Source organism: Haemorhous mexicanus, chromosome 6, assembly GCF_027477595.1.
Source record: "Haemorhous mexicanus isolate bHaeMex1 chromosome 6, bHaeMex1.pri, whole genome shotgun sequence".
Classification (NCBI taxonomy): Eukaryota; Metazoa; Chordata; class Aves; order Passeriformes; family Fringillidae; genus Haemorhous; species Haemorhous mexicanus.
Window position 1 is genome coordinate 16,233,262 of NC_082346.1, and position 288,358 is coordinate 16,521,619.

The window sequence follows — 288,358 nt, forward strand, 5'->3', positions numbered from 1 at the left end:
GTAGCCTTCCATTGGGTTATTGACATTGTAACCCTCTATTAATGAAAAGTCCCAGAATGACTGTCACAGGGCAGTGATAAGTAGCTGCCTAGCTGAATCAGGATAATTTTACTGGCTAAAAGTTATCTTTAGTGTACAGAATTTATTGCTAAGGGTCACATTAAATCCAGAGACATCACCACAGCGGGTGAAACATGTGAAACTAGGAGATGATGAGTCAAGCTCTTGTGGCCCTGAGCTGCACTGAAAGGTTTATTGCTGTTTATTTACCAGACTTGGGGGGATAATTTCCAGATGAATTGGTACATCTGCACTGGTCTGGAAACAGTGTACATTAAACACTGATACTTTATCACAGCCTGCCTCCTCTCAGCTTCTTCACAGCTTGGGAGGGAGCCTGCCTCCATCCTGCTTGGAGTCAGTGTAATAGTATTCAGGGGGCAGAAAGATGGAATCACATTGTGATTCATTTCTAGACAGTATTAAAGGAGAGTCTAAGGCACAACTCAGGCACTATCAATAAACCACAATATAAAAAATGTTTTATAGGTTTTGTATTTAGATATTAAAGCTTTACAGAGTCATTTAATTGAAAGAGATACAAGCTTTTGAGAGATACCTTTGGTATATAATTTTTCCTTCTGCATTTAGTCAGTCACGAACATTATCTACAGTAGGGCTATGACATATAAAAATAACATGTTAATAAATGACGGGGGGTTGAGAGTTACATAAAAACTCCATGCTGGTTATGTTTGTTTGATGTGTATCCTGCTGTAGTTCACCCATGTAGTTTTTTTCAACTATATTTTGTGATTCTTTGGCAGCAAATAAAAAGAAAGGTAGTAGTACTTTTTTACCAAAAAGTAAAGTACACAGATAATTCATTAATGCTTTGGATGGAAAAAAGGGCTCATTTTATTAAAAAAGGAATAGCTCGATTTATTATGAAATAATATTTATTTACAAGTATTTTACATTTTTAGAAAATAATAAAATTGTATTCTAAAATGCTTTATTTATTTTTATTACTTATCTGCTTGTACAAAAGAAGCAAAGACACTGTCTTCTTGTTCTAGCAGAACCTCAGGCTTGTCATATTCCAAAATAACCCCTCTCTTCATTACAATAACCAAATCTGAATTGAGGATCGTGTGCACGCGGTGCTGAAAAACAAACAAAATGCCAGGTGAGTGTATCTCTCTATTCAATATATTCCAGGATAAGACAGACTTCCATAAATTAATTTTCCTATCAAGTTCAAGTTTGATTAAGGCTACTTAATCAAAGGCTAATTGCTGTGTAAACACTGCAGATAAATATACAGACCAAGAGCCAGTATCTAAAAAATACAGAGGCACTTGAGTATGAGGAGTCCTACAAATTCTCTTTAGAATGTCCCCAGCCCAGAGTCCTGCTCCCAAGTGCAGCCAAAAGAAGGCAGCCAGGCAGATAGGAACAGGGCAAATGAGTGTGGAAGTGCCTGTGAGAAGTTGGGAATTCTCCCACTCCTGGATTGTATCTGGGTCTGGGGTGGTTCCTGAGCATAATGTGGTTTGTCTATTTAGAAAGCTGATCTAGTCAGTTTTACAAGACTTCTTCTTCTGAGCTTTCACAATCATTTTGCACCCATATCCTTTGGAAAAGGCTTTTCCATACTTCCTCCCCACTGGATGAACAAGTACTCCCTCTTCTGTGTGCTCTGGGCCGTGTTGCTCCGAGTTTCAGCTGACACCCCTTGCCTGTGACTTTGCAGACCTCTCTCATGTCCTTCCATTGTCCTTCTTCCACACAGAAGAGCCCCAGCCTGCTCAGCTGCTCCCTTCCAGGAGCAAATCCAACACCTCCAAAATCATCCTGTGCTTCTCAGCATTTTTCAGTTGTAATGTGTTATTCTGGGCAAAAGGAGACTGGAACTGCACACAATATTCAAGGTACGTGTGAACTATGGACTCTGAGTTCAGTCTTCTTGTTTCTAATAATCTTTTTTATTTCTTTATCCATATCACATTTTTCTATCCTAACTGAAGCATTACCTAAATAAATAGCATGCATTGTTTCCATCTTCTTTTTAAATAAAATGCTTCAGTAATTTCCATAATCCCTGTCAGATTCAAATCTCCTTTGCTGCTGCTTTTAGCTTTTTTTCCCCCTACCATTTATTTTTGGGTTTAGTTTTTTGCAAGCCTCTTCATATTGACAGAATTCCACATTTTCATGTTAACTGTAACTGCATGGGATTTTTTTGGATCTGCATCACTCCTGCAGGGATATTTAATCTCAGAATATTATGGTTGCTGTTACACAGCTGCTCTTCACCCATGAGGTTCCTAATCAAGTCTTGGGCATCCTCAGTATCAAAATAACTCTTGTATTTCCTTTTCTGGCTTTCCTAGCCAGATTTTCCATAAAATAATCACGGATGGCATCTACAAATCTCATATCTTCTGCAGTTTCTATGACATTTATCCAGTCCACAGACAGGGGCAGGGGACTGAAATATCACATTCCAGTTGAATTTGCTGCCCTTGTCTGATCTCTTTCAGTGTAACACAATCAGTGCTGCCACCCTGGTAATTGTGAGTAACATAAAAGATAACAGAGAGCCACTCCTACTAACTCCTACTATTCCTATTCTTTCTAAACAGAAATTAGGAATATATAGCTTTTTCTGGGAAAAAAACCCACCAAAACCAAGACAAAACAAAACCACACCTGAAAATCAACAACACAACCAACCAAACAAAAAACCCCAAAACAAAAAATCAAACCAAACCAAAAAAACCCCACACCCCCAAAACCACTACCCATCCCACAAACCCCCTGTGCTATGTTTCTACTACAGAATGTTTTAAATACAAACCTTCCTGCTGTAAACCTCATTTACAATTGGAAGTAAGCAAAAATATTCAAAGTAAGTTTATTCCAAGATATTGTTTGTTTGAACTGTGCAGTTTAAATCTCACTGAGAGTGCCGAAGAATAATAATGCTTTTTCAGCCTGTCCCCAAACAAACTGAAAAATATACATAAATGCAGAATACAGTGCAAATCTCAATTTTCATGCAGAGAAATCAGGAAATGTCATGGTTTTGATTCCTTTGCTTTTTTATAATGACGCACTGGATGGATACCATAAGATAAATCAGGTCTTCTATTATACATTTGCTAGGTGAAAATAAATGATGCTCGGAGATTCCTGAGCACAGATTTCTTATGCTGAATTTTAAAATGTTAAGAAGCATACTGACTTCATTTCACCTCTGAAATGTGTAATTACTTGTCCTTAGTTAAATGATTTTTTTAGCTTGATGAAATTTATATTTTGCAGCAAAGTATATGGCATTTTAAATTAGCTTAAAATGGGAAACAGAAAATAAAGAGCATATTTAGAGTATGTGCCATTACAGGTAATTTGACTTAGCATCATGCAACACATTGAAGAAGCCACTCTTAAGAATTTAAGTAAGAAATTTTAAAAAGGAGAAGAAAGCTCACATTTAAACACCACTTAAAAAAGGAAAAAGATGACTGGCCTAATTACCAGATTTATTAACACTGACAAGAAGTGACTAATGGGGCATTTCAGATCCTTGTTAGCATGAGGATGGCAGCAGGGACTGTACTTACTGCTATTGTAACCACGGTCCGGTCAGCAAACGCAGTCATCACCACCTTCTGGAGAATGTTCTCCTAGGGAAGGAAAGACATTTGGTGCTTTTCAAACAACAGAAGTTGCATGACAGACACAGACAAGATGAAGAATAAGAAGGCTTCAGTAAGTAACCACTGACTATTCCATGCTGTTAGTTATTGTCCATTGGAGAAGTGAAAAATGAGCTACATCTCCAAACTAAGCCAGAGCCAGGTCTCTCCTGCCATTGCCTCTGGGGTTCAGCAGACACCAGAGCTGTGCCCTGGCCACAAACTCCTGCTGTCCTGGCCTCAGTTTGACACTGAGGAAATCCAGGGTGAATTCTGGGTGCTGCCAGGCTGCCCATGCCAGCGCCTCTGCGGCGTGTCCTTCACCCCGCTGCAAGCCCAGGAATGTTCCAGCACAATGGGGACATCTCACACCAAGGGGTGGCAGGGACAAGCAAGGGACTGTGCTGTACCTGGCATATTTCACAGTGGAGATGATATTTAAGATGGCCTTAACCTACATAGCTCTCACTCAACAAGTACTCATCCTTTGCTATTCAGGAGACTGTCCCTGCATTCCAAACTGCCTGGAAGTGTCATGAGCACAGATACCTTCATCTGTTATTAGCTGCTCTTCAGAGAAGTATTTCAAGGGAGGAACTCTATGCTCAAAGCATCAAAATTCAAAATGTGTTTTAACTGCACTATGGTTCCCTTGCTGAAGCTCAAACACTAACATTCTACTGAACTAAAAATGGTAGCAGTTCTAACAAACCCCTCCAGTTATGTTCTGTACTTACAGCGGAAAGAAAATGGAAATATTTCCTGTAACAACATAACAGATGAAAAAATGTACTATTCTATTTGGCTGAAACCCAGTCACTGCACTATTACTGAATGCTTAAGCATCTGCCTAGAAATTCCAGGCAATTAATGCAATAATCCAGTATGTCTTTTCTGTGTCTGTGTTTATTTCCTTGCCTCTACTTTCAAGCCTTCTAAATTCCTGCCAGTCATGCTGGGAAAACTCATCACTTGCCAATTCACCCTTCACTGACCATCCCAGCTGACCTTCCCTCGCTTTGTTTACTTCAGAAACTCCACTGTCAATTAAAATAACATGCTTCATTTTCCTAATGCAATCAGCCCTGGAATAAGTATTCAATCCCTAGTAAAATGGCTTGAAAGCTCTTTAGATTTGTTAGCAGTGACTCACAACTACCTGGGCTTGTAAATATGTCTGCAACTAAATATGGTGTAAGCATATTGCAGAATAGACAGAATTGCTTTCCACCTTTTTCTTCACATATCAAGTACAAGAAATCAGAAGCACTTCAAACTCACTGTTGCCATGTCAATAGATGCTGTGGCTTCATCCATGATGAAAATACTTGTCTTCCTCACAAAAGCCCTTGCCAGGCAGAACAGCTGCCTTTGGCCCTGGCTGAAGTTTTCACCCCCTTCTGTGACTATTGCATCTGGAAGTGATAGAGCAAAATCAGTAAGGTCAGACCAGAATAGAGCATATGCTTGGAAAACAGAGTCTCAATTCCAATGTAAAGGAATATTTCCTAGGCTTACAGCTGCTGGTGACACATTTTTGCCTGCTCATTTCCAGTGTTCAACACAACCAGTACTTTTGTCTCCCTATATTCTCTGTATCTGTTGGATATCAAAGCAGCTGAGGATGTCCAAGAGCGAGTTTTTCTGAAACATGCACAGTCTAGGACACTGCATCCCCAGTCAAACCAGCATCCATCATTTCTTTACCCTAGGGCTATACAACTTAATATTTTAAGGGGGTTTATTGGAGTTTTTTTTGTTTTTTATTTGTTAGGTGTTTGGTGGGGGCTTTTTTAGTTTGTTTTTTTCCTGCCTGACCAAATGATTCACGTCTTGAAGCTTTAGAAATCTTCCTCCTCCTCACAAAAGTGTTCTAGGTAACACCTGACTTTTTGACAGCTTATTTGAATTCATAAGACCCACAAACCTCAGTGCTTCAAAACAAAGACATACTGAAATAAAATAATTTAACCATTCATTTGAAAAAAAAGAGGATTCTGCCCCCCAGGTACAGCTGGTAAAGGAGTTATATAGATATAGAACATTGCCTGCAGGCACTTTTTGTCACCTTCCACAAACTTTAAAAGCTCTTTCTTCATCAACTACCCTTCTAGTAAATAAGTGTGAAACAGGAACATTGTGAATGTTCAAACAATATTCTCAAAAAGAAGTCTCATTACCTAGGCCCCCAGGCAGTGCCTTCACCACATGCTTGAGCTGTGCTATTTCCAGTGCCTCCCAGAGCATGCTGTCAGTGCACTTCTTCTCAGGGTCCAAGTTAAACCTGCAGCAGGGGTAATTCCAGAAAATCAGTCAACAGAAACTGCTGCAATGGATTTCTTCTTTTAGTGTGCTTAGGAACAAGCCTGCAGATAATCAGAATCATACACTGAGGGTCTGGGCCTGATTCTGATCTATCATTGGTATAAATCCACTGAATATCCCAGACTTAATCAATGTTTATGCCAATGTGATTAAGATGAAAATTTGACTGTCAGTTAAGCAGAAAAGGAAAAGCTTGCTATTTTGTGGCTATCTTTATGGTTTTGGAATTTAGTTTGTTCTGTATAAATTACAGAAATCTCATGTTTTACTAGAAAAAGCTGTGATTACTCAGTCTAAATTAACATTCAATTTTAACAAAGGCCAAAATTCTACCCTCCCTCTTTTTAAATACAATGTCTCTTTGTTCTTCACTGCTGTAGAAATGTTACCAGAATAATCAAGCTTCATACTGCATTATGAGATTGAAGTCTTCACTGCAATTCAAAAAATCTTGGATTTATGAACAGATGAACATTATTTTAGCTTGCTGTGGCCCAGAAGTGACAGCAACAAATGTGAATCTCACATCATACTACATTAGCATGTAGAATGACAATAAAAGATTCAATGGTGCATGACACTATTTTTACATTTTTCTCCTGCTCTATGAGTTGTGAAGGATGGATGCTGGCCTAAATACATTTTTAATAGATTAATTAATAAAACAAAGGACTACAATCACATCATCTTCTGATGTGAACGAATCATGGTCTATTTAGGCACGTCCTGAAGCTTGTATCCTTTTCAGTGAATTCTAATCACTTATGTAGAAACTAAAACTGCAGGTGATGTAACTGTGCACTGAGGATTGTAAATGGCACAGACACAAGGAAGGGCATTTGTTGCAATCTGGAACTTTTGGCCATTATTTCTACTACATCATCTTCTCAGAGAAGTAGGAGAAGAAAAAAAAAAAAAAAAAAAAAAAAAAAAAAAAAAAAAAAAAGCTAAGGTATTTGGTGCTGCAGATGAAATGGCCCAGAAGAAACACAGGTAGAAGCTCCAGGATAAAACAGGCCAGGCTCCCAGTACTTCTCATGTTCTTTTGCTTTCTCTCTGTCTACAGCAAGTTTTTTGTCTGCATTTTTTTTTTTTTGTCCCATATTTTAAGGCAGACAGATGAAAACAGATGTAGGAGAAAGAAGGTTTCAAGAAATGCTGGGTGGTTATGGGTATTTGATCAGTGAGCTAAACTGATTACTGATCCTGGAGGAATAAATATTGGCCTTCCCTGCTTCCCAGGCATGGGATGTCTTCTGCCAACAGTGTCCTGTCCAGGCTCAGGCACAGGGAAAGGTTGGTCTGGCAGGGGTGAGTTAAAAGCACAGACAGAAGGCAGTGATCCTCCCTATTCCAGCTGAGGAGACTGCAATTGAGCAGCTTGGTATAAAAGTTATTATATAGTACAATTATAACATATAATTTATATTGTATGACATGGAAGCAATTCCATGGTTTTTATTTATTGCTGGTGCTTAACACTTACCGGATTGTTCCGCTGAATAAAATAGGATCTTGGAGGATGATTGACAGCCTGGATCTCAGTGTCTGTAAGGGCAGCTTTGCAATATCTATACCATCAATGATAATCCTCCCTATTCAAAAGAAAGAGGACAGGGTGTTTATTGTGCCACACAGCTGCTGGCAAAGACATGGCTCACTTCCAGGCTGAAAGGCAGTACAGCAGGAACAGGCCTTGTGTCACACAGCCCTTTCTTCACCAAAGAACCATGCTTTGACTAAAAAGCCAGCACAGCCTTCTTGAGACTAAGCTCAGCTGGAAAGCATACAGAGGGGACCTGAAGCACCTTATGAATGATTAGATACACTGCTTGATCAGTATACATCTATCAAACAACAGGGTCAGACATTACTTCAATCAGGGATTAATTACCAGGAACAACGAGCCCTTCAGAGAGCCAAATTACTGTTGAGCACTATGAAATCTTATCTCTGAGTACAACTGTCTGTCTCTGCATAGGGGCTCTGTGGCTGATGTGGCTGACATCTTTTTGAGATGTACCCTGTGAAGCACACAGAGCAGGAAATATGGCAGGAAATTCCAGGGCAGCAGGCCAAGCTGCAACCCCCAGGTGCTGAGTTTTTTGGGCCAGTGGATCCCGTGAGCACAGATTACACTTGAACAGCTTGCCCTTTTATGCTTTGGTCCTACTGTTGTGATTTAACTGCACAAAAGTCTGTCATCTGTCACTCTTGGACTTTTGCTTCTATCAAGCAGAATTTTTATTGATCTGGCTTACAAATGGCACAGCTGTTAGGTGACAGATGATATCAGCTTTAAACAGGGCCAGCGAGTGTGTCCTGCAGATTTGAAAATCACACTTCAGAGCTGCTGCTGTTAAGGAAAAGACTACCAAAGAACCTTCAGGAGCTAAGCTTGAGTGACACACAAAAGTGTTATCTTACCCTCAAAGGTGTCAACCATTCTGAAAAATGCAAGGGAGAAGGAGGATTTTCCACTGCCTGTCCGGCCGCAGATCCCAATCTGTGACACAGAAAGCAGATGAACATCAGAAAATGAAAATACAGGAAATGGATAACATCTGTACTTGACACTTCAGATGAGAGGGTGGAGGAGCTGCTCTGATTCACATGATCCTCTTCTACTCCTGACACATCAGTCCAACTGAACCAGCCATTACAGAATTGCTGTGTTCACTTTTTGTCTTTTAGAGGTCTGAGCATTTAAGGATAAATCAAGGCCAGTCCTGTAACAGGTACAATAGGAAAATGGCAATGATGGTAATAAAGACAGGAGAGTCATGTGAGAAGGATGAAAAGTAGGTCTAGCACTGTAAGGGCTCACTGTCACTTCATTTGGCACTGTGTGCTGACAGGAGGGCACTGGGATACTGAGAGGGAGGGTGTTTGCCTTAATACACCAAGCTAGGAGTCCCCCAGACTCCTTAACAGTGCATTACATGCTTTGAGAGAAAAAAATCATCTGTAATTCAGTCTCCAAAGCATTCTGTGGTATGTTTTAACTCTGATTTATGTGAGGTGCTACTCACATAAATCATAAAAAGAGGTTCTGGGAAGCACTGCAGTTTTTTACCTTTTGTCCTGGCGAGATGTGAGCATTGACATGTTTCAGCACTGGCTTCAGGTTGCTGTCGTATCGGACACTGAGGTTCTGGATTTGGATCTCCCCTCTGTCTGGCCAGTTCTGGGGAATCTGTGATGAAGCTGTACCACAGGCACAGGGGGGGGAAAACCCAACATCAACTCTCTTATAATTAATTAGTTGGTTCATTAGGTGATTTACTACATTTTTCATGGCAATACCATGCAAAGTCATTAAAATTTCAGCAAGCTCTTTCTGCATGCTGCACAAAACTGCACTTACAAAGGAGCCCTTCATAATTTTCAGCTTCTGTTTTGAGAAGGCCATTGATTCTTTTCACTGCCCCCAGCTGGATCTCCATGTCAGCCAGGTTACGAACCATCCAATTCAGATAGTTGGACACCTGATGTAAAGCAAATACATGACTGAATCCCAGATTTTTAGTAGTTTCCATCATCTGACCAGCATGCAGTTTATATCCCTAGACAAGAATGCCTCAGTAAGTGGAAGCTGTGAATGCACTGGATGGTAGAACACCAACAGGAAGGCAACAATGACTAAAGGTTACATTTCCTAACTGCAGTGCACAGATACTTTGGTACTGTGGAGATCTGATCTACACCAACAGAAAAGAGGGTGGGAGAACAGTAAAGACAGGTGAAAAGACATAATTTTGGTAACTCAAGTTTGGACAATCTAGAATGATATACCAGGGCATAATTACAGCTGATGCACTGAAAATGTATTCTTCACAACGCAACACGATATAAAAAATTATGATGCAACTTGTCCATGTTTCATTGACATATTTGAACTAACACCTCGATGAGATTTGATCTCAAAGCTGAAGAAAGCATACACTCAAATATGTCAACCATCACATGTGAACTGAAGTAAACACATGGTGTTTTACATGATGTTACAGTACCCACTAGAGATGTACAGACACCTTCAATCTTCCTGTTCATCTTTGTGCCCTGAGGAATTACAAAAAAATGTTTGGGAGAGACAGAAAGGATCCTGAGATTCTTACCATAAGAGCATAGGTTAGTCCCAAGCCTACAAGTCCTGAAGTGATTTTATTATACAGGCAACTGGTAATAGAAGTGACAGCTGCTATGAGCACCACACATGCTCCAATGTACTCCTGAAGGAATATGAATAAGCTCCATCATTATAAGTCTACAAAGGATTAAAACGTTCTCATAACTTTGCACACCAAATAACAAACCCATTGCACAATATCCAACCACAGGCAGAAAACCCCATGGAACTCCATCCAGACTCAACCAGGAACCCATTATTACTGCTTTTAGCAGGGCTGTGCTGGGGAAGTCAACACAGATACCTTAAGCATCTAATGGAGGTGGCTGAAATCATGCAGCTGAAGTTACCTGGGATAGGAGGGAAGTGCTCATGCATCCCATCTCTGGGGCTGATGATGAACTGCTGGGAGGCTCTGCTGCTGCTGCTGAGTCCCTACCATCCACAACTGTTCAAACAAGCCTCTCTTGCACAGCATGCACCTACATTGCCATAAGGGCCTTTTTCTGCTTTGATTTAAATCATTGGTGATTTGACTTCCCACAGACAATTCTTTGAGTAAAACTGTGTAACAGACTAGAAAACCAACTCTGTGGGAGGATAACTATCATTTGTCTGTGTTTGAACTGTTTAGTGATATAGGCATTGATCAGAATTAGGGACTTCGGGTGGTCTAGCCCTGAACATATAATAGGGTAACAATATTGTATTCAAGTCACACCCAATACCTGAACTAAATTAGCAAAAGGCACCAATTAAGGAGGAGTCCAAAATGAAGCCATAGAGTGTGACATGAAAAGTGAATTAATATACATTCAGGACATCTAAAAGAAGCCCATGTTACCAGAACTGCATTAGTACACCTGCATTTAAAACTGTGATATAACATTCCACAACATAAAATTCCTTGACTTGCTTCTTAGAGAATTATTTTTAATAAACAATTTCTCATGCCAGACCACTTCACTGAGCAGAAAACAGGCCACTGAATATCTCTGGTGTTCTTCAGATGACCCCAAAACAGACTCAAACTTATCTACATCCTTCTGCTCATTAGAAGAACTTCCAAGATATTGAAATGATCCTAGGAAGCCATGAGGCAGAAGCTGCTGACACGGACTGACATGGCCCCACAATGACATACTGGCTGGTGGCACTGCTCAACTAGCTCTGATCACTCTTCACACACAGAGGAGCCAATGTGACCTGTGAAAACTATTCCTGTCTTGGAAAAACAGCTGCAGGCTGTGGGGAAAATTCATATCCCATTCAGTGCCCAGGATGGGTTGGCATATACTCATAACAGCCAGAGACACATAGAGGGCAAAGGTATGGCTTTGAGGTGAGGCTGGAAAACTGTTGGATGCCTCATCAGATCACTTGTAACAAAGCCAAAAATTCCTTGTGTTTATGAAATAATAATAATAAATAGTTGTACTTGCCATGCGAACTTCCAGCCAACGATTGGCTGCTGTGAGAAAAAGGGAGGCAATGTTGTTGGAATCTGTGTATTCAAGAAGTTTTTGTCGGAATTTGGCTTCATATCTAAAAAAAAAAAAAGGAAGAAAGCAGGAAAGCAAGAGGGAAGGAGAAAAAAAAGAGTCAGTCCTTGGGGTCTCAGAAAAATAGAAAGTAAAATTTAATTTCTGGGGTATGTACTTATGGACAGCTTGGCACAGGGTATAAATCAGCCTATCAATAGTTCAGAGTGACATCATTTATAGTTTTGTATTAGACACAGGCAAAGTGTATTTGTGCAGTATCTTGAGAAGTAATTTATGGATATTATTGCATTGATTATTGTATTTAAATTCTCTGGGCCTTCCAGATCCCACTGGGCATTTTATAAATGTATTTTATGACACAATAATTGAGAGAGAGAGAGAGAAACCTAAAACTAAAATATTTAAAATATGTATGAGAAAAATAATGCTTGTATGTACTTGTGAAAAGAAGCATTAATGCTGCAGAATTCAGTTTTCCTCAATCATATAAACTCATGTTTTAAAATTTATATTACCATAGTGCCTAGAAATAGTAACAATTTTAAAAGTATAAACTCAAAGAACTTCCCATTATAGTAGCACTTATATTAAACAAATGCATTTGTCCTTATCATTAAACAAATGGGGCACTTTGGAATATGGAAGTCTGAGCACATGGCAAAACAAAAACTATTAGCTTGGAAAGAAGTGTTTCCCTTCCCTCAAGGAATTAGCACACAGTACACAAAACAGGATTAATCACAAATTAGCCTGTTTATAGTTTGTTAGAGTGAATTTGCACCCACTCATCTGAATAGCTGTGCCAATGAAATCTGCCCTGAATTCAGCAGGTATGGGAGGTGGGGTCCTTGCTGGGGCCTTGGCAAGTGTTCAAGTCAGCCAGTCACCCCTTTCAGCAGGGCATATTTAATTGCATAGCTGTAAATTAAAGTGATGTCAATAATCAAGTGCATCAACCTTTACAGCTAATAATGCACAAGCCTGGCACAAAAGTCTTTTCCAGGGTAGTGATATAAAGCTCAAAGGCCTAAAGATTTAGTTAAAGCACCCAAATCTTGCCTTTCCCCCCCTTTTATTACATGATAAAGTTTAATACAATTGATCTCCCCCTTTGAAACTTCACCTTATCCTTTAGCTATTGTGGCTGTGACAAGCACTGGTTATTAATAAACTCAGCTCTCCTAATACTGCTCTAGAAGAATGCCTATGTATGAACTACATGGCTTACAGGAGCTTTCAAACTCATTCACTGCAGAGTACCTTAATCCTTCTTCTGAGCACAGGAATGACTTTACATAAAAAGTTCATGATTTTGAGGAAAAGAAATAATTCAGCTGCCCACAACTTAGCCATGTGCTAAGACACAAGAAACATGTCTGCTGTGTGCAGTGGGGAATACTGAAATGGCTTGGATTGGGAGGGATCTCACAGATCATCTCATTCCAACCCTCTGTCATGGGCAGGGACACATCCCACTATCCCAGGTTGCTCAGTGCTCCATCCAACCTGGCATCACACACTTTCAGGGGTGGGGCATCCTCAGCTTCTCTGGGCAACTTGTGCCAGTGCCTCACCACCCTCACAATGAAGGATTTTTTTCCTAACATCTAATCTAAACCTACTCTCTTTCAGCCTGAAGCCATTCCCCTTGTCCTGTCATTACATGCCCTTGTAAATAGTCTCTCTCATCTTTCTCACAGGTTCTCTTCAGGTACTGGAAGGCCACAATTAGGTCACCCCAAAGCCTTCTCTTTTCCAGGCTGAACAAACCCAGCTCTCAGCCTTTGCTCAAAGGAGAGGTGCTTCATCTCTGATCATCCTGGTGGCCTCCTCTGGGCTCACCCCAGCAGGTCCCTGTCCTTCCTGTGCTGGCACCCAGAGCTGATGCAGCTCTGCAGGTGGGGTGTGAGCAGAGCAGAGCAGAGGGGCAGGATGCCCTCCCTGCCCTGCTGCCCAGGGGGCTCTGGGTGCAGCCCAGGATCCAGGCTGGCTGTGAGCACGTTGGTGTGTTTGCACAGCAGAATGGCTGTTTCTAAATCAGTCATTAGTGTCACCATGTCAGGGCTAGGGAGCCCTTCCTCTGCTCAGGGCTCACTGCCCTCAGCCCTCACCGCACAGACGTGGCCGTGCTGCTGCTGCAACCAATTCAGCCACATTTAACATCCCTATCTGATACCATGAGGAATTGTGTGGGGCAGATACTCAGAGAATGTGAGGCAGATAGCCTCAGAGAATGTGAGGTATGCATCATGAGTCAGTCATGCACATGCACGTGGAACAGGGATGCAAAGCTACCACAGTTGCTGGATGGATGCAAAAATATCAGAATTTCTCTGCAGAAAGTGTCTCCAGATTACCAGGTTTTTAAGAATACAGACAAGTCTTTGCAGAATCCTTCACATTAACATTTTGTTGATTGTTTAACACAAATGCTCTCTGAAGTATCAAAATAAACTATAAATCAGGCCAGGGCATCTGCTGAAGGTGTTTTTGTAGGTGCAGCAGTAGCTGTCTTTCTGCATGTCCCCCCCCCCAATTTTTTTGTGCATTTCTTTCCATATGCATTCTGAATAAATCCAGGATGGAGAGTAACCAAGGGTAAGGACACTTCAGGAACAACTGGCACCTCCTAACAGAATGAATGCCTGAGTTAGTGTTATTTTTAGGGATGCTCACGCTAGCAAGTCTAAACTCCACTCCTGCTAATATGTTAGGCAGCTGAAAAGCTACACAGCCCTAAAAATAACTGGGTTAGCAGCTGAGGCAGGAGGCTGGCAGACAGATGGAACCCAGAACTCACTGAGCACACACGGCTGGCTGGGTCAGAGACACATCACTTACTGCAGGATTTAAGAAAAAGGAGGCACCCAACACAATTCTTTGACAAAGGAATCAATTTCAAAGTGGCAGGAAGAATCAAGAGGGAATGCTCTGACAGACTGAAAATATCATTTAGATGGCATTGAATATTGCTTTCTGTATCAACACCAGAAAATTTACAGCCATAATGCTCCAAAGATACTCTTGATCAAGTAAAAGGATATAGGAACGAGAAAAGCAGAAATGAAATGAAAAATTGATTTTCCTGCAAATTGAACATGGACATAACTCCAAACCATAGAACACTGTTGGGACTTAATGAATTAAATATTCAATAACAGTAATTAATTGAAAACATTAAGCTGCTCTACCACTCTTAGGTAAGCTACCTTCAGTCCAAAAGTAACAAACTCTTAATTTCGTTGCTCTTTCTTTGATCTATTTATAACCTATTGAAAATAGTTCAAGCTACCTTTGTGCATTCCTTCTATTACAAAATCACAATTATATGTTGGGAAGAATAAATAAACCCTACTGTTTCAAGGATAGAAGGGTAACAGTAATAATTAACTGACAAACTATGTAGACATCATCTAGATGAGAATCTAGCGGAAAAGTTGACCATGTTTGAGTCAACTGGGAAAAGACAAGAATAGCCCTGGTTCAGGGAAAGCAGCTGGTAAGCTCAGCAGTGGTTTTTTATTGGTACCTCTGAGGTATCAGCATGACTGCCAGTTTTCTAACACACCCACAGAACCCAGGCACGTTATCAGGTATTCCTGGGCTGCCCTCCTGGGAGCTTATGGGGACGGAAAAACAGACCAAAACAGGCAAGAAAATACTTTGTCTCCAGCTTGTGTATTTCCAAAATCAGTGTAAACACCCACATTTTCAGCTAGTAACCTGAAAAACAATGTAGAGTGCTGCTGTAGCCTCTGAAGTCAGCAGCACACACAGCTCATCTGCCCAGGACATGGACACAGATTAGTCTGTACCAAGCTGGTGCATATGCCATGGAAACTGTCCAAGCCCATCGTCTGCCACACCACAGGCTGTGGTAATTGCAGGCTAATTTAGCTTCTTAAATCACATTTGCCCTCAAGTTCTTTTTTTCAGGCTGCATGCAAGTGTCTGGACAGCAACCACAGTGCAGATGACCCACACGTGCTTGTTCTTTTTACAGTGACTCCTCTCCATATAAAATGCTTAAAATTCTTCAGTGGTTGACATCCCCCCTTGCCTGGATTTTCCAGGCAGAACAGTTAAAGACATAACATTACCTCACTTTGGAATATCTATGTTTCTTAAAAAAAAATCTGTACCTGAAGGCTCGGATGGTGGTAAGACCTTCAACAGTCTCTGAAAAATGGGAGAGTAATGGTAGCTGAGTGCTGTCATCCAGCTGCTGCAGGTCCCTGGAGAGGGTTAGGAAAAGAATTTAGTAAAAAAACAGGTTTGTTGTACAGTTACTCTCTTGAATCAGGCCCAGGGAGTGAAAAGGAATAGCATCACAATAGTCAAATACATAAGGTTCAGACAGATTGCAAGCAGTGCTGCAGGGGAATGAATTCCCCAGCAGGATTTTTCTTCTAACATTTAACTAGCTGGAGTTCTGAATGGGTATTTTCCCTTCACTGCCTTCCCTCCTTTCTCCTACATTGCTTTTTCTTGTACTCAATTTTTAATTGATTTAAATACCATTCTGTCTCTGTACTGAATATCAACTTAATGGAATGCTGCAAATAGGAATTCAAGTTAAGCAGAAGACTAAGTGCACCCCCAGATAACAGCACAACCACTGAGCCAACAGTATCTCAAACTCAGTAAATGAGAGTCTGCACTCATTATTAAGTTGCATTTCTCAATGTCATATTTAGTCCTCATATCAGTAAAAGCACATGTAGGGTGAAATCTATTTAGTCTCAGTTTCTTCCAGCAGGAAGCAAATTGGTTGCAGACTCCCTCTCAATCTGTGCATAGATGAGGGGATATGCATATTTTTGCATTGTTGCAAACATTTCACAAGAGGGAAACTATCATCTTAGAAGGAGTAAGGTCTCAGACACAATTAAAATTTTCATGTTTTACAAACTAGAAGGCACCCAGAACAGGACAGGAGGCTCATGCACACTGGATCCTTAATAGCTAGCAGTACCACCATGGTTATGCTGCATTCTGCAGCCTTCCCTTGACTTAACAGACTTCCACTTTCACCTGCACAGGCAGACTTCAGTTTCCCTGTCCACATTTTCTTGCATGCACCCAGCACACAGCCCTTAAGGGAGGACAGAATCCAGTTGGGCTTTTTTGTGTCCTGTGAACTCCAAAAACCTTTGATCATGCACAAACACCCTGCTCATGCAGAGTCTGCTTCATCACACAAGTTCTGCTCCAAGAGCTGCCGACAAAGGCACTTGTAAAATGACACATTTCCACTGCACTGGATTTGTCCCACTTGCAGACAGTGCCACAGCCTTGACAAGACCAAATTTAAAGATGCAGCTCCCCTGCACTGCAGGAGCTGTCCCCAGTGCCAGGATGGGATGGTGGTGCCCTTACCGGGAGGCGACTCGGAAGTATTTCTGGATGAAGTAGCACATGATGGCCAGGGGCACCAGGGCAATGAGGAACATGGGCGTGACGTAGGAGATCACAGCAAGGGCAGACACACACAGCAAGGTGGAGCGGCTCAAGCACTCCAGGGTAGCTGGAATGTGCTGTGCAGAGAAGAAAAAAGCACACAGACTCTTCCATAACATGCCAAGCTTCAAACACTACTTCCTTTTAACATGCCAAGCCTAAAACACTACTTCCTTTTCCTTTCTCCTGCTTCCTCAAAAATTTTATTCCTTGTGCATTTGAAGCATACAGGTCTGCTCTCGAATTTACCACTGGGTTTGGGGATATCTGAAAGGATTTCTGTGAGGCTGCTTCACATCTGCATTGTGGAGCACAATCCTCATGTCAGAGGATTACAGACGGGATGCAGTAGATGATTTTAGCATCTGCATAAATCCTGGCAATGCAGTCTGGGGTAAGTAATAGTAATTTGAATTTCAGGCATTTCTTTTCTGAGCAATAGCATTTGCTTTTTTCTCATTTAATTTCCTCAAATGAATATGTTAACTCACTTACAAAAAAAGTAGATACTCTTTAATTTAGGGATATCACTATTGATCTTATTTTGCTTCCCTTTTCCATAGAGGACATCTTAGCAAAATAAATGTTTTTTCAATGTGCATGTAAGATGATGAACTCATACAGAACCAAGGAAATCATGATGCAAACTGATACAGTCAAAATTATAGTTCATCTGTAAGCTGCACCTAGATAAGTCTGTAAAAAATGAAACCCCACTTTTTCAACTTGAGAGCTCAAAAATATTTAAGCAGTACCTGGTCGATGGTATTGCAGTCAGCTGAAAATCTGTTCAATATACTTCCCAGAGGGGTTGTTTCAAAAAACCTAAAATGGTGCAAGGAATGGAAAAGTTTACAATACTGATATTAGAACTGATTTGTGTTATTTTGTCTTATCTAAAATAGTTACTACATCACAGAAACAAGCAAATAAATTGACAGCCATAGTAAAATTTCTCGTTTTGCCCAGTACCTATGGCTTCCCAATTAAATGGAAATGTTTTGAATTTACAACCACAAGCACGAACCTCCAACCACTTAGAACCCTACAACTGCCAGCATGTCCTCAGCTCCCTCTACTGCCTAAGCCATGGACATCACATGATTGCACTTGAAAAAATCCTTTCAGATTTTAATTTGAAGCCACTTCAATTCAGGAAAAATTCAAAAGAAGTTAAATGGCAAAATCTTGCATATTTCTGGGAACAGAAAATTGGAACAACTACTGTTGGAATAATATACTAAAAGACATTTGGATATGCAAAATGCACTATATTATTGGTCTGCAACTATTAGCTGTTCCATAACTCATGTGGAACCTGAAGTCTAATTTTATCCTGGAAAAAATCTAAAAAAAAAGTCTAGGGTTTTTCATGAATGTGAATTTTTCCATGTTCTTTGGGTCAAATATAGTTAGCTTAAAAATAAGAAGGTTTTTTTTGCTAGAGCTGCAGGTTTGAATCAAGCTTCACCTTTCCTTCCATGCACAGGAAAAAAAACTTACAGAGGACAACCAAGGCTTCTGCTGGAACAAAGTACATCCCAGTATACTCTAATGATGCCTCTAATGACACTTGTCTAAGCTCATTACCTTTCCTAGACTTGCACAATCACTGCCTGACATTAAATATCTCCAGTGATTAAGATGATGAAGCATGCTATGAATTATCTGTACCACATATTGATCAATAATTATGTTTTCTCCCTAATTAAAATTTGCCAAGAGAAATTAAACATGCAAGGAAGTAAATCTCTGAAGTCACAGTCAGGCAGGAGGCATTTGACTTCTGTCTAGGAACTCCAGCAGCCTGGGTACCATTTTCAAACCCTACTCAGAAACTTGACACCTGGTCATTTTTCAATGATATCTTAAAATTTTTGCAATGCAAGGCACAATCATTTCTTAGTAAAAACTGCATTTAGGAGACTGTCTTGAAGTAAAAAAGACAAAATTACTGTAATAAAACTTCTATTACAATCAAAGAAATACCTCATTGGAGCCAAAATAATTTTATTTAGTAAAGAAGAGTGTAGCTTTTTGGTGACTTTCAAGCCAGTCCACTCCACTGCTATTGATGTGACAAGACATAACACGATGCCAAGGCAGCAAAGAATGCTGAAAACTTTTGAATATTGAGAATGGTCAAATTCCTAAGAAACAAAGAGCAACACAAATATTCACATTTAAAATATTATTGTAAACACAGAAGCACAAAAGTGAGAAAATGTGAGAGCATATCCTTTTTGCTCCCTAAATTAAACTGTCCATGATTTTCACCCATCTTAAATCATGATTTATTATCCTTTGGAAAGGGAAGTGTTTGCATGAAAATGAGCCATAAATCAGAAATTTTAAATCACAGAATACCCTAAAAAGCCATAAAATGGTTGCTGTGAGAATGCAACAGTGCAGGGAAAATAAAAAAGAACTCTGATATCAAAACTAGTTTAGAAACCCAGGCTTAAAAATACAATTTATCAACACACTATATATCAATATACAATAAATCTAAGAAAAGGAGAAGAACACACCAAACTTAACTTCATTTTACTGCGCCGTGTATGCAAAAATGTACTGAGCTTCAAAATACTCTGGTGTGGTTCTTTTATAGAAAAATAACACATTGCATACAAATCTTGGAGCAGAGGTTGACAGCAGAAGAACACCCCCAGTGAAATCATAAGAGGAAGGTGAAGAAGGCAGTGCCTACCATGCACTGGGAGCAGTTTTTTGTCTCGGGCTCTATCTTGATAGAAATGGCATGCTCGGTCCAGAGCGCCAGGCAGTAGTCAATGGCCACCATCACCGTGTGCTTCAGCAGCTGGGACAGGAGCAGCAGGGGCAGCAGGAGGATCCCTGCTGCACTCAGGTACTTGCCACAGGCTCTCCAGGGCATCTTGGCTCTCTGATGCAGCACTGAAGACAGGTTGTCTTCGTCATCACTCTCTGTTACTTCTTCTGCAAGGTGCGAGAAAAAAGGACAGCCATGCTGAGATGTGTATCCAAGGGACTGGCAGGTGGTAGCTACAAACCAGGTCCTCCCATCCAGGATAAAGGGTGGCTTTAAGACTAAAGCATCTGCTCAGAACTGCATGTATTAACCTGCTAAACTTAATAGTATTGCACACTAAAAAGATGCAAAATCCCTCAGCACTTGGTGATCAATTTCTTCAACCACGTTTTTGCAATGTGAAAGCACTGGCTGGATAAAAATCAATGGCAATCTTTTTCCTTTGTAAAACCTTCAGCAAATATGTATAGCTATTGACAGGTGAAGTTCACCTAGCATATTGTTTAATACTATTCTTCATTTATTATTAAATCATATTTGCATATAAGAAAAAACCTCAGAAGTCTGGAGGAAGAGATGACTTGTGACTGCCTGCAATCACTCTGGTCCAGAGGTCAAAGCAATGGAAACAAGCACTCCTATAAATCATAACCCACATGAAAAACGTTTTGATCTCCTGCCAGTTTGAATGGTGTTAATTCATTCTAATATCACTTAGCAGTGAAACAGTGATGCACTGGCAGTGGGCTCAAAGGGTGCCCTTTACCTTCATCCTCTTCATCATCTTTCAGCAATGCTTCCCGGGAATACATCGTCCTCCGGAGGTTTGTTCTTTCCAAAACAGGGTTTTCCTCAATAGTTGTTTCCTGAAAAAGGCACAGCTCATGTGTTTTTCACCAGAGAACTAATACAAAAAAATTGATACTTGTGATAAAATTCAGTAAAAAATAGAAGTGGGAATCTCACAGCAGGCAGCCGTAAGTGATTGATTTTCTACCTCTGTATAAAACCAAAGGACATAAATTAAATAGCTAACATTCATTTCAGGTTGTCAATCCCAATCCTCCTAGAATCTTAACTTGGAAAGTTATCCTGAATTAATAAAATCTAAGATTAATATCTCATTCTTCTTGTGTTATAAGTATGAAAGACAAAACATCTTCATCATTTAGGGAACTTGATACAGGCATATCTGCAAAGTTTCCAACCAAGGCAATGAGTAAATTCAAGCATATCTATAAAACCAGCTGTCAATATTAGCAAAGCTTTTTCTAAAATGGCCATATTTATATTCCTTAGGTGACAATATTTTGATAGGGCTTCCTATCAAGAATGGATTAGAACAGTATCAAGGAAATATGACATGTCCAGATGAAGGAATTTATCTTGAGATAAACAATATTGGTAACACCAATACTACATTCATATTCAGTTAGACATCACACACAGCATGTCAATTCTTGTTAAACCTTTCAAACAAAGGCAAAAAAAAAAAAAAAAAAAAAAAAAGGACAACATTTTCTTGCACATATTGATTGCCCTGCCCATCAAAAACCTTCTCCAGCTCTTGGTCTTGTCGATTCATTAATGTCTTCCAGTGTTCAAAGAGCTCAGTCTCTGATTTCTGAATGTCCTTGAGTGTTCCTTCTCTCTGGATGTTCCCATCTTTCATTGCAATTATCTGAAAAGTCAGAAACACAAGTGCTGAGATAAATAGCCAGGTATGTCTATTTATTTTAAAGCTACGTGTCTGTGCTTTGACAGGATTTTCTCTTTTCTTAAATAAATAATATTTCCACAAACAAATCTATCTTCTAAAAAGACAGTGGCATTATCTCTTGGCTCCATCCCCTTCATTCAAGATGCTGAAAACCCAGAAACTTCCTGCACTCCATGTTTTCAGAAAAGGCTGCTTTGAAGAAAGAGGAATGGGATCCCTGTCGGCAGATCTCTTCCTAAATACCAGTCATTAGCAAGATAAGAGTTTAGAGTTCTCTTACCTCCTAAAAGGAAAAAGCTTTTAGCAAGACATTGAGTGCAGGAGGTTTTGCCCTCATTCAGGCAATTAGATATGAGCATGCTGGCTCCTTCTCTGATACCATGGACTGATAAGGAAGAGCTAGGCAATTTGAATCCCCAAAGCTTAAGAGCATAAAATAGCAGGCACAGTTTGGAAAAGAAAAAATATCTGTGCAAGGCAGTCTGCAGGGAGCAGTTTCCAGTTTGTGTCAGTGTAGCTATGTTACACACAATGGAACTACCACCACTCTGGATCTGACAGGGATAACTGGAAAATGAGGCATGCAGATTGCAAGCCCTCATCATTACAAAAGAGTTAATGCACTGTTTATTTTTCTCTCTCCCTGGAAACTCAGAAATTTCCACAGGCAGGGAGTGGGGAAATAAACTATTTCATTTACTGATAAGAATTTACTTTCAATTATTGCTATGAATTTGCACCAGAGAGAAGGTAAAAATAAAGAAAACAAGGATCTTTTTGTGATCAATTTCTTCAGGAAACCTGCAGCTAGGCTGGACCTTGAATACTTCTGAGGGCTTTGTTGAAAATATTTAGGGGGAAAATGACATAAACTTCAAACTGTACTTTTATTTAAAATTTCTTAATAAAATAAATATTCCCTCTTCACTCCATTGGGTAAGAATTGCTAAGGATTAATGAAACCTACACTTAGGGAAAAAACCTGAATTATTTTGTAATAGATCTTTTTTATTATAAAGTTTATACAAATCCTTCCTGTGCTACTGTTTGAAACAGTGTATTTCATTAAAAAAAAATCACACATCTGGAAGATAATTAAAAAAAAGCAATTTTCATACATATTTTAAAACACTAAGATGTAGAAATGGGTCTTACATTCACAAAGAAAATTAAAACAATTACACTGATGCACAGGCATAGCCTTTAAAAAAAATGCAGATATATAACAATAAAAAAAGAAGTTGAGATGGACTCATAGGGAGGGGAAGAAGGCAGAAAATTCCTGAACCCCAAGAAACACTAATTTGAAAACCAGGACTGTGTTGAGAACAGTGGTAACTCTAAAGGTAAACAAACAACTGAGGGACAAGGTCACAGCAGAGACCATAAATAACAATTGCTGCCCACCAAAACCCTGATCAGAACAAGATGAATGTCTATCTGCAACTTTATACCAAGCCAGCATGAAGCTCAGGAAGCAGCTGCAATATGATTATTTCTTGAGATCAGGAAACTGCTGCTATAGCCTGTGCAAGATGTCAAAGAGAAAAGTCCTGCTAGGAGGTATAACTGCAGTCATCAATCACCATGGGCCAGGGGACCTGGGAGGCTGGAAAACTGCAGGAATAAGTGCAAGGCCAATGGGAACCAATGAATTAAAAAAGAAAGAATCCAAACCCCTAAAAAATTCCCTCCTCATCTTTGACATTTCCAATTAAAAACTGGTATAGAAAGCACACCTCCATTTTCTTCCCCTTTAAAATAGAAGATATAAAAAAGAAACCTAAAAGAACAATCAAATACTACACATTTCTTAAAATCTTGCCCACACACAAAAGGCAAAGATGTTCTTAATGTACTAGTATATACTTAATATCCCAGTACTAACCATAGGGAAACACTGGGTTTTTTCCTTATATTTCCATATTTCTCAACATCCACCTTGCATAAATTAAACTTTTCCTGTGATAGCACAAATTCCTAGTAAGATCCCAGCACAGGCAAAGGTGTTACTCAAACATTTCACTGTTTTGAGACCAAAAAAGTAGCCAAAATTTTCCAATATAACAAGTGTTTTGGGATATTCAATATATTTTAAATGCAACCTGCTTTCATAAGAGTATTAAGTAGCAGCTCTAAGAAAATTTAGGTGTTCCAAGATGGGAATCTCAAAATTATGGCTTCCCTAACTGGCTGATTTTCAAAAGATCTTTATTACATATCTCCTCACTGAACTATTACTTGGTGGAGAGACAAAGTGAAAGCACTGTTTGCAGCAAGACATGTTCCTGCCATGTTTTTGCCTCCACAGAAAATTGAGAAGAGGTTTCTTACCCAGTCAGCGTGGGGCAAGTACTGCAGCTTGTGAGTCACCAGCACAACGGTGCGCTTGTCCTCCCGCAGCATCTTCAGGATCCCTTCTTGCATGAGATGGTCACTCAGGTGGATATCCAGGGCAGAAAAAGGATCATCCTGTCATGAGGATAAGGGGTCAGCTTTTGGAGCCAGAACTTGTGGGATCCAAGGAAACTGACAGGTTTTAATATCAGTAAAGCCAGGTAGATCAACACAGACACACAAAAGAGGCCATCCGATCAAAATTATGAGGAGCAGTTTTCATAATTTACAAAATACCAAACCTTGAACTATGTTTTTGCAGACAGCACTGAGTAACACCAGCTGTGTCAATTCTACAATTCTGTAGGGTTTTCTGGGACCTGCTCCTCTCTCCAGATGTGTTCATGGCCCACACAGCTGGAGAGCATGGCTTCTATCAGGCTCCAGAAAATGTCCCAGTGTGGGTCTGTGTCAGATATTGCATTACTGCTCCAGGGATAGGGACAATGAACATATTTCTGTTTCCCTTGAACATCACTGCCTTCAGCTGTTGGTTTGTTTCTTGTTTTTGGTTTTTTTTTCATAAATCAAAATTCTATTAACAAAGAATCACCAAAAAATCACAAAAGAAGCAATATTGATTGTTTTGCTGGCAGCTCGGATGTTTGATATGAGACCTACATTATCTTATTGAATCAATCAATTCTATGCAATTCATTTAGGCATAAATTAATCTGTACCATCTTTTGGGAAACTTGTCTACCTAATCCTATATATATGGAAGCACAAACCTTGTGATTTGATTTGCTATTTCTGCTTGCAATAGTGATACTGGCTGTAGGATTTACTTAGTGTTACTATTTCATACTGTAATATTACACTAAACCCAGGCTTCATTAGAAATCAAAAATATCTGAAATTAGCAGTAAGATAAATATGACCACTTAGATTCACTTAGTTTATTAAATCAGAGCATCACAACATAAAGCACATAGGAAGTGCTTTTGAAACGCAGTAACTTCATGATCCAGAATTTTCTCTCAAAATTGTGTGTGCACTGTGCTCGCTGAGCAAGGATGTTGTGAACTCTGCTGCTGCTGCTCTCTTGTGAACTGGCACAGACCTAAACATCAGCCACATGACATTTGTACTTGTGAGAGTGAAGTTTCACAGGTATTTCTTTATAGAACCAGCCTTAAAAGAACTGAGGGTTTGCCAATACTAACATCTAGGATTCCCGATTATTTTCTAAATATTAATACTGGAAATAAAGTTTATTTGTAGGTGTTTTTCCATTGCCAAACCATAAGAGAACCTGCTGCTATTAGGAGTCGATTGAGTGTTCTTCACAGAAGGACAAAAAAGGCAAAACCAAGTTAGAGACCAATAGTGGATCAGCTGATTTGCAGCCCCTGACCCAATTGTTTCCTACTCTCCTGCACTCTGATCTTTGCCTGGAAATGCCCTACACATGAAGCAAGCACAGACTGATCAGCTTAATTACAGAGAAATATCTAAATAGCCTCCCTTTCTTTTAGGGATGACATCTAACGTGCACAGCTTTTTTAATCCTACATGATTTATGTCTCACTGCCATAACAGCTGGATTCAAGTCTTCTAGAAAACAGAGCTCAAGAAGGAAGTCCTAAACTGAAAAGCCAGCAAGCTCACTACAAGTGAGTGCATAGGATGCATCTGTTTTACCATCTGTGAAGGTGTTAGAACCTGCTGTCACTCTCTTTCCATTGCTGAAGCTGGGAGAGGATATACAACAGGCAGTTCAGGGTGCAAAAGCAGCTTAGTTTGCTGCAGAAAGGAATCACCCCAGACATGAGGCAACATTAATTTTAGGCCTGAGACAGCTTAGGAATTTCATGAATACAGTTGAAACTATTACATTTCCAAGACCCAAAAATAAAAGCAAGGGTCAAATTGAAATTTCAATATACTGAGAGGATAAGCATCAGCATTTCAATGTGCAATACCTACCTGTCTGCAGCATTTACAAAATGCTTCCTACCTGCAGGCGAGCTGACAAGAGATTTAAAACACACAGTGCACATTTGGCTCAGCTCAGCGAAACACAATGTTCAGTGTGTGACCCATGAAATACTCTAAATGGAAAAGCAGCTCCTTCTTCTGCATGGAGCATAAACAGAAGGGCACTGCTCACCAGAAACACAACATTTGTCTGCTGGTAAAGTGCTCGTGCCACGCTGATCCGCTGGCGCTGCCCTCCAGACAGATTAATACCCTGGAGATAAGCAGGAGAGAAACAATCAGACAGTTAAAGAATACATCAACTGAATAGTCAGAGTCCTTATTCTGATTGGATTATCCACACAAGATTTTTCTAGGCAGGGAAACATGAGAAATTTTTCCAATGTGTGGGCTTGTAATGTATCCTTGTGGTGTTTTAGGGGACATTTTCGGGGTTCTTTTGTTTGTACCAGTGCCAGTATATGCTAGAGTAAATTGTTTACAAATTGTGACTTCTGTTTCCTTTCTCATCACTCCCTAATCTTTCCTGATGTGATAAAGCCATTGATTAAACACCTGCCCTTCTATAAATGAAACAGCTTTAAAAAAAAATCTATGTATTATTATTTATTTTTCTGTTACTTCTAAAGAAACCAAAAAATATCCTGTTAAGTCAGGATATCTGCAATAGCAGCTGCAGAATAGTCAAACATTCTGATAGCAGCACATTTAAATCATTGCACCTCACATAAATGACAGTGTTACCATGTTCACTGAGCAATGAGCTTTCAGACTAATGACCCAAACATACACTTAACTAAAAGATTACCTTTGTTGCCAAATAACCTGTAAGATTTTAAGAACCAACAAAATAATAAACCCCCCTCTATATATTTAAACCAAAAATAGAAGCCTGTAGCTGTTTACTGACCCTCTCTCCAATCTGGGTTTGGTCTCCATGAGGCAGAATGTCAATATCAGGCTGGAGGGAACAAGCATCAATTACTGCTTTGTACCTGTGGAAACAAAAAAGGCAACAAAATCCACACAGATACTGCTGGAGAAGCATATTTCCTACCTGCAGAGGAACAAAAATTAACCAGCTGGAAAAAATCACACAGTGGAAAACATATTTGTTAGCCACTAATTGTTCTAATGGGATCTCTTTCAATCACAGGCAAGTAAGTAATATTTCAGCACAGAAAAAGGATCTTATGTCAGCTTCCCAAATAAAAATGTTAAATAGTTAAACCTAGGAAAAACAAACATAACTTCTTTCAAGGTATACTGCTATTTTTAGCAGCTGTTTCTCACACCCAGGGCCTTTGTTTCTTGTTTCGATATCCAAGGACGACAGAAAAAAAAAAAAAAAAAAGAGTGTAGGATGCAAATACATAATCAACCACTTCTTTTAAGGGTGGGGGAATGGAATACCAGCAACTGATTTCTAAATATTTTCCAATGTCTGTTGGGCATTTTTACTGAATAAAAAGGCAGCCCACTATTCTTTACAAACAATATTCCCACTCCCAAACAGGTGATAGCCTTCCAGGAGAGGCAAATTAGTCAATCATGTGAGAGAACACTGCATGCTAAACAAACATGGTCCTTGGAAATGGAAACATTTGTACACCTGAGTTCAAGTGAGACAAACCCTGTCCCCTGTGTCACTCAGGAAAAATGTGCTCGAAGGGGGAGATTTTCATGTTCAGGCAGATGCAGTAGGTTTGTTCCTACAGGGATTTGGGGCCCCATGTGTGACCCACACAACCCCAATATTTATGGAAAAGGGAGTAAAACACCACAGGGCTGGAACCTGTTACCTCTGCTTGTTAAAAGAGCTTTCAAATGTGATATTCTCTTCCACTGTGGCATTGAGCAGCCAAGGCTTCTGGGATGCATAAGCTACTGCACCTCTTTTCCTGGGAAAAAAACAAACACAACAGTTCTCAGCTTACCAGTGCAACTGCTGCTTTTGGAAACCATTTTCTTGTAAATGAAGAAACTAGTAATTAGTCTTCAAAAATGCTTCCCTTTCCTTCATTAGGACCATCAATAGCTTTTCCATCATGGAAATACATAAGATGATAAATTTCCAACAGAATACTGGAATTGTTTACCCAACTGAATTCCACTTTGTTCCCTCTTCTCCTACTGTGAGGTGGGATTTGCAGAGTCCAGCTCAATAAAGCTGCCTCTTGAGCAGAGTGGTTGGCAGGAGGAAAATTACCAAAGACTGACTCTCAGTTCTGTTTGGATAGATTATTAAAAAATTAAATGTGTAGCAGATCACTGGTTAGGCAGCACATTTCAGGAGGGACATTCTAGAAAGATAAAGTGTTTGAAAAAGATCCAAACAACTCCACACATGCACAAAGGCAGTCCCCTCTGCCATTTCCCCCCCCATTCTTAGAAGAGAACTAGAGTTAGAAAGCAAATGAATAAGTAATTTCTATGCCTATAAAGGCAAGAAAAGAGAACAAAGACAAAAATTTCCCCCAATGAAATGGTCCCCATAATGTATCATCAGAAGGGACAATTTACCAGGTACAGTCAACATGATCTTACTCACCATGCAGATATTACTTAACAGAAATTATTATTATTTTTTTTTTTTTAAAGGAAGGTTCTGCCTGATAGAGAATTTGTGCCTTTGTTGTCTGTGGTGCATTAAGGATCCCAGTAAGGCAGAGCTGGGAGAAAGGCAACATCTTTTATCAGAGCAACTGATACTTTTGGAAAACTCATTGGCGTATCATCCTTTCTACAGAAAAGGTAGATAGATGGATCATATGCCTAAAAGCATACTTGTTTTCTTCCCAGCTCTATCAGTTAATGCAATAAAAAGATAGGACCTCTCACCCAAATGTGGCCTTTGTCTGCTAGAGAGCCATTATGGCAACCTATTTCTAGTTGGACCTGAAAGCAATTCAAACCATGACTTGACAAAGTACATTTTATTTCTCTTTATAAGTTAAGGTCACTTGCCCTACTCATTTTTTTTTTTTCAGGCTTTTACAAAGCTTGTTTAGGAACCAAGATAAGATCCAATTTTTGTTGATGACCTGAAAGAACACACAATTCCACTATTCTGCTAACATGCTTCCAAGTTGAAATTTATGATGGTTCACTAGAATTTCATTCTGCTTTATGCATTTTCTTCACTGGAAAATGAAACAGAAATAGCTAAACAAAAGGGGAAAAAAAGACAGAAAATAACCCCTAGGCAGCCAGCCTGCAGCCCCAAAATCTAATTCCAAGAGCATTCAGGTCTGCCTCAAGAAAGCAGCACTTTTTCAATTTGTATGGAATTTTCATCCTAATAACGGAGAAAAAAATTGCTCTGAGCATTCCAAGATGAAGATGCATTTCCTTCCCCTCCTTTTGATTGCTTGAAACTGTGACTTTACAGCTCTTAATCCTCAATGTGATCAAAAAGTTACTGCTAATTTACTTTTTGAAAAATATCAGTAAAGTTTTGAGGAAAAAGCTTTTGCAGAAAGTGTTCTTTGGTTGAGTGAAGAGAGGGGTCCTGCCAGTGTGAAGCCCTCCATGCTGAGAACCAGCACAATGTCTGGGAATATCACTCACATTTGGATTACATTCTGCTTTTAGGACATCAGTGAGAATTCATTACTGCAAGGAACTTGGCAACAGGCAGTGAGCTTGCCAAAACTGATTATGGACTGAAGATTTAGTAAATTCCTCTAAATCCTAATTGCAAACTGACACTAGAATGGCATATCAGTACTGATCACATCTCAAAAAAAAGCCTGCAAGCGCTTGCAAGCTTCTTTTTCACCTATATGAAATCTATTGCATGTCCATAGTGCTGCACACAGTAAAGAGAATCAATAAACTGTGACTGAAACTGTGAGCAACACGTGGCTGAAAATCCAGAGAACAAAATATTCTGCAATGGAGTGTGCAAGACTTGCTCTGAAAGTCTGCCTTGAATATCCATAAGGTTTCACAGTTTTAGGACTGAATGCAAACCAATGGTTTGGGAGACACAGGCCTTTCAGGGATTATTCTGTGGGTGGAAGTGATTGCTTCCTGTCCCCAGAATGCATAAATAACCATGTGTTCCAGCAATGGAGTGTGTTTGTTTCCCCTCTGATAACACAACAGACTAACCACAGCCTCTTAATTATCACAGAGGTGCAGACAGAAAAAATCAGCCTTGCAGTAAATAGGGAAAACCTTCCCTGAGCTCCCTGGAGACTATGAACTATGTCTTATATAGAATCAAGCCTGTTTACTAATGATGAATCAGGTTAATTAACCAGAGACAACACTGTGAAAAGGAACAACATTCACTTCTTTCCAGTGTGGGTGGCTGAGCACTGGAACAGATTGTCCAGAGAGGGTGTGGAGTCTCCCTCAGTGGAGATTCTCAAGAACCATCTGGACACAATCCTGTGCCACGTGCTCTGGGATGTCCCTGCTTGAGCAGGGAGGTTGGACCAGATGACCTCCTGTGGTCCCTTCAACCTGACTCCTTCAGTCATTCTGTTGTGAAGATTGTTTGCCTAAACTTATTAATCCATCTCTACTTTCAGATTTCATTTTGTTAAGTACAGGAGGTGCAGTAGATCTCCAAGATCAAACACAACTAGTTAAGGGACACTCATATATGAATCTCAGTGCCTTAATAAATCTACAAAATCTGAGATGTTGGCAATTTTTAAAAGAAAATAGATGCACTTAAAATGCAATGGAGTTAGGATTATGATGGAGGAAACAATATATTGCAAAGCCTTTCCTGTGTGTTTTGGGATTGCTGACAACAGTTTTGTCTTGATTATTTGGCACAATTCATTAACTTCTACTATCAGTCAACTCAAACCCAAATGTTCTTCAGATATGACAGAAATGTGTACTGGTCTGCATTGTAACTGCACATGCAAAAAATATGTTTCTTGTATTTTCAGCCCAATGGAAAGTATTGGAGAATTCTGGTATTGCCAGGAAGAAATCTTTCTGCCATTATTAAACTTCAAGGGTGACCAGTTTGTTTTTGTTTTAGCTCATTCAGGAAGAAATCTTTCTGCCATTATTAAACTTCAAGGGTGACCAGTTTGTTTTTGTTTTAGGTCTTGCAGTAGCTGCATACAGAGACATCTTGTTTGTCTTCTAAGGGGAATATTAAACTCTTTAAGTGCAGAAATGTTGACCAAGTCACAGAATGGCTGGGGTTGGAACAAATCTCTGGAGCTTCCCTTTAGTTTTTTAAAAAGTTGTACCTGACTTCCATGTCAACAGGAGATTCTTTCTCTGGGCTGTAGAAAACAAACACAAGGGTTTTTAAAAAAAAAAATAATATTTCAGATAGTGAAAAAAACACCACAAAGTAATATAACTATGCTATAATTAAAAATACAGCAAAATGACTGCATAGCAGAAATAAAGCTCTTTTTATGCTAAATTTCTGTGCCATGTGATATTGACCTAAAGAGGGTAGAGTTAAAGCTTCAGTTTGGAGAAGTGCTAAACAACCTCGTAGAAAGCCTTCAACACCTATGAGTAAATGCTCAAGACCTTAAAAGACTTTGACCCAAAATTCTGTTCTGAGAACACCAAAACAGTTCTACAGGATGTTAGTGCAACAAAACCACCAAAGGTATTCTTACAGCACTTAACCAACCAGGATTCCCAGAACATGTAAGTAATTGTTTCATCCAGTCCAATATTCTTTCCTACTTTTTATACTCTTGCCATATTGTTGTGCATGCTATCTCACTCTTCCTCATCCATCTCCATACCAGTTTCAAACATGATTCTGATCATACTTCTCTTGTATCTTAATGGGTTCAAATGGTTTTCATTCAACTTGGCCCAGAAACTTCAGTCTCTGAACACAGAAAGGACTGTAAGATTTCAAAGTATCCTTTACCATGAGGCTTAGACATGAGGTACATGAAAGTTCCTCTTATACTACACACAGATGGGAGCAGCAGTTTTAGAGGACTCAGCCTGACAACCGGGCAACAAGTCTGAGAAATAAAGTACAAGGGAGAGAAGAAGCTGCAAATCTAAAGAACAGGCAAGGAAATAGCTGGAGAATCACAGAACCAAGAAAATATTCTGGTCAGTAAAAGCCACAGGATTTAGCCTAAGTCAAGGGAGGCCACATGACACTGCTGATTTCAACAACAAAGTTCTCACTGAGTCCAGCAGGAACAGGATCATCACTTTTACAAGGTTTGTAAACCTCTTACATTCTGGGGGCTTGTGCCCCGAAGTCAGAAAGCTTTGTTCTTAGTTGATTTGGTAAATATTCCCAAAATCCATGCTGAGCTATGTTAATCAGGTAAAAATAATTTCTGTGCCAACAGATGGACTAATCCCTTACTCTCCACACTTCTCTGCATGTGCCTGAAGAATGGTAGGTGAGAAAACAAACTTATGACAGGATGTGAAAAAATGAAGAGAAGGGTAATGGGGAGAATTTGCTTTAATAAATGAGACCTTAAATACTTAATACCATTTTTCAAAGTGTAACATATCCTGATTCAGATCTTTAGAGAAAGATTTTCAAAGACAAATCAGGATAGGATTTTAAAAATCTTCAAAGGGCAATGCTTTCATAACAGAAATCCAATTCTAATTTTTGTAACTTGAATAAGTGCTTTCATAAATTGTATCCTGAGATAATGCAGTTAAAATTACACTGATTTTCAGAATTCTGACTCTATATCTTCAGCACAGATTTTAGAAACCTTTGGTTTTTTCTACTGCAATCAATTCAGCAGGAAAGCCAATAATTGCATATAAGCCATACCTGAAATCTTCCCCCGTCTCACTGTCAGAAGTGCAGCTGCATCACAAACAGAAAGCAAAGATTATTTACTTAAGTGAGCACAAGCAATCTGCCCAGAAAAGAAAAACTATTAAATTCCACTTAGTGTACAGGCTGCAAACATTACTTATCACGGGGCTGCAGTGCAGCATCTGTTACTTCTACACAAACTGACTTGATTTCATCAGGCAAAAAGATGTGGTGACCCTTTTTTACCTTATAAACATTAATTTGACTCAAAATCACCTCCACCCTGTCCTGGAGGTGCTAGCAGAACTGAGAAGTCCTGCTGTGACAAGAATGATGTTCCATTATAAAAAGTTCATTTTCTGGGAAAACCAAATGATAATTTGTGATACTGTTTTTTGGTTTTTTTTCCCCACAAGAGTAACTGCATCATTACAGCATATAATGGGTTACTGTAACCCCAAATCCCACCTTCAGTTGCCACATACTGTGTCCTGTGCCAGCCCTATCCTTGGGGTGATGTGCTTGTGTAAATGTAGGCAGGTCCAAAGGACAGACAGGTTTTGGTTTTGCTATTTTTGAACGTACAAAAAGATGTTCAGAGTTGTTTTGACAGGATGACTGGGCATACTTATCACTGATGCTAAATTCAGTTCCATTCAAAGAGTGAAAAATCTGTGTGTCAAATGATATAAACAAAATCAAGGAGGAACAAAGTCTTTGATGCTTTAAAGAGGACAGTCTCATTAACTTTGAGCCAACACAATTTGCTTATAAATATCCAGGAGAGAAAACTATACCTGCAGATTAAAAAGTTGGTTTGAGACACTTCCATAAAATTTATGCACAATAAGCAATGACCATATCTAAATCAAATTACTGTACAATTTGAGTGCACCAGGCAGCCACCAGTACCTTTACTCCAAAGGTCTGTGTACTGAACAAAGCTTTTCCACAGTAAACTCTCACTCCACTGGTCTTTAGTGACCATGTGAACTCAGTGGTCCAATCTCCAAAAACCCATAAGCCTGCTGCATATCATTAACTAGAAACACATTCTTTACAGGAACTAGTGATAGGCTGAAATAGAAAATTCCTTTTCCAGCCCTTCCCTGCATGGCACAAAGACCCTGAACCAATTTTAATCAATTCCCTGATCTCTGTTTCTGCTCTGTAGCAGGAAAACAATTATTCTCCATTTGGAGTTTTAGCTCAAATTTCTCAGCCAACTTTTCCACACTTGTCCTATCCCTTCCTTCCCCCTTTTCCTGCATACTCTTGGCAATTAAGGATACTGAAATGCCAAAGTAACATATGCTTGATAATGAGGTCTAGATCTAATTTGTCAAGGTATTTTAGATGTCTAACGATGCAAAGATAACCCTACTGAGATTTTCAAGCCTTCAGATGTTGATTTTCCACTTAAATTAAGTACTTGGATGTTTCTGAAAACTCCAGTAAACATGTAATTTAAACAACCAATTTACTTTGTAGGCATAAAAACAACTTGAATTTGTTTTACTAGATGAAACCAGTCAACTCCACAGTAAGATGGACTCAAGATTCACATGCAAGAATGTATTCCTGTTTAAAATAAATGACATAATTATGTTTGAGCAATATTAGGTCAGTTTTCTGGTATTATGTACTCCAACAAGACTTGAATTGGGACTATTAAAAGTGAGATACTGTCCAGAAGAAATTAGCATGGCATATACTGTAATTATTTACTCAATAACAGGTCAAATCATTATCATTTACCACCTGCACAGAAGATAAAAAATGATTCCTCTATTTTTGTTAAATCCTTAACCATATGATCAAGTATTTATACTGAGATGCTTTCAGGCTGTTTTGGACAAGAGGCATTAATCTGACTGAATCTTCTGGACACACACTGTGACACAACAAAAATATCACAAATGAGCCATGGTTCACTTCAGATTATCTCCCTCTTTGCCCAGGAATAAACTACATTACTTTTTAAGGGTTTGAAAGAATTTTTGTAAGAAACAAGAAAAATGATACACAGTTAATCCTGTTTATTCATAAAGCATGGAGGCAAAGAGTAGGGAAATAACTTGTTGTCCATTAGATCAAAGGAAGGGCCAGAAACAGCATCCAGATTTCCTGAGCACTGAGTGACATGTCAGCAGGATACATCCTTCATCTTGATAGCTATGACCTTGGAGGAAGGGAAGGGGAAGGAAATTTGGATGAACTAATTCAGGTCTATTCTGTAATGTGAATGACTGAAGCCAAGCATTCCCAAAGAAAGAGCTCTAACAAGGAACTTAAGTGATTTTGGTGACACTTTCAATTGCCTGAGCTTGGGCTACAAGCCCTGATGATTACTTGATAAGACTACTCTCCCTGAACCTGGGATAAGGTTGCATGTTCCCAGTCAGGCATTAGTATTTTCTTATCAAATTAAGGGAGCTTTCATCTGATAGCTTTACAACACAGGGGTGCAGCCCACACTGGCTGCATCCATCACTCTGAATAGACCAGGGCACATGGCAGCAGCTCTGAAAGATGAGACAACACCTAATCTGCCCCAGAGCAGCCAGCACTTACAGTGCTCAGATTGTTCAGCCACAAGTCCCTTTCTACATATCTGACAGATAGCACAGCAAATGTGATAACAACTGAATTGCACCTTGTGATACTTTGGCACATATAGAAGACATGAAAACCAGTTCTGACCTTTCCACTGTTGTGAAGAACATACTTCTAAACAAGTGCTATTTAAAACCACAACACAGTTTCTGATCAGAAACATCATGTCATCTGTTTTAGTTTAGCATCAGACATTCAAATTACACTTCTTAATCATGTTATATCATCTGTAAAAAACTACAGTCTTGCTGAAATGAAATTAGTTCACCTAATAAGGCTGCAGGGATTCTGTATGGTTCCTCACCACAGTCTGATTTTCTGCTTATGGAAGTATATTCTCATGGATAGATCACCACATTCTGGAACTTTGGCTGCTGTGCTTGTTTCCCTCACTAGCTGAAAGGGTCAGCTTCTTATGTTTCATTTTCCCCACCTAAAAAGTAGACAACCTTCCTTCCACAGATTATTGCTATTAAAGCACGTGCAATTCTCAGTAGTGTGACTGGCTTACACATGAAGGCTGGATAGAAATCATATCTCTTGACAAACAGTCAAGGAATTTAGAGAACCCTTCCACAAAATCGCTGCAGAATCCATTGCAAAACAATGACCCTCTGTCCATCAGAGTGTGGGGATTTGATTTATAGGTAGCCTGGTTTTCCTTCATTCCCAAACAATTGGAAATAAAACTAATTGTTTCTCTAGGTACTCCTGCAATTTGTTGAGCTTTATCTACAAATAAACATAGCCCAAAGGGCAAAGTGCAGACTGTGGGGGTAGGAAGTCTGCTAATGTGAAATAAACAGGACAAAAATGTTCACACAAATTGATCAAACTGTATGAGAGATGGCAGGAATTTACTGCAATATATTTTACCATCTGTCACCTCACCTGAAGGTCAAGAGAAGTCCCAACAGAAGCTGCTGGAGTTCAGAACAGTTTTTTGCCCTCCCTTCAAGGCCAATACCCAAGTCAGACATGAGTGGAATCTCTAAGTGGCTATCAGAGTCCAGGTGCTGTGTCCCCTTGGGGAAGGAGGGCAGGACATGGCTGACTCACTCCTGTCAGATCAGGCAGGATGCACTGGGGATGACTCTGAGGTCACTGCCACTTGAAAGACACTCCTCAAATTCTCAGGCATTAGCCTGGTGCTGGGATGGAGCACACATCTGAGCCAGGCACTGCTCCTATTGAGCCAGAACCTCTTCAGAGCTCAATGCAAAGACATCAGCTCAGGCCTGAAAGTGCAAACACCATTCTCTAGCTGCACAACACCTCAAGCTCATTAATTCTAATTCCAAATTAGTTACAGTTTCACTCAGGTTAAGTTGCTGGAGTGCAGAAAGCTCAAGAATGGTTGTCCTGTCCTATTAATGGAATAGGTAGCTTGTTTCACCCTGGCTGGGGATTCTTTCTGATCTTAGGGTAAGGTTTTTATCTTGACTGTGTATCTAGAAAATTCTTGACTCCACAAGTTGTCAGGAGAGATTTTGGGATTTTTCTGCATTATCACTCTACTCAAGCTAAATTTTTAAATTAAAGTAGAATTTTACATTAAATGCCCCTACCTGGTCCAGGATATGTTCCCAGAGATCTTCTGCATCTCACCAAGTATGGCCAGCAAAAGAGATGACTTACCACAGCCCACCTGTCCTACAATCATTGTTAGCTGCCCTGTGAAGGTGGAAGGTATACATAAGGTTATGATTTACCAAATAACTATGGACAGATACCTTATTCTGTTTATCTGATGTAATTTTGTACCTTGAGGGATTCGAATATCAATATTGGACAACGCTGGAGGACCTTCAGGTGTCCAAGTGAAAAATCCATTTGTGATCTATAACAATATGGAGAGATAAGATGAACAGAAATCCAGATTTAGAGCTCACTATTCCCCCCCCCCAACATCAGAGACACTTCTTTTTTCATTACACTGAGCACAGGAACAGGGTTAGCCTTTGCCCAATGCAGGAAACAGATCTTCAAGTGACTGACTTTGTAACGGACTGTACTTTGATGGGCAGAAACCTCTGAACTCAAACAAGCACTATTAGACTATTAGAAAATTATTGAGAATTCATAAGGGCAAAAAAAGTTGCCATTGGGAGTTTCTCTTGTTCTGTTGTCTGTAAGGTGGGTACATGTAATAAGTGAAATGACTATAATACAATTAAATCACATCAATGCCCAGTATGCTCTCTGCAGAGCCCTGAATGTCACTCGAGACACAGTGCAGCTTACACAGCAATTACACCACCCAAATTCCAAGCAGACCTGCAGAACCAGGTTTCCATGAAATTAGATGTTGCTGCCCAGTACAGCATTTTCCTTTGTATTTCTGACATGATTCTCAGACAATCTAGGTTTTGCTAGATACAGAAATAATTTCATTGAAAAAGAATAAAACCAGGAAACAAAGCCTATTCAGACTTTAAATGGAATTTCCATGGATACTACGAGAAACAAGGAATGGGAGACAATTTTAAAAGGCTTACATTTATACAGGACCCTCTTCTCTCACTTCTTCAGAGCCACTAAAGCCTTCAAAGCCCTTCAGCTATGCAAGGTACAACAATTTTTCATCTAAGAAGCACGGAAGGGGACACTTTTATCCCACCCTGGAGAAAAGCTGATACTCCTATCTTGAACAAAAGCGAGCGTGGTGTTCCTCCCTTAGGATCCTCTGGCTGCCTTTGGTAATCCATTCTCAACTAATGCCCCTTCCTGGGCAATGAGCTGCAGGCAGGCAGTACCTGCACAAATTCCCTGACCCAGGGGCTCCTGGTAACAGTGGTGTCAGCAGATGGAGCCAAAAATTATCCCTGGGCCTGGCTTTCTGTTCAGGCCTTACAGAGGTCACTGCACTGGCCTCTCCTTTGTGACACTATTAGCACTCCAGGCAGTCTTTTGACCCAACACTGCCCCCAGAACCCTCTTTCAAATATTCCTCTTATTTTCCTGGAAGTCTGTTAAGAAGGATCCTGCACCAATTCAGCACGTATAAAAAAAATCCCTGAAAGCATTACCAGTTGTCCTACTTAGTCCCATGAAACTGAATTATTCATCTTCTAATGCAAATGTATTAGCAGGCTCCCTAAATAAACAGCTTCATCACTATAACAACCATCAGGATTTTTATTACTTCTGGCCATTCCCACAACAAATCAAGAGCATCAGTCTTCAAAATAGGTAATTGTAATTTTTTTCTTCAGACAAGCTAGGTCTTTGGGAATTAGTTTTTAATTTCATCTGGGGAAAGGCTACTAGGAATTCCAAAACAGGAAGACCCATGATGACATTATTTTGGGAACACCTAGAAAAAATTCTTTTCAATTTTCTTCATCCTATTATTCTATACAGACTTTGGAACTGGAAGATAGAGTCTGGCATACATAAAAGGTTGGGTCAGATCTTTTGAGGTTCCTTCCAATCTTGGCTGTTCTGAGTTAAAAATTTTGGACCTGAGAACAGGGCTAATGACTTAAACACTTGAAATAGTAAATGGCTGGGTGAAATCTAGAGGAATAATTGCAACTGATCACAATTATTAGTTAATTCTTAAAAAGAAGACAGTTATAAGAAAGGTGGAGGTTAATCTCTGACATGTGCACAAGTGCCTGACAGTTCACACAAAATGCTGGGTCTTGAACTTGAAACTGCCATCAGAGTACAAAAGTGACCATTAGTGAGCTAATATAAGTGTTAGTAGAGTGACCTTCATATCACCTTTACACAAAAATCATCTGCTTCTGTGATGTTAATGGGTCTTCTCATGTGAGAGCTGTAATTGTTCCAGTCCTCCCTGGCAGGCCTCTTGCGGTTCACAACCTTGAGTGGCTGTGCAAAATCAGAGACAGAAATAAGCACTAATTGGTGGCAGCATCAGCAACATGTCCCAAACTCTAGCAACCATAGCGTGAATGATGAAGTTCAGGGTATTAAAATAGAGGTTTTGCAATTGCAAGAAATAATCAGTAGGAAATGGAGAAGTGAAAAATTTATTCTGGGTACAAACGACTGCAGCCACTTCACCGGCAATGAGACAGCTTTACTCACCACTGCTTGGTACTTGCTGTGATTATCTGCAGTTCTTAGCTCTGAAGATTTATCATGCTCTTCTCCAATTTCTTCACTTGACAGGAATTCACTCAATTTCTGCACACTGAAAGGGAAAAAACCCCACAATGACACCTCAACCTTGGAAGCAAAACTTTTGTTCAGTGCAATGTTTATTACAGAGCATTCCTTCTGGTACTTCAGCTGTCTGCTGCATAGTTTTGTTTGTTCTTGTTTGGTTACAGGTGTATGAAAACATGCAATGGGAAGTTACTCAAGGAAGATTTCAAAACCTGTCCAGTTGCCTCTTAACAGTGATATTTTAACAGTTTGTGCAGATGTTCCTCAAGTCGTGTCTCTTCTGACACCTCCAGAGCGATCTCACACAAAGGTTTTTTCAGGCATTTGGTGGGACACAGAAGGGCTACAGCAGTGGTTTGTTTTGAAACCACTCACTCAATTTTAGTTAATTTATGAATTTTATAGAATTTTAGTAATTTATGCTGATCAAGTTTGGCCCAGTCAGTCCTACTGAACAGTCTTATGAAAGCTGTACACTGTGAGCCAAATTCAAACATCTGTGGTGAAATATGATGTGCATAAGGTAACTAGATAAAGGAATACACCACAACAGAGTAGTATTCAACAGATGAGATATAAAAGGAATCCTGACAACCAGCAACAAAGAAGAAGGCATAAAATTTTCACTAGCTGCTTTAAGATTTAATTAGCTAAGAGATAATGTGCCTTTATTAAGACATTTAACAGATCAGGGCATCAATTTTATCTCTGTACCTGACTTTATAAAATGTATGTCTAATCAACTCACAGGAGCAGCAAATGAAATTTGTGAAAGAATTGGATTGAATCATGAACTCAACATCAAAGGAGCTCAATTAGCTGGAAATAAGTCTTCAAAATTATAAAGTGCCAGGAGGCCTAAAAATAAATTTATGGACAAGAGCTGAAAAAAAACTGATTTCAATGTTTAGCCTTAGGCTCACAGGGGAGAAAGAGGAAAAACAATGCCACTGAACCATTGTGATACGTGGTAATCTGTTAGGATGCCAATCTCATAAAATAAGAATTCACCTGCCAAGATTTATTTTGCATTCCACTACCATGGATTTCTTCTTTAGACAAAGACTTAGTTTCTCCTAAGAACCTTGTGAGATCCCCCACTGATGCCAAAACATTGCTGGATCCAGGCACTGCAGAACTGCCACAGGCAGACTCCCTGCACAGCTAACACTTGTCCTGCAAGCAGAGATCAAAGTCACCCTGGGACTCCCTAGGAGAGAACTGATTCTAGAGTTTTTCTGTCAACCTTACTGATTGCTAATGGCAGCTGGGGACTGAGATCAGTGGATCTCTTAGTGGATTCAGTGGAGGGAATTTAGCTAGACGGGGTGCTACAATCTAAACAACAAAAAGGGGGAGAATAACTATTTGGGATGAGACAAGAGGAATAATAATTAATTTGGGATCATTTTTTGATCCCTTAATGGGAAGGTCTTATATCTCAAAGGAAGTGATTAGAAGGTCCATTGCTAGAAATATTAATAACTATTTGCACAAAGCTCTGGAAAACAGGGCTAGGAATCTTACCCTTTTTGTTCAGCGAACCAAATATTTAAAAGAAAATCTCAAGTGTTTTTAAATGGACTAAATGATGGTTTAGATGCTGCCTATACGGATTTGATATGCAGCTGCACCTATATTCTCTGCATGAAAATTACACTGATATTTGAGAAATTGCTGTGAAGATAGAAGGAACAGACAGAGAAGTGAAGTCCCCCATGTATCTGCTCCAGGGTCTAGAGGGGTAGGAAAGGAAGACAGCAAACATTCTCAGACCATGCACATCCTAACAAGAGTATGTCTCTATTAAGCCATCCAACAATTTGATTTTATTCTCTAGTTGTGTATCCAGGTGTCTGTACTCTCTGCAAACCCCAGCCCAACGCTCTGTATAATGCTGGAATTACTCCTCCTGAGGCAAATATAGAAGAAACACAGTAGAGCTGTGAGAATATCTTGTGTTAGAGGCAACAGCTCTTACTTAGGATGCCAGACTGTTCTGAACACTTAAAGAATAGAAAAAGGACGTTCTCTGAAGAGCTCCTGCTGACAGCACAATTTGAGTATTCCAATATCTCCAGAGGGGAACTTATTTTTAAGCCACAGAAAGGACATATTGATTAAAACACGGTTATTTGCACAGCTGACTGGAAAGATGGTTTGATATTAAACCCAGTAAGAGACATAATACCACTCTTGCTGCTTAACCTTTGCTGATTGAGAATGGTACACTGCACTCTTTGTCCCTGAAGACTCACATTGAAGAAATACATCTATTGACTCCTCAGTTTCAGTTTTCAGTGGCAGAAACACTCCACACATTAAAAAATCCCAAAGAACCACTGTACAAAGAGGTATCAGACTTGTCACCTTCCTAAAGACTTTAACCAGTTGCTCCTCTCAGAAGCAGACACCCAAGCCCATAACTTGGAACATTTTCAGGGATCCTACAGGGAACAGAAGCTTTAAATCTGTCAGTCACACAGTGGTTGTGAGTGTGTCAATGCCCATCCATGGGGCTGCTTTGGAATTGGGCAAAGTGTGCAATTGGGCAATTAAAGATACTGATATGGCTATTGATCAATGTTATTGTCCTTGATAGCACTGGGCATCAAAGACTGTAGCCAACACTAAGAGAGCAGGGCTTGTGGAGTGCCTGGGAAGCAAAGCCAGTAACACTCTCTTACTGTCCTTTCCATGCTGGTTTCACTGCTGGATCATCTTCTGCACTACTTAGTCCCTTTCTGTCACTCCAGGAAAAGCTGTCTTTGCACACGTGCTAAAATCAGTTAGACTACCACAGCCTAAAAAAGCTGGAATACAGATTTGCCAGGTTAGGTCACCTCTGCCTGACCAGCTACTTATAAGCAGGAAGGTGTAACAAGTAGCAGCAAGAAAACAATAGGTGTGCTCAATTGGTGCAAACTCAACTGTCTGCTTTTTAACATTTACTAAATTATTTCAGCAACCACATCTTTATATGACTTGAAAATATCTGGCACATGCTTCCAAAATATTCCTCTGAAGGGTGAGGCACTCTAGAGAGAGCAGCACCACCAGCACTATGGAGCAATGCACTCTGGAACACTACCTGGGTGATACAGACAGCCAGCAAGGATGATGCCAGCTTTGTCACAGAGTCTGATTCCTGTCTGCACCACAAATGGCAGGGCAACAGCCTGCCAACAAGAAGATATCTCCAGAATAACCCATGAAGAACTCCCAGCTAGCAACAATTAATACTTGGCTGATACTAATTGCTTTCAAATTGCTCCTGTGGCATTAGCAGGCACAATTCATTTGCAAAGAAATCCTTAGACAAGCCAAAATAAATGCCTGCCGGTAATAGGCAGTGTCAGTGTGGGCTCCCAGGCACTTTGCTGGCTGTAATCTTTGCATGAAAATTTGCCATGGCTCTAGGGACTACCACAGTGGCTGCAAAACATTTCCTGCCAGCTGCTGATGCTCTCAGATTTCACACTTCTTAGGAGAGAGGACACAGCTGTGACTTTGCACTGTCAGGGAATTTTCAAACACTGAAGGCAATCTCAGCCTCGTGCTGCAGTCTCCCTTCCATCTACAAAGCAACACAAAGGCAATTAAGCAAGGGCTGGTGGTCAGTATCAGTCCCACAGCTTAAATAAGCCTGTCAGATAGCTTCATTGGAGGTCATAAAGTTGTCCTAATAAAGAAGAAAGCCCAAACTCTGTTTCCCCTATCAGTTAGGTAGACTTACACTGCATATGAAAAAGCATTAGGAGATTTTTACACTAATCTGTTGATGCTCAAAATCCCCAGTGAAACAGCAATTCTACTGGTTATTTGCTGAGCTTTTGAATACTCAAACTAATGTGTGCATCAGAAAGTAAAAATTCATCAAGGCTGGATTAGACATTTAGTCAATAACTTACTGTGACTCTTAGAAGCGATTTTTAAGGCTTTTTGTTTGCTTGTTTCAGTCTAACTCTACCCCAACAGGCAAAACCAAGAGATACAGGCTGAAAACCATGTCCTTCTGTGATGACCTTTTACCCTTCTACAAGCAAGATGAAGAGGAAAAAATGTTGGGAAGCAGTTTACAGATAAATAATCACCATGCTATTTCTAAACTTGAAATTGTAAAATGAGCAATGGACACATTCTCAGAAACTCGGTAGGTGACAGATATTAATTTTACAGTTCTTACCTTACTAATGCTTTGACAGTGGATCTAACCACACTTGAGAGCAGGAACAATGGAGACACCAGGATATGAAACAGGGAGAGGGAGGCGAATGCCACTGATGGGGAGAAGTCAGCCTTTCTTGTCAGATGAGCATGGACAACAAATGTCTACAAAGAGACAAACATCACCTCAGTGTTTTGCCATGAAGAAGAAAACAGACCTCATATTTCACAAGTATTTCATTTACAGAATCTTAATTCATACTCTCTTAACAGTTTGGGGGAGTGCTGCATGCTCTGGGCTGCTTCTGGTCCCAGGAAGGGAAGTGGGCATTTTCCATTCTCTCCCAGAGGAGCTGCAAATGTGCAGCAGGTTTGCATCCTGTTCTCCTCCTTCCCCAATTCCACATCACTTATACTTGAAAATGCAGTCATAATTAACACTATTTACAAAGTCCATACTTACTATGAGCACAGCTGCAATTGGTATTGCTGCATTCATAAAGACTGTGAAGGAAAACACATAGGAACATTTAGGAACAATTTTCATTCAGACATGCTAAATGCTAAAATGTTACTAGCACTGCTTTACAGTGGTGTTTTCTATGCTCTTATCCTGCATGTCTGTCCCCTCTATCACAACTTGAGGATATTATTTAACCATCACCTTTTCATTTTGACCTTCACTCAACTTTAGTTCATGTAAGTAAACTACACAGAGAAAGAATATAGACTCTAGAGCTAAAATAGAACTCAGGCAACAGTACAGGTGTAACAGAAAAAGGCTGGACACTTCTTTTTTGTTTAAGATGTGCCTGTCCTTTTCTTCTCTCAGATATAGCTACGTTCAAACAGTAAAAGCTCTCCCAGTTACTTCATCTGAAGTGAAGTGTCATTGTTTGACTCCTCTGGTTGACAGTTTGGCATAAACCCCTGAAGGACTCTATACAGTGTCATATATTTCTCTTGCCTATGTTTAGATGGGCTTTAATGAATCCTCCAATATATTCCTAAATTCTGTACTCATGCTTATATAAAATAGCTGAGTTATTGCATGTAGCTCTAATTCATTGTCAGAGGATAATTTAAAAATATAAGTATTTTAGAGCGTGTAATTACAAAATAAAAGCTTCAGCTTTGAAAGATGAACATGTATTAAAGTCTAGAAATGCACAGTTTACACCTCATCCCTGGAAAAAAAACCCTATGTATTTTTCTGAGAAAAATATTCTGTGTTGGAACACAAACAGCCTCTCATGTCTCTTTAATGGTTCTACTTCTGGACCAGTTTTCACACTTGGTTTCAACTTGAGGTAGATACAAGCACAGAAATTGTAAAGAAGGGAAGCTTGCTGCCTGCAGCTCTGTCCTTCTGAATGCCATTAAATCCTTGCCTTTGCAATGTGCCTTTGAGACTGCTGCAGTACACGGGTTTGCTTTTAGGGGACAAGCTGCTGAGAGACTCTAGCAAAGCTGATCAGATTCTCAGAGATGGATCCTGCTCTACTCCTGTCCACAGTACAAGATCCTACCTGTCCAATAGGAAGCTGGATGGAATAAATATTCTGTAGGGTTGGCAAAGGTCACTGAAGTTAAGACATCTAAACTCCTGGTGGCTCCCAAGAAGCTGAGCTGAATTTTGCTATTATATGAGATCACTGTACATACAAGGACTTCAAACTTCTTTCAACCAAACAAATATGAGGCATTGGAATTTGGGGGTTGCTTTCCTTTTTTTAAAAAATCTTTTTTTTCAACTATTCAAGTGTCCAGAATAAGAAAACATTTTCTAAAATAACTCTATTTTGCAGCTAAGACATTTCATTTCATTAGTTTTAGTCAAAAGAACTTTGTTACTGGAAAAAGGTGGACTAAGAACCAAGAAAAATGTTCAGTTGGTCTAGATATTTTAGTAACAGTAACCACTGTTATTTTCCTGTAAGAAAGCCTGGAGTTATTTTGCTTCTGAGAGATTAGGCAAAAAAATTATAGAAGTAGGAAAACAACTCCTTTCTTTCTCTGTCTTTCCTGAATTTTAATGTACATTAAATCCTGTAAAGATGTCACCCAACTTTGATTCTGGTGGGAGCCTTTCATTAAAATACAGGAAGAGGTAATTTCTATGGTGGCTCTTTTAGTGCACATGAACAATTCCATGTACTTAAAGCCTGGATCCTGGCACAGGGGTGAGACACACCAGATCCAATTTCCATGTGGTCTTGAAATGTAATTTTCTTGTAGTCTAGCCAACACTGCCCTGAAACTTGTAGGTATATTTTCTGTAATCCAATGCAAATCTATTCCTTATGAATAAAATAGCTCCAACCACATTCTTTATTTCTGTTAATAGCTATGTGTACTTAGAAAAGAATTCCAGAGTCCATTCAACACTCTGTTAAAAGAACTATACATAAAAATCTCTTTTCTGCTGTCTTAGTATTCTAGCATCTTTCTGCCTTCCTCTAGATCACAAATACAAAAAATTGTGGTCCTCTAATGCCTTCTAATTTTTTCTCCTAAAGAAATTAAATCATGTGTTCACTACAATATTAGCCAACGTGTTCTGGGCTGATTATGCCTCTCATTCTAATTATACTTAAGGTAAAAGAGCAAATTCTCCTGTGTTTATATTCCCTTTTTAGTCTGAAAAAGTGCAAGTTTGCAAAGACAAGTGTAATTTCTGCTCAAGTCTGAAGGTGTAAGGAACTCCCAAGGCTGAAACAATAGTAACCTTTATAACCCAAAATTATAAGCACCATCAACATAAAGCTGCATTGCTTTACCCAAACTGAGAAATTATCTCTTGTGTTTTGCCCATACCTAAATATCACATTTAATACAAAATAAGAATGCAATTGCAAACTTGGAATGTTTCAAGAAGCATCAGTAAATATTTAAAGTTTTTCTAATAATACAGATTCTTATGTCATTGCTTCACAGAATAATCAGTACCCTTGAGATGAATACACCTTTTCCTAGCTGTTGCAAATGACTCTGTGAGGATTTAAACTCCAATAAGTCTTCACAGCCCTACAGCTGAACCCTTGGCCCTGACTATAAATAGATTTTAATGCCACGTGAAGCACTGCAGACCAAGGGAACCCATCTATGTGGATTTGGGAGTAACACAGAGTTTCTGCTCTCACAGCATGCAGCTAAATTCTGTTTTATGTCAAAACAGAAACCCCTCTCCAAGCCCACAGTGCTTAGGATTGCCAGAGAGAAATTCTGGTCTCAGAAGACAATGAATAGCTCAATTTAATGTCACATAAATTCAGTGGGATCATGATCTTTCTCTTAGAGTACATTACCTATGTGATCATAAGAACTAGGCCTCCTTATTATCCCAGGTGATATTTGTACAGGTACCCAGCAGTGCTCAAAAATTTCCTGCTAAAATTTTCCATTTCATTAATATCTCACATTATATTCTTCAGTGTGACTTTACTAATTATTTCTAAAATATTGCCATAGCAATTATATAGGTATTGCATATAATCTCCTCAAACACAGAGTTCAATTTGCTGTAGGTCTTTTTAAAAACACAATAAAGTCTTAAAGCAGCTTGAAAAATAACAGGAGAGGAAAGAATCAGGATATAGAATGATGAAAGTGCCAGAATGCTCATATTTTTCTTTCCAGGATATAGAAATGGTTTTAAGAATCACTTATTTTAACAAGAAATCCAATTTTTGAGCAAGAACATGTAAATATTGTCTGTTGGAGCTTCAGTGCAAAGACAATGCCTCTCACACCTGACTTGTATGCTCTGAATTGTGCAAAATGCAAAAAAAAAACCTCAAAAAATAAATTTCAACATCAGTTTCTCTTGAATGCTGTGTTCTAAAAGAGAATATTGCTGGCTAAATACAGTCTGTGAAACATTTGTCCCCTGAAAGCTTTTGTCCAGAAAAGTGCTTCAATTCTTTGCAGCAATCATATTTTTCTTTTAGGCATATTTCCCATACAAGCAAAGTTCTGCTGAATTAAATGCAGGGTCTGACTAGATGGAAAGTGAGAAGTACAGATCAGAGCCTAAAGCAACTGAAATAATCTCGACAGAGAAATGGTAAACTCATTAGTAGCTAATAATTCAGTAGCACTTAGCTGAGCAGTGGATTACTGTGAAGGAACAGACTTACTGGATATGGAGGTGTAAAGGGCAAAAGACTTGAGGCTAGTCATTTCTTTCTGTCTGGTTTCCTCCACGCTGCTGTGAAATATGTGCTCCCAAGCATAGAGTTTCAGGAGCTTAATGCCCCGCAGCATCTCATTTGTCTTCTTCAGTCTCTCGTTGGAGTACTCCTGCAACATTTACACAGCCATTTACCTGAAGAGTACAATAAAAACACTGCTTCCCTAAGCATAAGGATGACACAAATTATAAGCAGCCCCCTTGCACAGTGCAGACATTTCCATCACAAACAGCACTGTTCCCATCTGCAGGAAGTCCTAGGTGACACTGACTGTATGGCTGGATGCTGCAAGAATGAATGCTGTCCACATTTCTGGAAGGGTGCATACTGTTGATGGGAAGGAATTCCTCTCCACACAGGAAGATGCACAAATAACTCTCATCACTCCCCGTGATCTGTGGTGGAAGAGATTTCAGCAAGCTCTGGCTCCACTACAAGTTCCTGTGGTTTCCTTGGCAGTGCAACAGTTGCTGAAAGGGGGAATAAGGTTCAGAGCAGCTGGCCATGGGAATGCCAATGAAGCAAGGTAACATTTTCAGCAGTGATGCTGGTGATTCAAATTATAGACAAGCCAAATGGGGGATCAAGGAACAGCTTGTGACTTAGCAGATCTCTAAGCTCCCCAGTTGAGGCACACACTGTGCATGGAGTTTGTTTAAATAAATCTGTTTGATAGATTTCCACATCTGGGGTCGGATGTTTGGACACAGCACTCCTTCCTTTCCCCTTGGACAGCTTGCCCTGTACAACTCTCAGCTCTGTGCACTGCCCAGAGCTACTTCAGTCCATGACTACTGATCATCTGTATTTGTAAGTTAGAAGGTTTTAAAGGCTTTTTTGGTCTTAGGGAACCACATATGCTGAAAAATACAAACCCCAAAAAATCTGTATTTACTGCTTACACTTAGAATCTCACATTCTGGAACACTATGAAACGTGTGAGAAGCAATTCTGGGCCAACATCCATGGTTAGCTTTGTAATTCCAAGCACAGACCGATGCATAATTACCAGATATGATATTTAGACCAGAAATTAGTTTGAAGACACTCACCAATGTGCTTCGCTGGGCCTGTGAGAGTTTTGTTGCTACAAAGTACTGAACAGGGGCAAGGACTATGATTACTGCTGCTCCAATTAAGGCACTGATTCCAAGAAGGTAGTAGAGCAGAAGAACTCCTACAATTATCTGTTGGGAAAAAAGAAGGTGAGGGAAAGATCTTGGCTTCACTTGGGGTATGCACCACAAAGACCAATTTCAGCATAAGGGACCATGTTCAACCAAGAGCAGCTGCAGTTAAAGCCATCCCAAATGTGACAAGCTCAGCACTGCTGGCACAGCCAATGTGATCAGTCAGGGCTTCTTTCAGGGACCCAGACAACCACCCAGTGCTCCTCTCCCCAGCCTGGGCATTCTCTGTATTTCTGTTTCTATATTTCTCCCCATTATGCACAGTAAAAAAAAAAGTTTTAGAGAATTGTGTATCTTCCATAATTTAATTCTCAAAATTATTTAAAATAACTTTATTTAAAAATAAATAGATTTTAGAAAAACACCTTTAAATAAAATTTAATTTAAAAATACTTCCAAATAACACTTAAAAATACTTCCAAATAACCATAGCACTGAGAACACTCACCTCAGATAATCTCTGAGAAACTGGCAAGGACCTGTTTTAAGGATCTACACTGCCAGATAGACAATTACTTTTGAAAAAGAGTTAGAGAAAAAGTGAGAAAAAAAAGGCTTTGTCTTTGGATAAGAAATAATCAAGAAGAAAGTCACAGCCATGGTTTACTGTAAGCAGCTCAATAAACACAAACAAGTTAATTATCACTATTGTAATGACTGACTCCTGAAAAATCTGCAACATTGGCAGCCTAAGTATTTAAAAGTGTAAGTTGATAAATCAATCAGAAAACACAGGGATAGAAAATTATTTTCATACATCATTTCCCTTATTAAAAAAACCCCAATAATTGGAAATTTCCTTAATGTGTTATTTACTATTCTTGAGATGTTTGTACACTCTCAGAACATTCACTGAAAGTGTCTTCCATCATTTCAAGGCTCAATGGTCTTATGCCTATTTCCACACATTTATAGGAATTGTCTGTTTACATGAAAAAAAAAAAAAAGAGTTTGTAGTTTCCACATTTCCATCAATTTAAAGCACAGAGAGAAAAAAGATTTTTTTTTTTTTTTCCTCTTAGGAACTCTGATGCTTCTCTACAGCTGAGCTGAACTAAAACATGGCTCTCAAAATGAGCCACAGTATTGACTAAGACAATATGTACTGACATGAAAGTAAAATCCCACAGTATATGCACCACGAATCTAGTAAGAGGCAAGGCCAAATTGCAAATTAAAAATTCTTTCAATGATGAGGAAGTGAGCAATCTGCTTCCACCTGAAAGTAATGAGTGTCTGAAACCAAACAAAACACACCAGGCCTCTGCCAGATACCCCTGTCAGAGCTCTCCTCCATAACACAAAATGGTCTTGGGTTGTTACAGATCAAGATTTTCACTCCCAACTGTTTCATCACAGGCAGGTGCTGTGGGCACTCAAAATACAGGAAAGCACTGAACAGTGAGAAGCCACTGCAGAGCACTGACTCCCTGTTTTCCTGCTTTCTCTCACTACTGGTTGATGGTAAAGGACATTATGGGACCACCTGGTTCTAAAAAGAGAGCATCAGCTTCTCCCATAGACAAGGAGAAAGCTATCCCAGCTGGATCCTGAGGGAGCTGCTAGCTCACAGCTGCTTTTCCAACCCTCATCCTAGCTACTGAGAGGGTCAGTCTTGGCAATAAAAATACCATGTTTCCAATAGGTTAAAAATTATCCCATTTTCATCTTCTTTATAATGTGATAATACAGACAAACTTTTGAAATACCTTCAGCATGTATGGAAAACATAAAAGTGAAAAATTGTATCTGAAAGGAGCTGAAATCTTATTGAAAATAATTCTCTATCACATCACGAAGTACAGAGTCAAGAATAAAGAGTACACAGATAACATCTGAGCTCTGGGGGACAGTATCTGGCAGATGGGAGGGTTCTCATCAATATTCCTGAGAAGGTAAAAATCATATTAAAAAAAAAAGTCTGTGTAATGAAAGACTGCTTCTCTTTCATCAAAATCCCAAAGCTCTTCTCTGCCAAAGATAAATATCAGGAGCAAAAAGCTCACCAATAGCTCTGGTTATTTTGTCTCGATTATTTATTGACGGATGGCAAATACTTGCAGCCAGGAACTGCTTTGTGGGCAGTTCTGAAAGAGACAAATGTCCTTTCATTACAAGGGTAAGCTGTCCCTACCAATGAGCCAGAGATATGAGAACACAGGATTTTTTAATAATCACAATGAAATCAAACAAGGGTGTTTATCAAATGGAGACATGGGGAGAAGGCCTTTATAAGGCCTCACTTTGCTCCCAGGGTTTGAGCCAAACCTACTGAGGGCATCTTTCAACTGACTGGCATCCCTGGGCCTCTTCTCATGGATTCCAATAACATTCAAACAGTGACTTAAGGCAATGATAAAGCTCCCATTGACTCCAGTCAGAGGAAAGATGGGGCTCAAATTATCTGGACTTGTCATGAATGGCTATTATAAAATCTACAGCAGATGCTGAAATGTTGATTGCTAGACTAAGAGCTACAAAACAATTAAAAACCTGTTTTAAATAATAACGGAGTTTGTGCAATGTAGTATTAGCCATCTTTCAAGCAGCCAGTAATTGTTTTCACTGCCTCATAAAACACGGTACTGAATGAATGCTATGGAAAAACCTCCTGAAGAAGCCTTTGTGGCCAATGTGACTCACTGATTTTGGCAAGGAGTGCACCACCCACAAAACAGGAGCACACTCCGGCACTGATCGTCCTCATCTGGCAAGGAGCATCACAGGGGGAATTCTAATGCAAATATAATTTTATTTTCTGCAGACTGTCAGGAAGTCTTTATGAGTCTGATACTTCTGGCCCAGGAGAGCAAAATATTGTTACAGAAAATGCAATGGAATTGGGTTAATTCTCAGTTGCACTAAACTCTCTACACTGAGCTGCCAGAGAGGTCTTAGAAAATAAGCATACATGAAATTGATAGCTTGTACATAGTTTGTCTATAATAATTGATACCATAAACATTATCATTAAGGGGGTGGACTCTTCTTGACTCTCCACAGCTTTTCAGCAATATCATTTTAGCAGTCACAATCACTGACTTCTTAGTGTGCTTCCTATAGAAGGAATGAAAATACCCTGACATCCAAATTATTACCAACAAACTGCCAATATGTAACCATATCCAATATGATATTTCCTCTCAATTTATTTTCATTGTAATGATCCTCTCTTTTGCAAATAGACATCAATAGTAGGATATATTCCTTGATAATTTTTTTCATCCCCACTTGAAAATAATCTGGCCCCCATTTTTCCTCCCCCACCCATAATTTCAGGGAAACCATGCCAAAAATAAGTCAAGTTGCTTTCTGAAAAATTCCAGATGATAACTGCAATAGCAATCACCCTCCCTTAATTCTAGAAAGCAAAGTGTTTTAAACTGCCATATATAAGTTCCTCCAGAGTAGATCAGAAAAACTAGTCCATACATACTTGTGCAGGAGCAACTGTGTTGGAAGAGAGAAATGCATTTATACTGCATAAAGGCAACCACACTGTGACCTAGACATGACCACAATCACCTAAAATCTCAAAACTTTAACAGGCATGGTTTTATTCATCACACACAGAAAGCACAGTTAAAAGAAGCCATCAGTTAATAAACTGCTGATTGTTCACACCTTAATATGCTCTCTATCCTGATTTGAGGCTTTGCACAAGTCTCGTGGAGCCAGCAAGAGTTTTATCAGAGATTCAGACAGATTACTTGCTCCTCCACATCCTACTGCAGTCTCAGAAGCAATCCACCTCCACTACCAGAGATACTAGCAGTGATAACACAGCAGGTTTTAAACATGTGGCAAAAGTGTGAAGATCCAGGGTACTTCAGGAGGACACTTACTGGTTTTTCAGAGAATGGATACTCCCCAAGACTGAGACTACACAAGAGGATACAAGATGAATTCAAAGACTCACTTTAACTGACAATAAAAAAGGACCTGCATTGCCCCCACCAAGTAATTTTCCTCAGTGAGGGGGAAAAAAAAAAATCAGGGCAAATAGCTAAATCAGGCTCTTTTTTTTTACCCCAGGTTAGGAAGTTAATCGGGTTTATCACATGATCAGATGATTTGAAGACCTGATTTTAAGGGGCACTGCTCATCTGATCCGTAGCAGCTTGACACAGATCAGTATTCAACAGCAACAACTAAAAAAGCCACTTAATTTAGTAAATAACTTCAGAAAAAGTCCTGATGGCCAGCAGTCTAACACCTTGCTCTTTGAAAGACATTCACAGAGTTTATCTAATTATCTGAATGGCTGGCTTTTCTTTCCCACTCCCAGCTTTTCAATGTCATTTTCTTATATGCTTACCATCTTATAGAAGAAAATCATTTATATAAGATGCTGATGGACACAAATTCCTATGCAACACCCCTAAAACAACATTATAAACTGCCTGGAAACATGATTGGCCAGCTGGTGTCTATATACAGTCTTGTGAAAACCATTTAATTTTTGGGCAAGGGCAAGCAACCCAAAATGCAAAGCTGCTGGCTAGATTACTTGCAGGTTTCTGACTTACACACCAGCAAAATCAGCCTCTGTGTGGTGCTGGCACCAGACTGCCTTTGTGACATGAAAACAATGAATTTTTCATCATGTTTTTGAAATGAAATTATACATCTAGAAAACACCAAATTCACCAAAAAGAGAATTTAAACTCTACTGCCTCTTCTGTTTGTATGTATGGCTAGCACTGAACAACCAAAAGCACACCCAACAAAAGTGCACCAAGTAGCTGGAAGGAAGCAGGAAGAGTTGCAGGGCACTGAGTATCAGATGAAACTTCATGCTTTACTGCCAGCTTTTTCACGAAATTCCTAAACAGAAGTATAGGGTGATCCAAATGGGAAAGGAGGCTGAAGGGATCAGACTGCTATTGAGATACAGGAGGCCAAAGACACCAGAGGATAAAGCAGCAAAACTATTTTGCAAAACAAATATGTTATAACAACAACAATAAAAAAGCCTCCAAAACGGTGACAAACTGTGGAGTTTGTCATCCAAAAAGCAGCAATAGTTTCAAGGCATGTCCAAAGGATCATCTCTATGTAATCATATTTATGCTACTTCTCTTGCTTCTGCTGGGATTCAGAAGACAAATGATTGCAATATCTTCCAGTTAACTTCACTGATGTAATAAATGAATGCACTGCAACCTACTGCACCCTATAAATTCTTGTTACAAATGCAAAGCATTTTTGGCAGCAGCCAAGATCCTAATACAATCATAAATACCTAAAGTCCAGTCACAGATATGGAATCTATTACAGACAATATTTCTAGATAATAGCTTGAAATTTTATTTCAAGTTATTCTTTAACTTCTTTAATATCCCCACTTTCATAAAACTGGCATGCAATGAACCACTACAGACTGAGGTGCATTAAGAACCAAAGCACATTTAATCACCTTACCTGTACTGGCATAGCCCAAAGGTTAGGGCAGAGGAAGAAGAACCACATCAGCTGATTTGTGTCTATGGCAACCAGGTTACAGATCTGGCCTGCTGTCATCTCCCCCATAGACATGTTAGAAGTTGAAAGCTGCATAATTTTATTGTATATTTTTGTCTGGAAGAGAGATCAAAAGGTACTAGCATACAGAAATAAAATGAGACTTCTAGCTCCATCTAAACCCCAGGCCCAGCATGTTGAGGGCAAACAATATTTCCAGTAACTTGAGTGAAGAGAATCAAGTTTGGCCTTTTATGTTATTCCATAATATTTAAAGCTACTCATCTTCACTGACACAAAGCACAGTTCTGTTACCTGCATTGTGGTTGTCTAAGTACTCCCTTTTTCCATCTCTGTGCATCAGTAAGAGAATGAAACCTTTACTGCCCAAAAATGCCCAAGAACACATTAGCAACTTGATTAACTATGAAGCTAATGTGGTTCCTGGGCATTTTTGGTCAGTAAAGGTTTCACTCTCTTATTGATTTACACCTCCAGCATTTCCACAGAGTGCCCTTCCTGTATCTAACACTAAGATATTATTAGATTTAATATATAATGTGTTATAATCCTTGTTATTTTTTTCTGGCAAATGACTCAGGTCCCATCCAACCTCAGCACAACGTTCCTGGCTGAGAACATTGCTACATTTTGCTTAGAGAACTCAGTTCCATCACACAGTTTAATTCACAGACAGTGAATGCCTCAGGTACAATTTTGTACCGAATTAAGCAGTTGCCTCAGTGGAGAATCAGGCACCAGGTATAAAAATAACATAGTACAGAATAATGTAAGCACACTTTTACCATCTAGTTTGGTAAAAATCAAATATGGCACACTGAACAGTGGCAGATTTATACAGGACAGGAGGAGAGAAAAGATTTAAAGAAAAAAGCATAGAAAAAAAAGTATAAAAATGCTGGCAGGGAGACTGCCATTAACACTGATCTGCTGCTTAGAGTGCTGACTAAAAATTTTCCAATTTGAATAGTCCAGCTGGCATTATCTGGACCTCTGTTATCCAGAACAGTGAATACAAAGCTTTTCTTAAACAAAATTTATTTAGCATTTTTTTCGAACTGTTCCCTTATTACACTTGCTTTGGTCCTTGTATTTTTCAGTTATTTGCAGCCCTTACACTTGAAACAAGTCACGATTTTTTTTTTTTTTTTTTTTTTTTTTTTTTTTTTTTACTTTTGGGTCAAATTTTTATTGCTGTAGAATTTTTCTACTTCACTCTAGTCAGGCAAAACCAATGGATGGAAACCAGAAGTCTGTCAGCTGACAAGTGCTTCTAAGTGTAAGATCAAAAGAGAATTAAACAATTAGGCTGCTATTGAAAGCATCCATCCATCATGGAGACTCCCCACAGGATCCATGCAGCTCAGGGGATAAATAGTGTAACTTATAAGTTACACTAAGCCTGGATTTCATGCTGTCCAGGGTAGGTTTCAGTCAGTGCCTTTGGCAATCCCACACTGTAATCTTACACCAAATTCTCTCATTTCCAGGCACAGAGCTTTGTATGCTACATCAAACTTTGATCTATAGTTGTCAGCTATACAATGATTACAGACCCCATTTTTGTAATCTGACTTATGTTCAGTGCTTACAGACTCCTCTGTGCCAGGCAGACTTTATGGCATGACCCCTGGATTAAAACACTACTTAGGCATTGGGAATACAACCTATCCTTCTGTCCAAAATATATTTACAATACATTTTAAGGATGTTTTATTTGCATGGGATGTGATGCTACCAAAAAACGCCTTTGAGATGGGAGAGTTGCAGTTCACACTTAAACTACTTCAAAAGTTACATTCAGTTTTACTGTCAGCAAATTTTTGATTAAAGGTAAGAAGAAATACAGCATTGGATATTGAAAATAAACATTTACATCAAATCATCAAAATAAGATGCAAAGGAAACAACTTAGGGCTAACACAATTTCTAACAGCAATGTACATTCAATACATTTCAGCAGAGAAGCATTTCAGAATTTAACAACTACATAATTTATATTTACAACTACATGTTTATGAGAGTGTAAAAAGGTTAATTAGTAATGTATTGGGTACCTGTATTGCACCTCTCAAGTTGATTCCTGTTTCAATAGCAACATAGTATGATGCTTGCAGAAACGTCCTTTGCAATAGAAGGGCAAAAAATAAGAGTACAGCCAAAACATAAGCATTGGACAGGAACTCTTGTGATGAAATAAAGAACACACCAAGAATTTTAATCTGTAAAAAGAAAAAGTTAGAAATCAGATGGAGTGGTAATTTGCATAATTAATAAGCAGAGATAATCACAGTTTATTACTTTGAAAGTGCTCCCAACCTCATCTGAAACCTCACAGTTTATCACCTCAAAGAAACAGTCTCATAACATGCCAACTCAGTAAGCTTCATTCAAATGCAAAATGATGTTTATAGGATTTCTGGTATCTTTCCAAAACTCTAGGACACTCCATATGGTCATTTATTAAAAAACGTGCACTGCCCATCATCAAAAAGGAACAGTTAACATCCTTTGGAAAAAGTTAGTTTCTTAATTTTAACACCTCAGATTACTGAACACTAAAAATGACCTTCAGATCTTGTAAAAAACCCAGAACTCCTGGGACCATGCAAATTATTTTGGCCTGCAGCATCTTGTTCACTTTCATATATGGTCATTACCTTCTAGTAAGCTCATGAGATACCAAAGTGCATTTTGAAACATGTCTACAGCTCAATGGGAAAATAGTGCCTTTATTTAACAAGCTGACATCTTTGAGCCACAACAAGCTGAGAGGTTGGCTCACCATGAGAAGCCTTCTGTAACTAAAATGTCTCCATCTTCCTCTTTCTCCTCTAGGCTCCTTCAAAACTTTGATTGCTGGATTTGGCTTCCATTGAAGGCAAAATTAGGAAGATGAGTCCTTCTAGTCCTTTCAGAAGGCTTCTTGCATTTACACTCCTACTGCACCCCTTGCTCAGCACATTTTTTTCTTGCCTACATAGCTTCTTTGCTGTTGAAGTTTTCACAACTGCTATAACACTTAATCAGCTACATTTCACAAGCTCTCAGTGTCTGTACATTTTATTAGATCTGATCTACACCTTGCAGTTAACGTCATAAAAACCCCATATGGCCAGTTCATACAGAGGCAAAATTTAGGTTTTTCAGCTGTTTTTTTTGGCTGAGCCAGCTGGAAAAGAACAAACTTCTCCCTACTCTTATTTATACCCTGGTTGCTCCAACCTCCATGCTTCTGTTGCTTACTGTGCACTAGCTGGGGAGCTAAATGGATTTCTACCTGAGCCAATTCAAATCACTGAGATAAGAAAATCAGCCCAGGACAAAAATAATAAGCCAAATGAACCAAAAAAGTGCCCAAACAGTGCCAGAGATATAAAGCAAGAAGAAAAGAGGAACAGAGTTGACAAGGAATGTAAAAGGAAGAAGATTTTAAAATCTGTATTAAGTGCAAAACTCTGAACAATTACAGTACATGGCAGCAATTATAGTTCAGATAAAGAGACATTTAACTGCTATTTTACCTATTTGCACTCTGAAGGGATTTTAAAGCCCTAATTTATTACTTATCCCATAGCAATTCAAATAGGCTACAGCTGCATTTTACACTACAAATAGTCTATAGAACACTAAAAATGAGTTTCTCTTCCAGATTATTTACAGCCTCAAAAGTTCAGGTTTTCAGTGGTGTCCTCCATACACATCTGGCCAGTATTGCAAATCTCTGCAGCTAATACCACTTTTTACTGTATGTAGAACACTTTTTTCCCCCTACACCTATGTTTGACAAGTCATGCTTGTCTAGCAATGACATTCTGGTGCAGCACTGATTCCCATCAAAACATTATATAATAGACAAGGAGGGAAAGTGAGATGAATATTCTCATCCCTCCTTCTAGTACTCCCTTGAGAGAAGAAGAGAACAAACACACATACATAAAGATGACACACCTGCTGATAGCAAGATATTTGCCAAGCCTTAGATGCATTATCAGGCCATTATGGCTTACTGAGCTTACCTGTGTTTTAGCTACAATAGGTTCTACACACACTTGTCAGCCTGCAGGAGACACAGAAATACCTGAACACTTTCTGTACCTTTCACATAAAAAGCAAATAATCTTGTTTGAGAAGATGACAGAAATAATTAGATGTTTTATTTTCAGAAATGGCTTTGGGACTATTCAGCGTCCCATCTTCCTGACAACTTCAAGAAAATTCTTAAAAGTTGCTCAAACCAGTAAAAGACTGAGCAAAAAGCTGCTATTTGAATGCATAAAGACTCTAGTCTCATACATTCTTAGTGTCAATACTGGGCTTTTTGCTACACAGGGCCCTATGACTTCTAGAGCTTTTTAAATAATGAGTTTGCTGCATCTCTGAATGTGTTATGTCAGCAGCCTCTCCTAATACTGGAACTGCTAATCCTAACATTGCAACGTGGAAGATGCTACCAGCAAATGATAAAGGTTATCATTCTGTCAGTCTCTTCTTCAGTGTGAAATGATTAACACTCAGAGAAATCCGTGTCACAGGAATGTTCTGGGGTGGCCATAAATATTGATACTGGAGTTATAAATAAACACAAAGAGCATGACAGAATTTAAGACACTGTTGTGCTCTGACTAAGTACATACAGCACTAACTTGAGCAGTTAATACTGCCTGTGACACCCATGTGATCTGAGTTACAGCCCCATGGTGGGTTATATCTGTCACAAAGGACCTGAGGAACAGAACAATTATTCTATCTCTTCGCCTTCAGTTTCACAAAGAGAATTTCTCTTTGAAAGATACAGTTGACTCATTACAATATCTCCATCAAAATATTTAAGATGCAGCTGGGTAAGAGATGGGTAAAAACACCCTCCATTGTACTCACAACTCCTATTGCTTATCTGATTCTGTCCCACTGCGTGGCAACTCTTTCCAGAGCCCTCAAACTCAACAGCACATCAAGAACAAACACTATTTCTCCCCACTTATCATCACTTTCATATAACATAATTTTAGAAAGGTTGTTTCTCACACCTGTGAGGCTCACAGGGGCAAACTATAAGGCAAGGTGTTCCTCTTTTGACTCATTACAAGCAGGGATATAGCATTCCTAGCAGCAGAGCTGGGGTATTTCTTTCCAAAACAGACCAAGTTGGCTAGGTATGTGAACAGACATGGGAGCCCTCCTGAACACCCCAGTCTGCTTCCAGATAGTTTGAACAGAAACTCTTCATTAGAAAGATATTTCATCTCACCCAGCAAAAACAATTTTCAAACTTAAATGTAGTTAGACCCTTAACAGAAAACAAAAACAATGGCAAAACATAAGGAAAACATAAGCAGAGCTAAAATACACCCTTAAGTGTCACCTGGGGACTATGACCATCAGTGAATATTGCTGTTAGGTGATCCCAAATTGATGTCAATGACAACAGGGAGGTTACTGCTCTGCTAGTGAGTGAGGATTCTAGGCTGCTGAAGCTCTGCTTAGGGCCAATCAGGACCAGACCTGAACTTTTTATTTTTCACAGAGAAGCAGTAGCTGACAATCTTAGAGGAAAATTAAATAGGGCAATCTGTAAATTATATCAAATCACAATTTCAGCTGAAACAGTGTCCCAAACAAATTATTGAAAAGCAGAGCTCAAGAGCTTCCACAGTACTTTGCTGCAACAGAGTACTATAGTCTTAATTTTCTCATTTCCTGCTTTAACTGGTTTCCATTGAACCTACTCACTATAATCAAATTTCCAAATATTAGGATAAGGATTGCAAAATGGACAAACAGTTAATTTTAGCCTGAGGCCTTTGTTAAATTCTCTGCACTGCAGCTGATGGACTTCAATATTTACAGTGGATCTAATCCAAAGTGTACTTAAATGGATGGGTATATTTCCATTAGTGTCAACAGACTTTAGAAAAAGTCCTATATCAGACACTAAGTGAGCTGCAGAAATAAACTGATCTATCTCATAGAAACCCAGCCCGAGTGACCTCACCTTATAATGAAAAGATGCTTCCTGAGTTACATGTTTATTTTTAGTTAATCAAGAAATATGTCTGCTTCCTCTTGGAGAGCATTCATTTAAACAACATTCTTTAAAAATATGTTTCAGTTGATCTTTCAAAACTAACCTCCCCAAAGGCACTAGAGGGAATGCTTGGTCACAGTTAAATTACTTGGCATTTTATAATGATGACAAAACTCTGCTTTAATCCTCTTAGACATCCCTCATTTTTAGAAATGAAAAGCCAAGCCTATTGAAAACACACTTTTCCTTTCTGGAAAGCACTCAGGCACATACTGGATTCAATCTCTACTCAAGACTGCACCTAAATTCCTTATGATATTGATGGGATTCTGGATATGCTTCACTGTTCTCCTGACTGAGGTTATTTTCCAGAATGCAAGGCTGACAAGATGCATGGCTCACATATTTTGCCCTTAAAAGAATCACAGAATGGATCAGGTTGGAAGGGACCACTGGAGGTCATCTAGTCCAACCTCTCTGCTCAAGTAGAGTCCTCCCTGAGCACATGGCAGAGGATTTCATCCCAACTGCTCTTGAGCATCTCCAGGGAAGGAGATTGCACAACCTCTCTGGGCAACCTGTTTCAGTGCTCAGTCACCCACACTGTAAAGAAGCTTTTCTTCATATTCAGGTGGAATTTTCTGTGCATCATTTCCTGCCCATGGCCTCTTGTCCTATTGCTTGGCAGTACCAAGCAGAGCCTGGCTCCATCCTCTTGAGACCCTCCCTTTGGATATTTATATAAATTGATGATGTCCCCTCCCAGTCACTTCTTCTAGAGGCTGAACAGGTCCAGCTTCCTCAGCCTGTCCTTGCCAGAGATACTCCAGTCCCTTAATCACCTTTGCTGCCCTGCACAGGACACCCTCCATCACAGTACAGGAGTGGGTATCAGGCAGCACATTCACACTGGCACTGCCAGCACTCACCAACACAGCACAGAGTCGCTTTCCTTCCTGAGGACAAACAAAACAGAGTCACAGCATCCCTTTTTGGACTCCTCTCTTTTGGTGACATTTTGACAGTACCTGTGGGCGGATGGTGTTATTTCCTTTTCCAACGTTGTGAACAATCCCAGAGATGCAGAGCGGCCCGGCAAATCCAAGCAAGTCAGCCAGAATACGGAATGTGCTGCTCAGAAGTAAGGGTCTTCCAAAAGCACAGCAGAGAGCACGCCAAATGGATCTGGATCCTTGGGGAGATGATGATCTTTTGTTCTGGTCAGAATTAAATTCAAATTTGTAAGAATTTTGTTATACATGAACCTCAGGTCTGATAAATACTTGGTATTTCTATCGCTGCTTTAATTCATTGACAACCATTTGTAATATCACAGGTAGAAAGCAGAGGAACTACAACTCTTGCTTCTTTCTGTAGAGTTAGGACAAAGCAATAATTTGCACTTCTCTCCACAAAAAGAACCATGATTTCTTTCCTACCCTTAATTGGGACCAAGTAACTGTGTTTTTTGTGGCCTGCTGAGGAAGGAAAAAAAAGAGGGAGGGAAGTGACAGGTTCTCTGGTGAAGCCAGAGACTGGAAGCATACACTTTTTAAGCAGGATGCAAACAAATTCTCTTAGAATCCTGTATGCACTCAGCTCCCACTGAGGAGTGAAAATGAATTTGAGCCGAGGTAGTTTCAGCCTTGAATTCTTCTATGGGCAAACTGTAACTGAAATAACATGGAAAAAAAATAGCCCTGCAAGACTTAATTAATACGGACTGTGAAACTGAATGTTTCCAGGGTCTTATTAGGAGGAATAATGGTGTGCAGTAAACACAGTCCATGATTGCTTTCCACATCAAAATAGAGGCTGTTTACATTTTACACACATTTAACCAGTAATGTGCTTGACATGCACATTTGATGAGAGAAATGTCACTGCTCGTACAAGGTACAACTGAGAATGTGGTCTCTTGGTATATGGGCCGTTATGCCAATGAATACTTCATTTGCATCATATCTGTTTATATCTCTTTGTGTCATGCTTATATGATAAAAATAATCAAAAACACAAGCTCTGAGTAAGCAGACAGACATAATTCCATGCTTTGCATACCTTCTGTGCCTCAAAGGCCTCATTAAGGCGAATGTAATTGGTCAGAGCTCTCATAGCAATGGGAAGCTTGCCTATGGTTTTCAAGTCTATTGGTTTTTTGTGGGCAGTCTTGATGAATGTGTTCATCCACCAGTATGTTCCTTTGGACAACAGATTCACAAAGGGCTGCAAGAATCGCACACCAAGATCCTGGAGATCCTCAGGAGGTTTAACTTCTTTAGGAGTTTTGAAGAAAACATACCTCTAAAATCCAGAAAAATACCAGCAGAATCACAGTGAATGCGTAGAAAATACAAGTGCACAAAGAATAGATAAGGACATTGCAGATAATCAATGAATCAATCTTGGTTTCTTAAAAGACATTCAAGTACAACCAATACAGCAATCCAGTTTCCTAGGTACTGAGGATAATCACAGGCATCCAGTATAGAAATAAGTAATTCTTATCATTTACTATGACTCTGCTTATGGTGCAAAAGTTTGCATGCTTGCAAAAAACAAACCACCTTATAGAAACGGAATCATCATGGTTGGGAGACCTTCAAGATCATTCAGTACAACCACCAAGGCAGAACCACCCTAATCATCCCGACACCATATCTCCAGACACCTCTGGAACACTTCCAGATGTGGTGACTCCACCACCTCCCTGGGCAACTTATTCCAGTGCCTGCCCCCTGTTTCAGTTTAAAAAAGTTTTTCTAGTAACTAATCTGAACCTCCATGGTGCAACTTAAGACCATCTCCTCTTGTCCTTTCACTTGAGACATGTTGGAAGAGACTGACCCCCTTCATTATTTAAACAGGACAGTCCCAGCATTACTTTGAGTTCCAGGCAGCACAACATGGGACATAGGAGCTAAAGCACAGCCCTGAGGTTCTCACTGGGATTCATCTCCCACACCACACTGCTTCACATTTGTTAGCTCAGAACATGGAGCTACTGGTGCTGCAGCAAAAAAAAAAAAAAAAATTACATGGGAATATTTCTTCCCCTCCTAAATTTAATTTGTGTGCACACTTGGTGAGTGCCAGCTGAAGGGAAGTTTGGAATTTATGTATCCAGCAGTCTCCAAAGTCTCAGTTTAGATTATGACTGCAGACACTGCAGAGGAAAAAAAAAAATAGCTGGGAAGAACTCTAGTAGCCCAAATAAATCACTTATTGTGATTGTCTCCTGGAAAATGAGAGATGCTATTTGTGTGTCTAAGATATTCTCTGATAGAGCAGACAATTCCTTTCTACCAGTCTTCACTTGCATCAGAAATACTTGGCTCTCATGTCTGAAACAGAATAATTTAAAAAATTACAGCAAACCCGAACAGATGAAATTGATCTTAAATTATCAACAACAGAGTCTGGCATTTTTTGAAATTACACCTGCATCTGGCCTAGTAAAATACTGTTAATCCTTGATAGTCAAATAGACAAATTTCTAACTGGATTTTTCATTCTCCTTTAGTAACGCATTTTACACCAAGTACCTAGAAAAAGGATTAAAAAAATACCAATAACCCAAAAAACAACCAATAAAAACTACAGAAGGAGACTTCTAGCATAGTTACTTACCCTCACCCTGATGACATTGATTTCTACAGCTAGTAGCATTCCATAAAGAACAACCAAGAGTCCCGTGAGGCAAAATCGAAGCTGAGAAAATCCAACCCCATTATCACAGAACTTCACAAATTTGATGGTTTTAGTTATGAAAGCCAAAGTCCAGTAGAACAGCAATGCTGTAGAGAAAAAGCCCAAACAAATTAACCAGCTCCATAGTTGCAAAAATATACAAAGGCATTGTAAATATAATTAAAGAAGAATTCAACAAAATATGTAAAACCAGAGAATGGCCTTTCTCATGTCTAACAGAACCTTAATTTAATTCCAAAAACATTAAAATAGTAAGATAATGTTAGTTCTCAATGCCATTTCTATTAGATTTAGTGATATCTGAAAAGTTTCACAAAGTGAAGTCTGCTGAAGGAAATTTCATCTGTTGTAAAACTGTGTCCACACGACCAGCTCAAGGGAGGCTGTTGCTCCAAAAGTGAAGGTGCCTGTGAATAATGTTTTTCAGATTTGGTTAATGCTGCAAGACTGCTATGAATGTGGCTTGAAGGAAAATTGCCTGTGAATCTCTGGGATGTGTCAGGAACAGATATCAAAATACTTTGTCCAAACTGCTGCTGCAGTATCATTAAGCAAAAATTCCATATATGTAATTCACAATGTAGATAAAACAGTCACATCAAGGAAGGATATTCTGGCATTCATGGAATACAACTTTCACTTTTTAGTGTTCTACGAAACCTCTAGTCTCAAGGTGCCCATGCTACCAGCAGCTACAGCTAAATAATCCATGGAATAAGCTCTGGTGGCTTGGAAGCACTCTCCATACCACTCATCACACCATAAGCCAGCTCCTGTTCCCTATTCTTAAGGAAATGCCTCCCAGGATTATATTCTTCTAAATAAACCTTTCGTTGCTGCTGTATCTGCCATGGTGCAACAGATGGAATGAGCTCTAACTGCCAAGAAAAGCTTGGATGTACTTTCCAAGTGTCTTGCTGGAACACCACAGAAAGAAGACTTCAACGAAGGCATTAGCAACTCTAAGTCTAGCTTAAATATGGATGATCATCAGGAAGTAGCATAAATTTCAAAGAATTGGTGGTGTTCCAGCTACACTGAGGCACCAGAAAGCTCTCTGGAGCTGTGCTCTGGGGCTACCCTTCCAAGCAAAACTAAATTCAATGCAGAGAATCCATGTGAGATTTGGGACTGCCAGTCCTGCTTCTACAGAAATTAAGTTAAAACCTCTTCTTTTAATGAGGACAGTGAATGGAACAGTATAGGAACACTGTGCATTAGGACATTTGCCAAGGGAGCCTCTCTTCCTCTAAAATTAAGAGGCTAGTTCATAAGAGGAAAACACTGAGTGGTCAGTATTTGCACACTGCACTTCAGGGGCCAGTGTGGTTGCAGAGAGGGTTTTAAAGATATACTAGATATACTTACCAAATTTCTCTTGTAAAACTTCAGCTTTTTTTATGTGAGGCTTCCTACCATCTTCCCAACTTAGATTGCTTCCCATCCTGTTTCAGACTGCTTCCTTCCTTTAAGGCACTATCCCTCCCTATTTGCAGTACTTCTGACTATAAAGTCTCACTTCATCCAAGAATTACATTCCATGCTGTTCTACTCTTAACCACCTTTATCTGTTAAACCTTGCTTTGTTTCATTCTTCCAACAACAGGCTGAGAACACATCCCTCTTGGAATAAAAGGGACTTAAACATTGCACACTGAAAATATCCACCAGTGGAGGACTTCCAAAAAAATAACCAAGCCAACAGGCGTTTATGTGTATAATGGAATTATAAATAAGAACTAGCACAGCCATTCTCCTATTTAGGGCTTTAATAAGGTTCTATATGACCTTTTATTATTATTGTTATAATGTTAATTTATTGTTTATCTAAGAAGTATTAGAAGTGCCAAACACAACATTCTCAAGTCCCACTTCCTTAGAAGCATTTGAATTTACTTAGCTTTTCACTTTTGAAAACAAGGGTATCTAATCTGATCTGGAGAATGCTCACAGGCCACTCAAGGCTCCTTGGAAAATGCAATTGTGGCTCTGGTCTTTAGAGATTATGTTTTTATCATCTGGCTGGTGAGTACATTTTGGCTGACAATTTTTAGGAATTATCTCTGAGAACTTCAACTGGTCTGAACTGTGAAGTGATCAGACCACAGAGGCATTTATTGGCTTGCTTTAGAGCTATTCTACATGCCTAAATGACCTTGCTTTTTCTTAGGCCATGTAAGATACCTCAACCCACACCACCAGGATGTAGATTCTCACCTGGGCCACACCTCTGAAAAATAAGGGAATGTGCAACTCAAATTCTTCTACACCTTTATTGAATTAAGCCCAATCAAAAAAGCCACACATTTAACTGGTTGGGAATTTATTAATTAACCTGTGCCTGTTTGGAGAGAATTTTTTTTTGTACTAAGCAATAAGCAATATTTTTCTGCAAGAAGTTCCATTTTAGAGAATAAACCAATTCCAAGGGAAACAACTACAATGCAAAGGGACAAAAATTTTGAATCAGAAAAATAGATCCCTGTCTAGTAGTAGTAAGGTGTAGGTAGACAGTTTGTGGTAATTGGGAGTGGAGCTGCAGCAGAGCCTCATCCCTAATGGGCTACAGCTGTGCAGGACAGGTGGCTAATATTGAAGGTAATGAGACCTGGAGTGCCCATGTGCACTGACCAATCACCAAAGAGAACAGAGGGCACACAGGTGCAATGCATGAACATGAGGGCTATAAAAGGTTGGGCTAAAGAACAAGAAAGAGCAGATGTTTGCAGCCTTCTGAAGTGATGTGACTCTGTATGGCTTGAAGCTTTTGGAAATTGTATGGTGACACTCTGTGTATTGTGGCCATCTCAAGTGTGACATATGCTGTGGCATATACTGTAAAACAGTAAAGCAGTCATACAATTGAGATTAGTTTTAAAAAAAGGACAATTTTCTAATGTGTTCCCACACTACCACCCATTTCAGATTAACACCTCAAAGTCCTGTTGTTTATCTTGTAGTTTTCTCCTACTATTAATTTTTGAGTTTTATTTATCTTTAAAACAAGGAAACTAACATTAAAAACAGTGGAATCAGATGCTACCATTCAGTTGTGTATTTTAAAGATTGACAGAGCAGCAGATTTTCCAATCCAGTATGAAAACTATTCTAAAACAAGTCCTGCTTAACTGTACAAATGTTATGCAACCATGTGGTGCAAATAGTATCAAAATTAACATTATTATGAGAGTGCCCTGGTAAACAGCACTACATGGGAACAGCTACATTTGTTGAAATATAATTACAGACCAAAATCATACAGAAAAAGAACACTTTCAGACCAGACCAAGGTGTTCCAATAGTTGGGTCATTCAACCGCATTCATGAATTCAGTCATTAGCTTCAGTGAATAAATATTCCAAACCTTGTCAATGTTTATTGATGAGAAATACTAATAATTACTATTTCAAAATAGCCAAGTGCCTGGGCTAAAGCTGAAAGGCAGGGTCAGGATCAGCAGAGGAACTTTGAGTCCTCCTTTTGCATAGCCAAGGAAACACACTAATCCCTACATCTGTCATGGTATCTGCCTCTTACTTGTTTATGAATAGCTACAAATGGATTTGGTGTACAGAATGAAAAGCATCTTCAAGAAACAACACATCTCAGAATTTCATGGGATTGGAAAATTTCACCCTGTTCAGAATTAATAATAAGACCTGTAATGCTCTACTGCACTGCACCAGTGAGATTTCCCCTGCTGGGTTTAACAGTTTTTGGATAAGGCTCTGTTAGTCTTTGTTTTAAACAGCTACCAACTCTTTGCAGCTGTGAGCATTCATCCTGCAGCTGAGGCAGATGATACCCAGCAGTTTGCTGGAAATTCACTGATGCTCAGAAGCAGCAAGATGTCACATCAGCTCTTCTACTTAGCTCTCTGTGTGCAACATTAGATCCCTTCTAGATGAGCCCTGTTTCCCATACACCCAGCAAAAAGCTTATCACCAACTTTAGCTTTCCCTCCTCGTTCTCATTTACCTCATAAAATGAGGCTGTAAAGCAAAGCTGCTTCATGGTCACACTGCACTCTAGTGGGTTGACAGGTGAGTAAAGGTATCATTTAACTATCCATACTGGGCTTATTTGCATAAAGTTCTCATTGCCTCGTCCCAGATGTCAATACTGAGTAGTTGCAATTAAGACTGAAAGATAAGTAACAACCCTCCCAATTTGTGCAGTTAAGAACAAAGCATAGAGACTTCCAGAAATGTCTGTCTTAGGACAAATAAAAAAAAGCAAAACAAAATATAAAATAAAAATCAAAGACCATCAGCTTGTGAGGATTTTGGACTAAAATTCAAATTCAGACACACTAAGTGGGAGAGACTGTGATGGTCTGATTTTCTTTTTTGCCTAAGAGCTATTAGGACCAAATTTTGTGAGACAGTCTATTCCTTGAAAATTGTTGCAAAATTAAAATTCATCCATAATACTTAAGTGTTGGTATTCACTGGTACAACTTTTTAGTATTCAAGTATTGTCCAGAGTTTATCAGCACTCTAAACACTGAAAAACATTATCATAAAAAAGAAATCTCTACTGAGCAGGAATTGTGCAAAAATGAGTAATCAACTACCAGCTGTAACTTTGCTAGCCTTCTCAAAGACTTAACAGCAGGAATGTGGCTGTGACACTAAATTATTTAACATTGTATTATACATCTGAAATAACAACAAAAAGCCCAAACAACAAAACAAACTAAAAAACAAAACCACAAAAATCACTGCTTGCTTTACAGGCAACTGTAGCAGGCTAGCAATGCTTCCTGAGGCATAATGACTTCCTGTGAGAAAGCATTAAAAATACTTTGTTGACTTATTTAAAAGGCAACTAAATGACCTCACCTGTTCTTAAAAGATAAAAAAGATCCTACTTAAAAGAAATGTACAGGAAGAGAAGCAGTCCAAAATGAGAAAACATAAAGGTTGCTAAGCCTGGATAGAAATCTAAGGTTGCTAAGCCAGGATAGAAATCTAAGTCTTTGGAGAGGATTTTTTTTCAGGAGTTACAGCCTATTTCTGCAGAACAGGACTCTTCCTTACCCCAACACATAGATGAAAATAATCTTCAATATTTAAAAGCTTTCTCAAATCTAGTTATTACTGACTTTTCCCCACCTGACAAAAACTAGAACAAAACTTTGATACACAGAGCTACAATGGCACAAGACAAACTTTAGCAGGACCTATTGATACAGAAATCCAGCTCAAACAAAATTTGATGAGCCAGAACCAAAGAAGTAACAGGTAACAGGATGTGACTAAACATGTAGATGTCCCCAGACTGCAGTCTACTTTAACAGATGAGAACACATGAACAACTGCATGTGACCACCAGCAGCAGTGGATTTTCTATAGCTACAGCTTACTCACAATCTGGCAAAACACAGAGTAGGCAAGGTAGTTCTCATTCGTAGCATTTTCCATTCAAAAGGCCTTAAAGCAGTTTTCAAAGAGAGTTTTAGGAACATGAAACAAGAGCCATCAGGCAGAATAATATATTCATGACTGAAAGTCAGAGATGTTATTCCTTAGCTCCTTGCATATTTCAAGAGACCACACACACAAAGATTTCTTCACTCTTGCATCACATTTCCACACAACAGGCTGACAAGGGTGTTTGGATTTAGAGTTAACAATTTCCCATGCTACTTTTCCCACAAAAGCAGTTTTTCCTAGAGAAGTCTTTGGCTCATTGAATCCCTGAGAATATTACATAGACTATTATTAGAAGTTAAAAGCATTAAAAGGAATGAAATGTTTGAGCATACATAGAGGGGTATCTTGGGTCATAGAAGACTGCAGTGACCTGTCACTAAGGAAAAAGACACAGCAAGACAGCCACGCTTCCAGGTGCATAGATTTTGAGACATACCTATTAAGAGTTTGGGGAAGTTGGATGTTTCAATATTGTGGTAATAGACAACTGATGTGATGGCAGCCAGGAATGCCATTCCAGCCGGCATGTACAGGTGTAAGTGGCGGGATTCGGAAACCCTTCAAAAGAAAAAAATATCTGTTAAAGTCAAACCTCTCAGCTATTTAAATGTTTCCCTTTTAATTCATGAACTGTACCTTGCTCTGATGTAGGATTTTCTAGAATGAGTTATGGATGCAAACCCCTCCAAGTTTTAATTGAATTTTTGCTCCTAAATCACACAGTTGGGTTTCAAATTCCTCCCCTGTGCTGAAAATGAAAGGTGTGTACTCCTATTTTCTACTGAAATCAATTGGAACACTTGTTTAAATTAGGACAAGCAGCTCATCTCCAAAATGAGAAAAGTTAATTTAAGCTAAACTAGTTTGGGAGCTGTCCATCAAAGTATGCAGATAAGACCAACTGACAGCACAGTTCAAGATTTTCTACAGAAGCATTTTGTGCAAGTGTTTAATTTCTTTCAGTTTAAAAGAAGGAATGTCAATACAGCAAAATGAGAAAAGATCCTCTGAAAGTCCTAGTAATGCCAGGAGGTTTTGTACACCAGGGCTGAATTCTCAGCAAAGGCAAAAAACCCCAACAAGAACAGATTTCTTCAGACAGCCTAGGCTTCAGTAGGTAACACTGCAGCAGTGGGAGGCTTTTTAAAATCTACTTATTTCACAGTTGCTGGAATTCCCCTATATAACTGTACCTCCAATAGGCCGCTTCTGTTGCTGAGATGCCAAAGCCTTTAGCACCCAGTTCCTGCCAAAAGGACTCACCAGCAGGATCCATTTTGGTTCTTAGAAAGCTGATGAGTCTCAAAACCCTCTTCTATTCACTGGAGCCCTCACCAGCCTGCTGAGTGCTGGGAAGCACGACTGTGGGTTGGCACTCCCCCAGCAGAACTCTGAGCTTTGATTCTCATCAGGTGACACCTATTACTTAACAGCAGTGTTCTGAGTCAAGTTAAATAGCAAATAAACATAATGAGAGGCATTGCTAACAAGAAAAAATAAAGGAGAAAACTCAAAGCAGGAGATTTTGCTCTGAGCATCCCACACCCTGATAACTCTGAATAAGCAAGAGAAAAAATCCTTTAAAAAAAAACTGGCAGCAAGAAACATCCTATTTATATATGTTTAAGAGAAGTTAAAATAATAATGATGATATAATTTTCTGCACCAGAAGTCTGCAGTGCATTTCACACTGGTTGGTGGATCCTTGTTCTATAGATGGCTAATCAGGGAGTTTTTTCCCTGTTTAATTAGGAGCTTCCATTTCATAATCCTTGGGTTCAAATTCATAATGATTATGAAAAATCATGCTTGTCTTCATACGGAGAGATCATATTCATTGTTATATAACTGGCTTTTTTCATAATAAATCACTCTCCTGTATCACTTGTTTCACTTGGAATAATTTTTTTCCACAGATTTCTGTTTAGTGACATCCTCAGCTGAATAACAGATGATGGTTCATGCTCACATAATGTCAGCTGCTCTGCTCCAGGTAACATAGGAGATATAGTGCACAGTCACCAGAAGAAACCCTGTGGGTTTGACTTAAGCCCAGCAGATTCATTCCTCTTATTTAGATGAAAAGAACTCAGTCTGGGGGTGAATGGTGTGACCTACTGTGCTCATGGGAGCTCCTCCTAAGTAATGACTGTGGGATTGGGTCTTTGGACATAAAACATATAATGAGAATGTCACCATCTGCTTGAATCATTAGGATTTATCTATGATTACTGTTTGGAAAGATAGTGTCATTAAACTGAACTAAAAATGATTAAGGTCAGTTGTGCCTGTGTACATCACTTGGCAAGGTCTGTGGAATTTCTGATACAAGGTTGGTAGGTTAATCACTAAGAAAACAGATTATACATTCATAACCACAAGGAATATCATTTAGCTGAGAACTTAGACAAGGAGGAAGTAACTACCCTGAAACCTTTAAACTGCTCAGTGCTACCAGGAGAAGGCAGACAAACACTTACCCATCAGACACTATGCCCTCTGCAATTTCACACACCAGCACAAACAAGAGGATAAAAGTCAGTATCCAGCGTAAATTGTGGCCAGGAAAATGGAGCCATGTGCTATGATGTATATGTACTTTGGAACTCTGACTTCCCCATCCTAAAAGAGAAAAGAGAATTATAGAGAGCTTTCTTAAGAAGAGTGACATACAAAGTTCCTGCTTAGAAAACACTCCAAACCATGTATGTAACAACCTTGCATATCAATATTGAGACAGCTGTGTTGTTAAACACACATGCACTTGAATATTATCAGAACTGTGCTCTCACTATCTCACTTCATATGGAATAAAATCAATAATTCAGACAGGACACAGCCTTAAATTCCTATACTTCTAGCAACTTACTATCAAGTAATTACATGCACTAAACATTTCTCAAATCTATTCACAGCTTAAATGAACAACAAATTAACGTTCTGACAAATACACACAATCACACTAATAAATGCACTACTTCTTTTCCCTTTAATTATTTTAAAAAGTAAGGAAAAACCCCAATAAAACGAAAAAAAAAAAAAAAAAGGACGAGTGTGAAGTTTTATCTTGCTAAAAATTAGCAATACTGAGAGATTCCAGATCAACGCAGGGAACCCTAAGCAGCTGACCCCGTTTTCACAGTCGCGCTGGCTGCTATTTCCCCACCGGACCTTCTCCCATTCCCAGGAGCGAGTGTTACTCCAACCCGTGCCGTGCTCTCCGCGGGCCGGTCCAGGCTTTGGACGAGGGTATCCGGAGCAGCGCGCAGAACCACCGGGCCACCTACCGGCCCCGCCGGGCTTGTGACATTAAATCGCACCCGCCCCAGGTACCGCAGGAGCCAGCGGGGCAGGACCTGTAATGAGGGGGGGCTGCCAGGCGGCTGTGACCCCGCAGTAATGGCTGGGACTAATATTTCAAAGCGCAACACTTACTTGTCAGGTTTCCTGGGCTTTAGTAGCGCATTTATTTTTGCTCCTTGCCCTGCACCGGCAGAGCAAATCCTGCGGCTTCTTCCAGCATCACCCGTTCCTGCCCTGCCTGCGCAAGGGATTTCACCTGCGGGGCTGCCCCGACTGACGGAGACGGGTCCCGCTGCCCGGGCGGACAGCGGGCGGTGCGGGGGCTGCCCGGGGAGAGGCGGCCGCCGGAGCATCCCGCAGCTCGCACCGCATCCCAACAGCGGCGCAGCCTCCCCGCGCGGCACGGGGGCAGGGCCAGGCCGGGGGACACGGCAAGGGGAGGCCAGGCGGGCGGGGGGAAACGCGGCACACGCGCGGGGGAGGGAAACCCACGGCGAGACAAAGCCGGGCGGGGGGACACGGCCAAGCAGCACCGGGGGTAGAGAGGCAGAAAAAAAAGGGCGGCAAATAGGAGAGGCACAGGCGGACAGGGGAAAGGAGAGCCGCAGGCACCCACCGATGAAGAGGATGGGGAAGGTGATGAAGAGCAAGAAGACGTGCGGCACCACGTTGAGCGCATCCACGAAGCAGCCGTTGTTGAGCACGCCGTGGTCCACGTTGTAGGCGGTGGAGTTGCCCTCGTCGCCGCAGAACGCCAGGGCCATGGCGAGACCCTGCGCGCAGCCGGGCGCCGCCTCCGCCTCCGCGCACATCAGGCGGGGCCGGCGCGGCCGCGGCTCTGCCCGCACCTGCCGGGAGCGGCGGCGGCCCCGGCCGCGGCCCCGGCCCCGCGCTCCGCCCGCCCCGGCGCTGGCCCGCCCCGGCACCGCCCCCGAACAGCCCCGAGCGGGGAGCTGGGGGAGCGCTCGGCGGGGACGGGGGCGGGACGTCTTTTCCCTGACGCGGCTGGGACCGGTGCGAGCGCACCGTGACAGCCCTCGGTACCCCAGAGCACCAGACCCGTGTTTCAGGGCTCTCGGGACTCGATATTGAGTGGTTTATGCATCGTTAATATGGCAGAACATTAAATATCAAACGCTAAATTAGTGATGACAGGAATTACAGATTACGGAAAGTGTGTTCTTTCGACCTTGTCAGCTTTTGCTTTTTTCTCGACTTTGATAAAGATATTATTAGATTAAGTCACGGATTCAGCCATACCCTCCTCTCAAAGGAGACTTCAACATTATATCCTGAACAGCTGTTGTGTTTGTGCCTTACCATTTTTTACACCTAAAATTAGTTAAACCCTAACTGTTTTTCCCCCTCCACCAAGACTGCCTCAATCTCTGAGAATCAGATCATTAATCTGAGTAGGCTCCAAATCACTCCCTAAGCATTTTTATGTACCCCAAAGTAATCTACAAATCAAAATTTCCAGCTCTTTTTTTTCTTGAGCAGAAGTTAGGCTCAGCTGAGCCGATGCCAAACAAAAACTCTGATCAAATACCTCTCTGCTGGGGGATAGCACTGGAAGGTAAAATGTGATGTGGATCAGAAATCTGCGCCTGGCACACACTTCCTAGCACAGGCTGAATCAATATCCAAATATCTCTGGTGTGTAGGTAGCCATGAAATAACAAAAAGAGTCCATACATCCAGGCTTCACCCTTCAAAACGCAAAAGCTACAAGTTGGCTAAATGCCTCTAAGGGAAATGATCCCATAAATGAAAAATTTCCTTCTTCCTTCAACATAACATTCAATTTCTAGGACAGACAGCTTCACTAATAGACCTGAAAATTACTTTTGTCGTGCTACTTTTATTGATCTTGCTGTTGGACAGGAGCAAAGAAAAAGCAATTCTCTGCATGGAATGTTATTTCCTATATATGGTCTTTTGGAGCTAGAGCAGTGTGGTTAAGAATAAAAATTAAAAGACAAACCCCAGCCAAATCCTGTGTATATGTATTCTCAAATGTGCAAGTTACACCCACGCTGGAAAGACTATAATTATTTTAAGTTTGGGATAGAATCCAGCATTAATTTGAGCTTCTGGTCAAGCTCAGCTCTGCTACCCTAATTGTTATTTAATAAACAGTATGAGCAGTTTACATGCAGATAATTTAAAAGTAATTTATATTTTAGCATTTCCTGAGTCCCCAAGTGACACAAGATCTCTGTGTTACCATGAACAAAGAGCAACAATGAACTCTTGGCAGTTTACACTCTCGAGGCTGAAATCATGGTTAAGATTTGAGGAAGAAATAACTGTGGCCAGAGAATTTAACACAGAAATTAAAATTTGCCAAAATCTCTGAAGAAATCCAAGAACTGAATTCACATATCCAGTCTCTGCATGTTTTCTGAACCTGCAAGGTGCTGATCACAACATTTAAAAAAATGTCTATCCCAAACAAAAAAAGTCAGGAAACTCGATGGTTTTGAATTTGAAATTTATCTTTCCACTGATTTTCAGACACAGCCTGGATTGCATAGTTAATGTGGTGGTTTAAGATTAATGTTCTCAGTTCATTGTTCTCCTACAACAGATCTGCATCTGTCACAGAGCTAAAGTTGAATCAGAAATGTGTTGGCACCCTGAACAGAGAGATGGTGGATTAAATGAGGAATTTATGACTTAATGAAATACAGAAAAAACCCCAGACTGACAGAAATCAAAACAGTTGGTAAACTGAAATTGGTAAGGTGAGCATTCATAGCAATAAACAGGGACACACACAGACACCCAAACTCTTTAAATAACTCACACTTCTAATAACAATCTTCCAGTTTTGACCCTAGTTACAATGAAATGAAGTGAGTAACCTGGACAAATACTGGTCTTGCTTACTAAAGCATTAAATAACAGTTTATTTTTCACTCACAAATGGTGAAACAGCCATTTTGTGCCTTCATAAAATAATGCTAAAACATAGCTTGATCCTTTTCTTAGGAAAGGCTTAGATGTGATTGTGGTGTCAAAGGAATGAACTTCCTTACCCAGACTGTCTCTGCTGGTCCTGTGGTCTTTGGAGTAGGTCACAGAGGAATAGTTTCTCTCTCAAAACTGTAATTTCATGAAGCTTTGTGAAAGCAAGATTCATTTTCAAACTACAGAAAAGGCAAAGAAAATATGAAACCAACAGGTAGACAGCCATGTGTATCTGCATGTTGCAAATGCAACCTGGTTTTCCACTAAAGTCCTCATAACATCTCATTTCTCTTACTCCTGGCTATTTCAATTTCACAGAAAGTCAGTTTCTTACTTCATTATTTCAGTGTATCTATTAGAAATGAGACATCAAGTTAGATGCTGGCAGCCACTAGCACATTCAGTAGGTGACTGGAAATGTTTTGAAAGCATTTTGATTATGTAAAATTGACTTCCAGAGAGACAAGGGCAATATTTTTAACTCAAGGAAAAACCACTTTTTATGCTTGTCTTGAAATTTGTCTTTGTCTACAGGTGTTGGTTTTATAGTAAACACTGACACATCAGAATTCAGTTGTTTTAAAAGATATTCATTTATGTGGGAGCTTTCATTTTTCCTTTTCTACCTTTGTAATTTGTATCACACCTCTTATTCAGCTGCTTCACACTGGCCTCTCTTTTTCATCAATGAAGTGCTCTCTTCCTAAAAATCATGGTTTGCTTCTGTAGCAAACTCTGCAGCTTTGTGCTTTTGTTTGCATCTAGAAACGCAGATAGAAAAAACCACAAAGTTTTGAAAGCTCTGAACAGCCACAGCCCATGTTCAAAGTTGGGATAGTTAGGTAAATAAATTTAGGCATCACACAGGAAAATTTCACTTTCCTGTGTATTTTAATGTCATGAATGAGATTAATTATAAATAGGAAATCTTAGGGAAAAATGCTAACAAAACAAATTCTCATTGTGATTTAGAATTAGCTAAACAATATGCACTAAACTATGACTTCTGGTTCCTATTTAATTCATCTCTTGGAAGAAGAGAGGAAAAGCAATATACATGTGGGGGAGGAAGCCACCAATCCCTTTCTGAAGCACATTGGGAAAGGCTGAGGGAAAAAAATGGGAGAAAATAACCTCCAGAGAAAAGTGTTATTTTATTCTCGTGTAACAAAGAACTCTATTCTATCATTTCATAGGAGACATCTTTTAACAACAACAAAAATCTTTGAAAAATAGTCTAAGGTGCTGCTATTAAAATTCATACAGTGAGCATAATCATAGAATCTTAGAATGTTGGGAATGGAAGGGACCTTAAAGATCATCCAGCTCCAACTCCCTTGCTATGAGCAGGGACACCTTTCACCAGACAGGTTGTCCAAAGGTCCATGAACAGCTGGTCTGGCCTTGAACACTGCCAGAGAGAGGGCATCCACAGCTTCTCTGGGAAACCTGTGCCAGTGCCTCACCATCCTCATAGTAAAGAATTTCTTCTTGATATCTAAACTAAACCTTCCCTCTTTCAGTTTAATGATAGTGAAGAGATTCACAAAAATAGCTGTTTTTCTCTAAATAAACCTTATTAATTTTTCATTACTGTCCCTCATTAAAAATGAAGAAAGAACTTATGAGTAAGCAGATCTATCTTGGAGTGGAAACAAAATACAAACTGTTTGCTGGGCAATCATCTTCAGACAAGTGTTTTAGATTGGAGCAGCTTATCTTTAAGTGTGTTCAGACATCTTGTGGCTTCAGCCACGTCAATGACCTCTATCATTAAGTCATTTTATGAAACACATTCTCCAACATCCAATATAACATTCAGTCAATTAATCTCGCCTTGAACTAGTGCCTCAGTTTAACAGCAGCTTCCTGGTTCAATAGAGTCAGAGCAGTGCTGACTTGGCACCTGAAACCTGGTAAAAAATCTCACTTTTCTGTTCATTCAGTCTCCTTTGCAGTGTTAAACAAACTGATGCATTTGGGGCTACCTGGCACAACTCAGGGCGAATCACCTGAAGGGCTGCAGGCTATTTCCCTTACCAGCTTCACTTAAAGATATTATTGATGCTCCCCTGCCCTCCTCAATCACCAGGATTCTCCACAGTGACAACAATGCTAAACCAACTTTCTATTCACTCCTGACTATCCTTGTGCACAGATGAACTTGTACAATCTCTACATGTTCTCACTGTTTACCTCACACCTTGGTTTCATCTCCAGTATCTAAATGGTTAAGGTGTTGAGTACTCCCTGTGTAGTACTTGTAGTACAAGTGTTGTGTTTTCCTCAGGGGAATAAGCTGTGTGCTGTGAACTAACCCGTGCCAATAAACAACTCGCGTGCTGGCTCCAGTGTGGTATTCTTCAGCAAATATTATTTTAGTTACTGGTTCAGTTCAGTGCTGTTATGATGCTTGCCTTGTATATGGGCTTTTGTGTATAAAAGATTATTCTGCCTGTCTATACTAAAAAAATTACACACACTAACAAATAACCATAACAAATATCCAGCATTCATTTCCAAAAGATAACAGGGCTAAAAGTCACTGTCCTTTCTTGGAACCTTTTCAAAAACCACAAATTAGATTGAACACTAAGATTTGAATTGCTCTTTGAAGATTATCAGAAACAAACTAAAGATACCATCTTTCCTTCTCAGAATATAAAACAGTTTTCTGCTTAGGTATGTAGAGCTTTAGTTGATTTATTTATTGACCACCAGGGATTGTTCCAGGCTACTCTCAATTTCTCCAGTGGGTAAAATCGACACACCAATTAGAGAGAAACAAAGCTATCAGTTCAGACTTGATTTTGGAATGTGTTTATCTTGTGCCACTATTTGACAAAATTATGCAGAAAATTACCAAGAAAGGTGCTGTAGTTTGATGAAGTTTTGCACTTCAGAATTTTCTTCTATTTCTTTTTTAATAGGTTGCAATGTAGCATTTATTCCAGCTCTTAAAAGAATGACAAAAAAATCATATTACGGATTCATAAAAAAACCCAAAACGTGAGTATGCACAAAAGGTTTGTTCCTGTATAGCAAATACTGCTAATTCCCTGTTGCAATTTATCATACACCTAATTAATTTTAAAAGGCCTATTTCGGGAGACATTTCTCTTGAGTTCAGCCCACGTGTAGACTACATTTGGGATTTTCAGAGGCTCAAGGGAGTTAAAACGATCAATACCAATAAAAAATATAAAGAAAATTAATTTAATAGTTTAGTAATTTAACGTACAGCCAGCAGGTTTTTTTCTTATCTTTTTCCTATTTTCATGATGATTTCAAAGCTCATTATCTCTTGGAGTAGTATAGTGTTGGTTTTTGTACATCAAAGTGCTGAACCCGGATTTTTAGGTGTAAAGCTCTGCAGGAAATTAAATTGTCTTTGCCACTTTTACCTGGCTGCAGTAATTCCTGAATATCCTCACTTAGGGCAGATATCCACAGCCTCAACCCTCAAACCAGACAGAGATCCTCTGCTCTGGGTAATTATTCTTTATACAGTCAGTATTTAGGAGGATTTAAGTAGCTTTTGTAAAAGGCAAGAAGTAAGAAATAGCTGTACAACTCCCTCCAGTCTTGAAATTTGGCATTATTTTTCACTCTCTTCACAGCAAGAGAAAAATACTTTTTTAACATAGTCTATATATTTGTATAGGAAAGTTAAAAATTTGTAACAGCAATAAATAAGACTGAGTACCAAACCTTCAAAAATCCCCTTAAGCTGGGCAAAATAACGCAGAGTCAAGGGGGCTAAAACTATTTACAAGTTTGGATCACATTTAATTGGTGTTTTTAGCCAAAGAAAAGAGGGAAAATTCCAAACTCCTCCTCTAAGGGAGCAAATGTAAATAACAGAAAATAACACCATGGCAGTCACATAAGCACACAGGAAACAGGCTTTGCTGAGATAGGCCAGGCTTCCAGCCTCTGGACAGCAAATAGGTTGTCCTTAGGATTCAGGGTCGTGGAGTGTCTCAGCTGTTCATGCAAATGCCACAGGTCCTGTGGCACTGTGACTCACAGAGAAGTCACCTCACGGACTGATCATGCCCTGGTATTTTGAACATACTCCACTCTTACAACCTGAATTCCTTAAGTGGCTGAAGTAATAGGTGAGTAGGAGTAGTGGATATTCAGATTAGCTTTAATGTGTGCATTAACAAGTTGCCTTTTTAAAGAACAAATGATAGAAACAAGAGCTTTGTGCCATCATATGGCACAAGCTGGACAACCAGGGGATCAGACAGTGGTTCATGGAAGGCAAGTCCAGCAACCTGATTTCCTTTTATGACAAAATGACCTGCTTAGTAGATGAGGGAAGGGCTGTTGATGTTTCCTGTCTGGACTTTAGTAAAGACTTCGACATAAATTCCTACAGTATTTTCCTGGCTTCCCATGGAGAGGGCAGGTGCACTGTTCACTGGGTAAAACACTGTCTGGATGGCTGAGCACAGAGACTGAGGGCGAGTGGATTCCATCCAGCTGGCAGCCGGTGCCAGTGGTGCTCCCCAGGGCTCGGTGCTGGGGCCGGTCCTGCTCAAAATCTTTATCAATGTTCTGGATGAGGGGATGGAGGGCACCCTCAGCCAGCTGCAGACACACCAGGCTGGGTGGCAGTGTTGATCTGCTGCAGGGCAGGAAGGCTCTGCAGAGGGATCGGGACAGGCCGGAGCGATGGCCGAGGCCGGCTGTGTGAGGGTCAGCCAGGCCGAGCGCCGGGGCCTGTCCTTGGGTCACAACAGCCCCAGACAGGGCCACAGGCTGGGGCAGAGGGGCTGGGACCCTGCTGGGCAGAAAACGACCTGGGGCTGCTGCTGACAGCAGCTGGACATGAGCCAGCTGTGCCCAGGTGGCCAAGAAGGCCGAGGGCAGCCTGGCCTGGATCAGCCATAGTGCGGCCAGCAGGACCAGGCAGGGATTGTCCCCCTGTACTGGTGGGGCCACACCTCGAATCCCGTGCCCAGTTCTGGGCCCCTCGCTGCAAGAAAGGCATTGAGGGGCTGGAGTGAGTCCAGAGAAGGGAAATGGGGCTGGTGGAGGGTCTGGGGCACAAGTCCTGTGAGGAGAGGCTGAGGGAGCTGGGGGTGTTTGGCCTGGAGAAAAGGAGGCTCAGGGGAGACCTCACCGCTCTCTGCAGCTGCCTGGAAGGAGGCTGGAGCCAGGTGGGGGCTGATCTTCTCCCAGTAACAAGTAATAGGACAGAAGGAAATACCCTCAAGTTGTGCCATGGAAAGTTTAGATGGGATATTAGGAAACTCTTCTTCACCAAAATGGTTTTCAGGCCCTGGAAGAGGCTGTCCAGGGAAGTGGTTGAGTCTGCATTCCTGGAGTTATTTAAAAGCCATTTAAATGTGGCACTTAGGGACATGGTTCAGTGGTGGACTTGGCCGTGCTGGGTTAAGGCTTGGACTTGATGACCTGAGAGATCTTTTCCAAACTAGCAATTCTGTGATTCTGCTTTTATTCCTACATAGGATTATTCTCTCTCTGAAAACAAGATTATTTAGAAGTGGGACAATGTTTAAGACATATCAGGATGCTGAGTGGCACTTACATGCACTATTATGATACAAGTGGTAGCAAAAATTCTAGGTACCCACATCAGTGCAGGATGTAAAGCAGCTGCAGATCTCTCTATAAGAACTGCTCTGAAGAAAGTATGAGCTATTAGTAGGAATATGATGTGCCTATTATGAAAACTAATATAATTAAAGAAAAAAAAGTACACTGTTGTGGTAACAAAAAAAAAAAAAAAAAAAAAGCTGGGAAAGTTCCTTGCGTCCCTGATAATGGTTATAAAGAGAATAATTCCTATTTCCTTCAGAAGTAGTTTTCACCTCAGCCCATGTATTAATTTTTCCTGGCTGGCAATACCACAAGGCTGAAGATAATGTTTTGTATTGTAAATCTCTTCTTAAAAGAGAAGCCATATTCTTTTGTTGTAGATTTTCTGAAAAAAAAAATTAAAAATTCTCAGAGCTGAATGTTTTCTTTTCCTAACAGCATATATTGCACTGAGTCTTTAGCATTTGATATGAAAACAATGGTGACTAGTGAGTGCAGCAGCCAATTTGTAGTGTGCAAAAACTGTAAACACAACTGTGATTGATAGAGCTGAAATCATGCTGAGGATATAACAAGAGTTGACCAGAAACATGAAAGAACACTGTGTAGGTTCTATAGTTTTTCCAATAAATAGCCCATGAGACCAGTTTGTAAAACATAGTAGATAGAAATGCCTTTCTTTACAGGAATCAGTTTGTGGAGAGTTTGCAGAGTCTCTTTGGGTAGAGACTCATCCTAAAACAGCCTCAGGTACTTCTCAGCCTAAGCCATGGATCCCAGTAAGTACCTGGGCAGCCATGTGCTGGCACAAATACCCTTGGCTGCCCACCTGACCCTACGAGGGGATGTGTCAGAACCATCTATGTAGGCCATGATTCCCACACTCTGATCTTGCCTCCCACATGGAATTATTCCCAATTCTCTCTTTCTCTCATGGCTGTAGGTAGCCTTTCTCAGCATGCTTTCCCCAGGCTATATTTGTCTCCTGTGATAAGGCAGCAATACGAGCCAGTGGAAACGTTCTGCACGTCTGCATTTTGGCAGCCCAAATGTGAAGGGCGATGTCAAGTGCTGAGGCTCAGCCATGGAGGTTTCTCACGTGCAACTCTCAGCTGTCTGTTTTTCATCTGCAGCAAAGCAGCAATGCAGTGGAGACAAGAGCAACCACATCCAGCTGGAGAGCGCTGACAAGGGATGATTCTCTCATGTGTGCCAGGGACGAATCCTCAGGACATGCTCGCAGCAACTGGGCAGAAAAAGTCAGATTGCTTCTAATATATTCCCAGTCCTGGAACTGGCTATGGCTTCTTTAATAAACTAAAGTTCTGAACTGATTGTTCTTTTCACCACATCATAAAAAAACCACTTGCCATTTCCCCATTTGGTTGTAGTTTGGGGAATGAAGGCTCAAGATATAAGGAATAAGTTAAGGAAAGGATCATGCTACAAGTAGATAAAAGCTCCTCTCTCTTCCACAGCTGGCTACAGTGATCATTGCCCTGTGGTTAAGAGACCACATCATTATTAATGAAAGACTACTTGAGATTTCATACTCAGATTTTTCTTAGGAAAATGGTGATGTCCCTTGTACAAAAGTCACTTGCATTGTCCTAGTGCAAAGAAGGGGTAAGCATTTTGTCCCTTTGTGTCATTTATAAATCTAGCCACTTTCCCCCATCTGTTTACTATGGTATTTTAAACATCTGTTTGAACAGGTACACATGGGTTTAAAGACATCGTTAGAAAAGGCAATACTAGGTAACTTATCCTTGAGAAGTTATACTATTCCTTATGTACTTCAATGGTATAATATAAAAAAAAATCTCTGCATCTGTTTGTCTGGCTAGAGGCAAAGAAATGTGAATATTGTCACAGCTGACAACAAAGAAACACAGCTTTCCTGCAGCAGTACAATATGGGACAAATCACTGCAACTTAATGGCAACTTAATACACACAATCAACTTTCCCCTGTGAATCATCCAATGACAAAATATGCCCACCACCTCTGTTTCAATCAGCCCTATGAGTGTTAACAGAAATTTGTTGCAATTAAATTCTCCAAGAAGAAAAACAACATTATAAATTATGTTGCACCCACCAGTAAATTCTGAAATGACTGATAAGAAATTTATACATTAGTTGGGGAAAATACTTGTGTGTCCTCTCAGTCTGGATTCTTGCTGTGCATGTCATGCCTCTGCATTTACATGGAGCTGCCTGATTTCCACTGAGGAAGAGTATGCAATTTCTTCTGTCCTAGGTTAATAACATTAAGAGATCTGCTTCATCACAATTCTCTGTGAATAATCAAAAGGGGGACATGCATTTCTCTTTCTTCCCCACTGTCCTTCCTTGAGGCTGGAATTGCTGCTAATTGAAAACTGTTAATGGATGTCTCCACTCTGAAAATTCCACATTTTATCTTGGGGGGAGAAAGAATAATAAAAATACTGATATTTGCAAACTTATAATCTACTTAGTTTCAAAGGATAACACTGAAAAGTTATTTCAGTCTGTCAGGGAAATCCTAATTACAAGATTTTTGTCAAAGCTTAATTTTCTTTTGAGTGTTGCTAAAAATGTCTTATATCTAATCCTCTTTGTTCTCTGTTAAGTGGCATCAATCCTCAAGAGCCTCAGGCTGTTGCCAACATGAACATGGGGTCTCAGTGCTAAAGCACCCAGAACTGCTTAGGGGAAAGGCAGAGAAATGAGAACAAAATTTCAGAAAAAGTAGTTTGTAACTCTCTTGGTTTTACATGCGTCTGTTTGGCTTTGCATAAAGAATAACCATTAGCAACTTTCCCTCTCACATCCTAACTGTTTAGAAAAGTCCTTGTCCTCAAAAAGGCTGTCTGATTTCTATCTTGCCCAGTTTATGCTGGGAGAGTCTCAGTCTCCTTCTCCCAAACTTTACTCTAAGCACCATATAAACAAACTCTGTTATAGCTATTGAGGACTGATGAGTTTTACTGATGTTTGGAAGAGAAATGGTGAGAAAGGATAAGATGAGGACAAGCCAAGAAAATGGGCAGTTGGAGCTGGTGGGAGGAATAACCTTTGAAGATTATTTGAGAAAATGAGGAGGAACTAAAATTCAGTATGAATACTAGAACTTGAGCATTAACAAGTGTCCATACTGAGCATGTCCAGGACTAAGGCATCAATTCCCTTCAGGCATCAATTTCCTTCAGGCCTCCATCCAGCAAAATCCAGCCTGAGCAGGATTATTGAACTGAACTTGTGTCAAGAAGATTAGCTCATATGCTTAAATTTAAGCATGTACTTAAGTGCTTTGCTTGTTCCAGTCTATGATTGCTTCCTAAGTGCCAAATATCTGTCAAGCACAGTGCAGGTGTGCAAGGGATACCCATTGCTAATCATGCAGCAGGTTTTGTGAATCATGAAGTCACTCTCTGCAGGACATCAGACTCCACGTTCTTCCACGTAGACAAACATTCTGAGTTCAACAACAGCCATTCAGACTCACATATCCAAGAGCTGCCAGTCTGCAACTTACTTACCCAAGATTAATTCCTTAAAACTTCCTTCCAGTGGCTTTTACACTAATAATTGATATTATGGAGAACTGTAAGCTGTGATCCTCTGAAACTTCACATTTCAAAAACTTCCCTTCTAGAGAACAGAAATTTTATAGATTGCTTTTCCTATGTCTATCTCCACTTCCTATTTCATCCTAGATGATTTCAGCAGAGACCAAAGTAGCCCAAGTTACATTGTCATAAATATAAGTAGATCCTGAGCCTTACCAAAGTGTTATGCTATTATCTGTGTCCTTCAGTAACACATCAAATGTGGACCTAGTGATAGAGGAAGAAGAATTCCAGCAGAGGCCCCCAGTATTCCAGCAGAAGCAAACCTTTAGATGCCTTCCCTAGGAAGAAGGAAAGCAGACATCCTTGTCAGTGTCCTTATAAAATGTTTGCATGATCTATGAATGGCCCACCTGGAGCCACCTGAGAGCTCAAGCCTGCAGAAAAACAAGTTTGAAACCTGTTCCAGAAATTTCCATCAGTCATAAAAGCAGAAACCTTGTGAGATCAAGGACAATGGCAAAAGATAAAAATGGCAGACAGCAGAAAAACACTGAAGGTCAAACTCAGTATGAGGATCAAGCACTTATTAGCTAATCATCACTTGACTACAAGAGATCCATCTGATTTATAATCCTAAGGGTCACATACTGACATTTAAGACACTGGCTTTTCTACACTAGACCTGGTCCTTAGGTGGTATAAATGTGTTTGTTCATATAAACAGAGATTCCAGAGGGATTTTTCTGTAGTGAAAGATGGCCAAGAATTCCACAGCAGCTACCCAAAATCTGACTACACTTTATCAGGGTCAACAGACAGCAGAAGCAAACTGGAGGACAGTTATCAACTATTGCATTTCAAGCTCCTTACAACCAGATAGGCATCCTTTGACACAAAGCCATAATTGTTCACTCTTTTTTTTTATGGTGAGAGGAATTATAACAAATTATATATATTCAGAGGTTATGTCTCATATTTATGAAGTGCTAAGATTGTTTGTACATGTGTGCTCCTCAGATAAAGTTGATTTTACAGAAACCTTACTGGTGTATGTACATGCATACACCCCTCCTTATGTTGAACATTTGTTTGTGAATAGAACATTTTTAAAAAAAACCCTAGCTTCTCTGAAAAGTATGCACAATTTCTAAAAGATGCCATAGCCACATGATAAATAGTAGCTAAATGATGAATTAGCAGAATGGCAGTAATAAATAGATCAAAGACCTCCCTATGCTAATATCCATATGAGTAGTAAACCATGGTATTTCCTATCCTGTAATGCATGCCATGGTTCTGATCCATAGGGCCTCACATTTTTTGCCTGCACACAGGCACGCACAGGCTCACAGAGCAATGTGAAAGTCACAAATCTCTAGTGTAATTCATGCTCCAGTTCAGCAGCTGTGGGGGGTTTGCTAAAGACAACGTGGCCAAGAAATTCCTGAGAGAGTAAGAATGGTTGTTAACAGTTCTGAGAAAGTCTTCCTCTGGGTTATCATCCCATAGAGAGAGATAGTGCGGTTTGGCTGTCTTAACCAAACAAACAGCTCTGAGAAACTACACATAATCCCTCTGAGATTACAGCAAATGAAAAACAAAAAACCATCCTTTAAAAGTAGTTTGAAGCATTTGTGATACTGTCAGTGAAGTACTTGGACTTCTTCCTGCTTTGTGCATCAGGTCACAGTTTCCATACTCCCAAAGGAAACAGCATTGGCTGAGCAAGAGAAAGTCCCATTTACTCTTACTGTTATCTTTTCAAAGCTGGCCTTGTTGAACAGGGAAGATGCTCAAGCACATGTAATGACTGACAGCCACCAAAGAACAATGCAGTAGCAACTCAAATTGGGCACTCCTGTTTAAATTACTTACACCTGGGACACTGCTCACACACACTAAAGTAACTGAAAGAGAAATTGCCTGAAAAATGTATTTTCTTGTAGCATTTTTCAACCCCTTGAGCTAGCTGGCAAATGAAAGATGGGATGCAGTTCTAGGGCACTGAAAGTCAGAAATACAGTAAAAAACTACCTGTCTAATGGCTTAAGATAATTTTAAGATTTCAGAAGTGACAGGCTCCTTTCTCCTGACGCTACGTACTTACATTGCCTAAAGCAACACTTTCTTAATATACCTGGAGTACTGAGCAGGAACTATTTCCTCAACTGCCTCTCATGCATTTTAAGCTGTATCCAAGCAAATCAAGTTAACAGGGTAGATGGGGAGAAGAAACATAGTTCTGTGACTAAGAAGCAAGGCTACAACTCAACTGCTGGTACTCCCACAGATTTCCCAGCTCAGTCTTCTGTGCTCCTTCTGTCTCTGAAAAAATAACACCAATATAAATATTTCTAATATCTAACCTCCAAGTTTTGTTCTGTTATGTTTCTTAGTGTGCTGAGACCGTGTTTATCAAGCACTGCAGTTCTTTACTGGTGCATTACTGTAGCTCTCTGTTAGCTGGTACAAAACATCCAAGCAGCCCTTGGAGAACATTGCATAGCACCTCTCATCTCTCTGATGCATTGTCATGCAGTCCAGATGGCTGCAGTATGTAGGCAACTGGGAACCAAAGCAGCAGGAGAAGTACATCCTGCTGCAATTTCCTTCTGGTGCTGATCTTGATGCATTTAGCATTTAGATTAGCTTGTGGTTAGGAAGTCTACAGGCCTGGGTAGATGCACGCTAAGACCTAGCAAAAAAATACCCTGTAGCAACTGCAGTACCTTGCCAGCTGTCAAATGACCAGATTTGCCCCCCAAAACTCTGTAAAAGATTACTGCAGCTCAGCCAAGGGAAAATTCCCTCCTGTCCAGAGTGAATTAAGAGTTCCACAAGGGTGGCAATCTCTTCCAAGTGGGTCTGTTATTGAAGAAAAACTCAGAAGTCTGTGTACTTTAGCAGTTTAACTATTACTATGATGTACAAACCCAGAGACAAATAGGAAACTAGACTTCTTCCATTTGGCAAGTGCAATTTTATTTCTGGATTAGCTGTAAGAGTTCAACATTTTAAATATTCTAGCATATATACCCTGCCACACACATTAATTGGCATACTGGAAGAATACTATAAATAAAGTCAACATAAGTTAGCATCTGCATGTAAGTACAGAGTTCTCAGGAATTTAATTGTTATTTTTATGTGCTGGAAAAGAGGAGGGCTTCCAAACCTTGAAAAGGCAAGACTTCAGTGGGAATTTGATATGCCAATGAACTGTTCCTCAGTAGAACAGGTGAGAAAAATCTAAACACAACATGAAAAACAGAACACAAACTGGCAGGTACAAGAAAGGAAAAAGACAATGACGTTTCTTACGAGGGATCTCTATAATATATTTTCTAAGTCTACAACTGTAATAATACTTGAAACCAAGCTAGTATCAATTTTATGGTCTTGAGGAATTTACTCAAATCTAAGGCACAGAGCCACCAAGACCAGAAAGTTACACTTGGTAGCTTCCTGCACAGTTTAGTCACATATATAGGCTCACTGAGAACAAAGTACAAAACAGCAGACTCTGAATCACACTCAAATTTCCCACCCATGACTATATGAGGGAGGAATTTTTGCCAACAATACAAATACTTGGGAGTATGGATGTGACTGCACATAATGATTTTATCTGAGCTACTTGCTAGTTACTCTGCTGGTACAGAAGATCCTCCATACTGTATGAGCAACACAATCAAAATGATTTGATGATAATGCTCACATTCCTGATATTCTCAGTTCTTTTACCAGCAGGGTTTTCATGTTAAAAAAACCCTCACAACTGAGACACAAAAATGGACATTACGAGAGCTACAAGAATATGAGAACAGAAGTTACCTGTGTACTTTCCCACTTTCCCATGAAAATCACTATCTAGGAAGTAAAAATATAATTCTTTTCACACCCAAACTGGCCTGTGAATGTGTATTCACAAGTGTTGCATGTGGGAACAGACATCTGTGTTCTATCTTCTTTTGTCATTTTAGAGTCTATTTCCAGGATAACTGAAAGATGATTTGCAAAATTTGGCCCCTCAAAATAGCAAAAAGAGATTGAGCGCTCACAGTCTGAACTATGCTGGTCAGCAGTTCTTTTCAACCATCATGCAAAAAAAGTTCTGCTGTATGTCTATAGAATGATAATAAATTATTCAAATTATCTGAAGAATCTGATGTCTCTAGTTCATTTTACAGCTCAGTCAATAAAGATACATTTCACATGGTTATTGATTTCCTATTAATTTACTGAGCAGCAGGTTTCTGCTGAGAAGAGATTCCATTTCAAGATTTGTAGTCTTCCTTAAAAAAATGTCCTGTGGGGGGGGAAAAAAAAGATAGTGAGAAACATGCTGTTAGCTCTCATGCAACTTTTAATCTTTCTAGTAAGCACAGCTTTTAAACTGGATCTTAAGTAGTTTTGATTTGTATTACAAGTAATAATTGAGAAGACCCACATGCAACAAGAAATCTTACCTTGGTAGTTCTAGAGATCTGTGACTGTACTTACAGTGATTATAGCCACAGAGAAACCATACAGAGTAAACTGAATTTCAGAGGCAAGGATAATTTCAGAACAAACCCATTATAAAGGTATATGACAGAATTACAGAGACAACCTTCACTGAAACCAAACACTCATGAATACTTGTTTACAGGCACACTGTGACTAATCCAAATGGAAACTTGTTCTTTGGACAAGCCTTCACAAGAAAATAATTTGTAGTTGCTTATATACTGATGAACCCACAAAGCCACAGCAGTGGTCCACAGATAAGGAAAAAACCTTAGGTAATTCTACTTGTTTAGAAAGGGCCTATTTATTTAATGGTCTGGCAGGTGATAAACCAATTCTGCAGAGGATCTCTGAAGGACTTTATGAAGTAGAAACTAAATACTTATATTTTAATAGCACAGGCATGGCAAAAGCCCAAAGAACACTCCAGCTCAGCATGCCAGGAACAAAAGCAAGGATGGCAAGCAATGCACAGGCAGGCACATGCTGAAAAAATAACACAGCCTCACAATGGCCAGTCATGTTAAGCCAGGTGTGCTATTCACCATGAGGGACACTGCAGTGGCTACAGCTGCAGGAGATAGCCTTGTCTGTACACAGGTGCACTGCCTTCAAAAACCTTTCTGTGTGTGCTGGGACTGACTGCTGATGAGGGAATGGTAGGGCTAAATATACAAAATATAAAAACAAAAATAACAGTTATTTCCTTGCCCATTAGTTTATGCACAGGTATGAAACAAAATTTCACGTCAATCTACAGTTGGTGTTAGGCAGTAAAACTGATTTACAGCAACTAATACTCTAGTACTCTGCATAGAGCAAGAGCCCAGGTTAACAGTGGCTACAAAACCTTGCTCTGCCATCTTACTTGGTCGTAAGGATATCTTCAAATGTCCTTCAATCAAACTAGAAAACATGGGTCTCACTCTTGAAACTGTCCAAAGTAAAGCAAGCTCTACAGCCCTGATACCTCTATGACACTTGTAGCTGTAGATTCTTCTGTTTCACATCTATGCTGATTATCTTTAAAACAAGGATTCTGTGAGCATTGCCAAGAGACCCAAACCCCTTAATCTCTTCTGAAAATACTATATAAGTTTGCTTAGACAAGGACAATAACTGCAATCTAATTTAAAAAAAACCCAAACAAACAAACCAAACAATAGAATTAAATGTCTGATTGTGATGCAGAATGTTTATAGGGATTTGTTTCCCTAAATTATGATCTATGGGAATGTAGTAAATGACTCAGACTGAAATTAAGTGTAACTTCTAAAAAAAACCAAACCCCAAATCCTCAAACTTTATACTGAAAGTATGAGTGTGTAGTCACGTACAATCAATTCTGAGAATCACAATTTGGCAGTCTGAGAACCACTGCTGTAATGCATGACAGCTACTTATAACTGTCAAATTAGCAACCATGTAATGCAGGAGGTTATATAGTTCATAAGAAGAGGAAGATACTTGAAAAATATGTGACAAAAAAAGCAAACTAGCTGTTGTTACTCATCTTGTAATCCCCAGAGAAAAACGCTTATGCACTCACATTTCATCATCATATTCTTTTGGAGGTGATGCTGCAATGACTAAGTCAATCCAATCCTGAAAGAGAAAAGCAGAGGCAAACATCTGCTGCTAAATACTGCTTTTAGAGGTGGCCAGTGCACCACCATGGAATGTCAGATGGAGAATCTGGGAGGTAATCTATTCCTGGAAAACCACAGGGAGAAGGAGCAAGGTCTCTATTGAAAAATTCTATAGGAAGACCATAGAAAGATTAAGCTGTTTGATTTGTAGCTTGAAAATAAAGAAAGATCTACTGTTGCAACAAGGTTTAAAAAAAAAAAAAAAGTTATTCTAAGAATCATCCTGTATTGGTCCTCTGTGCAATGAGAAAAGTTCTTGCTGTGGAAACACTTGCTGTAGCTGAAGGGCAATGTTGCTTGTACATCAAGAAATCAAAGATAAACTATTATCAGAAAATTTCAATCAACTTGCAAGTAATTTTCAATATCAATGAGTGATTTACATGTAAAGGTACTATAAACTCTCAGAATGTAATGTGTTTAAATACCAGTCTTGACATATGGCTAAACACCATGAAATTTCCCAGTAAATTACACACATGGCTTTCAGAGATGCTACATACCAGCATCTTCTGCAGATTTTAGCTTACTTTGGGAGTTCCTGACATACCCACTACTTTTGAAGTTTGTAACCTTGTTTGTGTTGATGTCACAATGTCATGATAGAGAAGTAGCTCTGATATGAGCTCTGTAGGCAGAATGAAGGAGCATTCCAGGTTACTTACCCCACCCATGTTCCAGGCTTTTGCTAGAGTTGCCTGTGCTTCTGCCAGCTTGCTGTCAATTAGTATCTTGCCATTTACAGCCAGTATTTCATCCCCTTTCACTATGCCTCCTGGGGAAAAGACAAATGTGTCAAATACACATAAGCAAAACAAAATTCTAGGAGCCTTTTCTGTGCCATATTTGTGCAGTACTGACTGTAATGAAAAGTGTTCTCACTGGAGCAAAGGTCTGCACTAAAAATTGTAGGAAGTTTGCTACAGGCAAACACAAAAGGAATTTTTAAGCATGCCAAAGCCAAACTAGTCTCTTGTTGATCATGACCAGTGTGAAACTAGTTCAATATGATTTTCAACAGTTTGCCTGTTTGGGTAATCCAGCTATACAGCTTACAAACTGTGACTGACTGTAGAAAGTTACTATGCCCCAACCCTGGGGAAAAGTTCAAGGCCAGGTTGGATGGGGCTTTTGAGCAACCTGGTCTAGGGTAAGGTGTCCTGGCCCTGGCAGTGGCTTGGAATTAGATGATCTGTAAGGTCCCTTACAATCCCCAAAAAATTCCATGAGTCTATAAAAATGGCAAAATTATTTAAATTCCTGATTAATAAAATGGCATTTGTCAAGGGTTTGCATTTTGGTCATTTCTTTGCAAGTGTATGTGTAGTGTTTGCTCCTTAGAAATGATTTTGACTTGCCAATCTGCAATGAAGCACAACCAGTTAACTGGAACTGAGTTTGAAGAGGATGATAAGAGGACAGCCTTAGTTATGAGAGATCCTAAAAAGAGTGAAGGGCCAACAAGAGCACTGAGGAGATCAAATGACTGAAATGTTTTCACAGCAATGTCTTCACTTGAACTTAGTTGCAGGCTGGGACAAAGACAGCAAAGACAGTGTAATGGAATAAGATTCTCTCTGTTGATCTGGTCATCACAAGAGTTCTCAAGAGAAGGATGGCAGATACTTCCCACCATGTGCAAAGCCCAGATGTGTTGGTGAGCATGTTCTCGTGCCTTCAAGAGCTAAGCTTCAGAGGCTCTAGTTGGGTTTTAGGAGTTGGCTTTTAGTTGGGTTTTTAACAGCCAGCTGCTTAACTAGACAAATTACTCTTTATAGTAGCATAAAGAACAAAACTAAACAGTGTGGTGTAGCTATGGTCAGGTAATTGTTTTGCATGTGGAAGTATTACAAATGTCATGAAATTGTGAAATAATGGAGAACACATTCCTTGACTAAAGAATACACCACAGAATCAGGTGTTGGTTTTTACAAATTTTACATAACTATTAATTTTAGCAACACATGTGGGCTGCCCTTAAAGTTAAGGCAGAACTTGGGTCCTTGGGCAAACTAAGTGAGCCTTTCAGTACCAAGCTATGAAATCAGCCAACCATTCTCAGCCAGTGTAAGGAAACACTTTTCAGCAGCATTAAAATTCCCCATAGCTTCTCACCATGTTTGTCTGCAGCACCGTCCTCATAGATGGCAGACACAACTATCTTTCCAATTGGAGAATCAATTCCTCCCTCAACTGCAAGGTCCAGTGATCCTTCCTGTGAAAACAAAACAGTTCTAGCTCAGAAAATCTGCTAAATTTTGCCATTAACAGGAGCTTAATCTTTCCTTCTTCCAGTAAATGATGCTGTACATCAAATGCTTACATGAACCTTTTAAATATCAATCAAACCAACACAGAAATTACCTTTTTTATTCGTAACAGCCGTACGTCTTTTCCCATAATCTGGTCTGGGGTAAACTGTGAAACGATATAATGATTAATCATTTCCACTTTGAAAACACAAAGCAATTAGGCTGATCTATGTAATTTCTGGGGGAAAAGGGGCCTTCCCCCCTCTAAAATAATGTTAGAGGAAGATCAGAACCACATCACCTTTTCCTGGAAGAACACTCCTCTTCCACACAACCGGAAAAGACAAACACACAAGACCCAGAAAAGCAACAAGCAAGAATCTTACCTACTCCCAGCCCTCAAAATCAAGGAATTGGCTTTTTTCAAGAGTATTTCATGTTAAACAACAAGGCATGTTTAAATTCTCTCCTTACCATTGAATATGGATCAAAATCTTCCACATACTTCTGGAAGCCCTGAGAATAAAAGGATATTTAATTGCAAAACCAGCAACTCACTCACACACTCAACACACAGATTGCATCTTGTTTATTAGTGAGAGAACATGTAATTCTGTAAGCTATGAAAGAAGACAGAAACTGGAGAAAAGCCCAGAGAGACAGCAAAGAGTCCATCCTGACAGTCAGAAGACACTTCAAAACCTCATGACAGATCAATAATTTGAGTTGGTCATATAATGGAGCATTTCTGAGGAGGAGTTTACCACCTGTCAGCTCCACAGTTCCTCTCTACACCTGATAGAACAGAAACAAATCTTAAAAGCACCCTAAGCAGATATGTTCTGCCACACTGTTTGGAGCAACATTTCTTGAGATTATCAACATGCTGGATGGCAACAGGTAAAAATGACAGGCTCCAATTCACCTGTCAGCAACAGCACTCCACACTGTCTGCATTCTTTTTCAGGAATTTAGGATACTTTTCCAGCCCCCTTCTCTCTCTCTTGATGTGGAGTTTCAGGGAGCTGGCTCCACACCACAATCAAGTGCAGGACAACAATCTGTTAGATGATTTGCAGGACAACAATATGATTTTTGTTTTCATATGGTCCTGAAGAGGACTTAAAAGTTTTGTCAGGGAATGTCTGAAATGCAGAAGATGATACTGCAGTTAGGCACAGCAAGATTTTTAAGCTTTGAGAGGACCCACAAAAGAGTGCCTAATCCTTGTCAGACCAAGACTGCAGGAAAAAGCAGGAGTTACCTTTTCTGCAAGGATGGGAGTTCCTGCAGCAGCAATCAGGAGTCAGTGGTGTTGGGGTGCAGTTTCTTAAGGAGGAGTAGTAACTACTGAGTGAGACTGTACAGCCAATGCTGGGGATTTATGAAAGTTCTGCACTTACCCTGCATGCTAAAGTAAGGACTTCAGAACTTAAGAAAATCTTTACTGAGGCACCTAGCTCCCACTCTTGTGGCCTCAAGCTGCAATAACCTGGTGACAGGGGAACACAGAAGCACACAACCCTTTGCAGACACGGCAGGCAAGCCAATACCTTACACAGACCAATGTTTCAGTGCATGATCAAGCTTGATATATTCATTATTACCTCTCTTCTACTGGATCCATTTGACAACAAAAACTATTTCACTGTCAGACTCACCTAAGCCTTCTTCCACTTGTAAACCAAACACACAGCTTAAGATTCCTGTGGTATATTTGGGGGCTGGCTGTTAAATGGCAAAGTTGCAGCAGAAAATACTAATGCCTGCTCTGCTATACTCTTTATCACCTCCTCTGGTTGCCTAATTTTGATGTGATTATGAACCTTCTGGGTTCTGATCTCACCCATAACAGTACTGCCTTACATTAAGTTTGTTACACTCCATTACATTTGTTAACCAGATAAATGGGAATTTAATCACAGACATCAGCAAAGGCAGAATTTCATCCTGGGGGAAAAACTTCAATCAATCATTCATTGATTTACAATGTTTATTAATATTATGAGCCATTTAACTAAAACTGTAAGATAAATATTTTACAATGAAAGCTATCTAAACAATTAATACTTTGAAAACCTGAATTAGTACTGCCTTTTGGAATCATGGCTAAAGTAGATATCTATGGTTTTGGAGCAAGTAATTTAGAGAAAAGAACTCCAACCTCAGCCAAGTCACTAAGTCATTATGTAATCTAAAGGAAGTCAGTGAACTCTTTGTCCCAGGTTGTCCTCATGAAAAACAGATGTTGCCCTTGATGGAAGTTTCCCAGGGAAAATAATCTTTTAACAGGAAAAAAACCAAAAAACTCCAGAAAAACAAACACACAAAATAAAATTTTAAAAATCGCTTAAAAAAACCAATCTGCAAGCAAAAGTCATAGAAACACAGCATATCCTGAGTTGGAAGGAACCCACAAAGATCACCAAGTCCAACTCCTGGCCCTGCACAGAGTGACACCATGCACCTGAGGGCACTGTCCAAACACTTCTTGAGCTGTCAGGCTGGTGCCTCTGGGAGCCTCTTCCAGTGCCCAACCACCCTGAGGGTAAAAAACCATTTCCTAATATTCAACCTAAACTCTTTTCCCCTTGGGTTCATGTCACCATGTATCAGAGATATGATCTGGATCCAGTAATGCACAAATATTGCTGAGACAGAAAGAAGACATGCACTGAACTATAATAAATCTTCCCTGAAATGGACACCACAGATTCAGAGATCAGAGAGTGCACTCCATATCCAAGCAGGGATGGATGAACCAAGGAACACCAAGTGGAAAGCACAGTCCTAAGTCTACTCTCTCACCACTCAGGATGTTTCAGGGGAAAGAGTTAAGAGCATTCAAATCCCTTCTTGACTAACAAAAACATTCACAGGACTAAGCATAAGTTGAAAATGGAACACTAAAATATTTGATTGCACTGAAACAACTCTCTGTCTGGACTTCCAGGTGAAAGCTGAAGTTACTATTTAGAGAAAAAACAACCTCCAAAACAAGCACTTATACTAATGATACTGTTTCACTGGTTTCTAACAACAATACTCAAGAGCAATTGAGACCAGAAATAACAACAACAAACCACAAACAAACAAACAAACCCCAAGCAACAACAACAAATAATTGAAAGAGAAACTCACAACCAGAAATAACAAAATTTTCAAAAAACCTCTTTTGAGAACACAATTGTTATATATTCAGAACATACTGGCATTTACTGGCAAATAAATAATCTCAAAGTTGGATCTTTTTCAGTCAGTTTTCCCTTCTAGATACAGATTGAAACTGATTAAAAGAAGAAAAAATGAATATTAATCTTAATGTTTTACCGCTCAAAGTCTCACACTGTGATCTCAATACTGTGTGCCAACTTTTCAGATAATGTCAATGCATGTACCTTAGCTTGCACTACCAAAGGGGTTTTGTACAGAAACTGGCACATTTTACAGCAGTGGAGAAGTGTAGCCTGAAGTTCACTTCTTCAAGGAGCCATCTATTGAACCATCAGCCAACCAAAGATGAAGAGATAAAAACTTCATCATTATGACAAAAGCAACAAAAGTAAAGGAACAAAAGTAAAAATGCAGCAGGAAAATCCTACACAATACAGGAAGGCTGAATGAACAAGGCTTTCCACCACCAGTTCCTCTAATTTCCTAGCAGCAATTATGTTATGATGATAGCTCTCTTTATCAATCTGATAAAGTATTTTATCACTGAAAGCATTGCACCTGGACACTATAAGAAACAAGGAAATCTTAAGAATAACAGTATCAGATGGGTTATCAGTGTTCAGCTATCTTAAAGGTTGCACTTAACCATATAGGGAGTTACAGTTGGTTCAGCCTGAAGGATTTATTCTCATTCTTCTTCTGCCTAGCCTAGCTGGAGCCACAGGCACACACTTAAAGTTTACAAAGACTAGCAGTTCTCATGCACTAGGGCTGTCTTGCATCTTCTGTTTTAGAAACTGAGCAACAGAATTAGAAAGGAAAGTTTTAAATCTATGATCAGTCAAACAAGAAGTACCACACAAAACACGGAAAACATTATTTTACTTGTTTTTTGTTAGATCTAAATGATGAATTGTAAACCACCATCCTTTTAAACATCTCTTGTGGCTGCAAAAGAAAGAAAATTGCCAAACCAGATGTTAACTTTTTGCTGTAAATAAGTATCACCTACTCATAAATTATCTTACTGCTTATTTTGCTCTCCCAGGGACTGAATCACACTTGGACTTGTTAGTGCTTGTTCCCTGTATAATTTCAAAATGAGAGAACACACAGAGCGAAATAGTACTGAATGCAAAGTGGAAAGAATTCTAGAGAAACTACATAAATAATGCACATTTCCATACCACAAGATGTCTTAAAAATATCTTCCAGGGCTGCTTTTACAACTCATTTCTACAAAACAGTGCTTGGGTCTCTCATCCATGATATTTGAAAAAAGAAAATTGAAAAAAAACCCCAACCTTAAACATGACAAAATGGCAGACAATAATTTCAAAAATATTGAGAAGTCATGGTAAAAATATGTTTATGCATTTAAGGTTTGCTTTCTTAGGATAAGGTTGTCTTACCAAGGATTTCCTATACTGAAGAGGTGAATTCTATTATTAAATGGATCTTATTTTATTCTGTTTGGCTTCAAGGTCTTAAATTCCATATTCATTTTGTTTTTTTTGTCACTTCCACTATTCTAACAAAATGGTATGCAGTAGTTTGGAATCTCTTAAAATACAGAATATATTCTTAGTCTACAAAAATTTTCAAAAATGAAATGGGCTAACTCCCATATTATTATACAAAACACTACTGACAGTTCCCTAGCCTCCACTCAAAACCTTGCAGCAAATCAGGTAACATATCTGAGTCTTCTGAAGCAAGAAAAATTTTCTACAGACCCAACTCTGGCATCTACCTTTAAAACTCGATTTGCTTTAAAACCAATTACTATGTATCAGTTTTACTAATGTTCCTCTCACTGTCCTACAGTTCTACCATTACTTGGAAAAAATATATTCCAGAGTTAATAAAATGTAATTTATGTTTAAACAATACAAACTGTAAGTTTTTGTCTTGGAGGACTTATGGGAAAGTTAGGAAAGATTTTCCACAAATCTCTTTAGAACCTCCCTAAAAAAAAAAAATCACTTTAAACGCAGATTGTTTTGGTATGGCTATAACCAATACTAACTGATATTTCCAATCCTCCCCCATCTTGCCACGTGGTATCTAAGCACCTGTCTTGACTTCAGTCCTGCAGAACCAGGCTTCAAATCTTGCCAACTGGAGGAAAGCTTAAATTTTTTTTTCCCCTTCAGAAATTCTTCCTCCAGCTGCAAACAAATAAGGGAGGAAAAATCTTTCATAGCAGCAAGTGCAGCAGAGCCTTGTAACTCACACAACAGGATGTTTTTGATAGATGGGAGAGCAGAAACTTATGTTCCTGGTGGTTTTGCATCTATGACAATTTCACCACTAAATCATAACAGTCCCCTCCTGTTCTCTGAGCCAAAATTTAATTGGCTTTGCTGTGAGTGTATTCCAGCTCACTCTAGTACAGCTCACCCTGATTTTCACTCAGAGCAGCCTCAGTGTTAAAGGCCACACTTAAGGTTTAAACATCTCCCATCATTTCCCTATTTATAAGTGAAAACAATTTCATATTCATCAATTGTTAAAAGACCTGGTAATTCCGACCTGAATTTAATTAATAACATTACTTAAGTCACAGCAGAGACTGTATGGCCCAACTACCTTCCAGGTAACAGGAGAATTTTACCTATTCTTGCATGCCTATTTTATTCTTAAATGCATGCTTTTTCGTCTTTACTAGTCAATTGCTTGAACATAGGCCAACTGGATTAGCTGCTTGAACCAAATCCATCAACCTCATTTTCTTGAGCCTGGTACTCAGGAACGTGAAATTCAGGTAAAAACAAGGCAAAAAAAGTGGTGTGCATTATGTCAAATTAAGACACAAAAGCTGGAGTTCCACAAGGTGTGTGAAATCTAGGAAGATGAGAAACCAGACAGCAAAAGGTGTGTTGTCTTTGGTGATACTCTCCCCCACTAAGAGAAGTGCAACTGGTCCTGTATGTGAGCAATGAACTTCAACACACATGCACAAACCCACACATAGCAACCCATCAAACCCCACTCCTCTTTTGCATAGAATCTAATTATAATTCTTCAACACTTCTGGAGACAGGCAGGCACTGCCTTGTTTGGTTTGTCATACACTGGCCTTTTCTTTTTTTAACTAATAGGAGTAATCTCCCTCTTCAGTATCCATGCTGGTTTTATTTCACATGCCACTTATGACTTCCTTGCAGTGAGGTTGAATAAATACCCTTTATTCATGAATGGAAGTAGGAGGTATACGGTCTACCAAACCAATTTATAAACTGATCTTTCTCTCAAAGTCCTACCAGAATATTGCTGCCACGGAAATTTTGATCTTCCAACTAATATAAGGCAGTTTGGGAAGGAAGATGATTGAATCTGAAAGATTTTAGCAGACTTGTGATTTGGAAAATGTGCATGCATGCATAACAAATGATAAGACATTTCCCATGGAGGTGGATCTTGTTGCCAGTTTCTTAAACTAATTGCATGTAGTCAGTAAAGAAAAAGGTGCTTTTTAAAATTTGTACCAAGACTGTTGGATCACACATAAAGGTATTACTCATTTTGCAAACTAGTTCACATAAACACACTTTTCCAAGAGCTAGATGATATTAACTGCAGATTATAACTTTGTTAATTTCTTTCCTAAGGGATTTAATATTGCTTAGAGATGTTAAATTACTGAACACAATCAAAATGAGAGCTCCAACTGAAGGAAACATCTCCACTGGAGGAATGTGAATTTATTTTTATCTCATGTGCCTGACTTCTCTTAAGCAACTTATTAAAACTGCTTCCAATTACCATTCAATTCATTTATAATGTAGAAGCTTCAAGATGACTCTGGCTGTGTGAAAAATGGTTACTAAGTATCACTTAAATTTCTTCCAAGTGTAACAGGAGAAAATAAAGAAACAAGAGTATCTAAATGATTAAAGTGAAAAATGAAAAAGAAATCCATCCTGTTTTAATGAAACACAGCTAGGAATATTGTGCACATAATTTACTCCAGAAATAGCTTTTAATTAAATAAATACAACAAAAATCTGATGGGTTTTCAGTAACTTACTATCTTACAAATGCATATATACATGTATCCACACACATGGAATCAACAAACACAGAACTCTGACACAAACAGCTCAAGTCATGATGACCCTCAAGAATAAACACTACCAACTAGTTCAGCAGCTATTTTAGGTGAATTTCAAGGATTGTCAGCTGGGAGTTACCACCTGTCTGAGCAATATTTCTCCTTCTTTTGCTCAGTACACCTTGGCTCACTTCTCTCAAACTACAATTCCCAAGGATGCTACATGGTTGGTCCTGAAATGTTTAGCCTCTGATTTTCCCCTTCACTTGCATTTGAAACAGAAATGGAAAAGAAATAAGAAAAAGAAGCTGATTGTGAGTGAATTGTGCAGTAACTCTGCATTACTCCTATATTAGAGTCTAATGTAATGACACACTTTTTCCCCCCTGGAAATTAAAAGATACATTTAAATTATATATTTTTATATATATATATATATATATGGTAAATTATATCTTCAAGTATGTTCATGACTGCTTATGAAGGAAAAAGGCAACTGACTTAATTTTTATTTCATTTCTGATGAATTCAGAATTTATAAAAATAAAACCCAGCATCTGAATAAATGAGAAATAAGATGTACAAATTCTAGGGCTTTACATTGCTCTGGAATTATGCCCCTCTGTAAAAAATCTGTCCCTAAAAGTTGCTTTTCCACCTTGGAAAAAGATGAAAAAATATTTTGTACTTACCATTAGTGACTGCTTGAAAATATACAAGAATTTGAATTAGCAGGAAATGGAACAAAGATTGATTCTATGAGGACATCTCAAAGAACAATATCAAAACCAAACCCCCACAGTACTGGAGCACTCAGAAAAAGATATTAAAAGGCTTACCAGAGCCTCTGATTTGATTGTTGGCCTGACCACGAAGTTTGGGTCAGGATGCAGCATAACTGGTTTAGAGACTATTGGTACCCCTGGATGACGCTGGGTAGGTGGACTTGGAGCAAGTTGCTATGGAGTTAATTTAAGAAAATTACAGTTTACAACCTAATTTGTGCAAATCCATCATTTCACCAAGACTCTTCAATTCAAGTGGTTTATCATAATGAATTTAATGACACTAATACAAAACAGAGCTGACAGAATTATTTTAACTAAGGCTTACAAAGTCAACAAACCAAAACACAATTTCTCTTATATCCAAGTTGTAGCTTTTCATCTAAATTCTGGCTTCACCAGAATGATTACGGAAAAATCTCAGCGCTGCTTTTGGCATTTTTCCCATAAAGGCAACAAACTGAATGAGAAGTTAGAGGGGAAAAAAACCCAAAACTGTTAAAGTTGAGTGTAAGAACACAGTGAACCCAAAATAAGATTTTAACTAATCCATGGCTAAATAAATCTTATAAGATGAAATTCAGCAGGGCTGCAACAAACAGCTTTCCATACGGAACTTCAAGTTAAATTGTCTTGATTTAGCAGGAAGGGTTTGTTAGGTCAATTCCCTGCCCTTGACTCCACAAAGTAGAGATACCCAGAGACATCATCACTCAGCATGTCCTAGTCCAATCCTACACTTCTCACTCAGCCAAAACTCCCACTGATATCAGGCACAGTTTTATTCAAGAAAAGAGTTCAAAACTGAGTCCTGTGGGTTCAGTTTCTGACTTAAACCCAGAAATTCTTAGGACACTTTTCTCAATGTTTCTCATAGGAAATGTGATGTATTCCAGAGATCATTCTTTTGGTACAAGCTGTAACCTCTGAAATTATTTATCTGCTTCCAGAAAATGGGTTAAGCCACTTTTTGGATTTGGTTTTTGTTGGTTATTTTTTATGCGTGCGTGTTTTTTCCCCTGTGGGCTTGTTTCCCCCCATCCTTTCCTTTCTTAAATAATTTTTTTTAAAGTTTGAATCAGATATTTTAAAGTCCCTGTGGATATCACTCAACTAATGTTGTTCCACACTGCAAAATACATTAAACATTCTGAACTTAGAAAAATCAGAATCAACAGATTCACAGACACCAACTTGTTAAGCTGCATAGGAACGGGATGATTTCTGATGGAGTTGCACAATTTAGCAACAGAATTTTCTAGCGGGCAGAATGGATGTCTGACCATGCAAAGTCAGTGCAAAGAGATGTCAAACAAATGGTGGTTCTGAGATGAAACTTGCATCTTAGCACCCATTATATTTAAAAGGTAGTTTGAACCTAGCAATTTTTGCCTTGATGGAAGAACAAAGCACATGTGCCGTGACGTACAGACATTCACAACATGCAAATATTGACTGCATTTTGCTGAACTGTTGAAATACAAAATCCTTGGACCATTAGGAGTCACTTCCACCACTTGTGCTTTCAGCACAGCAACATATGCACACAGCTCATTCCCTGTGCTGAATTTTAAAGAAATTATCCCTGCAGAGTGAAACCTTTGGCAGTTCCTTGTCATTAGCACTACATGGGAAGTTCATGAAACCACAGCCATGACAAACAGCTCGTGACATACCAGAGGGTTGCTTGACACAGGGGACGCTTTGCCAACGTGGGAGTTGTTTCTTACAACCTAAACAGCAACACACTTAGTACTGGGTTCACATAAAGTGTAAAGCTAATAATATTTTTTTCAGAAACAGACAATTTATACCAGATATTTTAACAGCTAGTTCTCAAGAATGTCTCTGACAGGATTTTATTCCTTTTGTCAGGTTTTGTTCAAGCTGAATTGGAAATTAAATTATCTGAGTTAAAACCAAAAATGGAGCAGTGTAAAGAAGATGTACCAGCTTGAGTAATATTAGAAAAATGAACTTATGGGACAAATACAGTTGTCTTATTTTTTGGCTTTAGCAGGCATAAACATGAGATCTTTAATCCACAGCCTCATATATGCACTACTTTTGCTTATCTGTGGGGTTAAAAACTGACTTTGTAAAAGGCAGCAAGAATAAATTGTCATGCTTTGGATTTTTCTTCCATTTCTGAAATGACATCAGATATATTGAATTATCTATTTATGAACAAAGCAGCTTTGGCTCAATTAATTTTACTAAGAACCTAGTTATTTCCTCATATACACTAATAATGTTCAGTGAAAACTGACATTAATTTCAAAGACTAGGTAATTTGTTGTAACCTAACATATTTTTCTTAATTATTAATTTACTTTCTCTAACACACTCAGCAGTGACAAACTGCAAGAAACAGATATTAGATTTTATTGATTTGGGGTCAGATAAATATGGCAGTTCCTATATTACTCCTTCTAGCTGAATAGTCTCTGTTCTCTTTACAAGAGTGTATTTTTCCTCTCAACACAAGTATTTTGTACACTTGTGTCGTTTCACATCATTTTTATTTTACAAATAACTTGGGAAACCTGCTATCCAGAAGAACATATGATATTTCCATTTCAGTAGATCTAGCACATTCTTGGCACTCCAAATGTATGAACCACAGAGATCAAACACTCTCAGAGGTCCACATAAGTTTACAAGAGATTCATGGGTCAAATCGGGGCAGTTGTTCACAGAAAGAGAATCTACCAGTTTCCACCAAAAAGGGATAAATGTGCATATCTTTCCCCTCCCAAGGAGAATCATGCAAATACAAAGACTATTTAGTAAACATGCAAAACCCCCAAAACCCAACAGTGCAGTCAGACAACCCATGCAGAAAACTGTATAGGAAAGAAGTGACTATATGGGATCCTCTTCTGCTGCTTGAAGCAAGTAAGCATCTTTTGCCAAAAGAAGTACATGATCCTCACTACAGTGCTTGGCAAAGGGAATTATGATGAGTCAGCTGCCATTTCTTTCCTAAAGCAAGATTTGGCACAAGATTTCTTTTATTTGATCCTCTTTTGAACTCAGATTGCAATAAGGACAAAGTCAATGTTTTCTCAAAGTGCAGAAAGTAAAAGCAGGTTACCAGCTCTTGCTTTTTTGTTTTCCACAGTTTTGACCTTTTAAAAGTTTGACCTTCTGACTTTAGGCCAGTTTTCTTTGTCCACTCTTCTCACCTAACAAAGCAATTTGATGACACATTTAAAGCATTTCTACAAGTAATTTTCATTACAGGGATACTTTTCTCAAATTTAAGAATGAATTAAATCTGCGGACTGCAATAGCCTTTTAAAGTTTTTAATCACTCAAGTCCAAACAACCTTTTTTTGTAAACTGATACATTCTGCTTAGTACATCTGCAGGTAATAGGGTTATGCAAGCAGGAGAGCAAACCCCTCCTGATTTACATTTAAAAAATGTTAAAATGAAACTTGCTCTGGACTGCATTCATTACTGAAAAAATGAAGAAACCCCCTGACATTGACATTGCAAGGGGCAGAAGGGTAAGTCCAGCGGACAAAGATGGTGATGGATGAGAGCAGGGAGGCACGCAGGGGAACAATAAAGGTGCATGCATCCAAACAGATCCCGAGGTCACCTGGGAAGCTGGTGTTACCAACAGGGCTGGACCTCGTGGAGCATTTGAGGCAGGAGGTGGATGAGCCGGTGGTGCTGGGGTAACAGTGGGGGGCGGCGGGGGCGGCGGAGGCGGCGGTGCGCGCTGTTTGGGTTTGTCAACTTCATCTAAGTTGATGTCATCGAGATCTGTGGTGTGCAGCTGCAGGCCCCCGGCAAAGCGGCGCATGGAGGTGGCGGGGGGAGAGGCAGAAGGACGCCCACTCGCCAGCTACGGGCCACAGAACAGAAACCTACTCAACACTTCCAAAGAATGGGCAGCCCTAGCACACCACTCAGCCCAACTGCTCCTCCACAGGAAGATCTTTGCTTCTCCCACACAGAATATACACAAACGTTTTCTCTGAAAACCTTTCCAAAAGCACTCCTTGGGATTCCAGTTTAAAAAGAAGAAAAACCAGAAGTGGTGTGATGGCAGCTGTTGGGGTAAGGGGGTTGACAAAAGTAACCCCACAAAACCCCAATGATGAAGTTTTCAGAAGGAAAAATCACAGAACAAACCAATATAACAACTTTTGCCTCTCTGGCTCTTATGAGGAGAAAGCAACAATTGGTCCTCACAAAGGTGATTATTTGAAGGAAAATAATCAAAGACAGGCCTTGAGATTTTATGTTGTTAAAAAGGGAAAGGGGTTAAAGTTGTGTAAACATAACCACACATTAGTAGAAGAAAGGAAGCTAAGCTTTAGCAGCTATCAAAACAAAAATTTAGCGTGCTATTAATTCAGAACCTCAAGGGGCTTGATATCTTATAATTTATGTTAATCCACAAGGGGTTTGAGATTTTATAATTTATATTAATCCACACCAGATCTGTGGAGGTACTAAACAACTTCAGGGTTTGAATGCTCATTCAAAAAAATGAGGAGGTGTGTGAGGAAGGCATCTACAAATGCTGTTAGAGTTGCTAACATTTCTTTTATCAGTGATCCGACTGGAGTATTTGAGAAAAATTCAGTCATTTTGCTATTTCATAGATTCACTTGAGGAAACCTTTCATAGATAAGCTGTCTGACAGACACGTTCATCTTACTCTAATATGGCAACATGTCCCTCAGTGGGTAACATTTTTCACATTCTTCTTATCTAACATGCTCACCTCCTTGTCCTGAAAAATTGCTATTTCTTTGGCAGAGGAGATCTTGAATGCTCTTGTTTCCAAGAAACAGTTTCAGCCTGTAGCACCTGAATATCTTTCAGCTGCATTTACCCCTAAGGAGCACCCAGGTTTTGTGTTTTAAGTGTTTTAACTGCTTGGGCAGATTTGTAGAAAAATCGTAGTAGAGCAATTATATATAATGTAATGGAAAAATTGATGGAACAAACACAGAGTGCTGGTCTTAAACCCAGGCTGAGCTCTGAAAATACAACACTGTTTGTAATCTGTAATGTTCCCTCTTACTTTACAAAGAGGGACAAAGTTCTAGCAGAACACAGGCTGCCAAGTTTGGATAGTGAGAGAAAACCTCTGCGTAATCATTCCACTAAAGAGCTGTACTGAAAAACCACATGGATCTGAGCCTAGGGCCATGAGGAACAAAAGATCAGCTGCCTTTTTCAGAGCTGCTCCACGCTGACCTGAAGGAAATCATGCGAGAGCATTCCCCAAGGTCCCTTTTGTGGTTGCAGTTTCTCGGGGATCCCATGGGAGCTCAGTAGATTGCAGTGTTCCTCTTGGAAGTGGCTTTCCTTGGAAGACAGCCAGAGCAACAGGATGGTGGGAAAGCCTCACCACACGTCTAGAACCATCAGGCTCTAAGGAGCAATCTTCCCCTGATTAAAGGGGACTACTTAAAGCACAAGCCCAAAACCTATTGCTTGTGAGTTTCATATCTTTTTGTAATTTTCTTATCTCGTTCCTTTATTTCACACAATACATGGAAGCTTCCAAGAGCTCATCATCAATCATGTTCTTATATTCTCATGAAACTAATAAATATAGCTGGATCCAGCTTTTGTTACAGGTAGCATGTCCCACCCAGCCCAAATATTTAATAAGACAATAAAACTGTTAATTTAGTGGTGATAATAGGCTTAAAAAGGACAAAATACAATCAGTTCATTAAAATAATGTTTAAATTTTCATAAAGTATAGGAAAAGCAAATTCTAAGTCATCAATTATTGACTTCCCCCCCCACTTAGAAAGGACTGAGGGGCAAAGAAAAATACAGATTTTTTTTCACTGGTAAAACCTGTTGCTTTTAGGAGACAACTTTCATTTATTTCAAGATCAGGCAATATATGGAAAAGCTAAAATTTTACCTCAGGAGACTCATTCTCCACAGAGGAGATCTGTTCTAATCGTGTTTGACAAAGTCTTTCCACCCAGTGCTGCACCTTTTCTGATTCTTCCAGGTCTTCTCGTTCTGTCTCAGACACCTTGACCATTAACATGGGTGCATTAGAAAAGGTTATAGGTATGGTCATAAGACAAATATGTTTCAAAAGTATGAAATGCCACCTACAAGAGTTTAAAAAAAATAGCAATACTTTTAAGGATTCCCTATTTTGCTGTTTTTCAGTAAATTCATCACTAGACATGGACACAACTGCAGAGATATCCTCATTTAGGCAAAAGCTGACTAGAAAGAAGAAAATTTGGCAACAGAACTTTGCAGTAAAACACTTTTAAAAATTTCACTATCTTTGAATAAGTAAACAAGTGTCCTGCTAAAATAATTCCACTAAAAATCCATTTAATTTTCTTTTAATATAGCTTTGCTCTTGATAGATCACAACATACCTCTTGCACAAGACGATTTATTTTCAATTGTTTTTCTTTCTCCAGCATTCCTTCTTTCTCTTTGGCAAGTTTTTGCTCAAACTCCATTTCTTTTTTATTCTTCTTCTGTTCACAAAAACTATCACTTTTTGACTTCTTTCGTTCTTTCCCTTTCTGGAAAGGTTTTGTAACAAAAATCTTTACATCAGCTAAACCACCAGAAACTTCAATCTTGGTACATGAGTGTCTGCCTTGAAAAATTAATTACAGTCTATGCAAGTATGGGGATGGTTTTTTAAAAGAAAATCCAAAATTTGTTTACGCAGCAATTTACAGGAAATTCAAACTTTTTGGAGGGCTTGTGCCCCCTAATATAAGGTGATGAGATCAGAGAATTCAACTTTTTTGTTCCTCTGCAAAGTTACAGCTTTAGGGCATACAGGCCCACTACAAAACTTTGAGTATTCAAACAGTTTTGGTTGTGTCTTAAACTGCCATCTCTCTGTTTTGGCATTTATATATAAATATATGAATGATTGCTTTCAGGTGACAGATGCTCATGTAGATGCGCATAGTCCATGCATACAACAGCTTCATGCATATGCCCTAAAATCAGCATGGCATCCCCTAACAAAACTGAAATAAGGAATTAAAAAGGAAAAGTTTAGATCAGTGCAGAAACCGAGATCCTGCTTCCAAGAAGGAACACTGCATCACAAAAACCATGTAGATCCTACAAGCACTGGGTAAAATCTACTCAGATGAGTTAAACAATACAGCACAAAGTGACTATAAAATTTTAGATGTAGGATACACACAAAGGGAAAAGCTACATAGTCTTTTGGAAGCCTCTGTTCCTGTTGTCTTCAAAACACAGACTGCTCCTTATTTCTTCTTTAGTGATGTCACATATCTGCTGCCCTTTCCCATTTGTACAGGTAGGACTTAGTTCACTTTGGAAATGCCATGTTCTCCGTTTATTTATGAAAATTAAAACAGAGTAGCAGGTGGCTACTTATTGACAATTACTGCCACAGCCAGAAAGGTTGTGCTTCAGGTTTGATTTGGTTCTTCTCATCATCATCATCAACTATTGACTTTTCTTGCTCTGAATTCCTAAAACCACCATGAACTGCTTCACATTAAATAGCATTATTTGTCTTCCTTTCACCTTTTGCACGTTAATATTGATAACAAAGCCTTGGAGAACAGACATTTTCCCTGGCTGCTACAGAAGCCAGTTCCCCCAGTCAAGCAGGTAACTGGAACTTTGTACTGCTGAGTTCAGTGGGATGTGGTCTATTGCTTCATGGTTACATGGTGTTGGTGTTTTAGGGAGGAGAGGGAAAAGGAACCCCAGAAACATTGGAAATAAAGCTTAACTAAAAAAATCTAGCTTTCCACACTAATATTTTAACATAAACCTAATTCTGTGGTCTATCTCAGGGCTAATTAGTTTTTACCCTAAGAACAATTGCCAATATCATCCTCTTAAAAATTCAAAGATACATTTAGTACTGTCTGCTAGATGTAACATCAGGCAGGTCAACTTGCTAGGTATCAACATTTGAAGAATTACTGAATTTAAAGGCCCACTAAGCAGTACACAAGCCAAAGTCTTCTAGAACATGAAGATGTATCTGACTGTCTTAGCTGCACTCACAGCATTCAGATGCAACAGGATGATTCATCCTTTCCTACAATTTTCCCCATGGATTCAGTTTACTTCCTATTATAGACATTTTTAGTACAGAGCGAAATATTGTTTTTAAAACAAACAAAAAATCATTAGCAATAGGGAGTAGGACAGAAATTCACCACTGCCAAAAACAAATGATTGAAAATAAAACCTTTTCAAGCTTTCAGTGCACACAATGTAGTAAAGTTCAACAGGAATAATGTTAAGATCATTAGTATATGAAGAGGTATTTGGGCATTCTCTAAACTATAGCTGTCAGCAGCAACCCCAAATATTACTCTCTTGGAGTGAAGAGCTTCCACAGCATGCATTTATCATTTTCAGATAAAAATCCTAACTGCCCTGGCTTTCCCACAGGTTACAGATCCACAATGATTTACAGTCACTAGCAGTACAAAAAGCTATTGGAATGCACCATCTTCTCCTCATCACTTTTAAGGGGAGCAGGTATACCCTGGGCACACAGATGGTCAAATTAATAGTCCTAAACACAAATACTTCATCTTTCAGAAACAATCCTGACCTCCTCTGAAACCTTGAATTCTTGCCAGATGCACACACAAAATCTTCATGGCACTTTTACCAGAGTTAATTAGGAAAAAAACCACCACTAAAGCACACAACACAACACAACAGTAATCCCCCTATAATATGGCTAATATACATTGCATGAAATAAAGAAAAGGAAGCAACAGCAACTATAAAATATTATTTGAAACTCTCATAAATTGAAATTGCAACACTTCAGCACTATTCCATACAGAAGTATTCTATCAGCTTAAAGATTGTTAACTTTTTATTTTGCTCATATGTGCATGCCTAAAAGCCTTTTGCCTTCAGCACTCCTCCTACAAGGAGATTTGCAAAGGTATAATTGGATAACTTTTGTCTCTACTGTTTTTATATACACATGTTTTGGAGAACATGAAGACATGCTTTGCCCACCTGTAATAAGCACCTGCAAAGTATTGTTATACAATTCCCTCTGCACATGGCAGAACCCAGAGCCTGAAGGACTCAACAGCACAAAGTCCTAGACACATGCATCCCCAAGGCATCTTCATTTGTGCACACATTAAAAGAAGGAACATTTGACTATAAAGAATGTTTACTAATAGCAGAGAAGAAGAAAAAGGAGGAACTCCAATTCAAACAAGCACACAGCAAACAAATTCACATTTCAAACTTTGTACCTTACGGATTGTGGGAAATTTTCCTTCATACCGATAAAACCATCCAAAAGCTACAAAAGGTAAAGGAAAAGTTGTTTTTTGAAGAAAAGGCAAGGACAAGCTCATACTCACACCAGTCAATGCTGATATGTGTAACTGAGTAAAATTTATTTGAAGGCGCAACACCAGAGGTTTGAGATTACATGACAAATTCTTAGCTAAATTCTTGATAAATGGTTCTAGAATATTTAGTCATAGGCTTCCCTTATTTTTATGATACACATTTTATGCCAAACAATGAAAATGCAACAAGTAATCTTCATACAGAACTACACAGGCCATTGCTAGGATTTCTATGGTCACACTCCTACTTTACAATAGTTTTAGCAAGCCTTATGAAAGTTAAACAGGTATTCAAACTCATTCAAGCTTGTGGCAGAACATGGCTTTTGAGGAGATATGAAAAGCTCCATTTCCCAAGACAAAATATTTCAAGCCAAGTGCATAACTACTATAAAATATATTGCTAAGTAAAAACATACAAAAGAATATATTACCATAACTTTATATAAGAAACACTGCTAACACAAAGCACTCAATATAGTCCACGTTTCTAGGGTTGTTAAGATTTCATATCAAGGTTATCTTTAAATGCAATGACAGCAGCAGTGTCAAAATCAATCATCATTTACTAAAGGACCACACATATTGCCCTAGGTCAGTTGAATGTCAAGACTGACTGTCAGGAGGAGGTGAGACACAGGAAGAGTCTGAATCAGGATAGGAAGTCAGGGCTGAGTGGCAAACCTGTTTGTCCTGCTTCATGTTCACTTCATCCATGTCATCTGTTTCAAGTTGGTCATGTGCAACTCCCTTTAAATCTTCTAGAGAAACAAAGGAGGAAAGGGGTGAGGGGACAGAAGTGACAGCAACTGGAGGTTCCCATGAAATGAAAAAGGGATCAGGACTGTGTGACTAGAAGTTTCCATGAAGCAAAAAAATGTGGTAAATGATGGGATGTTTTCCTACAGAATTGTTAAAAAAAAGGGCCCTACTTAAAACAATCTCCAACCTCCTCCAGTCTTGAAGAGCTGTTAGAATCTACATGTGGACAACTGGTCTGCTGTGTGGTGAAGGGAAGCCTGAAGAGTTTGGTGGCTTTTCCTGTAATGGAACCATCAGCAGACTTCCCAAAGTCACACACCAAACAATATAATAAAATAATATCAGGTTAGGAACTGGCCCGGGTCTCCTATAGATAATGCAACAAGAAATTTCCACATTTTTCTTTGCACAATACAATTTTAGTACACTCTCCACATACAATTTGCAGCTTCCAATTTAGCTTCTTAATTGCCAGCTAAGCTCCAACACTCTCAATTCCATTTTGACAAGTAAATCACACAGCCAGCAGCATCCTAGGCTGCATCAAGAGCAGCATGGGCAGCAGGGCAAGGGAGGGAGTTCTGCCCCTCTACTCTGCTTCCATGAGACCCCTCCTGGAGTGCTGCACCCAGCTCTGGGGCTGCCAGTAGAAGATGGACTGGGCCTGTCAGAATGGTCCAGCAGAGGGCCATGAAGATGATCAGAGGGCTGGAGCACCTCTGCTATGAGGAAAGGCTGAGGGAGTTAAGGCTGCTCAGCCTGGAGAAGAGAAGGCTGTTGGGAGACTTGAGGTGAGCCTTTTGGTACCTAAAAGGGGCCACCAGAAAACTGAAAAGGAATGCTTTAAAAGGGCATGTAGTGACAGGACAAGGGAGAATGGCTTTAAACTAAAAGAGGATAGATTTAGATTAGATACTAGGAAGAAATGCTTTATTGTGAGACACTGGAATAGGTTTCCCAGGGTAGGTGGTGGTGTCCCATCCCTGGCAGTGTTCAAGGCCAGTTTTGGATAGGGCTCTGAACAACTTAGTCTAGTGGAAGTTGTCCCCACCCATGGCAGAGGGTTGGAACAAGGTGATCTTTAATATCCCAAGCCAAACTGTCAAAAGGCTGACAGGTAAACACTGAACAGAAAAAACATGCAAAACAATGCAACAAATTCCCAAGGTTGATGCTTCAGACCATTTCTTAGAAAGTCTTATTATTTTTTCTGCTGCTGATTGTTGAAAACCATGACCATGTGAATGGATGTAGATGTTGCAAGATAGGTACCTGTTAAATAAGAATTATTTAATTGATGTATTATATGCTTCCAGTCTTCTGAAAATAACCAATTCATAGCTAGCTTAACTTGGAGACAAACTAGTGCTATGTTCAATAGAGCTCAGTGATGTGTCTGAGACAAATAGAAGGAGGCAATTTGACATCAATTCCTTACTTTTGTGTTTGGAACGAGGGGCAGAGTGCACTTCTGCAGTTACAGTTTTTAGAGACTTGGGTGGTTCTTTAGGACCCCAGTCTTCTTCCCACTCCTTTTTAAATTTCTCTTCCTCTGCTGTTATCCTAGAGGAAACAAATGCAGTTAGACATTGAGTACAAAACCAACATCACCAGTATATATTCATTACCATTATAATTTTTCAGCATATCTGTTTTTCTCTTGAATATAAAGCACAATAAACTGTTCCTTCCTCATAACTGAATTCTTCTCATCAATCCCTTTCCTTTACTAAGCTACTAAAATAATTTGTAAAGTACAGTGTAAGAAGATATTCTTATTTAATATTTGGACTTCTAAGGCCTGTTATATAAACACCTGCACAGATGCTAAGCCATGAGTGACACACTACAGTACTGACTGTCACCTTGAATGAAGTAAAAAAACATCTCTCACTTAGCAATTTTTAGGACTGGAATTACTTATTGGAAAAACTGAAGCACTGAGTGATAGAATATCTACCATACACCTAAATCAGATGTCACAATGGCAAATTATACCTAAAAACCATGTGACTCCTCTCTCTATCTTTAAATCTATTTTGATGATGGCTTCCTAAACACATAGTTCCAGGTTGCCATAAAAAGTGATTCTTCCCATAAAGAAATAAATACTGTTGAAATGGAAATCACATTAAATTCCATATTCTAGGAAAAAAAAGGGAAAAAATAAAAAAGAGAGGAGAGGGGAATAGACAGGTACAGAAAGAGAATGGGGGTGCTGCAGAGAGTGTCACATTTCAGGACAAGAGCATGCAAAACAAGTAAATTACCTAGTATGGCACTTTGATCAGAGAAGAAGACATTTCAAACAAAAATTCAGCAAATACCAAGTATGTCACAGCAGAAGTGCTGAATATCCCAACAACATGTAGCTTCATATATGTTACCTTAAATGATCTGAGATCTATTCTTGACTACAGCTTGCATTGAACTGATAATGTGGTGCCAAAATTTACCAGGTCTTAGATATGCATGATGCTATTTATATTTGGATTATCTTTTGCATTTCTAAATTAGCTAAAGTAAATTGAAAAAATATTCACATGGTGTCAAAATGCTCTTGAATCTGTAGCTGAGCTCACTATTTAAATTTAGAGGCATTGTCAGGGAACAATGGACAGAATGTTTTTTCATTTAGTTTTAGTTTTTAAAAGCTGGTGTTACAATCTAACTTACATAGAGTTAGGGACCTCTGCCATTTAGGCATATATGAAATTTTTTCAAATGTAAGATACCAAAAAAGGGCACAGTGACTTTAGACAAGGAACTCCTGCAGAAAGGATTCTTAAAAGAAGACAAGGCATGATACTCACAAACAATCAGTACAGAAAAACATTGTATTTTAGCCTGCCACGACTGCTCATTAAATCTCAGCTTTAGATTTCATCTAGGTTCCTCTACTACCATTCTCCCTCTTCCTCACCCAGGAGATTGACACCAACTTAACAGTTTGGATTGTGATATGGAAAAGCTTAAAAATGCCTGAGCAACACTTAAAAATTATACAAGCAACCATAAAGCTGTGCTAGACTTTACACTGAGCAGCCCTCAGGGCATGAAAGCACTCCCTGAGTGAGTAAAGCTGCTCTTAGTGCAGAACAACACAGCAGACATCCAACATCCATTATAACAGACAGGCAATCTAGATTTGGAGAACAGAATCATCCTTCACCTGTGATGGCCTGCTTTTGTAGCAGCTTTTGGCTATTGCAGGATTTTCTATATAGGCCACAAATAAAGAACAGGATGTTATCAACTCCCTAGGATCAGAAAAGGGAAATGCATAAGAATTCATCCATGTGCTGCTGTAGAGCCCACAGCAGGACTGCCAGAAGATTTTTCTCTTGTGACAGCTGGGGTATATATTTCTTTATGCACCTTACAAATTCAGAATTCCTTGCTCTTTTTCTATCAGAAAATTTTAACTAATACAGATACATGAAAAGAGACTTAAATGAATTAAATTAATTAAAACCCCTTAATATGTCAAAGAGGCAAAGCCAAAGACTTGAAGGTCAATTCTAGCCCTAAAAGGCTGAATCAAAACAGATGTTACTCTGCAATTTGCATTTTCATGCAATTTCCCAGCATCATTTAGAAGGAAAGTTAATTATTGTGATAACAACTGGATAATTTCAAACTTCCAAATGCAAAAGAATGCTTAAGTTAAAAATAGAGTACTGATCTGTTTCTTAGCAGAACTGCCTTTTTTCTCTTAGAATTCAGTTTAGTGTTTCAGTGACAACAAAGTAAACAAGTTCTGGGGCACAGAATTTCCTTAAGCTTAAGTTTCTCTATCTATTAATAATACTTTTAAAATAAGATCTCAACTTCAGCTTCACACTGAATTTATTATTGCCTCATGTTTATTTATAATCCTCATGTTTACAGGTGCTGGTTTTCAGATCAGTTTCCTATTCTTTATCTGCGATGTACTTACTGATATGGACTGGATCCTACATTTAGCTAAATGGAAATACTACACAATTTTATTTGAAAGCAACATGCAGAATGTTTTCAGCCAGATCTAGTCTAATACACAAGGGACCCTTTTCCAGGTGGCACATTGCCTGTGTAAGGTTTTACTCACTGCTCTATTTCTCTGCGATATCGCTCCTCTTCCTCTGCAGCCTTCTGGGAAATCTCCAGCTTTCTTCTATAATAAGTGGAATTAGGACAACATGATAAAAACAGTATTTTCTGAGTAAGAACCGGAACAAAGTGAGTCAGCATATAGTTAAATTTAAAAACAGTAAATACATTTACATTTGTATTGGGAGAAAATGCTGTTTTAAAAGTCATCTTTAAGACACCAAAGGTTCAGTATGGTTTCCTAGGAACCCTGGGGACATTCCTGACCACAGGGATAATAAGGGCATATCATTTACTTAATTCTTTAAGTCACTACCTACCTCTGAGGCAAGACTATATTGTGTTTTTGTATGAGTTTAAAATTTCTAACTGCCTTGCCAAAAATAAAGCATGAGTGAATAGCGTCAGGAAAATAATGAATATCACACTGAATCATTGGGGTATGACAGTCAGGGAGCAGTGTGACCCTTCTACTCAAGATGGCTTTCAATGCTATCAGCTTTGAAAGCTCAGGATATCAAGAGCATCACAGGACAAACATTTTATGAGCAGAGACTCTGCAAAAGCAAAGCAAACTTAATCTGAGTTGAGAATCTTCTCAACTCTTCTGTGAGAAATATCACAGAAATAATTATATGCTCCTGTCTTCCATGCCCTCTCCAAATCTAAGCTAGATTTTTCAGGCTGTCCTACAGAGAGTTCTCACAATCTCTCTTTCTCTTGCTGCTCTTTGATGATTTTGTTGGTCTCCAGCGCAAGCCGCTTCTGATGCATTAACTCCTGGCGCTCGTGCTCACGGAGACGTGCTTCTCTTTGCCTCTCCTCTTCAGTCATGAACAGCTCCTTGCCCTGCAATCAAAACCACCACTCCCATCAGTTGTGAAAATATCTCATTAATGCAGTTCTTCTTGGAAATAATTCAAACCCAATTACACAGTAGCACATCTGTGGATGCTAACAGTCTGGTCAAATAAACTTTCCCAGGCATTACTCTGGGGGAGCTTGAGAAAGTTTATCTGACTTTCTCTCTGACCAGACTGTCAGCATCCACAGCCCATCTGCCATTTCCCCACATTGCTCTTCCTGAGGAACCCACCCTGGAAGTTCCTCAAAGACCTGACTGCTTGCTCCAAGGAGCTATTCTAGTTTCAGCCTCTCAGTTATTATGTACAGAACACCTCAGACAAGGTTTGCAACTACTGAAGTCAGCAACAACATCACAAGGGTCATGCCAAATTAATGCTCAGTGTGTCACTCAGAAAAAAAATCACAGTGTACTTGAAACCTCACTGAGCAATGAAATGCCAGAGAACAGAACACTAAATGATTCCCAGTGTGAAGACAACTACACAGTTACTGTGTCTTAATGATCTTATGCCTGGCTGCTGCAGAAATGTGTCATCATTCTGGAACCCAAATACAGGGAATGTACATCCCCAAACCACTGTCCAGTATATGTATTTCAGCTGGTTTTATGTATTTCAGCTTGTTCAGTTTATGTGTTTCAGTTGGTTCCTGTTTCATTTGCTTTACAATTCAGACACTAGCACTATTTTCTGCTCAAGAAAGATATTTCCATATTGCTACAGGTAGAACACTTTGATAACATTGATCTTATTTTAATTTCTGAAATTAAAATCCCATGTTCATTAGGAATGTAGGATTTTCCTGTCTCTAAAGTGCAAAGTAGACATCTTGAACAAAACCAGGCATTGAGGAATGTCTTTGCACCATAGTAGGGAAACTGTTTCCTTACACTATCTGTTCTCCAGTCAAAGATGTCTATTGAGAAGATGATGCAAGGTGAAGGAGTGAGGGACAGAGGAGTTCCATAGCAACAATTTGCCCTTTTAAGGATACCACCCCAGTGATGCATGCTGAGGTAGATCTCATACTTTTAAAGTTGTTAACATAACTGGGAGTTGAAACTAAGTCCTTAGGATGTTGAATTCCCAGAGCTTAATCAACTAGCCCAGAGTATTTGTTTAAATAATCTCTACAGTGCCTTTGGACAACTTCATCTTTTGTTACTCTAAGAGTAGATCAAATAAACTATTAATTCCTTAATGTAGCTACACAGTATACATGAGCCCTTAGGAAGCAGCTGAAGTGACTTATTAAATCTTTTTTTCCCTTTTTTAATTCAGTTGCAGAGCAATTAGAAAACATGGTCTTTGATTAGTCTATGGAACTTGATTATCCTCTTGTATACAACCACATACTTTCTATAAGAATGATTAAAGCAGTAAGAACATTAAAACATTTATTGAAAGTCACAATGAAGACAGAGGGAAGATTTAATTAATTTCAGCTGGCTTTAGATTACAGCACGAAGGCTTAGGGTTCTGTTGCACAGAACAGTGGAAATGAAAAACTGAGCAATTTTCAGTGTGTCAATACACTAATGAGATCAGATAAACAGTCACAAAAGGAACTCATTTGGAATAAGACTAAGGCATCAGCTATTCAGGATTAAAAATTATTTGTCTCCAATCCAATTCACCTTTCATGTTTCAGCAGAAGCAGATATCTGTTAGAACAGAAGCTCTCAAACATGAGAGATGATTACAATAAATTTAATTTCCATTCCTTGTCAAGGGAATGATTTTGCATTGGCCCACAGTCATGTTTTATTTGACAATACTTGGTGTGGTATGAAAGAATAACATGCCACTCAAAACTGTGCTGGTTTGACAGAGGTATAGATCTTATACAGAAACACAGCTTTTGTTTATATCCATTTATTTTTACCATTTCTTTACTTACACAGCAATTTCCTGCTTACAAACGTTCTGCTTTTACAAATATACTACTTACAGCGCCTGCTACCACAGAGATTGTCAAAGTACGGCTGCTCTTGAGCACTCTGACAGCCTGCAAATTAACACCAAACAAAAATCAGTGGGAAGGAAGTGATAAAAGGCCAGTATAATGCTAGTTACCAAGGCTGGAATTTCCAGAACTAAATAGAGTAAGAGGTATGCAAATATCCAAAATCCATGTTCAATACATAACCCCTGGGGTTAATAGCTCAGAATCAGAACATACTTTTTGTGGACAGAAAAACAGGGCAGGTGTTTAATAAGCTGACAACTACAAATCCAGGGAGTTAAGAAGACTTGATTTTACCTCTTTGTGATCCACATTAGAAAAGTCCACTCCATTCACCTCAACAATCTGATCACCAACCTAAAGGAATTAATGCAAGTTTTAGTACAGATGCTAAGTTAGTAGATATATTCCATGAACACAGAAAGAAATGTGCTCTCTAACACCCTTCACACAACAATCATGGGCACTGGAAGAGTGCAAGGGAAACAGACTGGAAACCTTTTAGGCTTGCACATACTCCTATACTGGGATCTGCTATTGCCACTGCTTGGGATCAAGCCCTGAGCTTGAAGGAATATTGGTCTGACCCAGGTCACTCATGTTCTTAAAATTTTAGAAAACTTGCTTTGTTTGAAATGTGATCACCAGATATTTCTTTCCCACGGGGAAAAAAATTCCCAGGAATCCTTGGAGTTCTCAATACAAAAGAAGAATTCCTTGTGGTACCTACCTTGGAAGGTGGAAAACTTACCTCTAGGCCCACCTCTGCTGAAAGAGAACCTGGCTTAACATTGCTGATAAAAATGCCTGGTTTTTGTGTTGGACCACTGGAAATACTGAAAATATAAAAAATCACAAACATTAATTGGATAATATTTACAGAATAATATTTATGAGGAATACAGTGTAATACAATGAGTAGTTTTAGTTGTTTCCTTGTAATTTTTTTTTTTTGCTTGAAAAATACTTATGGTATTAAGCAATTCTGAACCAAACACCAAAACTTACCAGGACACACAATGGTTTATCATCCTATTTCCTATTCTCTACAGCACAAAACTGGTTTAAAAGAAAAACCTAAAAGAAAAATATTCAAGCTCCTGTATTTTGCCTTGCATGCTGAAACTTACATGTATGCTGACCTACCCTGCCTAAAGGACTGGGGCACTAATGATATCTGCAAGTGAGCAAGCAACACAATGCAGAATTACTAATTATTCACTGAACTGCAAGATACTGTATGTATAAAACATTGTTATTTTGTTAGGATTATTATTAGAAGCAAGAAGGATGTTTCATCCAGAGGCCAGCATCTAGCTCAGGAACTTTAAGATGCAATCTAAGCTGGGCCTAGATACAGAAACTCTTTTGTAGATTATATATTCAAGGAGTGATGCTGAGCCACCTCTCCAGGTTTGTAAATTATTTTTTAAAAACATTTACATCCTCCAAATTACAGGAGAAAAAAGTCCAGATAATCACAATTATATATTTCTAAATATATAAGAAATCCTACAATATCCTTTCTACTCCAAAACCTCCATAACTAATGCAAAGAGTCCAAGAATCCCAGAATCATATTTCTAAAATATCTTGCAAATTCAAGATTAATTTTAGGAGGTGGATGTATCTTTGTGATGGTGCTCTAGTTCTGAAAAGAGTCAGAGAAGGCAGAGAGCAAACCTGACAGTGGATAGTGCTGGAATTTGCTAGATCACTGAACAGCACTTTTAAGTATTTAAAAATGTAAAAGCATTTAAAAGATCCAATTCCATAACAAGTTGTACTAAGGCCCTTTCAGTCCACTCTTATTTTTAAATTTTAAAGTTTTTTTCTTCCTGACAGAACTTTTAACAAAGGAACTTACACTTTGCCTAAAAATATGTAATATGTGCCACAGATACCCTATTGCCTTCCTGATCCAGCATGGATCTTGATTTTCCTGATATCATATCCAAGAAAGATGGAAATAACTGCCTTGAGTGTCTTCTTTAAAAAACAGTGACATTAAATAAAAAATGTTTACCCACCTGCATCCCATGCCTTTTGTACCAATCAAGCTAATGAAGACTTTCTTCTCTTTATTGTCTCTCCCTCCAGAAGAAGCAAGTCCAGCAACACTGCCCTTTCCTTCCTGCAGAGGGATTAAACAATGCTGCAGATGTTAATTCTGTCTGGAATTCATATCAAGATTACTATAAAATTTCATGTAGTCAGGATGAATCCCAGCCAGCATCAAGATAAGATTCAAGGTCCTATTCAAGGCTCCAAGGTCCTATCCTGCTGGAAATGAAAGGGAGGTAGAGTCATTTCAGTGGAGCTGCATGGCTCAGGTGAAAGACTGAACTTACCTGTTTGCAGAAGATTACTTAAATAGTCAAATTTTGTCTTCATAAATAAGTGGAGGGAAATTAGAGGAAAGTGATATGGAAAAATAATAATTTAGATTATTGTTCCCTGACAAAAGGGTTGGAGAAATAAATGATAAGGCTCACTGTTTAAGTAAGCCTTTCTTCCTGAAAGCAAAAGAACAGTAATTGGGGTGTTTCTTTTCACTTCTGCAACCCTTAGAAGTCACTTGCATTCAAAGTTGTAATTCCTCCACTAATATGCCTAAAATAGGCCAAATAATCTGATAAAGACTTATGCAGTAGAACTACAGCCTGAGAAGTTAATAAGCTCAAGCACAATGAAGAAGCAATTATTGAGTAAAAGCAATTTCATTTGTGTCCTTCCACTTCCTTACCTAATAGCTCTAGAATAATTCCATATCACAAAAGATATTCCTCACAGAATACTTTCAACAAGATATTGTATTATAATGCATACAATAGCTTCTCTGATAAGGTCAGAGGAAAAAGTGCTTCAGAATCATTACAGACTCCCCAGAAGATGTTTAACAAAATATTGATCTCTTACCACAGACTCTGACACAAACTGATCCACATATTGCCATTTAAGGGGTTCATCTGGTGAACTGAAAGGAAAAAATAGTTTAAATAATGGGACAAAATAAATGTCAATGGATTCCAGAAGCTACTTTGGAATGGAGCCTTCTGGTTTGCATCCACAACTTTGGATACCATTCACATTTGGTTTATTTTTCAGCAATTTAAACAGAACATTAAACAAGAGTACAATTATTGGGGCTAGTAAAGGTAGATACATCAATATAAAATTGATAAAGACATCTCAGGTGAAGCAATTTTAGGAAACTCAGAGGAGGACTGTAAAATGAACCGTAACCACTTGAACATCTTACACAAACGGCTATGCAGAGTGACACCTCCTGTCATTAACATTTCTCAAGCATTCCACTTAAAGGCTCAGCTTTTCAACAAAAATTGAAGGACCAAATCAGTCTAAACTCTAAAGCCAACATCAAATGCTACATACACAAAAAAGCAGTGGAGCTCTCTGCTAAGCTAGGCGCATTGATAATTAAATTTCCAGGAGATATCTGTGACAAATGAGGAAATAGAAATTGGTTCATTTAAGTAGGCAACTGGTATAATATCAGATTCATCAAGCAAGACATCTGCCTGTTCATTAAAAAGGATGTGACATTTTAATCAGCATTCACACATTTTCATAATTAAACACAGATTCTTTGGATAGAAGAGGCTGTGTGTAAATGAATCCGTTTTCAAATGAAAAGCCATTACCTTTTGACAGGTATCATGCCAATATCTGAAAAAGAAAAATTCTTTGTTAGGTTTCTGCAGACCACAAGCAATCCATTAATAGCAATCATTGGTGATAGAGGTGACTTTTTGTGTTACTTACGTCTGACTTTGATGGACACGATTTTCTTTGTACGAATGAGGTTGATGACTTCTTCGTGTGTGCATGACGAAATGGAATATCCATTTATGCGCACTATCTCATCCCCAACCTCACCAATGGAAGGGAAAAGAAAAAGTAATTGTGAGTTAACAATTTTAGAAACTTTTAAGATTGAATGCAAGCTGGCAATAATTTTGATGCTCAGGTTAGATCACGTCGATTCATGAACACTTTCTGAATCTCAGGCAATGTCAGATCAGACTTACCTGTATTTGTTTTGAGTTAATACCAAACACCAAAAGAACAAATTAATGGCCAAATAACAATTTTACAAATACTGTCTACTATACATCAGATTTGTAGTCCACAGATTACCTTAATTCTGTTTTAATTCCAATAATTTTGGAGTTATTTTCTTGTTCATGCTTCAGAAGGTAAAGTTTGAAGTTTGCTTTTACCATATGTTTTCTGAGATACCTTCCTTAATATATTTGATCAATAGGAAAGTAAACTTAGTCTTACTATCTTGCCTGATTCTGGATTGAGAAAATGCATTATTTTAAGGGATTTTACCTCTTGGTCTTTATTTGGGGACCCCGCTAACATTTATTGGCAATCCAATGGCAGCACCCCAAGGACATTCCCTGGCAATGTTCAGTTTAAGGGCACTTTCAGTCACTTCTATAAAATTTCAAATCTTATTTATCAAAGTACAATCGAAAAGTTTCTCTTCCTCTAATATAAATCCCCTGGCAATGTTCAATTTAATAGTATAGAATTATGACAGGGCGCTTTCAGTCACTTCTATAAAGTTTCAAATCTTATTTATCAAAGTACAATCGAAAAGTTTCTCTTCCTCTAATAGAAATCCAAATTTGATATGCTGTGATGACTAGAGAGAATTTTCCAAGTTTTTATGAACTCTGCCCAATGATCCTCCTACCCAGCTAGGCTGAGAAGGAGTCAGTGATGAAGATATTGCCTACTTCATTTTAGGTAGTGCCTTTAAATCTGCTCAAGATTACAATGAAAAATGCCAGGTCCTGGCTGGAGCACCATAAGCAAAAACTTTTACTTGATGTGAACCATGTTATGTGGCTGTATGAAAATTAGTGCATGATTTCTTCCATTATCAATGCAGACCAATGCACTGCACAGTAAGATATACAAATGATTACCATGAAATTGCCTTAACAAACCATCAACCGTATCATCTTATACCTCTGATCTCCACAGGGACAAAGCCAAATACTTTGGATCCTTTCCAGTAGCATTTCCTCTGAGCTATTGTGAATATTTGTTGTGAAAAATGTATTTGATGAGACTTTTCTCATTAACAACAACAGCATGGGTTTTTGTTCTCAGTCAATGAAACTTGGGGTGCCTCCTCACAGATGTGTCTGGTTTCATGGCAGCATTATCCCTAGTTAATGATCCCCTAAAATGTTCCATTTAAAGACTCAAGTGTCAAGCTTCCAAATTTCACTTGAGGCTTAAGTTTTCCATGCTGGTATCTGCATTAGGCTGATTTCAAGTTTCAGCAAAGTTAAGAAACTATATTTTTATTCAACAAAATTTAGGTGGAATGCATTATCAAGATAATTTTAAAAAAATCTACAATTACTTTATGAGAGGCTCTGTGCTTTCATTTTATATGAGAGGACTGAGTGAAACTGGAAGTAGAAAGTCCTCAGTATAGCCTGTGTTCTAGAGACTTTAACACACAAAGGGGCTCAATATTGTGTGACAGGACATCAGGGTTGCTATCACCTTCTGCCTTTTTTCATTTTGTAATGATGCCTTGAATCTTCCTACTGTGATCTGGTGAATTGAAAAAAAAAAAAGAAAAAGAGCACAAACACAAAACCAAACAAGCCATCAATCTATCTTTATTTCTTTCACAAGCTTTTCTAATTCTTCTGGGAAGTGTCTCATGCTCTGCAACACTACACAAAACATTAACATGTCTACTATACCAGCATTACTCATGGTCCCACTTTCCACTGAAGCTGATTTTTGTCTGACACAGCACAGCATCAGAAGGCTACAAAAGCAAAGAAAACTGTCCTGCAGAATGGAACATGCTTGCAGAGGCAAAACACACTGTGGTCCCTAGCTCCTGACCAGTGGGACATCCACTCCCTCTGCTGGGCATCCAAAAAAATCTCATCCAGGGCAATGGCCTGCACTCCTAAGAGCTTGACAGATTTTAAAAATGATCTTTAGTAACAGCAGAAATAGGTCAGCAATGAAGGCTTTTGAACATACAGCCTGTGGTAAAATACAGAATCAGAAAAGAAGAACAGATGAGGTCTGCAGTTTACAGTTACATCCCTGACAGCTCTTGCTGCCACTCACTTAACCAGCTGACTGTTCCAAACGTCCAAAACCATCTCCATCCACCCTATCCATCTTCTGTTGATTTTACATATGTGGCAAAGGGGGAGGGTGGGCTTTTTGTTTGGTTTTCTTTGAGTTCAAGATCCCCCCTTTACTCACATCTTCCACATCATGCAGACTGTAACTGAGCATGGAGCTTGGCTTTTCACCAACCTGACTCCTTAAAAGGGTAACCTATCATGCTGTTATGGGCTGCAATGCCTTAACACACAGAAACCCCCAGGTTCAGGGAGTTTGACAGTTTGACAGTGCCATCCTGGGGCTTCTGTACCAGCAGAACTCACATTGTTCTGAGGATATCAGCATTCACTGAGTCAAATCTCTTCTCATCTCCCCAAGAGGCTCTTGCAAAATTATAAATGCACACAAGAGTATATTTTATTTTCCCTCCAGTACTGGAATGAGCTTTTCCCATACAGATATATTTAACACTCTCCTTTACTAGACTGTCATCTTATTTCTGAAACTCAACACTCTTCACTCAACCTAATGACATTTGTATTGATGACAGACAAGGACTGAGGCTGCTTTACAAATAACCCAATCTAGGCTGAACTACAGGAGATATATAGGCATACAGCAAACTGCTTCTCTTTAGGATACTTGAATAACTTTTCCTGAACAATGGTATCTAATATTGGGGTCATTAATAGCTGTTTTCATGTATTTTGTTACTTTTGTACAGGTATCACTGTATACCAAGCTAATGAATCAGAGCTGTAGAGATAAAAGTCAGTGGGACTGAGCAGAGTAGAACAGTAACAATTATTTTGGTATTATATCACAGTTTCCCCTTTCCCTATCCAACAGAGAGATGACAGATTTTTTAGAAAAAAGATGCAAACCTAACTTTTCCCAAGTAAAATGCCTATTATTTCTAACTTTTAACATGAGAAATATAATATTTAGTGCTTCTAGGAAATTGAAGAGCTTCATATAATAACATCAACTGTTTCAAATTTCCCATTTTGTATACTGCTTCCACTTTCATCATTCACACCAATCTCTTTGTATTCAGCAGAATCCTCACACACAAGTATCAAAAAGCAGTGGTGGGGGGAGGGAGAGATGAAGTCCATTTCTAAATGGAAGGACAAAACACTTGTGCCTTTTAGAGAAACTGTAGTCAAAAAAGGGTCAAACCTACAAGTCCCACAGAGAACCTTCATTATTATTTGGTCATTTTAATGTAACTTGGAAAGTGCCTCAAGGAGAAAACAAGCAATTTGAACTGGAAAATTTAAAAGCAGCAGGATGTAAAACTGATGGTATAATAGAAAATCATTATACCTTTCTCAGACTGCATTTTTGGGATTTAAAATGTGTGGAGATTTTGTTAAATAAATCAGGTGGGTGAAATTTCAGAAGCAGTTGGCTTTACTGTGAGACAGCAATTTAGAACAATGGGCTGCCTGTCAGGTCTTGTTATTCAGTGAGGTTCAGAAAGTGCCTAGTGCCACCTATTATTCAGGCACTTTAGGCTGAGCTTTAACACCACGTATCAAAAACCAGAAGCCAGGCAGTTACAGGAGCTGCAAAGCACTATCTGCCATAGGAACTCATATAATCTAACCCTAACAAATTCAGAGTCAGTCTCAAGTATTCTTTCCCCTTACTGTCCCTACTTTGTCAGCTAAACCCTAACAATGTTCTGAGTTGCAACAGAGTTTGTACACTTCAGCCCAAAGATCCTTTACAATCCCCCTCATTGACACCAACATGTCCAGCAACAACCTCAGTTACAGAAAGCAAAGGGGCCTTTTTGTGCACAGATAAAGGGAAAACTGACATCCTAATAAGAGCACAACAGCTGAACATCAGTCCTTATGCAGTGATTGTGTCAAAACGCCGGTGTGAAACAAGCAGAGAAGCAGAGTGCAACACAGCATGAACACCAACGTATTAGAATGGCAATTTAAGGCAGTGGTTAGTAAGTCCTTCATTCATCAGCATCATTAGTGCCTTTCAATATTTTCCAGAAGATTTACAAAAGCCATATAAGTGACTGGTCTCGATTTTTTCTCAAGTTTCTAGCAGATGAGGAAGGAAGCAGAGGGAATCTCTCCTGTTGAGCTCACCACAGCCCAGGAGCAGCTCCCTTGTCTACACTTCCCATTCCTGCTGTGTAATGCAGAGGATGAACTTTTGTAGTGCAAACTGAGATGTCAATGTCCTTTTCTGCAGTTGCCCATTGGCAAATCCCATGCTTAAATTAGGCTGAGAACACACAGAGCACAAGGTTTGTGCTGAGCTATAACACCCTCTCAGTTCAAACTACACACAGAACTTGTGGTTTTGTTCCAAGGAGTTTGTAAAGCATCCCTCTGGATGCACCTGTCATGCATGTCAGTCATGCACCTGTGCAGAGCAGGCTGACAGAAGACAGAACTAATTCAAAGGTGGTTCTGAATGGGATATATAGGTATGAATGCACAAACAGAAGGGCATGCACATGCATGCAAACAGAAAGAGGAACAGTTTAAATTTTACAAAGCTCTCAGCATGAGTGACACAAATAGGGAAACTTAACTTTGACTGCCTTGTTAACAGATATTTATTTTTATTTTTTCCTCTAAGATATTTGTGAGGTAATACTGAAGCATATCTACAAAAACATGCTAGCTTAATTAAACACTTTAATGAATTATGCTAGTCTAATATATTTTGGACTAGTGTTAAACACAATCCTTATCCATCAATACTTACAGCAAATATTCAGACTTGACAAGTTCAAAGTAGTCAGGCATATTAGCCTTTCCAGTCAGAAATTCAGACCTTTAATACACCTTATCAGATTCAAAGTCTGATAGAAAGATGCAGACATCTGGCATAGCAATTTCTCACTTCTCTCTTCCCTAAGCAATGCCACATTGAAAAGAAACCAAACACACAAAACTTCATTATGCAAATTGCATAAGTATTGCAATGTTTCCACACATAATTATTTTTGCCAACCTTATTGGCAAGTTCATGTATCCAAAATTCCATCACAGAAAGTGCAATTCTATGCAGTACAGAGGACACTGGGAATAGTAAAAAATATGTTCTTTCTTTTATTGCATAAACCAAAACCCCCACAATTAATACATAACTTCAAGTGTCACCGACATGTTTTATGAAAAATCCTTTCCTTGGGATTTTTCCCTCCTGAGAAGCTGAGAGGCCTCAGGAACAAACTGTAAACAATTCTTATCTGCTGCTGTGGAATGCACCAGGTGGATCTGTGATTGGTCTCATCTGGTTGTTTCTAATTAATGGCCAATCACAGTTCACCTGTCCAGACTGTCTCAGTCAGAGACAAGCCTTTGTTGTTCATTCCTTTTCTATTCTTAGCCTAGCCTTCTAATGAAATCCTTTCTTCTATTCTTTTAGTATAGTTTTAATATATCATCTATCATAAAATAATAAATCAAGCGTTCTGATACATGGAGTCAACTTTCTCATCTCTTCCCTCATCCTGGGACCCTTATGGACAATACCACATTCAAGAAAACATTTCATTACACAAATGATATCTATGCAAGATGGAATTGACACTTTTAGTATTTATATGTTCTGTTCTACATTTAATCAAAACTTAGCAACTTAAAGCACTCTTCCACAGTCTAGAAATCTTTCTTTCCATCTGCTTACATAGTCATGAAAGACAAGCTTTCCAGAAAAGCCTTTAACCTTCAAAAAATAGCATATCTCAAACAAGAAAAACAAAAAAGGATTACATATCATTAAAAACAGCAAAATGAACATTTTAAATTACTTGATTCACCACTGGTATAATGATTGTTACCATGGCATTGCTTTACAATCTCAGGAATTCTATTAGAAGAGACAAAGAGTGTCTTAGCAAAAGCAATTTCTAAATGTTAAAGAACAATCCTCAGCAGCTAAGATGAATAGAATTTTCATACCTGAAGTCCAGCATTGTCTGCCTGTCCTCCTTTAACTAACTGGGAGATGAAGAGGCCACAGCTGAATTCCACTCCACCTCTTACACTTAATCCAAGCCCTTCAGGATTCAATCGATCCAATCTCACCTCTTTCAGCTTTCTGCAAAAATGAAAAACACTCGAGTGTTCAGCTGCATAACACCTTATCTCCATAATGTTTCATATGAAAGTTAGACATTATTTTTCTCTTATATGATTTAGGCCTAAAAAAGCAAGTTTACTGAAATTTGGATGGATGTGTGTTAACTAAATATATCAAGCTTATTCATATGGAGAGATATTTGCAATCGCTGAAATTGCTTTCAGAAGGTTAGAGCGATGAGATCTTTTTTTTATTATTAAATTCAAAAAAAATGAGAAAACATTGGTTTTGACTCCTTTACCCTGCTTTTACTAGATTAAACTGCTTGGCAAACAATTTAAATACAGTACAGGTAGCTGCACTTCTAGCAAATACAGCAAAAGTAAAACGACTATGCTCAACTCTACGGAGATGAACAATATTTTACTCTGAATTTACCTCAAAACTCATTATTTCTTGTTTTATTTGCATTAGCTGCATTGTTTTGCTGTTGTTCTGCATTGTCTTACCGGGATCGTTTGGGTGTCAGCTGATCGTATTCCACCTGGTGTTTTAATGGGATGAGCGGGCGGATGGCATCGAACAGAGGCAACCTGCTGGGCTCATTAATCACCAGCTTCAGGTCCCCCACAAGCACTGGGAGATTCATAGACCTGCAAAAACACAGTGACAAAACAAACACAGGTAAACAACGCACCAACCAAAAGTTGTACAAGTTTGTATAAGTTGGTGCTCATTTTGTGTAAGTTGTTGTTGTGCACATGGCTTCACTATTTGCATGTCATTTCAAGCTACCAAAAGAGATATTTATGCAGATACTGGTTTGATGAAAGCAAAATAGCCCCTGAGAAAGCAAACCTTCTGTAAATAAAGAATACTTGATCCAAACATGTGAAGTCTTCTATACATTCATTCGATCTTTTAAGGTCATGCACATCACGTTTATAGATGACATCTCCAATTTCATTCTCAGAGTACCCACAAGATTTATGGAACCATTTGAAAATAACTTTCCAGATTAGACATAACTGCCCAATGGATTTTTGTTTCCTTATTAGTTAGGGATCCTTGTAAGTAAATATAGGCTACAAGCTCCTTCCTTTCCTGAACTTTGAGGACTGACAAATTGTTTCAATCCAGGACAAAAAAATAAATAAATAAATAAATAAAAATCACAATATTCAGCAGCTAGAGCAAAGACTTTGTTTAAGTTCCAGTTTTTGTTCAAAATCAAATCTGAAGGGTGATTAACAAATCCACAAAACCTACAGAAGTTAAACAGTTGTAAGCATCTCTTTGATGAGAGCTAAGCAAAGTGGTCTCCTTGAAATTGTCAGCACTGAGATGGTTAAAATCTAAAAAATATACTTTGTTGTGCAGCTGCAGGAGTGGAGGAACAGCTAAGGTTCAGCAGAGCTATTCCTATAAAATATTCAGTTAAACTTTTTCTGCATTATTTACTGTTCCCTTTCTTTAAACTTACATTTCCTGAGATGCAATATTTCTGAGGTGCGGGCATTGAAAATACAGAATATCAGGAATACCCATATGGGATTAGAGGTCAAATACTTCTGGAAGTACTATTCACAGTGAAGCAGAAATTAAGTGCTAACTCCAACAGCAAATGCACATATTTTTGCCCTGGAATATTTCATAATGTATTCCCAAGAAGTGATACATCATCATTATATGTTCACAGAGATATTGAAAATTTTGCCCAAGACATTGCAGTTGTGGAAATTGAAGAAAAGTTGCCATATGCATTGTTAATTTTGTTACTGCAAGAAGATTTTAAATAATTCAGATCTGCTGAACCAACTGGCTTTCCAAACAACAGTCTTTATGAATGGAAAAGCAATTAGACAGACCTGAGTGAAACAGAATCAGATATGCAGCTGAATACCCCCATAACTACAAACATCAGATGGGAACATATACGTTTCACTCAGCTGAGAAGCTTTAAATTACAATATGAATGGAAACAATGTCTTTGTGGACCACTTGTCTATGATTAGTGGAAAATATATTCTCATCTTCTCTGAAAAACAATGGATCATGGGCTGTTGTCATTTGCAATGAAACAAGTCTGAGGCAACTGTGGTTTAAATCAGTTCAGCAAAAGGGTTGGTAATAGGCCTATCACCTTTCCAATTTTTTACCATTGTGTTGTAATAAGCCAGAGTCATTAAACATGCCAAACAAATTCCAAGAGTAGATTTTTCCAGCTTTGCGAGGGATAGTTGCAAAATTTTTATCTGAAAAGTTAGCAAAAAGTCTTTAAAAAGCAATATCAGTGAAAACTTTGTATCAAACAAATAAGCACTATTTGGAAATATAAATGAAGATTATTAACACTCTCTTCCTGTTTCCTAAGAACTAAGTTTTTTCTTAAGTTTTATCACGCAGGAGCCTCCCCATACACACTCCCAGATATTAATCCACCAAACTCTTTTAAAAAACTGCCAAGTCATAAAACCAAAGTCGCTTTATAAGTGATTACAGACATGCTCCTTCTTTGCCTGCAGGTTATGTTGCGAAACCAAAAGATTTCATTAAACAGAATAAAAACCTCTTATTTCAATTACTTTTCTAGTAGCACATAGAAAGACTATTTAAAATCATGAATATTAATTCTTCAAATTGAAAACTATCAGTAAAATTCCACAGCAACATATATAAAGGTAGATCTTACTGGTGGTACATCCGCAGCACGTCATAAAGGTAATCCTTCTCCGCTTCATTGTCAATTAATAGATTGACCTGAAAACCCAAAGACACTATCATTAATCTCTGACTTAACAGCCACAAATGCTGAACATGAGAGACTGTCACAGATTCTTCAGCCACAGAACAAGAGTTGCATCAAAGAAAAATAATTTTTTAAAAGATAAACATGTTTTTGCAACAGAGCATTATCTCACAATGTCACGCTTACAATGAGAGCTCCTAAAATTAGTATGACAACGATTAGACAAGGTGGTGAATCCTGATATATTCTGTATGCTAGATTTCCCCTCAGCAGTAGGATTATTACAGTAATATCATATTTGTCTTACCTGATAATCACTGTACTCTTGAATAAATGTCTTCAGAAACCTTTTTGGCCACTCGTTAATGTAGCACATGCTGTCACAGATAAAACCACCACGCTGAGATACAATCTCTGTGCTGTCGTCCAAACCACGGATTTCAGGAGCTCACTTCTAGCATTATGCAAACTGCTACACCTCTGTTCCTCTTTGCTCCAGCTCTTAACTGATAGAACTTGCTAGTTATTCTTTCCTCCCCCACTAATAGTACCTTTACTTAAACCAGTGTCATATTACTATGCCCGCTCTTGGATAATTACAGTAAATTACAACAAAAGAAAACCAAACCTGAATTCTTACATGAGGAGTTCAATTTATATTCAGTGATAGTGAGACCCCCACTAATCTTACTTGCAGTGAGAGGTCACATCACATCAGTTTTACATCTGGACAAGCCTGATGTTTAGGAAAACAATTTACATCTGACCTAAAGGGTAATATTACTGTGACGTGAAGACTGAGAAACAATTTGCATACTTAAAGAAAGGCCCTTTCTTTCCAGGTTTGCAATGGTTTGTATTATGTTCTAAACTAAATACATGCTTCATATTCCTTTTTGTCCCACTTGGCTCTCTAAAGCCAGCAAGTCTTCACATACCAGTGGTTTTCTATTACTTGTACCTCCTGGCTCTCTAAAGCCAGCAAGACTTCGCATTCAGGTGGTTTTCTGTTACTTGTCTCCTCTGGAAAAAAACACTTTCAAAACACCTAAAGGCCAGAAAGCTACATGCAGGTCAAGACTGCTTTACAGTTATACCAGTGAATACCATTTATTCACAGTGAATTTCAAAGCACATAGCATAAAGTCTGTCTTAAAAGGAAATAAAATGTTTGCAATCTAAACTTCAGCAATGCTGTGCACAGACTCGAGGCAAGGCTAATTGTAAAAGTAAAACTCAAGGTCAAACTAATTCCAGCATTCATTTTTTCACTTCTGTGACAGGTAAAATACTGAGCTCAATGCCCAGTGCTACCTAAGATACTGTACGAGCAGTGTCCCACAAAGAACATTAAATGTTTCAGTGCATCAATCCTACACAGGAAAGGGCAAATCCATCATCTCTTTTTCCTGACAGAGAAAGCAAAGATTAACAACATTCAATTTTTCTCCTGATATGCTTGCAGGTGGATACATCCTCATTTCCTCTCACAAAATGGAGGGCAACATCTAAATTCTGCTATTTCTTCTGACAAAATATTCAGTCTTTCTGTTTGACTCCTGCACTTCTCATCCTAATCAGCAACTTCCTTCTCGTCTGACCAGACCCAACACCCAGGTGATTCCTCATATATTCAGAATGCTACAGCTGGGTTAATCGTTCTGGGCCACTCCTACTAATGGGTCATTCTCCTCCTGCTGCCTCCTCTTCCATCAGTTATCACTGTATCATAGCCACCTGCATCTTGTGCCATTTACCTAATTCTTTAACTCCTTGGGGTAAAGTCTTACTGAAAACATATGCTTTATCTGGACTTATCATCAGCTTCTAAAAGCTGACTCTAATTTCATAAATCCTAAAATATCATCCCCCCACTATCTTAAAAAAAAAAAATTAGCAGTGACATGGTATCACTTGGATCACAGAAGTATTTTAATATTTACTTCTCAAGAAAATAACTGTAGAGTCATGGGATAGGTGATTTCACACCTTTTAAACCAAGGATATTTAAGAAAAAACATCTGGAACAGTCCTGGACAATCGGCTCTTGATGGCCCTGAGCATGGGGGGTTGGGGCAGAGAACCTCCAGGTGTCTCTTCCACCCTCAACCCTTCAGTGGTTATTTAAAGAGTCTTCACAGTACTGTATAATTGATAAACCCAGAATACAAAGAGTTGTTTATGCTCTATTTCTCACTCATACATTGCACTGTTTTTCACAGAAATTAATAAAAAGTCACCACACAATCTGCACCTACATACATAAAAGAAAATGAAGTCTGTCAAGAAGTCTACCCAAGTTTATTCAGTGGAATAGAAGCTGTGGGGAGGAAAAAGCACTTTCTTGGTATGGAAAAAGTTCAGATGACAATAATGCAATATGTTAGCACTATCCCCATCTGCCAGATTTCAAAGAGGAGTATGAAGTCCTGTTTAAGCCACAGAGTAGTGAGCATCTTCACTGGTATGTCACAGAAAAAGTAAGCATCCAAGACTGTGGATACCACAGAGGTCACTAGAAGCCAGATCATACAAAATAAAATAAAAAAAAAAAAGACCTGTTTCAATGTCTTCTAACTCAGATAAAGTTGTCACTGACATCTGCATCCCAGCAGTTTGCAGCAACACTGACAATTCATCTCACATTATCGGGGTGGGGCTTGAATGATTTATGAATTATAGCAGCAATGAAAGGGAGAAGGTTTAAAGTTCAAGACAGTAACCACCCATCTAGAAACCAGAGTCTTTACAGAAATATTGCACAACCCACTGTTGAGTTATACAGTAATAGGGAGCAAGGCTGAAACAATGTGCTACATGGCTACAGTCATCATGATGGAATATCCAGGTCCTTAATGTTCTTGAACTCCAATTTGACATACAGAAGTGTTTTTGCAGTCCCTCTAATTCATCCTAACAATCCTTTGGTTAATGTGTTTATTACCAGGCAGCAGATACTTCTATAAAACATTACATTACTTTGTGGAAATTGCATGTCCTAGCAGATAAAAACAAAACAAAACAAAACAAAACCCCCCCAAAAAACCAGAAAAAAACAAATCAACAACAACTTTCTTCAGCAAACAAAACAACCCCCACAAAACACTACAGAAAAACTTAATCTGAGAGAGTCCTAAACGGCTTGGCAAAAACATCTTTTACACACGTAAACTATTTCCTTGCTCCTTTCCTTAATTAGAGCTTTTTGAGCGTTCTTCGCTCATACAATTTTGCGCTCTGCCGAGCACTTATTTAACCGGATAAATGACAAAACGACAAAATGCCAGGCAGCCAGAGCCTCTCCATGTATCAAGTGCGTTTGCACAAGAGCGCACAACTGAGCCGGGAATGTTAAGGTGGAACCGGAGCGGGCCGAGCCCCGCCGGGTGCTCAGGGCTGAGCGGGCACTGCCAGCGCCTGGACTCCAGCTCCTGCCCCGAGCAGCACCTGCTCCAAAGGGGCCTTAAACAAAACCAAACTGTTCCAAGCCCTGAAAACGCTCGTGCACTGGAGAACGTTCCTCTTCTCTCCCTCTCTTTCTAAGGGCTTTAACACCCATCCCGCCCCTGGAGGCTGCCACCCGTGCTGGTGGCAGGGCAGTGCAAAGTCCCCGAGCTTCTCCCTCCCTGCCCCGCGGCTCACCGGGGCACAGCCGTGCCCGCAGCCTCGGCTCCAGCCGGGGAGGCAGCCCCAGCCGTCCCCGTCGCCTCACCTTGTGCCGGAACTCTCGGGCGACGCGGCGCTCCATGGCGCGGCTGCGGGCGCTGCTCGGGTGCGGGCTCGGCGCGGGTGCGGGCTCGGCGCGGGTGCGGGCTCGGCGCGGGTGCGGGCTCGGCGCGGGTGCGGGCGCTGCGCGGGTGCGGGCGCTGCGCGGGTGCGGGCGCTGCGCGGGTGCGGGCGCTGCTCGGGTGCGGGCGCTGCTCGGGTGCGGGCTCGGCTCGGCTGCGGGCGCTGCGCGGGTGCGGGCGCTGCGCGGGTGCGGGCTCGGCTCGGCTGCGGGCGCTGCGCGGGTGCGGGCGCTGCGCGGGGCGGCTGCGCGGGCGAGGCCGCGCCCCGGGGCGGTGAGAGGAGCGCCCGCCGCCGCCTCCGGCATCCGCGAGATCGCCAGGCACCTCTACCGCCCAGGGTTTGCGGCCTGAACGGCTGAGAAATTAAAAGGAAAATTAACATCCATCCATACACGGCCCCCTGCCCCGCGGTCTGCTACCCGGGCTTTTCCCCGGGCTGGTTTGTGTAGCTGGTTCTTCTCCTCAGACGGCACTCAGCTCCCATGCCAATTTCTCTCCTGTATTCGTAGGTATGCATGCATGTCAGTAACACTAACAGTTAAGGAAAGCACGAAGATGTGAACTTTAAAGCATACTAACCACCAGGTTAAAAACAAAATAACCAAACAGAAAAAAATCTAGGCCCAAAGAAACAGAAAATAATTGCTTCAATAAATTGTTGTACAGCAAATAATCACAATTTCTTTATTTTTAGGTAAGCAGAGTGAAGCTAATGCATCATTATCAAATCAGACTTCCCCCAGCCTTTCCCACAAAGTTGTTGCTTACAAATACAATCTCTGACGTGGCTGCTGTGAGTAACTGCAGAAGAATCAAGCTCGGAGCACCTGAAGAGGAATCTGTTTTGGACTAATCTCTTCCACTATTTTGTCTTCTCCCGCTTTCCCTACTGTGGTTCAAGATCATAGATTTCCTCAGTCAGGAGGGTGGTGAGTGGAGAACACTGGCTCACCCAAGTCTCTTGGTCTCCATGCAGAATCACCTTTAACCACTCAACTCCAGAGAGAGCAGGGTTTACTTAGGGACAGGTAACTTGCCACTCCTTCTTCCTACAAAGTGGAAACTTGTATGAATACAAAGAAAAGCGTGAAAAAAAAAAATCTATGCTGCCATTAAACCCCCTGTGTTCTATTTTATTATTTCTGTGTGATAACTTTTGTAAGCTTTACCGGCTCATTAGAAACTGCTCTTAGCCCTTTCAGATGGTTTTGCTGTGTTGGAACAGTTAAGCCATATGTACACTACCCATTTATCATATCAGGTGCCAGGAATATGAGAGGAGTGCATATTAAGCCTTTGTATACAAATAAATACAATTGTTTTCAGAAAACAATTTTCTCTTAAACTTGCAACCATTAATACATAAATCACTTTTACCTAAGTTCCAGTACCACACAATACCAAAAAGCTAGTCTCTCCACACAGATATAGAATTAAGCACACAGATACAGAATTTCTGCCATGCACATGCAAAACAAAACTGTCTTCTATTTGAAAAGAGAAAGAAGAAGACATAAAAATTTTAAAGCATGCATTTGAACCCATGCATGTTGTGCCTTTAAATTTACATTTAGTCTAGGACAATCGTTGATTATCTATCAATCATTTCTAGAAGGCTTTACAGGAATAGCTCTTATCCAACCTCCAAGTTATGTACATTTGAAAGAAAGTAACTGGTTTTTAGAATAGAGATAAACTTCTCAGGAGTCAGAAACCCTTCCATGTAGTAAACAATCATGGAATGACTTCACTTGGTGATGTGAAAACTGCTCCAAATCATCTTATAAAGGGCAAAGTGCAGAAAGGATGACAAACTTGGTGGGCTGTTATTCTGCTGTTACATGAATTCCTCTACTGTGTGTAAATACAAAGCAAACAAATCCACAAAGCTAACTCATGCTCCAAAACTGGAAGTTGGGTAACCAGTAAATTTATGAGATGGTTCTGAAGTTTTCATTGCTTCAAATGCACCATGTATTAAAAGATGGTACAATTATGACTGTTTAGTATTTTTAGATAATGAAATCTTTCCTAGGAAGAAATAAAATTGTATCTAAATTGGTTCTAAATTAGCTTCAATTCTTGTTTGCTACTTGTGGCACAAAGAGAAAATGAACAAAGTGAGCATCTCATTTAGTAGGCAAAGAAATACATTAAAGTGTGTGTTGTGTAACCCGATCCCTGATGCTTTTATCTACTTTCTCTACTTCCATTAATGTAACTCGGATCAGTGAAAGTGCCCCGAAGGCAAGCACATGCTGCACTCAGAGCAGATATAGGCTGAGGCTAGTACACAGTTCTAAAAATTTGTTTGGGGTTATTTGGAAAAGGCTGTGTCAAGGTTAAAGGATATATTTTATTCCTCACGTTTTTTTCTCTCAAGCACATTCTCCCTCCAACACTTACAGGAGGGAACAGAATTCTCAGTGAAAACATCACTAGTTTTCCATCATTTCATTAGAAATGAAACACAAGAAACACAATCCACAGGGACAAATTACAAAGGCAGAAAAGAGATCTTTTTAATGACTTACTGTTAACAGACTTCCCAAAGCAGTCAGAAAAGGCCCCTTTTTATCTGAGACAGTTTCTCACCTGGTATGAGCAGCTTCTAAAGCTTCTGTCATAAGATATGCAAACCTGAAGAATGATGGGGAGAGAGTCAGCAGCAGATGGGAAAGGGAAAATAACAGGAAAGGAAACAGTGATAGGAGAAGAGAAAAGGGAAGAGACAAAATGGAAGGAAGCAAATTTAATCATAAACGGTGAAAAAAAGAAAGAAAAACCAAGAGGAATAAACACGGAAAAAGTTCCAAAGAGAGCTCCAGAGTGTGAATTTATAGTAAAAAAAAAGTTATCAGAAGCTATGGAAACCACCCCTACACGTTAGCTGCATGCTGCATTCAGTGTATGTCTCACTTATGCCTGTCGTTTTTCAAGTCCTGACACCTTTTTCAGCGGGGTCACTGCTCCGTGCTGAGCACGGACAAGATTTGCCGCTCCGGGCAGGAGCGGGCGGCTCGGGGCCGCGCTCTGTCCGCGCCCATCCGCAGGAGCTGCGGGAGCAGCGCCGGCTCCGCTGGCCGCGCAGCGGGCGCTTAGAGCCGCGGTCCCGGCTGCTGCTGCCGAGACAGCGGCTCACGAACTTCCCAAAACCGCGGAGGGCGGACAAATGGAAGAGAATGTGTGGAGGCGGCGAGGTGAGCGCCGGGCACGGCCAGGGCGGGAGAAGCGATGGCGGGGCCGGGCCCGAGGGCGGTGTCCGGGGTGGGCGCCGGGGCAGGACAGGGCCGGGCCGGGGGCGGGCGGCGGATAAACCCCCCGGCCGCCCCGCCCGGGAGGGTGGGATGAGCTCGGGGCGCAGGTAGCGGCCGGAGCTCTGCGGGAAGCTACTGCCGCCCGCATGGAGACCCGGCTCCTCCTCGGGGCGCTGCTGTGCGCTTGGCTGTCCTCAGGTGAGTGTCCCGCCGGCCGAGGCACCGCACGGCACGGCACGGGAGGGCGGACAGGGCAGTCCTGGCCATCGCTAACCTGCCGCCCTTGCCTTCCAGCCCTGTCTCCGTGGGGTGCCCGGGCGCAGTTCCCGGCCGACGGGGACCTGCCGCTCCCCAGGTAAGAGCCGGCCGGGGCACAGCGGGGTCTTTGCGGGCTGGGTGGGCGCCTGCGCTGCCCGGGCCGAGCCAACCCTGCTCTTTTCTCCCCCCTCAGCCGAGGCAGCACGGCGGGAGCCAGGAGCGAGGGCGGCCTCGCCGCGGAGGTGCAGGTGAGGATGCGGGCCGGGCTGAGGAGCGGCGGGCGGGCACCACGGCACCTCATTGGGGACACCGGGCCACTGGGATGTGCAGCTTCCCGCCAGGCAGGCCCCAGAAAGAGAGCATCCACCACACTGCATCCAGGGCTTATGGGGCTGATGAGTTCAGGTGGTGCCAGGCTCCCAGCGCCGCTGCCCGGGGAGACCACTCTGAGGGGACTGGCCGTGCGGCACAGAGGATTGCGTGTTCTGGTTGTTATCAGGATCATGTGCACCTCAGTAATATATCTGTACATTGCTGTGATACCAGCCGTATTTTGAGTGGCTGTTCTACCCTTGGTAATTCTTCAGGACTTGCTCTCGAAGGTGTATTTTATCCCAGCCAGGAGGACTGTCAATCCCGAATGGAAGTTTAGTGTTAAAAGAGCACGGAAAGGTTGTGTGATTGTATCTAGAGCTTTAGCTTGTTCAAGAAGTTATGTGCTGTACAAAGCATCCTTGCTCGAGGAAAAGCTGAGGTCAACAATTGCTTTGTGGGAGTCTTTTTGCTTCTCGATAGAGGTAAACGAGCTGGCAGTATCGGGTCACTACAGCTCGGCACTCAGGTTTTTGGATGTGGTTTGTCTTGGCAACTCGACTGTGTCACTCATGGCACGTTGCTGAAATGTAATTAGGGTGTGTGGTTCCTGCTCCCTTGTTCGAGGGTGGGAAAAGGAAGGATTGCTTTGTAGTCCTTGTTCGTGGCTCCTCAGAGGGAGTCACCTTTCTCTCTGCTTTCTCCCTGCTCTTTCTGGGAAAAGATCAGCAAAGAAAAAAATGTCACATAACTGCTAACAGGTAACCAAATCAAGCACCAATAATAGTGAATGCTCCTGGATTTAGGTTCTCTCACCAAGAATACAAGATATAATAATAAACTTTTTTTGTTTCTTTCTGGGCTAGCCTACTGAGCAGAAATCTTCAGTAAGGAGTATGTTTAGGAGGAAGGAAGAAGAAAAAACATTGGACTCTTGAGTAGAGTATGCTTTTTACTTTACAATGGTGTTTTTTGAGAACTTTATAGAAAGCCAATGCAAAGCAATGATCTTACTAAAAATGGTGAATTTACTGACAGACTGAAGAGACTTTGAGGTGTCTTGTTTATAGCTGCTGATTTCTTTGTTCTTTCTGAAAGGAGTCTGGAATGGCAGTTTATAACACTTCATCTGCAGCAATGTCCTTGTCTTGGAACAGGAGAATTCACAGTATGAAATGTGGCCCACCCAGTAAGTTATTTATGTTCCTACATAAAGTGACTTCTCTTTTCCCTTATTTTCTGCATTGTTTAATCATTCCTAGGAAGAAAAAAAGGCCTTAATGATAATGAGGCTTTACCTTGTTTGATTTCAAAGGTACACAGGAGCATGGAAATTTGTCATGCAGTTTCACTTGGCTTTAAGTTTACACCTGGTTCTGGTTTGATAATTTGAAAGACTGTTCCTAACTGTAGGAATGAGTTTTCAGAAAGGAAGTCTTCTCTTATAGTGGTATGCCTAAAAATGTGGATTGATGTTCAGACACCAGTAAATTGCATGTCCTGTACCTGTTTTGTGCTTGGAGATTGGTTGTTTGTTTTGTGCTTGGAGATTGCTTGTTTTTGCAACCTGCAGATGCTGTTTGTGTGTACCATCTATGTGTTATCAGGATAAGGTCCTTTTGGCCACCAGCTTGCAGTGGTGGGCATTTGCTGGCAGGATGTGCATCTTTGGGTTTTTGATTAATCTTATTTTCAGATGTGAAGTGGGCAGGCTTAAAATACCTTTGCTGAAGGGTAAAGATTTTCTGTGTTAATTCTGAGAAGGGTCTGTGATTGTCATTTTTCTTTTACACAGAAGGCAAAATAATTCAGAGTAACTTTAGATAGCGATGCAAACCCTCTAGTTTCTCTGCAGTCAGCCTCATTACATTGCGTGTGGGACCTACCTGATAGTGAGTAGTCTCAATTTGCATCCCATAGCTTTACAGCCCCAAAGGCAAGATGTTATGTGGAATGGACTCATAAATTGTGACTAGGGTTGTGTGTAGGCGAGACTGGGGGTAGCACGGTCGGGACGGATGGAGACGAGAGATCTTTGAAGCCAAGTCGTGGAACTTGCGGTTTATTGCAAAGGGCGTGGGTACAGGGCCCTGCTGGGAGCTGCCAGCTGCAGCTCGGAGCAGGCCCGAGAGAAGAGAGAGGATGAGAGGGTAAGAACGTAAAAAGGCAAGAGCTAAGAGCAAGAGTAAAAGCAAGAGAACAAGAGCAAAAGCAAGAGCATAAGAGAGCAAAGTTCCCGTTACAATACAATAAATCATCTTCTGTGTTGAATATTCTGATTCTCACTAACCAATCTAGTACAGCATACAAATCCTATAGCATTTACATACAGCCTATAAGAATCACTACATTACCATATTGTGCTACATTTTAAACTCTAAAACCTACTCTTCGGACCCCTTCTGCCAAGCTGGCAGGGTCTGCTCTGACTCTTGGACCTGCCTGCTTGCAGAGGGTATTGTTTCATCAAAAGGGGATTACCTTCAGCCGGCTACACCATTGTTTTCCTGTTGTTCAGTAACTAAGGGATGTCAAAGCTTGCTTTCATTTCAATCTCGCTTATAGTTTCTATATTCTCAAAATCTTTTGCCAGGCAATCATATTTGTAAGGCTTTCTTGTTTAATCTTCCCCAACAGTTGTGTCATCTCCAAAAGCTTTTAATGTCTTCAGTATGCACTGTTTTCAGAAGCTTTTGGGAAATGTGTAGCTGAATGTAGAGGAATGATGCAAGAGTTTAGGGTAGCATAATATTGCTCAAATAAAAATTAACACCTATTAATATCTCTCCAGTATATGAAAAAAATCATAGGTATTGTATGATAAAATTGCTTTAGAAACCTAGAAGTCTATACTGAAAAAACTTCCTCTGTTTTTGAGGCTTGCACCATGTTATTGACCAAGAAGTTGTTATACTTTTTTTTATACTAAATAAAGCAGCTGACAAAGAGAAGGTATGCAGATCATGCTGAGAAATTTGTTGTCATAATAATTGTTTGCTTCCCTGGGTTTAGTCTTTTCTAGTGAAAATTTCTTTAATTAGAACTAGTAGGTTGCATTTTTGCTTCAGATCTGGAAAAAAGCTTCTAAGATATTTTACTGTTCAAGTGTGCAATAAAGCTATGCACATAAACCCTTTTCAAGACTTCTATTAAAGAGCTTTTGTCAAGGGTTAATGTGCAAGTTTACTGCTTCTTAAATAGCCCTTTTTTTTTAGAAATGGAAGAAGAAATGCGGAGCTAGGGAGAATACAATATTTACAGATGTCTCATGCTAACTCATCACATGGCTGAGCTTCTAGAGGAGGATGCAGTTATAATGGCAAGAATTAGGGTTTATTGCTCCCTGCAGATGTAACAGTATAAAGTTTTTGTTTTCTTTCTAATTTGCCTTTCTGTGAGGCAAAACTCTTCAGTGTGGGTTTTCCATTTCTGATGTATTTGTTTTGGAATGGCAATGCTGTTGAACACACACCTTAAAAATTATCAATGAATGCCCATACTCGAAGGCAAATAAAATCAGCATTATTAAACTCTTTTAAACAGGGGCATGCATAGGCTTGGAAGTTTCCTTTTTAAATCACAGTAAAGTGTGTGGCAAATGGAGTCTATTGTCTGTGTGTGAAAGATGTATTAAAAAACAAAACAAAAGAATAACCTGATCAGTTTTGTGCAGTGCTCCTAATACTTAGAAAAATAGTCTTCCTTTTGGTCTCTCCAATTTAAAGAGAGATGCAAGCTGTGATAATTCTGTCCATGGAGTGAGATTCACAAACATCTGGGGATATATGAAATAGTAAACCTTCTTTGTTTACAAACCTGAGCAAATGGAAACCCAAATCAATGACAAAAAAACCCAAACCAAAACAGCAAGGTGGGCTGTCAGCAGCTTTCTCTACTTTAGCAATGTCTCTAAGAAAATTAATCTTTGAAATACTTGTAGGACTGTGATTATAATGAAATTATATTGCAGTCAATTCTTCCTGCAATACCTGTTTTCCTTGCATTCTGTAACTCTATAAAGATAAACCAATGTGTTTTGTGTGGAATGAGTGCATGACTTTTGCCAAGAGATCTTTTTGCCTTTGTGTTGTATTAGTCAATTGAAAGCATTTAAGAAAGTGATGTTGTCTTATCTGTCAGAGGAACAAAAAATTTGCATTAGCACAAGCAAAAAACAAGAGTTCTCTGTTATTTTCTTGTAGCCAGGGAACATAGGATTTGAAAAGTGTATCAGAATAATTGAAGTTAACATGTAGTTTATGTAGCTGTTCAACTGTTAACTTCCTTCCACACAAATCTCATTCATGCAAAAGTTAAAAAATAACAAACAATTAATTTTTTTTTTTAAAGCCCTAAGCCTCAAACAGGAAACTCCTGAGCTAAAGCACATTAAGAACCTGGAACAGGCAAACCAAATTATTTCTGGAAGTATTCAGGCTACTGCTGAGACTTTCTAACATTCTAAACACTACAAATTTTTTGTGTTGAAATGCTGTAGCTGGCATAAGTCATGGAGGTCACAGGAGATGTTTATCCCTTACAATGTGTGCTTGAGAACTGATTTCAGGAGATGTACCAGAACAGAAAACATGCAGCTAACTGGAAGGCTCTTGGAATTGAAGGGTTAAAATCTCATTCACCCTGGAATCCTGGAGAAGAAAATTTTATATCCTGTAAAATTGAATCCTGCTGAAGCCTGTGTGCCAGGGAAAACCTGTGCCACTGCAAGCAGGTGCTCTCAAAGCTTGTGAAGTTGAAGGGTAAAAAAGAATGCAGGAAATACTTGTTGTATTGATTCTCCCATAACTGAAGGAGCACCAAAACTTGCACCTTGAGGAACATGCACTGGAAATTATGCAGAGTTACAAAATACAGAATTTCAAGGCAGTTGATCACAAAAATTTAAATATTACATTTTAAGCACATGTTCTATTCTTTTATGTGTTTCTCTAGATCTAATTTGGGTTTCTTGCAAATTCTTATCTTGATCTACTTTGCTTTCACACCTTTCCATTCAAGAATAAAATTTGTTGATTTTTAAATAATTGGTTATTTTAGTGCTGTCATTACTTTCAGACTCTTCAACTGAGCTACTCTTCAAATCTTGCATAGCTACTTTAAAAGTGTGGAATTTTTAAAGAATTCTGAAAAATATAATTCCTTTCTATTTCTGTAAATGACCTCAAATTTCTAAAGCTGCTTGGGCCAAAGTTGATATCTAGGTGGAATCATAAGAACTGAAGGCACAGGCTGAATCCTGTATCTATCTTGCTTCAGCAAAATTTTCACTTCAGATTTCTACATTAATCTTTCATACTTAAACTTTTCTGTCTAAGTGAATCTAGTAATGAATACCCTGGAAGTAAACCTGTGTCCACCATTTTGCATTAAGCAATTTTTTTTCATGCTGTATCTTAAATAGTAGAAAAAATGGTAGCACTAGGAAGTACTAAATGTTTTACAGAAAAATACTCATAGGATGGTACACATCAGGCACAAATCTTCAAGAATTAGTAGTGTGCTGGTGACAGTGGTGTGTAACTGTGAGGTCAGACCTGAGCTCAAGCACTTGTATTCATGTGATAGCTAAAGCAAAAATAAAGTATTTCAAAACTGATGTTTTCCCAAATGAAAGTGAAAAAACCCTTTATTTTAGGGGTCTCTTTGATTTAGGATCTTGTCTTTTGTGTGGAGTACGTAGAGAAGGTTTCTTTGCAGTTACCTCCTTGTGCTCCAAGAGCATTTCCTTAGTGACTCTATCTCACTTCATCCTGAAGGGCTCCACACTCTATAAATTACTTATTTTTTTCCCAATGAGCATGTTGGATCAGAAAACCAAACTGTGGATGAACAAGTCAGAACACAGAGTTCAACTGGAACTGACATAAATTCAAGAGGTTTTAAGTATTCATTGAAGAAGTAATGTAGGAAAGCAGATAAAGCTAAGTGTGCACCATATCAGAGATTCAAAGCCACAAAATACATTGCATCAATAATAATATTTCAAGATAAATGTGTATTTTGGTGAAGATGCAAGATGCCTGGACCAGCTATCATGATGCTGCTAGGGAATGTCTCTGTGTGGAGCTTGGGCACTGCTCTGCAGAACCCCTTGCAGTGATGTGGGCTGGGTTACAGTCACACTTTTTCAAAGGCTCTGATAAATAATGGGCTCAAGGTTCTGCTGCTGCTCACAGAAGAATTTAAAAGTGGGATGAACTGAAAAGGAGGCCCATGTGCTCAAGGGACTAAAATAACCCTACCCATGGGGCTGCAGCCTAGTCAGAAATTACAGGGGGTTAGAGTGCTTAAGCTGAGAACAGCAGAGAAGACTTCAGACCTGTGTTACAAAATGATCACAAATCTTCATTTATTTGATCAAGAAGGAATTTAAGGCTGGTTGCTTCATCACAGCAGTGGTGGAGTTATCAGGGTGCTCTGCAGGTTCTAGTGGCAGCGCTGGTTAGAAATGCCCTTATTACTTAGGTCAGACAAATCATGCCACTTAGGCCTGCTGTTTTCTGCTAGAAAATTCTCACCAGTTTTCAGTTTCAGATTCCAGCCCAGTGCACTCAACTGGCATAATGTCAAAGGGGAAAGAGGAGCTGAGGAGTTTTTAATAGGTGTTGCTTTCAGGTTAGTAGAGGACAAAATATTCTTCTGTAAGTCTTCCTGATTTTAACTTTCTGTTAGTCTTGATGTCTTTTCCTTTTCTGCAAGTATGAAAATCTTTCTCACGTTTCTAGGGGAGAGATAAACTTTTGATGTGGTCATATGGGTTAGCTTATTTGGAGAGCTCATATTCCTTTAATGACAAAGATTAGAATGAACCCCTTGTTGCAGGATATTTATTCTGAAAACTTAGGAAGTATTTCTGTGTTAATGGATCAGAATGGGATGGTTAAAGGAGGCCACATTTACAGCAGTAGGAGCACTAAATGTGATCTGAAACAATGCTGCTGTCCTCATTACCTGCTTAATGATAACTAATGTTTGCACACACAGGGGCTCCATGCAGTGTAAGGAAAGACACTTAATGATGTAAAAAGGGATATAAACAAATACAACAGCTGAAATCATGGTATTTTCTTAGAATCATATACACACAAACAAAAGAGAGCTTCGTGTAGAAGAAAATGCTTGTGATGGAGTAATTTGATTTTTTTGATTCAAGTTTGGCTAACACCCTTTGTCTCTAAAAGAGAGCCAGGGAGATCCTTCACAGTGACAGCAAGGGTCCCCAGGTCAGCTGACTGTTTGCACAATCTGAACAAACATGTCTTGGAGCAGGTTACCTGAGCCATGCTCAGAGTGGAATCATTCAACCTGAAACATCAAAAGGGGGCTAACTTCCTCTGCAGCTCAGAGGAACATGACTTGCAGCCTAATTGCACATTATTGTGACTGGGCAGGCAACAGGGCACAATCTTAGGGAAGCAAAGAACAGAGCCCAGAGCTCTGGTTACACAGGTCTCACGACACTCAAGATGAAAGAGATCAATGTCTGCCTCTCCTGACAAGAGGAACAGGCTTTTGCATTATTGACAAGATTGGTCACTGTGAGCATGTAAATGAGATGGCTCAGTCAGGGTGAGTGGGGACCTTTCTGCACGGTGCTGGCATTATTTTTTATTGACCTGACACTGGCCAGGCAGGGAAAGGAGCAGGGTAGTTGGGCTAGCAGGCAAAGAAGCATTGCCTTTTACTTTATCTACCTGCCTTGTTCTTTTGAGCTTGACCTTTTATTTTAACCCTTCCTTTATTTTTTTCTTTTTTTTTTTTTTCCTTTTTTTTTTTGGTTGGAGGGTGGGAGACTGCTTGTTGAAAACAAGGGAATCAAAATTAATTGTTTGGACATTTTGAAAATCTTCAAATAATTTCTTAGTGCTTATAATGTGATTGCAAATGGAAATGGTAATGACTTGAAGTTGAAATGGAGTAAGTTTAGATAAGATAAGAAATTATTTACTATACAGGTACTAGACACGAGAATAGGTTGCTTAGAGGTGTGGAAGCCCCATCCTTGGAAGTGTTCAAGGCCAGGTGGGATGGAGGTTTGAGAGACCTGGTCCAGTGGTTTTGGAACAAGATGATCTTTAAGGTCCCTTCCAACCCAGTCCATTCTAGGATTATTTTTCAAGAATGATGCATTTGTAAAAACAAAGAAAAGAAGGCTGAACCTTTAGTTTGTACCTTCCTGAAACAGTTTCTTCTGAGCAACTTGTCTGCTTTCTGCAACAAAAGCAATCTCAGTTTGTATTCTAAGTATAAAAACTACTACAGTTGCATAATAGTAAATTAATAAAATTAAAATCCTTCCCTAAAAAAACTTTATAGGGGCAAATGCTAGCAAAATAAGTAAATGGATCACAGTTAAAAAAAAATTAATCACAAAGTTTAAATTTAGTAACAGGAAACTTTGTTTCTGCTTGTGCATGTTTTCCTTTAGACTGAAAAAATTTGTGATGTGTTGATAGGGATCTTCACAGGGAAAATAGAAATTAAAAAAATACAAAACCAAAATAACACATCCCTCCCCCAAGCCCAAACCCAGAGCTGTCATTGCAAGTCAGGGATCTGTGTCTTTATGGAAAGTGCTTGTGGCTGGTGTAGGTGGAAGCTGTAAGATGGAAGGAGGGCAGGCAGGTGAAGGTACACAGCTGGGATGAGAACATAAGCATTTGTAAGGTAGCTTGCTCTCCTCCTGGCAGAGCTTACCCACAGGGTGTCCCTTGTGTGTGGATGGAGGCTCTGGGCTCCTTTGTGGTGCAGTACGTGTTCACTTCCTCTAGTCATTGCTCAGGGGACAGAAAACACATCAGACAAACAGATGTCACAGACATTTTGATTTGGCTTCTCTAAAGGTGCAATAGATCCATTAATCTGGCTGTGTAACTTGGGTTGGAGCCTTCACACTATGTTTTATTTTTGTGGGCCTGGTTAGGTTCTCCAGGACACTTTATTGCTAAGCTAGTCACTCCTGTCATTCTCAGAGTTGTATTTGTTGGGAGAACTGGGTCCTAAGACAGAAAACTATCAGACTTTATTTTTGACATGCCTTGTTTTTTTTCCACTCAGATTCCCTGGCATGTTTTAATGGAGGTGAGTGTGTGTACAGAGAGCTCTGCAACTGCAGTCGGTTTAATGCGACGGGGCCGCGATGCCAGACAGGTGTGTACAGAGAGAAATCTGACTGTTTCTGGGCTTGCACTCCTGCTCCCACAGCTACCATCACTACTCTCTGCCTACAGCTTCCCTTCTTGCAGTAGCATTCTCTCCCTCCTTTCTTTATGTCCTTATATTTCACAGCATGTTGCATGCACTGCCCCGTCTCAGCTCCTGTTGGTACCAAAAAACCAGCGCTGTGTCTCAAGTGACTCTCCTTTTGTTAGTGTATAACACAGGTGCTGAAAGAGATCACATATGCAGGACGTGGGGCCAGTATAATTTTGAAACTTTTGATGGGCTCTACTATTACTTTTCTGGGAAATCCACATATGCCCTTGTGAGGCACGCTGAATTAGATGAACAGAGCTTTTCCATACAGGTAGGGAATGGCACTTCTACCTTCTTTTGAGCTGTTGTTGAACATGCTAATTATGTATTAATTTTAGGAGATTAAAAATAATAGGAGGCTGTAAAATGTAATCTAGATGTGATTGTAACATGATGTGGGCTGTGTGTTACCATAGCATAGGATGTAAACAGCTGGAACAAGACTGATGTGTGTCTTTCCAAAACCTGCTTTGTTCACTCAAAGCTGTGAAAAGACCCTTCCATGACCATGGCTATGAAAACACTGCTCAGTTTTATCCACAAGAGGGGGACCAAACTTCTTGTTCCCTGCTGAGTGCAGATTTGGGGGTATTAGTTCTGTTACATGTTTATTACAAAGAATTTGATTAAAATGTTGTTTCTGTGATTTTATTTGGCAGGTGAATAATGATCCTGAATGCCATTCTTCTCCTTATTCCTGCAAAAGATCCATTAGTTTATTCTTTTCTGGAGATGAGCAGATAAAGATGAGCAGTGAAGTCACCTATAAAGGATTTGGGTAATTGCAGTCATGTTTCTAATGCTGTAGTAACACTGGAGTTAATACCATGGTACCATTTTGATAACAGAGATGTAAAGTTATTCCTTGGTAGGCTGAAAAAGCATCCAGACCACAGCTACAATAATTACTCTCCATTTACAGAGCAGTGTCTGAGAAAGGTGATACCTAAATTAGTGGTATATAGAGTTAAGTATAATCATTGGCATTCAGGATTTTTGCTGTTATTTGCAAATTCATTTGGTTTAGTGGAGTTATTTGATATTTACATCAAGGATTTTCAGTTGTATGAGGGAAGCATCAGCAAGTAATTTATTTTTAATGGTTACATTTTCTAATGTAATATTGTTTTTGGTTCTGTGTGTCATTCCAGAGTAAAATTGCCTTTTGTTATTGGAAACTTACACATCCAGAAACTAGCTGGATACTTCCTGGTCAGGCACCAGTATGCCTTTACCCTGGCTTGGGATGGTACATCTGCAGTGTACATCAAAATGGCACCAGAGTACCTGGGCAAAACCCACGGGCTGTGTGGAAACAATAATGCAGTTCTGCAGGATGACATGGAAACTAGTTATGGTGGGTATTTAAGGTACTTCTTGTTGTGTAATATGGTGGTTTGTTTTTTTTTTTTTCTGGTGAAATAAATGTTACTTTCTTAGTTTTCAGTTGTAATGCTGATTGAATTTAAGATGGATGACTTTTGAAATGGAAAATATTATATGGAAATATAATATATAATTATATGGAATTATAATATATATATATAATTATATGGAAATATAATATATAACTTCTACAAAATGATATTTAGTGAAGACGAACAATTTCAGTGTAGGTGGGGATCTAGGGAGGAGGAGGAAGATCTTAAAGCTGTCATGCTCAATTACCTACAATGGTATTTGTAATTCAGTTTCCTGGCACCTGAAAGGTAAAATCTGTTTTTAGATGTTCACTGCCCTTTTAGAAATTTTGAGTCCTGTGGAAGCCTGAGGTATTGCAATTGGGAATGAGTTGATAATTAGTAAACCAAATTAATAAAAACTGTCAAATCCTGTTTGATCTGGCATTGCCTATGTGCTGAAACTTTCAGAAATAATCAGTGATCTTTCAATGTCAATTTCAGACACTTCCAAGAGGAATAAAAAGTGAGAACTTTCAATAAATAGTGAGTGAAGAGATCTATATAATGAGTAAGAAAAAAAGAAAAAAACAACCCAGGGGGAAAAGGCCAGGTCCCTTGAAAAGTATCCTAAGTGAGGCCATAAAAGCTTCTGGAGATGATTGTTTTGGGCTGTTTACCTGTTGGCTCCTCCTCTCGAGCCTGAGGGTATTTCTGTAAATCACTCCTTCAAGACTCAGAGTGGATGTGGTCTCCTCTGTGGCTCAGGTGCTCCCCTCAGTTTCAGAAGGCACCAGCCCTGCCCTGTTAACAGTCATTACCCCCACTAATGCTGTGCTCACTAAATCAAGGGGTTTATACTGATACCAAGATCAAGGGGTCATTTCCCCAGAGACTTTTCTCTCTCCTCTCACCTTTCTCAAGGTCTCCATCCCTTAAATCTGCATTTGTAGCACAAGGGAGTGAATTCACTGTGCATGAGCCTCATCCACCAGGCTTGAGGAGCAGTGGTAGTAAAGATGTGGCAAGATATACATTTGTGGGTAATCCAAGCAGTAATCAATGTCACCACCTGCCCAAGGTGGATAATAATAATGATGGATTTGTTGGTTTAACCCTAGCATGGACATTTCTACTTAAATAAGAATCACACCCATATTTGGCTAGTTCAGACAATCATTTTGTACCATTGCAATGACCCAGGAATGCCTCATCTTTCTTGGGTTTTGGACTCCCTGTTGGGAGCTCTATTATAAAATAGCAGCATAAACTGATGTATTATTTATTAATTTATTCAAGCTTTTTATTAAACCTTTTCTTTCCTTTGTTCTATTGATGGACTAAGGTAGGCACGCTCCTTCTCGCTTAAATCCCTTCCTTGTGAATTGCTTGAGTAAGCTGCTTTCTGCCATCCAAAAGCCCACTTCTCTAGTTCCTTTTAAAAGTATTTTTTGCTTCTTGAAAGGACCAGATTGATTTCAGCTGATTCACTTAGAAGAAGGAAGGGTTGGGTGTTCTGTTCTGGGTGGGCTTTGATTATTGAAACGTTTCCCTGGGAAATGCTATAGAAACACTGTTGTTCTTTGATGTCAGTGTGTGACTCTGTGTCTGTGTCTTGTCCAGGAAAACTGACAGATGATGTAACAGAATTCGTAGAGAGCTGGCAGGAAAACCCTCCACAAGGAGCACCTGACTGGGACAAATCTCTTCTCAGTGAGCCACCGTGCCTGACACAAAGCCATGAATCTCTGCAGGTTTGGGTCAACACAAAAGGATTATTTACATAGCTGGTGATTCTAATTGGAGCAAAAATTTGACTTAATTTGAATTTTCAATGAATAATTTGGCAACTTTTAAAGCTTTGAAGGAGACAGGAAATATTTACATCTCTTTTGGGAGGGATTAATAAAAATGCTTGTGGCAACAGGTCTTCCCTTGTCCTCTCATCACCCCACTGCCCTCCCTTTCTGCTGTATTTAATTCTTGATCTGCTCAAATATTATTCTCTCTGCATAGCAACTAACAGAACTGTTTGACTATGAAGCTAAATGAGTCCCAAGCTGTAAGATACAGGATTCTTCTAGAATTTATCCATAGGAAGGACAGGAGGAAGCAGGGAAGCAAAACCAAAGTTAGAGCGTTATTTGCTCTGTCATTATTTGCCAGTGTCTAAAAAGAGAATTATTATTGCTTTTTTTCCATGACTTTGAAGTAGTTTTTCCTTTTAATTAGTATTTTCAGGGTATAACCCTTAAATCAAAGTGCTTTGAAACTAGCTAGGCTTTATTTCTCTTGCCTTTTACTGAGTAATTCAATTAAAATGAAGGCTTTTTTCAGGTTGTCTTGGCTTAGTTGCACAATTATCTGTGCCTTTTTTGGGCACTGCTATGACCTTGAATGAAAGATTCAATGTTATGGAAACTCTGACATGGAGAGCAATGTATTGCTAAACTCTGCTTCTGCTTGGTGAGAGCAAAGTGATTCCTCGACACAGCAGATGTCTATTCTGATTTTCCACAGCATTCTGTTTTATTCTGCTTATGTTTATTTTTGCAAACCTTATTACAACAGCTGTCTCTTTCATTTCAGAGGGCATATGCTCTGTGTAATATCCTGTTACATCCCCCATTTAAACAATGTCATGAGTATGTGAGTCCTCTTTCTTTTATGGCAAGCTGCACAAATGACCTCTGCATGTAAGTGAATGTTTTTGGCTAATTCCAAAGCTATTATAAAAAAACCCCATGGTCCTTTTATCATAATAATTAATTATAAATGTCAAATTAACTGATTTGTGACTTTCTCTGTATGTAAGTTTTTATCTAGCACTGTTCTGTTGTCTTGCTTTTCTCACTTGTTCTGGTTTTACTGCTGTGGAATGCTGTGGAGTTGTTCCTGGTTTCTTTGGTATAAGAAAGACTAACACAACTGGAAAATATCTGAGCCTGAATTTGATCAATCTCCCTTGAGTGTGTCATCTGTTTTGATTCTGAGTATGCAACATCCTTAGGTGCTTTCTGCCATTCCAAAGCCTTCTTATTATAATGAAAAGCCATAGTCATTGGGTCAGTTTGGCTTCTGCAAAGTGAACAGTAATCTGTTGAAAAGAGGAATTTGATAACCATTTGAGCTTATGCTGACATTTCATAACCTGCTATACACCTGGTCTGAGCAGTTTTGACTAGTTAAATTAAAAAAAAAAAAAAAGACAGGTCAGAAGATAATTTCCATTTCTTGTAGCCTGGTGGCTCACTGGTAGAAACGTTACACTTCCTTCTTGTGAGTTTTCTGCAGGATATTACTTCTGTAAAAATTAAGACCTTTACTGAAGTCTCCTTATGCTGCTGTATTTGATCCTTTTGTGGATTTATTCAGGAAAACAGTGTCAGGTCTCAAAAGCAGTGATACTTATACTGATGGCCTCTCTTCAAGGGTGGCAGAAAGTTTTTATCCTTTTAAGACTTTTTAACCTAGTCCAGCAGCACAGTACCTTAGAACACTGTTAAAATAGATCCAAACAGCAAGGCTGAATGCAGTGCAGGAGCATTCATGAGTGTGTGCTTGGATGGAGGTACAAAATAATGTGTCACCTTTTATTTGTGTAAGGTCAGCAGCTGATGATGCAACCTGGTGTCGAGCGCTCACTGAGTATGCCAGAGCGTGTGCCCAGGCAGGAAAACCTCTTCATGGATGGCGTGGGCACTTCCAGCAGTGTGGTAATGCCCGTGCTCCTCTACTCTGAAATGCTGCCTGCTCCTTTTACTTTGAAAAGGCTGCCCTTCATAGTTTCAGTTCTTTGCCTTTCTCCAATTTTGGACTCATATAGTTCTTAAAGAAGCGATTGAGTCAAACTCTCTTCAGGGCTACATAAATGCAATGGCTTTTCTCTTTGATATGTGCAGCTTGTACCGAATTTTTTTAAAGCACTAAGCTTATTGCAATGTGATTCTTTAAGGTGATTAACCATTTTTATTTTCATGGAGCTACTCTTTCAAATATTGCCAAAGTCTTCATGGCTTTGTGATATATAAAATGTATGTCGCAAGTGTTAAAAATAAATTGAAATTGTACTTGCATAAGACTTCATCTTACAAATCACATAATGTGAGTTTGAAAGATGATGTCTAATTTGGTTGCCTGCCTGGAACACAGGACCAAAACTGCTTTGTCATCCGTGATGGAAGATTTCCACTGTGGTTCCAAAAGATCTCTGTTTATGGGTGCTCTGCTTCTGATGATGTTCTGAGAATCTAAATAGCTCTGCTGTGAGAAAGCCTGATTTAAGATTATTCCTTCTTAATGCACCTTTAATGGAGAGAATGTGAATATGTACCCATTCTCTGTGTGTTTGGAAAGCCATTGTTTTAGACAGTGTTTATCTAGAGAACAGATACTCAACTGACATGCCAGAAAATAGATCCCTGAAAGGAACATGTGCAATCCCTGTGACAGCAGCTCTACACCTTTTCATTTCTCTGCCTGTTTCTGCATTTCAGTCATTACCTGTGCTGAACCCTTGACCTACAGGGAATGCATCAACTGCTGCCCTGCTTCATGTCACCAGCAATCCCAGTGCATTGGCAGTGAGCTTCACTGCATTGATGGCTGCTACTGCCCAGATGGTGAGTTCTGCTTCTCAGGTACACACCTCATTCCACACAGCATTCACCTGGTTCCTCCCCAGGACTACATCCCTGTATGACCTGCCTAGATTATAAATGCAGGAGCTCTTTATAGACTGAGTGCCAGCAGTGTGGGTAACTGACCTTGTTTTCCTTACTGACAGGAGCCTTTTCCTCCCTATAAAAAGTAGGAATAGGTTTCAGCTTAGATCCACATTCTAGCTGCAGAGCTACACAATTTCAGTGAAAAATGAGGTTTGCTCAGTTGTTGCAGGGCAGGCATCCTCCTGGTTGTGGTGGTTGCTGTTTGTTTCTTGTTGATTACGGGGAGGATTATTTTGGTGGCTTGGGTTTTTTGGTTTGTTTTTTTTTTTTTTTCCTGGTTAGGGTGCTTAGAAAAGCTCAAAACTATGAGATAAATAAAACTCATTCCTGTGGCCGGAAAGTGAGGTTCTTAGGTTGTTGTATCATTCTGGCAAGTGAGGTATTTAGCAGTGTGGTCTGTAGCAAAACCTTGCCCTCATCACCAAAGTAGATGCTGATATCCCATTTTCCCCTAGTTATTGGCTTCTGTTGAGTACAGAATTCTATCTAAAAGAGGACAGAGAAAGTTGTGGATGGATCTTCAAGTCCTGCCCCTTATGTGTACCTTGATTGTTTATAGGTTTGTCATTAATTGTCTTTTATGGTTTGGTAAAGCCATTTTTCCTGGTCCTCTGCTAAGAAAGTAATAATAATTATAGTAATAAGGAAAAAAAGGCAAAAAAAAAAAAAAAGGCAGTGAAATGAGGACCATAGAGGCAAAGATTTGTAAATGTTTTAGAAAATAAGCCAAAGGTATTCAAAGCAGCATGGCCTGTATGTTTGGTTTGTTATTTTGTGTGTGTGTGGTTTCTTTTCCCTCTCACCCAGTAATTAAATATTTGTTTTTTGGCTATATTTACTGTATCTCAAGAAATTTAGTGACTTGATCCCTGTAATATAATTTATCTAGTATAATTCAAATGCACTTCTTTTTGTGAAAATGGCTAACAAATAGTCTAAGGATTTATTATCGTACAGAAATGACCATTGGTGTTGTTTTGGAATATAATTGTTAGTGCTCTGTCAGCCATTGTCATGGATATTTCACTTTTTTCTTGTTAATTTATTACTTCTAGGCTTAATTTATGAAAATGGATTGTGTGTCAAGCCTATGGACTGTCCTTGTGACTACCATGGAAGTTTCTTTGAAATGGGTTCAGTGGTTTATGAAGAATGTAATAACTGGTGAGTAATTTTTCTTACTACATTGTGAACCAAATCCTTTAATGATCATAAGAAACAGCTTCTTCAAGGCCTATTTCAGTTAGAAATTGGATAAACTTGATAAATGCTCCCTGTTTCTTCATAAAAAATTGCTATTCCTTGTATATTTTGCAGTTAAGAAAAAGATAAACTAATAAGCTATTAATGTGGAAGAAGAGAACATGACAAATATTGCAGAGAATACTGTAATACTTAGTGCTGTTTTTCACTTTGGAATCTCCCTTAAAAACAAAAAGTATCTAGAATTCAAAATCTTAACAGGAAAACTGTACTGACTTTTTCTCCTGTTTGTATTGTCCCACTTGGACATAAAGAGCCTAATGTAATTGTGACATTAAGCTGTTGTTTTGGAATTTAAAAGTCAATTTTAGGAATTGGAAAGAAAAATTTGTAGGAAGAGAAAGTGCCTTTTATGGGATCACCTTAACTGAAGAAAATGGATGAACTTGCAGATGAGCAACTTTTTCTTCACCCCTACAATTCTTATCTTTAAAAGTCATAAGAGTCAAATTACTTGTGCTTGTTCTTCTCAATATTATTAATCCTTAACTTTTTTAATGGTTATTAAGGAGCTAAAAAGAAATGATAGTGACCCTGGGTGCATGGATGAAATTTCACATGATCATGTCCTCATGACAAGCTTCCAGCCATGAAGACAGTGCTAATTGACTCTGTTGTACCCTTTTGTAAGACCCAAGACACTTGGTGCTCATTCCATAGAGAAGGGATGCAGGAAGAACAACTGAGGGACAGCTGTGTATAATTCACAGAATAAAACTATGGAAACTTTTATTTTGTGCTCTTTTTATTTCAGCACCTGCATTGGAGGAAAGTGGATCTGTACAAATTTTACATGTCCAGGTATGCTAAAGTCTCAAATGCTGTTTGATAAGTCCATTTTTACTTCAGTAAATATTACTTTTAGATGTTAATATGATGTCTCATTTTGTAATTTGCATTTTTATTTCAATCTACACACTCAGTAGATTAAATATTAAAATGGCCTGGCTTATCAGTTAAATGTGTTAATGTTTCTGAAAATCAGTTTAAAAAGCCACAAATCCAATACTCATAATACACAGATGACAGATGTTAGTGCCTCCTTCTGGGGGAAGAGCTGCTCAGGTACCCTGGCTGGGCATCAGGTGGGAACTCCATAACAAAAGCAAGGAAAAGTTTTGGTTCCTAACACCTGCTTGTAATATAAATCCAATTTTATAAGTTATAGAATATATCAATTGTATAAACTCTACAGCAGCAACAACAGTGAGGAACACGCTGAATTTACTGCAGATTTAGGTGCATTATTGATGATGTTTTTCAGCGGAATGCTCGGTCTCAGGAGACTCTCACTTCATGACCTTTGACGGGCGCAAATACACTTTCCAGGCCACCTGCCAGTACATCCTGGCCAAGAGCCGCGCCTCCGGGATGTTCACCGTGTCCTTGCAGAATGCTCCTTGTGGACAGGTAGGTAACCTTTATGTCCTGAAGGGTCTATCAATTTAGGGGGGGAAAAAAGCATTTAAGAAGGAAAGCAAGCTACAGGCTTGTGCATGTGTATAGCTGATACTAATGGTGCTGTTGAAGATAATTCCAATGGTGGTCTTATTTTATATTTGAAAGGTTCTGGAACTGTGCACAGGCACCACCAAACATTGTCTGCCTTATGTCCGAGATCCATTCTTTCCTCTATTTTGTGTATGCATTTCTGAGCATGTATTATAAAGCTATGTGTGAGGTGTGGAACGCTGGTGAGGTTTTTGACTACAGAGTTTCATTTTTTTCAGTCTTGGTAGGGCTTATAATTTTCAGGAAGTTATGTCAAGGTAGGACAGGTCTTAAAAGTACATCCATGGTATGGGAAGTGCAGGTGACTGAGCTCAGCTGTTTTCTGGAATCAGGCTTTTCTCACTGTCTGAGTTCTACATGCGCATTTTTCCCACATTTTTATTTTTCCCACATTAATATTAAAGTTATGATTACCATGTTCCTGGACTTGCAGTAGGAGAGAGTTTGTATCTTGGCCACTGTCTCCAATGGTCTTCTGCAATAATTTTTATTTAGAAGCAACTGTACATGTATTTGAGGTGTATATAGCCTTAAATATTACTTTGCTCTAATTCTAGACTATCTATATATCTTAGGCCCCCATTATGACATAATTCACATAAAATCAGATTTAGTGCCATTGCTTTGTTCTTCTGTGGAGGTAACTACGTTAGTTTTCTTTTGTGTTCTAAGAAAATGTATGATTCTATAAGTCCTTTTACATTAATGATTGCAGTCACTCTTCTCTGCAGTTTCCATTGTTCATGCACTTGAGATTTCCTTGGGGAGATGAAATGGTTATATAAGTTGTCATGCTATGCTGTTTAAAGGCATATTTCAGTAGTCATTTTCTATTTCTGCATTTTAACCCACTTCTCTGGAGGACAGAAAAGACTCAAGTAGAAAGTTAGAATAAAGTTTCAGTGACAAGTTTATTATAATAGATATGTATTTGCTATCCAGGGAAGAGATAGGAGACTGAGTGCAGGGAGTCCTCTGATCTCAGTGGTACAAGCTGAGAAGTAAGAAAAATAGTTTAACTGGATAGAGACCAAATATATTTGGAAATTTGATAATCCAGAAATAAATGTCTCTTCTGCAGTTCCTAGGAGAACCGTATCAGGATACCAGGTGAGATATGTGACAGGGCCTAGAAGTTTCCACTATTGAAAAAGCAGCAGTCTAACAGTCTTTAGCTCTTTGAGATAGAAATTTTACAGTGAGGGCTGTGAAATGAAATGTTGGCAAGGATATGGACATTTAAAGAAGCTTCCAGGCTTTAACCTCAGTGTGCATTATTCTTGTGATCCTGCTAGTATTTCCAGTTTCTAGGAAGACTGAGGCTGTTTCAAGGTGTATTTGGTTGTTACAATTCCCCACTTCAAATGCATATTTTAGTTAGTTTGGTTTTATTTTAGCAAGTTGGGCTGGCTTTGTTCTGTGCTAACCTTGGAATCCTGAGGAGCTGCTTAAGTTAGTATCATCTCAATTAAATAAATAAAAGAATAGCTGTGAAACAAAATATAAGCATAAGCATGCATGCATTCAGTCAGTGTCATAGTCTTAGAATTTTGCAGAGCCCAAGAAGCTTGAGAAAGGTGGTTGTGTATAGTACAGCTGTCCTATATCATGGAAGAAGAGCAAAGGAAATCCCCAGAGAAACTGTCTAGGCAACTTTTTATCAAAGGAGAGTTGAGGCCAAAGTGACTTCTTGCAGAAGCCCACAGCAGGTTTTCATTGGAAAGGTTTTTATTGGAAAGGCCATCAATAGAGCAAATACCTCCTGTGGTACAGGGCAGAGTATGTGTGCCTGTGTGTCTCGTTCCCTTGTCTTAGGAGCAGTTCTCTTTGTGTACTAAACAGACACAATTGTGCTTTTTGGTTTAGTTGTTGTGGTTAATTTTTGTTGGGGGAAGTGATAACCAAACTAGTTGGCTTTCTGCCTCTCTGCTGAGACTGTGCAGTGCCTTGCCTTCTTCAGCCTGACTCTTGCCTTCTTCAGCCTGACTTAGTGACTTTGCTTAGTGTGTCTCTGTGTCCAAGTGGCTTGCAGGTGAAAAAAACCCCAGATTGTCTTGGCTTTTACTGCATGTTCAGCTTCATACTTCACCTAGCCTTTAACAAAGGTAACCTGATCAGCCCTAACAGATACAGATTTTACAGAGGTCTGAGTAAAGCATTCTGGATGTTAACAATCAGGTGGGTAATTAGAGGATTATGGGATATGTCCCAGGGCTACGTGCTGCTGATTTAATTATCAGTGTACAGGTGGTAAGAGGGTAGTGAGAACAGTGTTTGTAGCGGAGTGCAAGAATGTGGGGCTTCAGAGCAGCTATTCAAGGGTCTAATTATCAACCAGCTGGTACCACTTGGCAGAGGAGCTGCTTTTTAGTTCCCCAGGCACCCTCCATTATCTTTTTTACCCATTTATTAAAATTAATGAATTGAAATAGGAAGCTAAAAGATTTGTAATGTGGAATCTCATATTTCTTGATGGTTTGAGATTTTATGTGCTTCTTTAAAAAAGACTTATCACGCCCATCTCATTCAAGCAGACTAGAAAATGTGGAAAGAAAATACCTGGGGAGATTTTAGCTTTCTGAATCACAAAGAATCCAGTCATCCTGAGCCTTAGAGTTGGTGACATAAACAGTCATCAGGCAACAAGTTATTTCAAAACGATGTGAAATTTTGTTTAAGCACTTTCTGGAAGGAGAATCAGTCAAGTGATCAGCACAGCTTAACCTTATCTGGGTTTCAGGTGACAGCCTCACTGGCTTTGTAGTTTGTATGATGAGAAGGTCTTCTGAATATAGATTTTTTTTTTTTTTTAAAGTATCTAGTGAGAGAAATGGCAATTCCTATGAAAACACCTGCCAAAAGCTGGCAGGGGCAGTGCTGTGAAAGAAACAGTCTATTGGAACAGAGAACAATTGTCAGGCAGAATTTCTCCTTCAGTTTAAGCCTGAAGGAATAATAAAGCTTTTGTCAATACTGTGTAGTAATGTATATACTATGGAGGGTTGTTTTCTTGGTTCTCCTCTGCTCTTCATGCCACCTGCCATTCTTCAAATTTTAGCTTCTTAAAAGACCAACAGTATTGTCAATCTATAGCTATTGTTGCTGAATGAAATGCACAGAAACCTGATTTCTTGGTAAAGAGGCAAGACAACAAGATGAGCCACAAGCACATGGTTTCATGAGGCAGATGTCTGTTTTCACTGTCACTCCAGGAGAGCTGGTTGAGCAGATGAAATATCTCCAGTTATTTTTATCATTTCCTATTTTTCAGTTTCATTTTATCATCTCATCTGCTGGTGAAAGATCACTGTTGCATTGTTATCTAGAGACAGGGAAATTCTGCATGTATTTCTTTATCTTCACACACCATTGTGTGTGCTTGTGTCTGTGGTATTTGAAGAGCTGTCAGGTGGTCTGCTCTGCTGCTAGTTCAGCATCTGTCAGAGCCACATGGCAGTGTCCAGAGATCCTTGCAGCTCTAGGAATGGTTTTCAACAAACAGGGAAACATTTGCCCTGGATTAGACAAGACCCAGTGAAAGTCAGAGAGAGTTGAATAAAAGTGTAAATCTTCAAGCTGAGCATTCTGATCTCTAACCATGAATGGTGCTATTCACTGTATAATTTTGATGTCTGTGCAACTGTCCAAAAGTTATCTTGACTATATCTTTTTCACTGCCTCTTTCAGCACTGAAGGTGCTTAAAACTTTACTGTTTCATCATTAGTCATTCCTTCACTGGAGGCAGTGGGGCTGAATAATGCAGCCTCCAACACCTCTGGTGGTTATTCCTTGGCTGCAGCACAGTTCCAGATCCAATCTGTGTGGAATGTTCTCCAAGGAGACCTAGGCTGCTCTTTGACCAAGTGATTTCAGAGATGTCTGTTTACGTTCTGGTATATAAGGCTGTTTTGAATTTGTGCTCAAAATGGTGTTGGTGAGAGAGATGTTTTAGTTACAATGTTGAGACATCAAAGATGCATAATCGAGGTGAGAGGAAAATGAACAGTGTGACAAGAGTGGGCCTAATTTTTATAATTGTTCTGGAATAGCTGTAAATGGTTACAAGGTCTTGCAGTGAAGGAGGCTGAACAGAAGAAACAAGAGTTGGGTGCTTCCCCTTTTGTCTGCAGGCAGCAGGGAATGGGCAGTCTCTTAACTTTATCCAGCCACACAAAGACAGTGGAAATAAGTTGGTGTCTCAAGCTATGGTAAAGGGGTTTGAGTGTAGCTGGAGTGTCAGAAACCAAATTTCCTTCTAGAGCAATGAGAGAGTAAGATGTAGACTGGGATTCTTATGTCTTTTAGCATGTAGCAAGGTCAATGCTGACACTGGGATGTTTGAGTCGTCTCTTGATCTACCTCTGTGCCTGATTCTCTTTGATAGAACACTTCTTTTTTTAAAAAAATTAGTGATCAAATTCTTCCTGTTAAGGAAAATGTGTTAATCTACTGTAATTAATGTACATGCTTTAATAAGCATTCTTTCCATATTGACATTGGAAGCTGAAGAACCTGTAGTTCCAATGGAAAGTGGAAGTCCTGTCCTGAAAATTTTGATTGTAACTGAATTCTGTTAATCACCTCTCTGAACTTGTTTCCGTGTTATTTAATGCAGATGTGTTTGTTTTGGAATCTCAGTTAATTAGCTGCTTTTGGTACTGTTGAAGATTAAATTTCACTGAAGAGTGTGGGTGTAAAAAGAGTAAATAGGTTTGGTCTAGGATTTTTTTCCTTAAGAAGGTTTCATCCAGACTGCAATGCAGTATTCCTACTCATGTGTTTATCTGTGTGGTATTTTGACTTGGAGAAGTGAAATGCAAAAAAGAATAAGCAATGGTAGCAGCAATAAGCAAGCTGGGTCAGTTGGATGTTGTGATATTATACGCTGGCAGGATGCTGCCTTTTATATCTATATTCATCTACAGAGCTTATGAACATGCTCTATTCTACAACTCCCCTCAGAGATAATGAGCTTAAGTGCTGTTTCAAATAATGATTCAGAAGCTGTTTCTAATGTTTGTCTTTAAAAAAATTGTATATCTTAAAATATGCTTGAAAAGACCCTGGGTATATCAGAGCACATTGAAGTACAATTCTGGAGTTTGCTGCACTGCTCTGTGGATAGTGCAGCATTGTTAGTGAGCATCAACTCAGCCTCAGTGGGCCTTTAATCTGGAGTCTCATGAACTGTGTGTGTGACTGTGTGAGCTATGTGAGAATTGTTCAAATTCCTCTTTCCAAATCCCACTTCTGTGCTGTATTTGCCTAGCATGTTCATGTCATTATTAAACCCATATGGGAAGTCATTCAGGATAATGATTTTTCTTACTTAGCTGTAAAGGCTGCACATTACTTAAGTGCACTCTGCTAAGAAGCAGGGTATATCTTAAAATTTTCAATCCCTAAAGTATAACTTTTCTTGCTTGCTCTGCTCTCACTTGCAGAACCAGGATGGATCCTGTATCCAATCTGTCAGCCTTATTCTTAAGCAGGACCCCAAGAGGCAAGTGACCCTGACTCATTCAGGAGATGTTCTGATCTATGACCAGTACAAAATTAACCTGCCTTATGCAGATGGTAAGGAGTGATACATAAGCATATAACTCTTATCAAGCTCTAGAGCAGTATTTCAATGGCATTTGTGCATGTTGTGGTACTGTCAGTATTGCTAACATAATGAAATTAAAAGGCATGTTTTAGTGTCAATATTGTTATTTTCTATGAAATGCTTCACAAATTAACATTTGATGTACTTTTTACAGCAATGGCAGGAGTTGTGCAGTAGCTGCATTAGGCTAGTTGTCTCTTACATTAAGATTTTGTTTATTTTAACAAGTCCAAAGGCCATCCCTCGCATTTCCAAGATTTTTTAGTTCTTGCCTGAAGGGGAATTCTTTCCTCTGATTCTTGAATTGAATAATTTCTCCCATTTTTGTAAGCAACTCACATAAATGTAAGCAGAAAGAACCCTTCTGCCCCTTAGAGATGAGCTACAGATTTTCAGACAAAAAGTTTATTTTGTTTCTTTTTGCTTTGAGTTTTTATATCTGTCCTAGATGTGTTTGGCATTCTGCATAGGTATGTGTGAGAGATTTAGTGTTATCTTTAATGAGAGTTTTATAGGCAAATAATTAGTACATTTGATGTCTGCAAGGCCTTGGCTCTTTGGGAATTTCACAGAAATTGTTTTAACATAGGAATCATGTTCCTGGTTTTAGCATTAGTTTGTCTACAAAAATGTTCTGCAATCCTTATATGTTTACATTGATTTCATTTAGTTTGTCTTTCTGGATATTTCAGTGAACTCCCAATGCATTTTAAACAAGTGTGGTGAGTCTCACAGGTTTCTTGGTTTGCTCCTAAAGTTTGAATCAGTATAACCTCTCATGAGAAATGAATGTTTAGAGGAAAATAGGGCCTTAATAAGAAAAAACTTATATAAAAGTGATATAAACCAACACTAGTGAAATGACATGAAACAACAGGTAAATTTCCAGCAGGTTTCCTTTGCCTTTGAGCAATCTCTGTTTTTGCTCCCCAGAGTTGTTTGAGATACGGAAGGTGTCCTCTGTGTTTCTGCAAGTGAAGACCCAGATTGGATTACAGATCCTCTACGACAGAGAAGGGCTGAGGCTTTACCTTCAGGTGGATGAACGGTGGAAGGACGACACCGTGGGCCTGTGTGGAACCTTCAATGGAAACACAGAGGATGATTTTCTGTATGCAGAGCTGCCAGATTTCTATCTGCCAGTATATGAATTATCTGTAGTCAGAGTAGTGGATCAAGGGTACTGAAGCTGAAAGGATAGATACCAAGAATAATTTATTTTGAAGTTTTTCATTGGTGAGATAGATGGTAGGGCTCAGTTTGCTAACAGAAAATCTGTAGTTTCAGCTGCAGGATATCAAGCCTGGTTTTGCTAGAAATATTTTAATTAAAAATTCTGGTGAAATATGTGTGATCCACAAGGGCTATTTTACCAGAAAAATGTCCAAAATACAGAGTGGCCTAGATATAGAACTTTCTGCCTCTCTGCAAGACTCTATCTCTCTTCAGCTCCTGTTTTCTCCTGCAAGCACTAATCTGCTGTCTCTGACAGAGCCTCCATTGTTCAGTGCCTGCAGACCAGCAAGAGGAACTGGCTGCTGCCTGAGCTTCCCTTCCTTGTGCTGCAGGGAGAAATTCTCAGAGCTGCCCAAGCACCACAGCCAAAGCTGCTCTCTGCCCAGCTTCTTTGCAGCACATGTCTCACAGACACTAAAGAACAAATTGGCTTCCAGTGGATTAGAGTAGCCTGATGGAGCTGGGAGAAGAACACAAATTTAGGATACAACAGGGTAAAAAATAGGAGATAATAAAATTTTATACTCTCAGAACAGCTGGATTTTTTATAACTCAAAACTAATAGGAAATTGGAAAAGTCTTCTGTTGTAGTTCCCATTTAAAAAGACAGATACACAAATATACCAGTGGAGTTTTGAACAGTTTCTATGTTACAGATTAAAAAGCATTATCTCATTATTTATAATGAGACTGGGAAATACATAGCATCTCAGTGAAGAGCTATTATTTATGTAAAGCTACTTAAAATATTTCTCTGTTTGACATGTAGTTTTGTAGTTTATTTTTGATGACAGTCTTTGGATTGTTCTCATGCAAATGAGAAGCTGTACAATAGTTGATATTTGTAAAATCAGCCCTTAAACCTGGGGTCTTACAAATTGTGCTCAGACATGACACAGACTTGTGGCATCAAAGCATCTTGATACAAACACAAACCACCTGATCCACAGCAGATTTGGGAGACTTGCCATAGTCAGTGGTGTCTTTTGCAGCACCTTCACTCCCAGCTGCTTTAGCAGTGGCAATACTCCTGATTGTGTGCCTCATGCCATCTTTGCCCTCAAGTATAATGCTCCATATTTAAATGCGCAGTTTTGATTATTCTCTCTGTAAAACATTACTGGGCCTTGGTGATTTTGATCCAAGTCTTTATTGTTCAGTTTCTATTACCTAGGCTTCATAGGTATCTGTTCAACTGCTTTTGCAGTTAGATTTCTGGAGGCTTGGGTTTCTTTTCTCTTTCCTACAAGGAATAAAGGGCCTGGGAAGCCAACAACAGACAGGAAAGTATAGGAAGAGGAGAGATTAAATATGAATTGGATATCACTAAGGAACCAAAAGGACAAGTGAGGGAGCTCAAGCTATCAGGACAGTGATGTTCCCTGCTTTCTTATAAAAATGGAATTTGGTCTGTTTTGGTCTTTTCTTCCTTAAAACATCTCTAGAGGAGATTTTTTTTTTTTCCTGGGCCTCTACCTGCTAAAAAAGGAGTCCTGAAACTTACAATTTCAGTTTTATAGGCAAGTGAACGAGACTATGAAATAGTGAAAGAGGGGCTTGAATCAGAGGGTGTAAGAACTAAGATCATTCTGCAAATTCACTATTCCTTTTCTGACTGACTTGTGTTTTGTGAAAGATCTCCAGTTGGAGTAACAGAAAGCACTCCAGAGCTGTTTGGAAACACGTGGAAAACTTCATCGGCGTGCGTCCTCGCGCATGACAGCTCACAGGTGGATCCCTGTGATGTTCATCTGCAGGCAGGTGGGCAGCGAGGGCAGATTCTCACTGACAAATGCATTTCTGCTTAGTACACCTGTGCCCATTTTCCTAGTTGGATCAGGTAATAACCAGACCCACCTGTTAAAGAAATTAGTACCTAGGGGTAGTATAGAGGCAGCTGAGTTCAAGCCCTTTAAAAAATCTCTCTGTGTATTGTTTGAGGGTTTTGTAATGTTGCAGAGGTGTTTGAAATATGTCATTTTTATTTCTGGTTTGCAGTTACACTGTGTTCAGTTAGACATGCACTAAAGTTTGGTAGAATGTCTTGTATTGGTGATGCTGCTAGTTAAGATGGAGTCTCAAAACTATTGCAGTATTCGATTTTGAGAATACTGAAAAAAGTGTAAATACTTGATTTAGTTGTCTACTATGGAAGAGAATGGGAAGGAGAAAGATGCTTATGCACTGCCAGCCTATAGATTTAGCTGAAAGGGTCCAGCTGGGATAACATGCAGGTGGCTGACGCTATGAGGACCTCAGATGGTTCCTAAGTCATCAGTTATATCTATTTCATAATTTCTACCACTTCTTGTATTGACACTAAACACTCGTAAAGGCACAGAGGTACATTTTTAAGGTTTTCCCTGTAAATTCAGCAGTGCTAGGGAATCATCATGTCTCCTGCTACATCACTTGTCTTTTGAGTGTTTACACAATGTGCCGTGCTAAAAAACTGTGTTCTTGATAACAGATTGGGACATGAATGTTAGTCCTTCTGTACAGCTGTATAGGTAGCAAAGATAAAAAGATTTACGTGGCAATAGTATATAGCCATGACTGGTTGCATTGTGTAGAAGACACTTTTTGTTCCAAGTCTTTTTAATCTCCCTCACTGAAACAGTTTTTAATCTGTTATTTGTGTAGCCTCTTATGCAGCGGAAGCTTGTAGCATCCTTACGAAAGATCTTTTTGCTCCATGCTACCCCTATTTGAGTCCTGTTCCCTATTTTGAGCAGTGCAGAAGAGACACTTGCAAATGTGGACAGGCTTGTTTTTGCTCTGCTCTGGCCCATTACGCTCATCACTGCCGGAGGTTTGGAGTTGTAATAGATTTCAGAGGAGCTGTCCCGGATTGTGGTGAGTTTCCTGTCACTTCTAGACTGAAATAATTACTGCCTGAGGACTTTAGAGACAATCAGCAAATAAAATTAAATCAATGCAATCTTTTAAATAAGAAAATGATTGATTAATTTTAACACCACCTTTTGCACACAGGACAAGGTTCTCTTTTTTAAAAATAATTATCTGTCATGACAGAATTTGTACCAGTTTCTTTAGAGGATTCTTAATTTATAATTTCCTTTCTGTAGTTCTTTGACTTATGAAATATTACAAATATTTTTAAAGTAGTCAGAGGGCTTCAAGTGTATACAGAATTCAAAATATGTCAGTCCTTATAATATGGCATTGCATATCTCATACCATATAACTATTATTTATGTACTGCATAAATAGATTTCTTTTCCTAGTAGATGCTAGGTTTATCTAATTCTTTAGATGAACAAGATGAATAATTAAGTATTAAGAATTAAGTATTAAGCAATTTTAGTTGGATTATTGTCTACTTCTGCAGTCTGACAATCTCTTGGCTTATTCTCTTATTGTCAGTGACACTGAAATACACAAAGTGCTGAAACAAGTGTTGAAACTTGGTATGGTTATTTAGTTTAAAATGAATAGGAGATTATAGAATATATGTACCTTTATAGATGAAGGTGATGTCTGTTAACTACTCCATAAATCCTCATAAGCAAATGAGAATATAAAATTATTCAGTTTATATTAAATTTTAGTGATGAAAAAGATATTGATAGGGCATGTTGGGCCCTCACATACATTTTTCAAAAAAGTATAGAATTGGAAACCCTATCAAACAATCTGAAATTGACACCCCTGTTGTAGGTCTGGCTCTATTAACAAGTCTGAGAATCTTTTCTAAGGAGCATTCAAGAACTTAACAGTTAGCAGTTGTCATCACATCATGTAATTATCTGTGTTTTAATGCATGAAAAAGAGAATTAAGTTGGTCCAGCTTAACCATCTCAAGCTGGAATATCTGTGTGTATATCTGACAAGACTGCCTTGTTTGCAATTATTAGGGCATGAATGTCTGTGTCCACTTAGGGTTGAATGAGTCACTCAAGCCATTTGATTTTATTTTACTTTTCTGGAAACAAATACAGTTTTCTTACAGTATATTGGAAATGTCATGCTTTTAGCATTTGAAATATGTTAATCTGTTAGTATTTCAAGAGCTTCAGTGTTTTTTTTAGTAGAGCTTTATAAGAGACAGATCTATAGATATATATAAAAGAAATTTTAATATGGTATTGTGCAGCATCTGCAAAGTACACATTTTATTTAAAGCTTTTAAGATTGTCTTTTAAGGTGCTGTGCATTTCCAAAAGCCCACGCACAAATGCCAAATGCTTTCAGAGTAAGAGGCAAAAAGGCCTCAGCTGTTTGCTTTCCACGGTGTAAATCTGGATTAACTGCACAGACTCACTGCACTTGTTATTACTGTGGATTTACATCTGTGTAGTTTACACAGCCTAGTGCCAAGATGGCAATTTTAGTGGAATTTAATGTGATTGGGAACAAAAGAATTGAGATGTTAATCAGAAAACTGTTGGGAGGTCCTTGAGTCTCTTGCAGCGTAATTTGAGAGATTTGTTTCGTTTGGACAGCTCTTTCATGTGAGGACACAAAGGAGTACAGTACTTGTGTATCTACCTGTGGCAGGACCTGCCAAGCACTGTCTGTGCCAGAGACATGCAGCAGTGACTGCGTTGAAGGCTGTGCTTGTCCCTCTGGAATGTACTTGGACACCAGGACTGAGCGATGCGTGCAGAGGTGGGTCAGGTTGCAGTTCTCATAGCCACACTCACTGTGTGGTTTCAGACCACCACATTTGCAAGTCAGAGTGGAAAAACTAATTAACTTCTACCCTTGTAGGTGATATGCGTCTGTAAACTTGACAGGGTCTCTTAGAATTACACAGAACTGATGTCTGTGTTGATCAGAAATAGCTTTTCTATATAACATGGCCACTCATCCTACATCATCAGCACTAGTTGTTACTTTCTGTCTGGTTTTTGGCACATAAGAGCTACAAAACATAAGGTTCCATCTTCCTACTGATTTGGTTTGATACGTGCTTGAGTTATACAGCAGTGTTGAGATCAATTGCTTGCATTTAAAAAAAACAAAACCAAACAACCACAAAACCACTGGCTAACCAAAAAAACCTCACCAAAACCAACAAAACTACTGAAATTTGAACAGCAGTTAAGTCAATGGGAATTTTATCTTGTTTTTTAAGTTTGGGTTAATCAGTTGCATGCTTTTCTATTCCAGAAATGAATGCCCATGTTTTTTTCAAGGAATTGACTATCCTCCTGGAGAAAATGTCATGACATCTTTAGGCAAATGGTGAGATACTAAATCGTGTTTTTACATAACTAAATTGTATCATATTTTTAAGAGCTCTGTCAAATCTCTTTGGCTAGTTTGTTGGGTTTTCTTTTGGTTTGTTTGTTTTTTTTTTTTTTTTTGTTTTCTTTTGTTTTAGTTATGTTTAAATGAAACCTACAGAATGAACTCGCATCAGTTTTCTGTTTTTTGACAAAAGTACCTTAGAACTTGGGCTGTTCAGGCTGCTGTACTGTGTAATGCAATATATTGAAGTGCAAAACAGAAAGAAAAGCCACAACAATTTCTTATATCCATACTAATGTGGAGAGCTCCAGAACAGCACAGACATCTCCTGACTGTCTGTAGATCTTCATTGCTTTTCTCCTTCCCTTTACCAGATTCTAAATCCATTTATGAAGAATTATTAAGAATCTGTCTTCCACTAGTATAGAATCATGGTAAAAGAGCAATGTGGCTCTTATCAACTAACAATCAACTCAAAAAATGTCAGCTGCAGCCAATGGTAAATAAGCATCTCTGTTATTGTTCCTTACATCTGGCATTTGTTCTTGTCCTCTTGCTCTTCCATTTGCATCATTGCAGTCCTGACATTAAAGAAGGAAGTTTGTTAGGTGACCCTGGCTCCTGCCAGCTGCATCCTTTTGGACAGTTATTTCTGTCTGGAGAAGGTTAAGTAATGTGGACAACAAGCTCTGTAAATAACAAGCCTTCAGAAATAATATCTGAGCTCTGACTGCCTGTATCAGTTGTTCCAGCACCTAATTAAAGGCAGAGCAGACCAAATTGTCTGTGATGGATCAGTGGAGTACTTTAGTTTGTTACCAAGGCCACATTAGAGATTGGGGTTGTCAGACTCCTGTTGCAATGGGGGCACTTAGTGAGCACACACCAACTCCTTCTCACTCTTGTCAGCAGTCCATAAGTACTGACTATTATAAATTGATATCTTACTCATCAGGTTAGCTTACTTTTTTACCTTAGGGCAGATTCCCTGGAGTGTGCCAGGCAGCCCATCATGCTGCAAAGGTGCTCTGTTGCCTGCCCTCCCAAGGTGTTTTTGTTTACAGAATGTGCCAAACAGCCCTGGCAACCAAGAGAAGGGGCTTCTGGTGAATCTTTAATCCTCCTCCTCAGAGGTCTAGTTCAGCTAATTTTGCTGACCCATGTGATGGATATGTGGTTGAATGAAGGGATCATATGATGATCCACAAATGTAGGTTTTTCGAAAATTGCTGTAGACAAAAATCCTCTTCGTGTTGATTTTAGTGGAACTTCTTGGAATCTGGCAGCTTGTTTGTTAATAAAATTAAAATCTACTGGTTTATAACTATGAGGATTTTAGCTGGAATTAGAGATCTGTGTCTCCCATCTAGTCACAATTTTTACTTGAGGTGTTTTTTTGATGAGGCTATATACAGATCAGTTGGGAGGAAAGGCTTTCAAATGCAGAGGTACACACTGTCAGCTCCTGTGAATTGCCTTGTGCTAAGTCATGCAGTAGGAATCATGTAGGAATACATGTGTGGATGAACTGGAAAAAAATGCTATGTGATGAGGTGTTCTTTTTATCTGTCACTTTCTATTAGAAACAGCTATGATCTTTGTTATATTCTCTCCATCCTTTATTCCTCCTTTTGCTTCCTATTTGGAATTCCCCCTTTCAAACTGGAATTTCTTCTCCGTGGAATAGCTTTTCTACTCTGTTGATTTTAACAAGTTTTTTAAAGTATTTTCATTGGTGTTTTATCAGCCTTTGAGTTGCCTCCCTCTCCTAGTCCTCTTGCCTGGGTGATACTGTGCAGTCCATGAGTGCTTTTCCTGCAGGGCTTTGGGCTCCATACACAACTCCAAATGTGTTCACAGGGAGGCTGTAGCACATACAGAATTGGATTCTGAATCTGCTGACCAGCCAGAGGAGTCCTGGGGATGCTTTAGCCATTGCAAAAGAATGGGAAAGTAGTGCTGGATTTCATGGCCTCAGGTTCTTTAGTGATGACCAGGACCTGAAACTCAGCAAGCACTGCAACAGTTTTCCTTGACAATGAGCTGCAGTAGGAGCTGCTACTGTTTTAGAAAAATACTGGGCTATTTTGGCTCTAATTAGAAAGGAGCAGACAGTGTTAGTTTTCTCAGTGCTTCCCTGCACATAGTATCCTGTTAGGTTGAGTTTTGTGCAGCTTTGAACAGTTTCATGCAGGGGAAATGTGTTTTGGGGAGCAGTCTGGGGGCATATTCTTGTACATATTTTTTTGTCAGCTCATGCATCTTAACTCCTAATAGCATTATGCATAAAGCAAAAGTTTGGAGTTTAAGTAATGTTCCTCATGGATTAAGACAATGCCTTATCCACAGCTGTAATGTTCAATGCAGACATCCATACAATTATTTTCTATTGACTCATTCTACATTACTAAATAGAAGATATTAAAATTTTAACTCTTCCTGGCTCTCAGTACATCTTTGTGTGTTTCTTTTGCAGCCATTGCAGGGATGGAGTAATGAGCTGTGATAACAACATAGTAGGTGAGTGAAGGGGAAGGGAGAGGGAAAAGATACTTCAGGTTCAGTGAATACATTTCTGCCAGTCTCTCTTGTCTGAACTAGTGCAGTGTGTACAAATTAGCTTCTGGGAGGGGATCCATAATTATCTATTTGTGTGTCTGATAGTAATGCTCCTACTTTGTACCAGCCTAACAACTTTTCCCCCCCAGTACTTTAAAACACATTTTTTTTTCCTTTTTTTTTCCTGATAAACAGCAAACCTTCAGTAGGGCAAACAAAGGTTAACTTTGCCCCAAATAATATGAGGAGAGGCAACTGAATGTTACTAGTATTACTGGTATTGCTGGATGTTATAATCTCTGTGTTACAAATCCTTACTGCACACATTTACAGAACACACAATTTCAGGTGCAAAGACTAAAGCATTTGTCATTTTTTTTCCCAGCACACAGCTGCCCAGTTGGACAGATTTATATTAACTGCAGTAGTCCACAAGTGGATCCTGAGCTCAGCAGAGAGAGGACTTGTGAGAATCAGCTGCTAAACCTCACTTTCTCAGCACACCTTCCTTGTGTGTCAGGCTGTGTCTGCCCGCCAGGGTGAGTACAGACAGATTTGCATTTTCTGGTGCACAAACATGATTGAGTAATTAATTCTACTTGGACAATTTGAGACCTCAAAGGCTGAGCATCAGCCTTTGGAGGCTTACCCTGCAATACTGCCTGTTCAAGTCATAATAAATGCAAAACCAAGAGACAAGTGGAGTTAAATACCTCATAATATTATGATCAAAAAACCAAGAATATAGAAATGCCATTGAAATAATTTTATTCAGTCTGAGTTATTACAGTAGAATTGTGGTTATCTAGATTTTTTTTTTCAAATACCTAACATCTTATTTCAATATTTGGCTGAGGGAGATAAGTTTGTTTATTCATAGGCATAATTTTTAATATTCTTTTCCCCTCAAAAGAATCTCTTAAATCATGGGGATTTATGCTGATAATGTACAGATGAGCTGTTGTGGAATCAAGCTCTGTATTGTTGAGAGAATTTGGATTATGAAAATAACAATAATGTGTCAAAGTTATGCTAGTCTTGATGGAATTTAATTTCTTAAGCACATAGCCTTAGAAGTTTTCTGGTGTTAAAACTCTGAAATCATTTGAACTGTTGAAATAGCTCAGCTGAAGTCTCGTACTGAGTGATGTGTAGATATTCCTATCTCATGATAAAATGTTGCTGCTCAGCATTTTGGGATTTTACTTCAGTACTTAAAAACATGAAATGTAAAATGGAACCTGTAATTAGTGGGACTCACAGTATGGTACCATATTGCAAAGTGCTAAGGTAGCCTTTGAAATTAACTGGAGGCAGATATTTTCAGAACTGCAGAAATTCACCAAGAATTTGGACCAGGCTGGCATAATTCAAGGCTGCCTTTAGCAGCACTATATCATCTGAGCTGCCAGCCATGTAAACTTTTTTATTCTCTGCTATTTTGCTGTGCATAACCTCTGAGCTTGTGATCTCTCCTGCTTCCTGGTGGAATTTAGGTCTAGAATGTAGGCAGTTAGTTTGGGGTTTTTTTGGCTTTGGAAGACTTGGTGTCAAGTGTCAGTGATCCCAAAACTCTGATGATTTGGTTTTATGGTTGTGAGAGGCAAAGTGTTATGATTTCCTAGGGACAAAAATACAAAACTAAGATGATTTGTCTCTATTGTAACTTCAGCAAACTTCTACAGTATATTGCCTGTAGAGATACTAGAACAAAATTATTTGATTTTGTTTTGTTGGGTGTTTTGTTTGGGTTGTTTTTTTTTTTTTTTTTTTTTTGAGGATGTGCAAAGAGAGACTTTTTTGTGTTTCAGGATTTTACCCTTGGTGCTTCTTAAGGCAGAGCTAGGCAACAGTGTTACAAGCCCACGGTTTGAATTAGGAATTTCAGTCTGTACTGATGAAGTATTAATTTAAGTCACTTACAAACTTGTCAATGTTTGGTATCTTTTAAATATTCAGCTCTAGTGGTCCTATGTTGCTTATTGTTGCTTATATATTTGTTTTTATTTGAGGTTGCTTTAGGAAAAATGAAGATGATCCTAAAGGTGTGTGGTTTTCTGGTGTGCTTTTGGAAAAGTGAGAGACTTATGCTATGTATTAACTATGCAGGTTTTGTTTAATTTAGATAAGTAATCTTAATTGTTTAGGAATTTTAGTAAGAGATGCATTTGATAGAAGCTAGATAGAAGTTGGATGTGAAGAGCCCTAATATTTCAAGTCAGTCACTGAATTCACACTACAATGATTCATGCTGCAGATTGAGCAATTTATAACCAGTACAGCACAGTAATGAAAAATTTTTAAATTAAACTTTTGGAAGAGAAAAATGGGTAAAATACAATCACCTTTATACAGTACCTCATCCTGTGTTCATGTCCTTTCAGGCAGTGCAGGATTCAAAAGCACTGTGAATTTATGCAGCTTGGAAATCCCTTCTCTAGGCTATCAGTTCTTAATGGTGAAATAGAAAACTGAGGTGACATTGTCCACTTTAAAAGGGTAAAACAGCCATGGAATTTCTTTGATCTTAACATTAGTCCTTTACCTGAAATAATAAGTTTCATTCCTTTACTCATGCTTTTGTTCCTGTTTATCTTGATTCATTACATGTAAGCTAAGCTGATTTAAGTAGCAATGAAATCAGTTTAATGTGTTTGACTAGTTGGTTTAGGTAAAATAATTTTAAAAGTGAGAGAAGTGAAGTGAATATGACACAACTAAGAAACCTGTTTGTAGGAATGCAGGAAGCCACAATTTTTTGAGGCAGAAGGACTTTTCTGATCTGCTTAGTGGGGTGATTATTTCACAGTGATACCCTGAAAGGTAATTAACAAAAGGAACCTCTTTTCACAGAAGTGATGTTAAGATTTCAAGGGGGCAATATTTTTGTTTTGCAGTCCATTTTTCTAGTATCTGAAAAATACTAGATTCATTCAAATAGTCATTCATTCATTCAAATGCTTCCCTACTTCTAGCATTCCTTCTTTTTTGGTGCTTACAGTGCAGCTGTGCTTCATTCTTTTTCCTCTGCAGTGAGTAAATCAGATGCAAGTAACCATGCTTAAGTGGAAATCTAAATTTACAGGAGATCATTCTATGTGTTACAGTTTTTATGGTACAAAAATTGATTATATACTTTGCATCTATTTTAGAAGCTGTTGAAATCAAACATTAATTCTCCTGGAACTCACTTCCTAATATTGATTCACCCTACTTTGCCTGACATATTAAGTAATTTTTAAGACTTTATTTATATTTTTTCTTCTAGTTTTCATCTATCACAATTTAAAGGGAAATGTTCTATATTTCTATGTTGCATTTCAAAAAGATAAGTAATACATTCTCAGTGCATGTTTTTCAAGTACAATGTTTGAATTGCATTTTCTGCTTCTGAATTTCTACGAATCAAATTATTTTTCCTCCTTGACTATACCAAATGTGGATGATTTGACATGGAGACAGAATCCTTAATCAGACTGCAGAAGAAACAAGGAGAAAAGACAGTGAAGGAAAAGGAGGGGAATAAACAGCTGTACCTTCCTACATTTCTGGATGCTGTGTGACATGTTTGCTCCAAATGAACACAGGCTGGTTTGTGCCTGTCCTCTTCCATTGGTTCTCCCTGGTCTCCTGTCAGACCAGTAATGATCTCCAAAACAGCTTCTGCTCATTGCTGCTTACAGCCTGCTCCTGGTGTTGCTGTCAAGAAAAGCAGTCACTTTTCTGAAGGAATTGTGTTTTCCCACTTCCCTCTTTGACAGGATTTTATCCTTTGACTGCAGCATAGGCTGGATTTAACTGATCTGTGATTTGTGGAGTGTGCAGCATAAAACTTATGCTGTGTTTGCAAAATATATAGTTTTGTGGGGGTGCTACAGTGGTTGGAGTTAATTAGCTCAGAGGTATTTTCCAACCTAAATGGTTTAATGATTCCAACAAGAGCCCTGTCACATTTTTGAATACAGTTGCTTTCATGTGGACTGACTCTGATTGTTTAATGACATACATCAGTATTTATTTTAGATCATGTTATCCATTCCTATTTCCATTAGCTGAAATATTTAACAATTTCCATGTCTATTTCATAATAATTCCATCTTGCTGGAAAAACCGAGGCCCAGCAGCTTCTAAATATGAATAATAAATACAAATTTTGAGTTATGTCAATAGCTTGAAATACATGTTGTCACAAATACAATTAGTAATGTTTTATTGTTTCTGTTACACTTGCCTATTAGAGCTTCATCCTTTTTTCCCTTTTATGTTTTTGTTCCCTCTATGAAGCTACATTAAACCAACCACTCTACAATTAACCTAGATCAAGCAATCTCTGCTAATTTTGCAATATTTTGAAACTTCATTTTCAAAATTTTCATGACTTTTTTTGAACTCTTAAAATCCTGTTCTTAATCATGCTTATAAAACATGTTTATAAAATTTTCTCCTTGTTTCAGTGACTTTTTTTTTCCCTTTCAATGTTAGTACTGCAAGGGAATATAAAGTTAATTCTCAGCTGGCTGCTATGGTTATCTGTACATCCAGATCACTTAATTTCTCACTGTTCAGCAACATCCAATACCCAACTCAATGTTTTATTGAGCATCAACAGACTGATCTTAAAAAGAAAGCAACACCACTCTAGAATAACTAGGAACATAGCGTGCTCCATAATTCCAAGTACATGTATTTATTTTTATGGCCTGTGAGTGTTTGAATCTCAAGTACACAATGCAACTGTATTCAAGTTTTCTTTTTTCCTTGCACTAAATGTTTAATTGTTCACAACTATGTGGGCAACCTTTTTAAGCAAAATACCTGACAAGTTTTTTCTTATGTACATTTAGGACTGGATTTGATTTTCCTTTCTCCCACCCCACACTCCGGAGGCAACTTATTATTTATGACACAGAAGAAGAGCTTTTGTGCTAAAAACTTGACTTTACTGAGTTTGAAGAAATTTAACTTAATTAGAATTTTTATGGTTTTCCCTTTTCATCACTTATTGCTCCCATAAAATAGATGAATGAAGAGTTACTAAATTCAAGGCTGTAATATCCTGTAATCGAAATGAAGTTCTGTAACTAAGGAATATCATACCAGATTTTCCTTCTAAAACTTTCTCAATCATCATTGTATTTCTGTGGTATGTATCAAGTGACACATAACCTTCCAAGAACATATTTCAGCTTGTTTTCTTTAAAAAAAGAAAACTCATAACTTTCTAATTTTCACAAAGAAAACAATTAATGTTGTCATCTTATGAATGTGCCTAGGGAAAAACAGCTATATTAATGAAGATTCAAGATGGGAAGAATACAAATGAGTTTCAAATATTTTTAGAAAACTACTCTTCATTAATGTAATTACATTTACCATGTTATGTCTTAAAATAAGTCTCCTTAGATTAAATAAAAATCCTGTGCTTTTGGTGTGTGTTTAGTATAATTTTTCAGAATACTTACTGCTCCTCAATTTGAACTCAGAATTGACTATTATTATCAGTGTGAAAATAAAACCTGTTGTCTGTCCAAACCTTACTCTTCTGGATGGCTTGCTGCTGTTATCAGGCTAAGCATTTTTCATCTTTCTGTTTAGGCAGGGCTTTGGAGAAGTCTGTTGAGATGTAATGTTTTCCAGGAAAATCAGGATTAACCCCACGGGGCTACCATCATTGTTATGCACTTGACTATTTCCTCAGGAAAATACAATTCTCTTCCAAAGACTGCATCAATGTTCCTGTGTTTTGGTGTTTCAGGAACCAATGTTTATCCACACCAGATTTTATGCTGGTTTCTACTTCTGATGGCAGAAGACACAGCAGGAGCTCATTTCCAAAGAAAACCTCTATTGCAGTGTCCTTGCAAGACAATCCAGTCCTTTTCCAGCCTTTTCTGCTTTGCAGACTTGCAAATTTCCTTAATATATTTTTGAGTTCCTTATTTTCTCTTGCAATTCTTACAAACCTTCTTGGTTTCCCACTTTCTAGTTTATACCAGCTGCAAATAAATCTCTATTTTTTTTTTCCTTGTATTTGTGTTAATTGACAGTAAAACTTCACCAGTATCATTCAGGTTCTGGAGCTCCTTTTCATATGACCTTCTGCTTTCTGACTTGTTTTTAAGAGAAATATTGAATTCTGTCACTTAGTTCAAAAGAAGACTTCAGAGGCTTACTGTGTGAAATTCTGGTGCTGGTAATAGGGCTGACTGCAGGAAGGTTTCCAATCCAGGGTGAAGCTTCAAAAGAAACTGGCTATCTCAGTTAAAGCATCAAAATAATGTGTTAACATGGAAAGATGGAAGGGTACAGTGAGAATAATGAAAACCTTCCAAGCATTCTAAAAATTTACTTGATATTTTGGTATAATAAACCAGGGGAAAGAGGAAGAGGAGATTTTAAGGAGCTTCCCAAATGAAAAAGAAAACAGCCAGAATAAATGAGCTCTGCTGTCTAGGCAGTGAGTGAACCCTAGTGAAGGCATTATGGGCTATAGTAATGTTACTAATGTTGGATTTTCTCTTAAAATTTACCTTGTTTTCTGGTTAGACAAGTCAAATGCTCCCTGGTGATTATTTTGTTCTTTTTTTGCTTCCCTTAACCTTAAATTACAGACCTTTGTAGGATGATCTGTGAGACCTTCAGAGAGCAAATTTAATGTTGCAGAAAAAGTACTTGTGGGTGCATATATCAGTTGAGGGTGGGCTGTTGCAGGAGAGAGGGGAAGGAGTTTGGGCAAGACACAGACTGTTGAAAACTGCTCTGCTGGAACCTGGCAGTGTGTGGTTTTTTTTTCTTTTTTTTTTTTTAATTTATTTTTTTATTGTTTTGGTCCAGATTTGGGATCTTTGCAGAAGTAAGGAAGTGTTTGAGGAGTCACAGGTGGCATGACTTCTAAGGTGCCTTTACCAAGATTATTTACATATTTCTGTGTGTGTGAATGCAGAAAACTCTAGGTATAATGAGATAATACAGTGAATGTTCAGCAGGGTGAAGTGAGATAGTTGTCCTTGTGTCTCTGCAGTTCATTGTAGGCTGGACAGTAAGTATAAGCATCAAGGAAAATGCCTGATACTTCAAAGAGGAGCTGTGCAAGGCCTCTCTGTAGGGTATTTGTGGTGAATTCTTAGATCATTGAAATCTATCCATTTGCTTGGCTTTACAAGAGAGAAAGCTGTTATCACTTTTTTTTTTTTTAATCCAGTGTAATAACATGAGGAAAAACCTGCATTTAGTGTTACCTTGTCAGTGTGATCTCTTTGTGTCTGAATGTGCCCTGTTCAGTCCCGAGCAGCTTTAAACCAGTGGGAATTTCAGTCTCAGCTGATTGTCTCCAAGTGACACAATGCTTGAAATCAGTATGGATTACAAAGAACACTTCACCTACCCTGGAGGAAAATTACAGTTTTTCAGTTTAATGGGGGAGGAGGGTTTATGGTGTTCTGCATGTTCCCATTCATAAGCCTTACAGAGATGTAAATTTCTGTCTGATACATAACACACTGAAGAGGAGTCTAAGTAAAATACAAATTATAAATTTGTACAATGTAATTCATAAAATACAAATTACCAGCTCATCAGTATGAGCAAATGGAATGTCCTGTGATAAATTCAATGATGAAATGTTTTCTTTGGATAGCAGGGAAGCAAAACATCCTTACCCTGTTTGTCCTGGATGTGCCTCACACTTACCATATCTTATCCTTAGTGCCATATCTTGCCCAACATCAGGAGCAATAAATCTGTCAGGAACACAGAAAAACCTGTACAAAATTTGTATTACTACAATGAGGTACTGGGATTCCAAACAAACTTACCTTGAAGAAAAAAAAAATAAGTTCTCTGCCCAAAAGTGCCATTTGAAGAGACTGTTTATTTGTCAATGCAAATACATTTCAAACATTTAGAAACAAGGATAATCCTAGACTGCATGGTGCCTGTAAGGAATCCTTTCACTATGGAACTGGCCTGTTAGCTGCTCTGGATTCCTGTGTTGTATGGAATGGGGCTGGATCAAAACAACTTTGGAGCTGCAGCAGTTGGAGTGAAAGACACTGCTGCAGCTTGTCAAGAGTTCAAGTTTCACAGCTTTCATTTGGGAGATGGATTTGTCATCACAGCTGTTCTTTCTGTTATTGGACCCTCACGTCCCATATTGATATTGCTTTGCTTATCCAATACCATGACAATATTTGTAATAAAATGAATTGGTTTTTGGAAGAAATGCAACTTCCCTGGGCTCAGTGAAGTCTTAGATTCTTTAATAAAATAAATCAGTGTTTCTGGTGTATTTCATGACCTTTATTTGTAGAACCTGCTTGAGATCTGTCTCTTTACCTAGTTTCAGGTTTTTCTGAATACTATCAAAAAGCTGCAAACATTTTACTTTAAAATTAGGACTGGTTGATCTGTTTAGTCTTTCTGGGCAAGAATTTCTCTGTAACAGCAATATTTTTCACTTTCTTTTTTCTTTAATAGTTTTCCATTTTTATCTTCTTGTCTAGGAGTTCTGTCTAAACACAAATTCACAACATTAGTCAAACTGTAAACAGCTATGCATATGGTTAGCTATGGTATGATGAAAATATCCCTTGAAGACTGTGAGGATACTTCTGCCACTAAAATTGAGTATATTTGTAATTGCTTGCATAAAGGTGGCTGTAATTTCTTGCATAAAGGTGTGGAAATAAGTATTAATTAATACAATAATTTCATGTAGCCAGCATAGCTTTTTTGCTATTAATTAAATTATTCACGGAGCAAGAGGTGTAACTACAGCTATAGGAAAACTGCAGGAAAATAAATTTCTTTCAGTCAGTGAAAGGAAAGAATAGGACAAGAAGAAATCCTCATTTAAAAATACTTAGACTAAATATGCCACAAGTTTTGAAGAGTATGAGTACATACCACTAGAACAAAGGGCTGTGATGGCTCCCACATCTCATGGATTATCTCTTGGCTTGAGTCAAATGCAGTTTAATTGGCTGAGTTACAAGAAATTTGCTGAAATTTAGAGGATTTTTAGAAATTTGTAGTTTCCCTGACCTTAAAATTTGTATATTCATGAGTCAGTCTTAGAGGGTTAGTGATTAAAAGGTTAGTACCCAAAGTGCTGACACTTAATAAAGATAAAATATTCAGGTACCTGTGAAAGGAAGATACCAAATTGCTCAAACAGAATTATTAATGAAATGGTGCCTTTTCAGTTTCAGAAGACTTTAAATATTATTTGTGTCTCAATAACAAATCTGGTAGTAACTTTAAAGTTTAGGAAAATATTTTTGTATCTGGATATCAGCTATACTGCTGCTGGATGAGTATTTTTTGTTCTTTTTATTTGATAGTCTTGTGAAACATGGGGATATGTGCTTGGATGCAGATGAATGTCCATGCTCATGGAAAGGAAAGGAATATTTTCCAGGTGACAAAGTAATTTCTTCCTGTCATACATGGTAAGTGGAGATCTATTTAAGTGATGAGTTCATTTTAGATGTGTATTTGTATGTTGATTATTTTTCCTTCATGTGTGTTTTAGTTGTAAATTTCACAGCAGATTATCAAAATCATCTACTTTGACTTCGTATTTACATTTCTTCAAAGAGCTGTTAAAACTGGTTCAGGTTTTGTTATTTCAAAGTGCTTTACATAACAAAATGATAGCAATTTGGGATCTTTTTAGTTTTTTAAAATCTTGATTCAGAATTCTATTTTTTAAAATTATTTTCAAGGTCATGGCTAGTATTCCTAAAGCACAGGTAAAATCCCTTAAGTATTACACCTGAGTGACATTTTTGAAAGCTTTTACTCAGTCAGTTTCACATTTAGCACTGAATTTGAGCAGTCTAGAGACCAGAACGTAGCCCTGTGTTCTTAAATCTGCATCCACAGCTATGTTAAGGGGAGTACTGAGCAACATCGTGTACTGAGCAAAGAAGCTGACAGATGGGTCACTGAGTTTGTGTGTGTGGGTAACTGATGAATCAATCAGCGTTCAAAGGGAGAATTCCAGCAGGAAAGGGTCGATAGGATCATTGAAACACACGCAGACACCGATTCTCTTTTTCCTTTTGCTGCCCAGGGTTGTAAATGCAGCACATACCCTGCCAGGTTTCCCTGAGCACTCTCAGTGGGATGTGTTTTACTGCCACTTTAATAAGCTTCACAGGAGTGTGAAAATACACCCCCCTCCCTGACCCTGAAACAAGCTCGTGTCATGGCAATCTCTGGCCAAGGCTGAATGTTGCAGGCTGGCACCAAGAGTGCTCCTTGTCTCACCAGAGCCTCAGAACAACCAGCTGTACTGCCAGGCACCATGATGCTGTGGTAGAGCTGTAGCCCCCAGGTTCCCAGCAGAGCAGCTCCCTCTCTTTGTGCCCTCCTTGTAGCTTACCAGGAGCATTTAACTGCTGTCCCCTGGTGAGCTGCTGCTCCTGGCCAGCACAGCTCAGGGTAGCCCAGCCCAGGGAAGGCTCGTCCCATCAGCACCAGGCTCTGCCTTGTCTGGATGTCATGCCCCCTCCAGCCTTGTGCTGACTGCCTTCCTCTGCCTCTCGTCAGGTCCTCAGTAGCTGCTCTAGAAGAGATTTGTAGCCCCTTGGTGGACTGGTGAAGCGACTTACAAGGCATCTCCACTGGGCAGGCAGGTAAAGCGAGCCGGGCTGTTCACCCCCTTGTTTCCAAAGGCCTCTCCATTTGGACCTGGTGTGGGATTGCTTGCATCAGAGAGAATTAATTGATTGATCAGAGAGAATTCATTTATCCCAGCTAACCTGTATGAGACTTCACCAAAGGCAGCAGCAATGCAGACAGAAAGACACTGGGTGTTTAATTTAGCCTTCTCTTTTTTTCCTCCCCCTGAGGCCAGACTCATTAATTCACGCACAAACCCTCAATGTTGTCGTGGCTTTTGTAGTCTCCCATGTCCAGAAGCAGAGACAGATTAAGTGATAAGGGCTTTTTGGCAATCAGTTGTTCACAAATAGAGGGGAGCCTGCAACGAGCTCTGCTTGATGCAAAGCAAATAAAATCTGAGTCTGCTGAGTGGGTGTGCAGGGAAAGGGAAAGGTGCAAAGCATGAGAGTGCTTCTGTGCAAACACACTTAGGCACTCACAGAACTCATCATTTAGTGGGGTTGGTGCATTGAATTGGTGTGTGTTGATAATAAATGGCTTACTCATACTTGGTGTAGTGTTAGCAACATAAATATTGATCTATCTGCTGAGCAAACAAACAAACAAAGTAACTTCATAACTGGCAAAACTACCTGTGAACTTACAGAAACTTTCAAACCAATCTCTGGGGTCTGACTGACCTGTGCTCTAGGCTTCCCAAGTTTTGTTTTCAGTGCAAGTACCTGAAATATTTACCATGTGGTGGCAACATTAAACACAAAGTGTTCTAATGCTAAAGCTATCAGAGTAAGGTTTTGATGGGGTGCTGTGCCAGGTAAGGTGGGCTTGTGCAAGTAGATGTGCTGGTCTGCTGTCATCATGCTGAGACCATTGAGCAACTCCTGGTCACTCTCTGTGGGCTGCTGAATTGGGCCTCCTGTGTTCTTTAACAAATACTTCTTGGAAATATGCTGTATAGAAAGCTATTTGAAGTTTAGAAGATTCCGATAGCTCAGCTTTTCCAACTAGGGCTCTCTAGATTCTGAGAACTAAACGTTAGTTCACTTAGTATGAAAAATGCCTTTTAAAGTAGAGGACTTTAAAGACATTGTGTACCTCTTAATCCCTTCTTTCTGGCTGTAAATATGTTCCTGAAAAAAAAAGAAAAGGATCTCCCTAGGCTTTGTATGCTAAGAAATGTTTTTGCACATTAGAGACCCTTAAGGCATCAGCATATGGAGATTTGAATAGGCCGTGAGCAAAACTAAAACCCAATGTCTTAGGAGAAGGTGAGAAGCAGTGCTTAGTTTTCCAGTCCAAACATAATTTCTTCTGTTTGCCTCTCTCTCCATCAGCTTGATGAGGTTCCTTCCCTTGGTACTGTTCTGAGGTGACTGCAGTTAGCAGGTCCTGCTGCTATTTCCTTGTTCTTTGCAAAGGCAAACACTTCTCACATGTATTTTAAACTTTTTTTAGCCATGTGCCTAAAGTATTGATACATGTAGAGATGCAAAATGCAAGCAGTGGACCAAATCAGTGATGGGATAAGCAGAGTCTTGGAAAACTTGGACAGTGGCTCCATGTAGGTGCAAGTTAATTGCTAAGGGAACTGGAGGAAACCTGATGCTACCAGTAGCTGGAGCTGCCTAGATTTTCTAGATATTTGCTGCCCTTCTGAAAAAAGTGGTGTACTGGCACTGTGATGGAAATATGAAGGAAAAGTTACACTGATAAAAATTTATACTGAGAGAAAACTTCATACTTCCTGCTGCTTCAGTAAATGAGATGTCAAATGTTAGAGATTTATCCAGTGATTCTGTAGGCCCATTCAGACTTAAGCTGTAAAATATTCAGCATTCATTGAACAAAGAAATTAAAAATAGTTTTTTTAAAAGTAAACTTAGGCGTGTACCAAAATTATATCACATGCTGTATTTAGTTTAACCTACATTTATGAAGATACCTATACTAAAGCTATGCCAAGGCACTAGATTTGCTGTCTTTATGAAGGAGAATTTAAATCTCTGGGTCATTTGGGAACTAGAAATGATATTTTAATGATTGCTCATGGATGCAGGAAATGAAACTTTATCCATTATTTATAAAATTTATATCTGAAAATGTTATTTAGATTGTAAGAGGATGATTCAGAAAGAGCCATAATATCCAATACTTCAAACCTCCTATTATGCAAAAAGAATCCACTTCTTCTCTTATGCTGCAGAGGGAATTCAGCAAGGTCTGAACAGTCACTCTGTAGATGTGTGGTGAAAACCCTTTGATGTTTAAGGTGGCCATAGACATAACTTGAACTGTTCTAGAAGTTCCTAAACTCTTAGGCTGGTGTTTGGGGGTGATGACATTTGGAAAAAGAGTAAGTCCCACAACATGGTTCTTTTAAGGAACCTAAGCACCAAAATAATGCTACTGTAACTTTTCCTTGGTAATTCTGTGAAATTCTTTATTCAAGGACAGAATGCATGGAGATTATAGTAACAGGGCATGCTACTTTTTGTCTCTAAGATTCAGCTTGTACAGAAAAAAATGTTTGGTGAGAAGCTGAAAAAGAAGGCTCTCTCCTTGTGGCACGTTATTGGTGTGCACTAGAGAATAAATTCTATCACATTGCACTGGTTTTCTTGTTTTGTTGGTTTTCTTGGTTGTATTTTTTGGGGTTTTTGAGACTTGCTGTGGAGCCTATATATTCTGGAGCCTTTAAATTGTCATGGAAGAAAAAACTTAGACCTTTTTTCCCCAGAGAATTAATTGACGTCTCCTGCTTCTAGCCATCATTTCAAAATGCTTCTGTCCACGCTCCTCACACTTGCACAGCTTCTGTTTCTTTGCTTCTCAGTGCAATAGCTGTAATCATTTGTCTGGGCTTGCAGCTGATATTCCCATAATTGGTGGTGCATTTTTCAGCATCTGCCAGCACGGATCGTTCCAGTGCACCTTCCAGCCTTGCCCGTCGATGTGCACGGCGTACGGGGACCGCCACTACCGCACCTTCGATGGGCTCACCTTCGACTTCGTTGGAACCTGTAAGGTTTACCTGGTGAAGGTGAGACTCTTGTGTAAAACCTCCCTAAAACTGGGTGTGAAACTACCTGTCAAAATCTACCATCGTGCTTACTTCCTGTCTGTGCATTTTGCTGAGTCCTACATCCCTTTTTTTTCATTTCTGGCATTGTTTAGTCTTTGAATCATGAGTAACATCAACATGCTCTGAGGTCTCTGCTAACTGAACTATGTAGCAATATGTATATTTATATTAGTATATTTAAAAAGTGACTTTTTTTTTTCCTTCAGGGAACTTCTTCAACCAGCCTTTCTGTCATTATAGAGAATATTGACTGCTTTAGCACTGGAATCATTTGCAGAAAAAACGTTTTCATTAATGTTGGAAAATCTCTTTTAGTATTTGACGATGAAACTGGGAATCCAGTAAGTTTCATTTTTTACTACTGATCAAAAAGCAGCATATGTACTTCTCTGGGTGTTTCTTCCTTTCATAACCAAAAACTTATTGTGCCACTTCAGTAGCAGAGGTGTAAATATCCTTACGGTGAATGCTGATCACATTCATGGATTGTTCAACGGAAACGTAAAACAAAATCTTGTCTGTATTTGACAAAAATATTAGAGGAGATAACTGTAGCTCTTTTGTTTAGACTTAATTCCTGTTTAATATCTTAGGAGAAATACAAGTGTTTAGAAGGTTTGAAGTGGGAGTTTTGCTATTAATTCTACTAGAACCAAGAGCTTAGGTCTGGAGTGTTTAGGAGGAATATTTCTATACAGTTAAAAAATCCCAACAAATTGCAGTCCCTGTGGAGTGTATCCTCCGCAGCCTGGATTTTTTTGTGTGTTTTGGCCAAACTGCAAACTCTATTCTGTAAGTGTTTATTAATTTAATATATCAGTAATTATAATATAAATAGTTCTAATTACAGTTTATAGACTGACTACAGAAAGGAAGTTTGAGATTTTGTGTCAGTCTGATTGTTAGTGGATTGAAAGAAAAATGCTGTAAACAAGATGGTGATCTAGGGACATATTTGGACAATTCCTTATTTCCAGAGGCTGCTTCATGCATCCTTTTAACCTATCCATATTCAAAAAAAGCCCATGACTGTGACAGAATTACTTATAACTAAGGGAAAATCATAATCAGGAGCCTTAAGACTACTCATCTACCTCCCAGATGAATCATTAACATTCTAATCTTCAGTCCATTACCCATCCTGTAAATCTGATATAAAATCCACTTTTAAAATTGGAAAATCATAAAAATACAATACAGTTCACATTCAAAATCTAGGCCCCTTTTGCTTGAGCATTTTCCCCCCTCTGTGGCCTTCTGACTGTTTTTGGACATGTCAGAGAACCATGTTGTTGATTTCATTTAGGTGTTTAGTTTCCCGTCAAATGAACATTTTATCAAGATATTATTTCCATAATAAATTCCCTTGTTTTATTTTGAACAGAGTTTATCTAGTTCCATAGATGGCCTACAAAAAATGCAGTTATGGAAAGCTGGATTTTTCACTGTTGTTCACTTTCCTGATGAGCACATCACCATCCTTTGGGATCAGAGAACAACAGTTCACGTGCAGATGGGGCATCAGTGGCAGGTAGGTGGAAGTCAGCACTCTCATTGCCATTTCTTTGAGGTATTTATGTAAGTCTTGTTAAATAAGACATAATTATTCAGAGATTAGACTGTCAGAAATAAATTAAAGAAGCATTCAGCTACCTTGTCAATGAAAACATTAATTCTCATTTTTCTTTTTTTTAGTTACTCTTTTATGTATAACTTCTGTAACAAGAGAGACAAATATCTTAGGGGCAAAGTTCTCTTTCAGTACTCATTCCTTACATGACTGAAGCAGATGTTATTTTGCTGAGGCTTAAAAAAACACATAGCTGGCTAACAGCATCCTTTTCTGAGCAAAAAGATAATCTCATTTTTCAAAGGCTTGAGGATGCATAACTGAAAGGGCATAATAATGACATTGCCAAAATAAAATATCCTCCATAGCTTTGTTACTGAATTCTTCTGACTGAAAAGCAGAATTCTTTTGATTGAAATTTAGCTGAAAAAGGATCAAAATGTGACAAATTTATAATTAACAGCTGAAGATGCAAGTTTTGAAAATGGTCATGACTGAAAGTATTTCATCTTGTAAAAATACCTTTATATAAATGCATATTTGTGTGTATATATATAATTTTTTTCCTCAGGGAGAATTGACTGGTTTGTGTGGAAATTTTGATTTGAAGACAGTAAATGAACTGAGGACTCCAGATAATTTTGAATTGACAAACTCACAAGAGTTTGGAAACAGTTGGACGGCTGTAGAGGTACATGAAAAAAGAGAATGTGCTTCCCAGTAAATTTTACTAGTAGATTTTTTTGCTGTTAACCATAAAATTCATCTTGAAGGAAATCAGAAGTTCTTTCCTGAAAGAACCAGTCAGGCAGCAGTACAAATGACAATACCAGTGGTTCTTAAAGGTGTCATAATCTGTTAAAGAAAAGAATCACCTTTTTTGCTGCAGAGTGTTAAGAGGGCAAAGAAAAATGCTGTAACAATATTTTGAATGCTTTTGATTGCATTTGAACAATAAAGTAGTGGGATTTTGGTATAATAGAAGAACTTTGAGTTCACTTTTGAGTGTGTTGACAGTTTAACTGATTTTTCATGGCTGGGGAGCATTTTACTGTGCAGACATAGCAATGGAAAGAAAAAAAATTCCATGTGCCTCTCTGGTACCTCTGATTAGACCCATAAGTATGTGTGTGTGTTTTTCTGCTGCTTTCAGTGGAATGTTTCTTCAAATAGTGTCATTTTCCATCTCTTCTTCATTAGCATTAGCTTTTAATTCTGTATCTTAGTCCTCCTTTAGTTTCACAAATGATGCATTTGTTTCACATTTTGCATCTTCCTAAAAAAATAAAAAGCACAAAAATATGATTTGCAAGTTCAAAACACAAAGTGGTTATGAAAAAAATTTCTCACCTTCATTTTGCCTCCCGGTTTAGTGCGTTGACAGCTCTGACATTCGAAATCCGTGCAGTTTGAACCCCCTTAGAGAGCCATTTGCCAAGAAGGAATGTGGGATTCTGCTAAGTGAAGCATTTGAAGCTTGCCACCCAGTGGTGAGTTGTAGTCCTGAATAGAAATAAGTGACAGTGAACATAGCACCAGAGAGAAATGTTACTCTTCAACGTGAAGCTCTTTGTTATTAATGAAGACAAAAATACACCTAATTTGGGATATTTTCTTTTTAATCACAAGTTAGTACTTATGTAAGGATAACCACTTGCTTGCTTTTCATGAAATGTGTTACCTGGCATGCATGCACATTTTTCATGCATATATAAATAAATGTATTAAATGGGCAGTGTCAGATGGAAAAACTCATTCCTAGAAAACTTACTCAAATGTAAATCCGTGTAGAAGGTGTAACATTTCAATAAAAAAATTAGCACTGACAGTTTTCTTTGAAATTTTGTCACTTAAGACAAGACTTGAAGATACTGTAAGGAAAAAGGAGAAATTCTTGTGTGAAATTGCCTGATAATATGAAGAGAATATGAAATACTCACGTGTAAAGAGGAGCTTTCCGTTTACTTTGATTGCTTATGTTTTATCTGTATCTGACTTCCTTAAAATTTCTGAGTTTACTGATTTGTGGTCAGTTTAGTCTTTTATTTAATAAGGTTTTTCACAATTTATTAGGGCTTAAATATTACAAAACACTACAAAAGGCAAGCCCATGCCAGTATCTTAACGTGCTTGTTCTTAATGCATGGGTCAATCAATGGGTCATTGATTTAATTGTGTTGCTAAGTGCTGGACAAGATTTTATGGTGTGTCCCAATGAACAGTTTTTCTCATGCTTCAGGAATCATTGGGAGTGAAATCTTTAATTCTTCCAAGCTGGATGTGTTGCCTTTTGGAAGAGCCACAGCTTTGTGTCGAGGTGTAGGCTGGCAGTTCCTGTAGGAGTGTTTTTGATGAGCGATGTTTTCATTTCCAGATTGACGTCACCTGGTTTTACTCCAACTGCTTGACAGACACTTGTGGCTGTAACCAAGGTGGTGACTGTGAGTGTTTCTGTACAAGTGTCTCAGCCTATGCCCATCAGTGCTGCCAGCACGGAGTTGCTGTGGACTGGAGGTCTCCCAGAGTGTGTCGTAAGTTTGTTTAACCAGCCCTGCCAAGGGCTGCCCCTGCCCTGCATTCATGGCAGCCAGACCCAAAAAATCAGTCACACCAGCTGACCTGGGGCCATGAATTGAATCCAAGCCTCACTGGTGCCTCTCACTCCAATTTCATTCTGGTCTAGCTGGGTTATGTGCTTTATCTGTGTTTGTGAGTGATGCTTTTCTACTTTCAATCCCTTTGTCCTGTGACGTGAAAGGAGAAGTCGTGGGAAGTCTGTATTAGGGTACAGCATGCACCCTTCAAACCAAAGGTGCAGCAGCTCAAGTGATTTCCATCTTCAGGAGGGCTTCACTTCTTAATAGGATCTAGTAAACATACATGCCTTATTCGAGCCCCCAGAGCAAGTGTGAAATATAAAGGTCTTCTGAAGAAAAACAAATTAGTTTTTAAGCTGGGCAGTCATTACCTTAGGATTCCTCTCCAACAATTCTTAGAGAAAATATCTGAGGCCCTTTTCTCTAACACCTAGTGGAAATGCCTAACAGGAGGCTGACATTTCCCCAAAGATGGGATAAAAGAAGGGGAGATGTAAAGAATGGAAGGAAACAAGCATTTTTCTAACTTTGCAGTTGTACAGAGAGAGTGTGCAGCTTGCTCAGGGTCACACAGCAAACTGGCCACAGAGGGGGGTTACTCTTAACTTTTGGTGGAAAAGGTGTGTTTCAATGTGAAGCTCAGTCACAGCCACTAGAGGTCACAAAAAGACAGCTGTAGGTATGTAAGCTTAGTATTTCCTGCTGGGAAGCAATGCTTTCTTTACATCTATGTAGTTTAAATTAGTATTTTGTCTATAGTACAGCAAATATTTGACAATAACTTTTTAATAAATGTTTGTGTATGATCTAATTTGGCCAAGCATTTGGCTCACATCATAATGGTCAAGGGGAATAGAAAACCTGCTTATCTATAAAATGCCTGTAACAGCATTCTTTTTCTTTTTCTTTTTTTAGCTTATGATTGTGAATATTTCAACAAAGGTAAGTTCTAAAGGAAGTGACAAAATATCAACAGACTCTCGGTTTTTTTAATTTAAGTCTTAGAATCTTTGTATAAAAACAATTGTATTGCTGAAAACATTTGGGAATGTTATGTTGTTTAACTAGTCAAGATTGTTTTGCTGCTTTATTTTGCTTTTTCAAAAGTTTTTAATTTCATAATTCCCGGACCTCTCCTGAGAACATGTGTCTAACTGATTTTCTTTGCAGTGATGGATGATGATTAAACAATTAAATCATGAAGTAATTAATGGAATATCAACTGAAAAGTGCTAGTGGCACTACTTGCTTGAGGTGCAGTGCAGTTCAAAGCTGAACAGAGCCCAGTGGGTTGTTCAGTCACTCTCAGGCTCCCGTGCAGCCCCCAGAGGGAGGCAGCTGTTAAGCTATGGCAACTTTTTGTCCCCAGAGGGGAATAACACTCCTTTTAGGTCTGTCTGACCTAGCCTGGAGTTCCTGAGGGACCAGCATTGCTGCTGCATTGGGGTGGCTGTCAGTGAGGGGTGCAAACCTTGGGGAAGGTGCTGGACCATACCTTGAACCTGCCCTGGGTGCTGTAGTGCTGTGTCAGCCCTGGAACCCACATTCAGGCTGTTTCCAAACCCCCCTGCCTGTGTCTGCACAACCAGCTGTGGCACACAAGGCAGCCTGGGGTGAGGCAGGGGCAGGGCTCCTGCTATTTGTGCTGTAACTCTTTATCAAGCTCATCTAGAAGCCTGTCTATCCATGTGACATGGAGTATTTTGGTCTTCTGATCAATACTGCAGCAGTTCACTCCTGGAAAGGTCTCAGAAAGGGACCAGGTTAAATTAGGACAGACTTGTGCACTGTGCCATGGCCAAGAAATGTGCATTTTCTCATGCATTAACTCCTGAAAAGATTTTGAGTGCAGTCAAATCACTAATGCATGGGAATTTTATCTAAATCACCATTTAAAGACTTTCAATTAATTTAAATAAAGGATAGTTGACCATAAGAGGTGATTGAAGGTTTTAAGTTTTCTTTGTGATTTGCTTCTTTAATAAAAGAAATACTGTCTGATAATAGACAATGTTAGTGCAGCTAGACTGCAAATTCAGTGCCTGTAACATCTGTGGTGAGGGTGAAGCTAGATGATCACACATACTTTTAAGGTGTGTTATTACCTTTATTTGTTACTTAATTCTTCCTGACAGAAATTAGTGAAAAGAGGGGAGATTTGTGCACGTGGCCAGCCTTGAAATAAACATGGTTTTGTATACCTCTTACTTTGTATTTTTCTACTCTTTACTAATCCAGTATTCAACACGTTGCTCACCAGTATTCAATATAGAATGTTTCAGAGCTGTCAGTGGACAAAAAAAAATCATCTCCATGCTGAATATTTTCCTGTCTACATAACTTAGAGTAGGATGACCCAGAATTACTTTGTTTTGGAGACAGGAAGGTTAAGAAGTTTTTTTTAGACCAGAAAGAGGTATTCACTTTGTGCTGAATCCAGAGTGAAATAATTCCAGTCCTACTAGAAGCAGAAGCCTTTTGTCTTTGGTCAAGGGAAATCCTCAGCTAGTGGCTGTGGCCTCTCAACTTTTGAATGGGCCTGAGATGGGATACTTGAACATATAAAGATATTTCCAGAGCAGTTTTAAGAAGTAATTTAAACATGTTTTTTCAACTCCCTGTGCTGAAGGTGAAGAGATATCTTTGTACATGTTTAGGTGGGCATGGACCTGTACCCTAACTGGCTACCTTTTCATGCCATTAGAATTTGAAGCTCTACTTGTAATACAGCATCCTGAGGATTTCAAAACTCTTAATAAATGTTAAGGTTTTGGAGAACCAGAGTATGAAGGCAAGCTGCAAATTACAGTCCAAAATTTTAACCTGTTGGTACAGATTTTAAGAGTCAATGCTATTAACTTCCCAGCTGATAGCTGCAGTTATCTCAGATGTATGCTTGCCATGTCCTGGCATGTGGGTAGAATGGTCATGAGGTGAACTGCTCATGTGAGGCATAAAATGCCTCATTTTTACAGGGAACTTAACAAAGTAGTTTCAAACATTTAAAAATGAACTCAAAACTATTTTTCTGCAGTAAAGTTTGATCTAAATGAGAAGGTGTGGCATTTTAAGGTTTACAAAATAAATTTGATGGTTTTGGCTTTTTTAACTTATAGATAAAATGTGACCATTCTTTGCTTAGGATGCTGATTTCTTCCTGTCTTACTTCACAAGTAAGGCTTATTTCACTGTTCAAGGAGTTTTTTGATGCTTGTTGACAACAAAATTTTATTCTCTGCAGTATGCCTCATGCTTTGGACATTAATAAAATAGGTTTTAAAAAGTAGTAAGAAGTGTATAATCAGTTCAACCATACAAATAATAGTTTAGAAGGATTCTAAATCAAATAACCAAGGGGCCAGCCATCTTCAAAAAAATTATTATGAAACAAAAGCATATGAGAGGGACAAAAAGGAGAAGCTGATCATGAATCTTGAAAATTACAAGTAGGTATTCTTGATAGTTTTCAGAACATGTATTTTCTAAAAAAGGTTTGTTTTGGTTTTCTTTCAAGTTTAGTGCATGGCACCTAGATCTATCTGCAGAGTGGTGAGATGTGTTTTTCTTCACTCTGCCCTAATGCTTAGAGCTCAAGCATTTGTGATATTTGACATGAAAAATAATTGGATTTTTCCTCCACAGCTCTGGGAAAAGGCCCATACAAACTGGTCAGCTACTTGGATGGAAAATTTGTAATAGCAGCAGAATTGGTGGACGGTGTTGTTTTCCCTGTGAAAGAAGATGATGTTGTTCCTGGGCGTGTAGTGAGCTTTATGCTGACTTCAGGACTTTATAAACCCAGAGCACATGGTAAAGTCATATTAACCTAGCATCTTAAATAAGACAGAGCAAACTCTGCCCTTGTCTTTAAGAATAAACCTGGGTTAAAAATTTCTTGCCTTATCAGTCAGTTGAATGTGCACTTTAATGTCTGCCAGAATTTTATTTGGTGGATTTTAGTTTGTAGCTTTGTGAGCAGTTGAAAAGCAGCTGCCTCCCCACACCCCCACCTTCAGAACACCAAACTGGTATTGCAGCCCAGTAATCTGTGTGCTGCTCCCTTTGCCTCTCCTCTGGTGGAAGTGAGAAAGAATGGGAGAGAAATGTTGCAAGGAAAGTGCTCCCCACCTCCCTTGCTCTGCCACCACCACTCATTGTCTGCCCACACACACAGAGATGCCCTTGGCACTGACTGAGCTCTGTAAGGGCTCTCTGAATGCTGTGAATCTCTGTCCTTTGGGTCCCAATTCAAGTTTCCCCTGAAAGAAACTTCCTTCTTCATCAGAGGAAAGATGTATTGCGCACCTTCAGACATGTGCAGAAAGCCTACAAGACTGTACCCAGCATTTGTGACATTAATTAAATGCTGAAGTTGTCTGCATACACAGCTTTAATGCCCACAGAACACTCGGGTATCAATGATTTTACTGGCCAGAGTCCCTTGATGTGCTCTTTGGATAGCCTGAAGGTGGCCTTGTGTCACTTAAAAAATTGTAAGTCTTTGATCACTAATGCTGCTGTCTGTAGAACTGACACAAGAGCTCATGTGACAGAATAACTGTGGGTAGATTTCTTTTATTAGTCATAGTTTTGAGGCATTTGTGCATTGTGTTCAATTTATGTTTGGAAAGGGAAGGTCAGTCCTACTGTTCTGTTCCCCTATAAAAATCTCTCTCAGAATTTAACCTGGCAAATACAGTTTGTGGCTCATGGTCCAGTGTGAGCAAATGAAATTTCATCATTTGGTCAAGAGGAATTTGCACAATCCATATGATGTATCATTAGAGGACATTCATGACTCTTTGGCACCTCAGCACAATGCATGTCTTACCAGTTTCAGGCACTTCTGGGCAATGGAGAGTTTGGGGCATTAATGCACTGATAATACAGCAGCAGGTGTCAAAAATCACACTGACTGTCCTTTGTTACTTTTCAAAGAGCTGCTTGCTACAGGCAATCCATGAAAAGGCATTCACTAGTACTGCTAGATTTTTCAGATTATCTGAAGCTTTTATGCTCAGAAAACAAGGTGGTCTTCCAGAAGTGTGACACCAGAATGTGATAATATATCCTCTTAATAGAGATCATTTGTTTTCTAAGCTTTTTTTTTTTTTTTTTTAAAGAAATGCTAGCCAGTCCTGGAGGGTTAGTTGATTTTACAGTAGATTAATGGCTGTTTTCAAGAGACTAGCAGAGTTTACAGCAAAATAGAATGAAGTAATTCTGTGAGCAACAGATGCCTGTAACAGGCTCAAGATCTGATGCCCTGCAATTGGCTGTACAGAGGCTGCTTGAAATCAGAAGTACTGCAGGGTAAGGTATCATGAGGGCACATGTGCCAAAAAAAAAGACTTTGCTGTACTGTTCTTAAAGGGAGAGCTAGAGAGCTGAATGCAAAATACAGTTTTCTAATTTATTTTTAATGAAAGGCTGAGCTTTTAAGCTATCAGTTCCTGATGGCAAATGTTACTTTTAAACCTAGTTAGATGGAGTTAAAGTTTTTATTAAACAAATGGCTTAGGAAATTAAAGTAAATTAAGTAAATTAAGTTCTGCTTGACTGCAGGGCTATATTCCTTTATCCTGGTGTGGGCAAATGTCTCAATCTCTTTGTATTCCTGTTGGAACCTGTAGAGTATTTAGAAAACTTAATAATCATCACAATCTAGCACTCTGTAATCCATACATAGTGTATTTTCTTACAAGATTCAGGCTGGTTTCACGGGTAAGGCCAAAGCCAATTTTCCTTCCTCATGCTGCTAGAGTCATTAGTGGTACATAGAATGAACTTAGTTTATTATGCATTTATCAGCAAATAAATAAGTTCTGTGTGCACTCTTCTGTTTTTTCAGATTCCAGCTTGATTTCATTTGAAACAGCTGAGAGACCAAATTATTTTCTTCAGCTGGTCTCCAATAATACTCTTGTTGTTTCTAAATGGAAAAAATCAGAAGATTTTCACAACAGATCTACGTTTGTCATTCACAAGAATACTTGGCTGTCGGGTTACAGCTCCTTTGAGTCATTTGCAAAACCAGGATTCTTCATCCACATTTCAGCCTCTTCAGTTGAGCTTTTGAAGTACCATCATTCAGAGGAGTTCAGACTGTCAACCCTTTTTAAACTTGTAGGTAGGTGATTACACCTCAATGTTATCAACAGCAGTTTTCTCCCTGTGCAAATCCAGGCTAAATGGTGGTGTTATTTTCAGAGGTGGTGAGATTGCTTACCTCTCCCCTACATTACTGGGAGCTGGGGGAACTCTGGGACATCCAGGCTCAAAATATTTTCCCCTTAGCATTGTAATGAAGAAGAGATTCTGTTTTCTTGTGAAAAGCCATTAAATAGCTTAACACACATTGGCCAGACAGGTTTGGAAATGCATATCCTGGTGTACAGTTTAAGGGCAATACTTGCTGTGGAGATGGTAAGAAAATTCTTTAGGAGTAGAACATTCATACTCATAAAAAATGGAGTCACAAAGGGAATAGAAAAGAACAGATCTCTAAAATTTGAAGTGTGTAGACAACATTTTCTCTCCTTTGCCTGCTGCCAAGAGAGAGATTTCTGTACAGTGAATTCTCATTGCTAACCCTGTGGCCTCATCAGGAGTAATGCCATCCAGTGCTAAGGACATGGCCTGTAGGCTACAGCTTTCAAACCTCATTTTCTCCTGAAAAATACCTTGGGTTTATCCACTACCCACTCAGAGATGCTGTGTCTGTTGGGGTGTTAAACCCTGGTGTTTCAGTCATCATCTAGTTGGGGTATTCACCCCTTCCTGGGGATACAGATGTTCATTTCCCTAACCTTTCTTGGACAGATAGAGCTTTTGAATACAAACCAGACTGCTGTGAGGGTACTTCTACCTACCTGTGAGATTCCCATTCCCATAATAGTTACATTCCACTGAGGCATGAGGATAAGAAATGAAGAAGATATTCACTCTGAGGATCATTTCTTAGGAGCTGGCCGCAGATGTTGCTCCTACCAGAGCTGATGACAAAACCACACTAAAAAAATCATGCAATTCAAGCTATTTCTCTTTCTGGGTTTTTTTTTTTTTTGTTTGTTTGTGGGGTTTTTTTTTTGGTTTTTTTTTTTTTTGGGTTTTTTTTTTTTTGAGGAAAAGAAATAATAAGAATTGCAGTTTTTACATTTTCTTAAACAAGTGGAACCATGCACTGAAGTGAAGGTGGCTTTGGAGGTCAGGAAAAGCATGCAAGTTATATTGGTGTATAAAATAAAGCAAAACAGATTATTCATGTAACTATTCTTTGCTTTAGCTTTTACTTGCCTTAACACATTAGATGCCTCAAACATATTCATTTATGAAACTCGGTGACAACAATTACTTGCTGAAACCAAACATAGTATATATAATTCCAAAATCACTGGAAGTGATTATGTTCTAAGAATTTTATTGTACTGTAGTTTTAAATGCATTAATTTATTTATTTAGCAGAAGTATTTTAATAAGTGTTCCTGGCAATACAGTGGTTTAAAATCAGTTGTTCATTCTCTGAAACTGAAGTGTATTTTACGAGCAAAGAAAGAAAATGAAATACTGTATGAAATAAAGCATGGCCTGGCCGTGTTTTACAGTGACCATGTTGAATTGTGGCACAGACAAACCTGAGGCAGCCTCTGATTTCTGTGACAGAGGAGGCCAACTGTACGCCTCGTGGAGCTTCTTGTTATCAAAACACTGAATTAAAGTGTTAATGGTGTCATTGTGAATCTGCCCGTGTTTTGCAGTGCATTACGCTGACAGCCTAATGCAGCTGTTGACTGGCACACTCCAACTTCAGAAAAATGACAGATTTTGTCATTGCCAAATGCCTGTTGCCTCTTGACAAATGCTTGTAATCACAGAGCTGTTGAGGTTTTTGAGCGGCAGAATTAGAGGGCTAATGCTATTACCAGGATGTTCGTACAGCATTTCAAGCAAGGCACTTTTTTGGGACATAACAAAAATATCTCCTCAGTCTTTTATCTTTGAGGGAGGAATGAAGAAGGTTAAAGCACGTTCCAATTCTCAGTGGTCATCCATTAACACAGAATGGTATGTCTTTTCAAGTGTGAAGTCTTTACCCTCCAGTCATTATACCGAAAAATCCTATTTATGCCAATGGAAAACTAAAACAATTTACCTCAGCAAGTGGGATCAGATCAAATGATCAAGAGGTATTTCATTAATCACCACATCCGAGGGCTTGGGTTTCAGAGTTTTATAAGCAGAGGAGCATAGGGCTCCAATCTTTCTCCAGTGTACTCTCACAAGGGCCAGCCTGCTGATGTAGGGTAATTACATGGTCTAAAAATACAGCAGCATTTGTTTAAGTTAATGGAAAAGTTACACCAGCTCCAGAGTGCGCAGGCTAAAGTGTATTGGGTTTCCTGCTGACTATTGTAAATGCTTTGCATATTAGATCAGAAACTCTTGAACCGGGAGCAGCTATTCCTGCGGAATCAGAGGATAAATATCAGGAGCAGAATAATAGGCCCAGTAAATCCCCTTGGCCAGAAAGTTCCTCATGAGACTTCTTCGTGCTCTGTGACGCACATGCAAAAGGAAGAATTTTAAATGACCTGATCACCACGGCAGTGGACACATGTCTGTTTCAAGTCAGCTGACGAGTCACTTTTTCCAGTTTCATCGCAATAAATATTGTCACATTGGGACACACCAAGGCTGGGAAGTGTTTGCCATGAGAAGTCACTTCAGCTTTAAAGCTGGGTTATTTTCATTATACTTTGCTTTTTCTGCTCTCCTGCTCCCACAAAAATTTGAGGAAATTGAGTAGAAAACTGACTTTTGATGTGTAGTGTGTACTTATTCATAATAAAATACATTTTTTCACTCTATTCAGGAAATTTTTTGGTGGCAAACAAATTGGTATGCATTCAGTCAAAAGAATGCTCCTTGCTCCTACCAGATGGACAAGCACAAAGATGTCATGTAAGAGCCATCAATTCCCATTTAAGATTGCTCGGAAATCAGTGTATGTAGGGAATTAGTGACCTTTTTATGGATATATCTGCTGTTTTCTTACCCTTTTTAAAAATAATATGCTCGAGCTAGTCACCTTTTATCATTCATATAATTGCTACCCATTTAGGATCACTATGAATTATTTTTATGTCTGTTATGAAAGTGTGACTTGCCCCATATACATTCTGCAGCAAAGTATTTATTAATGCTAGTTATGTGCTGTAATAGCTAACTTGCTGTAAATATAAGGCCTGTTTTAGAGAGAATTTTCAGCTAAAATTAAAGATGCACTAAGTATAGGCCCACTGCACAGAGGCATTTTTCAGTGTTTAAGTTTCATACAGAGCACTTCTAATCTTGGTGTTTTAATTAACTCAGTCACATTCAGAAACATGGTGCAAAACTGAAAATTAAATTAACTTTAATGAAAACGTTTTTTACAAAACCATCTTTTTAACTGAAGTCAGTTTTACACATGATACTACTGGCTATTTTAACATCAATTTACTCTAATCCACTTCCATAATTAGAATTAATTTTCTGGAGTGTCCTGATTCACTCATAATGAGTTGCTGTTGAGTTTAATTTGAGCTCGCGAGCTTTGTTGGCCCAAAAGATGGTGACGTGGGGCTGGAAAATGCTGAGCAACCCCTGCTGTACCTGCAAATCCCCCGTGTGCCACTGAGCACATCTGCCTGGTAGCTCCTGCAGTCAGACTGAGCTTTCTGTACAACAATATCTCTCCTTTTTTATGATGCAAACACAAACATTTGACCTCCCGTTTTTGGCTGAATAAATAGGAGGAGATTACAGAGTTGCTTTAACATTGTGATAGTAAACTGAACTGCACGTAGATGAGAGGCAGGTAATTGCACTCTGCTTCCAGTGATGTTTTGGCTGGGCACAGAGTTTAGTTTTTCCAGTGATATTTGCTTACATTTCTCATTGCAGAAACTTAGAAGTCATGAGCAGGGTTTGTTAGTCGTTTGTGTAAGTAGGTAGATAGGATTTCATGTTTCTAAACTTGTAACTGAGGAGACAGGCAATCTAAGTTACCAAGCAGAGTTTGGCCTCCATTATAAATAGAACTAATTCTAAAGCAATTTTTGGGCCTACTCGATTTTTTAAAAATTTTATGTTAAAGTAGCAAAAAAAGAAAAAAGCATCGGGTAAGAATGAAAATCCAAATACTTGATTTTTAAAATTATTTTTTAGACGTTTATTTTAAATACAACCTTTTATTAACACTGTAACAGTTCAAATTTTAAGGACTGTTTTTAAGTAAATAGCCAATTTTTGAGCATAACTTGGAATTGTTCTTATTACAGAAATTCTAGCAATGGCAAGTTTTGACACGGTGCCATAAAAGTTGGCATAGAAAATTAAGGTCAGGTGGACTTGTGAACAGTAAAAATTGTCAACTCAGAAAAAGAAGTGGCTAAGTTTTCAAGAATGGTGGTTTTGCCTCCGCAGAACCTCATGGTCTGTCAGTGATAAGATAGCAAAAACTTCATTAAATGGTAGCTACTGCTGTTGTCATCCCAGTTTTAGTTTTGAAAGCCATGAAGAAGAAAATTATAAATTACAGGGAAGAAAATGCTTCTCTGGTGGTCGAGAAGGTGTGAAAGCACTGGAGTTGGGAAGTACCTTTTGATGTGTGGCCACGTTCAGCCCTGTGCTCCCACGAGGGGTTTCTGCAGGTTGATGTGCCCAGCTGCTGCTGGTGAGAGAACCATGGGCTCAGCTGGCACATCGCCCAGCTGGGGCCACTGTCACCCAGGACATCAGTCACCATTTTGGGAAGGATTTGCTGTGTCACCCTGTCAGCAGGAGACAAATGCTGGTAGACTTGACAAGGAGACACATGGCTGTCTCCAGATGCCACGATGAATCCTTTTGAGGAACACATGCCTGGTATGAGAAGCTTGATTCATTGTCTGTAAACTGCAAATCATTGTTCTGTGGTGAGGGAGCTCTGCTGTTGCTGCAGTAAGCTCGTGTTACTGGTTGCTGGAAGGGGAATTTTAGTATTAAAAAAATGGGAAGCATGTGGTGGAGGTGGCTGAACAGACCAAGTGACCTCAGCCACTCTTCATGTGGCTTCCCCTCAAGGCCCTTCACCATCTTCATTGCTCCTTTGGGCACTCTCTAACAGCTGAATGTCCTTTTTTTATATTGTGGTGACCAAAACTGCACTCAGGGCTTGAGGTGAGGCTGCACCAGTGCAGAGCAGGTGTTTTTGTGCTGTTTTTTGTTTTGTTCTGTTTAACAGTGGCCTGATTCTTGGGATGCCCTGGCATTCCAGAAGTTAGGTTGACAATAGTGAAAACTCTAAATATGATGAATTATTCAACTGATGTTTTCTTAATACTCTAAAGAATTTTCCCACAATTCATAAAAAAGCACAGATATCCTCATACCTTATGGGTTTACAGAGACATCCTGAAAGCTTTCTGAGAAAAAGGAAAGCAATTCATGCAAATGCTCCACTCTTGCTGTGGTGATTTGGTGTGCTCTTTATTGTAGTTTGCACACTAAAAAACACTGGTACAGCTTGGCCTTGCATACTCAGTTCTCTAAAATCCCTTGACTGGAAAATTAAATGTCCTTTGGTTCTACAACTCTCTGAAAGTAATTTTTTTATGAACAGGTTCACAAATTCTTCTGTTGTCCATAGTTGTTTTTGTAGAAGTAGAGACAAAATTTGTGAACAAGCATGACTTCATTTTTGGCTGAGAGCAGCATTTATGAAACACTCAACAAATGCTATGCATTTATGTGTAGATTCACCCAAAATCCTACCAAGGCATGAAACACCACCAAACTCTGTGAACTTAGTCTGTAGGAAATCTTGAGGAAACTTGGCTATATATATTTCATAAAAGTCAAGGTTCCTTTGGAGAATGGGAGATGGTATGTTAATCCCAGCATTTGGAAGTGTTAATTCATAGCCACCATTCTGCTAAATTGAGAAGCTGTCATTCTTCATCAGGTTGCAGTCTGTCTTCTGCAAGCTTGTACTTTTATTGTGTTTGAAACTTACTCTGTGGTTAATGGTGAGTTCTGTGGCCAGAGTTAAAAGTTATGGATTAGTCTCCTTACTTAATCTAGGTAGACTAATGAATGAGATTTCATAGATTCAACTTGGATTTATTTACTGTTATCACTGCTTTTGGTGACTGCCCATGCCAACAGATCTCTGATATGTTTTGTCTTTCTGCCGTGTATCTTCTTTTTTTTCCTTAGACCTTGTATTTCTGCTATGAATTTTCTTTTGTCCTTAAACCTTACCACTCAACGAGTCCAGGCATGCAAGACCTCATACATCAGTCACTAAAATAGATGATAAAAATTCCCTTCCTCCATTAGATTTATGTAACTTACATTGGTGTCACTGGAAGGGGTCACAGAAGAATTCAGTTGCATGTACTCAACTTCGTATGAGAACATAATAAATGCATATTTTACTGTCATAAGAATTGCGTTTTTAAAAGCAGTGACAAATTACATTCCAGGATAAAATGAGATGTAAAAGGGATAACACTAGATGGCAACATACACACCCTTTTGTCTGGATTTGATTTCTATTTTTAAGAGAATTATTTGTATTTTAAGAGAAGACATTCATGGTTAATAGTGACAGAGATAATTAATTATAAGTGCAGATTCCCTAAATTGCAGGACTAAAAGTTTCTCAGTATCTTCATGGAAAATTTCAATGTCTTCAAGAAGATGTAAAAGAGCTACTCCTTGTATCTCAGTCCAGCAAAGATCAGGAAAACTTAAAAAATACTTCAGAACGACAAAAAATGGAAATTCTTTTGAAGTAATTAGGCTTTTCTTTCTGGTGTTTAATGTAAACATTGTTTAAGAGCAGTTACTCTTTGTAGGCTCTGAACAACATTGCTCTGAGCTCAGGTTTACCAGTTTAGAGGGGACTCATATATGATGATGATGATGATGATGATCTTCTGCAGGCATGACTGTACAGGAAATGTCACTGCCCTGCCCTGGCTGCTGCTAGAAGAGCTGGGGTGTCATAGTGCAGGGACTGAAATCCAGATACAGCATGTAAATCTTGCAGGTGTTGGGAGAGCCACTGGGCTCATCCAGCATTGTGCAGGGAACCGTTCTGCAGGGAGGTGTGAGGAGTGCTGGAGTGCATTTGGCTTTGTGTTTCTATTGTGTGACTTGAAAGTCCTTCAATAAACACTGCGTGTGTAGGTGCTACAGTGAATGTAAGGCATGCCTCTTAGTGATATGTATCTGTGAGTGCTTAAAGAAACATAACAGATCTTTGTTGTTTTTCAGATGTCAAATTTAAGCTTCTGTCCCGTTCTACGTGTGAGTGGCGTTATGATGCCTGCACAAGCCCTTGCTTCAAGACATGCAGGGACCCTTTGGGAAAAAACTGTCAGACAGTACCAAAGTAAGTGTCTGTATTTTTATGGAAAAGTGACATTTAGGCAAGATGCTTAAGCAGGATAATCGGAATATGAGGGCCCAAATGTGTACTTAACTTGTCAGGACTGTGTTCTTGGGTAAGGAGGTAAGTGAAAGAGGAAAGAAATGGAATAAAACCTGCTGCTCTAGCCACATAAACATGACATTTCAGCCTTTAGTGTACTGTCAGGTTCTGGAATGACTGCTATATTTGTAACTTTCATTTTGGGAGTATTACAGAGCATTAATGAAGAGAGGTTATCACAACTTTGTTTCAGACAGTGTGCCCTTGCTTTTCCATTATGTCATTGCAACAGCTATATCTGGCCTTGGTTTTTTCCTGTGAAATGAAATTTGTGCTAAATCTGGTAAAACTGACACTCAGACTTTGACTTATAAAAATATTGTGTATTTGTGATAGCAATAGTGTTCACTCTTGAACCTGTGACTGTTTGTTTCAAAAGCTGAGTGTCACAGAGTTCATGCTTTCCCTTAGATCTGAGTGGGAGTGGAGGTTATGGCAATGACATTTTGAAGGAGTACACTGAGGTGTACCAGACTGTCTGCTTAAACATGTTTAATATATGGATTCTTTTCCTGAAATGGAAGATGCTATTTGACTAGTTAACACTAATTGTTTTTCTTTTAGAGTGGAAGGATGCATCCCTGCCTGTCCTCTCAACATGTTGCTGGATGAAATCACTCAAAGATGCGTGTATTTTGAAGACTGTATGTTTGAAAACTTATTTATATATATATATATATAGCATTTATTAGACTTAGCTTAATAATTAATAAGCTCTTTCACCATAATTTCAAATATCAGTGCCTACATTTGTGGAACTGTGACCTAAGTTATGTGGACCTTCAGCTCACTAAACATACATTTTATTTAAAATAATTTAGTTCCTCAAAAATATGGGACAAAGTTTAAACTAAGTTGTTCTTTCTTCATAAAACATTTCAGTAACATTAGATGTCAAGTAAATGATTTAATGAATTTATTTTTAAATTTGTCTATGAGTTTTAGAAGTTTAAAGGCTATTGAAAAGATCAGTTATACAAGTTAACCTAGAACTCTGCTGGCTCTTCCACTATAATTATTCACGAATTTCAGGCTGTTCTCTTGTGTCTGTCTGCAGGCATTGAACCTGCAGATGACAGCCCACCTTCGCTTCTCAGCATTCAAACCCCAGCAGTTCCACATTTAACACCAAGCGCAAGTTTGGCAGTGATCAGTGAAGAAGCAACTTCATTTCCTGTACCTGAAGCAAAGGACGCAGAAACAACACTTGCTACAAAATTGCAACTCACAGCAACTACAGAGAAACAGGAGGTTTTGGCTGTTACATCCAACAAAACGCTTCCAGCTGTAACTTTATTGCCAGCTATTTCTTCACAGTCAACAGAAGTGACATCTGGGAAAAGCACTGCAACAACAACAGGGACAACAAAACCTACTGTGAGCTTGTCTGCTTCTGTTGACATTTCTCCTTTGTTTCCATCTGCTGTCAGTTCAGAAACTTCCACGAGGATACAGCTGATCAGCAGTGGCTCCACCAAGCTGCCGAGGGCTACAGAACCTCAGGCAGCAGCTGCTACACGCGCAGTGACCACAAGAACAGAAACAGAGAGCAAACCAATTGCTACTTCTGTTTTTACTGGGGCACCACTCATACTTAGAACAACAGAAATGCCAGTCAAAACTAAAATAATGGAGTTATCAGACATGGCCACAAGAACGCTTCCCACGAAAGAAGCACAAGTAAAACCAGAAGGATTTACAACATTTACACCCAGTTCTTTTGAATCAATAACAGAAAAGACTACTGCCTATGTGCCACAGCTTTCCACATCACCTCTGGAAGTGCCTTCATATGCACCCCCAGTAAACTTAACAGGAGCTTCAGAAGGGACAAAAATAAGCATAGAACAGTCTTTTACCACAGTGGCTAATATTACAGTGACATCATTTTCTCCTATACTCACCACTTCATCTTTGTTAAAGCCAGCGTCTGCAGCAGCAACAGGGGCAGCAGCTGTTTTAACCAAACAGAGTGTCAAGACTACGTTTTCACCAACATCCACACCACCTGTTTCAGCAGGAAAGACAACTACAGAACCTCCTCTTGGAATGGTTCAACACCTGACTGGTACTCCAGAGGTTCTTTTCACTACAACTCTAGGTCCAAAGATGACGACTCTACAAACCCAAGAGAGATCATCAGAACCAACTTTGGTATCATTTGCCACTCATAAAAAGGAAATCCCAAAAATAACATCAAGTTCCCATTTCCCTCCCTATTCACCACATCCTAGTTCTAGTACAGAAAAATCCTTCATTCCTTCTACCAAGAGACCTGCAGTGTCTGCTCCTACTCCTGCTTCTCCCGCTTCAGGTGAATTAAAAAAAACATTTAAAACTGTTTCAACTACAGGATATCCCTTACACAAGGTTCTAAACACAACAGAGTTCCTGACTACATTATACACTAAGTATCCTGTCAGGGCTGAGACTAGCAGTGTGACACCTTTGTCTGTTAAGGTAACATCCAAAATAACATCCCCTCTTGAAACAGCAACAAAGTCAACTTTGTTTTCTGGAAAAATATCTACTGAATACAGGTCAGCTCTGGTTTCAAGTACAGTGAAGACAAGCAGTCCAGCATATTCAGGTAGCATTACAACATCAGCAGTGAAAGCCAAGGAAACCACCACAGCTCCTTTTGTAGCTACAGAGAGAGAATCACCTCAAAGAACATCCATCACTGGATCGCCCCTTGCTCTCCTTAGTGGGACTGAAACCACATTGTTGACAGAACTGCCTGGTAAATCACAAGTAGAAAGTATTACTACCATCTCTACTGGAAAGCCATCTGCTTTGTCTTTTCCACCATCAGGTTCTCTAATTTCTTCAAACATTTCTCTTCCTTCACTACCCTCAGATGGAAAAGAAGCATCGCTGACAACTCAGAGTCGCATGAGTACATCCCATGAAATAACCTCTTTATATCCTAGAACTATACCAAGATCTATGTTAACAACAGAAAAGGCCTCTCCAGTCCCAGCATTCTCTATTTTATCTTCTATGTTAGATCAATCGAGTTCAATAACAACAGTACCAGATGAAAAATCACTAGTGAATATCACTGATGCCACATTCTCCACAACCTCTGAATTCAGCAGTCAGCTCATAACTACCAAAAAAATAATGACAGGCAAAGAAAAATCCTCTCTGTCCCCTTCTGTTGCACTTCCAGTAACAAAGTCTTCTTACACTTTCTCCACCTCTCAGTATCTAGGAGATAAATTAGCTTCTTCACCTTTAACACAACTGCTACCAGAAGTAACAACCACACCAAAATACTCAGTAGAAACTAAAATGGTTTCTACAGCATTAAAACCTGCAGTCCAAAGTCTGACAGAAGCAGTGAAAATTCCAGAAGCTGCAGCTCAGCCATCCCTGCCTCCATCTTCAGCAGGCCCCTTCTCCTTGCAGACATCTTCAGGAGCTAAGCCTTTGGTACAGACCACAAGGACCACTGTTATACCACCTTCTTCTACTCAAAAGACTACAGAACTTGGCCGTCAGACCTCTGAACCTTCCTTGACGAGCCAAGTTCACCAGTATCCCGCAGAATCTCTGACAAAATCCCCTGGTCAGCCACAACCTGTCTTTAGCACAACTGAGGCTACAGCAGAACTGACTTCCTTGAAGACCTCACTGCCTGAAGGCACTCATTCAAGTGTCTTACCTACCTCAGTAAGTCCTACCAAAGTTATTTTACCAACTCAAAAATATTTGCGTTTAACTGATGCAGTTACACAGCCACTTGTATCAAGAACTTCTGTTTTGCAGCCTACAGTCCCAGCTAGAGCAACTGCTGACTTGATTTTCAGCACCAGATTTCCCCCTTTCTCACCAGAAGTGCTTGCCACTTCCTCTTCTTCAACAACAATTAAAAAAGAACCAATCCCTTCATTTTCCACGCAAAAGACAGCTACAGATCTAAAATTCACAGGTGAAGCCTCGTTCACTGAATCCCTTGAGTCAAGACAAACACTTGAAGCATCTCCTTCATCGGATTCTCAGTCAACTTCTTCAATGGTTTTGCCACCAGGAACGACAGAAGTTCCTGCTGCACTGGGCTCCACATCAGGGGAAAGTGGTACAGAGGAAGCTGTGGTGTTGCCTAAGCAGGTCACGCCTCCAGCCACCCCCTCCAGCTCCATGACCCTCCCAAGGACAGCCTTGTCCACGGAGGCCCATTCCTCAGGTGCAGCTTCAGCCTCTCCAGCCATCAGCAGTGCTGGGCAAAACCTCAGTACTGCATCAGCAGCCTCAGACCAAGCAGCAGCAGTCACAGAGCTCATCTCCAGCTCTCCTTCTGGTGTTTCAGAAGCAAAAGGAGCCGTGCCCCTCGGCACAGTGAAGTCTGAAGAGTCAGAATTAACAGCAGGATTCCAGTCTGTCCTTGCTCAGGGTGTTACTGTTACACCTCAGACATTTCACCCTCCGTATTTCACAAACACAACTTCAGTTCTGTCCACTGCACGTTCACCTGCTGAATCAAAAGTGTTTTCTTCTGTAGCTCCATCATCAGTCAGTACTACTCAAACTTCAAAATTTGGAGTTACATCTGAGATGCAGACACCATCTGTGAGTTCACTGCTAATGATACCCGGTCATCCAAATGACACAGCAGCTCCATCAGTTTCCTCATCTACTTCATCTACCAAAACACTCCATGGCTTGCCTACAACATTTTCTGATGGGCTGGCAATAGCTGAAGCCATGACAGGAGCTGCAGCATCACCTTTTATGTTACCTGAAGAAACAGCAACTCTTCAAACTTGTACAGTGAGTAGATACAAATAATTACCTGCCTGCTTTGGAACATGCCTTAGTTACTTCTACACACTCATTAAAATATAAACTTGTAGGCCATGTCTTGATCTTTAGGATTTAAAGTACCTGTATCAAGCAAGGGAGCCTGATTATGTTATCCATTATATCTGAGACCTTGAGTAACTTCATCATGCATAACATTTTTTTCTGTTAGACTACACTGGGTTTCAGGCCTCAGTTTTCTGAGTGTGACTGCTACAAGAATGGGGTTTTTTGACAAAAAAAGACGTTTCATAATGTCCAGTGTCAGTGTTTTGTCTCATTGCCCTCTTTAAAGCACATCTTTCCAGACACTCCTATTACCATTCCTGCTTGTTTCCTTCCATATTTTAGTTTCTCAACTTTTTTCATTGTAAAGTTAAAAATTCAGAAATGCTGTTCTCATCTGTATTATAGGTCAATAATATTAATATATCCTCAGAATGGTCAGGTTTTCAAAGGTGCTCTTTGCTTGTAGCTTCCATCAGCATCATGGGGGTCAATAAGTGTTCTGTGCCTGAAGAATCCTTTTTTCAACAAAACTTATACAATATTGTGATACTAACTTGGTATGGATTGTAACCTCTGTCTTCTGTTGAATCTGCCTTAGCCAATCACAGAGAGTGAGTGCATAAAACACATTTGCTTGGATGGACAGCTGATCCAGGTTAATAAGTCACAGAACTGCCCATACAATGCTACTCAACCCAGCTGTGGAGTTTTAGGATTTGCTACTCAAACAAATGGTGACAAATGCTGCCCAAAGTGGGAATGTGCATGTAAGTTTTAATTCTGCAGTACTTTTAAAGTACATTCAGGTAATAATTTAATGCATGTGTAAGAAGGATAAGAACTGACACTTCTATACCATAGCATAGAAGTAAAAGATGAACATTTTTTGGGTTACTCATTGTTGAAGGAAATTTATAATAGTTTTATATTCAGGGAAATAAAATAAAAATGCTCTTTTAACGTACTCAGCATTAGGTATCTGCAGTGGATATGTTTAGCTCTGACTTAGACATGTCTTATCATCTCTCTAATCAGGGGACACCTAATCATTACAGGGTTTTTTGGTTCATTTTTTAACTACTTAAACATGAAAAGATTTCCTAGACTGTTAACTACTTCTGTTAGCAGTTTGAGGACTCTATTAGCAACTGAACTTCTGCTTAGGCTTTAGAGTTTGAAATAACTAGGGGTATAACTCCAAGCCCGCTGAAACACAAAAGCTTTAGCAATAAGACTGAGGAAAAATTAAACTTTTCTCCTTAGGAATAAGACTACAGGGGATCTATGGATCTGGTGTGATCTGCTCTCACTCATGGTTTTTTTTTTAGTTAGGAGTTCCTAAAAATTGAAAACCTTTGTTGGCAAGAACTGTAAGGAAGTAGCTGATTGCAGAGGTCTGCAGGTTGCCCCTCTGAAAATATGCAGGATTTGGTTCTGCTGTCCATTTACAAAGATGCTCCTGTATCAAATATGTGCTGCATCTATCAACCTCTTAGCAAGCTAGTTCATGTTATGAAATTTATTTATCTTCATATGTTATAAGATTTACTGGAATTCTAAAGTAAGTTATAAAATACATTTCCTTTTTTCCCCTTAGGTCGTTGCACCATTTTCTCTGATCTGAGCATTGTCACCTATGATGGAAGTCATTTGGCTTTATTCAAAGAAGCATCCTACATTGTTAGTCAAACTCCAGATGAAACTATAACCATCCATGTCCTTGACTGTAGAATGGTAACTAACATTTATCAGCTAACAAAAGGTGTTTGGTACTGCTAATAAGATATATCTGAAAGGCAAGAGCATAATAATACTTTATATTGTGGTTATTGCTCTCTTCTGTGCAATATCTGTGAATTGTGCTTGCATTTCACAATACTCATGAGCTGTATAACACTAACACCTGACTGTAAAGGCATAGTTCCTTGTGAAACAGCTGGAAGGTGAGAGGTGGGTCCACATTGTCCTGTGGTATGTGTAATATGGACAAGCTCAGGGGAGACTAAGTGGATTTACATCATTAGTCACTTCAGTGAGTGCTGTCTTATTACCAGTACCACCACGGTGGTACCAGTGTACCACCAATCTCTTTCAATGCAGGATTTTTATCTGTGTTCATATGGACAAATGTGGACTGGAAACACCCATCTTCAGAGCCATAAAAGGCTGTAGGAATGCCAGACTGAATGGGATCACCCTGGGCATTCCAGGTGTCTGACACAGGAGTGAGAGAAAACCTAGAGGGGATCCTGGCTGATGGGGTCGTGTGGGTTGGCTTTTGTCATGAAAAGTTCATTTCTTCTGAGCCTTTTCAAAACTCCCCTCAACTCCGGTCTCTCCTGTGAAGGCTAGGTCATTTGATGTCTATATAAATGTCCATTGCAAAGTTTGGTTCCAGGTTTCTCCTCATGGGAGTTAATTTCAGAAGCTCAATATGAATGATATGAAGACAATGTGTTGGTGATGTTCAGATTTGTTTTCCTCTTCAATATTCAATATGTATTCAATATTTTCTGTTTTAGTCACCCTTACATAGTTCAGGAAGTGTGCATTTATTCCTGATCCATTGCTTCTGTGCTGTACATACCATACAGATGCATCATTCCCAGTCTCATCCTTGCAGACCTTCAGATATGTAGTTTGTGGGATTTTTTTTGTCCAAACAGCTAGTCCACCATATTTTTTTTTCCCTGAAAACCTCTATTTCAGTTTTAATTTCAAGATTGTATGATATAGCACAGTTGCTGGAAACCATGAGGTCACAGCATTTTGTTTGTTTATCCAGAGAAATTCTGTAGTCATGACTTGAAACTTCAATCACCAATGGTTTTCCTCTCTTAATAGTATAATCTCCCAAAATCCTTAATGTCCTAATACCTAAAACCAGTAAGCCACCAGTGTATTCAGATTTTGCACATCATGGCTACGGGTGATGTATTTTTGTTTTCTCCACAGAGTAATTCAAATTCAACTTCTTTGTGCCTGGCAATGCTGAACCTAACTTATGTATCAAATCAAATTATTATCAATCGTTTAAGCAGAAAAGTAAGTATTTTGAGGGGGTTTAACACCTTATTTCTGCAGTCAGCTGCCTCCTCACGTGGATGCTGAGGAATAGACTAGAACACCATAAGTTATATGATTCATTGTTCTAATTTTGTAATTAAGTAAATTTCTCCTGCTAAATTCAAGGAGCCAAACTGTGGTCCAAGGGCAGTTAACAAGACTCAGAGTAAGGAACATAAATTGTTGGTACCTTTGGTACCTCTATTACCTTTATGGAGGAAAGCCTGATTGCTTCTGAAATTACTTAGATTCCTAAGCTGGCCAAAAATCTGGCCTCAGTTCTTCCAAACCATTAACCTCTCTTCTGTGTGTCATTTAGGTAACAGTAAATTCAAGATCTGCTTGGCCTACTGTTAGAAAATATGGATACAAAGTTGAAGATTCAGGCTTCAAGTATGCAGTTGAGACCCCAACAAAAATCAGAATTCAGTGGTTTCACAACACAGGTGTGATGATTATTGAGTTGAATAGTACCAGAGAACCAGGAGCTTTGGGACTGTGTGGTAAGTATAGAGCAGTGCAAGAAATAAAGGCTTTCAGATGCTTTGCTAGGGAGACACATTTTCCTAATTTTATAAATTATTTATTGCAGGGCCTGTCCAAAAAATGTATTGCAGATCACGGCAAATTTTAAGATACTGTTAGAATTAATCTATTACTAAATTTCTTTATTTTTGAAATTATATTTGTTTTTATTCCTCTCATCACTCTTTGCCCACAGTGTTGCTTCTGTCTGTAAGCTGTTTGAACCACAGGCATGATTGCAGTTACCAAACCCAAATAAGTAAGGCAGGTCTAAGTCTGTGATTTCAATATGGTCATTTACAGATTTAGTATTTCACAGCCATCTGATAGGAAGTGGTATGTGCTATTTTCAGTTTCTAAAGCTCAGAATTCCCAGGAAATATAAACTTCAGGGAACTAATCTTGGTTTAACTGTTGGAGAAAAGACTTTAGAGGGAATTTCTTAATACTGTTGCACTATGTTAGATCTGTTATGTGCACTGGACTATTGGGTCTGCCCTGTTAGGTCTGTGTTCCCCTGCTTTATTTTTTTCTAAAAAGTACAGCCTTGAATAGGCTGGTGGTGGTACAGCTTTTGCAAGTATGTATTTGCTGATACAAATCCCCTCTTTGGTAGCTGCATCTGTAAATTTATCTGTAAATTTATGCTGTAAATTGAAGCTGGAAATCAGGATTAAGGAGATCATATAATTGCAGTGGATATCTTTCCAGTTTCAGAAAGGGCAAATGCCTGTAGCTCAGTATCAAATACCAGGAATAGCTCAGTCCAGTTTCCAGTCCTGCTGACAGAAATGTGCTTCTCACAAAGAGAGTTCGAATTTATGCCATTTTGAAATTTGATTGTTATCTCTTATTTGCCTTAACTTATGTTTTCAGTATTGTTCTCACTCTGTTTGGCTAATTGGTATGGTAATTAGACAAAACAGAAAAAAGACAATAAAGACAGTGAGTATTTATAATGAGCCTGATTTATGTTATCCAGAGAACCTCTTTTGCCTTCACCTGTTTGTTTACTGTGGTAGGGAGGATTGGGAACATTATGTTCCTAGTTTACATTTTGACTAGATGTCAACACATCTCTGTGGATGGTGTTGCAAGTACAACTTCTTCAGGGAATGTGCTGTGTATTTCTGCCTGGAAGGTTCCCTGCATAAGTCTGCCTGCAGAGAATGCAGAGAGCGCTGCCTGGTGCCACCTACAGAGCCTGCCTCGAATGAGCTCGTTGTATTGCATCTTTCCAGGGTGAATTAGTCCAGCCTAAGCTCCTTCCTGTTCTTTCTTAGTGCAAATACTAGCAGCACACTTTCTCAGCAGCATACTTTTATCTTTTAGCTGAACTGCTGTATTGGTAGGTCTTGATTTCTCAGCTTCATGGAAATGCTCAAAACTGAGAAGACCATTGCATGTTTGTAGCACAAGCATCCTTTGGAAGGATCCAGAAACAACAGTGTCTTTTACAGTCCAAGGATTGGGCAAATGTGGCAGCTGCTCAAGAGCTGGGGTGGGAGATGAGGGATGTGGGAGGGGAACGTTTCTGTAGCAAAACTGGTGAAAAAGATTTAAAGCACGTCAGTTCTAGTTGCAACCAGATCCTGCCAAGAAAAATGCGGAGTTTTAGTTTTGCTGTTTTAGATCTCCTTGTCAATGTGTAAGAAGTGAGAAATGATGTCCTTGACATGACAGCAATCCTTTGAAGCCTTTCAGAACCATCATGTACTTCCTGTCTGTGTTGCAAATACAGACTCAAAAGGTTCAATCAGACACAGTTTGGAAAGCTGTTTTACTCTCTGAATGCCTGTTTCTGTATCACTGATTGTCATCAAGAATTGCTAAAAATGGTAAAACAGACCAGTTCTTTAGAAAGGGGTGGAAGCCACAAATACTGTTTTGAACAGATAAAGAATTAGGATTATTCTTGTGGAGACAGCAGAAGAAAACACTAGAAGCCTGATACAAAAGTCTCAGAAACTGATTAGGAAGAAAGAATGGGGGACTGATCCATCATTCTGCTTTTTTCTATCTGCTGATTGTTAAAGGATATTCTGAGGAGACTACTGCAATACTTGAATGTTCTTTGCTGACCAGAGTCACCATCCATGTTAAGTTGCTCCTTTTGCTCCAAAGTGTTTCAAAGTTTCTTACTATTTTAGTTAAGCAGAAAGAAAAATTTGATTCTGCCTTCTGGTATCACATAAGCATCCTGATATTTTATGGTTGTTCCCTTTTCTGAAAACATTTACAGCTTTAACTTGTTGCTATACATAGAGGTACTTTGCAACATTTTTTAAAATGCATTTTTGTTTAGTGTTTGTGCAGCTTAGGAGCAAACTTCTAGTTTCTTAGCTGGGATCTCTGAGCAGCTCTTTGATATGCAGTAGATTTCCATTCAGAGATGCATCTTTACTTTTGCTTTCCTTCATTTTTCTGAATTTTGTGTATTTTGATCCTAACGAAGACTTTTTACATCTGTTGTAGATTGTGATACTGTCATGTTGTATAAGATTTTTGAAAAGATGTTTACTTTCTTGAATATACCACTTCAAACATATTTCACATGTGTTAACCTCCCTTTTTTTTTTTCCCCTTCTGGTAATTCATAGGGTTTTGTGATAGAAGGTTGGAAAATGACTTGATGCTTCCCAACAGGACAGTTTTAAGCCAAAGCAGCTCACCCTCGACTTTTATAGACAGCTGGCAAGTGCCAGACACGTTGAAGTATGTTGGAGAAGACAGGCATCAGGAAACTAATTGCTCAGTCATGGACTGCTCAGAGTGCTTAAGAATGGTGTTGAACCAGACCTTCAGCAGCTGTCACCCTTATGTATGTTAACTATTTCAAAGCTTACATTTTGAGAGAGCTGCAGTTCAGATATAATTTTTGTATACTTGGTAATTTCACTAATGTGAAGCTACATGTAACCATATCTGTAGAATGAGATGTATATTTTTGTGTGTGCTTACAGTTGCAAGGTAAAAGTGATTGAAGAGTATGGGAGCTTGGTAGGAGAGTTGCAATAAACAATTTTTCAGAATTTCACCTCTGTTAGTTTTGACATACCACATGATTCATAAACCAGTCACAGATAATTCAACTGTATCACTAAGATGTAGAAAAACATAAAATAGTTTTAGGATTTAATTAATCCTTATGCCTTCAGTAATTTAACAAGTCCAAAATTGCAATAGGTAATCTGAGAACCTGCATTCTCAAAGGCTCTAGAGACAGAGTTCCAGCTTGGAGATGTGAGAGGGCAGAACAGACCCTTGAAATCAAGCCTAAAGCAAATAACAAACTCCTGGTGTGCAAATAAATTATTTGTGGTCATATGAGTACATTTACCATTTGACCTTTTATATACAGCTAATTTTGATGAAGAGGAGACCAAAAATATGTAAAAATGTAGATGTAAGAAGGAGCAAAGTAATTGTGCCTTCTACTAGAAAAACTGTTTTAGCTCTTACCTTGGCACTTAGATAAAATAAGGAGTATAATCACGTCAGTGTTCAGGAAGTCTTACTTTTAAATACTAGTGGAGTATCTTTGTACACTAATGAAGGCTTACCATGAACCAAGGACTCTTGCCTTCTTTGTAGTGGATATTTTTAAAGGTCAGGCTTTCCTCCCTAGCATAGCCTCTGTAAAGGTGCCATCTCTGTTTTTCTCCTTTGTTAGATTCCACCTGAGCAATTCTGTGCTATATGGGCTCGAGACACTGAGTACATTCAAAACCCATGCATGTCACTGGCTGCCTATGTGGCAATGTGCAACAAGTTCAATATTTGCATAGAGTGGAGGAGCTCTGATTACTGCCGTGAGTATTCTGCGTGTATGCACACCTCTGGTTTTAGACAAAATTTGCCTAATTTAAGAGTTATTATAGGTTGAGAATGCCAATGCTTCCTCAGTCTTCATGTACTTTGATGCTGCTGTAGAAAGCTGTGCCTTTGGAGATGAGATTAGGGAAATGAAACACCTTTGAGATTAGATGGAGTGTAAGGGGTAAAACCTGGGATCTTAGTGCATCCTGGCAGCAGAATTCTCCTGCAGCAACACTAAAATGTAAGGCCAAATGGGATCTGTAGCTGGACCTCAGCATCTCCTTGTGCTGTCCATGATGACCTGGGAAAAGCCCCCTTCAGTGATAACATAAGGAGGTCTGTGGTTTTGAGGCAATTTTTTAAAAAAAATTCTTCAGTTTGTATGGGTTTTATTAGCAATAACAGTTAAAAGGAGCTCTTACAAAATATAGCTGTAAATATCTATTCTATCCATCGTGAAAGGACACATTCACACTTATTTTCATACCACAGTGATGCCTTTTCTTTGGCCACTGCAAGTTTTTGAGATTGTTCATTCAGAGCACTCTATGATTGATCTGTGTAGCATTTGAAAATGTTTTTGAAGTTTGAACTATTTTGTGTCAACACTGTTGCATGGTTTGTAACTCTGCTGCCAAAATGCAAACTGAAGCTTGATGAAAATGTTATTACAAGAAGAAAAGTAGAAGTGGTTGCAGATTCCTTATGTTTCAATTTGTTATGTAGGTGACTGGTCTGTGTTGGTGCTCCAGGCTGGTAGATCCAACTCAATTGGCGAGCACAGGGAGTTGACAAGAGGACAATAATGTGTTCTCTTAGTGTTGTCTCATGGGATTACAACTTGAACAATATCTGATTCATTTATTTCCTTCCCAGCCTTCCCCTGCCCTGAAAACTTCTCCTACCAGCCTTGCATAGCTGCCTGTGAGGTTCCAGAGAGTTGTGAGAATAAAGAGGTGGCTCCTCTGGACTCAGACTCCTGCTCAGTGCTGACAGAAGGCTGTGTCTGTGCTGGAGGGACCCTCCTTCACCGGACTCATACTGCTGTCTGTATTCCTGAAGAAAAATGTGGTATATTTGGATGTGATTTTCTTCTCTATTATCTGCAAATTGGTGGTCAGACAGTTCATTATTCATAAGTTGAGTTTGGGTTTGGTGTTGTGTGAGTTCTGAATATGTCATTCATTTGAGGGTTCTAGATATCCAGTAAACATTACTGTGCAGGTGAGCAAGCAGGGGATGTCCTTGTGATGCACAGTCCTTCTCACTTTCTCTCAGCTGGAGGATGCTCTTCAAAGTCTTTGCTGAAGTTTATGTATTCAATTATTGTAAGCATGTTAGTCTTGGCCTCCTTTTCACCCGAGCCCTTTGCCAAGGGTCCAACCTTTTGATACCCATTCAAATGACATGCAGCAGCAGTTAATTACACATTTTGAATAATAACGTGTGTCTCCTGCCAGCATTCGTGTTTATTTTCATTGCAATTCTGCCTCACCATACCAAATAATGGGCCAATTCTTCTCCCTAACAACATGAACCTTAAATATTCAGCTTATGATAAAACAGACTGCTAAAGCACTGTAAATTAATGATAGTTTTGACATTTGTGAAATACAAAACTAAAACTAACTTCTTTTCAGATCATTACTTTAAAAATGAAGATTTTATTGGGATTTTAGGTGACTGGCCTTGCAGTGGAGACACGAAACAAATGGGAGGTCTGGACCTTCTGGAAGGTGTTGAGTGTCTTGCTTTCCTGTATAAACTCAGTTACAGACTGTCTCCTCATTCAGTTTTTTGTGGGGTGATGGACATAATCAAGCCTTCAAAACTCTGTAATTTTTATGCTTCATAGATCCAATTCACGATGGAAAAAATGGTGATCAGGATTGGAATTTAAAAAGAATTTTAAAAACTCTGTTTTCTGTTGTCCTGCTCTAGCCTGTACAGACAGCTCAGGAGCACCTCGTGCCCTGGGTGAGATCTGGAGAACTTCTTTGAGCGGATGCTGCATGCAAAAATGTGTTGACAGTGAGACCATAATGCCAGTGGAGCACAACTGTTCAGAGAGCCACAATTCAGAGTGTCAGCGATTTGCAGAAGTGGCCTTGCTTCTTCCTGATGACCAGACATGCTGTCCTCAGAAGATCTGTAGTAAGTATTCCTTCATGGGTGTGAATACTTCCCACTGGAATAGGCAGGTGTCCCTTCTCTGAGGTTTGCTCTCCTGTTACACTTTTGAAGAAAAGGGAAATTACTTTGGCTTGAATTTACGAATTATGTAGAAAAATGTAGAAGCTGTTTGGCTCAATATCCAATAGATTTTGAGGTAGAGGTAGAGGACAGGAGGGCTGAAATTGCACTGTGTTTATTTGAATATGAATTGTATTTACATCAAATTTAGGGATTACTGTTTTATTTTTAATATCCAAATTCAAACAAATGATCTGGATAATTCTGAAGAAAAAGAAATCAATGATTGTTTATCTAATTTATAAAGTGAGCAGTAAAAATTGATAGAAAAAATTTTTTTCCACTTAATTCTTGCTTAGCTTAGAATGTTTCAAAAGGAAACTGCAAGCAATTTTCACATTTTGACCACCTGGTATGGTGTTGCAGTGAGGTTTCCAGAGGAGGTTTGGTTTTTTAACTCTCACAGTGACTCAGCTCTAGTTTAACATTGCCTCCATGGAGAGTGCTGCAAATGATGAGCACTTCTGAACCCTGTTTTTTGTTGCTCCACCATGTTTTTCCTATGCCTGTAATTTGGAGCTTTGGGGTATCTAACTGCAAATACTGCTTGCCACTGCTCCACTCAGCCTATAAATGCATAGTTTAGAAGGTGCTTACCCTCTCTTTTTCCCTTTTATGTGACAGTTTGTAACCAGAGTCTCTGTGAGCTCCTGATCCCTGAGTGTAGCAGCTTGGAGAAGTTGGTCACCTACTACAGTGAAGAATCCTGTTGTCCCAGCTATGTTTGTGGTAGGTTTCTTTTGAAAGGTAAGGAAGTGCACTCTGTAAAAGACATTCAGTAAACTAAATAGATGGACTCAGGAGGGTAAGGGTAGTGTAGATACCATTGCTAGTATGGCCATCCACAAAATTCACTTTTGACTATAGCTCGGGGCTGGTCTGTGCCTCAGTTTGAGCAGATGTGATGCAATCTTGTGTTAAATGATCAGGCAAGATCTTGGGCTACCAGGTAAAAGCTTTTCTAAAGCAGCTTGTAGTACCTCTCTACTCCACACTGCCTTTCCTTGGGATATGGCACAACACAGGAGGAATGCTGAGCTTCACCTGAGGGAATATATTTGTTGCCCTTTTTTCAGAGTGTGATCCAGAAAAATGTGAGCCATTGGAGCAGATGCCAAGCTGTCAGGATGATCAAACACTAATTGCTGCTCGGGTGGAGAATACCTGCTGCATTTCCTACATGTGTGGTACAGTAGCCTGACTGGTTGAGATTATGATGTGGTTTTGCATATGCAATTATGTCTATTATTGTCTTGCCAATTAAGACTCCTTGTATTTTAGGTATCCCAACACAGCAAGGCTTGAAAGTGATTAAAAAATTGACATTGATTTTCTACAATATGCCAACAATCTAAAATAAATTAAATTAATTTTCTAAAAGTGCCAACAACCATCAGGAGTCACCAAAGAGCTTTGTGCAACTGAGTAGTATTCCTTGGTCAAGTAAAGGGGTTTTGGTGGATGAGGGAATTCAGGGCTTTTGAGATTGTCCATATACAGTGTGAACTAGATACACAGATCTGAAAAATGACTGAAGTTATATAGGCCTTTAATAAAAGGCTTTTATTCCCTATATCCTGCTGTCTCAGCTATGGCCCATCTTAATTGTTGACAAATATCCCATATTAGAGTATTATGTATATTTATTATTATTTATTTATTCTTTTGGAGTTTAGTCTTTCGTGACTTGATTTATTAAGAAAATTGCACTTTTGCCATTAGTATATGAGCTCCAATCTTACCATGCAGTTTCTTTCTGTTTGACAATATTCTGATAATAAGGTTCTGTTGAGTTAATTTTGTTTTCAACCAGATACCTGGGAAGGGAAGCACCTTCCACATGCAAAACTTTGAGTGTTAATTGGAAATGTGAATTACAATGCTGTTATTTACGGTAATCAGATTGCTTTGATGATATGTTAACAATGGGCAGCATTTGGCTCCTCTCACTGTCTGCAGAGTCCCTTTTTGACTCTGTTTTAATAAAATGAGTCTTTGCAGTGTGCACATTGAAAAGTTCCTGTTGTGGTTGTCATGTGTTCACGTGGGAGGATAACACTGGGATCGTGGGGGATGCATTTTATTGAGGATTGAAGATTCCTGAAAAAAACAACAGTAGGGGAGAAAACATAGCAAAATTTTTCATAACAGGGGAAGGAAGGGAAAATCATGTTTGCTCACAAAAAAGACATTAGTTCTTTATAGCAGGGAACAAAGGAAAGAGGGGCAAGCTGCACTGAAAATTATCCTTTTGTGTAGGGTCTATAAGCAGTGAATGCAGAGCACCTCTGCTTTCTTTAATATGAGTTTGGGACAAACCTCCAGCAAATTTTCTAGGCGGTAGTAAAATTTCTTCCAATGTTTTATATTTAAATAATTGTTTTCTCCAGCATGTGGGGCTTGCTCGGATCAAATTCCCAAATGTCAAGAAGGAGAAGTTCTCATTGTGGATGGCAACACTACTGACAGGTGTTGCCCTACATACCAGTGCAGTAAGTTTGACCTGATTTTGATATTTTAAATAACAGAGAACATGGGAAATTTTGTGGTGTGGATGTTCAGTGTCTAAGTGGTGGATTAGAGATACAAGCATGAGCAAGCTATCATCTGTAGACCTGAACAAATAATCTTTACTTGTAAAACTTCTTGTGTGTAAAGCATTTTCTGATATCTGTATAATGAAATAATTTAAATTTCCAGAATTTGAGACCTGAAACTAAAAGTGAGTAGTTTCAGACCTCAAATTCTGGATATTTAAAATTATTTAAATCCTTGTCTAGAGTATTTTGTACTCCGTGCTGTTATCAATCGATATCTAACAGTCAAAGATGTTCTCCAAATGTATTTATTGTAAGTAATTTACTTGATTAGTATTTCCACTCATCTGAAAGTGACAGCATTGTGTTTATTGCTCTTTCTTTCCTTTGATTTCAGTCTGTGAAATCCATCGTTGTCCTGAATTCAGGTGCATGCTGGGCATGTCTCTGGTGGAGGTGTGGAGCCCGGAGAAGTGCTGCCCTTTCCGGACCTGTGGTAAAATCACTGATTTTCACTAAAGCTGCCTTAGACAGTGAGAGCTGACAGCAGCTCTGGCCCCTTGGTTTCAGCCAGCTACACCATTGTGAGCTGCTCATGAGCAGATGATACAGAAAAGTCACTTCATGCTGCAGAACTTCCTCATCTGCCTGTCCACAGTGGGCTATTTACCATCTTGAAAACGTTCTAAGAGTTACTGTGCTGGGGGTTTGCTGACTCTTATAGCTGGAATTTTTGTTCTCTATTGTTCTGTTGTAAGCAAATGGCATATAAATTGCTAACCTACTGTTTCTGATGTGTTTTGTTTCAGAATGTGCATGTGAAACAATCCCCAAACCTCAGTGCAAACTGGTATGAAATTTATCTTGTCTCTATTCTTTTAATAATTTCTTAATAAATCTCTTTATCAGTAGCTGAATAATAGTTTTATCTGCAAAATATGAAATGGCAAAATATCACCTATTTTTTCAAAAATTTCTTTAGAGTAAAATATATACAGTTTTAAGAAGCCACCTAAGTCTAAACACCTTGCAGTACTCTACAGCCCTGATATTTGCAGAGCTTTTTGTTATCATATTCTGCCCCAGTATATTAGTAGAGTAGGACTGCCTTCATGCTCACAGAATAGATAAGTCAGGGTAAAATTTTGGGTTTAAAGTGTTGAACTGAATGCTTTCAAGCATGACAGTTAATATTATTTGTTATGGTGAATATGTTAACATACATCATGCACTCCAGCTGCTGACTAAGCAGAACCTTCAAGAGATACTGCTACCCAAATTCTGCAGGAAAGTTGTTTAAAAGAAAATGATCATACAAATAAGAAAACCCATTGTTGTTTCATGTGTAATTTTTTCTGGTTTTATACCCACAGGGGCAGAAACTTCAGATAGATGAACTGTTTCAGAACAGTACAGAAAATGTCTGTAACTGTGTGAAGTACAAATGTGGTAAGTCAGAAGATAATTTAATTCAAAGAAATAGCCTTTCAAGTGCTAAGGGAAATTAGGAATTAAAATCAGGCATTCACTTTGAACATGGCACTGAAGAGGACAGGATTAATTTCCTTAATTCACAAATAGTGTTAATTTTCTTCTGTGTCCTCTGAAATTAGTGGGGATAAATAGACATTTGTCAGGTACATTTCTTATCCTGAAGTAGTCTTCCAAGATAAAACAGTTGAAGAAGCCTGCACTGTCACTTGGGTGCAGCTAATAGAATATATTTCATTTTCATGCATGACTGTGTTTGACAAGATTTGATGATTGCAGCAAAACATTAAATTACTATTAATGATTTGTTTGAAAATGTGACCCCTAATTCTAAAACAGGTAGAGTAGCTTTTTCCATTCCTGTTTCACCGTTTGGAACGTTTTTAGTGGAGTTTTGATGCCAAGCTGATTGTCCTGAGAATGCTGTTTGTGTTCTCTTGCAGTGAGAGACAAAGTTTGCCTGAGTAATGAGAGAGGTGTGCTGCTTCCTGGGCAGAGGATTGTGGAGCACAGTGCAGATGGCATTTGCCATATTTCCCATTGTACAAACGTGGTTGATCCCTCCACTAAATACTACAAAATAAACACCTCTTCCATAGACTGTGCTGTCAAGTGCAAAGCTGTAAGGAAATCAGAAATTTAAACCTGTGTATTGTGTCTGGCAGCCTGAACTACTTTGTGATGGGTTTTCTTGAGCAGATGAAAGTTATAGAGCAAGCTGGAAAGAGTAATTAGGATATCTCCCTCTAATGATGTGCTACAGCAATTCTGATGGAAGTTTGAAAAGTCTCCCTCCCTCCACTGTCTTCTCTGCTGCATAAATCTTACACAAATTAAAGTACACAGTGAATGCACCCTTGGATTAATGCCATGCTGCTTCCTTGCATCCTTGCAGAGTTTCAGCTGCATTATGTGCAAACTGGTACAAATTCCTGGCAGGCATTAACTGAATAAGAATCAGAAAGAGAATAATTATGAGTAGAAGAAGAATTGTAAATGCAGTGAGAACAGCTTTATAAAATAAGCAAATGTCACGTTGTCTTTTTACAAGATATAATACATTACAGTGGGAATATTATACAGATTTTTTTTCTGATTTTATAATTACTTAATGGCTAATGTGTAAGAAGTTAAGATTTCAGTGGTTCTTGAAGTGATTCTTTCAGTGGTTTTTGATGTCAGCTGTCACACTTGAAAATGGTAGAAAGAACAGTTAATTCTCTCAGATTTGGAACTCATCCCTTTTACTTCAATTAAGATTAAATGTATTTTATAAAAGCTTCGTGGGTGTGCAGTTCCAATGTAAGATATGTGGTTATGAAAGTTATTTTAAAAATATCTCTAAAATCAAATACCTGGAAAAAATTCTGCCTGGTGCAGTAGTAAAAGATTGAGCTGTAAGATAATTTCATACAAGGAGTAATCTATTTGATTTTGGCAGAACCAAGTCTATCAGCCTCCAAAAGATTTGACAACTTGTTGTGGTAGCTGCAAGAACTTGTCTTGTCTCCACACTTTCAGCAATGGCACAGTTACCAGTTTTAAGGTGAGTTTGCACATTTTATTCCCTCAAAATATTTAGAAGTGAGCAAAAATCACAATATATTGTCCATATCTTGCCATAAAAAATGTGCAGAAAAGAGCTTTATTTGGCCAAATACTAGGAATAGTTCTGCATGTAAACAATATTAATTTCTTGGAAAGTCAACCACATAACTGTCAACAAAAATTAAAGGATTCTGATATGTATGAGAGAATTACCATCAACTTGACTATTTTAGAACCTGCCTAACATTATGTATTTCTTATTGGACTTTCAAATGCCGTACTCAAACAGAACATGCCTCTAAATTATATTTTGCTGTATTACTGTTGATTCAGGTGAGGTCTCATTCAATGAAACAGTTGAATGAATACTTGCACTGCTGCTTTTGCTGAGTAAAGTTTCTGTTTTGCAATGTTTGACAGCCCGGCGCTGTTTGGATTTCAAGCTGCATCAGACACGAATGCACCAGCACAGCAATAGGCCCAGTTCTGGTGTCCTCTGCAGTGGGATGCCCACCCTTTAATGAAACTGAATGTGTCAAGGTCAGTGTGCAAGGCACTGCTTGCATTCTAGCTGTGATTCATGTTTGCATGAAAAGATTTCACTCTGACAACTAAGAAGGGAGAAATTATTGATTTTTGTAGTGCCTGTATATTTTCCCAGACATTTAAAGGTAAAAGGTATCACCACACACCAGACTACTGTGCCACCAGGCTGCTGAGTTACAGAGCTGGACACACCTCTTCTGATTCTTAGAATATTTTTTTTAATTGGGGTTAATAATATCAAACTAGTCTGAACTTGGATGCTTTTCTGGGCTGAACCTCCTCTTTCTAACATTTTTAACGTCAGCATAATGATCAAAAACATTGAAAAAAAGGCAAGATAGTTTGGAAATCAGGAGCATCTTTTCTACAGTGATACATAAAGTTTTATGAACTAGTTTTGGAGCAAGAACAAAAGTTCTATTGGAATATGCAAACTGGGATTATAGTGAGTGCCAGGGAATGGAGGCAAGGAGAATTCTCTTGCTGCTCTCTGTAGTTCTACATTTACATGTGGAGAGAAAGATACTCTCCTTGGTGGCTGATGTTACACAAGCAGGGAGCAGTCCTGCAAGAACTGAGTGGCTGCAGTTCCTCCTCACAAATAGCAGTGGCTTGGTTCCTCAGAACTGTCTCAGTTGTGTAGCCAAACCTTCATCCCTTCACCAGAGTGTTGCATTTGCCTGAACAATGCTGCTGAGCTTTATCTGAGAGATATTCCTAATAGTGCAGGAACATGGGAATGAATGCTTGGAAAAAAATCAAGTTTTTCCTCTTTATTTTATCTCTTGGTCAGGTTGGAGGCTATGTTGTGCCATTCTTAGAAGGATGCTGCAAAACATGTAAGTGATTATTGACAGTTCCTGCCTCACAAGTCTCTGGTCTGTTACCTTATGAATGAAGTGGATTATTTCCCATATGAAAGCTTGATTCATATCTGAAAGGTTTTTCCCAGGTTTACTCATGTAAATAACACAGAAAATAGTGGAGTTAATTCAAAAGAAAACACTTTTATATGGAAACATTTACTCCACTGATACTGATACTGATTGTATCTGGTCAGGTCACTGAAATTCCTGCCTCGAGTATTTTGTAGTTCTTGTGCAATACTCCTCAAAGTTTTAGGTACTGCAATTAGTAAAATAAAAGCTACTGTAATTTAGAAGGCACCTTAAAACAGTACTCCATCTACATTAATATCTTCATATTTTGTAGGAGTGAAGATTGATCTATGTGTAAGTTTGTAAGTTAATTTTGTAATCAATTAATATAGTAATTAATAGACAGTTAAGAAACCTTCAGGCAATATCTTTTAAAAGATTCTGCAATTTAAAAATTCCCCCTTTCCTGATTATTTTTGAGAGTTAATAAGGATTCTCTGGGGAAAAAAAAAAAAGAATAAAAATTCTCTACAGAATAAGTTTGAAAGATACTATGTCTTAATAGAAATCAAAAATATGGAAATGATTTTTTTCTTAACACATTGTTACATAGCTGAAACATTTTGGTTGATCTCATGAAGGCCTTAGGCTGAAGTTTGATACTACTAGAAGCAACTGAAAAGGAGTTTTTTATACTGGGCAGTATAATAATATTTAAAAATGCAAAAACTCTGACTTAATTTGCATAAGTGGCTGGAATAGTGACCTGAAAGTGTGGGAGAGAGCTGGAGAGAAGTGCAGTATTTCCTGCTGGGTGGGGTGGAGCTGGCACAGCTGTGACTGCCTGACATGGTACCATGTGCACAGTTACTGCAGGGGTTATGTGCTGCCAGCTGGGAGGTGCCTTTTGGTGTTCCTGCCTTGGATTACCTTTTGTGGGAAAAAGTTTATGGAAACTGTACAAGATTTATCTGGGATTTTTTTCTCTGCTCCCACCATAGAGGCACGATAATATCCAAGTTTTTCCCTCTGGTAGACCTGTGTTTCAAGCACTTGTCCTACCTAGTTCTGTGGCAAATTGTCCACAGGTGCTCTGAAATCAGTTTCTGATTGTCAGACATTGCCTTTCAATGCCCTGGCAGCCAAATAAACCAGCTTCTAAACAAATTAGTGAGACAGTTAGCCATGCATTAAAGAATGTTTCAACAGGACAGAAGTTCTTGCTGCTATCTTAGAGAAAGATTATAACCAAGCTCCTTAATTGTTAAAGTCAAAAATAAATTAGCCTGGGACATGCCTCACAAGGTAAAATGAAACCCTTGAAGAACCCAGTGACTTCTCAGATGCATTTACAAGTACGTTCTAGAGTTTAGGTTTCCCAGCTGTTTGTGCACAGCACAGAACCTCTGTGGGTCATGTACTTCATTCTGACTCCAAGCAAACTGCCAGGAGAGCTGTCAGCCAGTTGTAATTGTAGGAGATGCTCTGTGAGGATTACCAGTGTTTTGTTTTCTTCTGAAGTACTTTGCCATTAGAAACAATTGTGATTTTTAATTTCAGTCTGAATTGGTCTGGAAAATGAAGAGCCAAGAGCTCCATCAAAACCTAGAGAGGAGATTACACTATTTCTCTGTTGTAGTCCCAAAGGAAATACTGGGCTCAGGATACCAGAATGGCTTGGTTAAACCAAGGTAGACCAGATCCTTCCTGGCTTGCACATGAGGTTAACAATGCAAGTAATGCCTAGATGTGGTACTCAGGTGACCTCCAGAGGTCTCTTCCAGCCTCAGCCATTCTGTGACCCTGTAATCTACAAACATTTTTAAAGTGAATTCTGTTTTCCAAAATCTAGTAACTCCCTAATGTTTTCATACTGCCAGAAACCCTCTGTAACACGTGCTCTGTTCAATGTGTAATATTCTCACCAGGTTCTTCAGTGTCAGTGCTCCTCCCATTCCTTGTTAGCCCAGTCACTCCTACAGCCTCTGTTGGCTGTCAAACAGGTACCTTTTCCTGAAATAAGTAGGACCAACCCAAACAGCATCATTGTTGATTTCCAACAATGTACTCCCTGATAGGAGCTCCAGACCTCTCATTACCCAATTATTGCCAAAGCTGCAGTGTAGCCCAGCTGCTCGTGCTTGCTCAGAGTGGCTCCATTTTGGTTTGTTTCTCACTTTGCACTGTGTGGGCAGTGCATTGTTGTCAGCCAACAATGTACTGTTGGTAGTAAGCACTTGCATAGTCTTTAGCTTGCTGCATGTGTAAAATTGCTGTGTTTAAAAGGGTAAGCTAATTCCATCATGTTTACAGTGCACTAGAACATAGAGACTAATTGCTTTGCTTGTTAAAGCTTCTTATGTCAGCCACATTTTTGCAGATGATGTGTCATATGGTTTTGCTTCCAGTGCCATGTACAGTGCAAGCAATTGTTTTCCCATCCATAGTTAGGACAATGTACTGAAAATAGCAAGCCTGTGCTTAGTCCATGAAAATTGGAGATTATCTTTGTTCTTTTTCGTAAAGCATGTTAATTCTTTGAATTGTAACATGCTTGTTTTGGCATTTACTTCATGAAAACAACCCTCAAAATTTCTGTAAGAGAAATTATGTTGACTGTAATTTTGTACACCACTGAGTGATGCATCCTACATTAAACTACACTTATGACTCCAGGACTACTGACTCAAAATCTGCATTTCTCTTTCATATTGCTGTCACATTAAATGACCACAGTGTTATGAGTCAACCCAAAAACCAAGCAAGGATTTTCAGCCATACAGATGGTGCAAAAGAATCTCCTTATATTGCGACATATATAAAATGCTCCCGTGTTTTGTAAGGTTCTTCATGAAGATGTATATTTGTTGTAAAGCTCATTAAAAAAGCATTGGATATTAAAATGCATGCATGGAAATACATGATATACTTATTTTGTATGCGATACTATGTACTTTCACCATAGCCTGGATGAAGTCATAGTCACAGCTGCACTGAATTCTCCACCCTACACACCATGTATAATGTAAAAGAAGAAAGAACCATGAAAAGAACTGTGAAAAAAACCTGAAATAATGGTGAGTTGGGTTTTTTTTAAAAAGAATTTATTTTTTCCTTCGTTTCACAATTTACTTTTTCCCTAAGCAAACATAATTCAGTGACAGTCAAGCAGCAGCCAGACATTTGTCTGTAGGTTTTCATTTGTTTCCAAGAAGATTTATTGCTCTCCCTTCTGTCATGTCATGGAAAACTCTGCTATGTCTAGAAATACCAGGCTTATATAATGTAAAAAAAAGGCAAGAAAACCCCTAAGCAATAACATTTCAATAAAAACATTCAAACAGACAACATTTAAATCTCTTTGTCTAAGAAGCAGTATCACTAGTTTGACAGTGGTTAGAGCAGGGAACTGGACATTGCTGTGTCACAGTTCAATATTGGGTACTGTTCAAAGCAGTGAATCCTTCATTGCCCTTTGCTTTTCTGGAGCTAACAGTATTTCCCTTTTGTCAACATCTTTGGATTTCTTGGCTCAAAGAAATCACAGCTCTGTAAGGGGAGAGTCATTGGGGGCTGCATCATGGCCTGTAAAATCTGGTGTGAAACAGTGGAAACTCTTCTGATGGAATGGGCTGTTTGTTCTCTTACAGATCTGCAACCTGACAAGGTGTATCAGCACAGAGGATCATCCCCTGAAGATACTGCTCTTGCTGTTCCCTTGCAACTGAACATCTTTGTTTTGCTTCCAGTGTTCGGCATTCCCTTCCTAAATTAAATTGAACTCCTCATTTAATTTCATGATTTCTTGTGATCTCTTTTATTTGATCCATGTGACTTGTACCAAAAAAAAAAAAGTGGAAATAATGTTAATGAAAATGAAAATAAAAGTTTCAGTTTTTCACTGGTGTTCTTTGATTTAATAAAAACATACAGAAATGTAAAGCCCCCTGAAGCCCTACTCTTCATCAGGTTCTGTTATGTATTCTGTTATGTATTTATTTTAAATTTTGTTTACACCACTGGAACGCAAGTGCTGCTATTAAAGTTTGTTGTATTTATTTCACAGAAAATACACTTTTATTTATTAACAAATTTACCTTTTGATAATGATACCGTTTGGTGTCATTAACAAGTTAGAATAACTAACAAGTCTTCTCACAGAGAGTTTGATCAATTTTACAAAAATTTTTGAAAACAGTAGACTTACTCATAAAAGGCTTCTGAGTGAAGAATAGACCTTTTATAGTTGTTATTAAAGATAAAAAGAGATACGTTAATGAATGAAATAATCTTAAAAGTGATTCAATGTGCAGCTAATGTTACTTCACCAAAGTTGTGTATGTGCAGTGATGTACTGGGTATTTTCTTCTTTGTGTCTCTTGAATCCATCAAATGCTCAGGAGTGTTCTTGTCTCTGAGATGTTAGAAATTTGAGCTGATATTTTTAAATCTGTGCCCATTTTGCAGGTAAGGAAGATGGTAAATTCTGTAAGAAGGTGACTGTTAGGATGACCATCCGCAAGAACGACTGCAGGAGTAACACACCAGTAAGTAGAAAGCCACTGTGACTTCTTTCTGTAGAAGAGAAACATTTTGAGCTTTTAAAAAGAAGGCAGAAAGGGAACTCAGGTTCCACAAAGGCATTGTCTCCATCTCTGTTGCAGAGGCAGAGGTTTCTGTGTTTCACAGAGCTGTTTTAATGCTTCCCTGCATTCTCAGCAGTCATCTTCCCAATAATAAATAAAGAGGCTGTTTCTATTTTTTTTGTGCATTTAGGTGCATGCCAATTTAGTCTTATTTCACCCCATACTGCAATTATTCTATGCAAATTAACTATTACAACTGAACCTTGCCCTGATACTCTACAGCTAAAACAACTGCAGATGTGTGTAATTTTTCATCTGCCCAGGGACGGTGTTTAAATGCCAGCTCCATGAAGAAAGGAATCCTGGGTCCTGAGAGCTTTTTTTAGGCAGCAGCGTGAGCACACTGTGAAATGTGAAGGAAGAATGAAGCACTATCTGTGTGTCTGTCAAAGGATTTAGTGTTGGAGGACACCAACCATGTCCTGCTGAGCAGTGAGGCTGAGAGCAGCAGCAAGGGTGCAGACAAACGTCTCGTGTGAGATGTGTAAGAGCGCCTGGAAAAGCTGTAATAAAAGAGAGTAGGGAAACAGCTGTAGCCTCTAAAATGACTCCAAGAGTACATTTAGTAGAGTAAGCTGTTGAGCAGCCAGGAAATTTATTCTCAGTGTTTCATTGAACAGAAACACAAATCCTGACTATTAAATTTGAAAAAAATTATCAGATTCTTAAGCCTATTTGTCTTACAGTCTACATTACACATTTGGTATTGTTAGCAGTAATTCCCCTCGGCTTTCCAAAGGATTGGTTCTTTTATTCCTCCTTGCTGATACCCAGTATAGCAACATTGCATCAGTGTATCACTGAAATGAATACTGTAGGGAGCTGTGGAAAGAACATTTGGTGCTGTGTTCAAGCCAGGGTTGTTATGAATACTTTAAAATTCAAACCTGAAATTGCTTCTTTGTTAAAATAGTGCAAATCTGTTACTGAAATTGACAGAAAAGTCATCGTTAACATCAGTAATATTGACACTGAGACCTGTCTGGGCAGTGCACTTCAGAGGTTATTTCCAGATGTAATGGGATTTCATAAGGGGGTAGAGGAAATACATCCACATTTCTCACTGCTTTGCTATTGGATTTGGATTTGCCTGATGTCCTCAGAATTCCTTGAGAACCCCCAGCTCTCCCATGTGTTAATTAGTGCCCGTGTGTTGCAGGTGAACATCGTTTCGTGTGACGGGAAGTGCCCCTCTGCCAGCATTTACAACTACAACATCAACACCTACGCCAGGTTCTGCAAGTGCTGCAGGGAGCTGGGGCTGCAGAGGAGGACTGTGCAGTTGTACTGCACCAGCAACTCAACCTGGGTCAGCTACTCCATCCAAGAGCCCACTGATTGCTCTTGCCAATGGTCTTAAAAAAAGAGAAGGAAAGCAGCAAGCCCAGCTGTTCGCAGCATAATTTTACAGTAGTTTATCTATTAAAAATATAATAGCCAATCCTCTGAATTACACCAGTTTACTGCAAGAGACCACAAATACATTTGGACTCTCCTAAATTTCTGAAAAGTGGCTTTGCATCATTTGTATTGTGCTTTGTCTTCATTTTCATTCGCAGGGATTGTTTTAAGGGTTCCTGTGATACGTGCCAACATAAAAGGTGATTTACATTAGTGACATCTAAAGAGAAAGAGCACCATCTGTTTTGTTCTGGAAGGCTGATCCACTTTTTGTCAAGCCCCCATTCCAGTTTTACATCATTGCCCCACTTACCTGGCAGCAGGTCACTGTTTTGAGAGCATTGTCATTGTGCAAGTATGCTTAGTGTCTATTAAGAAAAGTTCTTTGGACAACCTGAGAAGAATTTTCAGTTTAAATCATATTCCTGTTGCTAAGTAGAGCATGTATAAGAAATTCAGTGTAGGATTTATTTTTTTTTTTTAGTCAGGGAAACATTATTCATACTGATAACTCTTTGTAACATTCCCTGTGAATAATTTCAGTTTTTCTAGTGTATTTTATATTGTAGTGAAAAGCATTATGGCAAGCATGTGTTTATGGAACAGATCTGCTGTCTTTAGGCTATCTAGATTAGCCATTAGTCACTTTATCTTTCTGCTAAACAATATGACATAAACTGAAAATACACGGATTTAAAAAATGAAAACCATTTTATACTCCTTTTTATAGGTGTAACTTAAATGAAAACTTTCATCTTATGAAATGAACCATACTAAATTGTCTCTTTAGGAGAATGAACATTGTTTAGCACTAATTTTAAAGATGTGAAAGTTCATTAGGAAAAAGAAAATGAGGATTTTATGTATCTGCCTCAAAGAAAACAAAATTGAAAATCTTTGTCAGCTGTATAGTAGATGCAACTTCTTATGGTAAGTGCTTGAAATTCAAAATGTACAATTGTAAGGTTTGAAATTTCAAAAGCAATTTTTTTATGAACTTGAAAAATTAAATTTTTTTGTAATTAACTGATTTTTTTCGTCCCTAAGCTGATGTTACTCTTCTGCTCTCCTTTAACAAATGCCACTAGATTAAGCAAAAATTCAGTAGCTTTTGTTTTGTAGATTAAAATTGTAGATAGCATGCAGTGACACACTTGAGATCTACAAGAGTAAATAGATCTCAGCACCTCTCTTTGGCAGCTGCTTGTCTGCTTGTTAAAATCAATCGTGTGAACATTTTTGATATTAATTTTGTATACTGTACATTTCATTCTTACACTATCTAATAAACAACAGGAAGTCTTATTTTGTTACAATTAATTTTGCTGTCATTGCTAGAGCAGCTTACTGCCATGTGATGAAACACACTGTACTTACTAATATTCTTCTTCAGTGGTGCACATGGGTAATTTCAGGATTTACTGGTATCACAAATAGTACATTAAGGAGAAGACTTGCTCATGGATTTTTAAAAATCTGCATATTTTTCTGATTTCATCACAGGTCACTTTCAGCCTCAGAAATGCTAAATTCATCTATGTAACTTTGTTCAAAACAAAAATTAGAAAACACTTGTTCATCAAGCTGTAACAACACAACTCTGACACTGTCAGACTGTTTGTCCTGGAAAAACAGGTGAAAAAGAAGGTGAATTTCTGCACATTCCCTTTCCATATTTTTTCTAGATTAACCTTCAGTTTGACTGCAATGTGTGGACTTTGTTTTGAGTAATTGTTCTGTGGTGGTGGTCATCCTTCAGTACCTAGGGCCAAATGTGTCTTTAAGCTCCACCTGCTGTCTGTGCAGCTCCTGCTCACTTTGCAGATGATGTTCCTTTTTCAAAGCTGTCTTCTAAACAGCAGGGAGGGACAGAATTTAGGAGAAGTCCATCCTTTGGAAATCCAGGGAAAAAAAATGTGGCTCATAAGGCATTAAGCCAAGTTAAATCCTTGACACCTCGTGCTTAAAATTTATGCTTTGGCATTTTCAAAGGAGATGTTCAACCTTCCTTAGTTTACCAGCTGGCAGATGCCATCCTAGAGGGCTGCAATTAAGAGACATTTCTTTTGCTCTCAACTGAGATGCTAGTTGTGTGAGGTTCCAAATCTCACCACCTTGAGGGACAGAACTAGAGCAGGAATCAGGCCAACCAACACTTTTCCTCTGCTGCAGTGTGGTCCCTCCTCTTGCCACTTGAGCAGAGAGCTGATGGTCTCTAGCAGCTCAAGGCAGTAACTCTGAGAAGCATTTGAGATCCAAACTTTCAGCTCTTGGTTGAAGAGAAAAGCTAGTGCAGGCAGAGAGCAGAAAGCTGACAGCAGTGTGTCTGGTAACCACAACCAAACACTGCTGCTACCTCAGCAGGAAAATTATAAACATTGTGCCAAGCCCCCACTTCTGCTTCTGCAGACTTTAGGTTTATGCTGGGAGAAACAAGGGGAAAGATTCAAACTGCCTCTGATAAGGCAGGGGAAGCTACTTTAATCCTGCCTCCATGTTAAATTCCTTCACATGTCCTCAGCCTGTCTGGGTTTGTTCAAAGCCACCCAGGTGTGCTTACCTTACAGTGCAATTGCACAGAGCAGCTCAGCCCTGTCTGTATTTCCACATCTTTGGAAGCCAAAGGGACCTTAATAGGAATTTCATCTGGCCCTTCCATGCTGGAGGTACTTGGGCTGTAACTATGGCTGAGTCCTAAACCAATTTTGTTTTCTTTTTATTAAATCCTTTGCTTGAAACTGACCTGCTTCTTAACATTTCTTTGAAAGTCTCAGAACTTTATTCCACCCCAATAACCCTGGTCTCCTCACATGTGTTTGCATGTATGGAGTTTCTTCACAAAACTGATTCCTAATGTTGGGAGCGAAACATCACAGGCTCGTGTTTCATTAAATCCATGAATTAAAACCTTCCTAAGGCTAGGGGGTTTCCATCTTTGAATAAAAAGTTTTGTATTTGAGTGTGGAAACATTGGTTTGTTGTTACAGTGCTGATTGCCCATTTTCATCTCATTTAAAACCTTTTTTTTTTGCATTACCTCGAGCAAGCTTACCCAGCCTTGATTCACAGGAAAAGATGAGATTTGGCAGCTGGACTCTAGAATATTATGGATGTTGGCCATTGAGAAAGACCTTTAAGAAGAAATATAATGATTTCAATTGTGTTTTCTAAATGCACACTCTCTGGGTTTATTTAGTGCATGATCTGGACTCAGGATAATGGCCTCTTGAGTAATGCTTCCTCTAATTAGTGATAGGGCTGCCTGGTGGTTTGGTAAATTAATCTGAAATATTGGCATCTGCTGGGCTGCAGTTTAATGGGAACTATTAGTCACAAGTTAAATAACTTACACCCCCTCAGATAGCTCTCAAGTATACAGCCCATGAAGTCAGACCAAAATCATTCAAAAAATTTTGCCCTCACTCTTATCTCTGCCCACACCACCATCTCTCTCCCCTGTACAAGTGGCTAGCTATGAATAATTCAAATGAGGTAACAGCTGCTATGCAGATGGTGATTTTTCGGAAAAATCCCCTCTTAGTGTGATGAAGACATCTCACCTCTTTAGAAATAGTACCTGACAGACTGCCTTCCCCTCAGATCTGCTTTCTGCATGGACTTCTGACCAAGGCTTTGATCTTGTCACCTCACATCAGCTGTTTATAACACAGATATCTGAATTAACTCGAGTGCCCAGGCTTCATCCATTACCAAAGAGAGCTGCATCCAGAGAGTGACTCAACCTATCCTAAAATAAGTGTCCAAGCTTGATATGGTGATTTATCCTCCAGATGTGCCATCTTTGCTTCTCACTGTGGAGAGAACCCAGATGGTAAAATGTGGTTAGGTAATTTGCTTTTGGACTATTAAAATTAGTTGGAATTAAATTTGTCTTTAGTGGTTAAAGATATCCCATCAGGCTCAAAAATCAGCTACTCTGATAGTGATTATGGCATATCTTATCTGACAGCCTCATATGAGGTGATTCATGGTAATATTTGATTTGCATGGAGCTGAGTTGAGTGTCCTTTGTCTTGTTTGGTGTTTCCTGCATGTTTCCAAGAACACTTACTCTGTATAACAGCTATAAAACTACCCCTGTATCTCTAGAGCTGAAGACAGACATCGTCATCAGCCAAACCTTCAAGATGGAAAAGCACAGCTGAATTTGCAAAGATGTCATGTGTTTATTTCCATGTCCTCTATTAGCTGGAAAAGGTCCATAAGGTGAGGGAATTTTAACTTTTTTTTGTTTTGCAGACTTTTAATTGTGTAGATATTGGCTTGAGATCTGCAGGTGATTTCTGATCTTGCTTTCGAAGCTTTTGGCTTCCAAGATATTAAAGGTGATGTAATTCTCAGAATTTAGTGAAATCCATCTAGGAAACATAAATAAATGCTTATTGTATCTACTTGAGACAACTTTGAATTAAAAAAACCCAAAAACAACAACAAAAAACCCGACCATGTTTGATTAAATCCCTAAAACGTTAAAAATGGGTTTATGGCCACTTCCTTATTTTCATGTATTTAGTTGAAATACCAATATCTTAGATCCTGACTCTCATCCTTTTCATTTCTGCTCTGGAAAAGGAGTAGAAAGGAGATGAGGGATCATGTTTTGACTGAAAACATTTAGGAGTTTTTTTCTTCAGATTGGACTGGCAAGCCCAAATATCATGAAGTTGTTACACAGTGGAAGGTGGGAGTCAGTACCTAAGGGAGCCTCTTGGGATTTTCAGAATTAGAGGTGGGAAAAAAGTCCCTCTCTTGACAGTGAAGGAAAACTGACTTATTCTGTGGTTACTGATGGCAATGGCTTGAGTGCAGCTCTTGTGCAGGATTACTGGAGGTGACAGAAGTTTCTCTCTTACCTTATTCATGTGTCATAAGGCTAAAGGAGAAGTGTGGGGCCTCCAGGTAACTCTAATCATGAGAGTCTTGTAATTACCAGTAATTGACATGAAATGGAAGTTAATATAACCTAGTGCCCTGTAAATGCTGCATTTAAGCTGATTTCTGGAAGGAAATTTACAGCATTTTCACATTTTTTTTTGTTGGCTCCAAGTCTGGAGCTCAGGGGGAAGGGAAGGTATCATTTTTAGGCTTTAGATTTGGTCATATTGTAGCACTTCCAAATCTTCTGTCAACACTGGCGTGATGTTGCATTCATTAAAAAATGCACGACCTTTTAAAATATCCATCTGTTATATAAATAAAAATAATGCAGCCCTATATTTTTAAGGTATGCTAATCCTGCATGGCCATGGTCTAATTATCAAATGATTTCATGCTACCCTGGTGGCAGGCAACATCCAGACCACTGAACACTTGCTATGGATCTCTCATTAAATCCCTCTTGCACAGTTTCATTCATAAATTTACCATGGCTTTTAAAACAAAATAGTTTGATGCTTATACAGCAATATCAAGTAAGAGCAGTGTGTTTTCAGAATGCAGCAACATTTTTCAGATGCTCCACTTCATGCATGACTGAGTAATGGGTGGCAAACTCTGTTATTGCTGCCTTTTCCCTCGAGTGGAAGCCTTGCTGCTGCTGGGGAGAGCGTGGTGGTTGTGCCCAAAGATGAGATGCCCTGGGTGTCACCTTTGGGGAGCTTGGATATTCTGCTCTCTGCACCAAGCTTCACTTTGACAATAGGTGCCCCAAGCTGGCTATCAACATTCCTGATCCATGCTCTGCTCCTTTCTGGCTACACTGGAGCTGCCACAGAGGTGCTGGGATGCTGATGGCTCTTGCCTTCTGTGATGTTCCTCCAGCTCTATCCTGTGCCTGCTCCCAAGTGAAATACAGTGCCTCAGAGCTTTGGAAACATGTCATGTCAACCTTGGAGAGCCAAAACACAAGGAAAGTTGTGGGTTTGTTGGTTCCATTGTTAATTTGACTTTGGAAAGGCTTGGGAGTTACTTGGTGGAAGTGGGTAGTGGACGTGTTTGCTTATTTCCATATGGCAATTTTTAACTTTTGAATTCAGTGCAAATGGCTTATTCCCTAGTGACCATACAATTAACTCCATCAACAGTGGAATTATTAGAAACGGAATTAAAGTATTTGTGCAGATTTACCTTAGACTGCAATTTACCCTAAACAATTTCATGCCATCTGTGCCAACTGAGTGCCATCTGCTCTTTCACAAGACAACTCTTGCAGCTTAAAAAGAAATCTTTCTTCTGTCTTGTGGCTTGGAGTACTCAGGTAGCATCACTTTCCCCAGGCTTGCACCACCCCTCATTGTGTGGTTTTTCAAGCAGTATGAGCCCCATATCTCTATTTCCCTCCATCTCTCAAAGCACTGTGGGGCTGGAAACAAAGAGAGTGGCTTCTGCCTCTCTGTGAGGGCTGGCAGAGAGCCAGGTGCTGGACATGAGTTGTGGGGGTGACAGAGAAGAGCCTGTGACCCACCAAGGATAAATCAAAGCCCCCTCAGTGAATTTGCAGATGACATCAAGCTGAGGGGGGTGGTTGGCACACATGAAGGACAGGAGACCACCCAGAGGGACCTGGACAAGCTCGAGAAGCTGGTCCATGGGAACCTCATGAGGTTTGACAAGACCAAGTGCTGGGGCTGCACCTGGGTCAGAACAGCCCCTGGTACCAGCACAGGCTGGGGATGAGCAGACCCAGAGCAGCCCTGCCCAGAAGGACTTGGGGTGCTGTGGGTGAGAGGCTGCACATGCCCTGCCATGGCACTCCCAGCCCAGAGAGCCAAACGTGTCCTGGGCTGCACCCAGAGCCCCCTGGGCAGCAGGGCAGGGAGGGCATCCTGCCCCTCTGCTCTGCTCTGCTCAGACCCCACCTGCAGAGCTGCATCAGCTCTGGGTCCCAGCACAGGAAGGACAGAGACCTGCTGGGGTGAGCCCAGAGGAGGCCACCAGGATGATCAGAGGGATGGGGCACCTCTTTTACAAGGAAGGCTGAGAGAATTTGGTTTGTTGAGCTTGGAAAAGAGACAGATCTGAGGTGACCTAATTGTGATCTTTCAATACCTGAAGGGAGCCTACAAAACAGATGGAGAGGGACAAGAGAATGTAGGGACAGGACAAGGGGTTGTGGCATCAAACTGAAAGAGAGCAGGTTTAGGTTAGATATTAGGACCAAAATTCTTTACTGTCAGGGTGGTGAGGTGCTGGCACAGGCTGCCCAGAGAAGCTATGGATGCTCCATCCCTGGAAGTGTTCAAGGCCAGGTGGGATAGGCCTCTGAGCAGCCTGGGATAGTGGAAGGTGTCCCATGACAAGGAAGTTGGAATGAGATGATCCCTTCCAACCCAGACCATCCTGTGATTCCATGACCAGTGTTCAGGTAGCTGGAGGCTCTCTGGGAAGGGGAGCATAGGGGCAGATGCCCTGTGACTGTGAATTTGGATTCATTTCCTATCCTTGCTGCATTTTCTTCTCTTGCCTGATGAAAGGTTTATCACTTCCAGTACTTTCATATTCTAGTTCAAATCTCCTTGTATAGCTCTAAATATTTTATCAGCCTTTTATGTTTGCCCCAAACTGCTTCAAATAAGAATGAGAAAGTACCACAGGAGTGATTTCCATCAATGTGCTACCAGCATCCCTGTTTTCCTGCTAAAGTTTAACAAATTATTTTTCCTCTTCTCAGGCATAGCTTATTCTGATTTAAGTATTTGTAATAAGCTGGAAATTTCAGTGACTTGTGTGCTTACTCACCAAAGTATGAGACTTGCTCTGTGCTTACAGAGCTTGTTTTTGTTACCAGGTCATTTGAAGTTCAAAGCAGTTGAAGACCTTTGCAGCAGTCTTTGAGATACTGCTGTTCTCTGAGCAAGTAAAGCCTTAGAGCAATTGAGAAATGTCTTTTGAATGTGGAATCTTCGGTAGCACACTCCAAACTTAGGCAGGAAAATGTCCATTACAGAAAATTTCTGTCCAAATTATTTTGTCGTCTAAACTGTATTTTGTTGTCAAAACTGCAAACTTTCAAAATAAGAATTTTTACAAGGGAGGCTCCTGGGTAAATTATGTGGGAGGTGAGCTTCTGTCACCAGCTCTAGCAAATACTAATGCCTGGAGGGTTAATGGTTGTGCAGCTGAAATGTGTGTTGCTTGCCCTCCCATAAATTAAGCACCTATGGCTAAGTTAGCCTGGTACTTCCAAGGAACAGGTAACTGAAAAGGCTCCTGAAAACAGGGAAAGTGAAAAATAAATTTCAATTTGATGTCCTGGTTGTACTTGAAGTGTATCTACACAATGTGTATTCCATGTGCATATATATTACATACATATATATATATATTTTATATATATATATATATATATATATATATATATGCATTCAATGGTATATGTGATACTGGTGGCCAACAAAAAGCAGTCAGTGTTCACAAATGTTTTCTCTTTATACCTGTTCAATATTCCATTTAAACACCATTCACTTTATATATGTATGTTTGTGCAAGTAGGTAAAATCAGATATTGATGTTTAATATGTATAGTAATAGGTTCTTTATTCAAAGCCCTGGTTACTAATTGGATTTTCAGTTCACTGACCTTGTCACAGCTCTGCTGAGTTCAAGATGTTAAGAATACTTTCCAAATGGCCAAATCTCATATTTAAAATTCTAATGTATTTTACATAACATAAGAAGTTTTTAGTACCAGAAAAATTCCATTTTCCTCAGTCCAGTTTCAGGTTCCTAACCTGATTTTCTGGGCTTAATCCTCTTCCTGTTGAAATCAATAAGTACATTGTAATATAATGATTCACGTTCAAGGTTCAACCATAGAAAATTAATGCTACATGCTGATTTTACTGCCATTGTAGAAAGATGATATCTTAAAATGTGTAAAAGTACAATAAACACTTTAACTCTTTCAGCCCTATTTTTTTTTTCCTCTTCAGACAGTCTAAACACTTGAAAATGGATCTTTGTTTCAGACCTAGTGATGGCAAGGAGATAAAAGCTGAGAGATGATATTTTGATAGGAATTTCTTTTGTGGTTTCAGAAGCTTTGTAGTGGGACAGTCCCTTCTTCCCTTAACTAATGCATGTTAAGCAAGACTGAAAGCAGAGCACACTTTATTGCTTTGACAGAAAAAAATATAATTAACATCATGGAATGGTTGAGCTTTGATTTGTTTAACTGTTTGAGAGCTGTGGAGAAGCAGCCCCAGCCAGTCTGTCTTGCTGAAATGTGCTGTGCAGGTTTGGATGCCCTGCTGCCATTGAACAGCCCGCTGGCACCTCGTGTGCTCTGCACAGAGCTGCTCTGGTTAAGAGGGTCCTGTCAGGTGCTGGTGGGTCCAAAGGTGAGTATTTCAAAATGGGCTCTGAGATGTGCTTCAGGCTCTCCTCAAATGGCTCTTCTGGAAGTTGTGAGTGGCCCCTTTTCTGCTTTGCATGAGATAACCACAGGGATAGCAGGAAGGTGAATTCTGCCCTTGGCTGCCCCAGTTGGAGTGTGGGAGCCCTGCTCCCTGTGGATGTGCATGTGAGGATCCTCTCCCACTGGCTTCCACCAGAGCTGTCTGTGAGGGTCATTAACATCCTGATGCTCCTTCCTGGGAATAAAACTCATTATACATTCTAGAGCTTCTGCTTCTTAAATGTGAAACTGCCTGTTAATGGAACAAATGCACCTAAAGCATGGACTTCAGGCTCTTTGTCATCCCAGCTGAACAAATGCTTTCTTCTTTACTCCAAAGTCTTTAGGAGAGGAAAAAAAAAATTAATCTCCATCTCTTCCTCACCCCAGAAGATTTTCTTAGGAAGTGAAACCCTTTCCATTAGGTTCCAGTCTCATTCAGGCACAGTGATTTCCCCCCAGCTGATGAAGTTTCATGTCCCTTTCTGCCTTGGGTGGAGGACATGATATGTTCCTTGCTGAAATACAGCCTTTACCCTTCCTGCAGGAGCTTGAGGACATTCTGTCCCTCTCCCTGCTTTTGGGGCCTTGTGGGGAAATACAATATCTGGAAATGGGAGTCTGTGCCAGCTGTTTGGGGGGCCCTTTCTTGTACAGAGGGAAAGGGAAACTGAGACTGACAGAATAAGAGACATAGGCTTTTTATAGCATGGAGGCTGGTGGGAAACTGTGGACTGATCAATTAATATTTCCAGCACAAGTGGAAATATGTATTTTCACAGGTATCCAGAAAAGATTAGTCTGAGAATATACAGTTAAAGTACACAAAGATTGTACAAAGGCTGATTCCAATTCAAATGTATCCATTACAGTATAAGATGCTACTTTTTTTCTGAATCATCTGATCCACCATGAAAGGAGTGCCAGATTGCAGATAGTTCCTCCTCATCCCCAGATGATGGTGTGCATTGAATCAGTAAGGATAAATTTTTTTTTTTTTTGGTAAAAACACTGGTTGATCCCTGTTAGACCAGTGCAACTAACTTGAAGAGAAAAAGACTTTAAAAGGTAAAAGGCAGAACAGATACAGCTTGGTCTCCTTGCAGATGTTCTGCTCTGGTGGTAGAAGAATGGAGTTGTTTTGGCAAGGGTGGTGGGTACATCTGCTCCAGGGCAGGAGATATTCCCTGTTCCATACTTCCCAGTGAAAAGGAAACTTTTCCAAAGCAATGTGAACAGGGATGGTGCCTCCCAGTGTCTTGGACTTCTCTATGTGTAGTGGAAAGCAGTGATGAGAAAAATTGAAAAATTTTCTCTGGCTCATGTGGTACAAAAGAATGCTAATACAAATGTAGTTTATTTTGGTCTTGGTTGTTTTTGGGGGGGACTGGTTTGGTTTTGGTTTTGCTCAGGATTTTTTTAAGAGACCAAGAAATGGTCTGGTCTACTGGTTTCCAGATTGGTTTTTGTGATCTCTTGAGAGAGAAATTTGTATGCAGCTTACAGACACTACAGACAGCCTCAGGCACTGAGAGGCAGGACTCTGAGGTGACATAAAAACAAACTGAGACTCCAACATCAGAGGCACAGCTGACATTTTATTTTCAAATATGCTTTCGAGTTCCTAAGTTACGACTGTACCAGAGAGCAAGGATTTGGGCTTTCTTCTTTTGCAGATAGTGATTCTGGCTTGTTTGGTATCATGGAAGGAAGATTGTGTCAACGAGCTGGTGTTGGTACTTTGCTTTCTGGACCAAAGCAGATTGACTTATTTTTAGACTGGTTTTGATGTGGCTATGGGCTGCCAGTACACTTCAGGAATTTGTGTTGCATAGTTTTCCCAGCAATATCTAACCCTTGACTCCTAGGAGTGTAATACAATATACATCCCAGATAAAAACATCACAGTGATAATGCAACCTGCAATCAGAGTGAAAGTTATGGAAAGTATGGAAACACTTCCTAGAAAGATGCTACAGCTTGTACTTGCAAAAGCTTTGATGAATTAATGTGTAGTGATATCCTTACTTTGATTAGGTAAGATCTTGAAACTGTGAGATGTATGCAAATAGCTCAGAGTTATGGCTAATGAGTGTTATGAATGGAAGAGTGACCTAAAAATTAAATAGGTAATAATCCAGGATTATCTGGGTGTAGGAAGTGTTTGGCTCTACACAGGATAGTCAATGTGTTGCCAGATCACATTGTGGCACTGGACATGGAGGGTCACAAGTACTTTTACCAGGGCAGCTTGTGATTAAAAATGTTCAAAAGCACTTTAGACAGCTTTTTCCATTGGTAAGAAGATGGCTAGGATTGTTTTGGGGTTTGTTTTATAGTTTGGTTTTTCGTCTCTTTGCTTATTTGTTTCTTTAAAAAGAAAATGTCATTAGTTTTTGCCTTGACAGCTGGAATCTAATTTCTAACTTTGAGGAGGATATAGCTAGAGTGCTTTCTGCCTTTAAAAAATGTCTTCCTAAATCTATCCTGTGTTTGGCTGTCTGTTGGTATCTATGGATGAGATTTTAGCTGTCTTTAAAAAAACTATTAGACTGATTAATTGGCACACTAAGAGAGATGCCTATGTAGAGACATGAATGTATATTCAATTTAGTTTTTTTTTTTTTTTTTTTATTTGCACGGTATCTCTTACAGTTCAGGTTTTCAATTGGCATGTGTTTCCAGACCTTTTTATTGGCATCCAGTTACAAATGAAGAGCTGGAGAATGCATGAAATTTCCCCCCAAATCCTATTTGAAGTCAGACTGAAAATACATATTTTAATTGCACAAATGCATTTTTGATGTTAAAACGGGGAACTCTCTGTGGAGGGGTCCCATTAAGGTCCCTTTCTATTATTCTAATTCTTGGTTTAGCTTTATTACTTGTAGATTTATGTTTTGTATAATGAGCATGTTTGTGCATGAGTTAGATATGTCAACTTCTCATTTATTTTGATTCTTTAAATAGAGGGGAGAACTTGGAGGGGAGTGAGCCAGGACTTCTGCTCTTGAAAATAGGTAAGGCTGTTTGTAGTAGCAGAGGATTTGCTGCAGTGTCAAAGTGCAGGAGCTGGGTTTGGAGCAGGAGTGAAAAGGTAGCACGTGGACTCAGCCAGAGGCAGGAAACACAGTTTTAATGAGGTATGTGTACAAAGCCTCTTTGCATTGAAAATGTCTGCATTAAAGGAAAACAAAAAGGAGAAAAACAGAAGACTACAGGAATTGATTTCAAATAGCTGGAATGTAGATCTTGCAGGTCCATAGGGCTATGTCTTCATCATGACTCAGGATTGTGAAAAGTTGGTTGTACCTGTACCCACAGCTTTGGCTTTGCCTTTCCCTTGGCTGGTTCCTCACCTGGTGCTGAACAGTCAGCATTCAGCTGGAGACACTGCTTGCTGCTTGCACTTTGATTTATTTCTGCAGCTGCAGTGCTGCTGGAGGGATGCTTGCAAATTTAGAGGTGGAAATGTTTCTTTGGATTGTCTTTGGCTTTAATGATGCTCCTTCATCTCCTGTAAATGCCAAGATAAGTGTGCTGACAGCCGAGACATGCTTGGCATAGTTACTGTGGAGTTAGCTCAATAAGGGCTCTGGAAGACTTCTGGGAGCTTACTGCAGCAGGAGCCAAGAAGGGAACATGGCAAAGAGGGGCTGGAGCCATCAGTCCCCATCAGGTGCATGTTGTCCCCTAAGGACAGGTAGCTAGTGGCAGATGTAATTAATGGGAAAAAAGAATTAGTCAAGAAAACCAGCCTGTGAGTGCAAATGGATGGACCTTCCAAGGAATTATTGCCAGGAAGAAGTCACTACTGATATCCAAACTGTCTCCATTACTGAGTCTATAAACACTTTTGGTAAATAAGAGGTTAATAACTCTGTTTATAGTAAGAAAAGACCCCTGCCCTAGGATACACACACTTCACTGTACCCAGATAATCCCTGGAGCAAGGAGGTTTAAGGTAATTTGTGCTGCAGCTGTCCTTTCCTGGAACATGAGCAAATTCTCCTGCACATGGTCAGCTGCAAGAACAAATGTCTATAGCAAATGAAAAAACAAGATGTTCAACCACAGCCTGCTGCACTTCCAAGAGGGGCACGTGAGCTGGGCTGTTGCTCCTGCCCAAATCAAGCTCCACGGCACGAAAGGGTTTAGCCTGCGGCTTATGGCCAAGTGGCAGCAACGTGCCAGCGGTGAGGGAGGAATGCTGGTGATGGAAACCCAACTGATTGACATCCAGTGGCCATAAAGTCATAGTAATTCTATTGTTTTGCCAGAAGGAAGCAGGATTAGAAGATGTATAATCGTTACGATCCCTGCACTGTACAGCATCAAGTGACGGTTGCTCTCCCGGTGCTGGTGTGGCTCATGCTTGTCTTAATCCCAATGAAGTCTGTACTTGGGTGAAATCTTCTTATGCTCCATGTGGTTCAAGCCATAGCCATTCCTGTGGTTTAGCCAAGAAATGCCTCTGTGGCACTGCAGAATTTAGCTCAGTATTTCCAAGGAGATGCTTTCTCTCTTGTGTTGCTGCAGACACCCCCACGCTGCAAGTGGCAAGTTTAAAAATTACAATATGGGAACTCATTCCCAATAGAACTGTCAGCAAAAATGTAGCTAATCAAGAGAAGAAGAATCCAGTTCTCTGGAATAGCTATCTTTTATCTAAAAAGAAGTGAAAGTAAAAACAGGTAAGAATGTCACTAATAGCTAGAGGCCAAACTTGCTCCTGATCCGACGGAGCTGAAGGAAAAAGTTGCATTTTTCAGAAGCTTGGGTGGCCTGAAGGAGGTTGAGGGGTAAATGATATATGCAGCCACACATTCAATTCCTTACTAACTGGCAGACAAAACAATGGAGATACCCAAGTTTGCTGGATTTTTGACACCTCTTAAGAGATGCAAAACTTCTGTATTTATGTATATGTTGCCCTAAATATAAGGGTTTCGATTGCTGCCTTTTCACCTGCCTTGCTGAATGAACTGTGAGTCTCTTTGCACAGGGTATGCACAGGATACAGAGATCTACATCAGCACAAATGCCATTTCTTCCTCCCAAGCAGACATAGTAGAGAGAAACCCTCAAAGAATTTCCTACTCAGTCTCTAAAATACTTTCAGAGGGTTTTTTTGAGATGAATGAAAATGGTGAAATATTGGAGTAGATACATGGTGGATATAACAGAAGTTGATGCTTCTCACAGCAGTGTGCACTGTACTATCATACAGGGCTTGACCTGATGATGACTTCTTGCTGCTGCATTTGCTGATGTTGTTTTGATGATGTCTTTATACTGTAACACAATGCCTTTTGTAATTGAACTGTGGCCCGTTTTCTTTCTGCATGCTGGTGATATGAAGAGGATGGACCAGGTCTCTTCAGGCACTGCTGTATGGGATGGGAGAAGATCTGCCTGATACCTGCCAGAGAACAGCAATGGAAAGTCCACACTGGTTCATGTCTGGGTTTTTCTTACTCTTGATGCTCAAGAACAGCAAGTGTTCTTTGTTTGTAGGGAGATACAGACTGCATGAGAGGATGTGAAGTGGTTCCCCTGTTAGTGTCCATAACAGAGGGGAAAGGGAAGTTCAAATTCCTTTCTGTTTTACACTTAGAGCTGAGATACCTGTGGGAAGGGCATTTGCTACCTAAGGACTGCACCTACACTGGTGTACTACCTGATGTGGGATTGAGAATCTGCTATTGGAACACAGCCTGCAGCTGCTCAGAGACTGTCTGACAATGGTGATTCAATCTTTTTTTTGCTAAAAAAGGTGGAGGAGTTTGATAAACCACAGGCTTTAGGCTAAAATAGTGACATATTCTATATACAGTGAAACTACTTCATATCTACTTCTTCTTTTTTTATGAAACAGGATTATTTTTAACTAGATTACCAAATCCATAAGCTTGGTGTGTGTTGATGGCTGCCCTGAGCTGTACATAGGAGGCCCTTTTGTTGAATGTGGTCAGTCCCTGCCTTTTACATAAGCAAGCTAAGGCTGTCACAGATCTTGTGAAGAGTGAAAACACTGGGGTTTTGCATGGGATTTTAAGAGTTTGGAAAGACAGACTTTCAGTTTATACTGGAAAAAAATTAATTAAGCTTTCTGTTGAGGGAAATTTTAAGTTATTAAACCATTTTGTTATTGGAAAAATCCTTAAAAATGTTTATCCTTGAGTTTCCCTTTTTCTATTCCTACTGTCTGGATCAGCAACACTGAAAGTTCCAATATAATTTCAAAGTAAAATTAGGTATTCCTCCTTCTTAGGAAGTTAAAACAAGGTATTTTGATGTGAATTAAGTTTCAGCATCTTAACCCAAATCTGTGTTGTCAGATTTAGTTTTTTCCCAAAAGCCTTGACTTTAAAATATCCCTGAGTTCAAATGGGAGATAGACAGGATGAACTTATTTTGAATGAATTTTAACAACAGTTGATTTTTTTTCCTGGAGTGAGAAGCTGACAACATGAGCAGTGCATGACAAGTACCTCATGGGGTGATGTATGTGTTGTTTTGGGTTTTGTGGTGTGGGAATACAAGTCTTGAAGATAAAGCTGCAATATCTCAGTCATTTGATTTAGGATAGAGTTTGCTTTTGCATTAATTGGTTATGCTTTGTGTATCTTACTTTTGGAGTTTATTTTTCTGTTTTTTTTTTCATTTTGACACTCGCAAGCTTGGAATAAGGAACTTCTCTTAATATTTACTTTGAAGGATGAATTTGATTGAAACATAGAGCAGCTCCTTTGTTTAAACTGGGTTGTGCTGGATGAATACCCGCATAAATCTGGACCCGAGCTTTTGGAGAAGTCATTTGACTTCTCTTCTTTGACCTCTCATTAAAATGGAGCCGGGGTACCTGCTCCACTTAGAAGTGCCATCACAACAGTGGCCATTGAGATAGAAGGGGGAAGGGAAGAATCCGGCTTAAAATCAATTATTCTGATAGGCACAAAAGCCCTGAAATGAGTGAAACACAAAAAAAAAAAAAAAAAAAAAAAAAAAAAAAAAAAAAAAAAAAGCAGAGAAGGGGAACTGGGGAACTGGGAAGAGCCATGAAGCAACCCTGTGTTTATGCGGGCAGCTCAAGGCGCTGAGCTGATGCCGGGAAGGGTTAACTCGGCAGCAGCTGGCCACCAGCGCTCGGTCCTTATCTCACTCTTATCCTCTGCTATTAACTGGCCACAATTCCAGGCCGTATCGCTTACTGCCATCTGTTTTTTCACGCGGCGCGGGTGGGAGCGCGGCCAGCGCGGGATTAGGGGCGAGGGGCGGGCGCGGCGCTGCGGCGGCTCCGGGCGGCAGCTGCGCCCGCCTGAGCGCCACCGCGACCTGGGACGGCGCTCCCCGAGCTGCTGCGCAGGAAGGAGATGCATTTCTGCCCGCAGCTGTAATGCAGGGCTGGTGTAGAGAGAGGTGAAGTGCGGAGCGAAGGTGGGCAGCGGTGGGCTGGCGTTTTGGGTGGCCTTCAGCTTCCTCTGTGCCTTGGTGCTGGTGCGCCCCCCGAGACAAAGTCCCCCAGTGCAAGCAAACAGCAACAAAAACATGAACATTGGGCATGTTGAATAACAGGGGAAACCACCTCAGGCTGCTGATGAAAATACCCCTTCAATGCCACACAAATCACCATTTCTTTGCCATAGAAATCACCATTTCCTTGCCATAGAATTCACCATCTTTTGCCATAGAAATCACCACCTGGGCTCACGCTGAAATCAGGGACTGCCACAGAGTGACCAGGGAAGGCAGCACATTTCAGTCCTGGTTATCAGTACTTTTAAAAGAAATAGGACTCTGTCTTTCTAAACTTCCCAAATGTTAGACCATCCTGCAGTAATGCGAGAAAGGAAACATTTTCAGCATGATACCAGGGATTCAAGAATCATTACAGCTCAACAGCTGTACTTTGATTCCAAATTTTACTAAGACCAGATTAATTAAATTATTCCAAAGTACAATATGCTGCCAAAATAAGGCTCTCTAGTATTTATTATCTTTGGTAAATTAAATTAAGGGTAATACAGAATTTAATGTTGGAAAATTATTACTTAACTAATATTTAATATACTTTCTTAATTTTTAATTAATACATGGTAGTCAATATTATAAGGATTAACATCAATAGAAAAGCAAATCTAATTATTTAGAGCACACAAATTAGAGAAATAACTGGAGGTGCTCTGTATTTGGAAAGCTACTCTTTCCCTTTCTCTATTCCTGATAAACTTGAGTAACAAATGGTGGACAGGGGAAATCACATCCTTATGCCTTTTGACTTTTTCATTATTTCAGCTCAGCTGATGCTTTTTGGATCAGGGACTGATGCTGCTCTGATGCCCTTAATGTGATCTGTGCTCTAGGTTTGGAGGAAGGAGGGAATAAGTTTTGGTTGTAGGGTTTATTTTCCTCTGTAAGTGCCTACAGTTTCACTTAGTGTTGAGAATGAGATGTACATTAGAAGCAAATTTAAGTTGATGTTGCAAGTCAGTAGTACTAATTTGACATGTAACTACCTTCTTGTTCTGTCTTGAAGTAATGATAGATCATTATTGCAATACTGACTATTAGCAAATATTCAGACTTAGCTGCCTGCAATATTTTAAGCTGAAGGATGCAATAGGTCCTTGGCCTTCACATCAACTTCCTTTCTTGCTTCTATCCTAGTCCAGGTAATTGCTGAAATAATGTGGGTTTTTTATGCTATAGAAGTACATTATTATTATTATTATTATTATTATTATTATTATTATTATTATTATTATTATTATTATTATTATTATTATTCCTATACCCAAATGGGATGTAAAGTAGCTCAGCATTTATATAGAAATGTTCAGGTAGGTTGAGAGTAGCTTTTTACATCTTTGTCCATGAGTGAAAGCTGATGTTGAACTCTCAGGTCCCTTGAGACCCAAGGTTAATCTGCCAAGAGGAGTCATAATGTAATGGTAATATTTTCCACCTGTTGAAATCAGTTTATTAATTTTAAAAATTTGTACCTTCTTTTCTTGACTATTTATGTAGAAATACTAGTGTGCCCTTCACTTAGTAAAAGGCACACAGAGGAATATTGTCACTCTATCCCTTTAGCTCCTGGAATATGCCTCTGTCAGAATTTCTTCCAGCATGATTAAAAGATGTGAAGGGCTGAGCACAGAAAGTCATGCTCTCTACACAAGGACATGTCTCAGGCTCCTATTGTACCCAAGGCTGAAATTTAAACTCTTTAAACATTTTTTTATGTTCACCTATTTGATCATTTCTCTCTTTCTATGCCTCCAGCTATGCAAGGGCTGCATTCCAGAGCTTTGTTGTACAGTGGAAATATCAAACTGATGGATGCAAGAAAGAACGTGACTATGTGATGGTTCATGGCCTGCCTGAGAGGAATAAAATTAAAAGTTGTCCCCTCCTTCAGTGTTTTACTGGAACTTTCACTTGAAAGTGGCAGAAATTTTTAAAAACTACTCTGTGGAGAGAGCCTTTACTTAGTTGACAGTGCCAATGGGCATTGGATAAATGCAGCTGGAGGTCCCAGCCCGGGGGGGACACACTGAGCCCTTGGTGCTCTCTGGGTATGGGGAGAACTAATTAATGCCCACGCTGCCAAAACTAATGAACACCCACACTGCTTCCAGGGTGGCAGCATCTCACAGCCTGGGGCTCAGGGTGGAGTGGAGGAGTGGAAATGATTTGTGAGTGACTGGAGAGTTCAGGGGTGGAATTGATTTGTGAGTGACTGGAGAGTTCCCTGTTCTCAGCACTCTCCTTCACGAGATGTAATGTGGGGCTGTGTAAATGGGGCTGTGGCTTCTGCAGTGACTTTGCCCAGAGTGAGTGGTGGCAGCATCCAGGGGAAATGAACTGCAGCATCAAATGGTCTCATTCTTTTATTATTTGTCTGTTCTCTCAATCTCCCTGGTCCTGCAGCAAGAGTGGAGTAGGTTTTCTTGCAGTGGACTCAAGCCATGGAAGGTGCTGTGGTTCTGGAGGCAGTCTGTACTGCCATAGCTCAAACAGGTGGTGAGGGGGGAGAGAGGGGACCTGAAATAATGTTGGTGAATTGCCTTTCCTGGGAGGGTGCATAGGGCAGCACTGGGTGCAGGGAGAATTTTCTCCTTCCCCACCTCGATATCAGCCTGCTGAGGGATCTGCAGCAGACCTTGAGGGCTTGCTGCAGGTCCAGCTGGTGGGGCAGGGAGAAGACACCCATGTGTAACAAGGCATTGAACAGTGGCCAGCCTCCCTCAGCTGTAAGGCAGGACCAGCCCTTGCACAGGCCAGGGACCACGAAACACAATCTCTCCTTGCCCTGGGGAAGGTGTCTGGTTGCTTTTCCAGAGGATGACATGGACTGATGTTGCACTTTGCTAGATGGATGGGGCTGAGCTGACACCCCCTCACCCCTGCAAATGCTTAATGCCTCTTGACTAAGGGGAGCCACTTCTAAACTGCAGAAGATGTATGGCTGTAGGCTGAAACCAATGGATTTATTTCCAATTTATCCTGTGGGCATGGAGGCACTCCAGATTGTGTTTTCTGGAGTAGGCAAAAGAAACCTCATTTATTTTCTTATTCTATTTTTCAAAACACTTTTGCATGATTCTTTATATATTTAAAGCAACCCTTGAGTTAAAAAAAATATGTTCAATTTCTTTATAAATATTGTTAAGGACATCAGAGAGCAACAGGCCTAAAATCTCAGCAGGGGAAAAATTGATGTACACTTGTGAAAATTAATGGTAATAATGTGGTGTAATGGGATAGCTTCACCTTAAGTTTATCTTTTAAAGGGATTCTGAAACTTTCATAAATTATGCTTGAACAACAGACACAGCAGTTTGAATTCAATATGAAAACTGAAGCTGGGTTTCAAACTGAATCTCACTTAGATTTCTTTTTAATCTTCTCCCATAACTGACTTTCCACATGAGAAAGTGGATGTTTCTTCACCTGCTTTTGTTTTGGTTTGGGTTTTTTTTAAATACTAACTAAAATGATGAACTTATAAAACTGACCTCAACTCAAGACTAGAAATTATGAGGCTTTGAGTATATCACTGCCAAGTTTAGGTCACTTTTTTTGGTTAGGAAAAAAGTGGTTTGTGGTGTGTTTTGGTTTGGGGTTGGTTTTTGCTGCCATAGTGAGCCATGGTTGAGGTGAAATGATAATTATATTGCATTAGAAGGCAATTTCTTCAGCAAGGAGTTTAGAGCCAAATGCAGGGCCTGTAGAGGGGGAGTGACTGGGGGCAGTGAGGAGTCTGCCCTGGATGCCCTGTTCACATGAGTCTGGTAGGGTAGGTGAGTGTAAGGATGGAGCTGATGCATGTGTCATTCAAGCATGTTATTCACCCCATTTTATAGCTTTTTGGATAGCTAAGTTCTGTATTAGAAAGAAAAGTAAATCCTTGCTGACATAAAAATAACTCCTAACAGTGAAGCTGAAAGAGAAAGTGTTATCCTTTATTCAGTGAGTGTTGACAACATCAAGATTTTGAAATTCAAGTTCATCATCACCCACAGCAGAGAGGAGAGGGCAGATTAGAATAATCAAACCTGTTTCCCTTTGTTCTGTTGAAAAATGAGCAATGGGAGGCTTTTAATCCAGAAGGGTTCAGGTAAAATCGAAGCTTAACTCAAAATAAATAAATATTTATGTAAAATAAAAAGGCTGTTAGAACCATTGCCTTTCAATAGGGCAAAAGGCTTCACCTGTATATCTCTGGTAAATATTCCCAATCAAAACCAGGTTGGCTATGGTTTCTCTTTTAATGCCAGCATGGCCTTGCATTGTTTTTTGTAGTAGGAATGCATAACATTTGGTGACTTCTCCATTCTCCCACACTTGTGTTCTGCCTTGTGCCATGTGCTGCAGCATGAGCAGCCTGTGAGTTTCTGTGACTGTCCTGGTGATGCAGACTGTGTTCTGCACTGCTTGTGAAGAGTTCCTGCCTTGAATATTGCTGGAATTTCTGTGTGGCTTATGGGAAATTACAGCACTTGTTGCCATGGTGGCATTTTTTTCATGAATTGAAACTTTGCATGCTCTTGGCTTGATGTGCTGGGATGAAGTGGTAAAGTTAAGGCAGAGGACAAGGAGTAATGGTTTGAAACTGAAACAGAGGAGACTTGGACTGGATATAAGGAAGACATTTTTTATGGTGATGAAACACTGGAACAGGTTTCCCAGAGAGGTGGTGGATGCCTCATCCCTGGAACATCCAAGGTCAGGTGGGATGGGGCTCTGAGCAACCTGATCTAGTTGAGGATGTCCCTGCTCATTACAGAGGGATTGGGCTGGATGACCTTTAATAGTCCCTTCCACCCAAAGACTCCATGAGATAGCAGGTCCAGCACATGGACAAGAAGAATTCCTTTCACATGCTTCATGGTATCCTCAAAGACTTCTATTTCTTGGTGTTAATGAGAGAACAAACAGTGGTATGAACCCAGAAACAGTTCCTTGCAGCTGCCATATTTGTTAGATCCTTGAAAATCCCCTGGGTACTTGGATATTACAAGCTCCATGCAGTGCTACTTCAGGCAGTGCTATGGACCAAAGCATTTCTGAAGGTCTGAGCAAAAAAGAAACCTGGCATGAGGAGCTGATGACTGAGAGGGTGAAGTCTTTGCTCTGAAGCAAGGCTTCACAGTGTGTAAGAATGGGGCTGGAAACAATTCATGGCAACCTTCACCCCATGAAGGAAAGATGTGAAACAAGAATGAGAAGTTGCTATTTTTTTCTTTAATTAAAACTTCAGGTGGTAAAACTCTTATTATATTAGCCCTTCTGAACAGAGCTCAGACAAAGATCATTGTATCAGATTGAGCAATCCAAGGAGCAGCTAACAGACAAGATGGTGAATATGTTTGGGTTTGTGTTTTGTTAGGGTTTTTAGCTAAAATGGTGTCCTTTGTCATACAGCTTCTTGGCATGGAGGCAGGGAAAACAAAACACAGACACAAAAATCATCAGAGGTCCTGGTTTTACTGGGCCTGTACTCCATGTGCAGTTAGAAAAAGTCCTTGGAGGACCAGAGAAGAAAGTCCATAAACCACATCTGGCTGTAGGGTGCTCTTCTGGCCCATGGCAATGCAGCTTCACCCAAGGAGTGATGCAGTGTGCCATGAAGTCAGTTTTATGCACCTGCACGAGCTGTCAATGCTACCAAGTGCTCCACAGCTTCTGGAGGTATTCTGTGCTTCAGAGCAGTACAGCAGTGCCCTGAGGGGCCAAGCAGCCCCCACTGAACATATCTTCCCAGGTGGAGAGAAGGATCTTACTGTGGCTCTTGGCAAAAACACTGTCCATTTCAATTTAGGTAATTTCTCAGTTAAACATGCCAGCATGTTATTTATAGGCTATGGGGGACCCTTTTAAAGCCTTGATCTTCTTCCCACTGCCAAAGAGCTGGGACTAACAGAGACAGTTTCTACATTTCCTGGGTTTGTAGATCTGGACCTGGTTTATAGTGCTTATAGTGACAAGCCCCTAGAGGCTTTCTTATTAAGGACTTGGCACAGTAAATTATTTCCACCTATATTAATTATTTCTACCTATGATCCAGTTACAAGGATATTATGAAAGAAAACACAAGTAGAAAGCCAGGGTGTAGCCTGCAGGAAATGGTTAAGGACACCCTAACTCTAAAAGGAGATTGCTTCCCTGTGCATTCTTGAAAAGCAGAAACTGTCATAAATGTAAACAAAAATTAATAATAAGCCCCAGAAAAAGCACAATTTAAAAGTATGACTGTAAGATTTAGTGGCCAACAGTTGCTCTTTTAAGAGATGTGTGGAGTTGAAGCATTTGCTTGCCCAGACAAGTAAAGTGCTGGGGATCTGCTTGTATTAGATGGTTTGACTCTCTGCCACTAATACCATTATTTATAGAGTGGCACAAGCAAAGTGGCTTATTCCAACAGGCACCAAATAGGTGGGTAAGATTTTTACACTCTGATGTTTCAGTAGCAAGTAACCAAAGAGGACTTGCATTAGTCATGGTCATTTAAAAAAAAAATAAAATAATGATCCTTCACCTCTTTCCTCTATTTCATCACTTATATAAGCAACACATTTTTGTGATTAGAGCTATAGTTTTTTTTTTTCCCCTTCTAAAGATGTCACATAACTTTCAAAGACCTCAGTGTTCAGCTTAACAGCTGCTCTTGCTTTTTTAAACCAGGGCTTCTTCATTCATAAGTAATGTAAGGGGAGTGTGTCTGTATAGCATCTGACCAAGTATTCCCCTGACCTCTTACTGCATGGGTAGGTGCCACCAGCACTTGGATGCACTCTGTTTTATCCTTTTTGAAGAACAGTTTCATGTTGTTCCTCCATGAAGCACTGGATGTTTCAAAGTCCCCAAAATACCAGACACAGCAGCTGGACAGCAGAAGGACCAGTTCCTGTTGTGCTGGGCATTTGTCCTTGGAGCTGTGCACTCTCCTCTCTGCTGGCAGCATTTGTGTGTTTGCCTTTGACACCTGGATGTGGTGAGGAGGGTATAAATGCTGGGAATTAGAGGAATGAGCTGCTTGCAGGTTCAGGCTTTGAGCACTTACAAGAGAGAAAGGGGAGGAGATGGCAAACAAGACAAAAAGGTTTTAAAAACACAGGGTGGTGTGACACTGCCTTAACCTGGCTTTAAATTGTGCCTCAGTTACAGGCAGTAATGATGAATGTTGCTGTTTTCATGAGTGGGATAGCAAAAGACCTCAGCTCAGGACAGTAACATTTAGAAAAAAAATCCTTTTCCATTGGTTATTGCTTTTATTTTTCTGAATTATCTCTAAGAGGAATACAAGTTTTAAATGGAGATATTTTGGATTTGAGCAGGACAGGCTCTAAGTGTGTGACAACTCTTTTCACATCTTCATTTTAGTATACAAGTGTTTTAGCAACCTGGACTTACAAAACTGCTTTTGTCCTCTGCCACTGCCTTTGTGAACACGTGTCTTGGTGTGTTAGACATCATTTAAGCTTTTCAGAAGAAGGATAAGCACCCAGGAAGTGATGTTCCTCAATGTTCCTTTGTTTCTGGGGGTTTGGTTGCTTTTCTTTGTTTGGGTGTTGTTTGTTTGGTTTTGTTTTGAGGTTTTGGGGAGTTTGGTTTTTTGTTTGTTTGTGTTTGTCCATTTGTATTGTTATTTTTAAGATGGGGAATGTTGCCATGCAAAGATAAAATCCAGCAAAATGACTTTTGCATCTTAAGGTTGCAGCTGCATCTAAGGGAAAGTGCTCAGCTGGTGTCTTGCTGCAGTTTTTCATTTTCCAGTGGATTTCTGAAAACTTAGCCCAGTGAAGGGCCTGTCCTTTCCTCCACAGCTATCGAGTTACATTGACAAAGCATTCTGCATGCAACAGAAAGGTGCAGCAAACTATCCTTAGCGACATCAGCTGAATACCAGCTCTGAGAAAAAGGCTTCAGTTGTATTTTTGTGACTTCTTTACAGTGAAAAAGAAATGCAGTTAATCATGTGTTAGTACATCCATTAAGAAAATTAGTCAGCTGGTGTAAAGACTGCTCATGCTGTTGTGCAAGGGTTGAGTGTACTAACAACTCATGACACACAGTGCTAAAATTTCATATTAAATCAGGAGAAATGATCCAAGAATCTGGAGAAAAGGACTAAAAATCCAAAAACCAAATCAAAACCCAACAGACTTACCCAATGTGATTTTGTGCCTGCCTTGGGCCTGAGATGGTCTCTTGCTAAAGCTTAGGACATAAGCAGAGTGCAGAGGAGCTTGGGGAAGAGGTGCCTCTCTGGCTTTGCACCAGGGAAAAGGAATCCTTTGGGATGTCAGGGCCTTGGTCACCTCCTTTTGGGCTGACTTCAGGCAGATTGGAGACATCCCTGTCTCCAGGCACTGTGGAAATGCCATTGATGAGGGGGTTCAAAGCCTCTTGTTCTGGGGCACTTGAGTGGGGGCTTGTCACCCCCAAATCACTTTTTCCTTCTTGGAAGAATCATTGAGCAAATCACTTTTTCCTTCTTGGTCCTGGTGTGCCTAACCCAGACTTCCCTTGGTTGCATTGTCTGTGGCTTTCTGGGGGAAGGGAAAATTGTTAGTGGGGAACCCAGCAGACAAAAGCTTTGAGCATTCCACAGTTCAGGGCTTTTTCACTGCTTATGTGGGGTGATGAATGTAACACGAAGAGCAATTGCAGATCTCTCTCTTCCATTCTTTCTGTTTTTAGCTGAGTTTGACTTCTCTAGATGGAATCCCCAATGTTTCAGCAATTGGCTCAAGCCAAACCAATGAGACTCCTTGGCCCTAGTTTTTGTGTTGGAAGGGAAGGGCTGTGTGTTTACAGGAACTTGTGACACTGCATTTTCTCCTCAGTGTCTTCTCTGCCATGGATAAACCCTCTGGCAGAGCTGCCAACTGCACGTTGTTGTTGAGTGGGCTGCTTTTGTGTGCACAGCAACAGGTCAGAGAATGCAGGTCTGGAAACTCATCTCTGCAACTCAGCCTTCAAGCAAGAGATGAAATTCTATGTGACTGTTGCAATATGTAGTTGTATTTTGTTTCATTTTTGTGATAGCACGTGGTAAGCACACGATTTTTACTGGCTTACAACCCGAGAGCGACTTCCAGAGTTCAGTTTCTAAGCCTCTGGGAGGGTTTTGCAATAGCTTTTTTTTTTTTTTTTAAGGTGGGAGGGGGGGTTTAGGCATTTCAGCTATGATAGGACTGGATTTCATGCTCCTCCAGTATCAGCCATTACCACCTAAAATAGTTCCACCCCGCTGAGAGCTGGTTTCCCTCGTGCCACAGTGGAGAGCAGCTCGTAGGGAGAAGGGCAGGGCAGGGGCACACCCGAGCTGCTCAGGAAAAACCCACTCACACAGCCATCATCACAGGGATTGCAGGTGAAATTCGGGGATTACTCACCAGAAAGAGCAGTGCATAGCATTTAATAGCACCTCTGGCAGGGTCTATGACCAAGAAAGCCCCATGATTTCAGCTAACCTTTCCTACGAGGTATTTCTAGCCACAGCAGCCTCTGATAAGATTCTGAGTTTTCTTTCAGGTTTTTCCTTAAACACTTCACAGTCATCATAGAATGGCTTGTGATGGAAAGGGCTTGAAAGGTCACCTTGTTCCAACCCCTTGCCATGGGCAGGGACACCTTTTACCAGGTCAGGCTGCTCAGTGCCCCGTCCAACTTGGCCAGTCTTTTGTCACAGGAGAGGTGTTTCAGCCCTCTGATCACCTTGGTGGCCTCTCCTGGACAGGCCCCAGCAGATCCATGTCCTTCCTGTGCTGGGGACCCCAGAGCTGGATGCAGCACTGCAGGTGGGGTGTCAGGAACAGAGGGGACAGGAGGAGCAGAGAATCTCCTCCCTTGCCCTGCTGGCCACGCTGGATGCAGCCCAGGACACGTTTGGCTTTCTGGGCTGTGAGCACACATTGCCAGAGGTTCAAACACATGTTCTGACAAAACCTGGCACTGCAGGATGTCCCCAGAGCAGGCTGTCAGGTGGAAATAGCTGCCACCATTTCATGCACCTCAGCAGAGCTTGAGAGATTTCTGCAGAGGGAGGCTTTGCTTCACTGCTGTGGGTGCTGCTTCAGGGGAAGGTGTCCTGCACATGGTAAGTGCTGAGCAGGGGTGGCTGTACCTGCTGTCCTTGCAGGAGAGAGCTGCTCCATTCCTCTGGACAGGCTGTCACCTCCCAAATATGGATCATTTCAGCACTGGGCCCAAGCTGGCCACGGTGAAGAGAGCGAGCTGGAGATATGTGGCATTACTTTCCATGAGCAGGGATGGAAGCACAGCATCCTCCAGCTTGTGCTAACCTGGCTGGATGAGCTGAGTTAGAAATGAGACATGAATGGGGATGTGGACACAGCCTGGTAGCTTTGACATGCATATGCTGTTCACAGAAGGTTTTGACTTTGGAGACATTGAGAGAATGCCACTGTGGCTTTTAGTGTGACTCAAAATTTTACTGCTTTCTTTTCCCCTTCCAGCATTCTGTGTGTTGTCAGATACAGATGTGAGAAAGCAGGATGTGGTCTGTGGGGAAGGTGGGGAGCAGAAGAGGGAAACTAAAAGTGAAGCTAGAGACATTTCAGAGCTGAGCAGTACCCAGAACATGGATGACAAAGATGTTTGGAGTATTTAAATCCTGAGCAAATAACTGATGAGAAGAAAAGGTATTGGTTTTATTCATCTTAAAGGGGACTAAAATATCTGAGTATTTTTAATGAAGATTTTTTTTTTAATTGCTGAGACTGTGAAATTGCCACTAAATGAACTCCTTAACCCACTGATAATGCACAACATTTCCAGTATATTCTGTGGAAGTTGGATAAAGGCAGAGATTTTGCACCTGGTGAAAGTTATCCAGGCTCAGAGCACTATGTGGCCAGCAGCTAAAGAAGATCCATCTGTTTCTACTGATTTCAGGATGGCCACTCACCCAGTGTTGCACAAGGAGCATCATCCCTCCCTGGGCAGGCAGGTCCTCCCCTTCAGTGGGTATTTTCCCTCTAGAACAGACCCAACCACAGCTTATTGTCAGATGAAGACTGGGAAGGATGGGGAATGCTGCCCTAAAGGTGCATTCCAGCTGCATTTCAGGAGTACAAGCTGGAGCTGGGATAGCACCCAGGCTTCTGACTGAGCCTGCAGGGAGCTCCTGGCAGTGGCAGCCAGTGCTGGGGAGCACCTGGGGATCCCAGAGGTACCCAAGGAGAGCACATGGAAAGGTATGTCCATTAAAAGAAAAAGGAATGTAGTCACAAACCTACACTGTGAAGGAATTATTGTAGAAATATTGTAATATTGCACACCTACACTGTGAAGAAATTATTGTAGAAAGATTGTATCCAATTTAATTGTATGTACCTGGATGAAAATGTATTAAAAAAAATTGTAAATCTCAATAGTTGAGAGTCAAGCTGCAAATATGAATGAATATCTTCATTATTGTAGACAGCTACTTCTAATAAATTAAAGTTCCAGGTATGAATTTGCTATAAATTGTTGCTGCATAAGTGCATAAAAGGGTTTCATTTGTTCTTAAATGGAACTTACCTAGTTTTCACTCTAATAGACATGACTTTTCCTTCCCTAGTCTCTCTCAAAGATCAAGGCACCATTTCCTTGTGCTAGAGGGGTTGCTAAGAAGAGAATTATTGCAGGGCCCTTACAAGGCCAGGGTGGTGGCTGCAAATGAAAGACAGCTCATTCTTTCCTCTCCCCCATCAAAACCCCAGCCAAGACAATGTTCTATGGACAGGTAACCTAAGAGGCATAAACAAATTGCCTGTGCCAGTGCTGATGCCTTATCTGCTGTGAAATGGAGGGCAAGAATAACTTATTTAAATCCAAATATGCCTTTGGAGTTGGCTTCAAGTGCCTGCTGCAGGGTGGAGTGTCAGGGGTTTCACATGGACTTTCCATATGGCACATATTGTGGTTTCCTGGTTTTGCTCAATGACCCTGCCTCTTGCCTCTGGGAGTCTTGCACGAGTCTCTAGTTTAGCACAAGGGCTCTTGGAGGAGTTGGGTTTGGGGTACCTAGCTAAACTCAAGTAGAATTGAAATGAGCATTCCAAAGTTGGTCTGTGAAACACCGTGTGCCTGGCACTGAGAACACAGCTGTGACACTCTTCTAACTCTTCCCACTGCCCTTTTGACATATCACTTTTTCTGTATCAGCCTTTGAGGATGGGAAAACAAAGCCTTGTTGTGAAGGTGACTGCACAACCACAGAGAGCTGTGGTTTCAGCATGCTCCTGGCTGGCTCAGCCAAGGGAGAAAACCTTCAAGTAATGTCTGCTGCTGTGGCTGGTGACATTATCGAATTTCCCAGTGCAAATACCTTTGAGAGGAGCAAGCCTTCAGTTTTTCTTCTTAGGATCATTTAATGAGTCATTATTTACTCTTGTCACATAGCAATACAGGACTTGATTTCTGGGAAAAAAACCTGTAGCTCTGCCAAGGTTGTTGCTGAACAGAAGCAGCATATTTACCATAACAAAGTTTGAGCTCATCACACGGGGAAGTTTCCAGATATAACTTTCATTGTGGTTTCATATTTTCCACTACATTCCTGAGGGACAGCAGCTCCTTTCAGATAAGGTCTGCTCAGTAATGAGCTTGAAAGCTGTTTTTGCTTGGAGAGGAGAAATCTACCAACACCACAGGAAAAGCAGCATAAGAAGTCAGGGTGTGAAACTTGGGTTATGCCAGCAGGAGTTTTAGGATGTAAGTGTGAGGAGAGCCTGTGCCTTGTGGCCTCCTTGGGGACAGGGTGTCCCCCCAGCCTGTGGCCTTGGCTTCAGTTTCACTACACCCATTTCAGCCAAGTAGTCTCAAAGGTCTGTGCTGCTGTGTCCTGATGGGTTTGGAGAGCCCTGGGCAGAGACTCACTCTTGCTTCCTTTAATCTTCACTCATCTGTTTCCCCCACAGGGTGGGGTTTGTGGGTTTGTTTGGGGGTTTCTTCTTCTTCTTCTTTTTTTTTTTTTATGCTAAATGACCAAGCACAGAGGCTGAGTGAGTTTATAGGGTGCTCCCCAGCTTAGCAGGAGTGGGGTGGGTCACACTGTGCCCAGTCCTGGAGTGATGGGGATCAAATGCTGCTGATGTCACCCCATGAAGGAGGAGACCCTTCAACCACCCTGAGCAAGAGGAATTTCTAATGCTCAGAAGGTGTCCCTGCAAGCCTGCAGAGCTGTAGGACAAGTAGGCCAAGGAAGAAGTGACAGGTTTTCTCCAGATTAGCCTGGCCAGTTTCCTACAGTGGTTCAGGCAGAAGGGAGCAGCTTTAGCCACCAGGACAGTGCATGAGGTTTGTGCTGAGCCCTCCTTGGCCATGCACATGCCCAGACCTGAGGCTCTGCACAGCTGCAGTGCCAGCCCCATCTGCTATAAATACAGGCAGCCCCAGCAAAGCTGCTGGGATTTATGCCAGGCAGGGACTTGGCCCAGGGGCCAGGCTAAAACACTGGTGGCAAAGAAGCCTCTCTGACTTTTATTTTCAAATACTCTCATTTCAGCAGCTCTGCATTCATGTTAGGGTTGCTTCTTTATCTTCCCCCTCCTTCCTCTCCTGCTGGTCTTTTACATTTTTGTTTGACCTTTACAATTGTATCAGATGGGATCAAAGCAGAGGTTTTGGGGTCTGGTTTGGTTTGGTTTGGTGGGTGTTCTTGATGTTTGTTTGTTCAGGATTTGTTATTGTTTTTTGGTTGGTTTTGTTTTTGGGTTTTTTTTTGTCCCTGACTTTCTTTACCTTTTGAGTGTCTACTCCAGTGTAAATATAAGAAGTTTTGCCTTGACCACAGAGGTGTGAACAGTCTGTTCTTAGGATGTCTTTGTCTTAATCAAAATAGTAATCAATACCTTGCAGCACAAGACTATGAGAAACTTGCAGCAGCTTTCTTTAAAACAGATCTCCCTGACCAGTCTGCATTTTTGTACCTGTGCCTCCCCAGCTCTTGGACTGCTTGGCTGCAAGCTGGGGGTCACCCATGGCATCAGCTCTATCACCTTTTACCATCAGGGCAGTACAAAACCTTACATTAAAAATACTGAGCAAGAATCACTTTTCACAAAGAGAAACTGCTGAAATTTGCAAGCAGAGAAGGGAGGAAGCAACTCTGACTCAAGTCATGTCTAAAAGGATGCTTCTCAGCCAAAGACTACAGTTCCCAAGTGTCATCATGAAATCTTGACAATTTGCCCAAGCCCCATTTTCATTCAGGAAGTTTGTGATTAATAGAATTAAACTCCAATCATGCAAAGCACAGGGAAGGATGTGAGAATACCCACCTTTTATGGCATGGCATTTGTTGGCACTCTCAGCTTCATTGCAGCAGACAAGATTAAAGGATCAGTCTGTAAGCCAGACACTGAACTGCTGCTGCTGAAGTTGTGTTTTGCCAGTATATTGATTGCAGAGGATTTTTAAAGCCTTCAGAAGAATATCCTGTATCCTTATTTCTATGTTAGCTTGTGACTGTATATCTTTAATCAAGTGGAGAATTTACTTTGTAAGGTAAATGTGAGGTGTCCTTTTTGCCAAATCCCTTTGGTCCATTCCTTTGGCTGGCTGTGTAGTTTTGGGTTTGGTGTTTTTCTTTTCTTTTTATTTTTTATTTTCTACAAAGTTTTCTGTGAAAGAGAAGCAGATTTTTGACAACATTGACACAAGGAGGAAGACCCATGCTGAGGTCTGGTTTTGTACTGAGATGAGCAAACTTCATTCTCCTTTGGAGGATGCTGGCCACACCTGATACTGTCTGCCAGCCAGCCAATTTCTTTTCTGGAAGATGTTCCAGAACAAAGCCCTGAGGTCTGTTCTCCAAATCCCTGCTTAATCACAGAATAGGCTGAGTTGGAGGGGACCCATCAGCATTGAGTCCAACCCCTGGCCCTGCACAGGACACGTCCAGAATTGCACCATGTGCCTGAGGGAATTTCTTAATTCTCCTTGTATCACAATATATTGCAATGGCTTCACTTGAACAACAGAGGATTGCAGCATTTTTTAAAAATTAGCAATATCAATGTAAGGAATTGAATGTTAAGCTCCTGACTTTCTCTTTTTTGTGTAAGGTTACACTTGGTAGGATGCTTTTTCACAAGTCTCTCAGTTTGGGCTGGTTCTTTCAGAGCACCAAGCTGGTAGGAAATGCTTGTGGTGGATTGAGGTAGCAGGAAGGTAGGCTGGAGCAGGAAATCCAGGGAAACTGCTCCATCAAGTGTTGAAAGGTAAAAACTGGCCCTGCAGGATGCTAAAAATACAGGTCAGCCTTGGGCCAGAAGTAAGGTGATCTGCACGTGTCCAGTGCAGATTGAATGTGCAAAATCCCTACTGAGCTTCATAGGACCTGATTCCATTTTAATTTGATGTTTACTCCCTTAAAAATATCCACTGCAGTGGCCAGTTAATCTGATTTTTTTTTCTTTTCTTTCCCAACAGTTCTAATAAAAGCAAATGTTTTGCATAGATGCTCATCAAATGCATGCTTCAAAAGGAAAGATTTACTTGCTTTCCTTTGAAATGCAGCAATAATTGTTGAAAGATTTGGAGGGAGAGAAAACTAAGCATTTTTTTAGCTTGAATTTTAAGACTGCATTTAATTATTCTGTTATTTGTGATATGAAGGCTGGTCTGCATGTACAAATGTCACTGAAATAATCTCTAGACTTAGATATCCAGACTTTCTTGCTTTCACAGTGAAAATTTAAACTCCTCTGACCTGAACCTGTATTTTACTTATTCATATCTGCACTGCTCACTGCTTAGAGAAAGTTTACCATTTACATGGGAAGTTTACCATCTACAAGCAGACCTTGATTTTAATGCAATTTTTTCCCCAAAATGAGTCCACTCTTACACAACCACTTGAATCAAGTGAGATAAACTTTACTTAAAGTTTTTGGCTTCTAGGGCTTTCTGTGGAGAAACTACACTGAATTTTTTTTTTGAAAATTCATAAGAGAATAAAACACTTATTAAAATCTTAGTTGAAAAATCCAGCTAGGAAATGAATGGGATTAATGTAGTATAACCTGATTTTCAAGCAAATGCAATGCTGTGAAGAATTGAACTTTTTGTAAAAAGAGGTAAGAGCTTTCAAAAATCAGTTCTTAAAAATTTCATTGCTGTTTAGATGTAAAAGCTTTCTGATAGAGTTGGTTTTTGTTGGGCTTTTTTTTCTGTTTTTGTTTTGTTTTCTTTGAGTGACTGAAAATTCTTTCTTCTCCTATTTTTGCTTAAAGCCATTGAGCTTTAGGCTGTTTCTGCCTCTTCCCCAGGGGCTGCCCCAGGATTTGTTTTATCTCATCCTGACTGGTACCTTCAGGAACCCCAGAACTTTGTAGAGTCATGGACTCATTTAGGTAGGAAAAGACCTTAAAGACCACAGAGCCCAGCCATAACTTTTCTGATGCATTGCCCCCATCCCCAAATGCTGAATGAGGCTGGGGGTTGTAAAAAAGCTAAAAATCTCCTTGAAAGCCTCAGAAACAGGTGCCTGATACTCACAAGCAGATACAACTCAGGGTGTGCTCCCTCCTCACTCCTGCACTCTGTTAGCAAATATCTATCAATAATATATTCTATAGATAATAGCATTTTTATTAAAATATTGTCAAATCCCACCTTTTTTGTAAATGCAAGCTAAAACAGTGGTATGAGAGCAACCCAAAACGAGCAGCACTGTGAGATTCTGTACCTGTTTAAAAAAATGTACATGCTTGCCAGCACCTAAAGGCTTCCCTGAATTTTGAATCAGTGAGAGAATGATTAGTTTATAGAGAAATAAATAGCAACCAACCCTAACTTGTTTCAGAAAAGGCTTGGAGGGGAAGTTACCAGCACTTTTTGCCTTTTAGTGGGGTACAAAAAATGCACACAGGATGGCTTGAGGTGCCACCCTGAATTGTTTGGGTTTGTGTTTAATTTGTCAGCATGGCTGAAAACCAGCCTGAAGGAGAGAGTGGTAATTGCTGGGGGACCTGGCAGCAGAGAGTAGAGGAAAGGATGGTGAGTCAGTGCAGAGTGATACTGTTTTCCATCTAAAATCCCAAAAACCCCCTCCACTACTATGCAGAGTAACAGGTGTAACCACAAGCTTTCCTAGCTCCCTCCCCCAGCCCGAGCTAATTTAGGTTTCTAAGCCTATGGAATGAGTACAACACGATGGAGCCAAAATTTATGAAAAAATATCCATGTTAATATAGGCTGTAAAATAAATGCAAGCAAAAGCTGAAGTAAAACAGCTTTTATTCACATGAAAAAATAAACCTGTTAGCTCTGATAATCAATTAAAATATTATAGAATCGAGCAATCACAGATGTAGAAGCTTATCCTCCTTAAAGTCATTATAAATCACATCCTTTCCTAAATCTCTCCATTCCCTTTTATTGCTTACATTCTAATCCCTGCCCTGGTATCATTTTCATTGCTAACACTGTTTGCCAGTCCCTTTATTAAGGTTTGTCTTGATAGTGCCAAAACAAATGCTCCTTTTCAAAGATAAAAGGGAGGCTAATATTAAAACAATAATTTCACCTCTTTGCAGGCAGAGCCTGCTTATTGAAGAAATTGGCACATGGAATCTCTGAGGTGACAGGGAATTAGTGTGTCAGTAGGAGCCTGCTTTGAAGCTGACCCACACTGTTCTTGGTGGTGTTGGGTATGCCCTGTCTCTTGCAGTAGGGTGTGGGGAAAGAACTGTTTGGGGTGGGAGGCAGCTAACAGTGAAAGTGTTCTTCACTGGTTTTGGTGAAGAAGCTTTAGTGAAAAGGAGGATACAGCACATAGGAGACCCAAAAAATGCAAGCAGAAAAATTGCAGACTTGAGACTGTAGTGACAGGATGAGGGGTAATGACTTCAGCTGGAAGAGAGGAGGTTTAGCTTAGATATCAGAAAGAAATTCCTGGCTGTGAGAGTGGTGAGACCCTGGAAGAGGCTGCCCAGAGAAGCTGTGGGTGCCCCATCCCTGGAAGTGCTCAAGGTCAAGCTGGATTGGGCTCTGAGCAACCTGCTCCAGAGGAAGGTGTCTCTTCCCACAACAGGGCTTTGGAGCTACATCACCTTTAAGGTCCCTTCCAAACCAGGCCATGGCTGAGAAGAGCAGCAGAGAGGCATTAAAGGGCCTGGGGCAGCTAAAGGAAATGTGTGACCCCTGGGTTTTTTAGGAGGGGCTTGGTGGCATCAGGCTTGCAGCACTCTGAGTATGAGAGGGCAGTAGGGCTGAGGGCATTGCTTGCCATAGTGAGGAGTGCTCTAAAGTATTCCAATGGAAGCAAACCCTTGGTTACACCCAAAACTGCTACCAGTTCAATTGCAGCCTGGGGGAAGCAGGAGCTCAGCAGCCCTCCTGACTCATGCAAAACCTACTGTGAACAAGAAGCAGAGCTTCTAAAAACATGACTTAAACCCAAGCCTGAGAACAGATGAGATGTAAATTAAATGTGTTCTGTTTTTCTGTGGTTTAGCTGGTGGCAGGCAAACCCAGAGCCAAGGAAAGCTGAAAAGCCACACTAGGGATCACACTAGGGAGACAGAAGCTGCTGGTAAGGGGGAAGGCTTTTAAACCCCCAATATTCCATTTCAGCTTGAAATGCTCAGATTTCATGAGAGCTTGATGAAATAAAATCTAACTAACACATCATCCAAATATGTACTTTCTGTACACAAAACACATATACAAAGGAACTGGAGGAAATGGCATGACCTGGCCAGGGAATGTTCAGGTTGGACATCAGGAAAAGGCTCTTCACCCCAAGGGGATGGGGACTGGAACAGCTCCTGGGGCAGCGCTCACAGCACCAGCCTGGCAGAGTTCCAGAAGCACTTGGACAAGTGCTCTGGGACACCTGGTGGGATTCTCAGGGTGTCCTGACCAGGGCCAACAGCTGGACTCCATGATTCTGGTGGGTCCCTTCCAACACAGCAGATTCTGTTTCCATAAATCCAATTGCAAGAAGAACAAGACAAACGTTCCCTTTTCACATGGAAAAGCCTCTTTAAAATAAGAAACAGAGATGGCTCCAGTTCATGGCAAACACCTGACTGATCTCTATGGCTGGACATGGATGGGCATCAGAAGAAGTGGCAGTTTTATCTCCAGTTGACCAAAACATTAGGAATAACAGTGCTTGAGATAAAGAAATAGGTCAAGATGAGGTAGCATGGGGGGAAACATTTAAAGGAAAAGAGAAATATCTCTCAGATAAGAGCAGCCAGGTGTCTTCCTATGGAATTGCATTTTGCTTCACATTAAATGGGAAGATGGATGTGCTTTGATGTTCCCAACATCCTTTAAAGATGAAATGATTGATGGTTCAAGGGTTTGCCCCTGGAATGGTAAAGGTGGCCTCAGTGCCATTAGGTACAAACTGGTATTACATTTCCATTGCAGGCTGGTATTCTGGACATGGATAGGGGGGAAAAGAGATTTATAGCAGATCAGAGAGATAAATTGTTAAAAGTGGAGTGAAAAGTTGAGCTTAGCGTTGTATCGATGTAAATGTACTGATTTTGGTGTCATTCTTTCAAATTTTTCTAAGTCAGTTGGGGTTTATCTCTGGGGAATTACCAACTTTGCTGAGGGGAAAAACATCTTTAATTTAGAAGTATCTTTTCTTCTGACAGAAAATTAAATATAAGAGTTATCATCAGATTTATAAACCTGGGTTTGCAGTATGGAACTTGGAGAAGAATGCATGATCCTGCCAGTCAGGAGGAATTTCTTTATGGGTAATCCGGCATTGGAATGGGCTCTCCAGGTAGGTGGTGGAATCACCATCCCTGGAGGTGTTCAGTGCCCCTGGATGTGGCCTTTAGTGCCATGCTCTAGTTGGCAAGGTGGTGATGAGTCAAAGGTTGGACTGGATGATCTCAGGCGTCTTTTCCAACCTAAATGGTTCTGTGATGCTGTGATCCCTGGGACACTCATCCCAGTGTCTCTAGGCTTTTTTCTGCTTTGTAAAAGTCATCCAGAGCTGAAGGGACATTCTAAACCCAGTGTAGAGGTAGAGGGATGAGATTTCAAGTCTTTCTGACATGAAAATATTGGTTACACTAAAAACCTAATTTTTAAAGAAATGTGACTGGATGAAAGATTTCATTTTTTCAGATTGCTCATCAGATAATTGGTGTGGAGTTACATTTTGTGACTAATGGTTAGTAAAGCAAGACTTACCAACAGATAAAGATACTGGATGGCTGTTTCTGGCAGTCCTCTTAATGAAACCCTGTTTTTATTAAATTCCTGGTCTCCAAATGTAACAAATTCCGATGTCAAAGTTGATGGTACTCCAACACCTCCTAACTACAGCCCTGCCTCATGATAGTAAGTGAGCTATAAATTCTCAGCTTCTTCAGGACTAGGATGAATTGGCTGTGAAGTTTCCTTTGAAAAGATATTTTAAGTTACTTGATTTTTAGTCACAATTTTTCCTACCTATTTGAAGACTCAAGCATTTGGTGCCCCATTCATTTAATGGAGCCACTGGACATTCAGTGATAGTGAGAGCTGCTCCCAAGCTGCTTCAAGTGAGTAATTCCAATCTCACTATGCAATGAATCTTTCCTAGAACATATCTAGACCACTATGAAGAGGTAAGAGAGCCACCAGTTCTTGTCTTGAAAATATTAACCATGAACGCACTTCACTGAATTTCTGGAGGAAATAGAAATTAAATTTTTAACATTCTCTTGACCTGAGAAGTGTTAAGTCTTCTGCTTTTAAATGCATCACTCTGCCGTAGAAGGAAAGGTATCTGAATTGATAACTCAGTTTGAGATGTTCATGGCAGGGAAGAGTGGGTCTAGTGATGAGCACCACGTGCTCAGCACTGAAAATCTGCTCTGACCTTTTCCTGGCATGCACGCTCTGGACAGAAAGATATTTTGACATTTTTAATGTGATATGAAAGGATATGGATATCCTCTTGTGAAATACAATGAACTTATGTGTTTTATGTCACTCTGCTTCGAGACAGCTGGAGCTGGAAATGGGCTGTAACTATAAACACCATTAGTCCCTTTTTTTTCCATCTGTGTGGAGCACAGCCACCCCTACTCCTGTGCTTCTGCACCCACAAGGATGACAATTTCCCTGCCCCACCTGCACTCTGCAGGAGCATTGAAAGGATGCTCAGGTAAACTGAGGCACAGTGGCTGGGCTTTTGTTGTGTTGTGGCTTCTTGGCTGTGCAAGGAAAATGAGTGTAAATTACTGCTCATGCCCTAGGATTTTTATGAAAGGGTTCTAAGACATCCTTCAGGCTGTGGGAAGGACGATGGCCAGCGTGGTCAGGGCTCCAAGGTGGACATGTGCAGTGGGGTGGAGCAGCTTCCTGGCCTTCCATCCATCAGCAGTGGAGGCTGTTGCCTTACCCTGGCCACCACCTGCAAAGCCAGCACTGGAGAGCACCAAGGTGTCCAGCAGGAGGGGGCTGCAGCCCTTCCAGCAGGCTCTGGAGAGCTGCTGGGAGAACCAGTGGCTGCTGGAGAGTGCTCAACACAAGTGCACTGCATCCAGGTGAACCCCCCAGCACGGCAGCCACTTACAGCACTCCCCAAACTGCCCCAAAAGAAGGGGAGGGATCACCCAAAAGCAGCTTCTAAGAGCCTTTGGCAGTCATTAGTGCTGTCCCCTGTGCTGCAAGCTGCCTGCAAGGAGCATGTCCACATCTCTGCAATGTGCTCACATTTCAAAGGCAGTGCTCCTTACCAGCTGCATCTCAAGAAATTGAGCAATTTTTTAAATTTTTTGTCCTTTCTTTTTTTTTTTTTTTTTTTTTTTTTTTTTTTTTTTTGAAGATATCATGCCAAGTCTTTTGAAATGAAAGCTGGGGCAGGCCTAGTGGAGATTAATGTAGGAAAAATGCTGCTGGCTTGATAAGCCCCAGATGTCTGTGAGATTTGTGGAGGTTGCTGACAGCTGGTGATGGTTTGCAGCTTGCAGGGTCCCCCTGCTCCAGGACCAGAATCCATGGCTGGAGGTGCAGGGCAGGGCTTGGCCCAGAATGGTGCTTGGGTGAAGGGCTTGAGAGGACCTGGAAGAAAAACTGGTCTGGACCCACTCTGTCATTGCAGAGTTCTCTTAAATGCTGCACCTATTTATGCAAAAAAAAAAAAAATTATTTTTTTAATAATGTCAGTATTGGCAACTGTTTTTGTAACACTGTAATGGGGAGGCATAACTTGGTGAAAATCTGTGAAAGCATAATATGGTGATGGAAACTCAGGTTATTGCAGCAGCCTTGGAAAATTGGAAAGGTGACTTATGGTGGTGGAATCATTCCTAGTGGGGGGACAGGAGCTGGGCTTCTGTTAACTCTTCTGCATACTTGATAAAAACTATGCAACTTTTTTTCAGGCAAAACGTTCATTGAAAGTTTTGTTAGGTGGTACCAGTAACATCAAGGAATGACAGAAAAATTTTTCTTGCTCTTTTTAAACTCAAGATTGTCTTGTCATCAAACACTGTCACAGGAGCTGTGCAGAGTGTGACAGAAGGTCCCTCTGTTAGGAAATGCTTTGTTTGGTTGCTGGTTGCTTTGTTTTTCAACAGTTACAGATGATTGCACGGATAAAAATACAACAAAATTCATAATTTCTTGACATTGAACACACATATAGACTGCATCATTCATGAGATGCTGCCAGTTAGTTTATTTGTGGAACAAAACTCTGCTGTTTTCATGACATCAAGGCCAAATACTTCACTGCCTTGTGGGCACACATGAAGTTATCCCTCACATGCTGCCAGTGACTCCTCATGCAGAAATCCCCTGGGAGTCTCATCCTCTGCCCTGGTATTGTATGCTCAGGTTTATTTTAGGTAGATATTTAAATTAAATCTGTTGTGAGTTTTAATTTTGTAGTGATGCTTTTTTATCACCTTGCTATACCTAGATGGGCCCTGATGTTAATATGCAAACTTATTGGTACCAATAATTTCCACATCTGGATAGCAGGAATTGGTACAATCCTTGTCCTGAAAGTCTTGGGAAAACGCAGACAATTGCTTTGCCAAAATGTTATGAAAATAATTTGAACCAAAATAGCCTTTGGGGTTTTTTTTTTTCTGGTGTTTTTGTTTTGTTGTTTTGGTTTGGTTTTTCCTCAGAACAACAAGATTTTCTGTAAAATTTTGATAAATGCTAGGCAAAGAAGTAAATCCCTAAATAGCAATTTAAATTCAGAATTATCTACAGTGGGAATTTATGCATGTGCTTGTAAGAAATTAGCAAAGAACCAGGCCTCTCGTCATTATTGCAATACTGTATTTTTTTTCCTGCTGACAGCCTCTGTTGCTCACTCAGGCTGGTACCTCTTGCCTTGTGTCTAATCAACACCTCTTGGTAGAATTTAGAGACATCTGGTATTTAGCATATATATTTTTATTGGAAAAACTTGTACACTGGTAGCTCGCATAAGCTGATTGAGGCAGCTAAGAAATAATTTCCAAAAATGATAGGAAAACTTTTATTTCATGTACCCTCAAAAGTAGCAATAATTTCAGGGCAATTTGAAAGAAAAATCACAGAACAGTTTGGGTTGGAAGGGAAATTAGAAATCATCTCATCCCAACCCCCCTGGTGAGAAGCACCTTGCACTCTATAAAATAAAATCTTCAAGCATTTTCTTTTGATTAGGTGAACAGGATGGAGATCTGGCTATTTATAGATAAATACATAAATATATTAAAAATATATTTATAAACATATGTAAATGTATATACATTTATATACATGTGTATATTTTTTATGCTTACATAATTTAAATAATAGTTTATAAATAGTGTATCTACAAATATATTGTATATATTATATTTATATAGTTATATATAATATAAATATATGAATATATAATTATAATTGTTATATAAATTATATAATAATTTATAAATTTTATTAAAATTATAGATTTATAATAATTTATAATAATTATAAATAAATAATATTTATTTAAGTATGCAATAAATAATATTTATTTAATTAAATAAATGTGTATATAACTATATGCATAAACATATATAACAAATTTTCTTGAGCCTCTAGATCTTTACAGTATTCTGTGCTCACAGTTTGGGGTGGGGGGATAAAAAGTGCTCATCTGATATTTTTGCTTATGAGCACAAAAAATATAGAGAAAAAAACCAGAGACAGTGCTCAAGGGAGCCCCAGGGAATGATCTCTTATTGTCAGCTCTTCTCTTTGTGGCTTTTCAGTGCAGAGGCATCTCCTGCTCTTGTTCACTTTGTGGCACTTGTGGGGCTCTTGGTAAAGCTCACACACAAAGTTACCACTTAAATTCCTGTGTCCTTGGGTGGCATTTAGAACAGTATTCAGAACATTCTTTTTCTTTACCCAGGGGTCTAAGCTATGACTTTTTCAGCTGCAGGTTGGTGTGTGCCTCTGCAGGGAAATCCATCGCTGTAATAACGTAAATTCAGCTCTAGGAGTTCTGCAATGCACAGCAGGGTGAAAACATCCCCCCCACCTGGGATGGGAATGTGCCTCCCTATCTCCAGGCAAGGTTTCTTTGAGGTGGCTCATCTGTGGTGCCAAGCCAGGCTGCAGTGGGGATGATTTCAGCATCATTCAAGGCTTTATTGTGGGAATCTGTAGGATCAGAGAGAAGCAGGCTTCAATGAGGATCTAAAAGCCAACATTTCCCACAGACTGCTGTGCTGTAGCTGAACTGTGACTTCTGAGTAGTTCATAGTGCCTTGAATCTTATTTTCATGATCTTAAGGCTTTTGCTATTTAAATCCATTATTTTGGGGGTGGGATGGGTCTGTAATCTGAAAATGTCTTAAAGAGCAGCTATCTGAATAAAATTGCTTGGGAAGATTCCTTTGTGGAAACAAGGATATGAAATTCACCATACAGAGGTGGCACTGCTACATAAAACCCCTGCAGGGCTGGGTGGGGGAAGGTGTGTATTAAGGGTTTGTTTTGGTCTTTTTGAGAATAAGAGAAAAGGGTAATTTATGGCTGGATCATTAGTGGTGTTTTACCACTGAAATGGACACCACTTGGAGGAATAGTCACAGGTGCCCTTCACACCTGCACAGGGTATGAAATTCCAAACAATTGAAACAATTAATGTTTCCTCCAGAAAAAAGTCCATTGTGCTTTAGCAAAAAGCATGTTGTAGTACTTGTAGCAAATGTGCTAAAACAGAATGTGTGATAAATGGAAAACGTGCTGTCAAAGACCTCGACACATTTTTTCATTCCCAAAAGTAGATATGGATAACTCTGTGAGCTAGTGTCACTTGCCAAGATGAATTTATTGCAGTTATGCCATGTGAAAGGCTTTTGCTTTCCAAGAATTGTCACAGGGCAGTTTGGGGTTTTTTGTTCTGCTAGAAACAAAAGTCCAGTGCCATTTGGTCAGGAATTGAAAACAAGTAGTAGGGATTAAAAGTCATCTTAAATGTGAAAAACTTGACTGTATCTCTACTTATCCTCTGTGTGAAAGGAACTCTAAAAAGGGGGGATAACACACAATTTTTTATATGAAATATTAGTTCATTGTGTCCTGGCTTTCCTTGTAGGTGCTCACTCTCTATTCCTTCAAAGGGCAGGAAGACTGCAGTGTATCAATCACTTCATTTTTTACACTTTGTGCATTCTGTGAATGACATCAGACTTTAAGTCATCACATGGAAAAAATTTTATATGTACCTGAGGAAGCAAATACCTAAAAAGAAGACTTGCAGCTGACAGCTCCAAAATGTCATTCCTGAGTGTTTGTGGCAGTATATTAAAATTATTTCTTTAGAAGAGAAATTTTCCAGAATTTGTTTAACAGAAATAGGGGGTAGAAGTGCATTTGACTTCTGTTAGTTTGTGTTTTTGTGGTCACCTTTGTAGAGAAATGGTGATAAAGCATTTAAGAAAATGAAAGCTGAAATCCTCTGCATCCCTGGTGCAAAGCAGGAGGAGCCACCAGCACTCCATGGGCTCTTGGTGCCATCCCTCTCCCAGTTCCCTATTTTTGGAAGGCTCTGTAGAAGGTCAGGGGGAAACATAACTCCTGGCTCCTAAGGCAAAAGCAGCCTGGATTATCATCCATGTGAAACCAAAGACGGGGTGCTAGCAGAGAGCAAATAGTTACTCCTGTTAGTATTTCCTAGATGAATGCAAGCAGCTTAAATTTCAGTTGTTCTAAATTAGCTGCTGAAGTAAAAAAAAAAATATTTAGCTCTATTTTGTTTCCCCTTGGCCAATCATTCATTATTTCCATCTAATGCTTGAAACCTAATCACTGTTGCTGAGAAAATATTTCAGGAAACTATCTCAACAGAGCATTTTAATGTAAATGTTAAGAGAGAAACTTTTTTCCAGCTTGATAAGAATCAATCACATTTCATACATTCATAATCATACTATTCATTCAGTTTTAATGTGCAGTTGCTGCATTTTTATTAGGAAGCCATAAACACTGATGCTGATATTTCATGTTTTATTAGTGATAGCAATTGAAGGAAGAAATTGCTGGAAGCTCCAGCTCTCCAGCAGACACGTTTGCATCAGCACAACAGCACCAGGGAAGGGTTTTGGTTGTCATGGCCAAGACTGTGGCTGCCAGCACATCCCTGGTTTGGAACTGTGGCTTTGTCCCTCTTGTGCCAACCAGTGGCTGGGACTTTCTTCAGGAAATCTCAGTACATGCTTTCTCCAAGAAAAGCTGGGTTTGTCTTGTCTCTTAAAAAATCTTTTAAATGCTAACTAAAATTATAATATCTTAAAGTGTATTTAGAAGCTGCACTTGAAATTCCAGTCCCTCAGAAGGGGAGAAAGCACCAATTTCACCATTTGATGAATGCCATAAGCTGATTTATGGCTTCTTTTGACACTCAGTCATGTGGCAGGGGCAAAGGAGCAGCTGGTAATGCAACCAGTAAAAGTTAAAGAGGAGGAAATGCTATATTACAGAAGCAGAGGGATATTATTAGCTCCTGCACTCTGCTGGAGATGATGCTTTGGATGAGAGGAACTCTTTATGGGGCCAGACAAATTTCCCTGAGGCTTTCAGGACTGGTGTTTCCCAGTGGGAGCTGGTCTGGACCAGACTGTGCCACACAGAAATGAGGGGCCACAGATGCAGAGAGCTGCTGGACATAACTGAGTCCAGCACTGGCACTGTATTCTTGCTAATTGCTGTAATTGAGTGTGTTGGGTAAGAGACAAAAAAGTCATGAGCTGAGGCATCTTGGGGAGTTAAAACTGAGACTTTTTCTGAGTGTTGCTTTATCAAACTGGGAAGGACCAAGGTGACCCTTCACTTTGCAGATGGCAAAGGGCAGACACTGACAATAGCACCATGTCAGAAACCCATGGAAAATCTTGGTTGCTGTCCTTTAGAGCTCTCTGTATGGGTGGGCCAGCCCCTCTCTCAACCTCACCCTGACAGCATCGAGTCCTGCTCAGACATCTCTCCATGAGAAACTGTTCCAGACATTGGTTTCTCTGACAGTGCAACCTCCTGCTCCTATTTTGCCACCCATGTCCTAAGATAGGCCACCAACCCCCTGAGTGGGCTGGCAAAGCATGAGATGCTATAATGTGTATGAATTTAAATGTTTATAAGGAGAGAAAAGGCAAGAAAAATTAACATTAGTAATATTTAGCTTTAAAAATACTCAAACATCATGAAAACCCCACAGCCTCCCATCCCAACATTCTTAAAACAGAAGGAATCTGTTCATGTAGGAAACTACAAAAGGAGCATTGGAAAGGGCACAGAAGGAAGAATTCTAACACTGGAAAAAGTTCATGTGATAGCAAATGAGGCCAGTTCTGCATCAAGATGGGTTTTTTGTGACTCTTCCCTGCATGTATTCCAGATGAAATTCCCCTTTCCTAAATACTGAGTGGAAGCATACTTACTAAAGGACAGTGTTGATGTTTGTGTAGTGGCTTTTTCTTTTTTATCAGCTAGAAGTATCTTTGAACTGAAAAGCTTATAATAAATAATTATTGTAGCTTCTTCTGCCTTTTATCTCTGTGTCTGCCACCCTGGATATATTAAATTTCTTAAGCTTTGCTTCCATCTTAGTTTTGATAATCTCATATCCCAGTTGCCATTATTTATGTTGCCTTGATAGATTTTGAAAAATGAGGTCAAGTCTCATTTAAAGCTGTATCTCGATCATCCTTGATTTATGTCCTATCTCTATCATATAACATTTCTTTTCTTTTGCTTCCTTGCTCTTCTCCTCTCATTTGTACACAACAGTCTTGTTGCTCTTTGTTCTGAATTACAACTCTCCTATTTGTAAAATAACACTTGTTCAAGTTGTGTTGAAATTATGTTCAAAAATAGAATTTTTTTAGTAGACAGTGCAGTATTTTTCATATACCCTAAACTCTTTCCTAAATCCATTTTCACTTTTTAAAATCAACTGTGCATTTCTGCCATCTTAAAAAAATTAGCTTTTATTTATTTATTTATATAATTTTAAAAAAAGAGGAAAAAAAAACATGAAGAGGAAAAGCAACAGCTTCCAAACTGCAGATTGAAAATTAGCTTGTCCTTAGCAAGTGAGATGGTTTTGGCAGCAATCACACTAAACAGGGATTTTCCAATCTTGGCTGCTAACATGAGATTCCTTGTTTAGGATCACATTGCTTGTAGATTACAGAATTGGCCACAGAACAGACACACTGCTCAAATGACAGATTTGTCCAACCTGTGCTGTGTTACAGGAAACGGGGCCGTGTTTTGTAAACCAGAGCTAATATTTTCCATCTGTAACCCAGTACAAGACTGATGAAGGACATAAAGAATATTCTGAAATGGAGAGCAACTGGAAGAAGAAACACCCAGTCTTTAAAAAAATGCATTTCTGTTTATTTCTTTCTCTTATGATCTTGCAGCCTGAAACTGCAACCTGTGAATACCCATCCCAAGGGCAGGGCTCCAAGTTACAGCCCAGGAGCTGAGCTGCAGGGAGGTGACTGGGCCAGCTCATCAGTGCTCCCAGGGGCCCCCAATGCCCTTGGTCCCTGTCTGATGTGCTGCAGTGTCCCTAGGTGCATTAGTGGCACATGACCTCATGTCTTTGGATAGATGCTGGGTTGTGGGCCATTTAGTGTTCCTTGCTCCTTTTGAATAAAAAGGCAGTGGTGCCACTTTGAGATGCTTTTATGAGTTGTCCTTGGTGGAGGACAGCTTTCTTGGCAGATGCTGTTGCATTTCCAAAATTGATTTAAAAAGAAGGGGAAGCTCTGTGTTGGGAACAGGGAGCTCTGCTCAGCTTACCACGTGTGGGCCAAGAGTGTGTGGATAGGAATTCCCATTTTTGAGGCATATTTTAGAAGATGGGGCCAGAGGTGTCAGATGGAGATGCTCACCAGGCTGGGACTGCCAGGGTGCTGAGGTGGAGTACCCAGCAAACTGGGTTTGTGCAGACCAGATAGCCACAAAATCTCATGGCTGTGGAGGAGGAGTTCTGAAAGGACAGAATTTGGCTCAAGCTGAGGTTGTGGTGCCTGCAGCAGCCATTGGGCTGTGTTGTAACCACAGGGTGAAAAGTGCTGCCTGTGTAAAGCAAATACTCCCCTGCCCACTTGTATTCAACAGCAATGACTGTGCAAAGCCCGTGACTGGCTGATTCTGGTGTGGGTTTGGGGGTTTTAGCATAAAGGCTGTCAGTCCTGTAAACCACACACACTTCCACCCTCATTTCCATCTGCTCGAGGTAGCACACGACTCATCTAGCACTGTGGTGGAATCTCTTTATATTTATATTGTACATTGAAAGACTACTTATTTAACTTCTCAGTTTTTATAAAACATAAAATATACTTTACTTGAAAGTTTAGTATTAAATAGAGTGGTTTTCTAATGCTGAGTAACAAATTCTTTTAGATTGTAGTGATGTTACAGCCCTAACCTACAGCAGATTATTTAAGAGGAATATTGGTGCCCTCTCAAATGGAAGCAGTATTTAGGTCTGTTACTACAAAGACTCTTTTATCATCCTTTTGGTAGTAAATGTTTATTAAAATAGTGATAAAAACATTGGAGAGTGCAATTGGAAGGTTTTAAGATGATTGCTGTTCCAAAGTGGGAATCTGTACTGCAAAGCTCTGGGACATATTTTCATGTTTGTGACTATAATTTGAGTGTTGGAATACTAATAACTCAAATTAGCTTTAAAGAGCAAGTTTGAGGTGTCTAGTTATAAGTGTGAACACTGGTATTATTTTAATATAATACCTTATTTTATGAAGGAATAATCACTGATGTTTGTTATTGCTTTTGCTAAGCCTAGAGTTCAAGGTTTGCTGGAGTCTGATTTGAGAAACAGAGAAGCCTCATTATTAACAGCTCACATTAATTACAGGGAGCTGGGACAGCAGAGCTGAGCCTCATTTCCCATATCTTCAGCCAAGAGGAATTGAAAGAGCAGCACTTTGGTGGCTGCTGTGTGGGGATGATATTAAGTTTGTTTACCTGAAACAAGTGCTTCAATTCCAGAGACACAGTAAAACACATCTTCCCAAAGCAAGAGCTAGTGTTGGAATTGCTAAATGCTGCTTATAGAAAAAGGTCTTTAGAAAAAGCTCCTGGACAATTGACTCTCTCTATTTACTGGGTAAGGACCCGGGGTGGTGTTTTTCTCTGGCTGCCCTGCTGGTCCTAAGTCTGCTGCCTTATGCCACTCTTGGTCAGTCAGCTTGAGAGCAGACACTGGCTGTGCCATCCACAGGCTGCTCCCCTCGTCTGCTGTTGATTTTAGGATTAGTACCAAACCTGGGAAATAGAGGTGTTTCAGAAAAATAGAGGTGGCTGAGCCAGTGTAACTGGTGGAACTTTAAATATCTGCAGCTACAAGGTACAGACCAGCCTTAGCAGACACATTTCTGCTCATCATTTGCCAGAAAGACCCATGCTGATTGTGACTTGGTTGTGCTGGTGGTGGCTTTGTTTATGAGTGGAATTGGAACTAGCTTTAAGGCTGCTAACCAAAGGGTTCAAACATTTCTTGTGGAGACATTCCCTGCATGTGAGAGCTGACACCTGCAGGAGCCTGCTCCTCTTGGGGGCAGGGTTAAATTTCAGTTTCCTTAAACAGAACTAAGCAGTTCTGTAAGGTTTAAAGCAGTGGTTAGTGCTGAGATTGATGCCTCAGCGTTCAGCTTTTATATTTTTCAGATTCTGTACTGCTTTAGTGTGTAGTTCTGAGCTTCATATTAGGGGATAGTAAGCTCTCTTCACAGAGTAGGTAGACAAAGCAATTCCTTCTCTAGCTGAGGACAAATGATCCAAATTTCAGGCCCAAGAGCATAAACAGCAGCGGACTGAAGAGAGAAAAACAAGGATGGGACTTCATAACCTAAAGTTCTAATTGGACAATTAACTCCAATATGCTAATGAATCAGAATTTATAATAGTGAGAGACCCTGTGGCAAATCATCCATTTTTGTGACCATTTTGGGTTCATCCTGGCTGCAGCCCTGGCTGGGCTCTTGTGCTGCCCAAGGTGCATCCATTGAGGCCTCCTAATAAATCCCTACTTTATTCTTGAACCCCATTTAGTCTCTGTTCTAGGTCAGCCTTCTCAAGGCATCGAGATGGAGGCTCCAGCTCAGGAAAGCTGAGGCTGTTGGCTTGGATGAGGAAAAGGGGAATGCTTCATCCCATCCAGTGATGGTCAGGGATGAAGCCATCCTGCTGAACAGAGCCAGCCTTGCAGCTCCCACTACCTGGACCCTGTAACTGGTTGCTGGCTCTGCTTGCAGAAGGAGTGACCAGTCTGGATCTAGTGACAGCTGAGGATGAAGGTCAGCCCTGGCACTGCAGGTTTCCTTCTGCTCTTTGCTGGGGTTGGGTTGCCTAGGGACTCAGCCTGGGGCAGTGCTTGCAGGTGGGATTAATACCAGATTAAATAAAAGAATGGGATGGGATCAGATTGAATTAAATACCTCGTTTGTTCAGTTCTTCACGTTTTTGGTAAACTGACTTTTCTGCCTGCATCCAACTCAGTCAGAAGCTCCTTTTGTGGGTGATGAGTGAATCTCTGTGCATAGTTCTGACCCTTTACATTTCTTTTCAATGGTAAACGATTATTTTTAGAAAGGAGATTGACAGAAGCTGCGGAATTATTGGCTGTATGTTTTAAAAAGCAAGCCAGATGAGGAACAAAAACAATTTGGATTCAAATTCTTTTAAGTCCAAGCTGTGCATTAGCTCTGCTGCTGTTCATGGGATCCACTAAAAATCTGCATTATGGCCTTTTGGATTTGTTCTGTTCTTCTTCTATCTTGCAAAAATTTGGAACTTCAGCCTAATTAAACCCTGGAAAAATATGAATTTGGTCAAGCAGAAAATTTGCTAAGCAGACATGGAAGAAGCTGGTGCATGGAGGGTTAATTGTTGCCACGTGAGGACACAAACAGGAGGAATATATGGGGCAAAGTGGGACTCTGGTGTTACTGTTTGGGGAAAGCTGTTGTTTTACAAAACATCTTTCTGGATTAGGGAATAACCTGGGATGCCCTAGAGACATACCTGGGCACCAAGTCAGAGTCATGCACAAACACATGGCAAAGGACTGACTTGCATTTGGCCCTGGCCATTTGCTTTTCCATTTGCACAGCAAGAAGGGTTGGCCAGCCAGGCAGGCAAAGCAGGAGGCTGCCACCTCCCCATGGCACAGCCACGGGCTCCCGAGGCAAGGAGAGTCTTTGGGAGGGCAGTGAGGACAGCCAAAGCCAGATGGGATTGCAAGCTGCAGGGAAAACATTAGGGAAGGACGGGGGGAAAGCTGCAGTAATTGTAAATATTATTATCTGCATGGAGTTCAGCGTGCCTTGGTGGTGTGAAAAGCTTTGGCAGTGCTCTGCAGCGAATTACGTCTGCAGTGAAATGTGAGCAGATGAAAACTGGAAGCAATCATGTTAAACACTCCTCAGGCTTCACCCTTCCAAATGTTTATGTTTATGTGGCTCCTGTTTTGATCACCTGCTTGCAGCTGAGTGTTTTCCCTTTCCTCCTTGGATTTTAAGGGAGCAGCAGACTAATAAAGGACAGGATTTCTCTTCCTCCTCTGTTCTCACACCCTGTTTGGAAGATGAGTGAAATGTCCTGGCAAGCAGATCTGAAGCAGGTCCCTAAGCTTTGGGAGACCTAATGAGGGTCTCTGTGTTGTGTGTCCAGTACACACAACAGGCTGCCAGACTAGAAACGGGAGTTTTGGTGTTAAAACGTGAGAAAAAATAAAATTTATTTCCTGTCTTCATCAACACCAAACTTGCTCAGCCCTGCACATCATGGTGGCCTGTGCTTCAGTCCTTGGTGAGCCTGGGCTTTCCCAGTCCATCCCTCATCCTCCAGCACATCTTCTGTGCAGTTAGACAGCCTGGGGCTCTGGGTTAAAATGGAAGATTTTAATGGGATGCCATTCCCCTCCCTGGTACACATCATCCACACTTTCCTCACCCCGGGGGACGCTCCTGGAGGCTGATATTTCATATCACCACCTTGCCATGCCCGTTAGGACAAGGGGAACATTTTAGTGGCTCGCCCCGTTGGGTTGCAAACCTTTCCGAACACCTCAAGGAACAGCCCCGGTAAGTGGAAGATTAATTTCTGTACCACCTGGCAGCAAGCTGTGGATTAGGCTGCTGTCCCTCGTGTGGGTTTAATGTTGGAGGAATGGGGCACTGGAGCACCCAGACAATCAGCCTTTTGTTTAAACAATGAGCTTCTCGATCTCGTTAGCCAGCGCTCTTAAATTTTCATTTTATTCTGGAATGCAGGCTTGTGTGATGTGGAGAATTGCTTCAGCACAGGGAGACTGCAAACCTGTTCAATTAAAGGAAATGCTCAGATCCAGCTGTTGGAGTCCCATGAATGCCAGTACTCCTCACCCAGCGAGAGCAGCGCGCTCTGCCCTTGGAAAAGACACGACGATTTGTGCCTTAATTCTCCTGAAAAAAAGAGCCTTTGTTGGGAGAGGACGATGGGGGAAAGCAGGAGGAATGCAAAGCGTGTGCAGAAAATGCCCAGTGAGACCAAGTTTTCTGCAGATAACAGAGAGGGCTCTATGGCATGAGCCTGGTAACGAGGCACCATCAGAAGCACGTACGGTACAAGCTCCTGTTACAGCGAGAGAATTGTCTTGTGAGCTTTGTAAATGCTCTCCTCTCGTGAAAAAACATATGTTGTGGAGTAACTTACCCCGAGCTTTCACTTCCAAGGAGCAGGCCAACAAGCACAGCCCTGGTGTGTGACCATATGCTGCACTGTCTGTGCCTGGGCTTTCAGTTGCCTTAGTTCTGGTGACAAGTTTCTGCACCCACTGGTAGGTGACAGAGGCGTTGGGGCAGTGTTGGATGGTCACCTAGATATGCCAGATGGTTTTGTACAGGTCTTTTTATAAAAGCCCTTTTATATCTTTATGTGTATCTACACATATCAATAGACATTATTGTTTATCTCAATATCTAATATTATATATATTTATACATATCTATAAAGGGCTGTAGCTGCTTCAGCAGGTGCTGAATACACTTCAGCTACAAACGCACAGCAGCTGACTCAATGATCATGTCTTAACCAAGAGCTGAGTTCCCCAGACCGAGGCAGGGGAAGGAAGACACCGGAATGGAATAAACCACAGGAAGAACTGGTGGGCTTCACCTGAGTGGCAGAAGCCTTCTCCCTACAGGCACCTGGAATCCTCACCCCAGAGCAGGGGCTGCTAACCTGTCATCTGACTGCAGGAACCATCGTGTCTCTGGAAATGCAGTTTTTCCCCACTCCTGCTGTCGTTCCCCACCTCAATCTCACTTTGCTGATTGCTAAAAAATTGTGACATGGGGGCTTTAAAAAGATACTGGGCACAGTTTCAGCTGCTGAGGTGGAAATGGGTTTCTGACTGGTCCTCAGTGGCAGGCAGGCTGCTGCTGGCCCCTAGGCTGCACTCGTGCCATTTGTCACACAGGCTAAAACAGAAAAGGCTGCATTTTCATTTACTAGCTGGGCCTGTGAGGTGCACAGAATTTCACCCTGTGCTGAACTGAATAATAATGTCTTGATTGTTAATTGGCTGCCCCAAGTGTGTTTTTTAAGTCAAGCATATGTCCATCTTCACCCCTACATGGATATATGTATAAATATGTACACATATGTAAATATATATGTACTTGTGTGTGGCTGGGGGGGTGTGTATATAAATACACACACATATCTATAGATACATCACTTATGTACATGGTAAAAACTATATAAATGCCTGACTTTATTGCCAGGTTGAGAAAGGGCTCTGGTGCTTTAAATCAGTGCAGAAGATAAAGCAGCTGTTGGGTCAAATCTTTGCAGCTTTTCTATTGTGTGATTCTTATTTCAGGCAGCAGCTGAGCCCACAGGCTCTGTGCAAGAAATTTTGCTGAAGAAATCCCCTCTGCACGTGGCCAGCAGCTTGAATCAGCCTTTTCTGGTGGATGGTGAAAGAGTGGAAGACCTCTGAAGGGAATTGCTACCATGGGGTTTGTCTGGCTGTGAGGTATGCACAGCACCCCATGCCCCTGCTTCATCGATTTGTTGTTAAAGTGTATTTTATAGACACATTGCTAGCAATAGATTTAAGGAGCTGCTTTGCAAATCAAAAATAAACAATTCTAACTGTATGCATGATATTATGTTTTCTTTCAGGTAAGTTAAAATGCAAAACCAGAGACAGTTGTGGTCCAGCTGATGAGGTGGTCTATAAATCAAGAGTTGGGGCACTAAGGTGAGTGGGTTGAAAACAAACACTTAATGCCTCCCTGTACTGTTCCTCAGTGTTTGGGGCAACTGAAAGCAGGGTAAACAGTAAAAACCAGCTCCAGAGCTCAAGCTTTACTGAGTTTTTGTCTCACTGACTAGTGTAGAGCCTTGCAAGACCTCTCCCACAGCAGGCTGGGAGACTGACCCTCCCTTAGAGTTATAAGCCCAGGTTGTTGCAATGAGAAATGTCTCTAACTATTAATTACCCTTGCTTTGGATTTGGATTTTTTGAAGATGTGCTTCCCTGAGGAGGAAGAGCAGACAGCTTGGCTCCAGGATCTCTAGTTCTGTCCCACCCCAGCTGGACCTGTTCCTGCACCCTCAGCATCTCTCCTGCTGCTCTGGGGTGCTTGCATGAGAGCAATCTGCCAGCCTGCCCCTTCACCCGTGGGGCTGTGGCTACTGCAGGCACAGAAACCTGCTCCTGTGTGCAGGGGGTGTGTGGCCACCCTTGTCAGAGCCAGGGCTGTGCTGTGAGGGGGAGTGGGGCACAGAAAACCCTTCCAGCCTTGAGAAACCAGAGGGACTGCAGGCAGAATCCTGTTGCACAGCAGCCAGACTGGCTGGCACCCCAACAGGGCACTCCATCCCCAGACAGCTGCAGCTGGCCGTGACAACAGCCATGCTGGGCAGGGCTGGAGCAGGCTGCAGGGCAGCTGTGGGGGAAATGCAGTGGCACCCAGGGGTGCTGCTTCTTGCACTACACAAACCACACGTGCTGCACGTGGGAGACACAGACCCCTCATGCGTGCCCCAAGTGCAGAGCACACTGGGGACACAAAGCACACTCCTGAAACACACAGCACCCTGCTGCACAGCCCTGCACTCCTGAAACACACAGCACCCTGCTGCACAGCCCTGCACTCCTGAAACACACAGCACCCTGCTGCACAGCACTGCACTCCTGAAACACACAGCACCCTGCTGCACAGCACTCCCACTCCTGAAACACAGAGCACCCTGCTGCACAGCCCTGCACTCCTGAAACACACAGCACCCTGCTGCACAGCCCTGCACTCCTGGAACACACAGCACCCTGCTGCACAGCCCTGCACTCCTGGAACACACAGCACCCTGCTGCACAGCCCTGCACTCCTGAAACACACAGCACCCTGCTGCACAGCCCTGCACTCCTGAAACACACAGCACCCTGCTGCACAGCCCTGCACTCCTGAAACACACAGCACCCTGCTGCACAGCCCTGCACTCCTGAAACACACAGCACCCTGCTGCACAGCCCTCCCACTCTGTTCCCAGGGCAAGCAAAGCAGGGCTGTGCTGCAGACACGGGGTGCAAGCCACATCTGCCAGCCTTGGTGGAGGCAGGGTCTGGGTGCTCCTCCTGCTTTGCCTGTTCAGGTTTCCCAGCCTCTTCCTTTCTTACACTGGTGGCACTGGCAGTGAGCAAAAGCAGGGCTCAGCACACCTCCCTGGGGAGTACAGCAGAGAGAGCAGCATTCACCATCTCCATTCTTCCCTCTGCCCATCACCTTTAACCAAACACCATCCACAATATTTGTCTTAGACCATCTCAGCCTTCCCAAAGCACTTGTCCTGTAGACCCTAAGTGATATCAGGATGCCTTCAAGTCTTGCTTGAGGCAATGCTGTGCCTGGTGCTACACACTAAGCCATGCACAGTGCTAAAGGCACAGCTGGGTGGCTCAGGAGCAGAAGGCTGTTACAAGCTGAAGACTGACACTCATTTCCCCCAAATATTTAATAACACTTAATTTCAATGTCCTACCTGAGTCACTTGTTGGAAGCCAAGTAACCAAAACCAACAAGAAAAAAGTTTTTGTACCTTAGCATTATGGTACAGCAACCCTCCCTCTGCAGTGTGGGCTTCAAGTTGATGGACTTAATTCACAACTGCCTGCTCAAAGCTCCATTTTATTTGCCAGGCACATGCACCCTTTCCCAAGTAAAACATTCCATCCCAGGAAGGTGGCTAACAGCCCACGCTCTGTCCCCTCTCAGGAGAAGCAGATGCCCACTCCAGCACTCTCAGCACACATTACCTGCCCAGCAGCCAGTCAGAGGTAGCCCCCAGACAGCTCTCTCTGTGCCTGTGCTGTGGCACAGCAGATGCTCAGCTAGGGAAGAGCCAGCCTGCTCCCCTGTGTAACCCAACTCCCCCCTGCCACAGCCTGAGTGTTTCAGCTGTGAGTGAGCCTTAGCAGGAATGCTGCAGGACAGTGCTCCTGCCTGCTGAGCATAGCTTTGATGGTCACACATCTTCCTTCTCTCTCCTGCATGCCCAGCAGGCAGAGACCTGCCTTGCTCACATGACTGCTCCTGGTGCTGTTAATAAACCAAGCCTGGAGCAAGGGCTGTATTCTGATTGATCCTGCACTGAGTGACTCACCAGGTTAGCTGTGGTGGAAGCCTACACCTTAAAAAATAAAAAAAATGTAAAAATTGCTATTAAACACAACCTGGAAGCAGTGAACAGCTCAGAATTTGGACAAAAGGAGTGCACATCTTCAGTGAAACCAAAGTATGAAAACAACCTCCCACCAATACCCTTCTGAGGTACCAATTTCAGGAGCATTAACAACAGAGTAGCACTAGGTGGTTTCTCCCAGGTCTTGTCAAAGGGAAAAGATGCTGGGGATCCTTTGTTATTTCTAATAAAGGTTTTAAATTACACATCCAGTTCCTATTCTAGAAGGGATTTTGACACCAATGAGGAAGACTGCTGTTGGAGGTGGGGGTGAGGGGGACCTGCATGCCTTGTTGGTGAAGAGTCACACCGTGTGTGACAGGTAACACAATGTGTGCTGGTGATTCCTCCCATCCTGGGACTCAGGCAAATCCACTGCAGCCTGCTGGCCATCACAGGAAGCCTCACAGGTGTGGACAGGTACACTCAGCAAGCAAGCAGAGAAACCTGTCAGGTATAATCACATCAACGAGTAGTTCTCCCCCCCCCAAAAAAAATTATTCAGGTTATTGTAGGTACAATCTAGCAGAGCATAACACCAGCTCAGGGTGCCATGAAGTCAAAACATCTGCTGAACTGCCACCACTGCCCAGTTTCTATGAAGTACTAAAGTTTGTATCTCTAACCTTGAGTCTAATGCATCTTAAAGGCAAAATTCCACATGACACCAATATATTCTGACATGTGTGTGCTAAGGTATACAATACCTAGTATTTAAACACACTCAGGTACAAGAGCAGAGTTCCAGAAACTGAACAAAAACATCTTCATAGGTTATCTAGGTTATCCCACCAGTATTCTGTAGTGAAAAATACATCCACAATGGTCCCCATAGATTTATGTGCCTCCATACCTGCTCCATGCTTGCCAGCTACATAATGCACTCTACTGAAGCCCCTTGTGAAGTTTGTAAATAAAGCAAGGCTGGACAATCTTACTTCCAGGGACATTTTTTGTGTTGTCTAAACTTCTTTTCTTCGGCATTTGTATTTCATTTTTCCTTCTCCTTTGACTGAGGCCAAGCAGATAATTTCCTTCTTGCCCCCTCACCTTGGATGTCACATGTTCTAGACCCAGTTGTGGATTTAATCCCAGTGATCCAGAGGAAGGAGCAGCCTCTCAGCTCTTAGATAATGGTCAGAGGAGTCAAGCAGAAAATCTCCCATATGGAGTCAGTTGCTTTTATCCTGTGACCCAGGAGACATCATTCATGCTGCAGCTTGGATGATATTTCTGGAGTGAGCCATCAGTTAATTACTGGAGGCTGGGCCCATGGGAAGCATTCCTGTTTGTCACTGACTGCCACCCAGGGCACTGGGGGCTTGATGCAAATGTGGACACAGCCACGTTAGACTGATGGAGTCCAGCTCCTTAAAGAACTAAATGTGCCCTTTTGCATCCTGCAGGAGAACCATGGGCATCATCTCAGTACATGTAGTCGTCAAATATACCTTTGCACACTTAGAAGGGTAAAGGTTGTGGGCTTTTAGGAAACTAGAAGTTTTTTCTGCTTCTTAACACGTTTCTGTGCTGTTTTAACCAGCTGTCACAATACAGTCTGGCTGTATTAATCTAATCTCCTTGATTAGCACAGGTTTATTCTCATTTCCATGTGGCACACAACCATTTATCCCCAACCTCAAAAGCAGTGGAGGCAAAAAGGAACTGACCCCTTGTTAGTCATCCTCAAATGAGGAGGCTTGTGAGGAAATTATGGCACACATAACCTACCATTTAATGCACACCTTAATTTTCAAGAGGTTTACAGAAGTTTTTCCAGTCACATTGCAGCAGTACCATTTTCTTGGGCCCACTGTTTGAGACTACCTCTAGTCCAGCCCTCCACACAGGATGGTTACAGCTGATAAAGGTGCTTTTTCTAACCTAACAATAGCTTTGGACTAGCTGCCTTCACTAAAAGAGAGGCCAGAAAGACTTAATTTTCCTTCTTTGTCCCCAGCACGCAGCTACATAACATGTTCTGGAAACTTTGAATATCTGAAACAAGAGATAGTCATTTGTCTTTATGGGCTGCATCAAATGGTGGATTTGAAACAGTTGGGAGCATGCAGAGCAAGGGTAGGGATGAGGAAACTTGGTTTGCTTCCTTGGTAACAAAATCTACAGCACAGCAGGAGAACAGAGCATGATAATTAGGGAATTACAGCTGTTAGTCACAGAAAATATGCTGCAGTTGCAGGTCAGGGACCTGAGGTTGTAGCACAGGAAGGAAAACTGTAATTTAGAGTCTTCAAGGAACTCACTGCATGCATCAGACTTCTTGCTACTTATAGCATCTCTACACCTGTTTTCCAGGGTGGAAATCCAACAGACAAGAGCAGAGATCAGCAACAAGCCACCAAGGAAATAGAGTTTCCCT

At 39.8% G+C, this 288,358-nt stretch overlaps 3 protein-coding genes and 1 long non-coding RNA gene across 10 annotated transcripts; 2 read left to right on the top strand and 2 right to left on the bottom strand.

Moving 5' to 3' along the window:
- Positions 1-539: 539 nt before the first annotated feature.
- ABCC8 (ATP binding cassette subfamily C member 8) lies at positions 540-73,837 on the bottom strand. 3 transcript variants are annotated; one of them, XM_059848958.1, is made up of 39 exons: positions 73,610-73,836; positions 72,171-72,312; positions 70,127-70,248; positions 64,172-64,338; positions 62,603-62,845; positions 61,570-61,758; positions 56,571-56,735; positions 54,454-54,609; positions 48,892-49,026; positions 47,786-47,948; positions 44,110-44,150; positions 43,666-43,811; positions 39,399-39,504; positions 39,069-39,179; positions 37,104-37,179; positions 36,908-37,013; positions 32,736-32,771; positions 31,198-31,233; positions 27,775-27,873; positions 26,883-26,967; positions 26,145-26,225; positions 23,969-24,106; positions 21,470-21,595; positions 20,681-20,780; positions 19,834-20,081; positions 19,113-19,273; positions 17,879-17,948; positions 17,043-17,200; positions 15,806-15,898; positions 11,601-11,703; positions 10,148-10,261; positions 9,397-9,517; positions 9,106-9,236; positions 8,457-8,535; positions 7,516-7,624; positions 5,885-5,988; positions 4,986-5,119; positions 3,630-3,692; positions 540-1,166 (listed from the first exon to the last, which is right to left on the bottom strand). In XM_059848958.1, the coding sequence occupies exons 1-39, from the start codon at positions 73,803-73,805 to the stop codon at positions 1,029-1,031; spliced, it is 4,791 nt and encodes a 1,596-aa protein (XP_059704941.1). In that variant the 5' UTR covers positions 73,806-73,836; the 3' UTR covers positions 540-1,028. The 3 variants fall into 3 exon arrangements, with proteins under 3 accessions (XP_059704941.1, XP_059704943.1, XP_059704942.1); XM_059848960.1 differs by lacking the exon at positions 73,610-73,836 and adding an exon at positions 72,820-72,922; XM_059848959.1 differs by lacking the exon at positions 39,069-39,179 and having other exon boundaries at positions 73,610-73,837.
- Positions 73,838-88,056: 14,219 nt separating this feature from the next.
- USH1C (USH1 protein network component harmonin) lies at positions 88,057-135,358 on the bottom strand. 2 transcript variants are annotated; one of them, XM_059848962.1, is made up of 21 exons: positions 135,253-135,358; positions 131,484-131,551; positions 129,301-129,444; positions 128,671-128,809; positions 122,363-122,471; positions 122,242-122,266; positions 121,496-121,553; positions 120,607-120,710; positions 119,328-119,412; positions 118,874-118,933; positions 118,562-118,618; positions 116,451-116,593; positions 115,743-115,808; positions 113,091-113,215; positions 111,575-111,651; positions 93,984-94,025; positions 93,622-93,675; positions 93,373-93,472; positions 91,923-92,032; positions 91,158-91,213; positions 88,057-89,408 (listed from the first exon to the last, which is right to left on the bottom strand). In XM_059848962.1, exons 1-21 carry the CDS (start codon positions 135,286-135,288, stop codon positions 89,396-89,398), a joined length of 1,671 nt encoding a protein of 556 aa, XP_059704945.1. In that variant the 5' UTR covers positions 135,289-135,358; the 3' UTR covers positions 88,057-89,395. The 2 variants fall into 2 exon arrangements, with proteins under 2 accessions (XP_059704945.1, XP_059704946.1); XM_059848963.1 differs by lacking the exon at positions 115,743-115,808.
- A 248-nt stretch (positions 135,359-135,606) lies between these two features.
- On the top strand, positions 135,607-136,464 carry LOC132328337 (uncharacterized). The gene is made up of 2 exons (XR_009486742.1): positions 135,607-135,837; positions 136,023-136,464. It is a non-coding gene; the product is annotated as an uncharacterized LOC132328337 (long non-coding RNA).
- Positions 136,465-138,684: 2,220 nt separating this feature from the next.
- OTOG (otogelin) lies at positions 138,685-232,085 on the top strand. Of its 4 annotated transcripts, none has more exons than XR_009486861.1 (56): positions 138,685-138,783; positions 138,880-138,940; positions 139,037-139,091; positions 140,254-140,344; positions 148,234-148,326; positions 148,548-148,702; positions 149,091-149,209; positions 149,583-149,788; positions 151,455-151,585; positions 152,421-152,527; positions 153,438-153,547; positions 154,328-154,453; positions 155,614-155,722; positions 156,576-156,622; positions 157,086-157,231; positions 162,779-162,911; positions 163,876-164,053; positions 165,815-165,939; positions 166,822-167,034; positions 168,645-168,810; positions 169,315-169,389; positions 171,872-171,915; positions 172,340-172,493; positions 181,296-181,403; positions 185,485-185,623; positions 185,872-186,006; positions 187,050-187,196; positions 187,807-187,926; positions 188,609-188,725; positions 189,610-189,766; positions 190,748-190,774; positions 193,475-193,642; positions 195,684-195,962; positions 203,138-203,255; positions 203,919-203,998; positions 204,412-208,130; positions 208,768-208,936; positions 209,767-209,903; positions 211,125-211,214; positions 211,555-211,738; positions 214,361-214,581; positions 215,434-215,572; positions 216,456-216,650; positions 217,521-217,733; positions 218,457-218,561; positions 218,909-219,019; positions 220,223-220,324; positions 220,767-220,865; positions 221,179-221,219; positions 221,743-221,818; positions 222,304-222,482; positions 223,302-223,406; positions 223,829-223,948; positions 224,748-224,793; positions 227,798-227,909; positions 228,483-229,284. XR_009486861.1 is itself a non-coding variant. In XM_059848964.1 (56 exons), exons 1-56 carry the CDS (start codon positions 138,732-138,734, stop codon positions 230,836-230,838), a joined length of 10,623 nt encoding a protein of 3,540 aa, XP_059704947.1. In that variant the 5' UTR covers positions 138,685-138,731; the 3' UTR covers positions 230,839-232,085. The 4 variants fall into 4 exon arrangements, 3 of the variants coding, with proteins under 3 accessions (XP_059704947.1, XP_059704948.1, XP_059704949.1); XM_059848964.1 differs by lacking the exons at positions 227,798-227,909; positions 228,483-229,284 and adding exons at positions 229,300-229,379; positions 230,638-232,085; XM_059848965.1 differs by having other exon boundaries at positions 227,798-229,284.
- Positions 232,086-288,358: the final 56,273 nt, after the last annotated feature.

Coding starts and splice junctions, on each gene's coding strand:
- ABCC8 (XM_059848958.1), bottom strand. CDS start 73,805: ATGTGCGCGGAGGCGGAGGCGGCGCCCGGCTGCGCGCAGGGTCTCGCC. Junction 10,262..11,600: donor GTTGGCTGGAAGTTCGCATG/GCAAGTACAACT, acceptor ATATTCCTTCAG/GAGTACATTGGAGCATGTGT. Junction 5,989..7,515: donor TTATTCAGCGGAACAATCCG/GTAAGTGTTAAG, acceptor CCCCTGCTGCAG/GTTTAACTTGGACCCTGAGA.
- USH1C (XM_059848962.1), bottom strand. CDS start 135,288: ATGGAGCGCCGCGTCGCCCGAGAGTTCCGGCACAAG. Junction 118,619..118,873: donor CTAATGTGGATCACAAAGAG/GTAAAATCAAGT, acceptor GTTAATTTGCAG/GCTGTCAGAGTGCTCAAGAG. Junction 93,676..93,983: donor ATTTTGATCCATATTCAATG/GTAAGGAGAGAA, acceptor ATCGTTTCACAG/TTTACCCCAGACCAGATTAT.
- OTOG (XM_059848964.1), top strand. CDS start 138,732: ATGGAGACCCGGCTCCTCCTCGGGGCGCTGCTGTGCGCTTGGCTGTCC. Junction 171,916..172,339: donor CTGTGATAACAACATAGTAG/GTGAGTGAAGGG, acceptor TTTTTTTCCCAG/CACACAGCTGCCCAGTTGGA. Junction 221,819..222,303: donor CTGTGTGAAGTACAAATGTG/GTAAGTCAGAAG, acceptor GTTCTCTTGCAG/TGAGAGACAAAGTTTGCCTG.